Source organism: Notothenia rossii (assembly GCF_949606895.1).
Source record: "Notothenia rossii genome assembly, chromosome: 5".
Classification (NCBI taxonomy): domain Eukaryota; kingdom Metazoa; phylum Chordata; class Actinopteri; order Perciformes; family Nototheniidae; genus Notothenia; species Notothenia rossii.
This window is the reverse complement of record NC_136903.1, coordinates 4,396,191-4,681,393: the sequence shown is the minus strand read 5'-3', so window position 1 is coordinate 4,681,393 and position 285,203 is coordinate 4,396,191. Positions and strand designations below refer to the sequence as shown.

Below are 285,203 nucleotides of genomic sequence, written 5' to 3'. Positions count from 1 at the left end.
CATGTGTTTGGTTTTTGGGTTACTTTGGTTGTTTGGTTACTTTTGGTCGTTTTGGTGAATTTTTGGGGGGATTTCTTGGTTTTCATCGGGCATTTTGTTCTGTCGGTGTGTTTGGGTGTTGCGTTGATTTGGTGCATTTTGGGTTACTGAGGTATGTTTAGGTGCATTTGGTTGGTTTTGTACATTTTATGGTTTCTTTTGGATGATGAGATGTAAAAAACATTTTTGAGTTGGGTTGAAGTTGTTTAGGTATGTTTGGAATCTGGGTTACGTTTGGGTAAAACATTTTTTTGGGGTTGTTGACATTCAATTTAAATTGGGAACTCCCTCCCTTCCCTTCATCACTGGAACAGATCACTAATAGAAACCACCTCTGTAAGCTGGATCTCAGGAGTCATTTCTGCTAATAAACTGTGTTTTTTACTTCTTTGCGGGCAGGTTGTGTTGTTGGGCTACATTTGGTGCATTTTGGGTTACTGAGGTATGTTTAGGTGCATTTGGTTGGTTTGGTACATTTTCTGGGTTCATTTGGATGATGAGATGTAAAAGGTTTGGTTGCTTGGGGTCAACTTGTTTCAGTACGTTTGGTATCTGGGTCACGTACGGTTCTTTGCGTCTTCGAGAAAGGTTTGTAGCTTATGTACGCTTGGTTGTTGACAATCGATTGAAATTGGCAATCAACTACGTCCTCTTGAATGTAACAAACTTATATATTGTAAGACTTGCAGGTTATTCCAAACACCTAAAGACTTTCAGAACCAGAAGATTCAGCTATACTTCCTGTAGCTTCCTTATACAGGAGCTTCAGCAGAGATTGAAAAACAAAGATTATTTGTTAGCAGACTTTTTATGAAGTCGCTGCGTTACTCTTAACTCATAATAAACAAAGTTCGAGTCCTCTATTTCAGTTAGTGTTGTTGCGATGACAATATGAATCCCTCTGCCAGCTTATATTACAATATGATGTGTGAAGTGACGAACAGATTTATGGGGTGGTGGTTATTTACTCTTCAGTTTATGGAGGCCATATTAAGGTTTGACAGGCGGCTGAAAGGAGATGATGAAGGGTGGAGGAGGAGGAGGAGGAGGAGGAGGAAGATGGAGAATCGACAGAGAAAGTGTTGCACAAATAATAATCAGTGAAGGTCAGTCTGAGGCCGAGCAGCGGCGCCTTTTTGAATAATGAAATAACAGACAAACTGAAAATGAACAGTTTGATTATTGAGGACAGGCGGATTGTTTGCTCTTCATTTCATTACAGAGGAGGACAGATATGAAAGCACGTGAAGTGAGCAGGTCACAGATTGAATATTGAATGAGATGACAGCGGCCAGCAATCGTTTCAGTGACGGCTGACGGCCTCGCCGGGAGATTGTGTTCTGACCTCGAAGGCAAATGGAGGTTAACTTTCGTTCTTCAAAGGCTTTAAAGGGAAAAAACGTAAAATGATGCATTGTCAACTTTTCATTGAGGAGCAAACACAAGCCTTAAAGAGGCCACATTCTGAGTGGGACATCTCTAAGCGGTTGACCAATCACAACAAAGCCGGCCAGCTAACCAATCAGAGCAGACTGGGCTCTGGTTTCAGACAGAGGGTGAAAAGAGGTGCTGCAGCACAGGCAGTATGAGAACAATAAAGAGCTTTGTGAACATTAAAGCATGGACACATGTCCCAGAGACACTACATACTGATATACACCTGAACATCAGCAGGAGAGGACTCTTTAAAGTAGAGACACTACATACTGATATACACCTGAACATCAGCAGGAGAGGACTCTTTAAAGTAGAGACACTACATACTGATATACACCTGAACATCAGCAGGAGAGGACTCTTTAAAGTAGAGACACTACATACTGATATACACCTGGACATCAGCAGGAGAGGACTCTTTAAAGTAGAGACACTACATACTGATATACACCTGAACATCAGCAGGAGAGGACTCTTTAAAGTAGAGTCACTACATACTGATATACACCTGGACATCAGCAGGAGAGGACTCTTTAAAGTAGAGACACTACATACTGATATACACCTGAACATCAGCAGGAGAGGACTCTTTAAAGTAGAGTCACTACATACTGATATACACCTGAACATGAGCAGGAGAGGACTCTTTAAAGTAGAGACACTACATACTGATATACACCTGAACATCAGCAGGAGAGGACTCTTTAAAGTAGAGTCACTACATACTAATATACACCTGGACATCAGCAGGAGAGGACTCTTTAAAGTAGAGACACTACATACTGATATACACCTGAACATCAGCAGGAGAGGACTCTTTAAAGTAGAGACACTACATACTGATATACACCTGAACATCAGCAGGAGAGGACTCTTTAAAGTAGAGTCACTACATACTGATATACACCTGAACATCAGCAGGAGAGGACTCTTTAAAGTAGAGTCACTACATACTAATATACACCTGAACATCAGCAGGAGAGGACTCTTTAAAGTAGAGACTCTACATACTGATATACACCTGAACATCAGCAGGAGAGGACTCTTTAAAGTAGAGACACTACATACTGATATACACCTGAACATCAGCAGGAGAGGACTCTTTAAAGTAGAGACACTACATACTGATATACACCTGAACATCAGCAGGAGAGGACTCTTTAAAGTAGAGACACTACATACTGATATACACCTGAACATCAGCAGGAGAGGACTCTTTAAAGTAGAGACACTACATACTGATATACACCTGAACATCAGCAGGAGAGGACTCTTTAAAGTAGAGACACTACATACTGATATACACCTGAACATCAGCAGGAGAGGACTCTTTAAAGTAGAGACACTACATACTGATATACACCTGAACATCAGCAGGAGAGGACTCTTTAAAGTAGAGTCACTACATAATGATATACACCTGAACATCAGCAGGAGAGGACTCTTTAAAGTAGAGACACTACATACTGATATACACCTGAGCATCAGCAGGAGAGGACTCTTTAAAGTAGAGACACTACATACTGATATAGAAGAGCAGAAGAGGGCCCCTTTAACACATGTGTTTTCAGTGTACATGTAGTAAAGACTTAAATTAACCTTCCAAAAAAAACCGATCCAATCAGGTTTCAGTGTCTTTACCTGTACAGGTTAGTTCAGTTTGTGTCAAAGCCAAAGTCATCTGTTAACACAGCTGTCAATCAAACACACACAAACACACACACACACACACACACACACACACACACACACACACACACACACACACACACACACACACACACACACACACACACACACACACACACACACACAGTGAAATGACTTATCGATCAGCTGATTCATAAACACAGCAGGCAAATATTCAGCTGTTCCACGTTTGCATGATGGAATGAACATTGAATATCTGTCAGCCTGCACATAATCATTAGCATATTTCACGCCTGCAATTAGCTCTGACACAATCTGCTACTGAGCTTGCAAAAATAAATCTTTGTACAAGGTTACAGGCTGTGTATTTTAAACTGCAGTCTTAGCAGGTAACATGCAAAGCTGCTGATTCAATGAGAAAATGACAAACTTTGAGTCAAACTGAGCGGTGAAGGTCTTTTCATTTTTTGATTAGGTTTGCCAGTCAAGAGATGACAGAAAATGAAGCGAGAGAGAGAAGACATGCAATGAAAGTCTCAAAATGTTTAATATTGAATTAGAATCAGAAGGTTGCACAACAAATGTATATAAACTGCTATAATAATAAAGTAGTTTAAAGCTTTTAGGCGTGAGCTGTATCTGTTTGTTTAAAGACGTAGGGTGTGTGAGGCTACAAGATTATAAAACTGTTAGGGATCAAGGTTCAAACCATACTAACTCAGATCAGATAATGCCTGTAAACCATTTATAGATAAAAGGAGATATAAGTTGTGTCTACCCTTTTTAAAATGTGCTTTATGGAAACATGGCTCAAGTTATTATCCCTCCTCATGTGACTTCTCGTTATTCTCTTTATAACATTGCATATTTTAGTTGATTTAAAAAACAGATTTGGTTTTGGTTACACCCAAAATATTTACAGGTATTTTCAAAAACTAAGCAGCCCTTAAATATCAGGGTCAAACGACGGCCAAGCCACTCTTGGAAGTCATTTTTCTCCATGTGATTAGATTGCCTTTTCCAAGGGATGCTGATACCAAACCATGCGTGCAGAAAGTTACGACAGTTCGTGTTTTGGCAAGAAAGCAAACTTTGTCCTGAAGCTTGATGCTGTATTGATAAGGCAATCAGATAGGTCGCAGTTTGCTGCCCAGCCCCTGCGATCAATGTTTTCAAAGTGTTCAGCTGCAAAGAATTAAAAGGCGCTGTTTACATGTAGTCAATATTTACAGCTAAGTATTCAGATCTCAAACATAGAATATTTCTATTTCTTTCTACTTTTTAAATTACAGTAAAGTAAAAGTACTCTTTCACAATGGTCCATTTCCAAATAATGTTGGATTATAATTATTGATTCATATTTTGTATTACTTTAAAATTACAGCAGGTAAAGGTAGTGCTGATTTATTTATTTATTTTTAAAGATATGTTTTGTGCCAGAGAGCGACTTCATTGGAGATGCAGGGTTGAAAAGGGGGGAAAGAGGGGATGTTTGACTTGGGTTGATTCTCATCTGTTTTCTCAGTGTGTGTTCGGGCGGAAGACACCTTATCCATTTTTAAGACTAGGATTAAGAATGAGCTTTTTGATGAAGCTCAAAGTTAGGGCTTCCTAGAATCAGCCCTTAGTTTTGCTGCTATAGGCTTAGACTGCCCAGAGTGTTGTGTGTCTGTCGCCTGGCAGGTTCTAAGCATTGAAGGCTTCACCTGGGTCAGGAGTTGTGGCTGTGCCTGTCATAGCGGTCCTGAGTCGTGATATATGAGTCAGGGCTGTGCATGTTTTTAAAAACTATTTACTTGTACTTTATTTTTGAATAACTAATATCTATCATTTTAATATGTAAACTGTACTTTGATAATGTCATCTGGGATTTTAGAGACATTTAACTGCATCTGCTTTTTTGCGGTTTCATCTGTAAATATATATGTTATTTCATAAATGGAACTCATATATTGTATTTTATTGTTTCTAAAATATAAATTGAAAATTAACTATAGACAATAAACACATTTAGATCTCAAAAATCAAGTGAACAAGAACAATACATTTGTGTAATATTGAAATACTCAAGTTATTGTGTGTTATTTGTTTTTCGACTTGAACAAAAGATTGAGGTAAATGTTGAACAAATATATAGAGCGAAAAACAGTTGAAACTTGTTTATTTGATTTGTTGAGGACTTTTTTAAGCTATACAAACATTCTCCAGAGAGTTGGACACAAATAAAATCAAAATAACTCAAAAGATTGAGACACAATTTCTTCTTCTAATATGAATAAAGCATGAATCCTTAATGTACCACCGACAACTCACCAGATACATATCCCTTTAATACAAATATTTAAAACTATAACCCAAAAAGAAACCTCTACTTTAATTATGAAAAAATAAAATAAGGGGTGCATTTCTTCTCACAGTTATCTTTGGCTGTATGAAACACTTCGTATATATACAACGATAAGGAAATAAAATGTTATGAATTCAACACCCAGAACTTTCAGGTCCGTGCAAATATTTCTTAATCATAAGAACATTATCTTTGATCGAAAAAGCAGAAAACAATATTGCTTTGTTTAGAAAACATCAAATATGTGTACACTGCACCCACCCAATCATATACAAAGAGTATATTACATTTAGTGAGAGTGAATCTTTCTGTAGAAAACCAAATGGTTGTTCTACTCAGTGTGATTGGCAGGAGAGATGATCAGCGGGGCAGAGTTTTTACCACCTTCATTCAGATCGGGACCAAAGCATGGGTAGAGTTTCTCTTTGAAGCAGCAGCCAGTGAAGGAGTAGATCAGAGCTGCAGCATCAACATCATAAAAGGAGACCAGACCCTCCTCATAATCCACAAACACCCCCACCTTCTCAGGCTGAGACTTCAGAGAGAGAAGGACTGGAGGATCAGCAAGAGCTTTGTACTCATTTCCATTCCTCAACCATATCGTCCAGTAACCTTCCTGAGGAGACGCTGTGATCTGTCCCTTCCTGTTGATCGACTCTCTGGCCACTCCTAGAACCCACTGAGTCTTCCCTTTAACCTGAACCTCGTAATAAAATCTTCCTGAAGAGAAACTCTGCTTTGCTAAGACATTAGCACACATATCAAATCTCTCTGGATTGTCTGGGAGATTCTTCATCACATCACCATGTTTAACTTGTTTTCCATCATCAGACAGGATGAGCCATGGTTGTGCTGTATCAGGATCAAGAGTCACCTCCACCTCAGACTGCTGGACCCTCTTCAGCTCCACCTCAGACTGCTGGACCCTCTTCAGCTCCACCTCAAGCAGCTTCTTCATCTGTTTCCTGAGCGTCCCCTCCAGCTGTGTCACAGCTCTCCTCACAGTCCCCTCATATGAAGGATGGATCCTGACTTCTGTCCAGTTCTTGGTGGGTGGAGCAGCGTTCAGGGACGTGAAGCTTTGGAGGAGGTGGAGCTGGTCTTCAGAGCGTGAGAGCTGATCCACCTCAGAGCTTCTCTTCTTCAGCTCAGAGACTTCCTGTTCCAGCTCTTTGATGAAGCCTTCAGCCTGTTCCTCTGTCTCTCTCTGCTTCTCTTTGATGGTGTCCATGAGCTCGGCCTGGCTTCTCTCAACAGACTCCTTCAGAGCGGTGAAGACCTGAACACCATCTGCTATCTCTCTGTCTGCTCCTTCCTTACTGAGCTCCACTGAGCGGTTCATCTCCTGAATCTTCAGTCGTCTCTTCTGGATCATCTGCTGGATTTCAGCCTCTGTCTTCCCCAGCTCAGCCTTCTTTCCTTCATATCCTTCTTTCAGAGGAACTACATCATGTGTCTTGTGGTCTGAATAGGTGCAGAGCATGCAGACACACACCTGGTCGGTCTTACAGAACAGCTCCAGCAGTTTATCGTGCTTCACACACATCCTGCTTTCCAGGTTTTCCTCAGGGTCGATCAGCTGATGTCTTTTCAGACGTGAAGCTGTCAGGTGAGGCTCCAGGTGAGTCTCACAGTAGGAGGCCAGACACACCAGGCAGGACTTCAGGGCCTTCAGTCTGGTTCCAGTGCAGACGTCACAGGGAACTTCTCCTGGTTTGACAACGTGTTGCTCTGAGCTGCTGCTGCTGGCTTTCTGTTGAGCTGACTGTCTGAACTGAGCAGCCATCTCAGAGATGAAAGTGTTGACCAGCAGCTCAGGCTTTATGTTGAAAACCTTATTACAGTTGGGACACTGACTCGGGACATTTCTATCCCAGTGTTCAGAGATGCAGGCTTTACAGAAGTTGTGTCCACATGGTGTGCTGACTGGATCAGTGAACACATCCAGACAGATGGAGCACAGAAACTGATCTTCAGTCAGCAGACAGCTGGCAGCAGACATGTCTCTCTGGGGATACAAAATGTTGAAAAAACATTAAATAAAGTTTAAATTGTTTGTTTAATAATAATTTATTATTATTGGAATTCACCAAGCCAATGTATGCATGTATTCAGGTACTATACTTGAGTTTTCTTTTATATTTTGTATTGATACCTCTCCCCCAACACTACAGCTGGACCTAATTCACTTTCAATCCAATACATTCATTGTTGATAGTTAGTTTTTTACTTTGCAGATATTACACAAATAAAATAAGCAACTAAATTAGTATTTAATAAACCTCAGGGTAATTTCCCAAGCAGTACAATAACATGTTCTACACATTGATCCATCAATAATTATAATCCAATTATATAATATATTTAACTTTTTTGAAAGATATATTTTTTTTTTTAATCTTTCCTTGTCCACATTGTGGTATTTTACTTCAATAAATGATCAGAGTACTTCTTACCATGCTAGTAAATACTGAAGTCTGAGGTATTGATGTAAATGTATCCTCATAGTTATCACTAATTCCATCCTCCATCAGGGTATATGCAGGAATCCTGAGGTCAAATTTAATACCTTTAAAGACCTTTTTTAAGACCCTTTCCATACATTTTAAGACCTCATCGCAACTTTGAGTTCTAACCGGTTACATTGGCGACACACTTTACCTCACATTTACTATATTGATTGTAAGATAGCACAACTAAACAGAGTGCAGACAGACTACTGAAGCCTCCTCTCCACATGAACTTCAACCTCTCTGTGACGGTCAGGTTTAATGCAGTATGCTGCTTTGTTGCTTCTGTACTCTGTGCTCTTTCATTCCAGTCAAACTCCTCAGAAACCATTAGAAACCAGTATTTGACCAATAAACAAAACAATTGACAAAACTTTGAACTATGAAATATGTTAAACTTTGGTGAGCTTCAGCGGGGTAATGCCATATAGGAGCTCCCTCACAAATGCCCAGGGGTTAAATTGGGCTGGGGCTGTCCGGGGCTAAGCCCTGGCAAATAGGACGATGCTCTGACGTCATCACCCTCACACATTTGTCATATGTTTACAAAAAACAATATATATGTTAAGACTTTTCTCGTTCTTAATATAGACTATATTTAGGGTCGATATGTGTTGACTTTACTTTAAAATAGAAAATCTCTGTGATCGGATATAGTTTGGCTTAGACCCCGGCCCCACGAGGAAGCATACGGTAAAACGCATACGCAAATGCAAAAAGTCTTCCGTTCACACGCATTCGATTCATTAACGTGTCCGTTCACACTAGACCGCTGGAAATGCTGGAAACGCTGTAGTACATATGTCAGGCCTGTAAGTGGCGCTGCTGCCGCCACAAAATACACCAAAAGCAGCGAAGAAGAGCCCGGAGCATGGTTGCCATGGTTGCCCTTCTGTTTATTCTCCGCGGTGGATGACGTGTTCTCCTGCTGTATCTCTCAGGTAGTCCACCAGCAGAACACCCACCTCTCGGCCTCTTCCAAGGAACGAGGGGACCGTGCGGTAGTTTCTGTTAAAAAAAATGTTCCGCCGGTCAACATGTCCGTTAAAGTTTAAATCTTCCGTACAAAATTAGAAAAGTGCCGATCAGAGGTCTTCTTTGTTATTTATTGAGCTTTAAAACAAATTGATAACGACTCTGTTCTCTGTATAATAATATTTAATAAACGGTGCCTGCCTCTCTGTTCCTCCCCCTCTTCTGACAGCCCAGCAGCAGCTGGAGACGTGGGGAGAGGGAGGCGGGGCTATTTCCTCGTTATCAGAAAATGATCATATAGGGCTTACATATGAAACAGCCTGAGTACTTTTAATATTGAACTTAAGACATGTATTACTATATATTATAAAACGGACAAGTCAAATCAAGCAATCTGATTGGTTCTTAGCCGTGATATACTGAGCGTATACCACGGGTAGAATTGTAAGTTACTTTTCACAACAAGTCAGTATCCCTCCGCGTCTGAGAAAAACAGTATACCGTTGGGCTGAAAAGCAAACTGCTTGCAGTTTGATTTTCATACTGGAACAAGAAAGCAGCGGAGAAGTAACGGGGCAGAAGCCCTCCTTTTTGATGCAGCGGTCCAGACATAGACATCAAACGGCAAAACATATTCAGTGTGCAGTTCCTTTGGCATTAGGGCAGGGATATCTAGATACTTTTGAAGTTTTAACATAATGAATTGTGCTACTTTTAAAGCAAGCAACGATGTTTTCAAAACTGTAATCAAAGAGGTCCGCAAAAACGCTATCGACCAATCAGATTGCTTGATTTGACTTGTCAGTTTTATAAATATATTTAAATTTCTTCCGTTACGAAACAAACTTACAAAGCATAAAATGGAAACATTTAAGATTAACTTCGACCTCCGGGGGGGTCTTACTATAGAGAGGCGAAGTCCCTCCCTTTCCGGGGGAGCTCATGGGACCCCGGAAGCGGAAAATTATACATTGAATTCAATGGAGAGAGAAAACGTATCTTTTGATCCCGTTTGAATTGTGCCACGAACTACACATATGATGTTTGTCAATTTAAAAGAACATTTTGCAAGTCAAAAAAATAAAAATGTGTCGTAAAACTGTGAAGTAACACATTTTTTTTTGTGTTAATCCGCTCAGTGAACTACATGTCTCTGGTCCCGCACAATACGCGTCACCAACACAAAGATGGCCGTCACGTTGGCACATTTCACCTCATTCTTTCAGAATGAGAATAAAACTATAAAACGAGGTGAAAATCACTACAAGTCTGGGCATGTTGAGAGCTGTACATACACGAAAGGGGAGTTAGTCGGTTCTGTAAGAGCCAGCATGCGGGACCGGCTTTAAAAGGTTTCGGTGAGTAACATGAGTGCAATGTTTAACGTTAATGTCAGTCAATAAGGAGGAGAATGAAAAAGAAGATGATGAACCACAGACCAGGCATATAATGACTGCAGTGTGCAGGGCTGTGTTAATTTATGTTACTGTTATCAATAGCATTAGTTGACTGAGAAAACCGTCAAGAAAAAAAGTTTAGCGATGTTACGAGTCGACTAGTATAATATGCCCACGGCTGTGATTGACAACCTGGACAGCCAGTCAGAAGCTAGAATGCCAACCTAGAGAGCCAATCAGAACCTAGAACGGGTGTGTATGCTATGGATAACATTAGTGTTCACAAGAACAAGGTAACCTCCCGTGTTTTGTTTTAGTTGCTCTTCAGATTGAAGCGGCCAGTTTTATATCGACTATATGTGTGATCTCCTTTTTACATCTCGTTGTGTCATATGAGTTTATTTGCTGTGTGTAGATTCAAGGATTTTGGTTGTCTTGTCAATTTGTTTGGTTATCTAGGCACAGCTGTGTGTGACTCACTCTGGTACACTGGTATGTGTTTTCCTAATGTAGAGAGCATTGATTAATTCATAAACTACACACTGAGTCTAGATCCTGACCAAATCCTTTTTATTTGATCAAATGTTTTTCAAAAATGTAATACACATTTAAAAAAATACAATGTACAATCACAACCAATACAACACAAATTACAAAAAATACAGAAAAAACAAACAATAACAACAATCAGACAAGAGGACAAAACAATGGAAAAATAAACCCCCCCACCCCCAGATCCGGACCATCCTTGTATTGCTCATTCAATCTATTATAGCATGTTAACAAACATGGTACTTACTTTATTTGTACAGATCTACATGGGAGAGGATGGCGCGATGCAGAGCGCTGTCTGTGGTTGTGCACGGGGGATGTACAAATGCAGCCACGCTGCAGCATTGGCAATATTTGCCATGTGGCAGATCAGCTCCACAGAAGTTGAGTGCCAGTGGAGGAAGCCTGGCACTTCAAAAGTAGTCCAGCCGGTGTCTCAACTCTACCAACAGCAAGAGGAGACATACAACCAACTGGCCAGAGACATCGCCACTGAGGAAGTAGACTGGTTCAGGTCTGCACTGAGGGGCGCAGCGTGGCATGGCATGGCTTTTGTCACCTGAGCCAGAGCTGCAGCCTCAACATCAGGCCATTTTCAACGTGCCGGAGCTGGTGAAGGAGCATGGGGGTCGGGGGCTTGAGGCAATTCTTGCCTCAATGCGACTGAGCAGAGACCAGCAAGCTGCCATCCAGACAGCCACCGTAGGACAGCGGACAAATCCTCAGGTTGACAGCCAGCAATTTTGGTGCTGTGCTGAGGTCGGGACTTTCATCCACTCCATGCGCGTCCCTCATGAAGAGGGTGCTTGGGGGGTACAATTTAGACGGAGTCATGGCTGTCAACTGGGGAGTTGTAAACGAGGTGTGTTTGGCCAGTGTGTTTGGCCTTTTAAGTGTGACACATATGTAGTGATAAATGCTTAACTTGACCACTGTTCCTATATAAAAAAAGTTTTCTGCATCGTCAGTCATTTTTTCCAAATAATTACCAATATTTCACAAATTCTTCATGTCAACTTAAGAGCACAGCTGTATGTTGAGTGTCAGCTTTGCTTGGTTCATCTTACTGGGGGCAGCTACATGGATGTTGGTGCAGTCCACAATCATTTTGCAGTTGAAGGCAGAATGAATTTATTATTGACTCAGAATGAAGCACAACTTCATGTCATACAATACATTGACTTTATTTGTAATTGTGTAAAAAAATAAAGCATTGATTAGCAAGCAGGACCTGCAGGAACAGAGAACGGTGATGGATGGAGCTGGGAAGAGAGAAGAATAAAGAAAACAGATCAACTTTATTATCGGATATTAAAAATTCAATTTCAAAACAAGTTGCAGCTCCTACAGTTTTCTAGTATGTAAAGATGATTTCACATGACCTATGCAAAATATCACACTCAATACATGTTTGTCTCTGGGGGGTGCATTGTGCCTTTGATGTATATAAATAATATACCATAACCAAATACTATTACGTATAGTGGAAATCAGGTTGCCAGAGCAGGTCAGTGTGCATGTTCCTCAGGGTCTCAGCAGTTACAGGTGAGGTAAAGAAAATAAAAGAGAAAAAGGTCAGTAACAACACTTTAAAGTAACAACACTGAATAATTATCTCTTTTAATAATTTTCTCTCAGTAATCACTCAACTACTGTCTTTCCAACAAACAGATTGACTCACCCTCACTGCCATCACAATGACACATGTCCAGAAGAATGTCATGCAAAGCTCCCTGCCTGCCTGCCTTCCTTCGACTCTCCCTGAACTGCTTCCTTAGCACCCGGTGGAGGGCGCAGTAGGCTACTCTTCAAATGTTTCACGAAATACTTAGCATGATGACTACTCTTACTGTTTAACATGTTGGTGTACTTCATGTAATAAAATAATAACTTCATGGTAAGGCTACTAAAAATGACAAGGCTAAGTAATGTAATGCTAACTAACGTGCTCGCTACTCGTCGCTACTAGCTAGGTAGCTAACTTGACTATGTTCCATGCACAACATGTATATTACCTATGATATTACCTGATATGTCTGATCCAGCGACTCCTGGTCCTTTCATCAGACGGGAAGCGATAGAACGAGCAAGTGGTATGATCACTTTTGTGATTACAACATGGTACAAAGTACACAGGCATCTTATAAAAGTGAATTTATTGGAGCAATCTCTTGTATTTATTGAAGGGAATAAATCAGTTATGAAATCTTCTTCTTCGCTTTAATTACGAGTCTCAACCACTTGGAGCATTATCGTCTGTGACATCACATACGCGACCCAGAATGGGATTTGTAGTCTTTGTAGTCGCGTATTTTTCATACTCTTATATTTCAACAGTTTTACGACAAAATGTGACTTTTTTGACATGGAAATGATTGTTTAAGATTGACAAACATCATATGTGTAGTTCGTGAAACAATTCAAACGGGATCAAAAGATACGTTTTCTCTCTCCATTAAATTCAATGTATACTTTTTCGCTTCCGGGGTCCCATGGTCAGGAAGTAGATGGGCGTGACTTCGCCTCTCTATAGTATGGAGGAGTGGATTGAGCAGTGCCTATCTCCAGGAAAAAAAAGCACCTAAACTACGACATGCAGAGCTACGTGAAGAGCAGGTAGGTAGTAGACCAACTGGAAAAGTAGCACCATTCAAAAACTTTCTGATGCGGGTCTTGAAACAAAGCAGAGAAATTATGACCGTTAGTGGCCACAGGTGCGAAAGCTCTCTCCAGAGCTACTGGAAGCCCAATCTCGGGGACCGGAGAAAGTGGAGCAATATTCTCGCCACGCCAAGCAACAGCCTCGAACAACCTCAACCTATACAAGTGACCACGTAAGCCATGCTACTGATGCTGGACAGTTTTTCAGTGGATGCACAATAAACAGCAACATACACATTAATGTAAATAAACAGCCAAATAATGGATCAACGCTCTCTGTCTAATATGTTCGCTTGCTGTTAGTGTTGTTGCATAGCAACCACCTCGCACTATGTTTCGTGCAGAAGGCAACGGAGGGACTATTTTATTTTGAACATCATTATTTACTAATAAAAACTATTTAAATTAGAGTGTGTATTTTTCTTTCATATTGCCACACTTGGTAACCGTTTTATAAAAGCAATAGCTCACTTCAGGCCGTGGTATATGCTCATTATATCACAGCTAAGGGGCGTGGTTCGGTCTTATTGAACTTAAGACATGTATTACTATATAATGTCATGTATTTTGGTTTTAAAGTGTCTGAGGGAGGCATATATTCGGTATATGTCTGAACAGACGTACCAGCCTCAGATTCTGATTAAACTAAACCGTGTTCAAATATTTAGTTAGTGATTGTGTCTGTAGTTTACTCACCAGTGTTTAGCAGAGATTCTGCTGTGTTGTTGAGAAAAGCTGCTGGATTCAGTCGAGTGTTTCTTTAGAGAGAAACAGAGAGACGTGCAGCTGTTGTGTCGCTCAGACAAGCTTTCACTTTCAATTCTGGGAAGTTGAAGCTCTCCTATTTCAGTGTAGCTCCACCTCTCAGTGGCCCGTCACCAGGAGGGAGTGGAGGAGGAACTACAAGAGCAACAAGGCCTTTCTTTCTCCAACGGTTGAGACCTCACCAACACTACAACTCCCATAATCCTTTCCGCTGCAAACACTACAAATACCATCGATCTCAGAGAGTTTAAATGACTTAGTGGTTCTGTGTTTTGGAGCTGAAATACTACAGGTGACTGAAAAAGAGAAAAGCAAACATTATTAAATTCATTTAGATTTTTATTACAGATATTTTAGGGGCAACAATTTCCTATTCTTCCTTCACTTCAACTTCAATTATGTTTCCTATTAAACCAAACAGCAATTCCTTTTCAAGGTAAACTATTTTCTGATTTTATATTTAATTTAATATTCCATTCCCTACACACTGAATGTAAATAACATCCTGCTTTATATTATGTATAAAGCCCTTCAATAGTGCTTTATAGTCAGAGTTTATAGATGTTTTTATCTTCACAGTCTACTGTATGTTTTCAACTTCTAAATGCTTTTTTAATTTAATTTTGAGATGTTTAAATTCTAGAATTGTTTATTTCTGCTCTTTAATTTCTACTTGTGTGCAATGCCTTGATTTGTTTTATGCTTCTGCAATGCAAACATGTCCCAAATTGGGATCAATAAAGTACCTCTAGTAGCTTATCTTATCTAATTGTTTAGAAAAATCTGGTTTGGCTTTTAATAATCACATCATAAAATAAGTTATGGCTGTATGGAAAAGACAACACAGCTTTTGGTTTCCATGGACTGGTTATAAACATTTGTGATGTCAAAAACAATCAAATATGTTTCCCTCAAATCCTAATGGACAATGCAGTTTAGGTCATACATTAGTGACATACATAAAAACAACAACATGCTTTTTCACCCCAGAAAACAGAAACAAATGTAACAATAATAATATTTTTTTCATCTTCAAAGGCAAATAATAAAAATGTAACTACAGAAAAATCTATAAGGACAAGAGAGCCTTTGCCCAATCCACAAACCCCCCACCCAACACCGTCTTGCAGTTTCAACATGATTACAGGGTTTGTTTTACATCATATGTTCATGTGTTCACAGACATTTAATCATAACATTTTATAATGTTCCACTGATTTGGCAAAGAATCCCTCCTACTCGTCCTTCCACATATGAAGGTTTTTATATATCAACATTAATATATTACATAAAGGATATCACCAGATCACCAGGTTTGATGTTTCTACATTAGTGTTATTTACAGATGCACTTAACAGTTGACTAATACTTTATAAAGGGAAGATATCCTTTTCTTTCTCGTAAATTATGTTTACATAAAAAACAATAGTTTTTTAGATACAGAGAAGTCATGTTGGAGTTGGGTTTATTCTCATCTGTGTTCTCAGTGTGTGCTCGGGCTAAAGACACCTCATCCATTTTTACTGTAAGACTAGGATTGAGACTCAGCTTTTTTTCACTACACTAGCGGCACTTGTATTGTTTTTGTTTTGTATTGATTTGGACCCTGGACCTCTCGCAACCTAAGTGAGAATCATAAACCTACACCAAATAAACACTTATTGGTTTGAAGTTGGATTAACACTGAACTGCACGGGAATTGAACCCAGGTCACAAGAATGGGAATCTCTCAAAAGTCCACCGACGGAAGAGATTTCTAACATCTATTTCAGAGTTCTGTACCTTTCTCTATTCTTCCATCCCCTACTCAACCCATATTGAGACCGTCTTGTATGCACCACCCGGGAATTGAACCCGGGTCACAACAATTGAAATCTTGTATGATCGACTACACTAGCAGCACTTGTACTCTGTTTGCTTATAGATTATTACTGCTGGGCAACGATTAACATTTCAATGTTCTGGGTTATCCCCATTGTTATGCACAACATTCAATAATTAATCCAAAAGTAGTGTATTGCGCACTTTTATTTTAAAAGTAGTGGTGTATGAACAAAAGTGCATAAACAAATAAGGTAATTTTTAACAGAAGTATTCCCTTTACTCAGTAGCAGTTAAAATATTTCTTGTAAATTTCAACTTAGACATTAATTCATGTAATTAAATCCAACATAAAACCAAAGCTATCTGCCACTGCTAGGGCATTAGCTTTTTTTCATCTAGTTAGTTACAGAAGAACAAGTTACCCTTACGGCCCGTCCACACAGCAGCTTTAAAAAAATCTTCCAACGCTTCTCTGCCCATTCACTTTGAATGGGGTGACGTCACTTGGCCTCGCTTTTCGCCGAACTGCATTGTTGGGAAGCAAAGCGAAGATTTCCAGGATTTTCAGGATTCAAAAGTTGAGCAATGTTCAACTTTTGAAGCTGAGCTGGAAGCGTCAGCCAATCAAATCCCGTTTATGCAAATCTGACAGTTCAAGCGCCTGCCAATCAAACCACGTGTAAGCTGGGAGAGACATACCGCAGTTCATTTCCTCATATTCCAAACCAGAAATTACGGTAGCAAATCACCCGGTTCTTTACGACCAGTCGCTAATAACTTACCGGGATACAAACCGGAGGAACCAGGCATGGAGGGAGGTGGCAGAGACAGTGGGTGAAACTGGTAGGTTTTCGACTGTTTGGGGATTTTATATCCAGTTTACTTTGTTTAAACATTGCTAGCAAGCATAGACAGTATCTTTAGCCAGCATGGAATGTAGCATAAAATAGCACCATAGACATTCATCTCATAAATGTTCATCATAGCCCTTCCCGCTGACACTTTACCTCTGCCACATCATAGACTATATGCATCACATTAATGCACACAATGTCATACTCCTTTCTGCACATATTCTGAGTGGAGAAGAACCGGGGTTTTTTGCTTTGTATGTCGGGGGCGGGAGATTCATGTGATTGGTTGTTGGTCGCGTTGCTCGCAAAAAATCCCCAAGTTTTCAGGCACGCCCAGCTCCAAGATTTTCAAGATCTTTTTAAAGCTGCTGTGTGGACGGGCCGTTAGAGTCCAGCGATAAGAAAATTCAATGTTGCAGTGGTTACAAATACAGTAACTCTGGCTCTCTGAACTCCGCCGCCTGGAAGAGATTTAAAATGTCCATTTCAGAGTTCTGTACCTTGCTCTATTCTTCCATCCCCTACTCAACCCATATTCAGACCGTGTTGCATGCACCGCCCGGGAATCGAACCCGGGTCACAAGAATGGGAATCTTGTATAATACCACTATATACATATTAATAAAGACAAATAAATGCGATTTTTTTTTTTGTGCCAGAGAGCGACTTCATTAGAGATGCAGGGTTGAAAAGAGGAGAAAGTGGGGATGGCATTGCCTAAAATGTTTATTGTGCTCGGGATTCAAACCCTCTTACCTGGCAGCTCTTACCACCAGCAGCCCAATGGTAGATGTTGTTGTTAAATATACCACCATGTATCTTGTGAAAAACTAAAATAATACATGACAAACTATTTGTTGAGGACATTTTGTATTATCTGAAGTAAACTACAGGAACCTCAAACATTGTACTAACCCTAACCCTAACCCTAACTTTCCACCTCTGCAAACAACAGATTGGTTGTGGAGGTGGTTCAGGAGTTACAGGACTTCCTTCATTTGTCACAGCAACTTTCATTATCTGTAATAATGACAGAATGTTAATGCTGTATTAAAGATAACTAACTGTGTCCAGCCCTCATTCTCTGCTGTTTGTCCATCTATAGAAGACTCAGCAGCTGTCTCCATCACCGCCTCTGCTTATTAAGACCTTCTGTGATTTGGCGTTATCAGCAGAGATCGACCACAGCGTCCACTGGCCGGAGGAAGATGGATGCGACATCATCTGAGGTGAGAAAACCCAACTCCTTTTTTGTCTTTAAAGAAAGTTCACGAGTTGCTCAGAAGTTTGACCGAGCACAAGACGGTTTTGATTCTATGGTTCAGAGAGAAATCATGGCAAGACTCATTTATTATATTATACAGCTTTGCATTTAATTTGCTTTACCCGTATTTCTTTTGTTCTATAGCTTTCTCACGTTTTCACCTTTCATTTGAGGTATTTGTATGTTCCTTGAAAGCAAAATAAAACAATGAAGAGAGTGATCCAGTGGAACACAAAAGCATTGCACACAATTTAAACCAATCAATGTTGTTTAATTAACAAGGATAATCTGGTGTTTTTGAGTTGATGAGTAGTGCAGATATCAATGTCAAATCAATCGACAGGAAGGAGAATACTTACTTCCGGGTGCAAAATCCTCCGTTATCCAATGGGAATGGACGCTCACATTCCCTTTAACTGCCGCCGACATGGACCGATGCGGTGAATGTTATGAATTCAACACCCAGAAATTTCAGGTCCGTGCAAATATTTCTTAATCATAAGAACATTATCTTTGATCGAAAAAGCAGAAAACAATATTGCTTTGTTTAGAAAACATCAAATATGTGTACACTGCACCCACCCAATCATATACAAAGAGTATATTACATTTAGTGAGAGTGAATCTTTCTGTAGAAAACCAAATGGTTGTTCTACTCAGTGTGATTGACAGGACAGACGATCAGAGGGGCAGAGTTTTTACCACCTTCATTCAGACTGGGACAAAAGTATGGGTAGAGTTTCTCTTTGAAGCAGCAGCCAGTGAAGGAGTAGATCAGAGCTGCAGCATCAACATCATAAAAGGAGACCAGACCCTCCTCATAATCCACAAACACCCCCACCTTCTCAGGCTGAGACTTCAGAAAGAGACTGACATCAGGGTCGAGAGCTTCGTACTCATTTCCATTCCTCAACCATATCACCCAGTAACCTTTCTGAGGAGACGCTGAGATCTTTCCCTTCCTGTTGATCGACTCTCTGACCACTCCTAAATCCCAGTCAGTCTTCCCTTTAACCTGAACCTCATAATAAAATCTTCCTGAAGAGAAACTCTGCTTTGCTAAGACACAAGCACAAGTATCAAATCTCTCTGGATTGTCTGGGAGATTCTTCCTCACATCACCAAGTGTAACTTGTTTTCCATCATCAGACAGGATGAGGTTGGGTTGTGCTGTATCAGGATCAAGAGTCACCTCCACCTCAGACTGCTGGACCCTCTTCAGCTCCACCTCAGAGAGCAGCTTCTTCATCTGTTTCCTGAGCGTCTCCTCCAGCTGAGTCACAGCTCTCCTCACAGTCCCCTCATATGAAGGTGGACGGACCCTGACTTCTGTCCAGTTCTTGGTGGGTGGAGCAGCGTTCAGGGACGTGAAGCTTTGGAGGAGGTGGAGCTGGTCTTCAGAGCGTGAGAGCTGCTCCACCTCAGAGCTTCTCTTCTTCAGCTCAGAGACTTCCTGTTCCAGCTCTTTGATGAAGCCTTCAGCCTGTTCCTCTGTCTCTCTCTGCTTCTCTTTGATGGTGTCCATGAGCTCGGCCTGGCTTCTCTCAACAGACTCCTTCAGAGCGCTGAAGACCTGAACACCATCTGCTATCTCTCTGTCTGCTCCTTCCTTACTGAGCTCCACTGAGCGGTTCATCTCCTGAATCTTCAGTCGTCTCTTCTGGATCATCTGCTGGATTTCAGCCTCTGTCTTCCCCAGCTCAGCCTTCTTTCCTTCATATCCTTCTTTCAGAGGAACTACATCATGTGTCTTGTGCTCTAAAAGAGTGCAGAGCATGCAGACACACACCTGGTCGGTCTGACAGAACAGCTCCAGCAGTTTATCGTGCTTCACACACATCCTGCTTTCCAGGTTCTCCTCAGGGTCGATCAGCTGATGCTTTTTGAAGCCTGCATTTTTCAGATGAGGCTCCAGGTGAGTCTCACAGTAGGAGGCCAGACACACCAGGCAGGACTTCAGGGCCTTCAGTCTGGTTCCAGTGCAGACGTCACAGGGAACTTCTCCTGGTTTGACAACTTGTTGCTCTGAGCTGCTGCTGCTGGCTTTCTGTTGAGCTGACTGTCTGAACTGAGCAGCCATCTCAGAGATGAAAGTGTTGACCAGCAGCTCAGGTCTTGGGAAGAAGACCTTATTACAGTTGGGACACTGACTCGGGACATTTATATCCCAGTGTTCGGAGATGCAGGCTTTACAGAAGTTGTGTCCACATGGTATGGTGACTGGATCAGTGAACACATCCAGACAGATGGAGCACAGAAACTGATCTTCAGTCAGCAGACAGCTGGCAGCAGACATGTCTACTCTGTTGGAAAAAACATTAAATATAGTTATAGTATAAGTATTTGTTTAAAAAGAATCAAACTATGAATATTCCTGAATTCCGTACAAATAGTAACTGAGTGGAGAAGAGCCCGATGTGCAGTTCAGTGTTAGTTATTGGAATTCACCAAGCCAATGTATGCATGTATTGAAGTATTATTTGAATTATTTGAAGGATTAAAGTAACGTGTTATGGCAGGAAAGTTCAATCTGGTATATTTATTTTAATGTCACCTTATATAGAACGTGTGTTAAACTTGTGATTTCTGCATTGAGTGACTTCTGCCTAGCAGATACCAAGAAGAAGTCTTGTTAAAGTTAATGATTTGTTTCCTGTAGACCCATAAAGAAGGGTGTCTATTGCAGCAGCTAGATGTGATTATTGCTGAACCATATCTGTGTTGGTGTTTTATTTGATTTCTTTGTTCTGTTCTTTCATGTGTGGGTACTGAATGGCTTCAAACATTGTGGAGAAATGAGCTTAAACATGTTTTATTACTCTGTATGAAAAAGGAGCAGTTGTGGATGACAGGAGACATTCTTCTTAAGATTTTCAGCATGTCAATTATCAGGGAAATCTACTTGTTTTAAATAGACGTGTTTGGTTAATTAATTTGTATTAATAATAACAGTATGTGTAAAGGAAGCTGGAAATATGCAATGTGAAACCTTTTATTTGAAGTAAAGATGTGAACAATAGCTCAAATGGCTGGAAAGGCTGCAGGACAAATGAGTGTGTTCTCTATACTGGGCCTGTGTGAAGTTTGACTATTTGAAAAGCATCTCTAATACTGCTTCAGAGCATAGGTCATGTGTTCCTCGTTATTATTGATATGAAGGTCATTTACATGTATTACGTATATTTAGCCAACTATAACAACTATATCTTAAAACATATTTTTAACTTGTGTGTGATAACCTGAGGGGGGGGGAAGATGGCCACAGGGACAAAGAGCCATAAAGGGGAATATGTGTGTGCTGGCGGCAAGATGTGAAATAAGATAAGGAAACTTGTTGTTTAGAGCAGGTTCGTTCCAGACACCAAAAGGTATCTGGTTTTCGTCAAACTGAAAGAGACTTTTTGTTTCCGGGTTTCTTCTGCTGCGTCGCGCTGATTGGGTACGACAGGCCATGTGTTGGTCTCTCCCAATGAGATGACCTCTGGGGGAAGCATCCACACACCTCCTCCTGTTAGTATGAAAGCCTGTGTTTTCTCTAAGTTCGTTCTCTTTTCCTCCTGTTGCTGTAATGGTAAGTCCTTTTCCGGCTGGATGAACCAGAGCCGGAGCATTCTGCATTCTGAAGCTGCTGTTGCAGAGTGCTTCGTGATTAGGTGATTGGGTGTTGTATTGTATGTTCCTACCATTAAAGCAGATTATTGTTTAACCCTTATCCTGGTGCTTTGACTTTTCCTTCTTTTAAAGCAAACTCATAGAGGAACGCGCGAAGCAGAGGTTCTGCCCCAACAGTACTTCTTACCCTGCTAGTAAATACTGAAGTCTGAGGTATTGATGTAAATGTATCCTCATAGTTATCACTAATTCCATCCTCCATACATCATTGTACTTTTAATTTGTAACTAACTTTAATCAAATTCAGTTTATCGTTGCTCAGTTTGGTGTGCGTCTCTTCTGTTGGAGCCAACGAGCCGTTTGTCACTATGGTAACCAGCATTTAACTGCATCGCCCTATAAAAACATGTTGGGGAACGTTACGTTCGTTATAAAAGTATCTCAAATTCGTTTATTTTCTACATATCTTTGCCATTTATTGTCTTGCTTATAATAATGATAATACTGATTTATAAATATCATTTTCGAGCACATATTTGAAATCAGTAGGCGAGGCTGTAATTTCTCCAGCTGTTACTCTCATGATGGAGGCAGAACATAATAGTTTTAACATGCCAAAAAGCTGCTGTGTCGTTTATTGCACCTCAAACATTAAAACAAATCCAGAGTTACGTGTTTCTGAACTTCCTCTAAGAAGAAAGGACAGTAACAGAAGATCTCTGTGGCTTCAGGCTTGATCGCCGTTCAAATGACAGCGTTAGTTTCCCCAAAAGTGTGCGGGGCTGTAAAGTGACGTAGATTTTATTCTCATCTATTATTCAAAACCGTTCTATTTATTCTAACGTAAATTACATGCCACTGTTTTATCTTTTTATGTATTTGTTTTTATTTTAAATCGTATAATGTCAGACTTTGTTTGCCATCTGTGAGGAAAAGAAATGGGGCTCAGAGCCTCAAAATACTGAAATCTGTATTTTTTTTCATCTTTTTTTCCTTCTAATTTGTTATTCTTTTCTAAATAACACACTGTTATTTACTCGACAATAACACACAATTATCCTTGTTTTAATTTATTCGTTTAATTCTATAATCTTGGGCTTTTTAGCCGTAAATAAAGTCATCGCAAACAGACGTAGGCCTGTAAGGGACATTTTGAGCGATACACACCACAAGCCACAAACCACCCACTGAACAGATTACCCAAGATCCTCCGCTTGAAGCTCGTTGATTCGATGTTTTAGCCGCAATGCATGTTGGGATATGATGTTAATGCGATATGATATCCGAAAACATTTAAAAAAAATAATAAAAATACTATATTCCGAGTGTTCTTGCTTTTCTCTTTGGAAGTCATCAATTGCGTAGGCCACGCCCACTTCCGTATTTAACATAAACTCCCCCCACTTTAACTTTCACGTGACAAACGAAACTCGCTACGCATATCTAGGGTGCAGAGACGGACAAAAAAGCCTCTTGGAGGGGTATAAAATAACGTACAGGAAGTCGGCCATTTTGAATTTGGCGTCCTCCGTACAAATTTTGTATCGCGTTCGGGACTTTATCCGACTTTATCTCGAGACATGGGCGGCAAATTGTTATCACGTATTTTTATTGTTTTTCGCACGGCATAGCCGTGATTTGGCGCCGAAGTTTGCGTTCGCTCGATGCTAGGCGATCCCTCGCCATGGAACATGATGATGTCATAACGCCAACTGACATACTCTGAACGCCACCAAACTTCACATGATGGATAACACTGCGGCCTTGAACAGCTCTAGGTCAAATCTGATGTTACTTAATATGGCGTTACCATGGCAACGGATCCTTCGCCATTAAAAACGGTGTCGCTGTAACTCCAATGGACACGGTCCAATCGTCCCCAAATCTTCACTTTTATATCACCGGTCAATGCCTCAACAGCTCTAAGTGAAATCTGAGATCTCACCGTATGCCGTTTCCATGGCAACGCGTCCCTCGCCAAAAAATACGATGTTGTAATTCAATGGAAAATGGTCCAAACAGCACCACACTTCAGACTATCATTGATGGTCCGGCCCTCAACAGCTCTATGTCAATTAGGGGATGTCATCATATGCCGTTGCCATGGCGACAGATCCCTCGCCATGAAACATGGTGTTGTCGTAATTCAATGGAAAATCGTCCAAACGGCACCAGACTTCAGACTATCATTAATGGTCCGGCCCTCAACAGCTCTATGTCAATTATGGGATGTCATCATATGCCGTTGCCATGGCGACAGATCCCTCGCAAATAAACCTGGTGTTCTCGCAATTCAATGGAAAATCGTCCAAGCGGCACCAGACTTCAGATGATGGCTAATTGTCCGGCCCTCAACATATCTAAGCATATTATGGGGTGTCATCAAATGCCGTTGCCATGGTGACATATCACCCGCCATCAAACACAACGTTTGTGTTACTGCTGTAACTCAAAGACATTATCCGATCTGCCTGAAACTTCCCACGTTTGCCAACGGCCGAGTCCTCGAGACACCTAGACACACACGTCGACGTGCGGACAACAGCCTGCGGAGCGACGAAGCCCCGCTCAATGCTGCTTGTAGCTTTAATTTTAACTGATATTATACACATTAATTATACTCTTACGTATGTAGATAGAATAAGAAATGTGCAGAATTTGACAGTTTAATGGTGGAGGTATACACACATATTGATAGATGCCTTGTAATGCACTGTTGCATAACTACACTGTAGTTGTGTATATGATATGTCAATAAACCTTAGGAAATCTTGAAAGGGATGTGCAAAATAGCAATTATATACAGTTTTTAATTAACTATTAGTAGAGAATAACGAGTAATTAATAAGAAACGTAACGTGGGAGAAAATACTTTTCTAGCTAAACGTAATTGAGAATGCAGTTTAGTTCTGTGGGAACGTAATTTTTAGGAGACAGGGTTGCCATACTACATTCTGACAAAAAATACAAATTATTATGAATACAAATAAAATAAAAGAAGCCTCCCGTGAGTTAATATAAGCTATAAAGTTGATTTTAAAAACGTTCTATAGAATAAAAGCTCACTGCAGGACGTAGTAGAAATGCGTGTGCACCACGACAAAAGAGCCTCATTCACTTTACATTGGGGTTGTTTGCGTGGTGCAGACACGTAAATGTAGCAAAGTTCGTGACTCCACCACGCAATGCGGTGTTAAGGAGTCGTGGTGGAGTCACGCATTCTGGTGAGATCAGGCATGAGCGCACGAGTGAGCGAGCGAGAGAGAGAGAGCACCGGTACCGGATATTGTTGTTGTTAGCATCTGGTTTGCTAGCTGCACTAACGGATATTAGAAGCTGTTTCGACAAAAAGGTGAAGGGAAAATCCTCTCCTGTCAGATAACGTCAGCTCAGTGAGGTAAAGGACTCTCTGAGTGTTTAGATAGTTAACTTTAGTCTCAGTTATCTCAGTGGGTCTCAAACTGTTTGATCACCATTTATGTAAACAAGTATTTCCAAGGCACACGTTTATATGATCATTATAGTTATAAAAAAATAAGAGAATAAATGAAAAACAGGTATGAAATACTATATGACAGTAAAACAAGAATAGAATTTAAAAGGGGAGTGATTAGTAAAATATACATAAAGAAAAAGTAAATCTGCTTACAGTTCTGTTTCATATGAGTGTTGAGAGATGTATCCATAGATATCTTAATTTTGCTCTCAAAGTGCACCAGATTGATGCTTTTAACTTCAATATTTAAAAAAAATCTTGCCGGGGGACCATCCCCTTGGACACCCCTAGAGGAGGTGAGGTCCGCCCCCCACTTATAAAAAAATAGCACTTTACCCCCGCTTATACCTATATGCCCTGAGCTGATTATCGAGCCTTCATTGTAACAGTCACAGGTGTACTGTGTACAGTATGTGCGTGTGGGGAGTGTTGTCACTGTAGCGCCTGGTACCTCAATGGGAAACCCTGAATGTTTGAGCACCCTCTATGAAACGTCAAGCTACCCCACAGCAACCCCAAAAGAGAATCTCTGGTGCCGCCCATGCTTTTAATATTGAACTTAAGACATGTGTTATTATATAATGTAATGTATTTTGGTATGATTTATATGTATTACTAAGTGTCAGAGAGTCAGCTTGGACAAAGAGGATAAAGAGGAGAATCAGGATTGCAGAAAAAATATATATAATATTTAAGTTAAACATTTTCCCTGGCTGCGGCGCTGAGTAGCACTTCCTGTCTGAGCAGAGCTGAGGCTTTGAGTTCATACAGGAAACAGGTCCGGAAATGAGCCCAACCTAATACTAGCTGTGACGTTACCCTGTCTAAACTTCACTAGCCAGAGTTTAGTCACTGGGTTTGGTTTTAAACCTGCTTTGTACTTAAGTCTAAATGTAAAAAGAATTATCTTGAAAGACACATTTATACGGCCTAATATTCACTATATGTCTGAACAGACGTACGGGCCTCAGATTCTGATTAAACTAAACCTTGTTCAAATATTTTTGTATGAATGTTTTCTCTGTAGTGTACTCACCAGTGTTTGGAATAAGTTCTACTGTGTTGTTGAGAAAAGCTGCTGGATTCAGTCGAGTGTTTCTTCAGAGAAACAGAGACACGTGCAGCTGTTCTGTCGCTCAGACAAGCTTTCACTTTAATTTCTGGGAAGTTGAAGCTCTTCTCTTTCAGTGTAGCTCCACCTCTCAGTGGCCCGTCACCAGGAGGAAGTGGAGGAGGAACTACAAGAGCAACAAGGCCTTTTTTTCTCCAACGGGTGAGACACCGCCAACACTTCAACTCCCATAATCCTTTCTGCTGCAAAAACTACAAATACCATCGATCTCACAGAGTTTAAATGACTTAGTGGTTGTGTGTTTTGGAGCTGAAATACTACAGTTGACAGAAAAAGAGAAAAGCAAACTTTATTAACTTGATTTAGATTTGTATTTCAGATATTTTAGGAGCAACAATTTCATATTCTACTTCCTTCACTTTAGCTTCCTTTCTCTTCCATACAATTATGTTTCCTATTAAACTAAACTGCATTTCCTTTTTAAAGTGAACTATGTTCTCCTGTATTACAGTTCCAGGTTTAAACGCAATGTAACTGTTGAAAACACTAAAACACTACTTGTTAATGTTTAGAAACAATATGGTTTGGCTTTCAATAATCACATTATATAATAAGTTATGGCTGGATGGAAAACACAACACAGCTTTTGGTTTCCACGGACTAATTAGAAACATTTGTGGTGTTCCAAAAACAGACAAATATGGTAACCTCAAATGTTAATTGACAATGCAGTTTAGTTCATACAATTAAGGAGAACCAGATCAAAAAATCTGTGACGTACAGAAAACAGAAACATGCTTTTGTATCCCAGTAAACAGAAAAGTAGTAACAATAATAATACTTTTTAAAGTAGTGTATCGCGCACTTTTATTTTAAAAGTACTGTTATATGAACAAAAGTGCATAAACAAATAAGGTGATTTTAACAGAAGTATTCCCTTTACACAGTAGCAGATAAAATAGTTATTGTAATTTTCAACTTAGACATTAATTAATGTAATTAAATAAAACGTTACATTACATTACATTTAGCTTTTATCCAAAGCGACTTACAAAAAGTGCGTTCGACCAACAAGATACAAACTAGAAGAAAACAGAATCATATAAGTACATCAGGTTTCAAAGAGCTAAAACATTTCAAGTGCTACTCAACTGGCTTTAGATAAGCCAGCCCTTTATTAGTATATAAGTGCTTTGTTAGTAATTCTATCTCTCGAAGTGGAGTCGAAAGAGATGAGTTTTCAGTCTGAAGAAGATGTGTAAGCTTTCTGCTGTCCTGATTTCAATGGGGAACTCATTCCACCATTTTGGAGCCAGGATAGCAAACCCACGTGTTTCTGCTGATGGGAACTTGGGTCCCCCTCGCAGTGCGGGTGCAGCGAGCTGTTTGGCTGATGCAGAACGGAGTGCACGCGTTGGGTTGTACGGTTTAACCATGTCCTGGATGTAGGAAGGGCCAGATCCATTCGCAGCATGGTACGCAAGTACCAGTGTCTTGAAGTGGATTCTAGCAGTTACTGGAAGCCAGTGAAGGGAGCGGAGGAGCGGCGTGGTGTGGGAGAATTTAGGAGGGTTGAAGACCAGATGAGCCGCTGCATTCTGGATGAGCTGCAGAGGTCGGATGGCACATGCAGGCAGACCAGCCAGGAGGGAGTTGCAGTAGTCTAGGCGTGAGATGACGAGAGCCTGGACCAGAACCTGCGCCGCTTTCTGGGTCCGGAGGGGACGTATCCTCCTGATGTTGTAAAGAGTGTATCTGCAGCAGCGGGATGTAGCAGCGATGTTTGCAGTGAAGGACAGTTTGTCATCTAGGGTCACACCCAGATTCCTTGCAGTCTGAGTCGGGGAAAAAACAGAGGGGCCAATGTTGATTGTTAGGTCAAGAGTGGGACAATCTTTTCCCGGAAGGAAAAGCAGTTCAGTCTTGTCAAGGTTGAGCTTGAGGTGGTGAGCAGACATCCACTGAGAGATTTCTGCTAGGCAAGCACAGATGCATGCGACGACCTGGGTCTCTGAGCGAGTTTGTGTACAAGGAGAAGAGGAGGGGACCAAGAACAGAGCCCTGAGGGACCCCTGTAGTTAATTGACAAGGGTCGGACTCTGACCCTCTCCAAGTTACCCTGTAGGTCTTTGAGGTATGAGGTGAGGAGGGAAAGTGCAGAGCCTGAAACTCCAAGTTCTTGGAGAGTGCGAAGGAGGATCTGATGGTTCACCGTGTCGAATGCAGCAGACAGGTCCAGAAGGATGATGACAGAGGAGAGGGAGGCTGCTTTAGTAGTGTGCATTTCCTCAGAGACAGCAAGGAGAGCAGTTTCTGTTGAGTGACCTGCATTGAAACCAGACTGGTGCGGATCCAGAAGGTTGTTCTGATGGAGATAACAGGAGAGTTGTTTAAAGACAGCGCGTTCAAGTGTTTTAGACAGGAACGGGAGGAGAGAGACAGGCCTGTAGTTTATAACATCAGACGGGTTGAGAGTGGGTTTCTTTAGGAGAGGGTTTACTCTTGCCTCCTTGAGACTGTTTGGAAAGTGACCAGAAGTTAGAGAAGTGTTGATGAAATGGGTGAGAAACGGTAGAATATCCGGAGCGATAGTCTGAAGGAGGTTTGAGGGGATAGGGTCCAGAGGACAGGTGGTAGGACGGGCAGAGGTAATGAGGGTAAGAACCTCACTTGGAGAGAGAGGGGAGAAGGAGGTCAGTGTGTGGGTGAAGGGAGGGTCTGGTGACCCAGCAGTGAGTAAAGGTGAGTCAGAAAAAGAAGAACGAACATCATCAACCTTTTTTTCAAAGTGGTTAACAAAGTCGCTTGACAGAAGGGAGGAGGGGGAAGGGGCTTTGGGGGGGGGTCCAAGAGGGTGGAGGGGGAAGGGGCTTTGGGGGGGTCCAAGAGGGGGAAGGGGCTTTGGGGGGTCCAAGAGGGTGGAGAAGATGGAAAATAGTTTTTTGGGGTTGGAATAGGAAGATTGGATCTTATCTTATCCATCACCGCCTCTGCTTATTAAGACCTTCTGTGATTTGGCGTTATCAGCAGAGATCGACCTCAGCGTCCACTGGCCGGAGGAAGATGGATGCGACATCATCTGAGGTGAGAAAACCCAACTCCTTTTTTGTCTTTAAAGAAAGTTCACGAGTTGCTCAGAAGTTTGACCGAGCACAAGACGGTTTTGATTCTATGGTTCAGAGATAAATCATGGCAAGACTCATTTATTATATTTTACAGCTTTGCATTTAATTTGCTTTACCCATATTTCTTTTGTTCTATAGCTTTCTCACGTTTTCACCTTTCATTTGAGGTATTTGTATGTTCCTTGAAAGCAAAATAAAACAATAAAGAGAGTGATCCAGTGGAACACAAAAGCATTGTACACAATTTAAACCAATCAATGTTGTTTAATTAACAAGGATAATGTGGTGTTTTTTAGTTGATGAGTAGTGCAGATATCAATGTAAAATCAATCGACAGGAAGGAGAATACTTACTTCCGGGTGCAAAATCCTCCGTTATCCAATGGGAATGGACGCTCACATTTCCTTTAACTGCCGCCGACATGGACCGATGCGGTGCTTCCCTGAGCGTCAAATACCGCCGCCGATGGGAATACATTGCGATCAGTTGAAAGCTCTTTGCATCCGTTTATGAAGCTGAAGGAGACTCGGCGTGTCACAACTGCACGCCAAAGGACCCTGACCAAGCGTCGCTCCTGGACGTTCAGGGAGTGAGACTGTGTTGCCTTTTCTTTCTCGTAAATTATGTATACATAAAAAACTGTTGTTTTTTAGGATACACAGAAGGCAAGTTTGACTTGGGTTGATTCTCATCTGTTTTCTCAGTGTGTGTTCGGGCGGAAGACACCTTATCCATTTTTAAGACTAGGATTAAGAATTAGCTTTTTGATGAAGCTCAAAGTTAGGGCTTCCTAGAATCAGCCCTACGGTACGTCTACACTACAGGCATCAAAAAATGCTTTCAACGCTTCGCCCATTCACTTGAATGGGGTGACGTAGAAGATTTTTAATCTTCGCCGAACTGCATTGTGGGGAGCATGGCATGGCTTTGCAAGCATCACGAGCATCTATCGGCATCAAAAGTTGAACAACGTTCAACTTTTGAGGCTCGATGCTTGGCATCAGCCAATCAAATCCCGTTTATGCAAATCCCGCCTATGCAAGCGCAGCCAATCAAACCGCGTGCAAGCTGGGAGAGCCAGACCGCAGTTCATTTCCTCATATTCCAAATGAGATATTACGGTAGCAAATCACCCGGTTCTTTACGACCGGAACTATTTACCGGGATACAAACCGGAGGAACCAGGCATGGAGGGAGGTGGCAGAGACAGTGGGTGAAACTGATAGTTTTTTCACCTGTTTGGAGAGTTTATATCCAGTTTACTTCGTTTTAACATTGCTATTGCTTTGTATGTCGGGGGCGGGAGATTCATGTGATTGGTTGCTCGCAAAAAATCGCCAAGCTTCAGACACGCCCAGCTTCAAGATTTTTTCATGCCTGTAGTGTAGACGGAGGCTAAGACTGCCCAGAGTGTTGTGTGTCTGTCGCCTGGCAGGTTCTAAGCATTGAAGGCTTCACCTGGGTCAGGAGTTGTGGCTGTGCCTGTCATAGCGGTCCTGAGTCGTGATATGAGTCAGGGCTGTGCATGTTTTTAAAAAAATATTTACTTGTACTTTATTTTGAATAACTAATATCTATCATTTTAATATGTAAACTGTACTTCAATAATGTCATGTGGGATTTTAGAGACATTTAACCGCATCTGCTTTTTTGCGGTTTCATCTGTAAATATATATGTTATTTCATAAATGGAACTCATATATTGTATTTTATTGTTTCTAAAATATAAATTGAAAATATTGAAATACTCAAGTTATTGTGTGTTATTTGTTTTTCTACTTGAACAAAAGATTTAGGTAAATGTTGAACAAAATAATAGAGCGAAAAACAGTTGAAACTTGTTTTTTTTTTATTGTTTGTTTAGGACTTTTTTAAGCTATACAAACATTCTCCAGAGAGTTGGACGAAAATAAAATCAAAATAACTCAAAAGATTGAGACACAATTTCTTCTAATATGAATAAAGCATGAATCCTTAATGTACCACCAACAACTCACCAGATACATATCCCTTTAATACAAATATTTAAAACTATAACCCAAAAAGAAACCTCTACTTTAATTATGAAAAAATAAAATAAGGGGCGCATTTCTTCTCACAGTTATCTTTGGCTGTATGAAACACTTCGTATATATACAACGATAAGGAAATAAAATGTTATGAATTTAACACCCAGAACTTTCAGGTCCGTGCAAATATTTCTTAATCATAAGAACATTATCTTTGATCGAAAAAGCAGAAAACAATATTGCTTTGTTTAGAAAACATCAAATATGTGTACACTGCACCCACCCAATCATATACAAAGAGTATATTACATTTAGTGAGAGTGAATCTTTCTGTAGAAAACAAAATGTTTGTTCTACTCAGTGTGATTGACAGGAGAGATGATCAGAGAGGCAGAGTTTTTACCACCATCATTAAGATAGGGACTAAAGAATGGGTAGAGTTTCTCTTTGAAGCGGCAGCCAGTGAAGGAGTAGATCGGAGCTGCAGCATCAACATCATAAAAGGAGACCAGACCCTCCTCATAATCCACAAACACCCCCACCTTCTCAGGCTGAGACTTCAGAGAGAGACCGACTGAAGGACCAGCACAAGCTATGTACTCATTTCCATTCGTCAACACAATCAGCCAGTAAACATCCTGAGGAGACAGTGAGATGCTTCCCTTCCTGTTGATCGACTCTCTGACCACTCCTAAATCCCACTTAGTCTTCCCTTTAACCTGAACCTCGTAATAAAATCTTCCTGAAGAGAAACCCTGCTTTGCTAAGACACAAGCACACATATCAAATCTCTTTGGATTGTCTGGGAGATTCTTCTTCACATCACCATGTTTAACTTGTTTTCCATCATCAGACAGGATGAGATAGGGATGTGCTGTATCAGGATCAAGAGTCACCTCCACCTCAGACTGCTGGACCCTCTTCAGCTCCACCTCAAGCAGCTTCTTCATCTGTTTACTGAGCGTCTCCTCCAGCTGAGTCACAGCTCTCCTCACAGTCCCCTCATATGAAGGTGGACGGACCCTGACTTCTGTCCAGTTCTTGGTGGGTGGAGCAGCGTTCAGGGACGTGAAGCTTTGGAGGAGGTGGAGCTGGTCTTCAGAGCGTGAGAGCTGCTCCACCTCAGAGCTTCTCTTCTTCAGCTCAGAGACTTCCTGTTCCAGCTCTTTGATGAAGCCTTCAGCCTGTTCCTCTGTCTCTCTCTGCTTCTCTTTGATGGTGTCCATGAGCTCGGCCTGGCTTCTCTCAACAGACTCCTTCAGAGCGTTGAAGACCTGAACACCATCTGCTATCTCTCTGTCTGCTCCTTCCTTACTGAGCTCCACTGAGCGGTTCATCTCCTGAATCTTCAGTCGTCTCTTCTGGATCATCTGCTGGATTTCAGCCTCTGTCTTCCCCAGCTCAGCCTTCTTTCCTTCATATCCTTCTTTCAGAGGAACTACATCATGTGTCTTGTGGTCTAAAACAGTGCAGAGCATGCAGACACACACCTGGTCGGTCTGACAGAACAGCTCCAGCAGTTTATCGTGCTTCACACACATCCTGCCTTCCAGGTTGTCCTCAGGGTCGATCAGCTGATGTTTCTTCAGACGTGAAGCTGTCAGGTGAGGCTCCAGGTGAGTCTCACAGTAGGAGGCCAGACACACCAGGCAGGACTTCAGGGCCTTCAGTCTGGTTCCAGTGCAGACGTCACAGGGAACTTCTCCTGGTTTGACAACTTGTTGCTCTGAGCTGCTGCTGCTGGCTTTCTGTTGAGCTGACTGTTTGAACTGAGCAGCCATCTCAGAGATGAACGTGTTGACCTGCAGCTCAGGCTTTATGTTGAAAACCTTTTTACAGTTGGGACACTGACTCGGGACATTTCTATCCCAGTGTTCAGAGATGCAGGCTTTACAGAAGTTGTGTCCACATGGTATGGCGACTGGATCATTGAACACATCCAGACAGATGGAGCACAGAAACTGATCTTCAGTCAGCAGACAGCTGGCAGCAGACATGTCTCTCTGGGGACAAAAATGTTGGAAAAAACATTAAATATAGTTATAGTATAATTATTTGTTTAAAAAGAATCAAACTATGAATATTCCTGAATTCCGTACAAATAGTAACTGAGTGGAGAAGAGCCAGATGTGCAGTTCAGTGTTAGTTATTGGAATTCACCAAGCCAATGTATGCATGTATTGAAGTATTATTTGAATTATTTGAAGGATTAAAGTAACGTGTTATGGCAGGAAAGTTCAATCTGGTATATTCATTTTAATGTCACCTTATATAGAATGTGTGTTAAACTTGTGATTTCTGAAGAGGCCCCTAGGGTCTCTCTGCTAATTATCAATAGTCCTTGCGATTAACAGGGGAATTCCCAGATACATTTTCAGATAATGTAGTTAAAGTCTTGTTAAAGTTAATGATTCGTTTCCTGTAGACCCATAAAGAAGGGTGTCTATTGCAGCAGCTAGATGTGATTATTGCTGAACCATATCTGTGTTGGTGTTTTATTTGATTTCTTTGTTCTGTTCTTTCATGTGTGGGTACTGAATGGCTACAAACATTGTGGAGAAATGAGCTTAAACATGTTTTATTACTCTGTATGAAAAAGGAGCAGTTGTGGATGACAGGAGACTTTCTTCTTAAGATTTTCAGCATGTCAATTATCAGGGAAATCTACTTGTTTTAAATAGATGTGTGTGGTTAATTACTTTGTATTAATAATAACAGTATGTGTAAAGGAAGCTGGAAATATGCAATGTGAAACCTTTTATTTGAAGTAAAGATGTGAACAATAGCTCAAAAGGCTGGAAAGGCTGCAGGACAAATGAGTGTGTTCTCTATACTGGGCCTGTGTGAAGTTTGACTATTTGAAAAGCATCTCTAATACTGCTTCAGAGCATAGGTCATGTGTTCCTCGTTATTATTGATATGAAGGTCATTTACATGTATTGCGTATATTTAGCCAACTATAACAACTATATCTTAAAACATATTTTTAACTTGTGTGTGGTAACCTGAGGGGGGGAAGATGGCCACAGAGACAAAGAGCCATAAAGGGGATGTGTGTGTGCTGGCTGCAAGATGTGAAATAAGATAAGGAAACTTGTTATTTAGAGCAGGTTCGTACCAGACACCAAAAGGTATCTGATTTTCGTCAAACTGAAAGAGACTTTTTGTTTCCGGGTTTCTTCTGCTGCGTCGCGCTGATTGGGTACGACAGGCCATGTGTTGGTCTCTCCCAATGAGATGACCTCTGGGGGAAGCATCCACACACCTCCTCCTGTTAGTATGAAAGCCTGTGTTTCCTTTGGTTCGCTCTCCTCTTTTCTTCATACGGCCAAGGGGTAAGACCTCTCCCAGGAGAGGACCAGAGCAGGGGCACCCGAAGGGGGGCCCCTTTTGAATTGTTTTGTGTTGTATTGTATGTTCCACCATTAAAGCAGATTATTGTTTAACCCTTATCCTGGTTCTTTGACTTTTCCTTCTTGTAAAACAAACTCATAGAGGAACGCGCGGAGCAGAGGTTCTGCCCCAACAGTATTCAGGTACTATACTTGAGTTTTCTTTTATATTTTGTATTTATACCTCTCCACCAAAATACAGCTGGACCTAATTAGGCTTGGGCGGTATGACGGTATTACGGTATACCAGGGTATTTCGAAATCCCGTCGGTATGATTTTCAATACCGTGACGTCACAGACTGTGCGCCAAATCACAGATGCGTTTCATTCTATTACACTGACACGGAGTTTTGACAGGGACGACATTGGTTGTAATGCACAGCACGCGCCAGCAGAGGGCAGGGGAGGGCAGTCCGTCTTTCCCGCTCTCAGAGCTCAGCACAGAGCTGAGCTGAGCAAGATGGCGGCAGCATTTGCCGGCCCCGAACTCGGAGAACTAGTAAAAAAGAAAAATGCCTCTGCGCCTGTTTGGGACTATTTTGGGTTTACTCCCTATGACTTCGCCAGTGACTTCATCCAGCACAACGAGAGACAGAGGCACTTCTTTGGGAATGTTTAAGACGGGGTGAGTGAGTGTTGACATTTTTTAATCCTATGCAACTGGTTGATGGTTTTGTAGTCGAGGTCGGACGGTTTTAAAAACGAAAGCATTTACGTGCTAAACATTCACGCGAGTAACCCAATGAATCAAATGGAAATAAGGTTTTTAACACATGCACGGAATAATATTGCCAAACTAGTTTGTGAATATAGCAAACTTTATTCAATAAGTCAAGTATTTACTCCCGGAAAATGTTTATGTATGATGATATATTGTTAACTTAGCTCACTATGGAAACAACGTCGGACATCTCCAAACGCGTCCTGTATCCGATCCCAAAATGTGCCATTTGCACAATGTGTCATGTATGCAGCCCTTGTTTTGCACTTGCGCGCACGTCGCGGCACTTTGCGAGCGGCTACCGGCTCGGGCTGCATTTTACACCGAACATATAATATACCGTTCGAAACATCTATTTGCCGCCGTTCGAACGCCACCTCACTCAAGTCGACCCAAGTCATACCGTCATATACCGTATACCACGGTATGATGTCAGCAAGGTGTGACGGTATGAAAAAAATGATACCGCTCAAGCCTAGACCTAATTCACTTTCAATCCAATACATTCATTGTTGATAGTTAGTTTCTTACTTTGCAGATATTACACAAATAAAATAAGCAACAAAATTATGGTTCAATAAACCTCAGGGTAATTTACCAAGCAGTACAATAACATGTTCTACACATTGATCCATCAATAATTATAATCCAATTATATAATATATTTAACTTTTTTTAAAGATTTTCTTTTTTTTCTTTTCCTTGTAAATGTCCTCATTGTGGTATTTTACTTCAATAAATGATCAGAGTACTTCTTACCCTGCTAGTAAATACTGAAGTCTGAGGTATTGATGTAAATGTATCCTCATAGTTATCACTAATTCCACCCTCCATACATCATTGTACTTTTAATTTGTAACTAACTTTAATCAAATTCAGTTTATCATTGCTCAGTTTGGTGTGCGTCTCTTCTGTTGGAGCCAACGAGCCGTTTGTCACTATGGTAACCAGCATTTAACTGCATCGCCCTATAAAAACATGTTGGGATCAAGTCCGACTGGTCCGCAGTGTAGCGTGTTAAAGTCTGAAAGTGTTTCATTTAGCTCAGCTGGAGACTGAGAGTCAAGGAGTTCACAAACTTTACTTTAGATTATTTTTGCAAAGGGTTTTATTGTATTTACATAATTTATTGAGGTTGCCTCTCACTGCCTGCTGCCAGTCACTTTTATAGCTGTAGCATTTAGCTGCTTGTTAGTTATTTGAAAAAAATATAAATATTTCCTAAAACAACGATAAACTAATATTTTATATTGTTGCAGTCTTAAATCTAAAGCCCTGTGTTCCTTGTTTATATCAGCACTTTAATATGTAAAATCATAATAAGTATATATAAGTAATAAGTCAAATGGAAAACCATTAAAAACCCAACGATCCCTGCATGACTGTCACATTACACATGAATCAATATTATAATACGGCTACCCTGCTCATATGACATAGCTGCTTATATTGCTATTAGAGGGAAAACGGTATTTAAAGCAGCCTGAGTACTTTTAATATTGAACTTAAGACATGTATTACTATATAATGTCATGTATTTTGGTTTTAAAGTGTCTGAGGGAGGCATATATTCGGTATATGTCTGAACAGACGTACCAGCCTCAGAGTCTGATTAAACTAAATCTTGTTCAAATATTTAGTTAGTGATTGTGTCTGGAGTTTACTCACCAGTGTTTGGCAGAGATTCTGCTGTGTTGTTGAGAAAAGCTGCTGGATTCAGTCGAGTGTTTCTTTAGAGAGAAACAGAGAGACGTGCAGCTGTTGTGTCGATCAGACAAACTTTAACTTTAATTTCTGGGAAGTTGAAGCTCTTCTCTTTCAGTGTAGCTCCACCTCTCAGTGGCCCGTCACCAGGAGGGAGTGGAGGAGGAACTACAAGAGCAACAAGGCCTTTCTTTCTCAAACGGTTGAGACCCCACCAACACTACAACTCCCATAATCCTTTCTGCTGCAAACACTACAAATACCATCGATCTCAGAGAGTTTAAATGACTTAGTGGTTCTGTGTTTTGGAGCTGAAATACTACAGGTGACAGAAAAAGAGAAAAGCAAACATTATTAAATTGATTTTGATTTGTATTTAAGATATTTTAGGGGCAACAATTTCATATTCTACTTCCTTCACTTTAGCTTCCTTTCTCTTCCATACAATTATGTTTCCTATTAAACTAAACTGCAATTCCTTTTTAAAGTAAACTATGTTCTCCTGTATTACAGTTCCAGTTTTAAACACAAGGTATGTTGAAAACACTGAAATACTACTTGCTAATGTTTAGAAACAATATGGTTTTTAATAATCACATTATATAATAAGTTATGGCTCTATGGAAAATACAACACAGCTTTTGGTTTCCACGGACTGACTAGAAACATTTGTGTCATGTCAAAATAAAAAATAAATGTTTCCCTTAAATCGTAATTGACAATGAAGTTTAGTTTATACAATTAAGGAGAACCAGATCAAAACATCTGTGAGGTACAGTAAACAGCAACATGCTTTTTTATCCCAGTAAACAGAAAAGTAGTAACAATAATAATACTTTTTTTTGAGACCATCTTTTAAATAATTTTACAAATGTTATAATTTTGCGATGAATCCCTCCTACTCACCTTCCACATATCAAGGTTGTTATATATCGACAATCATAATTTACTTTAAGGATATCACCAAGTCACTTAACATTTGACTTATACTTTATAAAGGGAGGATATTCTTTTCTTTCTCGTAAATTATGTTTACATAAAAACTATTGTTTTTCAGTTACACAAAAGGCATGTTGGACTTGGGTTTATTCTCATCTGTGTTCTCAGTGTGTTCAGGCGGCAGACACCTTATATTTATTTATTATAATTATTGATTCATATTTTGTATTACTTTAAAATTACAGCAGGTAAAGGTAGTGCTGATTTATTTATTTATTTTTAAAGATGTGTTTTGTGCCAGAGAGTGACTTCATTGGAGATGCAGGGTTGAAAAGAGGAGAAAGAGGGGATGGCATTGCCTACAATGTTTATTGTGCTCTAGATTCAAACCCTCTTACCTGGCAGCTCTTACCACCAGCAGCCCAATGGTAGATTGTTTTGTTAAATATACCACCATGGCTCCAGCCGAATAGTCCATTTAGCTTAGGAACCTTCCTAACCGAGTGACATGACCCGGAAGTCCCTCAGTGGCAGCCATAATGATTGCCGTTCCAATTCTCTAAAATGTATGAAAGGAAAGGAGGTTTCAAACTTCCTTTATAGCCTCCTTTAGCTTAGGAACCACTGGACCTCCCTACTGCCCAGAGTGTTGTGTGTCTGTCGCCTGGCAGGTTCTAAGCATTGAAGGCTTCACCTGGGTCAGGAGTTGTGGCTGTGCCTGTCATAGCGGTCCTGAGTCGTGATATGAGTCAGGGCTGTGCATGTTTTTAAAAACAATTTACTTGTACTTTATTTTGAATAACTAATATCTATCATTTTAATATGTAAACTGTACTTTGATAATGTCATCTGGGATTTTAGAGACATTTAACTGCATCTGCTTTTTTGCGGTTTCATCTGTAAATATATATGTTATTTCATAAATGGAACTCATATATTGTATTCTATTGTTTCTAAAATACAAATTGAAAATTAACTATAGACAATAAATACATTTAGATCTGAAAAATCATGTGAACAAGAACAATACATTTGTGTAATATTGAAATACTCAAGTTATTGTGTGTTATTTGTTTTTCTACTTGAACAAAAGATTTAGGTAAATGTTGAACAAATATATAGAGCGAAAAACAGTTGAAACTTTTTATTTTTTATTTGTTGAGGACTTTTTTAAGCTATACAAACATTCTCCAGAGAGTTGGACACAAATCAAATCAAAATAACTCAAAAGATTGAGACACAATTTCTTCTTCTAATATGAATAAAGCATGAATCCTTAATGTACCACCAACAACTCACCAGATACATATCCCTTTAATACAAATATTTAAAACTATAACCCAAAAAGAAACCTCTACTTTAATTATGAAAAAATAAAATAAGGGGTGCATTTCTTCTCACAGTGATCTTTGGCTGTATGAAACACTTCGTATATATACAACGATCAGGAAATAAATGTTATGAATTCAACACCCAGAAATTTCAGGTCCGTGCAAATATTTCTTAATCATAAGAACATTATCTTTGATCGAAAAAGCAGAAAACATCAAATATGTGTACACTGCACCCACCCAATCATATACAAAGAGTATATTACATTTAGTGAGAGTGAATCTTTCTGTAGCAAACCAAATGGTTGTTCTACTCAGTGTGATTGACAGGAGAGATGATCAGAGGGGCAGAGTTTTTACCACCTTCATTCAGACTGGGACCAAAGTATGGGTAGAGTTTCTCTTTGAAGCAGCAGCCAGTGAAGGAGTAGATCAGAGCTGCAGCATCAACATCATAAAAGGAGACCAGACCCTCCTCACCCTCCTCATAATCCACAAACACCCCCACCTTCTCAGGCTGAGACTTCAGAGAGAGACTGACTCGGGGAACAGCACAAGCTTTGTACTCATTTTCATTCCTCAACCATATCATCCAGTAACCATCCTGGGGAGACAGTGTGATGTGTCCCTTCCTGTTGATCGACTCTCTGACCACTCCTAAATCCCAGTCAGTCTTCCCTTTAACCTGAACCTCATAATAAAATCTTCCTGAAGAGAAACTCTGCTTTGCTAAGACACAAGGACACTGATCAAATCTCTCTGGATTGTTTGGGAGATTCTTCCTCACATCACCAGGTTTAACTTGTTTTCCATCATCAGACAGGATGAGATAGGGACTTGCTGTATCAGGATCAAGAGTCACCTCCACCTCAGACTGCTGGACCCTCTTCAGCTCCACCTCAAGCAGCTTCTTCATCTGTTTCCTGAGCGTCTCCTCCAGCTGAGTCACAGCTCTCACCACAGTCCCCTCATATGAAGGTGGACGGACCCTGACTTCTGTCCAGTTCTTGGTGGGTGGAGCAGCGTTCAGGGACGTGAAGCTTTGGAGGAGGTGGAGCTGGTCTTCAGAGCGTGAGAGCTGCTCCACCTCAGAGCTTCTCTTCTTCAGCTCAGAGACTTCCTGTTCCAGCTCTTTGATGAAGCCTTCAGCCTGTTCCTCTGTCTCTCTCTGCTTCTCTTTGATGGTGTCCATGAGCTCGGCCTGGCTTCTCTCAACAGACTCCTTCAGAGCGCTGAAGACCTGAACACCATCTGCTATCTCTCTGTCTGCTCCTTCCTTACTGAGCTCCACTGAGCGGTTCATCTCCTGAATCTTCAGTCGTCTCTTCTGGATCATCTGCTGGATTTCAGCCTCTGTCTTCCCCAGCTCAGCCTTCTTTCCTTCATATTCTTCTTTCAGAGGAACTACATCATGTGTCTTGTGGTCTAAAACAGTGCAGAGCATGCAGACACACACCTGGTCGGTCTTACAGAACAGCTCCAGCAGTTTATCGTGCTTCACACACATCCTGCTTTCCAGGTTCTCCACAGGGTCGATCAGCTGATGTTTCTTCAGACGTGAAGCTGTCAGGTGAGGCTCCAGGTGAGTCTCACAGTAGGACTCCAGACACACCAGGCAGGACTTCAGGGCCTTCAGTCTGGTTCCAGTGCAGACGTCACAGGGAACTTCTCCTGGTTTGACAACGTGTTGCTCTGAGCTGCTGCTGCTGGCTTTCTGTTGAGCTGACTCTCTGAACTGAGCAGCCATCTCAGAGATGAACGTGTTGACCAGCAGCTCAGGTCTTGGGAAGAAGACCTTATTACAGTTGGGACACTGACTCGGGACATTTATATCCCAGTGTTCAGAGATGCAGGCTTTACAGAAGTTGTGTCCACATGGTATGGCGACTGGATCAGTGAACACATCAACACAGATGGAGCACAGAAACTGATCTTCAGTCAGCAGACAGCTGGCAGCAGACATGTCTACTCTGTTGGAAAAAACATTAAATATAGTTATAGTATAATTATTTGTTTAAAAAGAATCAAACTATGAATATTCCTGAATTCCGTACAAATAGTAACTGAGTGGAGAAGAGCCCGATGTGCAGTTCAGTGTTAGTTATTGGAATTCACCAAGTCAATGTATGCATGTATTCAGGTACTGTACTTGAGTTTTCTTTTATATTTTGTATTTATACCTCTCCACCAACACTACAGCTGGACCTAATTCACTTTCAATCCAATACATTAATTGTTGATAGTTAGTTTGTTACTTTGCAGATATTACACAAATAAAATAAGCAACTAAATTATGATTTAATAAACCTCAGGGTAATTTACCAAGCAGTACAATAACATGTTCTACACATTGATCCATCAATAATTATAATCCAATTATATAATATATTTAACTTTTTTTAAAGATTTTCTTTTTCTTTTTTTCCTTTTCTTTGTACATGTCCACATTGTGGTATTTTACTTCAATAAATGATCAGAGTACTTCTTACCCTGCTAGTAAATACTGAAGTCTGAGGTATTGATGTAAATGTATCCTCATAGTTATCACTAATTCCATCCTCCATACATCATTGTACTTTTAATTTGTAACTAACTTTAATCACATTCAGTTTATCATTGCTCAGTTTGGTGTGCGTCTCTTCTGTTGGAGCCAACGAGCCGTTTGTCACTATGGTAACCAGCATTTAACTGCATCGCCCTATAAAAACATGTTGGGATCAAGTCCGACTGGTCTGCAGTGTAGCGTGTTAAAGTCTGGAAGTGTTTCATTTAGCTCAGCTGGAGACTGAGAGTCAAGGAGTTCACAAACTTTACTTTAGATTATTTTTGCAAAGGGTTTTATTGTATTTACATAATTTATTGAGGCTGCCTCTCACTGCCTGCTGCCAGTCACTTTTATAGCTGTAGAATTTAGCTGCTTGTTAGTTATTTGAATAAAAGTACAAATATTTCCTAAAACATTGATAAACTAATATTTTATATTGTTGCAGTCATTGAATCTAAAGCCCTCTGTTCTTTGTTTGTATCAGCACTTTAATATCTAAAATCATCATAAAGTTAAATTGAAAACCTTTAAAAACACAATGATCCCTCCATGACCGTCACATTACACATGAATCAATATTATAATACGGCTACCCTGCTCATATGACATCGCTGCTTATATTGATAAGTACTTTTAATCAGGGGCGTCGCCAGGCGGTAGCTTGGAGTTGCTGCAGCAACACCACATTTGGCCTAGCAACTGCAAGCAACCCCAAGAAATGTGTGTTTTATTTTTTTATATATATGTGAAATCCATAATCAGAAAAATGATTGATTCGAAAATGATATGCTACGGTACAGTACAAGTACTTTTGGGTGTTTCATTCAAGCTCGGCTCTGTGTGTGTGGCATGAGCAACCTGATCTCACCGGAATGCGTGACTTCACCACGACTCCTTAACACCGCATTTCTACAACGTTCTGCAGTGAGCTTTTATTCTATAGAACGTTTTTAAAATCGACTTTATAGCTTGTAGTAACTCACGGGAGGCTTCTTTTATTTTATTTTGTATTCATAATGTATTATGGCAACCCTGTCTCCTAAAAATTACGTTCCCACAGAACTAAACTGCATTCTCAATTACGTTTAGCTAGAAACGTATTTTCTCCCACGTTACGTTCGTTATAAACGTATCTCCAATACGTTTATTTTCTACATATCTTTGCCATTTATTGTCTTGCTTATAATAATGATAATAGTGATTTATAAATATCATTTTCGAGCACATATTTGAAATCAGTAGGCGAGGCTGTAATTTCTCCAGCTGTTACTCTCATGATGGAGGCAGAAAATAATAGTTTTAACATGCCAAAAAGCTGCTGTGTCGTTTATTGCACCTCAAACATTAAAACAAATCCAGAGTTACGTGTTTCTGTACTTCCTCTAAGAAGAAAGGACAGTAACAGAAGATCTCTGTGGCTTCAGGCTTGATCGCCGTTCAAATGACAGCGTTAGTTTCCCCAAAAGTGTGCGGGGCTGTAAAGTGACGTAGATTTTACTCTCATTTATTATTCAAAACCGTTCTATTTATTCTAACGTAAATTACATGCCAGTGTTTTATCTTTTTATGTATTTGTTTTTATTTTAAATCGTATAATGTCAGACTTTATTTGCCATCTGTGAGGAAAAGAAATGGGGCTCAGAGCCTCAAAATACTGAAATCTGTATTTTTTAAAATCTTTTTTTCCTTCTAATTTGTTATTCTTTTCTAAATAACACACTGTTATTTACTCGACAATAACACACAATTATCCTTGTTTTAATTTATTCGTTTAATTCTATAATCTTGGGCTTTTTAGCCGTAAATAAAGTCATCGCAAACAGACGTAGGCCTGTAAGGGACACTTTGAGCGATACACACCACAAGCCACAAACCACCCACTGAACAGATTACCCAAGATCCTCCGCTTGAAGCTCGTTGATTCGATGTTTTAGCCGCAATGCATGTTGGGATATGATGTTAATGCGATTTGATATCCGAAAACATTTAAAAAAAAAAAAAAAATACTTTATTCCGAGTGTTCTTGCTTTTCTCTTTGGAAGTCATCAATTGCGTAGGCCACGCCCACTTCCGTTTTTAACATAAACTCCCCCCACTTTAACTTTCACGTAATCAAACGAAACTCGCTACGCATATCTAGGGTGCAGAGACGAACAAAAAAGCCTCTTGGAGGGGTATAAAATAACGTACAAGAAGTCGGCCATTTTGAATTTGGCGTCCTCCGTACAAATGTTGTATCGCGTCCGGGACTTTATCCGAACGACTCGAAATCCGTCGGGTATTATCTCGAGACATGGGCGGCAAATTGTTATCACGTAGTTTTTTTTGTTTTTCGCACTGCATAGCCCTGATTTGGCGCCAAAGTTTGCGTTCGCTCGATCCTAGGCGATCCCTCGCGATGGAACATGATGATGTCATAACGCCAACTGACATACTCTGAACGCCACCAAACTTCACATGATGGATAACACTGCGGCCTTGAACAGCTCTAGGTCAAATCTGATGTTACTTAATATGGCGTTACCATGGCAACGGATCCTTCGCCATTAAAAACGGTGTCGCTGTAACTCCAATGGACACGGTCCAATCGTCCCCCAATCTTCACTTTTATATCACCGGTCAATGCCTCAACAGCCCTAAGTGAAATCTGAGATCTCAACGTATGCCGTTTCCATGGTAACGCGTCCCTCGCCAAAAAATACGATGTTGTAATTCAATGGAAAATGGTCCAAACAGCACCACACTTCAGACTATCATTGATGGTCCGGCCTTCAACAGCTCTATGTCAATTAGGGGATGTCATCATATGCCGTTGCCATGGCGACAGATCCCTCGCCATGAAACATGGTGTTGTCGTAATTCAATGGAAGATCGTCCAAACGGCACCAGACTTCAGACTATCATTAATGGTCCGGCCCTCAACAGCTCTACGTCAATTATGGGATGTCATCATATGCCGTTGCCATGGCGACAGATCCCTCGCCATTAAACATGGTGTTGTCGTAATTCAATGGAAAATCGTCCAAACGGCACCAGACTTCATATGATGGTTAATGGTTCGGCCCTCAACACCTCTCCGCCAATTATGGGATGTCACCATATGCCGTTTCCACGGCAACGCGTCCCTCGCAAATAAACCTGGTGTTCTCGCAATTCAATGGAAAATCGTCCAAGCGGCACCAGACTTCAGATGATGGCTAATGGTCCGGCCCTCAACATATCTAAGCATATTATGGGGTGTCATCAAATGCCGTTGCCATGGCGACATATCACCCGCCATCAAACACAACGTTTGTGTTACTGCTGTAACTCAAAGACATTGTCCGATCTGCCTGAAACTTCCCACGTTTGCCAACGGCCGAGTCCTCGAGACACCTAGACACACACGTCGACGTGCGGACAACAGCCTGCGGAGCGACGAAGCCCCGCTCAATGCTGCTTGTAGCTTTAATTTTAACTGATATTATACACATTAATTATACTCTTATGTATGTAGATAGAATAAGAAATGTGCAGAATTTGACAGTTTAATGGTGGAGGTATACACACATATTGATAGATGCCTTGTAATGCACTGTTGCATGACTACACTGTAGTTGTGTATATGATATGTCAATAAACCTTAGGAAATCTTGAAAGGGATGTGCAAAATAGCAATTATATACAGTTTTTAATTAACTATTAGTAGAGAATAACGAGTTATTAATATACTTTATTGAGATCTGCAGATAAATGTTTAGTCTTCTCAAGCACCTACTATCAAATATCTCCTGATTGTTGGCATTTGACAATCACCTTTCCCTGAATTTTACTCAGTTGTAACTAAAGTCTGCTTTAAGGGTTGTTTATATTTCACATCATTAATCAGAATCTGCAAAGTAACTAAAATAAATGTAGTGGAGTAAAAATACCAGGTTAACCTCTGAATTGTAGTGGAGTAGAATTACAAAGTAACAATGAGCTGTCATGTGGGTAGGCTATATATTAATGCTGCCCATTATGGATACAAGCGATTTTCAGCCATTTAGTAATTACATGTTTTAAATGTGTAGACACAAATTTGTTTCCTATCGCCTAAACCTCCAGGGCTGTACACAGTTTAATACTGTCAACTTCTAATTTTGGGAAAAACAAAAACATCTTTTAAAACTACAATTCCCAGTAGAGACGTGCCATAGAGTTGCGAAACACAATAGCCAGCATGTGTAGTTCTGGGGGGGCGTTCGAGTCCAGTTTTGAATAGTCTGCCGTGGTTTAGTTCCATTTCAAAGAGCTTGACGCTCGGCGTAACCTTGGCGCACTGCCACTCCAACATCCAATCCCAGAGCTTGAAGATTAATCACGGGGTTTGTCAACAGGACTGTAGTCCCAAACGATAGCTGGGGATTATGGGTAGTGTAGTGTCTTCGGCCATCCTAAACTGAATTTTTTCATCTGGCGTCACAGAGATCTTCTGTTACTGTCCTTTCTTCTTAGAGGAAGTACAGGAACACGTAACTCTGGATTTGTTGTAATGTTTGAGGTGCAATAAACGACACAGCAGCTTTTTGGCATGTTAAAACTATTATTTTCTGACTCGCTCATGAGAGTAACAGCTGGAGAAATTACAGCCTCGCCTACTGATTTCAAATGTGTGCTCTAAAATGATATTTATTAATGACTATTATCATTATTATAAGCAAGACAATAAATGGCAAAGATATCTAGAAAATAAACGTATTTGAGATACGTTCATAACGAACGTAACGTGGGAGAAAATACGTTTCTAGCTAAACGTAATTGAGAATGCAGTTTAGTTCTGTGGGAACGTAATTTTTAGGAGACAGGGTTGCCATACTACATTCTGACAAAAAATACAAATTATTATGAATACAAAAAAAAAAAAAGAAGCCTCCCGTGAGTTAATACAAGTTATAAAGTCGATTTTAAAAATGTTCTAAAGAATAAAAGCTCACTACAGGACGTTGTAGAAATGCGTGTGTGCACCAAGACAAAAGAGCCTCATTCACTTTACATTGGGGTTGTTTGCGTGGTGCAGACACGTAAATGTAGCAAAGTTCGTGACTCCACCACGCAATGCAGTGTTAAGGAGTCGTGGTGGAGTCACGCATTCTGCTGAGATCAGGCATGAGCGCACGAGTGAGCGAGCGAGCGAGAGAGAGCACCGGTACTGGATATTGTTGTTGTTAGCATCTGGTTTGCTAGCTGCACTCACGGATATTAGAAGCTGTTTCTACAACAAGGTGAAGGGAAAATCCTCTCCTGTCAGATAACGTCAGCTCAGTGAGGTAAAGGACTCTCTGAGTGTTTAGATAGTTAACTTTAGTCTCAGTTATCTCAGTGGGTCTCAAACAGTTTGATCACCATTTATGTAAACAAGTATTTCCAAGGCACACGTTTATATGATCATTATAGTTATAAAGAAATACGAGAATAAATGAAAAACAGGTATGAAATACTATATGACAGTAAAACAAGAATAGAATTTAAAAGGGGAGTGATTAGTAAAATATACATAAAGAAAAAGTAAATCTGCTTACAGTTCTGTTTCATATGAGTGTTGAGAGATGTATCCATAGATCTCTTAATTTTGCTCTCAAAGTGCACCAGATTGATGCTTTAACTTCAATATTTAAAAAAAATCTTGCCAGGGGACCATCCCCTCGGACCCCCCTAAAGGAGGTGAGGTCCGCCCCCCAATTATAAAAAAATAGCACTTTACCCCTGCTTACACCTATATGCCCTGAGCTGATTATCGAGCCTTCATTGTAACAGTCACGGGTGTACTGTGTACAGTATGTGCGTGTGGGGAGTGTTGTCACTGTAGCGCCTGGTACCTCAATGGGAAACCCTGAATGTTTGAGCACCCTCTATGAAACGTCAAGATACCCCACAGCAACCCCCAAAAGAGAATCTCTGGTGCCGCCCATGCTTTTAATCTTGAACTTAAGACATGTGTTATTATATAATGTAATGTATTTTGGTATGATTTATATGTATTACTAAGTGTCAGAGTGTCAGCTTGGACAAAGAGGATAAAGAGGAGAATCAGGATTGCAGAAAAAATATATATAATATTTAAGTTAAACATTTTCCCTGGCTGCGGCGCTGAGTAGCACTTCCTGTCTGAGCAGAGCTGAGGCTTTGAGTTCATACAGGAAACAGGTCCGGAAATGAGCCCAACCTAATGCTAGCTGTGACGTTACCCTGTCTAAACTTCACTAGCCAGAGTTTAGTCACTGGGTTTGGTTTTAAAGCTGCTTTGTACTTAAGTCTAAATGTAAAAAGAATTATCTTGAAAGACACATTTATACGGCCTAATATTCACTATATGTCTGAACAGACGTACGGGCCTCAGATTCTGATTAATCTAAACCTTGTTCAAATATTTTGTATTAATGTTTTCTCTGTAGTGTACTCACCAGTGTTTGGAATAAGTTCTGATGTGTTGTTGAGAAAAGCTGCTGGATTCAGTCGAGTGTTTCTTCAGAGAAACAGAGACACGTGCAGCTGTTCTGTCGCTCAGACAAGCTTTCACTTTAATTTCTGGGAAGTTGAAGCTCTTCTCTTTCAGTGTAGCTCCACCTCTCAGTGGCCCGTCACCAGGAGGAAGTGGAGGAGGAACTACAAGAGCAACAAGGCCTTTCTTTCTCAAATGTTTAGACAGCACCAACACTTCAACTCCCATAATCCTTTCTGCTGCAAACACTACAAATGCCATCGATCTCAGAAAGTTTAAATGACTTAGTGGTTGTGTGTTTTGGAGCTGAACTACTACATTTGACAGAAAAAGAGAAAAGCAAACTTTATTAACTTGATTTTGATTTGTATTTAAGATATTTTAGGAGCAACAATTTCATATTCTACTTCCTTCACTTTAGCTTCCTTTCTCTTCCATACCATTATGTTTCCTATTAAACTAAACTGCAATTCATTTTTAAAGTAAACTATGTTCTCCCTTATTACAGCTCCAGGTTTAAACCCAATGTAACTGTTGAAAACACTGAAACACTGCTTGTTAATGTTTAGAAACAATATGGTTTGGCTTTCAATAATCACATTATATAATAAGTTATGGCTGGATGGAAAACACAACACAGCTTTTGGTTTCCACGGACTAATTAGAAACATTTGTGATATGGCCAAAAACAAACAAATATGGTAACCTCAAATCGTAATTGACAATGCAGTTTAGTTCATACAATTAAGGAGAACCAGATCCAAAATCTGTGACGTACAGAAAACAGCAACATGCTTTTGTATCCCAGTAAACAGAAAAGTAGTAACAATAATAATACTTTTTAAAGTAGTGTATTGCGCACTTTTATTTTAAAAGTACTGTTATATGAACAAAAGTGCATAAACAAATAAGGTGATTTTAACAGAAGTATTCCCTTTACACAGTAGCAGATAAAATAGTTATTGTAATTTTCAACTTAGACATTAATTAATGTAATTAAATCAAACGTTAAATTACATTTAGCTTTTATCCAAAGGGACTTACAATAAGTGCGTTCGACCAACAAGATACAAACTAGAAGAAAACAGAATCATATAAGTACATCAGGTTTCAAAGAGCTAAAACATTTCAAGTGCTACTCAACTGGCTTTAGATAAGCCAGCCCTTTATTAGTATATAAGTGCTTTGTTAGTAATTCTATCTCTCGAAGTGGAGTCCAAAGAGATGAGTTTTCAGTCTGAAGAAGATGTGTAAGCTATCTGCTGTCCTGATTTCAATGGGGAGCTCATTCCACCATTTTGGAGCCAGGATAGCAAACCCACGTGTTTTTGCTGATGGGAACTTGGGTCCCCCTCGCAGTGCGGGTGCAGCGAGCTGTTTGACTGATGCAGGGCAAAGTGCACGTGCTGGGGTGTACGGTTTAACCATGTCCTGGATGTAGGAAGGGCCAGATCCATTCGCAGCATGGTACGCAAGTACCAGTGTCTTGAAGTGGATTCTAGCAGTTACTGGAAGCCAGTGAAGGGAGCGGAGGAGCGGCGTGGTGTGGGAACATTTAGGAAGGTTGAAGACCAGACGAGCCGCTGCATTCTGGATGAGCTGCAGAGGTCGGATGGCACATGCAGGTAGACCAGCCAGGAGGGAGTTGCAGTAGTCTAGGCGTGAGATGACGAAAGCCTGGGACAGAACCTGCGTTGCTTTCTGGGTCAGCTGGGGACGTATCCTCCTGATGTTGTAAAGCGTGTATCTGCAGCAGCGGGTTGTAGCAGAGATGTTTGCAGTGAAGGACAGTTTGTTATCTAGGGTCACACCCAGATTCCTTGCAGTCTGAGTCGAGGAAACAACAGAGGTGCCGATGTTGATTGATAGGTCAAGAGTGGGACAATCTTTTCCCGGAAGGAAAAGCAGTTCAGTCTTGTCAAGGTTGAGCTTGAGGTGGTGAGCAGACATCCACTGAGAGATTTCCGCTAGACAAGCAGAGATGCGTGCAACGACCTGGGTCTCTGAGCGAGTTTGTGTACAAGGAGAAGAGGAGGGGACCAAGAACAGAGCCCTGAGGGACCCCTGTAGTTAATCTATCTGGTGACCCAGCGGTGAGTAAAGGTGAGTCAGAAAAAGAAGAACGAACATCATCAACCTTTTTTTCAAAGTGGTTAACAAAGTCGCTTGACAGAAGGGAGGAAGGGGAAGGGGCTTTGGGGGGGTCCAAGAGGGAGGAGGGGGGAGGGGCTTTGGGGGGGTCCAAGAGGGTGGAGGGGGAAGGGGCTTTGGGGGGGTCCAAGAGGGAGGAAGGGGAAGGGGCTTTGGGGGGGTCCAAGAGGGAGGAGGGGGGAGGGGCTTTGGGGGGGTCCAAGAGGGTGGAGAAGATGGAAAAAATGTTGGGGTTGGAATAGGAAGATTTGATCTTATCTTGAAAGAAAGTGCTTTTTGCCTGAGAGATGGAAGCAGAGAAAGAGGAGAGGAGAGCCTGATAGGTTAGGAGGTCGTCATGGTGATTGCATTTCCACCATTTCCGCTCTGCTGCCCTAAGGATGGTTCTTTTAGCACGCATATAACCAAAGCTATTTGCCACTGCTAAGGCATTAGCTTTATTTCATCTAGTTAGTTATAGAAGAACAAGTTACCCTTAGAGTCCAGTGATAAGAAAATTCAATGTTGCAGTGGTTACAAATACCTCTGGCTCTCTCAACTCCTCCGCCTGGAAGAGATTCAAAATGTGCATTTCAGAGTTCTGTACCTTTCTCTATTCTTCTGTCCCCTACTCAACCCATATTCAGAACGTCTTGCATGCACCGCCCGGGAATCGAACCCGGGTCACAAGAATGGGAATCTTGTATGATACCACTACACTAGCGGCGCTTGTATTGTTCTTGTTTTGTATTGATTTGGACCCTGGACCTCTCGCAACCTAAGTGAGAATCATAAACCTACACCAAATAAACACTTATTTGTTTGAAGTTGGATTAACACTGAACTGCACAGGAATTGAACCCAGGTCACAAGAATGGGAATCTCTCAAAAGTCCACCGACGGAAGAGATTTCAAACGTCCATTTCAGAGTTCTGTACCTTTCTCTGTTCTCCCATCCCCTACTCATCCCATATTGAGACCGTCTTGCATGCACCGCCCGGGAATCGAACCCGGGTCACAAGAATGGGAATCTTGTATGATACCACTACACTAGCGGCGCTTGTGTTGTGCTTCTTTATATATAATATAACTATCAATATATTGACTATTACAGTGTTTTTGGTTTTCCTAGATGTTGGAGAGCCCTGTGTATCCTTAATATTGTGGCATCACAAATCTGTAGTCATCGTCTTCAAAATTGGAACAATGTCAAAAATGTCTTCCATTGGTAAGATTGAATAGGTGCTAGAACAGTTGTGCAAGTTGCACAGCATATGCTTGGAGAACCATGGCACTGATGTGGAAAGCCATAGACTTTTTATTATTATTATTATTATAAAGCCCAGAGGTGGCTTTCAGTGTTGCAGCCCCCAGACTGTGGAACAGCCTCCCAGCACATATCCGGACTGCTGAGTCTATTGAACTTTTTAAATCTCAGCTAAAAACTCACCTCTTTGCACTGGCTTTTAACACTAGTTGAAAATTATATTTTTATATTTGTATGTGTTTTTATTTTTTTTATATGTTTCTAGTTATTGTGCTTTTTATCATGTTTTTAATTATTGTTTTATTATTGTACTCCCATTTTGTTATTTAATATTGTAGTTATTGCCTGTTTAGCACTTTGGTCAACTGAAGGTTGTTTTAAATGTGCTATATAAATAAATAAAGATTGAGATTGAGATTATTTGGCATGTTAGAACTGCTTGGATAGAAATGCAGGGTTTTTCTGCTGAGAACTTGCCCATTGATCTTTTTTCCAGAAATGAACACATTGTACCAGGCAAGGCATAGCATTGGTCAAATTGTTTTCAAATCACTAATATCTTCCATCCAGATCAAATTGGGCTCGTCCAGGATTTGAACCTGGGCTGAAGTCGAATAGTCCAAAGATCAGCTCCTAAATTCTAACCCTATCTCCTATTCCTTGACCTCTGAGTGAAACGTCACGGGGTTAAGGGATAGTGGATAGGAGAATTCAAAAAGACTTAGGAGAAGAGACTGCGGTACTTTAGAGAATCCGACTGCACTTTCACTATCCGACGTGTTTATGATGCGCCAGTGGACGTCATTGTGTGCGTCTGCTGTTGTGGTGAAACTATGGAAACTACAGTGTTCTATACAACGGACTACAACATGGATGTTTAATAAGAACGAGGTACTCATCTAGAGACTCTGCACCGTGCTCTGATGCTGTTGCTTTATGCTTTATGAACAACAGAGAAACATATTCTTCATGACCAAAGTTGGAATTTAAATAAAAAAGGAAAGTGAAACTTATGCTCGTCACCCTCTCCCTCCGGTCCACATTAATACAAATGATCACAATACTTATGATTGTATGAAAAGATCTTAAAATCAAAACAAATGTATTTATTATAAACGTTAGTCCTTAACACCTATCACTGTGTATATCACCATTCAAACATCTTTTAAAAGTTGAACAAACCCCACACAGCTCAGTAAAGACTGTGAAATGTTGACTTTATTTGATCATTTCAGTAAAAACTAATGTTCATATTTCTCTTTTTGATTATAATACTGATGAACGTTCAAAACAAAGCACTTTGGCAAATTGCCACCTACGTTTTAAAAAGCTTAATAAGCACCGTAACTTTCATGGAATCATTTCTCAGTTGTTTCCGTGAACGGCCGACTGTTGTGTGACCGCAAATGCTGCGGCTGCAAGGCATTGTGGGGGAGCATTTTCTCCTCTTCTTTCGGTGAGGGAGGTCCAGTGGTTCCTAAGCTAAAGGAGGTTATAAAGGATGTTTGAAACCTCCTTTCCTATCATGTAGAGAATTCGAACGGCACTTATCATGGCTTCCAATGAGGGACTTCCGGTTCATTTCACTCCGTTAGGAAGGTTCCTAAGCTAAATGGACTATTCAACTGCAGCCCAGGAACTCTCGCAACCTAAGTGAGAATCATAAACCTACACCAAATATAGATATTTATTTGAAATTGGATTAACACATGCACCGCCCGGGAATTGAACCCAGGTCACAAGAATAGGAATCTTGTATGATACCACTACACTAGCAGCGCTTGTACTCTGTTTGCTTATAGATTATTACTGCTCGGCAACGATTAACATTTTTAAATGTTCTGCGATTAACCGCATTGTTATGTGCTACATTCAATAATGAATTCAAAAGTAGTGTATTTCGCACTTTTATTTTAAAAGTACTGCTATATGAACAAAAGTGCATAAACAAATAAGGTTATTTTTAATAGAAGTATTCCCTTTACACAATAGCAGTTAAAATATTTCTTGTAAATTTCAACTTAGACATTAATTCATGTAATTGACCTTTCGCAAAGCCACGCCCCCCCTTGGTTACTGTTGCTAGTCCGACAAGCTGAGAGCCAGATGCGTTAAACAAAGCCATAATGGAGGGTCTCCGTAACGTCGGAGTCGCCTTAACAGACTCATTTTGGAGCAATAACGCAGCAATATCCTCCAGGTCCCGACAAAAGGGGCTACAATACGCTATGGAGGGTTATATCCACAGTATAAACATTAGAAAAGAGGGAGGCACAACATCAATAGAGGCACTTGCATACAGGTCGCAGTGCAAGAGTGAAAAACCACATGAGCTGTATGTCAAATTCGACGGAATTATTATTATTATTTTGGAATAAAACAATACAATCACAAGAGGCATTAAATGTTGTAGTTTGTCTAAAGTTAACTACCGTTTCCTTGGTGGCTTTCTGCATCCACCTTGTTGTTCCTTTGTGGGGGTCGGGGTGCCCACTTGTGCAGCAGGATTAGGGAAGTCGGCAGTAGGCTTGCCATTAACAAAATGCTACAAAGATTAAAGCAAAATATAAATGAATGATTGCCTGTTGGCTTTCTTGTTTGTACTTTGACCACAGGTAGACTAATAACGGAGCTCAGCTGTTCAGACATTATTATGCATCAAGTGATATACATGGTCAAAACGACCGAGAAGCACACAGCTTACAGCTGTAGTCGTGTGACTTTAGCTAACGTTAGTTAGTGAAATTAGTTAATTAAATTAGTTAGTTAATTTTTGAATGTAATCTTTGCTAGCTAGCTAGCTACGTTAGCACGTATTTACCTTGGAGCAAACGTATTTGTGTTTGTTGATATTCGCCATATTCAGCTGGGCATGGGGCCTGCCGCATTTCTTTATCCACTGGCGGCATCTCTCCTCTTGGGTTTTGGGTTTTGGGTTTTGGGTTTTGGGTTTAGGAAACAGGTAAAATATCACCCCCTAAATGCCTAAAATGTTTATTGTGCTCGGGATTCAAACCCTCTTACCTGGCAGCTCTTACCAACAGCAGCCCAATGGTAGATGTTGTTGTTAAATATACCACCATGTATCTTGTGAAAAACTAAAATAATACATGACAAACTATGTTTTGAGGACATTTTGTATTATCTGAAGTAAACTACAGGAACCTCAAACATTGTACTAACCCTAACCCTAACCCTAACTTTCCACCTCTGCAAACAACAGATTGGTTGTGGAGGTGGTTCAGGAGTTACAGGACGTCCTTCATTTGTCACAGCAACTTTCATTATCTGTAATAATGACAGAATGTTAATGCTGTATTAAAGATAACTAACTGTGTCCAGGCCTCATTCTCTGCTGTCTTGTCCATCTATAGAAGACTCAGCAGCCGTCTACATCACCGCCTCTGCTTATTAAGACCTTCTGTGATTCGACGTTATCAGCAGAGATCGACCACAGCGTCCACTGGCCGGAGGAAGATGGATGCAACATCAAAAGTTTGGACCAGTGATTAATCTGGAAGAAGGAGGAGGCAGAGTGTGTATGAGCTGAGAAAACCCCAACTCTTTTTTGGTCTTTGACCGAGCACAACACAGTTTTGATTCTGGGGTTCAGAGATGAATCATGGCAAGACCTTTATTTGAGTCCTTCCTGATGTCATAGTGATGTAACTATGTTCTGAAAGTAAACAAATGAGTCAAATTGAGGTGTTTCAGGTGGGGGGGGGGAGAGTTTGTGGGAGAGAAACTCCCTCTGGAGGGAAACACAGGGATTTTAGACTTTGCAGACCATTAACATGCAAAACAAACGATATAACTAGACGAAAGGGAAAAGCCCAAAAAGCATAATAAGGCCTCTTGGTTGGTTTCTCTATCTTGTGGGATACAGTGATTTGACAGGCTGTGTAATATTGATGTTATATGTATGTAATGTCGGTGAACTAATGGTGTAATTACAGTGTTATATGGGGGTGATAAAGATGAAATATCGGTTTGATAATATATAAATGGGCAATGCATTTGTCATTTCAACCTAGAAACTTTAGAAAAAAGCAATTAAAGGGTTAAACTGCCTGTACTGAAGACTTCTTTACACGTTTTTCCAGCTTTGAATGTCATTAGCTTTACCCATATTTTAAATTGACTAAAGTTCCTTCACGTTTTCACCTTTCTTGATTCATTTGAGGTATTTGTAAATTACTTGAGAGGGAAACAAAACAAGGAAGACAGAAATCCAGGGGAAATGTATTTAGCTTTTTATTTAATTGAGAATATGTTTAAACTATACAAAGCGTCTATAGAGAGTTGGAAAATATGAAATGAAAATAACATAACAGATTGAGACACCACTTTTTCTTCTTCGCTTTGTAAAACCACTGCAGCTGAACATTATACAATCAGAATGTTACAAAAAAAGTGTACAAAACAAATAAAAACATAATCCTTAAATTTGCCCTGAAATAGACCAGATAACAATCTCTTACAGGTTCCCCTAAATTACAATATTTAAAACTAATAATCCTTTTAAAAAACATATTCTTGCAGTTTCTAATGAATGCATGTGTTTTCCTCGTGCCATTATGAAACACTTCCTATTTATGATTAGGTGCTAATACAAAGTTTGGAGATCAACACCCCTACATTCAAGGACTTTGTTCATTCTTCTGGTTCAAAAGTACAGAATCAGAAGCTAACACATCAAAAAATATATACAATTCACTTTCCCAATGATATACATGCAGTATATTACATTTAGTGAGAGTGAATCTTTCTGTTGAAAATCAAATGTTTGTTCTACTCAGTGTGATTGACAGGAGAGATGATCAGAGGGGCAGAGTTTTTAGCACCATCCTTAAGACTTGGACCAAAGAATGGGTAGAGTTTCTCTTTGAAGCAGCAGCCAGTGAAGGAGTAGATCAGAGCTGCAGCATCAACATCATAAAAGGAGACCAGACCCTCCTCATAATCCACAAACACCCCCACCTTCTCAGGCTGAGACTTCAGAGAGAGACGGACTGGAGGACCAGCACAAGCTATGTACTCATTTCCATTCCTCAACACTATCGTCCAGTAACCTTTCTGAGGAGACAGTGTGATGTGTCCCTTCCTGTTGATCGACTCTCTGACCACTCCTAACTCCCACTCAGTGTTTCCTTTAACCTGAACCTCGTAATAAAATCTTTCTGAAGAGAAACTCTGCTTTGCTAAAACATTGACCCAGTAATCAAATCTCTCTGGATTGTCTGGGAGATTCTTCATCACATCACCAAGTTTAACTTGTTTTCCATCATCAGACAGGATGAGTCTGGGATGTGCTGTATCAGGATCAAGAGTCACCTCCACCTCAGACTGCTGGACCCTCTTCAGCTCCACCTCAAGCAGCTTCTTCATCTGTTTCCTGAGCGTCTCCTCCAGCTGAGTCACAGCTCTCCTCACAGTCCCCTCATATGAAGGTGGACGGACCCTGACTTCTGTCCAGTTCTTGGTGGGTGGAGCAGCGTTCAGGGACGTGCAGCTTTGGAGGAGGTGGAGCTGGTCTTCAGAGCGTGAGAGCTGCTCCACCTCAGAGCTTCTCTTCTTCAGCTCAGAGACTTCCTGTTCCAGCTCTTTGATGAAACCTTCAGCCTGTTCCTCTGTCTCTCTCTGCTTCTCTTTGATGGTGTCCATGAGCTCGGCCTGGCTTCTCTCAACAGACTCCTTCAGAGCGGTGAAGACCTGAACACCATCTGCTATCTCTCTGTCTGCTCCTTCCTTACTGAGCTCCACTGAGCGACTCATCTCTTGAATCTTCAGTCGTCTCTTCTGGATCATCTGCTGGATTTCAGCCTCTGTCTTCCCCAGCTCAGCCTTCTTTCCTTCATATCCTTCTTTCAGAGGAACAACATCATGTGTCTTGTGGTCTAAAACAGTGCAGAGCATGCAGACACACACCTGGTCGGTCTGACAGAACAGCTCCAGCAGTTTATCGTGCTTCACACACATCATGCTTTCCAGGTTTTCCACAGGGTCGATCAGCTGATGTCTTTTGAAGCCTGCATTTTTCAGATGAGGCTCCAGGTGAGTCTCACAGTAGGAGACCAGACACACCAGGCAGGACTTCAGGGCCTTCAGTCTGGTTCCAGTGCAGACCTCACAGGGAACTTCTCCTGGTTTGACAACGTGTTGCTCTGAGCTGCTGCTGCTGGCTTTCTGTTGAGCTGACTGTCTGAACTGAGCAGCCATCTCAGAGATGAACGTGTTGACCAGCAGCTCAGGTCTTGTGTGGAATAACTTTTTACAGTTGGGACACTGACACTGGACATCCATATCCCAGTGTTCAGAGATGCAGGCTTTACAGAAGTTGTGTCCACATGGTGTGCTGACTGGATCAGTGAACACATCCAGACAGATGGAGCACAGAAACTGATCTTCAGTCAGCAGGTAGCTGGCAGCAGACATGTCTCTCTGGGGACAAAAGTGTTGGAAAAAACATTAAATAAAGTTTGTTTAAAAATAATCAAACTATGAATCGTCCTGATTCCATACAAATAGAAACTGAGTGAAGAACAGCCCGATGTGCAGTTCAGTGTTATTTATTGGAAATCACCAAGCCAAGAAAATAATTGATAACATAGAGATCTTTTTCACAACAATGATAAATGAAAACAATATGATATTATATTGTTGAGCCTTAATATAATTATTATTGAATTAATAAAGAGGAATTTACACACATTAATTCAAAAATATGTATTGAAAGAAAACACACAAACAGGATGTATTCAGGTAGCCTACTGTACTTGAGTTTTCTTTTATATTTTTTTATTTATAACTCTCCACAACAAAGTCAGCGGGACCCAATGCACTCTTCATTCAAATAAATTAATAGTTGATAGTTAGTTTCTTACTTTGCAGATATTACGAAATAAAATAATCAACTAAATGATGATTTAATAAACCTCAGGGTAATTTACCAAGCATTACAATAACATGTTCTACACATTGATGCATCAATAATTATTATCAAATCAACATTTCCTATAGCCCCAAATCACCCAAACTACCTCAAAGGGCTTTACAAAGAAAACTAAATCAAAAAGAAAAGAAAAATACAAATATCATAGCACAAACATTATTGAAACATTATGAACAACAACATAAGTAGTGCCATATGATAAAGGCATGTGTGTGTAAAACCAGACAGAAGTGATGCTAATGATGGAAACTAGTTGACAAGGAAGACAGACGCGAAGAGATAGGTTTTGAGTTTGCTTTTGAAGGAATCAACGGAATCCGCATCTCGAAGCTGAATGGGAGGACGATTCCAAAGGAGAGGTGCTCGGAAGGAAAAGGCTCGGCCACCTACCCATGATTTGTGAATTCTGGGGAAGGAAAGGAGACTGGCATTATGGGATTGTGGGAGCCTGGTAGACATGTGTGGGGTAATTAATGATGATAAATAGGGAGATGCTAGTCCATGTAAGATTTTAAAGGTTAACAGTAAAATCTTGAAGTCTGATCTTTAGTGAATCGGGAACCAATGCATTGAAATGAGAAAAGGGGTGATATTATCAGATTTTCTGGTTCTGGTTCTGGTTAATATTCTTTCAGCTGTGTTTTGAACCAGTTGTAGTTTGTTGGTTGTTGATTTGGGTAGGCCGGAAATAAGTGAATTGCAGAAGTTCAACCGAGATGATACAAAAGCATGAACTAGAGTTTCAGCATCGGCTAGGGAAAGCATGGGACGAATCTTGGAAATATTCCGAAGGTGGAAAAAAGTTGTTTTTGTTATGTCATTGATGTGATTTTTAAACAACAGATCTGGATGGAGTATAACTCCAAGATTTTTAGTGAATGGGCTTTGGTGGATGGTTGAACCAGCTATGTTTAGGCTGAGGTCGCACAATCTGTCCCTGACATGTTTTGGTCCAAGAAGCAACTTTTCCGTTTTTTCTATGTTTAATTGGAGGAAATTTGATGACATCCATAGTTTGATTTCGTTCATGACATTTTTGAGTTGTTAGTTGAGAGTTTTCCGGCTTAATGGAAATGTAGAGCTGAGTGTCATCTGCATAAAAATGGGAACCTAATTGATAATGATAAATTAGTAAACCAAGGGGAGGCTTGTAGATTGAAAAAAGGATGGGGCCAAGCACATAACCTTGGGGGACACCATAGTTCACTTTTTTTTGTTCTGAAGAGCAGAGTTAATTAAGATTTCAACCAGGAAAATAGCAGAGCCAGTGAGTCCTCCATGTTTTTTCCAAGCGATGGAGTAGAATGTTGTGATCAACTGTGTCGACCGCTGCACTAAGGCCAGGCAGCACCAATATGGACGCAGAGCCATAGTCTGATGCAAGGAGTAGATCATTGACAACTTTCGTAAGTGCAGTTTCTGTACTGTGGAGTTTCCTGAATTTGGATTGATATGGAGTTTAAACGATTGATTGAGGACGGAGGCATTCCTAATTATGGAATCCCCATCTAATAGTGTGGTTGGAGGGAAAAGTTTCCGAGTAAAGTGTGACTGTGGGTTCACACAGGAGGAATGTGGAGGGCTGGTTACCTGACTGCTTGATGAGGACAGTGGCTGAAGAGGGGGTGTCCGGGCAGGTGGCTGATGTGACGCAACAGTGGCATCGGACACAGCGGCATCGGACACAGCGGCATCGGACACAGCGGCATCCGGACCGGTGGCTTGAGGCGATGCGGTCAGTCTTGGCTGTATGGTCCACAGCTGGTTCCGAGCGAGGGACGCCTCCAGACCGTCTGATCACAGCCTCCTTCAGCATCCTGCGGTGGGAGGAGGCATGGCTTCCGCTCAGCTGTCTCGAGATGGACCGAGCAGCCGTCCGGTCAATTCCAGCGACAGGTCAAGGGGAGACAGTGGCACCAGCCATGACCCGAGAGGAGTCCAGGCCGGATGGTAGGGGGCCCCCTACCTCATCGGAGATAATCGAAAAATTGTTTGAGAGAGGTAGGCTATGTTGTGATGTAGCCCCTACCAAAGCTTTCTTACCACCACAAACCACCTCAGGCAAGGTCGGGTGAATGAAGCGGGAGGTCTGATTCGGTGTGGAATTCAGAACAGAGTGCTTGGGTCTGGCTCTTGTGCGAACCTATGCAGCTTCTGGCTCGGATGGAACTGTCGTAGGTGGCGACGCATCATCCGGGTCCACGGTTTCAGCAGAAGTTGCTCAGGTACCAGCACTCAGTGATGCTAGCCAATGAAAGGTGGTAGCAGAGTCCAAGATGCAATTTTTAGGAGTTTGGAAGGAGGGAAAGAGGGCCATCGGGAAGAGAAGACGACTGCATACTTGATATATGTTTATCCTGGTCTGCAGATACTGATATAAAGCCTTCGATCATCTTTTGCTTTTCCCGGGATTAAGTATGCAAGCACCGGATACTGTTGTTTATTTGTGAATATGGAAGTTCACAGTTCTTGCACACAACCATGAACGTTGTATCGTTATATGCTAATGTTAGGGGTCCCAAAAGCTTGGGTACCACAGCAAAAATAAATGATATCTGTAGAAAACAGAAAAGTGCAGCAGCAAGAATTAGACACAGGATCCGATTGATCATCTGGATTGCTTCTCATTCAAAATTCAAAGTACACAGTTACATTCAAATAGCTGTACTTTACAAACATATCACATTTCTCCATTTAAGTTATCCGTCTATGTCAGTCAATTACTGTATCTCAAGGAGAAATTCAACATAGTCAATATAAAACACATAACGCTATCAAATAATACTTTCTATCAATATATCTATCTTTACCAAATATAACATATTATGGAGCTCACATAGTCTGTGAAACTGTCAGTGTTGTCAGTGTTGTGACACTGTCAGTGTCTGTCACACTGTCAGTGTTAATAAACAAAAAAACACAAGGCGATGTGCCTGCAAGACTTTGCTCAGGTGAACAAAACATATTACCCGTGCGCAGCAGCTAACCTGCCTGCGAGCCTTCGCTCAGGCCACATTTACACATGGCGCGGCTGAAGCCCCCGAAAACGGCATCTATAGTTGCCGACAGTTTAGTATTTTTAAAATACCGTTACTATGTCAAACATGCTCAAAACTTTCTGACACACTCTCTTAAACACCTCTAACATTATATCTCATTTACACAAGTTAACATCGATCATTTTCATCATGTACTGACCAGTAGCGTAGGCAGAAATGTACTTTAGGGTGGGCCTGTAAAAAATAGGGTGGGCCAGATTTTTCTTCTGCGCATCAGAAGCTAACAACAATCCCCGCCGGTACCGGTGGCAGATTACTTTTAGAATACTTTTGGAATACTTTATTTTTCCATAACAGATGGGTATGATTTGGTGAACAGGACACACGTATTTTACTGTTTTTATTTTTATTTTAATGGCTTATCAAGAGCACAAACACAACATCTTGGTGTCATTCTGGACAGCTCTCTCATCTGCACCCCACATAAAAAACATCACCCGGACTGCATTCTTTGTACTGTCTTAAAACCTTTCCTTGGAATATGTTATGAATTGTAAGGTGTCCTTGGGTGCTTTGAAAGGCGCCCATAAATAGAATGAATTATCTTTATTATTTATTATTATTATCTGAAACGATGTAATAACTTTTAAAACTTGTTCCAGTCAATTACCCCATGCATTCAGCAGCAGCAGGCCATTCACTTTGATTTTAACCCGTTATAAATGTAATAATTTCGACAATACAGAAATGCTACATAAACGTTATCTTTCACATTTTATCTAACCATCTCCGTTTCTAACTTTCAATATATTTTAAAAGAGATCTCTCTCTCTCATCTGCGTGCGGGGGCGGGGCCTCACAGACACGCTGGATCTCTCTCGCTCAGACATGCTGCAGCGCTGTGCAGTGTGCACACAGTTCTGCCGGGGTCTGTTTTTTTTTTAAAGAACAAAGTTCATAAGTGAACTTTGATTCATCATTTATTTTGCAGGCAGCTCTCTGCCTCTCTCACGTTATTATGGCTCGCGCCGGAACCAACAATCAGCTTTTACCGTAAATGAGTTTGGTTCAGAGAATAAAAAAAATACAACATTAATTAAAATCGATATTTGTTCACTTGAATTTCACTTTGAATTCTTGGATATTCTCAATGGGTGAATACATTTTTTTATAATAATAATAATTTTAAAAAATATATATATATATTTCTTTTTTTTTAAATGACAGGTGGGCCAATGAGTAAACTGGGTGGGCCCTATGGTGGCTACGCCACTGGTACTGACCTGTAGAAAACAGAAAAGTGCAGCAGCAAGAACTAGACACAGGATCCGATTGATCGTCTAGATTGCTTCTGAGGAGGGGGCGGAAGTGTCCCCCCTAAAATAACCCAGGTGTCACCGCTCACCTGCCAAAGGTTCCACCTTGGCTCTACTTACTATTACTGTTTCTCAAACAGTACAGATAAACCATAAAATGATATGAATGTCAACAAAATAAATACAGATAATGTTGAGCTTTTCAAAACAATAAATTCAGTGTTTAGCAAAAATAAATAAAAGTAAATACACAAATAATTGTACAATTTTTGGGGTATACCACACAAAGCTAAATTAACGGGCTGCCACAGGGCGGAGCTGCTGCGAGCTAAAGACTACGTTTGCTGAGCTTGTAAAATACATACATCGGATGGCTTAAGTCTTTCATCCGGTTAAAATATAAAGTTAAAAACCACTAAGATCTAAAAAGTGTATGGTAAAAGTGTGGCATAAAACTAAATAAAAAAGCCACTTCATGACAGCTTCTGACAGAGTTTCTGGACAACAGCACTGTAAATAAAGCAGACCGGCCTTTATTTAATCCAATGATATAATATATTTTACAGTTAAAAAGGACATTCTTTTTATTATTTTGTAATTTTTCTTGTAAATGTCCATATTTAGGTATTACTACTTTTACTTCAATAAATGATAGAGTATTTCTACCCCGCAAGAGAATATTGATGTAAATGTATAATCATGGACAATCATCATTGTGTTTATTATTACAGCCAAAACTCGTTAATAAAGTTATAGGCCTATTTATTATTTGTATTGCCCCTAAACGACCTTGCATGTGGCTCCTGTAAATCCCTTCTGCACTATGTTTACAGCTATTCTGCACACCTGCTGTCAGTGACACAGGAAGGTTGAGAGAAATAACATCAATATGATGAGTGAAGCACAATAGTCATGCATGTAACACTGAGTTTTATTATATTGTAATGTCTAAAGAGGCAGGGATCTTCAGCTTGAGGTGTGGGTGCAAAGACTAAAAGACAGCAGGCAGCGATTTCCAACTTAATCAGGTGTATTTTCGTCTTCTTACCCATCACACACTTAAATCATTACTTATAAACAAAACATAAGGATTAATCTAACTAAGGACTTTTTCTGGCTTCGAAAGTAAATAAAACCTCAACCATTGTCTCTCCCCTTTCTCCCTCCCCCCTTTGTGCTCAATGGAGCAATCAGTAAATACTCATCAGCTGGGCAGCAGCCATCTTCCCTAATGCCCAGCTGATTCTGGGAGTTGTAGTCCCTATTTCATCCACCGAGAGGGAATGCCCTCTATGATGCAACCTCTCGTGACAACACAATAGTGACCTCATTTCTGGAGGCTGCCTCACCCTGATCCCTGCCTGCTGACAGTCACTTTGATAGTTGTAGCAATTATTTCAATAAAAGTAAAACTATTTCCTATTACTACACAAAAACAACGATAAACTATTTTTTTTTTATTATTGCAGTGATTTCATCCAAAGCCGGAATGTTAATATCAACATTGGCATATGTAAAATCATACTAAAGTTCAATGGAAAACCATTAAAAAACAAAATGATCCCTTCATGACTGTTGCATTACACATGAATCAATATTATTATATGGCTACCCTGCTCATATGACATAGCTACTTATATTGTTATTAAAGAGAAACTGTATTTAAAGCAGCCTGAGTACTTACTTGCTATACAATGTAATGTATTTTGGTACTATAGAGTCTGAGGGAGGCATATATTCTTCATATGTCTGAACAGACGTACCAGCCTCAGATTCTGATTAAACTAAACCGTGTTCAAATATTTAGTTAGTGATTGTGTCTGGAGTTTACTCACCAGTGTTTGGCAGAGATTCTGCTGTGTTGTTGAGAAAAGCTGCTGGATTCAGTCGAGTGTTCCTTTAGAGAGAAACAGAGAGACGTGGAGCTATTGTGTCGCTCAGACAAACTTTAACTTTCATTTCTGGGAAGTTGAAGCTCTCCTATTTCAGTGTAGCTCCACCTCTCAGTGGCCCGTCACCAGGAGGGAGTGGAGGAGGAACTACAAGAGCAACAAGGCCTTTTTTTCTCCAACGGTTGAGACCTCACCAACACTTCAACTCCCATAATCCTTTCTGCTGCAAAAACTACAAATACCATCGATCTCAGAGAATTTAAATGACTTAGTGGTTCTGTGTTTTGGAGCTGAAATACTACAGTTGACAGAAAAAGAGAAAAGCAAACATTATTAACTTGATTTTGATTTGTATTTAAGATATTTTAGGGGCAACAATTTGATATTCTACTTCCTTCACTTTAGCTCCCTTTCTCTTCCATACAATGTTTCCTATTAAACTAAACTGCATTTCCTTTTTAAAGTAAACTATGTTCTCCTGTATTACAGTTCCAGTTTTAAACACAAGGTATGTTGAAAACACTGAAATACTACTTGCTAATGTTTAGAAACAATATGGTTTTTAATAATCACATTATATAATAAGTTATGGCTCTATGGAAAATACAACACAGCTTTTGGTTTCCACGGACTGACTAGAAACATTTGTGATGTCAAAAACAAACAAATATGTTTTCCCTTAAATCGTAATTGACAATGCAGTTTAGTTCATACAATTAAGGAGAACCAGATCAAAACATCTGTGAGGTACAGTAAACAGCAACATGCTTTTTTTATCCCAGTAAACAGAAAAGTAGTAACAATAATAATACTTTTTTTTGTGACCATCTTTTAAATAATTTTACAAATGTTATAATTTTGCGATGAATCCCTCCTACTCAACCTTCCACATATCAAGGTTGTTATATATCGACAATCATAATTTACTTTAAGGATATCACCAGGTCACTTAACAGTTGACTTATACTTTATAAAGGGAGGATATTCTTTTCTTTCTCGTAAATTATGTATACATAAAAAACTATTGTTTTTCAGTTACACAAAAGGCATGTTGGACTTGGGTTTATTCTCATCTGTGTTCTCAGTGTGTTCAGGCGGCAGACACCTTATATTTATTTATTATAATTATTGATTCATATTTTGTATTACTTTAAAATTACAGCAGGTAAAGGTAGTGCTGATTTATTTATTTATTTATTTGTAAAGATATATTTTGGGCCAGAGAGTGACTTCATTAGAGATGCAGGGTTGAAAAGAGGAGAAAGAGGGGATGGCATTGACTAAAATGTTTATTGTGCTCGGGATTCAAACCCTCTTACCTGGCAGCTCTTACCACCAGCAGCCCAATGGTCATTTTCTTTGTTAAATATACCACCATGTATCTTGTGAATTTCACAAAAATATCAATAAAATGTGTCTTAACCTAAAATAATACATGACAAGCTATTTGTTGAGGACTTTTTGTATTATCTGAAGTAAACTACAGGAACCTCAAACATTGTACCCTAACCCTAACCCTACAACACTTGGGAATCTCTGAAAACTCCACCGACGGAAGACATTTCAAACGTCTATTTCAGAGGTCTGTACCTTTCTCTATTCTTCCATCCCCTACTCAACCCATATTGAGACGGTCTTGCATGCACCGCCCGGGAATCGAACCCGGGTCACAAGAATGGGAATCTTGTATAATACCACTACACTAGCGGCACTTGTATTGTGCTTCTTTATATATAATATAACTATCAATATATTGACTATTACAGTGTGTTTGGTTTTCCTAGATGTTGGAGAGCCCTGTGTATCCTTAATATTGTGGCATCAAAAACCTGTAGTCATCGTCTTCAAAATCGCTAGGGCATTAGCTTTTTTTCATCTTAGCTATAGAAGAACAAGTTACCCTTAGAGTCCAGTGATAAGAAAATTCAATGTTGCAGTGGTTACAAATAACTCTGGCTCTCTCAACTCCTCTGACGGAAGAGATTTAAAATGTCCATTTCAGAGTTCTGTACCTTTCTCTATTCTTCTGTCCCCTACTCAACCCATATTCAGGCCCGGCTCCAGGATGAAATGACTGAGGGGGCTGTTAAAAAATCTGAGGGGGCGATTTGTTTTTTCTCACAACAACGAAAAATACTGGCAATGTAATGAATTGACACACCAAGCTTTTTTCCTTCTCACTGCTCTACAATATCTTTGCTTCTTTATTTGTATTCTGGATTTACCCCTCTCGTTCTGTTCTTTTCCTCTGATCTTTAACAACAGATAGTACATTATTAGATGGCTGCACTTTGGTTGACAGACTAATATTGATTTCCTCCATTTATAAATTGGCTCTGTAATTATATCATAACCTTTTCTCCTCTATCCCTTAACTCGTCTTGCTATACAGATGGTACTTACTTACTATCTATCTAGAAAAATGTATCTGGTTGATTTTTATTTCCAGGATTGAATGTTCAGACCAAGGCCTAAAACCTGGCATTTCATAAGAAAGTGACTAATATATAAACCAAATTTAATATTGGATAAAATACTACACCAAATGGACAGACACAGATTAAAAGTAAAGTCCCCTGGTTTGTCTCTACAGTATAACTGCCATGAGAAAAATCAAATCAATGTTCCACAATCCGCCACTAGATGTCGCTCATTGTACCAATACGGGTTATATAATACAGATTACCACAACAGAGCTGTGCAAATGAATTCCCCGTGGGGACAATACATCTAAACTAATGTAATATTCAATCCCACTTGGCGATTGAGAACATACATTCGCAATTTAACTTGTTTAAAGTACTTTTGTTGTAATACTATTGATTTAGTTGACACTACTAGCCGAGTTTCTTTTGTCCAATATCTCGCGGGCAGGTACATTGAAGAAGAAGAAGAAGTAGTAGAAGAGGTAGAAGAAGAAGTAGTAGAAGAAGAAATACGCTAACGCTACAAAAAGGCACAACACTGTTACTCTGTTTTTACTGACATGTAACATTTTATTTCACCTTCCTCTGTTTTTTAACGCACGTTCAAAAACGGGAACATTTTCGGGAGTTTCAACCGGGTACCGGCCACCGAAAACGGGGACTTTGCCTGGAAAACAGGGACGTTTTGGTCACCCATCCGATCGGTTTACAGCTAAGCACACACGCTAACATTAAGACTACAAGCTCACTTGGGGTTGAGGCTTGTTTACAACATGGTTTACACGTTGCTTGACCCACACATCTGATCTAAACATAACGTGTGTTGGGGAAAATAATTGTTTAAAGTTATTTAATAATTGTGACAATTATTGTACTTTTGGATGAATGAATGATGCTCAAGGTGAGGGGGCAAATAAGACCGTCTTTTCAGACCGTCTTGCATGCACCGCCCGGGAATTGAACCCGGGTCACAAGAATGGGAATCTTGTATGATACCACTACACTAGCGGCGCACGTCTTTTGTTATTGTATTGATTTGGGCCCTGGACCTCTCGCAACCTAAGTGAGAATCATAAACCCACACCAAATAAACACTTATTTGTTTGAAGTTGGATTAACACATGCACCGCACGGGAATCAAACCTGGGTCACAAGAATGGGAATCTTGTATGATACCACTACACTAGCGGCGCTTGTAATCTGTTTGTTTATAGATTATTACTGCTGGGCAACGATTAACATTTTCAATGTTCTGGGTTAACCGCATTGTTATGCACAACATTCAATAATTAATCCAAAAGTAGTGTATTGTGCACTTTTATTTTAAAAGTACTGCTATATGAACAAAAGTGCATAAACAAATAAGGTGATTTTTAACAGAAATATTCCCTTTACACAATAGCAGTTAAAATATTTCTTGTAAATTTCAATTTAGACATTCATTCATGTAATTAAATCCAACATAAAACCAAAGCTATCTGCCACTGCTAGGGCATTAGCTTTTTTTCATCTGGTTAGTTATAGAAGAACAAGTTACCCTTAGAGTCCAGTGATAAGAAAATTCAATGTTGCAGTGGTTACAAATAACTCTGGCTCTCTCAACTCCTCCGCCTGGAAGAGATTTCAAATGTCCATTTCATGTCTTTCTACTTTTTAATTTAAAGTAAAAGTACTCTTTCTGCACAATGGCCCATTTCAAAAATAATGTCATTGTAATGGATTATAATTATTGATTCATATTTGTTATTACTTAAAAATGACAGCAGGTAAAGGTAGTGCTGATTTATTTATTTATTTTTAAAGATATGTTTTGTGCCAGAGAGTGACTTCATTGGAGATGCAGGGTTGAAAAGAGGAGAAAGAGGGGATGGCATTGCCTACAATGTTTATTGTGCTCTAGATTCAAACCCTCTTACCTGGCAGCTCTTACCACCAGCAGCCCAATGGTAGATTTTTTTGTTAAATATACCACCATGGCTCCAGTCGAATAGTCCATTTAGCTTAGGAACCTTCCTAACCGAGTGACATGACCCGGACGTCCCTCAGTGGCAGCCATAATGAGTGCCGTTCCAATTCTCTAAAATTTATGAAAGGAAAGGAGGTTTCAAACTTCCTTTATAGCCTCCTTTAGCTTAGGAACCACTGGACCTCCCTAACGGAAAGGAGAGGAGAAAATGCTGCCCCACAATGCCTTGCAGCCGCAGCATTTGCGTCACAACAGTCGGCCGTTCACGGAAACAAACGACGGAGAAATGATATCATGAAAGTTACGGTGCTTATTAAGCATTTTAAAACGTATGTGGTAACTTGCCAAAGTGCTTTGTTTTGAACGTTCATCAGTATTATAATCAAAAAGAGAAATATGAACGTTAGTTTTTACTGAAATGATCAAATAAAGTCAACATTTCACTGAGCTGTGTGGGGTTTGTTCAACTTTTAAAAGATGTTTGAATGGTGATATACACAGTGATAGATGATAAGGACTAACGTTTATAATAAATACATTTGTGTTTATTTTAAGATATTTTCATACAATCATACGTATTGTGATCATTTGTATTAATGTGGACCGGAGGGAGAGGGTGACGAGCATAAATTTCACTTTCCTTTTTTATTTCAATTCCAACTTTGGTCATGAAGAATATGTTTCTCTGTTGTCCATAAAGCATAAAACAACAGCATCAGAGCACGGTGCAGAGTCTCTAGATGAGTCCCTCGTTCTTATTAAACATCCATGTTGTAGTCCGTTGTATAGAAAACTGTAGTTTCCATAGTCTCCCCACAGCAGCAGACGCACACAATGACGTCCGCTGGCGCACCATAAACACGTCGGATAGTGAAAGTGCAGTCGGATTCTCTAAAGCAGCCTTTCCCAAACTCAGGGTCGCGACCCAAAATGGGTCGCGGACCCGTTTTGATTGGGTCGCCAGTTAAATGCATTGCTATACACACACAGCGTCAGAGCTGATGGCTGCGTTGCAAATACAATTTTTTGTATAATCTTTGTATTTTATTTTTTATTTTGAAAATGAAATTATGCAATATAGCATTGTATATTGAATGATTTAATTTTCTAAATACAAATAAACTAAAAATAAAAGATTGTATTTGTATCAGATCTGACGCGTCCCCCGCGAAAGTTTTCGTGCTTTCTGTTTATTGTCTGTTGATTAATCCCGATCGTACATGATGGCAAAAAGACGATACAAAGAGGAGTTTTTAAACGTTGGCTTCACAAAAGCTGTTAGAAATGGAGAGGAGCGGCCTCAGTGTGTTTTATGTGGAGAGGTGCTCAGTAACGAAAGCTTGAAAATGAATAAATTGGACCGGCATCTCCAAACAAAACATCCTCTGCATCGGGACACATCGAAGGATTTTTTCATCTGCAAAGAAGAGTCTTTCAAGAAGCAGTGTTTTGACGGTGGAAAAGTAAGTCACACATTTGAATCATTTGTTTTATGTGTTTGTGAGTTTGTCAGGGTCTGTTGTGAAATTGTTTCGTTAATGCAAAGTTGGATGAAATGCAGACTGAGCCCCGGAGCGGACCGCCAGCTGCGCGCTCTCGCTCGTCCTCTACTCGCTGCCGCGAGTCCACTACATTCTGCAGCGGCATAGAGCGGTGTTTCAACTTTCACTAGCCTAAAATGTTTTTAAAACGGCCGGGAGAAAAACAGAGAAACAATAACCACAGGAAGATTAGAGGGAAAGTGACCGGCAGTATGAGAAGGAAAGCGAGAGAAAGTATCAGCCGCACGGACGTGACTGCTGCAGTGTGATGCACATAGGAATACATATGGGGGTTATTCCTTATCTTTATTCAAGAGCGTGGTCTTTAAATTTGAGAGCATACTTTATTGATTTCACTTTCAGAATATGTATTTCTTTCCCTCAAACCCTGTCCTCACACTCAAATAGTGCCTGCTTGCGCTTAGATTTGCTCTGCTTCTGCTCAAACTGTACGCTTGCACTCAGATATATTGCTGCGCTTGTTTCCTGTGTTCCAGTTTAAAACCTTCTCCTTGCACTCAGGCTAATTCTGTGCGCTCGTGAAATGTTTGCTCTCAGATTTCTTCTGTGCGCGCTTGGATCTTTTGTGCAACAACCCTGTCAAAATCATTCTGTGGGGATTCCCCACAGTATTGAGTATGTATGTCGCTTTGGATAAAAGCGTCTAACAAGTAACATGTAATGTAATGCAATATAAATGCGGTTGCCAGGTCCACATTGGGTATACAGCGTACGCCGGCTGGTTTTAAAAATCACCCAATAACCCAGCAATGTTAATGATGATATCTTCTCTGTTATTTTCAGGCATTCAAAGGGAACAGAGGGGCACTGAGGGCCTCCTATCAAGGGAACAGAGGGGCACTGAGGGCATCCTATCAAGGGAACAGAGGGGCACTGAGGGCATCCTATCAAGGGAACAGAGGGGCACTGAGGGCATCCTATCAAGGGAACAGAGGGGCACTGAGGGCATCCTATCAAGTCAGCCTCCACAAAAAAAAAGTGAATCAGTTGCCAAGTGTTGGAGTTTCTTTGTCTCTCAGAGTGTTTTAAAACAGCTCTGTTCATTTAAAAGTGTTTAAAAAATGTGTGTACATAGTTTTTGATCTAGTGACAAATGTAATGTTGCACTTCTGATCATTTAAATGTGGTTTCGCCTGTGATGTACTGAATACACTTGACTGCACTTCAGTTAGTGTTTTGTCCCTTTCTGTTTACAACATGTTTGTTCTTTGTTCATTTAAAATAGTTTAAAATGGTGTGTACATAGTTTTTGAGCTAGCGACAAACTTAATATTGCACTTTTGATTATTGTATAATTTTGATTTGTACTGTATATACTTGACTGCACGTCCCATGTTTCGTCTTTCTGCTTTGATCCTTATTTTTTCTGGGCAAGCTCAAAGGGCAGGTTGTTATGGTGAGAAACCTAATTTTAACCTAAACCTAAACTTTTATAATTAAATAAATATTTTCATTTACATTTTAAATTCATGGTGTGTTGCATTCTTTGTTTATAAATGTAGATATTATGGAAAATCATGACATTATTTGAGCTTGGGTCCCTTAGGACCACAACATTTCTGTTTTGGGTCTCATGCTGAAAAAGTTTGGGAACCCCTGCTCTAAAGTACAGCAGTCTCTTCTCCTAAATCCTTTTGAATTATCCTATCCACTATCCCTTAACCCCGTGACGTTTCACTCAGAGGTCAAGGAATAGACGATAGACGTTAGGAGCTGATTTTTGGATTATCCGATACCCATGTATCTTGTGAATTTCACAGAAATATCAATAACATTTTGTCTTAACCTAAAATAATACATGACAAACTATGTGTTGAGGACTTTTTGTATTATCAGATAGGGACAGCTTTCAGTCGTGACGTTAACACCATGTGAGTTCAGTCCAGATGACGTGCTTTGACCTTCAGTGTTGAGAATATAAATCTCTGCTTTATGTGTTCAATGGGTCATGTCGTGTCGCCATAAACACCAAAACATCCATCCATCCATCTTCTCCCGCTTATCCGTGGTTGGGTCGCGGAGGTAGCAGTTCCAGCAGAGAGCCCCAAACTTTCTTTTCCCTGGCCACATCAACCAGCTCTGACTGGGGGGTCCCAAGGTGCTCCCAGGCCAGCGAAGAGGTATAATCCCTCCACCTGGTTCTAGGTCTACCCCTTGGTCTCTTCCCAGCTGGACGTGCCTGGAACACCTCCCTAGGGAGGCGCCCAGGTGGCATCCTAACTACACTGAACAAATATATAAACGCAACACTTTTGTTTTTGCTCCCATTTTTCATGAGATGTACACAAAATAACCATTTCTCTCAAATATTGTTCACAAATCTGAAAAAATCTGTGATAGTGAGCACTTCTCCTTTGCCGAGATAATCCATCCCACCTCACAGGTATGGCATATCAAGATGCTGATTAGACAGCATGATTATTGCACAGGTGTGCCTTAGGCTGGCCACAATTAAAGGCCACTCTGAAACGTGCAGTTTTGCTTTATTGGGGGGGGTCTGAAAACCACACAAAGAAGAACGATTGGATCTGGTATGCGCTGCCTTTGTCAAGGTTGAAAATTGAAACGGCCGACAATGAGTACAGTACCTTTTTGCCAGCCTTGGGGTTCTAAACATCGAGCAGAGTGGCGCAGCGGAAGCGTGCTGGGCCCACAACCCAGAGGTCGATGGATCGAAAGCATCCTCTGCTAATTGTAAATGCTTTGGATCAGCAGATTCTCTCTGTCCATTTGAACCCTGTTCACAAGGCCATATTTAAATAAGACGATGCATCCGTTATCACAAGTGCTAAAGTGTAGCCGATGCAAACGTTGCTGCGATTATCAACCTAGAGTCCTCCAATCTTCCAACTGAGCTATGGAGGTGTGCATACAAGCTTAAATTGTTCAGTCTGTGTATTGATGCGGAAAGTTATCCTCAAACAACAGTTCACTCTACTCTACTGACCCTGGCTGGGGAAATTGTCAAGATTTGGGAAGAGCTCTTTGAGTAACTCGAGGAGCCAAAACAACACATCTTGGGCCACAGCCAAGTAATAGGAGAGGTGTGGTATGTTGAGCACAATATTGCCTCTCTACTGATTTCAAAGGAAATTGTTCTGTTTGTTTCAACCAACTATGACCTTGGCGCATACCGGTGCAGTTTTCAGTTGAAGGTGAAGCGGTAGAGCGATGAGTTAGTTACGTGTCTGAGTCTCTGCGTAAAGATAGCATCTCTTTGTATACATTGTGGAAAATGTATATGGCGTGATGGTTAGCACTCTGGAACCTTTCTTTGAGTACCCTGAAAAAAGCCAGCTTCTACATTTCAGGAGGATCTTGTAGCAGGATAGTGGTTGCAATATGGACATCTTACAAGGACCTCCAACACATCACACCGGGTTAAAAAGGCCCAGCAAAGACTCTACTTCCTCGAGAAACTAAAACAAGCCAGGCTCCCACAGAAACTTTGTGAAGAAACAAGGAGATGAGTGGTAACTTGCTCACTCTGCTCTTTACCTCCTCACGAAAATATTTAAGATTCCCCTCGGTGATTAATGACTACTTGGGAAATTAAATGTTTTAAAATGTCCAACTTTTATATTAAATAAATCATGATTTTATATCCCTTTATTCCCCGACTTGAAGGAGCATTACTTTCTGCTGCTTGGTAAATATTTAAGTCCACTTTTAAAGTGCTACATACTGCATTTTAAGACAATTATTAATGTAAATAATTACAATTTGCGCCATTCATATTTTAAAACAGAATAATAACTAAATGACAGGTGTTTATTTGCAAAAATCTTGAATTTCAACCTTGGGGATTCTTAAGCTAGTAAAAATGTAAACACCTAAGCACATAGAAGTGCATATGGACATCAGACTAACCTGCAATAAAGGCTGCATTTGGAAGGATTACAAGGTTTTCTAATGAACATTTCTCAAAACAGTGCACGTTTAGTCTTCTCCCTTTTACTGACATGGCCAATGTATGCTAATCCTATGGAGTATGAGAGTTTTTTTAAAAGACTTTTCTAGTCCAGATGAGCTTTTATTGGACTGTTAAGGGAAGATTTATGCATGATAAGAGCCAAGCATTGCAATACCAACATTGGATTGACACGCTGTTATTTAAGAAATGTATAGACGTTTTATTATATTGTTACCAAGATAACACCTCAGATATCAAGCTCTCCAAGGCACTAAAAATAGACAAGATCAATCTATTATATGCAGTATTGAATGTCTCTTCACTCATCGTCCCGTTGAACTTTTTGTCGTCGCTCATCGTGCCGTAGTACTTATCCTTGTCGCTCATCGTGCCGTTGGACTTATACTCGTTGCTCATCGTGCCGTTGGACTTGTACTCGTCGCTCATCGTGCCGTTGGACTTGTCGCTCATCGTGCCGTAGTACTTATCCTTGTCGCTCATCGTGCCGTAGTACTTCTCCTTGTCGCTCATCGTGCCGTAGTACTTATCCTTGTCGCTCATCGTGCCGTAGGACTTATCCTTGTCGCTCATCGTGCCGTTGAACTTATCCTTGTCGCTCATCGTGCCGTAGTACTTATCCTTGTCGCTCATCGTGCCGTTGAACTTGTCGCTCATCGTGCCGTAGTACTTATCCTTGTCGCTCATCGTGCCGTTGAACTTGTCCTTGTCGCTCATCGTGCCGTAGTACTTATCCTTGTCGCTCATCGTGCCGTAGTACTTATCCTTGTCGCTCATCGTGCCGTTGAACTTATCCTTGTCGCTCATCGTGCCGTAGTACTTATCCTTGTCGCTCATCGTGCCGTTGAACTTATCCTTGTCGCTCATCGTGCCGTAGTACTTATCCTTGTCGCTCATTGTGCCGTAGTACTTATCCTTGTCGCTCATCGTGCCGTTGAACTTGTCGCTCATCGTGCCGTAGTACTTATCCTTGTCGCTCATCGTGCCGTAGTACTTATCCTTGTCGCTCATCGTGCCGTTGAACTTATCCTTGTCGCTCATCGTGTCGTTGGACTTATCCTTGTCGCTCATCGTGCCGTAGTATTTATCCTTGTCGCTCATCGTTCCGTTGAACTTATCCTTGTCGCTCATCGTGCCGTAGTATTTATCCTTGTCGCTCATCGTGCCGTTGAACTTATCCTTGTCGCTCATCGTGCCGTTGAACTTATCCTTGTCGCTCATCGTTCCGTTGTACTTATCCTTGTCGCTCATCGTGCAGTTGAACTTGTACTCGTCGCTCATCGTGCCGTTGGACTTGTACTCATCGCTCATCGTGCCGTTGAACTTGTCGCTCATCGTGCCGTTGAACTTATCCTTGTCGCTCATCGTTCCGTTGAACTTTTCCTCGTCGCTCATCGTTCCGTTCCACAACTGCTCGTCTACTTCATGGAGTACTGAAAAAACATTTGAGTCATAAATGATGGACGTCAAGACAATAAATGATGTTCTCTATTCTGAAATCACAGCATGAATTATTCTCTAATAGTTCCTCAAGGGCTTGGTTACTTAATACATCCTGTTTTTGTAAAAAATGAGCGACTTTGGCAGCAAATTCAGCAACCAAACATTGATGCATTAACTTATAAAAGACATGCAAGTGGTTTGTTTTAGCTCATATACACACATTATTAACTTGCTATTGCTGCTTTTCAAATTAAATCATACATTTCCCAGATTTCAGATCTTTTACACCACTTTTATGCAACACATACTGTTGTCTTTTTAGCCTTTAGAGCTCACCTTTGCCAGCGTCTTGCTCCAACATGGACTCCATCGCCCGGAAAAGTGCAAAGGCTTTCTTTAAGGAGATCTCATTGGGAGACAGATCTGTAGGACACATTATAATTAAAGGTTAGTGTCAGACAGAGAAAAGAAACACTGCATACAATCAAATGTTTTCAACTCTCAGTCTCCTCTGCAGCTTATATTAACCAGCTGGAAAACCAGAGACTGTGGACAGGAAACATGCTGTTAAATCAAACCTTACTCCTTCATCTTCAACACAATTATCAAACAGGTAAATACCTCTGGCCAGACAAACAGTCAGCACACAGAAGAGCATCCAAACAGCTGCCATCTCTGCAGTTTTCCAAGAGAGTGTTGCCTGAGCACCAGCCAGCTTTAAAGGAGGGAAACCTCCAGCAGCTGCTGCTGATCAGCACTGATTGTCTCTCTGCACAGAGGAAAACATCATTTATCTGAGATTAAACTCTGAGAATGAGGAGTTTTTTCATGGGGCTTGTTGTGCATTTATGATTCGTTGAGACCATCATTTTAAATTCACATGTAAAACAATATTGCATTTGAGAGGGTATATCAACGACAACAAATAAAAAGCACTCCCCCGACACACAAATATCTTTATTAACATTTTATATTGTTACCTAAAAACAATTAGAAATTATATAAATTATCCCAAATATCCCTCCTCTTTAGAAAACTAAAAATTCAATTAAAACCTTTTACAACCCCCTTCCGAAAACACATATGTTGTAGAAGAAAAGAAAACAGGGTTATTCTGCTTTACAGCACTTTCAATGTTTTTCCTGTGCACTATAAGTTATTTTTGCCCATTTTATTTTTATATTTTGCAAGGAATAAGCAAATGGGCATGTTGTGTTTTACAGCAGTTTGTTGTATAAACAACCTCTTAAATGTTCGAATCGACCAATCAGAATCAAGTATTACAGGAGGGAGTTGTTCATTTAATTTTAATTTTTGTATTGAATTTTTTGTTTTCTGAAGAGGAAGGATGTTTTCAAAACATGTTTAATCGAGTTTTTACCTCGTGTCAGATTGTATATGTGTGTCTAGATATATATACTGTATATATATATATATATATATATATATATCTATATATGTCTAGAGAGGTTTGGCCCTAACCATGCAACATTTCATACCGTCCTGTCGGGGATCAATGACAGAAATAATGACATTATAAAGCACTTAAATTATACGTAATAAAAGCCATTAGGTACTGCAGTTTACCCGTTAAAGCTTTTAGTTTGCGTTCAACTTCCAATCAATCCAAGTTTCCTGATGTGCCAACATTAAAGACAATTCTCTATTAGATGCTATACATATTCAACTCCACTGTAATATAATGTATGTATTTTAAAAGAGAAACTTCATTATTTGTCAACCCCAAATGTATAATTGGTTCATTATTGAGTGAGAGTTACTGTTCAAATGTTTATATCAGGGTGTCTTTGCTCTAAAGGGCCCCTACTATGCTTTTTATTGCTTACATAATACTAGACAAATTTCAAAAACTGGCTGGTGGGGGTGGGGCAGTGCATGTAAACATTTATAAATAAAGCACATACTTTTAAAAGACTTAAAATAGTCAACACTCAAGAAATTGTGTTTTTCAAGGATGGTACAGTGGTGGTATGAATGTGGCTTTTTTTTACCAATTTAAAAGACTTTTCTAGTCCAGATGAGCTTTTATTGGACTGTTAAGGGAAGATTTATGCATGATAAGAGCCAAGCATTGCAATACAAACATTGGATTGACACGCTGTTATTTAAGAAATGTATAGACGTTTTATTATATTGTTACCAAGATAACATCTCAGATATCAAGCTCTCCAAGGTACTCAAAATAGACAAGATCAATCTATTATATGCAGTATTGAATGTCTCCTCACTCATCGTCCCGTTGAACTTTTCCTTTTCGTCGTCACGTTGAACTTTTCCTTGTCGCTCATCGTGCCGTTGAACTTCTACTCGTCGCTCATCGTGCCGTTGAACTTCTACTCGTCGCTCATCGTGCCGTTGAACTTCTACTCGTCGCTCATCGTGCCGTTGAACTTCTACTCGTCGCTCATCGTGCCGTTGGACTTGTCGCTCATCGTGCCGTAGTACTTATCCTTGTCGCTCATCGTGCCGTAGTACTTATCCTTGTCGCTCATCGTGCCGTAGTACTTATCCTTGTCGCTCATCGTGCCGTAGTACTTATCCTTGTCGCTCATCGTGCCGTTGAACTTGTCGCTCATCGTGCCGTAGTACTTATCCTTGTCGCTCATCGTGCCGTAGTACTTATCCTTGTCGCTCATCGTGCCGTTGAACTTGTCGCTCATCGTGCCGTAGTACTTATCCTTGTCGCTCATCGTGCCGTTGAACTTGTCGCTCATCGTGCCGTAGTACTTATCCTTGTCGCTCATCGTGCCGTTGAACTTGTCGCTCATCGTGCCGTAGTACTTATCCTTGTTGCTCATCGTGCCGTTGAACTTATCCTTGTCGCTCATCGTGCCGTTGAACTTGTCGCTCATCGTGCCGTAGTACTTATCCTTGTCGCTCATCGTGCCGTAGTACTTATCCTTGTCGCTCATCGTGCCGTTGAACTTGTCGCTCATCGTGCCATAGTACTTATCCTTGTCGCTCATCGTGCCGTAGTACTTATCCTTGTCGCTCATCGTGCCGTTGAACTTGTCGCTCATCGTGCCGTAGTACTTATCCTTGTCGCTCATCGTGCCGTTGAACTTCTACTCGTCGCTCATCGTGCCGTTGAACTTCTACTCGTCGCTCATCGTGCCGTTGGACTTGTCGCTCATCGTGCCGTAGTACTTATCCTTGTCGCTCATCGTTCCGTTGTACTTATCCTTATCGCTCATCGTGCCGTAGTACTTATCCTTGTCGCTCATCGTGCCGTTGAACTTGTCGCTCATCGTGCCGTAGTACTTATCCTTGTCGCTCATCGTGCCGTTGAACTTGTCGCTCATCGTGCCGTAGTACTTATCCTTGTCGCTCATCGTGCCGTTGAACTTGTCGCTCATCGTGCCGTAGTACTTATCCTTGTCGCTCATCGTGCTGTTGAACTTGTCGCTCATCGTGCCGTAGTACTTATCCTTGTCGCTCATCGTGCCGTTGAACTTGTCCCTCATCGTGCCGTAGTACTTATCCTTGTCGCTCATCGTGCCGTTGAACTTATCCTTGTCGCTCATCGTGCCGTTGAACTTGTCGCTCATCGTGCCGTAGTACTTATCCTTGTCGCTCATCGTGCCGTTGAACTTATCCTTGTCGCTCATCGTGCCGTTGAACTTGTCGCTCATCGTGCCGTAGTACTTATCCTTGTCGCTCATCGTGCCGTAGTACTTATCCTTGTCGCTCATCGTGCCGTTGAACTTGTCGCTCATCGTGCCGTAGTACTTATCCTTGTCGCTCATCGTGCCGTTGAACTTATCCTTGTCGCTCATCGTTCCGTTGAACTTTTCCTCGTCGCTCATCGTTCCGTTCCACAACTGCTCGTCTACTTCATGGAGTACTGAAAAACATTTGAGTCATAAATGATGGACGTCAAGACAATAAATGATGTTCTCTAGACTGAAATCACAGCATGAATTATTCTCTAATAGTTCCTCAAGGGCTTGGTTACTTAATACATCCTGTTTTTGTAAAAAATGAGCGACGTTGGCAGCAAATTCAGCAACCAAACATTGATGCATTAACTTATAAAAGACATGCAAGTGGTTTGTTTTAGCTCATATACACACACATTATTAACTTACCATTGCTGCATTTCAAATTAAAATCATACATTTCCCAGATTTCAGATCTTTTACACCACTTTTATGCAACACATACTGTTGTCTTTTTAGCCTTTAGAGCTCACCTTTGCCAGCGTCTTGCTCCAACATGGACTCCATCGACTGGAAAAGTGCAAAGGCTTTCTTTAAGGAGATCTCATTGGGAGACAGATCTGTAGGACACATTATAATTAAAGGTTAGTGTCAGACAGAGAAAAGAAACACTGCATACAATCAAATGTTTTCAACTCTCAGTCTCCTCTGCAGCTTATATTAACCAGCTGGAAAACCAGAGACTGTGGACAGGAAACATGCTGTTAAATCCAACCTTATTCCTTCATCTTCAACACAATTATCAAACAGGTAAATACCTCTGGCCAGACAAACAGTCAGCACACAGAAGAGCATCCAAACAGCTGCCATCTCTGCAGTTTTCCAAGAGAGTGTTGCCTGAGCACCAGCCAGCTTTAAAGGAGGGAAACCTCCAGCAGCTGCTGCTGATCAGCACTGATTGTCTCTCTGCACAGAGGAAAACATCATTTATCTGAGATTAAACTCTGAGAATGAGGAGTTTTTTCATGGGGCTTGTTGTGCATTTATGATTCGTTGAGACCATCATTTTAAATTCACATGTAAAACAATATTGCATTTGAGAGGGTATATCAACGACAACAAATAAAAAGCACTCCCCCGACATACAAATATCTTTATTAACATTTTATATTGTTACCTAAAAACAATTAGAAATTATATAAATTATTCCAAATATCCCTCCTCTTTAGAAAACTAAAAATTCAATTAAAACCTTTTACAACCCCCTTCCGAAAACACATATGTTGTAGAAGAAAAAAAAACAGGGTTATTCTGCTTTACAGCACTTTCAATGTTTTTCCTGTGCACTATAAGTTATTTTTGCCCATTTTATTTTTATATTTTGCAAGGAATAAGCAAATGGGCATGTTGTGTTTTACAGCAGTTTGTTGTATAAACAACCTCTTAAATGTTCGAATCGACCAATCAGAATCAAGTATTACAGGAGGGAGTTGTTCATTTAATTTTAATTTTTGTATTGAATTTTTTGTTTTCTGAAGAGGAAGGATGTTTTCAAAACATGTTTAATCGAGTTTTTACCTCGTGTCAGATTGTATATGTGTGTCTAGATATATATACTGTATATATATATATATATATATATATATCTATATATGTCTAGAGAGGTTTGGCCCTAACCATGCAACATTTCATACCGTCCTGTCGGGGATCAATGACAGAAATAATGACATTATAAAGCACTTAAATTATACGTAATAAAAGCCATTAGGTACTGCAGTTTACCCGTTAAAGCTTTTAGTTTGCGTTCAACTTCCAATCAATCCAAGTTTCCTGATGTGCCAACATTAAAGACAATTCTCTATTAGATGCTATACATATTCAACTCCACTGTAATATAATGTATGTATTTTAAAAGAGAAACTTCATTATTTGTCAACCCCAAATGTATAATTGGTTCATTATTGAGTGAGAGTTACTGTTCAAATGTTTATATCAGGGTGTCTTTGCTCTAAAGGGCCCCTACTATGCTTTTTATTGCTTACATAATACTAGACACATTTCAAAAACTGGCTGGTGGGGGTGGGGCAGTGCATGTAAACATTTATAAATAAAGCACATACTTTTAAAAGACTTAAAATAGTCAACACTCAAGAAATTGTGTTTTTCAAGGATGGTACAGTGGTGGTATGAATGTGGCTTTTTTTTACCAATTTAAAAGACTTTTCTAGTCCAGATGAGCTTTTATTGGACTGTTAAGGGAAGATTTATGCATGATAAGAGCCAAGCATTGCAATACAAACATTGGATTGACACGCTGTTATTTAAGAAATGTATAGACGTTTTATTATATTGTTACCAAGATAACATCTCAGATATCAAGCTCTCCAAGGTACTCAAAATAGACAAGATCAATCTATTATATGCAGTATTGAATGTCTCCTCACTCATCGTCCCGTTGAACTTTTCCTTTTCGTCGTCACGTTGAACTTTTCCTTGTCGCTCATCGTGCCGTTGAACTTCTACTCGTCGCTCATCGTGCCGTTGAACTTCTACTCGTCGCTCATCGTGCCGTTGAACTTCTACTCGTCGCTCATCGTGCCGTTGGACTTGTCGCTCATCGTGCCGTAGTACTTATCCTTGTCGCTCATCGTGCCGTAGTACTTATCCTTGTCGCTCATCGTTCCGTTGTACTTATCCTTGTCGCTCATCGTGCCGTTGAACTTGTCGCTCATCGTGCCGTAGTACTTATCCTTGTCGCTCATCGTGCCGTTGAACTTATCCTTGTCGCTCATCGTGCCGTTGAACTTGTCGCTCATCGTGCCGTAGTACTTATCCTTGTCGCTCATCGTGCCGTAGTACTTATCCTTGTCGCTCATCGTGCCGTTGAACTTGTCGCTCATCGTGCCGTAGTACTTATCCTTGTCGCTCATCGTGCCGTAGTACTTATCCTTGTCGCTCATCGTTCCGTTGTACTTATCCTTGTCGCTCATCGTGCCGTAGTACTTATCCTTGTCGCTCATCGTGCCGTTGAACTTGTCGCTCATCGTGCCGTAGTACTTATCCTTGTCGCTCATCGTGCTGTTGAACTTGTCGCTCATCGTGCCGTAGTACTTATCCTTGTCGCTCATCGTGCCGTTGAACTTGTCGCTCATCGTGCCGTAGTACTTATCCTTGTCGCTCATCGTGCCGTTGAACTTGTCGCTCATCGTGCCGTTGAACTTATCCTTGTCGCTCATCGTGCCGTTGAACTTGTCGCTCATCGTGCCGTAGTACTTATCCTTGTCGCTCATCGTGCCGTTGAACTTATCCTTGTCGCTCATCGTGCCGTTGAACTTGTCGCTCATCGTGCCGTAGTACTTATCCTTGTCGCTCATCGTGCCGTAGTACTTATCCTTGTCGCTCATCGTGCCGTTGAACTTATCCTTGTCGCTCATCGTTCCGTTGAACTTATCCTCGTCGCTCATCGTTCCGTTCCACAACTGCTCGTCTACTTCATGGAGTACTGAAAAAACATTTGAGTCATAAATGATGGACGTCAAGACAATAAATGATGTTCTCTAGACTGAAATCACAGCATGAATTATTCTCTAATAGTTCCTCAAGGGCTTGGTTACTTAATACATCCTGTTTTTGTAAAAAATGAGCGACGTTGGCAGCAAATTCAGTAACCAAACATTGATGCATTAACTTATAAAAGACATGCAAGTGGTTTGTTTTAGCTCATATACACACACATTATTAACTTACCATTGCTGCATTTCAAATTAAAATCATACATTTCCCAGATTTCAGATCTTTTACACCACTTTTATGCAACACATACTGTTGTCTTTTTAGCCTTTAGAGCTCACCTTTGCCAGCGTCTTGCTCCAACATGGACTCCATCGACTGGAAAAGTGCAAAGGCTTTCTTTAAGGAGATCTCATTGGGAGACAGATCTGTAGGACACATTATAATTAAAGGTTAGTGTCAGACAGAGAAAAGAAACACTGCATACAATCAAATGTTTTCAACTCTCAGTCTCCTCTGCAGCTTATATTAACCAGCTGGAAAACCAGAGACTGTGGACAGGAAACATGCTGTTAAATCAAACCTTATTCCTTCATCTTCAACACAATTATCAAACAGGTAAATACCTCTGGCCAGACAAACAGTCAGCACACAGAAGAGCATCCAAACAGCTGCCATCTCTGCAGTTTTCCAAGAGAGTGTTGCCTGAGCACCAGCCAGCTTTAAAGGAGGGAAACCTCCAGCAGCTGCTGCTGATCAGCACTGATTGTCTCTCTGCACAGAGGAAAACATCATTTATCTGAGATTAAACTCTGAGAATGAGGAGTTTTTTCATGGGGCTTGTTGTGCATTTATGATTCGTTGAGACCATCATTTTAAATTCACATGTAAAACAATATTGCATTTGAGAGGGTATATCAACGACAACAAATAAAAAGCACTCCCCCGACACACAAATATCTTTATTAACATTTTATATTGTTACCTAAAAACAATTAGAAATTATATAAATTATCCCAAATATCCCTCCTCTTTAGAAAACTAAAAATTCAATTAAAACCTTTTACAACCCCCTTCCCAAAACACATATGTTGTAGAAGAAAAAAAAAACAGGGTTATTCTGCTTTACAGCACTTTCAATGTTTTTCCTGTGCACTATAAGTTATTTTTGCCCATTTTATTTTTATATTTTGCAAGGAATAAGCAAATGGGCATGTTGTGTTTTACAGCAGTTTGTTGTATAAACAACCTCTTAAATGTTCGAATCGACCAATCAGAATCAAGTATTACAGGAGGGAGTTGTTCATTTAATTTTCATTTTTGTATTGAATTTTTTGTTTTCTGAAGAGGAAGGATGTTTTCAAAACATGTTTAATCGAGTTTTTACCTCGTGTCAGATTGTATATGTGTGTCTAGATATATATACTGTATATATATATATATATATGTCTAGAGAGGTTTGGCCCTAACCATGCAACATTTCATACCGTCCTGTCGGGGATCAATGACAGAAATAATGACATTATAAAGCACTTAAATTATACGTAATAAAAGCCATTAGGTACTGCAGTTTACCTGTTAAAGCTTTTAGTTTGCGTTCAACTTCCAATCAATCCAAGTTTCCTGATGTGCCAACATTAAAGACAATTCTCTATTAGATGCTATACATATTCAACTCCACTGTAATATAATGTATGTATTTTAAAAGAGAAACTTCATTATTTGTCAACCCCAAATGTATAATTGGTTCATTATTGAGTGAGAGTTACTGTTCAAATGTTTATATCAGGGTGTCTTTGCTCTAAAGGGCCCCTACTATGCTTTTTATTGCTTACATAATACTAGACACATTTCAAAAACTGGCTGGTGGGGGTGGGGCAGTGCATGTAAACATTTATAAATAAAGCACATACTTTTAAAAGACTTAAAATATTCAACACTCAAGAAATTGTGTTTTTCAAGGATGGTACAGTGGTGGTATGAATGTGGCTTTTTTTTACCAATTTAAAGACTTTTCTAGTCCAGATGAGCTTTTATTGGACTGTTAAGGGAAGATTTATGCATGATAAGAGCCAAGCATTGCAAAACAAACATTGGATTGACACGCTGTTATTTAAGAAATGTATAGACGTTTTATTATATTGTTACCAAGATAACATCTCAGATATCAAGCTCTCCAAGGTACTCAAAATAGACAAGATCAATCTATTATATGCAGTATTGAATGTCTCCTCACTCATCGTCCCGTTGAACTTTTCCTTTTCGTCGTCACGTTGAACTTTTCCTTGTCGCTCATCGTGCCGTTGAACTTCTACTCGTCGCTCATCGTGCCGTTGAACTTCTACTCGTCGCTCATCGTGCCGTTGAACTTCTACTCGTCGCTCATCGTGCCGTTGGACTTGTCGCTCATCGTGCCGTAGTACTTATCCTTGTCGCTCATCGTGCCGTAGTACTTATCCTTGTCGCTCATCGTTCCGTTGTACTTATCCTTGTCGCTCATCGTGCCGTTGAACTTGTCGCTCATCGTGCCGTAGTACTTATCCTTGTCGCTCATCGTGCCGTTGAACTTATCCTTGTCGCTCATCGTGCCGTTGAACTTGTCGCTCATCGTGCCGTAGTACTTATCCTTGTCGCTCATCGTGCCGTAGTACTTATCCTTGTCGCTCATCGTGCCGTTGAACTTGTCGCTCATCGTGCCGTAGTACTTATCCTTGTCGCTCATCGTGCCGTTGAACTTGTCGCTCATCGTGCCGTAGTACTTATCCTTGTCGCTCATTGTGCCGTTGAACTTGTCGCTCATCGTGCCGTAGTACTTATCCTTGTCGCTCATCGTGCCGTTGAACTTGTCGCTCATCGTGCCGTAGTACTTATCCTTGTCGCTCATCGTGCCGTTGAACTTGTCGCTCATCGTGCCGTAGTACTTATCCTTGTCGCTCATCGTGCCGTTGAACTTATCCTTGTCGCTCATCGTGCCGTAGTACTTATCCTTGTCGCTCATCGTGCCGTTGAACTTGTCGCTCATCGTGCCGTAGTACTTATCCTTGTCGCTCATCGTGCCGTTGAACTTGTCGCTCATCGTGCCGTAGTACTTATCCTTGTCGCTCATCGTGCCGTTGAACTTATCCTTGTCGCTCATCGTGCCGTAGTACTTATCCTTGTTGCTCATCGTGCCGTTGAACTTGTCGCTCATCGTGCCGTAGTACTTATCCTTGTCGCTCATCGTGCCGTTGAACTTATCCTTGTCGCTCATCGTGCCGTAGTACTTATCCTTGTCGCTCATCGTGCCGTTGAACTTGTCGCTCATCGTGCCGTAGTACTTATCCTTGTCGCTCATCGTGCCGTTGAACTTATCCTTGTCGCTCATCGTGCCGTTGAACTTGTCGCTCATCGTGCCGTAGTACTTATCCTTGTCGCTCATCGTGCCGTAGTACTTATCCTTGTCGCTCATCGTGACGTTGAACTTGTCGCTCATCGTGCCGTAGTACTTATCCTTGTCGCTCATCGTGCCGTTGAACTTGTCGCTCATCGTGCCGTAGTACTTATCCTTGTCGCTCATCGTGCCGTTGAACTTGTCGCTCATCGTGCCGTTGAACTTATCCTTGTCGCTCATCGTGCCGTAGTACTTATCCTTGTCGCTCATCGTGCCGTAGTACTTATCCTTGTCGCTCATCGTGCCGTTGAACTTGTCGCTCATCGTGCCGTAGTACTTATCCTTGTCGCTCATCGTGCCGTTGAACTTGTCGCTCATCGTGCCGTAGTACTTATCCTTGTCGCTCATCGTGCCGTTGAACTTATCCTTGTCGCTCATCGTGCCGTAGTACTTATCCTTGTCGCTCATCGTGCCGTAGTACTTATCCTTGTCGCTCATCGTGCCGTTGAACTTATCCTTGTCGCTCATCGTTCCGTTGAACTTTTCCTCGTCGCTCATCGTTCCGTTCCACAACTGCTCGTCTACTTCATGGAGTACTGAAAAAACATTTGAGTCATAAATGATGGACGTCAAGACAATAAATGATGTTCTCTAGACTGAAATCACAGCATGAATTATTCTCTAATAGTTCCTCAAGGGCTTGGTTACTTAATACATCCTGTTTTTGTAAAAAATGAGCGACGTTGGCAGCAAATTCAGCAACCAAACATTGATGCATTAACTTATAAAAGACATGCAAGTGGTTTGTTTTAGCTCATATACACACACATTATTAACTTACCATTGCTGCATTTCAAATTAAAATCATACATTTCCCAGATTTCAGATCTTTTACACCACTTTTATGCAACACATACTGTTGTCTTTTTAGCCTTTAGAGCTCACCTTTGCCAGCGTCTTGCTCCAACATGGACTCCATCGACTGGAAAAGTGCAAAGGCTTTCTTTAAGGAGATCTCATTGGGAGACAGATCTGTAGGACACATTATAATTAAAGGTTAGTGTCAGACAGAGAAAAGAAACACTGCATACAATCAAATGTTTTCAACTCTCAGTCTCCTCTGCAGCTTATATTAACCAGCTGGAAAACCAGAGACTGTGGACAGGAAACATGCTGTTAAATCCAACCTTATTCCTTCATCTTCAACACAATTATCAAACAGGTAAATACCTCTGGCCAGACAAACAGTCAGCACACAGAAGAGCATCCAAACAGCTGCCATCTCTGCAGTTTTCCAAGAGAGTGTTGCCTGAGCACCAGCCAGCTTTAAAGGAGGGAAACCTCCAGCAGCTGCTGCTGATCAGCACTGATTGTCTCTCTGCACAGAGGAAAACATCATTTATCTGAGATTAAACTCTGAGAATGAGGAGTTTTTTCATGGGGCTTGTTGTGCATTTATGATTCGTTGAGACCATCATTTTAAATTCACATGTAAAACAATATTGCATTTGAGAGGGTATATCAACGACAACAAATAAAAAGCACTCCCCCGACACACAAATATCTTTATTAACATTTTATATTGTTACCTAAAAACAATTAGAAATTATATAAATTATCCCAAATATCCCTCCTCTTTAGAAAACTAAAAATTCAATTAAAACCTTTTACAACCCCCTTCCGAAAACACATATGTTGTAGAAGAAAAAAAAACAGGGTTATTCTGCTTTACAGCACTTTCAATGTTTTTCCTGTGCACTATAAGTTATTTTTGCCCATTTTATTTTTATATTTTGCAAGGAATAAGCAAATGGGCATGTTGTGTTTTACAGCAGTTTGTTGTATAAACAACCTCTTAAATGTTCGAATCGACCAATCAGAATCAAGTATTACAGGAGGGAGTTGTTCATTTAATTTTAATTTTTGTATTGAATTTTTTGTTTTCTGAAGAGGAAGGATGTTTTCAAAACATGTTTAATCGAGTTTTTACCTCGTGTCAGATTGTATATGTGTGTCTAGATATATATACTGTATATATATATATATATATATATATATATATATATGTCTAGAGAGGTTTGGCCCTAACCATGCAACATTTCATACCGTCCTGTCGGGGATCAATGACAGAAATAATGACATTATAAAGCACTTAAATTATACGTAATAAAAGCCATTAGGTACTGCAGTTTACCCGTTAAAGCTTTTAGTTTGCGTTCAACTTCCAATCAATCCAAGTTTCCTGATGTGCCAACCATCCATCCATCTTCTCCCGCTTATCCGTGGTCGGGTCGCGGAGGTAGCAGTTCCAGCAGAGAGCCCCAAACTTTCTTTTCCCTGGCCACATCAACCAGCTCTGACTGGGGGATCCCAAGGCGCTCCCAGGCCAGAGAAGAGATATAATCCCTCCATCTGGTTCTAGGTCTACCCCTTGGTCTCTTCCCAGCTGGACGTGCCTGGAACACCTCCCTAGGGAGGCGCCCAGGTGGCATCCTAACTAGGTGCCCGAACCACCTCAACTGGCTCCTTTCGACGCGAAGGAGGAGCGGTTCAACTCCGAGTCCCTCCCGGATGACCGAACTTCTCACCTTATCCCTAAGGGAGACACCAGCCACCCTGCGGAGAAAACCCATCTCGGCCGCTTGTACCCGCGATCTCGTTCTTTCGGTCATGACCCATCCTTCATGACCATAGGTGAGGGTAGGAACGAAAATGGCCCGGTAGACAGAGAGCTTTGCCTTCTGGCTCAGCTCCCTTTTCGTCACAACGGTGCGGTAAAGAGACTGCAGTACCGCTCCCGCTGCTCCGATTCTCCGACCCATCTCACGCTCCATTGTTCCCTCACTCGAGAACAAGACCCCGAGATACTTGAACTCCTTCACTTGGGGTAAGGACTCATTCCCTACTTGGAGTGGACAGTCCATCGGTTTCCTGCTGAGAACCATGGCCTCAGATTTGGAGGTGCTGATCCTCATCCCAGCCGCTTCACACTCGGTTGCGAACCGATCCAGTGAGTGCTGAAGGTCGCAGACCGATGAAGCCATCAGAACCACATCATCTGCAAAAAGCAGTGGTGCAATCCTTAGTCCACCGAACTGCAGACCCCCTCCCCCACGACTACGCCTCGAAATCCGATCCATGTATATTACAAACAGGATTGGTGACAAAGCGCAGCCCTGGCGGAGGCCAACCCTCACCTGAAATGGGTCCGACTTACTGCCGAGGACCCGGACACAGCTCTCGCTTTGGGAGTACAGAGATTGGATGGCCCTGAGTAGAGACCCCCTCACCCCATACTCCCGCAGCACCTCCCACAGTGACTCCCTGGGAACCCGGTCATACGCCTTCTCCAAGTCTACAAAACACATGTAGACTGGATAAGCATACTCCCAGGCCCCCTCCAGGATCCTTGCGAGAGTAAAAAGCTGATCCGTCGTTCCACGACCAGGACGGAATCCGCATTGTTCCTCCTCAATCTGAGGTTCGACAATCGGCCTGACCCTCCTTTCGAGTACCTTAGAGTAAACTTTCCCGGGGAGGCTGAGTAGTGTGATGCCTCGGTAATTGGCACACACCCTCTGATCCCCCTTTTTGAAAAGGGGAACCACCACTCCGGTCTGCCACTCCTTCGGTACTGTTTCCGACTTCCACGCAACGTTGATGAGACGTGTCAACCATGACAGTCCCTCAACACCCAGAGCCTTCAGCATTTCTGGGCGGATCTCATCCACCCCCGGGGCTTTGCCACTGTGAAGTTGTTTGACGACCTCAGTGACCTCCCCCCGGGAGATTGGTGTCGATCCCCCTTCATACTCCAGCTCTGCCTCTAACATAGAGGGCGGAGTTGTCGGGTTCAGGAGTTCCTCAAAGTGCTCCTTCCAACGCCCTAACACTCCATCAGTTGAGGTCAACAACGTCCCATCCTTACTGTACACAGCTTGGATGGTTCCCTGCTTCCCCCTCCTGAGGTGTCGGACAGTTTTCCAGAACAACTTTGGTGCCGCCCGAAAGTCTTTTTCCATGTCTTCTCCGAACTTCTCCCACACCCGCTGCTTTGCCTCGGCCACGGCTGAGGCTGCTGCCCTTCGGGCCTGTCGGTACCTTGCAACTGCCTCGGGAGTCCCCCGAGATAACAAATCCCTGAAGGCCTCCTTCTTCAGTCGGACGGCTTCCCTGACCTTATTTAGGCGCAATGGATGTCCACTTGCGGGAGACGACAGACAGTGGTGCGGTTAGCCAAAGTGACAGACCTAATGTTAGACCAATTTACAGGCAATGGACGTCCACTCTCGGGAGAGAGACCTCCAGCATGTGTCCCTGACATGGAGACTCTGTTTATTTCACTCATCCAGGACAGAGACCGGGGAAATCTCCTCTCTGTGGCCCCTCCAAGACCCCCAAAGGACGGACCACAGACCTCCAGCATGTGTCCCTGACATGGGCACCTCCATAACCTTGCACACCGTGAGTCCCCGGACTCCCGGACTTAAGCACTCCCCCACGGACTAAACCCAGATGTTCACACCCTACAGAACTCCATGCCCCTGGTTAACCTAAAGGGGGTGGATTTTGCGGTGCTTTACCGTCGGCACATCGGTATCCATATTCGGCCTTATTCACGGCACCACCACCCCTTCTGTGGAGGATATTCTCATGCTCCTGGTAACCCTTTAAATAGTCTGATACTGTCAGGGCTCATCACCGCACTTTACAAGCCATAAATAATGTTTAAATGGTCGGGGAAAGTGTTTTTAAACGTCTGGAAGAGAGTTGTAGCCTGTCATTTTGCAGGATATCATTTAACATGTAACCTCTCCTGGAAATGCACAGAATATGTCCATTTCCAGGAGAGGTTCCATGTTAAATTATATCCTGCAAAATGACAGGCTATAAGCCAGGAAAAAGTGTTTGAAAGGCGGGGAAAAGTTGTTTAAAATAGTCGGAAAAGTGTTTTTAAACGTCTGGAAGAGAGTTGTTGCCTGTCATTTTGCAGGATATAATTTAACATGGAACCTCTCCTGGAAATGCGCAGAGTATGTCCATTTCCAGGAGAGGTTCCATGTTAAATTATATCCTGCAAAATGACAGGCTATAAGCCAGGAAAAAGTGTTTGAAAGGCGGGGAAAAGTTGTTTAAAATAGTCGGAAAAGTGTTTTTAAACGTCTGGAAGAGAGTTGTTGCCTGTCATTTTGCAGGATATCATTTAACATGTAACCTCTCCTGGAAATGCGCAGAGTATGTCCATTTCCAGGAGAGGTTCCATGTTAAATTATATCCTGCAAAATGACAGGCTATAAGCCAGGAAAAAGTGTTTGAAAGGCGGGGAAAAGTTGTTTAAAATAGTCGGAAAAGTGTTTTTAAACGTCTGGAAGAGAGTTGTTGCCTGTCATTTTGCAGGATATAATTTAACATGGAACCTCTCCTGGAAATGCGCAGAGTATGTCCATTTCCAGGAGAGGTTCCATGTTAAATTATATCCTGCAAAATGACAGGCTATAAGCCAGGAAAAAGTGTTTGAAAGGCGGGGAAAAGTTGTTTAAAATACTCTGATACCTCCAGGGCGCATCACCGCATTTTACAAGCCAGGGAAGGTGTCGGAATCCTGGGTAAACATTGTTTAAATAGTCTGACACCTGGCACTGTATTTGCCCCTGGGAGAGGTTCCATGTTAAATTATATCCTGCAAAATGACAGGCTATAAGCCAGGAAAAAGTGTTTGAAAGGCGGGGAAAAGTTGTTTAAAATACTCTGATACCTCCAGGGCGCATCACCGCATTTTACAAGCCAGGGAAGGTGTCGGAATCCTGGGTAAACATTGTTTAAATAGTCTGACACCTGGCACTGTATTTGCCCCTGGGAGAGGTTCCATGTTAAATTATATCCTGCAAAATGACAGGCTATAAGCCAGGAAAAAGTGTTTGAAAGGCGGGGAAAAGTTGTTTAAAATACTCTGATACCTCCAGGGCGCATCACCGCATTTTACAAGCCAGGGAAGGTGTCGGAATCCTGGGTAAACATTGTTTAAATAGTCTGACACCTGGCACTGTATTTGCCCCTGGGAGAGGTTCCATGTTAAATTATATCCTGCAAAATGACAGGCTATAAGCCAGGAAAAAGTGTTTGAAAGGCGGGGAAAAGTTGTTTAAAATACTCTGATACCTCCAGGGCGCATCACCGCATTTTACAAGCCAGGGAAGGTGTCGGAATCCTGGGTAAACATTGTTTAAATAGTCTGACACCTGGCACTGTATTTGCCCCTGGGAAACTTCAAGGTTATATTCATGTTTTATTATTTATTTAATAATCACATGATTTTTACAAAAACAGTATACACAGTATACATATATACAATAATAATAATAATAATAATAATATAACAATATACATAATAAAAACATGAAAAGTGGTGAAAATGAGAAAATGTATCCGAAAATAGTGCCTCCTAATGCGGGCATGTGGACAGTAGCCACAGACTCACAGGCACACACACACATGCAGAGATCCAGGGGGCGGAGCACATGGCTTTTTTTACCCAGAAATAAGTCTATGAGAGGCGGGGAGACTCAGAGGACAGGCTGCGTCACCTCACTTTGTAACCCAGGAAAAGAGCAGGAATTCTGGCTGCGTGAGTGTTAAAAGTGCATTCATCTGTGTTAATCCGACAGCCGCAGAGGTGCTGACGCAAAGCAGGCGGAACAAATTGATTATTTGAACCAGGAATAAATGTTTGCAAGGCGGGGAAAGTGTTCCTGCAGCCCCTCCATAACGGTAATAATGATTAGAAATGATTTCCAGGGCAGAAAGCGTTTTTTAAATGTGGAAAAAAATATGTTAAACTGTTTAAAAAGCACAAAGTGATTTGAGTGCAGTTCTCATGTGTCCCCACAGGAGGGCGCGTCGTCCCAGGGAGCACAGTACATGGTGACAAGGTACGATTTATACCCTAAAATAGCATGCTAAGTGTGGGTGGATTAGTTTCAAAGCATGCACACTCTGCTCGTGTCAGACTTCCATCAAATAGACCGGGGAAAACACCTCTCATTAGCCCCTCAAAGACCACCAAAGGACGGACTAAGCAGCTCCAGCACGGCTCCCTCACATGGAGCTCAGGTTATTTCATACCTCCAGGAGAGGGACCGGGAAAACCACCTCTCTGTAGCCCCTGACAGAGCCCCAAAGGACGGACTAAGGACCTCCGGCAACAGTGGCACTTCCATAACCTTGTGCACCGTGAGACCCCGGGCCCCCGGACTTAAGCACTCCCCCACGGACTAAACCCAGATGTTCACACCCTGCAGAATCTCATGCCCCTGGTCACCTTTAAGGGGGGGTGGATTTTGCGGTGCTTTACCGTCCGAACACAAGCATCAATATTCGTCCTCCTTCACAGCAGCAGCAGCAGCAGCAGCAGCAGCAGCACCTGCCCTGCTGCACTTCCATAACCTCGTGCACCGTGAGACCCCGGGCCCCCGGACTTAAGCACTCCCCCACGGACTAAACCCAGATGTTCACACCCTGCAGAATCTCATGCCCCTGGTCACCTTTAAGGGGGGGTGGATTTTGCGGTGCTTTACCGTCCGAACACAAGCATCAATATTCGTCCTCCTTCACAGCAGCAGCAGCAGCAGCAGCAGCAGCAGCACCTGCCCTGCTGGAGGTTCACACTTTAACTTATTTGTATTCGTTTTTTTTTGTTCCCCTCCTCTGCCTTACACATCCTCCCACGCTCGAGCACTCCTCACTCGGACTAAACCCCTCCATGCACACCGCCAGAACCAGAACCTCACGCCCCTGGTGACCTTAAAGGTGTTTGTCTTTGTTTGTTTTTGTACTCCACATAGACAGGCAGGTGTTCAGCACCACGGACAGAGCGGGCCCGCTGCTGCTGCTGCTGGAAGGTGGAACACTTTGTGTCTTTTTATTTTCTCTTTTCTCCCTGCTCCTGCACACACCTTTTGTTACCCTCCTCTGCCTTACACATCCTCCCACGCTCGAGCACTCCTCACTCGGACTAAACCCAGATGTTCACACCCTACAGAACTTCATGCCCCTGGTTACCCTAAAGGGGTGGATTTTGCGGTGCTTTACCGTCCGCACATCGGCATACATATTCGGCCTTATTCATGACACTACCACCCCTTCTTTGGAGGATATTGCAGGATATAATTTAACATGGAACCTCTCCTGGAAATGCACAGAGTATGTCCATTTCCAGGAGAGGTTACATGTTAAATTATATCCTGCAAAATGACAGGCACTGTATTTGCCCCTGGGAACCTTCAAGGTTATACTAATGTTTTTTTTTTATTTTTTATTTAATTATCACACCAATTTTACAAAAACAGTATACAAAATAAACATAATAACAACATGATTAACAGGGGCCTTGGGGCCATATTAGCCGTCTAACTTGTACAGTGCACCGGGGAAAAAAGGTTGAGTCCACGGCCCCTTTCCCCTCATCAGGAGTACCAATCGGTCCTGAAGAAGAGGTATCGCTGCTCTCCGCCCCTGAATCCTCTTCGGAGGTAGCTGACGGTGGTAGACCTCCTTCTGATGATGATGCTGCTGCAGCTGCTGCCGCCGCCCTGAACATGGAGCGGATCTTCAATGCCTCCTTTATTCCAGGCGTATTCGCGTAGAACCGGTCTGCAGTGCTTACGTCGTGGCACATAAACCTAGCCAGAATCGACCTGCTTTCTGGATCTTGGTGATGCTTGATATTGTCAGCCAGGGCAGTGCGCAAGATGGTGAAGGTGACGGCTGTTTCTAGCCCAGCATCAGCCCAAGCCCTCTTCAAGTGAGCGTTCAGGTTCTTGGAAGCCTGCTTCCCCGATGTGAAAAGGAAGAATTCATTCTGAGGACCCGACAAGCCCTCTTTTATCCCCATCCACCGCATGACCCAGCTAAACTCCTTTATTGTAAGCACCAGCTGTGCTTCACCAAATGTCTTGGCAGTCTTGTGATCCTGCACGTGGATGATGTAGCCCTCAGCAGTGCCCCTTCTGTCCGCCTCAAAGACCTCCGTGTTGGTCATGTTTGCATACACACCCGGACGGTGGCCATACAGGAGGCTCCAATGGAGGGTTAGATAGCCATATAGCAGGTACTGGGTGATTGTGGTCGGATTGCTAGCCATCAGGTCAAGGAGATCAGGGATGCGCTTCTCAGCGGCCGCCATGGCGGCGAGAAGCTCCGCCTGGCTCGGCAGACGATCCAGCTTGTCCCTCTTCACCTTAAACTGGTGGAGAGTGACAGACTTTTTCAAATCGTTAATGTTGGCTTTCACCTCTCTGATGATGTGGGTCATATCAGACTGGGTGAGCCTGCACCCCCGGAGCTTTGATGCAGACAAGTACCTCAGGAAATGGTTCACAGTCTTCAGGAACAACAGCGATGTTGTGACTGTCCGGCCCGACTCTGAAATATACTTGCTCCAGCCACGGACCCTCTTTGTGTCTTTTAGAAACAGCCAGTCTGACAGCCGGTCAAAACCATGGGCCATGAATACTATGAAGTTCTTTATCCGGCTGACATTGGACATACAATTCTCTTTCCGTTTTACTGTCGGTGCAAGACCCTCACAATGACCTCTGTATGTCTGAATGTACGTCTCCATGCTTTTAGGCAACGTGATTTCACGCATGGTATTCCGCAGTCCCTTCCCAGTGCACCATTGATTTTGGGAAGAGGGCCAGTCCTTAGCCAGATTAGCTTTCAGCTTATTGGAGACAGACGCACGGGTCTTCTGGCATACAGGGGTCTCACTACAGGAGGCTTCTACGGACCGCATGACAGTCTGCATCGGGGTCTTGCTTCCGGAGGCTTCTGGGGACCGCATCACAGACTTGAGAGGGATCTCACTCGCAGAGGCTTCTATGGACCGCATGACAGTCTTCACTGGGGTCTCACTACCGGAGGCTTCTGGGGACCACATGACAGTCTTCACTGGGGTCTTGCTTCCGGAGGCTTCTGGGGACCGCATCACAGACTTGAGAGGGGTCTCTCTACCGGAGGCTTTGTTGGACCGCATGACAGTCTTCACCGGGGTCTTGCTTCCGGAGGCTTCTGGGGACCGCATGACAGTGTTCACCGGGGTCTCACTACCGGAGGCTTTGTCGGACCGCATGACAGTCTTCACCGGGGTCTTGCTTCCGGAGGCTTCTGGGGACCGCATCACAGACTTGAGGGGGGTCTCACTCGCAGAGGCTTCTATGGACCGCATGACAGTCTTCACCGGGGTCTTGAGAGGGGTATTGCTGCCGGAGGCTACTGAGTTCATGTCGGGGGTACTTGGGATTGCTACGCCCTTAAATCGTATACATTCTTCGTCTTCCTCAAGCAGAGCAGCAGTGGCATTCTGCTTCCTGGGTTTTAGACCCTGTTTTAGCCTGGAGCGCAGGGTCTTCACCTCATCAATGAGGGCATCCTTCTGAGCCCTCAATGCCACATTGTCCAGCCTCACCTGCATGCAGTCCTCTTCGTCACACTCGGTATGTGGGGAGAAGGGTGGAGGGTGCACCGGGTATTCCTCCTCATTGTCTATATCCAATGATGTAGCCATTCCAATGATGGGATTAGTCTCTCGGAGGTCATGGAGCAACTGCAGGGCCACACTATGCTTCAGCCTTGCCATGACCTGATGTGCCTCATCTCGGGAGAACTCAGGGTGGTCACGAGTTACATGACGGTGTAGTTTCCTCCCAGCATACGAACACCCTGTGATGGGACAGGGTTTGGTCCGAACATTTATTCTACCACTGGCCATTTTAAGAATGATGCCTCTTTCATCCAGGTTCCGCACTGCATGTTTGTGCTTAAGGTGCTTATTCAAAGCCAGATAGCGGAGGCTGCACACCGGGCATTCGGTCAACATCCTTCCAAAAACACACACAATGAATTATATTTAAATGGTTTTCTGTTTCTCCGTTTATATGCGTTAGCCAACTGCTGATTGCAACCATGGGTCCGATGCTTCAATGCAGGGAACACGGACCAAGGGGAGGACTTGGGTTACCACCTGGTTAAAATGGTCCCACCTCCGCACCAACGCGACTGGCGATGGGTCCGATACATTGATTGTTTTTTGTTTCATGGTTCTGCCACGAACTCACAAGACAGTTTTGGGTACAAAACGTGGGGGTAACAGTACCTCCGGGCGCTCCGTCCCGCTCCGGCTTTCGCCGCAGCGGGGGGAGGAGGCATTGAACCCCTCGCACCTGCCCCCGGAGGAGGCAGGGGAGTCAGGTACCCGGAGGCGCACGGTGGACGGCCAGGGCGAGACCGCCACACCGCACTGGAGTCAGAGTTCCGAGTTTTTCGAGCCAGGTCCCGGTGAAACGCAGTACGGAGCACCCGGCAGGAACCTCCAGCAGACCCCCCCGCGCGGTTCCCTCGTCCCTCGGAAGAGGCGGAGAGGTGGGTGTTTTTCATCTGCTGGCGGACTGCCGGGGAGAAAGTGCTGCTCGGGAGCCAGGCTCAGAGTTAGTGGAAGTGAGAGCCCGTGCACCTGCCTTTTACAGCAGGCACGCGCTGGTATCGGGGTGGGGAGAGAAGGTAGATGCAGAGGCTGCAGAAACAGCCAGAGCCTTTCCCCTCTAACACACCCCTCATTTGGTTCATGAGCACTGGGCAGAGTCCCCTGTCAACTCTCCTTATATTCCTCCGGAGACCAGTTGGGAAATGGCAGCATCCCACTTCACCTGGTAGACCAATATCGTTAAATAAGCTCAGTAATGTACTGCACAACATCACATGGGTAAAATGAGCTATATCATGCACTGCAAAATCACATTTGGTTTATTTCCAAAAAGCCTGGAAAAAACACATATCCATCATGTCCTGTAAAATATCATTCTTTGTTTATGTCCGCTCCAGGATTACCCGTAGTTTGGATGAACCGACCGCCAAGCACCGGAAGCTGGACCCGGGGAGGAGGCCCTCCGATGGCGGATCAAAGTTGATGATACCGCAGCTGGCTGGACACTAGCCGTAGAAGAACACCTGGGCGGGACCAGGCATGTCCCTCTTTGCAGACAAGCATATGTGCTCCCAGGAGCAGAGTCAATCACACAGTTTGGAGGAACCGACCGCCTAGCACCGGAAGCTGGACCCGGGGAGGAGGCCCTCCGATGGCGGGTCAAAGTTGATGATACCGCAGCTGGCTGGACACTAGCCGTAGAAGAACACCTGGGCGGGACCAGGCATGTCCCTCTTTGCAGACAAGCATATGTGCTCCCAGGAGCAGAGTCAATCACACAGTTTGGAGGAACCGACCGCCTAGCACCGGAAGCTGGACCCGGGGAGGAGGCCCTCCGATGGCGGGTCAAAGTTGATGATACCGCAGCTGGCTGGACACTAGCCGTAGAAGAACACCTGGGCGGGACCAGGCATGTCCCTCTTTGCAGACAAGCATATGTGCTCCCAGGAGCAGAGTCAATCACACAGTTTGGAGGAACCGACCGCCTAGCACCGGAAGCTGGACCCGGGGAGGAGGCCCTCCGATGGCGGGTCAAAGTTGATGATACCGCAGCTGGCTGGACACTAGCCGTAGAAGAACACCTGGGCGGGACCAGGCATGTCCCTCTTTGCAGACAAGCATATGTGCTCCCAGGAGCAGAGTCAATCACACAGTTTGGAGGAACCGACCGCCTAGCACCGGAAGCTGGACCCGGGGAGGAGGCCCTCCGATGGCGGGTCAAAGTTGATGATACCGCAGCTGGCTGGACACTAGCCGTAGAAGAACACCTGGGCGGGACCAGGCATGTCCCTCTTTGCAGACAAGCATATGTGCTCCCAGGAGCAGAGTCAATCACACAGTTTGGAGGAACCGACCGCCTAGCACCGGAAGCTGGACCCGGGGAGGAGGCCCTCCGATGGCGGGTCAAAGTTGATGATACCGCAGCTGGCTGGACACTAGCCGTAGAAGAACACCTGGGCGGGACCAGGCATGTCCCTCTTTGCAGACAAGCATATGTGCTCCCAGGAGCAGAGTCAATCACACAGTTTGGAGGAACCGACCGCCTAGCACCGGAAGCTGGACCCGGGGAGGAGGCCCTCCGATGGCGGGTCAAAGTTGATGATACCGCAGCTGGCTGGACACTAGCCGTAGAAGAACACCTGGGCGGGACCAGGCATGTCCCTCTTTGCAGACAAGCATATGTGCTCCCAGGAGCAGAGTCAAACCCGCAGTTTGGAAGAACCGACCGCCAGAGCACCGGCACGAAGCCGGGCCGGCGGAGGCCTTCCGATGGCGGGTCACGTTTGCCATTCGATCAATGTCTTTGCAGACAAGCATATATGTGGTTGTTACGCAGGATCAAATAGGTAGTTTGATGAAGTAGGGTCCTGTGCCCGGAGCAAGGCCAATTGCTGAATGCCGCAGCCGACTAAGGCCGCTATGCCACAGTGGAGGATGAGAGAAACGGGTGTTTGTTTTGCATTCCGCGGCAAAGAGGGGAGGTGGAACTTCCACCCCGCTACGGAACCTGTGGTGGGACCCCTGAGTCAGACGGTTCGTCTTGGAAACGCTTCATATCGGTCGGCCTGGGAGGTAAGAGACACGCAGGGTAACGGACACGCAGGGTTACCCCCACGCAGCCCACGCAACACGGAGGAGGCAGGGGAGTCTGGTACCCGGAGGCGCATGGCCGCAACACCGCACTGGAGTCAGGGTTTCGAGTTTTTCGAGCCAGGTCCCAGTGAACGCAAGACTCCAGCAGGAGCCTCCAGCAGACCCCCCCGACGTTTCCCCCGTCCCTCCCGGCCATCAGAGTCGAACCCGCAGTTCGGAGGAACCGACCGCCAGAGCACCGGCACGAGGCCGGGCCGGCGGAGGCCCTCCGATGGCGGGTCACGTTTGCCATTCGATCAATGTCTTTGCAGACAAGCATATATGTGGTTGTTACGCAGGATCAAATAGGTAGTTTGATGAAGTAGGGTCCTGTGCCCGGAGCCTCCAGCAGACCCCCCCGACGTTTCCCTCGTCCCTCCCGGCCATCAGAGTCGAACCCGCAGTTCGGAGGAACCGACCGCCAGAGCACCGGCACGAGGCCGGGCCGGCGGAGGCCCTCCGATGGCGGGTCACGTTTGCCATTCGATCAATGTCTTTGCAGACAAGCATATATGTGGTTGTTACGCAGGATCAAATAGGTAGTTTGATGAAGTAGGGTCCTGTGCCCGGAGCAAGGCCAATTGCTGAATGCCGCAGCCGACTAAGGCCGCTATGCCACAGTGGAGGATGAGAGAAACAGGTGTTTGTTTTGCATTCCGCGGCAAAGAGGGGAGGTGGAACTTCCACCCCGCTACGGAACCTGTGGTGGGACCCCTGAGTCAGACGGTTCGTCTTGGAAACGCTTCATATCGGTCGGCCTGGGAGGTAAGAGACACGCAGGGTAACGGACACGCAGGGTTACCCCCACGCAGCCCACGCAACACGGAGGAGGCAGGGGAGTCTGGTACCCGGAGGCGCATGGCCGCAACACCGCACTGGAGTCAGGGTTTCGAGTTTTTCGAGCCAGGTCCCAGTGAACGCAAGACTCCAGCAGGAGCCTCCAGCAGACCCCCCCGACGTTTCCCCCGTCCCTCCCGGCCATCAGAGTCGAACCCGCAGTTCGGAGGAACCGACCGCCAGAGCACCGGCACGAGGCCGGGCCGGCGGAGGCCCTCCGATGGCGGGTCACGTTTGCCATTCGATCAATGTCTTTGCAGACAAGCATATATGTGGTTGTTACGCAGGATCAAATAGGTAGTTTGATGAAGTAGGGTCCTGTGCCCGGAGCCTCCAGCAGACCCCCCCGACGTTTCCCTCGTCCCTCCCGGCCATCAGAGTCGAACCCGCAGTTCGGAGGAACCGACCGCCAGAGCACCGGCACGAGGCCGGGCCGGCGGAGGCCCTCCGATGGCGGGTCACGTTTGCCATTCGATCAATGTCTTTGCAGACAAGCATATATGTGGTTGTTACGCAGGATCAAATAGGTAGTTTGATGAAGTAGGGTCCTGTGCCCGGAGCAAGGCCAATTGCTGAATGCCACAGCCGACTAAGGCCGCTATGCCACAGTGGAGGATGAGAGAAACAGGTGTTTGTTTTGCATTCCGCGGCAAAGAGGGGAGGTGGAACTTCCACCCCGCTACGGAACCTGTGGTGGGACCCCTGAGTCAGACGGTTCGTCTTGGAAACGCTTCATATCGGTCGGCCTGGGAGGTAAGAGACACGCAGGGTAACGGACACGCAGGGTTACCCCCACGCAGCCCACGCAACACGGAGGAGGCAGGGGAGTCTGGTACCCGGAGGCGCATGGCCGCAACACCGCACTGGAGTCAGGGTTTCGAGTTTTTCGAGCCAGGTCCCAGTGAACGCAAGACTCCAGCAGGAGCCTCCAGCAGACCCCCCCGACGTTTCCCTCGTCCCTCCCGGCCATCAGAGTCGAACCCGCAGTTCGGAGGAACCGACCGCCAGAGCACCGGCACGAGGCCGGGCCGGCGGAGGCCCTCCGATGGCGGGTCGCGTTTGCCATTCGATCAGTGAGAAATCAGAAGAGGAAGGGGGAAGAAAAAAGACTAACTTGTCTTTTTGGAGAACCATCAAAAATGGGTGAAAATGAAAAAATGTATCCGAGAATAGTGCCCCATAAGGCGGATAAAGTCCCCTGTCAACTCCCCTCACCTTCCTCCACACTCTGAAAAAGTCAGAGTTATTTTTTGGAGAACCATCAAAAAGGGCTAAAAGTGTTGAAATGTATCCGGGAATAGTGCCCCATAAGGCGGATAAAGTCCCCTGTCAACTCCCCTCACCTTCCTCCACACTCTGAAAAAGTCAGAGTTATTTTTTGGAGAACCATCAAAAAGGGCTAAAAGTGTTGAAATGTATCCGGGAATAGTGCCCCATAAGGCGGATAAAGTCCCCTGTCAACTCCCCTCACCTTCCTCCACACTCTGAAAAAGTCAGAGTTATTTTTTGGAGAACCATCAAAAAGGGCTAAAAGTGTTGAAATGTATCCGGGAATAGTGCCCCATAAGGCGGATAAAGTCCCCTGTCAACTCCCCTCACCTTCCTCCACACTCTGAAAAAGTCAGAGTTAATTTTTTGGAGAACCATCAAAAAGGGCTAAAAGTGTTGAAATGTATCCGGGAATAGTGCCCCATAAGGCGGATAAAGTCCCCTGTCAACTCCCCTCACCTTCCTCCACACTCTGAAAAAGTCAGAGTTATTTTTTGGAGAACCATCAAAAAGGGCTAAAAGTGTTGAAATGTATCCGGGAATAGTGCCCCATAAGGCGGATAAAGTCCCCTGTCAACTCCCCTCACCTTCCTCCACACTCTGAAAAAGTCAGAGTTATTTTTTGGAGAACCATCAAAAAGGGCTAAAAGTGTTGAAATGTATCCGGGAATAGTGCCCCATAAGGCGGATAAAGTCCCCTGTCAACTCCCCTCACCTTCCTCCACACTCTGAAAAAGTCAGAGTTATTTTTTGGAGAACCATCAAAAAGGGCTAAAAGTGTTGAAATGTATCCGAGAATAGTGCCCCATAAGGCGGATAAAGTCCCCTGTCAACTCCCCTCACCTTCCTCCACACTCTGAAAAAGTCAGAGTTATTTTTTGGAGAACCATCAAAAAGGGCTAAAAGTGTTGAAATGTATCCGAAAATAGTGCCTCATGAGGCGGATTGAGTCCCCTGTCAACTCCCCTTACCTTCCTCCAGAGCCCAGTTCAAAAACTTTAAGTTTGGTAAGAACCATGCTGGGGGGTCTCCAGGCAACAAAATGTATCCGAGCCAAAGTGCACATACAGCGGATGAATTCCTCCATGAAGTTACACAGCCGTTTTTTTTCTGAGTCCTCTCAAAAACCGGGTTTCCGATTTCGTGCAGAAGGTAGCTTGTAAAACATGAACGGTTTTTTACAACGGAGGAGGGGAAGTCTGGATTCCCCTCTCCGTTGTACCTTGCAACGGGGTAGGGGAAAAGTGTTCGGCGCTTCGTCCCGAAGCGCCGAACACTTTTCCCCTTCTCCAATTTTTCAGATCCCCTCTCCCATGTAATTTTAAAAGTTCAGTTTTTGATTATTTTAACATATAATTGACCGTTTTCTTTCATTTTTTTTTCATTCCACGGGTGGGGGCCTATGGCAGGCTGCCTATGAGCTCCCAAATTTGGCCCGGATCATCCGGGATTTGTGGGATAAGCTCCATAAACTGACAAAGTCATCCAAATATGTCGCTTTTATCGCCCAAAGATATATCATGCAAATACATTAAAATAGTAAAAGGTACAATTGTGCTCGGCATTAACCGGAATTTGATTTATATAGCCCCCAAAAAATAATTAAAAATCATTTTCGTGGGGAAAAGTGTTAAAACGCCTGATTAAAGCATTTGCGGGACCCCAGCGAGCTCCAGACTAGTTTCATTGTGTCGGGGACCCTGGATAATGATAAAACACATCATTTAAATGCCAAAAACACCATTAAAAGTCACTTTTAGGGGCAAAAAACAGCCTCTGTCCACTTCGTTAACAAAGTGATGGGGAAAAGGACCAAATCGTGATTAAAGCATTTTGCGGGACCCCAGCGAGCTCCAGACTATGTGCATTGCGTCGGGGACCCTGGAGAAATATAAAACCCATCATTTAAATGCCAAAAACACCATTAAAAGTCACTTTTAGGGGCAAAAAACAGCCTCTGTCCACTTCGTTAACAAAGTGATGGGGAAAAGTACAAAATCGTGATTAAAGCATTTTGCGGGACCCCAGCGAGCTCCAGACTAGTTTCATTGTGTCGGGGACCCTGGAGAATGATAAAACACATCATTTAAATGCCAAAAACACCATTAAAAGTCACTTTTAGGGGCAAAAAACAGCCTCTGTCCACTTCGTTAACAAAGTGATGGGGAAAAGGACAAAATCGTGATTAAAGCATTTTGCAGGACCCCAGCGAGCTCCAGACTATGTGCATTGTGTCGGGGACCCTGGAGAAAGATAAAACACATCATTTAAATACAAAAAACACCATTAAAAGTCACTTTTAGGGGCAAAAAACAGCCTCTGTCCACTTCGTTAACAAAGTGATGGGGAAAAGGACAAAATCGTGATTAAAGCATTTTGCGGGACCCCAGCGAGCTCCAGACTAGTTTCATTGTGTCGGGGACCCTGGATAATGATAAAACACATCATTTAAATGCCAAAAACACCATTAAAAGTCACTTTTAGGGGCACAAAACAGCCTCTGTCCACTTCGTTAACAAAGTGATGGGGAAAAGGACAAAATCGTGATTAAAGCATTTTGCGGGACCCCAGCGAGCTCCAGACTATGTGCATTGCGTCGGGGACCCTGGAGAAAGATAAAACACATCATTTAAATGCCAAAAACACCATTAAAAGTCACTTTTAGGGGCAAAAAACAGCCTCTGTCCACTTCGTTAACAAAGTGATGGGGAAAAGGACAAAATCGTGATTAAAGCATTTTGCGGGACCCCAGCGAGCTCCAGACTAGTTTCATTGTGTCGGGGACCCTGGAGAAATATAAAACACATCATTTAAATGCCAAAAACACCATTAAAAGTCACTTTTAGGGGCAAAAAACAGCCTCTGTCCACTTCGTTAACAAACTGATGGGGAAAAGGACAAAATCGTGATTAAAGCATTTTGCGGGACCCCAGCGAGCTCCAGACTATGTGCATTGCGTCGGGGACCCTGGAGAAAGATAAAACACATCATTTAAATACAAAAAACACCATTAAAAGTCACTTTTAGGGGCAAAAAACAGCCTCTGTCCACTTCGTTAACAAAGTGATGGGGAAAAGTACAAAATCGTGATTAAAGCATTTTGCGGGACCCCAGCGAGCTCCAGACTAGTTTCATTGTGTCGGGGACCCTGGATAATGATAAAACACATCATTTAAATACAAAAAACACCATTAAAAGTCACTTTTAGGGGCAAAAAACAGCCTCTGTCCACTTCGTTAACAAAGTGATGGGGAAAAGGACAAAATCGTGATTAAAGCATTTTGCGGGACCCCAGCGAGCTCCAGACTAGTTTCATTGTGTCGGGGACCCTGGATAATGATAAAACACATCATTTAAATGCCAAAAACACCATTAAAAGTCACTTTTAGGGGCAAAAAACAGCCTCTGTCCACTTCGTTAACAAAGTGATGGGGAAAAGTACAAAATCGTGATTAAAGCATTTTGCGGGACCCCAGCGAGCTCCAGACTAGTTTCATTGTGTCGGGGACCCTGGATAATGATAAAACACATCATTTAAATACAAAAAACACCATTAAAAGTCACTTTTAGGGGCAAAAAACAGCCTCTGTCCACTTCGTTAACAAAGTGATGGGGAAAAGGACAAAATCGTGATTAAAGCATTTTGCGGGACCCCAGCGAGCTCCAGACTAGTTTCATTGTGTCGGGGACCCTGGATAATGATAAAACACATCATTTAAATGCCAAAAACACCATTAAAAGTCACTTTTAGGGGCAAAAAACAGCCTCTGTCCACTTCGTTAACAAAGTGATGGGGAAAAGGACCAAATCGTGATTAAAGCATTTTGCGGGACTCCAGCGAGCTCCAGACTAGTTTCATTGTGTCGGGGACCCTGGATAATGATAAAACACATCATTTAAATGCCAAAAACACCATTAAAAGTCACTTTTAGGGGCAAAAAACAGCCTCTGTCCACTTCGTTAACAAACTGATAGGCAAATGGACAGAAGGGGGAACACGGCCCAGCCGCTGCTCCGCTGCTCCAGACTATGTGCATTGTGTCGGGGAGCCAGGTCAAACCCCTCCATGCACACCGCCAGAACCAGAACCTCACGACCCTGGTGACCTTAAAGGTGTTTGTCTTTGTTTGTTTTTGTACTCCACATAGACAGGCAGGTGTTCAGCACCGCGGGCCCGCTGCTGCTGCTGCTGCTGCTGGAAGGTGGAACACTTTGAGTCTTTTTATTTTCTCTTTTCTCCCTGCTCCTGCACACACCTTTTGTTCCCCTCCTCTGCCTTACACATCCTCCCACGCTCGAGCACTCCTCACTCGGACTAAACCCCTCCATGCACACCGCCAGAACCAGAACCTCACGACCCTGGTGACCTTAAAGGTGTTTGTCTTTGTTTGTTTTTGTATTCCACATAGACAGGCTGGGGTTCAGCACCACGCACAGAGCCTACCCGCTACCTCCAGGGCGCATCACCACATTTTACAAGCCAGGAAAGGTGCATGGATCCTGGGTAAACATTGATTAAGTGTTTTTAAATGTGTGGAACAGTGTTTTGTCACTTTCAAAACTCTCCTGTCATTGACCGGAGAATTTGGGTCGATTTTGTATTCAATCTGGCCATTAATATTCCAGTGAGACGAAGTACGTACATTGACCGGAGTGATCCCATGTTAATGTTGTCCAAATACCGGAACATTCCCTAACCACCGGTGTCCACCAGGAGGTTCGAGGGTTACCGCCCCTTGAGGCACCTAGGACCTTGAGACCACAGCTCCCCGCCGCGGCTTCGGCAATAGAGGCTTTGAACACCGACCACTCTGGTTCAATGTCCCCAACCTCCACAGGAATGCCCGAAAAGCTCCGCCGGAGGTGTGAGTTGAAGGCCTCCTGAACTTGGGCCTCCTCCAGACGTTCCCAGTTCACCCGAACTACACGTTTGGGCTTACCAGGTCTATCCAGAGGCTTCCCCCGCCACTCGACCCAACTCACCACCAGATGGTGATCAGTTGACAACTCCGCCCCTCTCTTTACCCGAGTGTCCAAAACATACGGCCTCAGGTCCGATGATACGATAACCAAATCGATCATGGACCTTCTGCCTAGGGTGCTCTGGTACCACGTACACTTATGAGCATCCTTATGTTCGAACATGGTGTTTGTTATGGCCAATCCATGACTAGCACAGAAGTCCAGTAACAAACCACCACTCCGGTTCAGATCAGGGGGGCCGTTCCTCCCAATCACTCCCCTCCAAGTGTCTCCATCATTGCCCACATGTGCGTTGAAGTCTCCCAGCAAGATTAAAGAGTCCCCTTCAGGAGCCCCATACAGGACTCTTTCCAGGGTCTCCAAGAAGGCCGTATACTCTGAACTGCTGTTGGGTGCATAAGCACACACAACAGTCAGAGTTTTCCCCCCCATAACCCGCAGGCGTAGGGAGGCAACCCTCTCGTCCACTGGGGTAAACTCCAACAACGAAGCACCCAACCGGGGACTTGTGAGTATCCCCACACCCGCCCGGCGCCTCACACCTTGAGCAACTCCGGAGAAGAATAGAGTCCAACCCCTATCCAGAAGTAAGGTTCCAGAGCCGACGCTGTGCGTAGAGGTGAGCCCAACCAGATCCAACTGGTAACGCTCCACCTCCCGCACAAGCTCCGACTCCTTCCCCCCCAGAGAGGTGACGTTCCACGTCCCCAAAGCCAGCTTCTGTCGCCCGGGTCTGGTCCGTCGAGACCCTCTGCCTTCACTGCCACCCTTCTGGCAGCGCACCCGACCCCATCGCTGTTTCCCGTAGGTGGTGGGCCCGCGGGACGGAGAAGCGGAGGTGTTGCCCACGTCGCCTTTTCGGGCTGTGCCCGGCCGGGCTCCGTGGCAAGCCCGGCCACCAGACGCTCGCCGACGAGTCCTCCTTCTGGGCCTGGCTCCAGAAGGGGACCCCGGGCTTCCTCCGGGCCGGGTATCCTCACTTCGTGTGTCGTCTTTCATGAGGTCTTTTGAACCAATCTTAGTCTGGCCCCTTGCCTGAGACCAATTTGCCATGGGAGACCCTACCAGGAACACAAGGTTCCAGACAACACAGCCCCCAGGTTCATCAGGGCACACAAACCTCTCTACCACGGTAAGGTGCTGGTTCTTCAGAGAGGGATGTGCCAACATTAAAGACATGTGTATAGCATCTAATAGAGAATTGTGTATAGCATCCAATAGAGAATTGTCTTTAATGTTGTCTTTGATGTGCCAACATTAAAGACAATTCTCTATTAGATGCTATACATATTCAACTCCACTGTAATATAATGTATGTATTTTAAAAGAGAAACTTCATTATTTGTCAACCCCAAATGTATAATTGGTTCATTATTGAGTGAGAGTTACTGTTCAAATGTTTATATCAGGGTGTCTTTGCTCTAAAGGGCCCCTACTATGCTTTTTATTGCTTACATAATACTAGACACATTTCAAAAACTGGCTGGTGGGGGTGGGGCAGTGCATGTAAACATTTATAAATAAAGCACATACTTTTAAAAGACTTAAAATAGTCAACACTCAAGAAATTGTGTTTTTCAAGGATGGTACAGTGGTGGTATGAATGTGGCTTTTTTTTACCAATTTAAAGACTTTTCTAGTCCAGATGAGCTTTTATTGGACTGTTAAGGGAAGATTTATGCATGATAAGAGCCAAGCATTGCAATACAAACATTGGATTGACACGCTGTTATTTAAGAAATGTATAGACGTTTTATTATATTGTTACCAAGATAACATCTCAGATATCAAGCTCTCCAAGGTACTCAAAATAGACAAGATCAATCTATTATATGCAGTATTGAATGTCTCCTCACTCATCGTCCCGTTTAACTTTTCCTTTTCGTCGTCACGTTGAACTTTTCCTTGTCGCTCATCGTGCCGTTGAACTTCTACTCGTCGCTCATCGTGCCGTTGAACTTCTACTCGTCGCTCATCGTGCCGTTGAACTTCTACTCGTCGCTCATCGTGCCGTTGGACTTGTCGCTCATCGTGCCGTAGTACTTATCCTTGTCGCTCATCGTTCCGTTGTACTTATCCTTGTCGCTCATCGTGCCGTTGAACTTGTCGCTCATCGTGCCGTAGTACTTATCCTTGTCGCTCATCGTGCCGTAGTACTTATCCTTGTCGCTCATCGTGCCGTTGAACTTGTCGCTCATCGTGCCGTAGTACTTATCCTTGTCGCTCATCGTGCCGTTGAACTTGTCGCTCATCGTGCCGTAGTACTTATCCTTGTCGCTCATCGTGCCGTTGAACTTGTCGCTCATCGTGCCGTAGTACTTATCCTTGTCGCTCATTGTGCCGTTGAACTTGTCGCTCATCGTGCCGTAGTACTTATCCTTGTCGCTCATCGTGCCGTTGAACTTGTCGCTCATCGTGCCGTAGTACTTATCCTTGTCGCTCATCGTGCCGTTGAACTTGTCGCTCATCGTGCCGTAGTACTTATCCTTGTCGATCATCGTGCCGTTGAACTTGTCGCTCATCGTGCCGTAGTACTTATCCTTGTCGCTCATCGTGCCGTTGAACTTGTCGCTCATCGTGCCGTAGTACTTATCCTTGTCGCTCATCGTGCCGTTGAACTTGTCGCTCATCGTGCCGTAGTACTTATCCTTGTCGCTCATCGTGCCGTTGAACTTATCCTTGTCGCTCATCGTGCCGTAGTACTTATCCTTGTCGCTCATCGTGCCGTAGTACTTATCCTTGTCGCTCATCGTGCCGTTGAACTTATCCTTGTCGCTCATCGTTCCGTTGAACTTTTCCTCGTCGCTCATCGTTCCGTTGAACTTTTCCTCGTCGCTCATCGTTCCGTTCCACAACTGCTCGTCTACTTCATGGAGTACTGAAAAAACATTTGAGTCATAAATGATGGACGTCAAGACAATAAATGATGTTCTCTAGACTGAAATCACAGCATGAATTATTCTCTAATAGTTCCTCAAGGGCTTGGTTACTTAATACATCCTGTTTTTGTAAAAAATGAGCGACGTTGGCAGCAAATTCAGCAACCAAACATTGATGCATTAACTTATAAAAGACATGCAAGTGGTTTGTTTTAGCTCATATACACACACATTATTAACTTACCATTGCTGCATTTCAAATTAAAATCATACATTTCCCAGATTTCAGATCTTTTACACCACTTTTATGCAACACATACTGTTGTCTTTTTAGCCTTTAGAGCTCACCTTTGCCAGCGTCTTGCTCCAACATGGACTCCATCGACTGGAAAAGTGCAAAGGCTTTCTTTAAGGAGATCTCATTGGGAGACAGATCTGTAGGACACATTATAATTAAAGGTTAGTGTCAGACAGAGAAAAGAAACACTGCATACAATCAAATGTTTTCAACTCTCAGTCTCCTCTGCAGCTTATATTAACCAGCTGGAAAACCAGAGACTGTGGACAGGAAACATGCTGTTAAATCCAACCTTATTCCTTCATCTTCAACACAATTATCAAACAGGTAAATACCTCTGGCCAGACAAACAGTCAGCACACAGAAGAGCATCCAAACAGCTGCCATCTCTGCAGTTTTCCAAGAGAGTGTTGCCTGAGCACCAGCCAGCTTTAAAGGAGGGAAACCTCCAGCAGCTGCTGCTGATCAGCACTGATTGTCTCTCTGCACAGAGGAAAACATCATTTATCTGAGATTAAACTCTGAGAATGAGGAGTTTTTTCATGGGGCTTGTTGTGCATTTATGATTCGTTGAGACCATCATTTTAAATTCACATGTAAAACAATATTGCATTTGAGAGGGTATATCAACGACAACAAATAAAAAGCACTCCCCCGACACACAAATATCTTTATTAACATTTTATATTGTTACCTAAAAACAATTAGAAATTATATAAATTATCCCAAATATCCCTCCTCTTTAGAAAACTAAAAATTCAATTAAAACCTTTTACAACCCCCTTCCGAAAACACATATGTTGTAGAAGAAAAAAAAACAGGGTTATTCTGCTTTACAGCACTTTCAATGTTTTTCCTGTGCACTATAAGTTATTTTTGCCCATTTTATTTTTATATTTTGCAAGGAATAAGCAAATGGGCATGTTGTGTTTTACAGCAGTTTGTTGTATAAACAACCTCTTAAATGTTCGAATCGACCAATCAGAATCAAGTATTACAGGAGGGAGTTGTTCATTTAATTTTAATTTTTGTATTGAATTTTTTGTTTTCTGAAGAGGAAGGATGTTTTCAAAACATGTTTAATCGAGTTTTTACCTCGTGTCAGATTGTATATGTGTGTCTAGATATATATACTGTATATATATATATATATATATATATGTCTAGAGAGGTTTGGCCCTAACCATGCAACATTTCATACCGTCCTGTCGGGGATCAATGACAGAAATAATGACATTATAAAGCACTTAAATTATACGTAATAAAAGCCATTAGGTACTGCAGTTTACCCGTTAAAGCTTTTAGTTTGCGTTCAACTTCCAATCAATCCAAGTTTCCTGATGTGCCAACATTAAAGACAATTCTCTATTAGATGCTATACATATTCAACTCCACTGTAATATAATGTATGTATTTTAAAAGAGAAACTTCATTATTTGTCAACCCCAAATGTATAATTGCTTCATTATTGAGTGAGAGTTACTGTTCAAATGTTTATATCAGGGTGTCTTTGCTCTAAAGGGCCCCTACTATGCTTTTTATTGCTTACATAATACTAGACACATTTCAAAAACTGGCTGGTGGGGGTGGGGCAGTGAATGTAAACATTTATAAATAAAGCACATACTTTTAAAAGACTTAAAATATTCAACACTCAAGAAATTGTGTTTTTCAAGGATGGTACAGTGGTGGTATGAATGTGGCTTTTTTTTACCAATTTAAAGACTTTTCTAGTCCAGATGAGCTTTTATTGGACTGTTAAGGGAAGATTTATGCATGATAAGAGCCAAACATTGCAAAACAAACATTGGATTGACACGCTGTTATTTAAGAAATGTATAGACGTTTTATTATATTGTTACCAAGATAACATCTCAGATATCAAGCTCTCCAAGGTACTCAAAATAGACAAGATCAATCTATTATATGCAGTATTGAATGTCTCCTCACTCATCGTCCCGTTGAACTTTTCCTTTTCGTCGTCACGTTGAACTTTTCCTTGTCGCTCATCGTGCCGTTGAACTTCTACTCGTCGCTCATCGTGCCGTTGAACTTCTACTCGTCGCTCATCGTGCCGTTGAACTTCTACTCGTCGCTCATCGTGCCGTTGGACTTGTCGCTCATCGTGCCGTAGTACTTATCCTTGTCGCTCATCGTGCCGTAGTACTTATCCTTGTCGCTCATCGTTCCGTTGTACTTATCCTTGTCGCTCATCGTGCCGTTGAACTTGTCGCTCATCGTGCCGTAGTACTTATCCTTGTCGCTCATCGTGCCGTTGAACTTATCCTTGTCGCTCATCGTGCCGTTGAACTTGTCGCTCATCGTGCCGTAGTACTTATCCTTGTCGCTCATCGTGCCGTAGTACTTATCCTTGTCGCTCATCGTGCCGTTGAACTTGTCGCTCATCGTGCCGTAGTACTTATCCTTGTCGCTCATCGTGCCGTTGAACTTATCCTTGTCGCTCATCGTGCCGTTGAACTTGTCGCTCATCGTGCCGTAGTACTTATCCTTGTCGCTCATCGTGCCGTTGAACTTGTCGCTCATCGTGCCGTAGTACTTATCCTTGTCGCTCATCGTGCCGTTGAACTTGTCGCCCATCGTGCCGTAGTACTTATCCTTGTCGCTCATCGTGCCGTTGAACTTATCCTTGTCGCTCATCGTGCCGTTGAACTTGTCGCTCATCGTGCCGTAGTACTTATCCTTGTCGCTCATCGTGCCGTTGAACTTGTCGCCCATCGTGCCGTAGTACTTATCCTTGTCGCTCATCGTGCCGTTGAACTTCTACTCGTCGCTCATCGTGCCGTTGAACTTCTACTCGTCGCTCATCGTGCCGTTGAACTTCTACTCGTCGCTCATCGTGCCGTTGGACTTGTCGCTCATCGTGCCGTAGTACTTATCCTTGTCGCTCATCGTGCCGTAGTACTTATCCTTGTCGCTCATCGTTCCGTTGTACTTATCCTTGTCGCTCATCGTGCCGTTGAACTTGTCGCTCATCGTGCCGTAGTACTTATCCTTGTCGCTCATCGTGCCGTTGAACTTATCCTTGTCGCTCATCGTGCCGTTGAACTTGTCGCTCATCGTGCCGTAGTACTTATCCTTGTCGCTCATCGTGCCGTAGTACTTATCCTTGTCGCTCATCGTGCCGTTGAACTTGTCGCTCATCGTGCCGTAGTACTTATCCTTGTCGCTCATCGTGCCGTTGAACTTATCCTTGTCGCTCATCGTGCCGTTGAACTTGTCGCTCATCGTGCCGTAGTACTTATCCTTGTCGCTCATCGTGCCGTTGAACTTGTCGCTCATCGTGCCGTAGTACTTATCCTTGTCGCTCATCGTGCCGTTGAACTTGTCGCTCATCGTGCCGTAGTACTTATCCTTGTCGCTCATCGTGCCGTTGAACTTGTCGCTCATCGTGCCGTAGTACTTATCCTTGTCGCTCATCGTGCCGTAGTACTTATCCTTGTCGCTCATCGTGCCGTTGAACTTATCCTTGTCGCTCATCGTGCCGTAGTACTTATCCTTGTCGCTCATCGTGCCGTTGAACTTGTCGCTCATCGTGCCGTAGTACTTATCCTTGTCGCTCATCGTGCCGTTGAACTTATCCTTGTCGCTCATCGTGCCGTAGTACTTGTCGCTCATCGTGCCGTAGTACTTATCCTTGTCGCTCATCGTGCCGTTGAACTTATCCTTGTCGCTCATCGTGACGTTGAACTTGTCGCTCATCGTGCCGTAGTACTTATCCTTGTCGCTCATCGTGCCGTTGAACTTGTCGCTCATCGTGCCGTAGTACTTATCCTTGTCGCTCATCGTGCCGTTGAACTTGTCGCTCATCGTGCCGTAGTACTTATCCTTGTCGCTCATCGTGCCGTAGTACTTGTCGCTCATCGTGCCGTAGTACTTATCCTTGTCGCTCATCGTGCCGTAGTACTTATCCTTGTCGCTCATCGTGACGTTGAACTTGTCGCTCATCGTGCCGTAGTACTTATCCTTGTCGCTCATCGTGCCGTTGAACTTGTCGCTCATCGTGCCGTAGTACTTATCCTTGTCGCTCATCGTGCCGTTGAACTTGTCGCTCATCGTGCCGTAGTACTTATCCTTGTCGCTCATCGTGCCGTTGAACTTATCCTTGTCGCTCATCGTGCCGTAGTACTTATCCTTGTCGCTCATCGTGCCGTAGTACTTATCCTTGTCGCTCATCGTGCCGTTGAACTTATCCTTGTCGCTCATCGTTCCGTTGAACTTTTCCTCGTCGCTCATCGTTCCGTTCCACAACTGCTCGTCTACTTCATGGAGTACTGAAAAAACATTTGAGTCATAAATGATGGACGTCAAGACAATAAATGATGTTCTCTAGACTGAAATCACAGCATGAATTATTCTCTAATAGTTCCTCAAGGGCTTGGTTACTTAATACATCCTGTTTTTGTAAAAAATGAGCGACGTTGGCAGCAAATTCAGCAACCAAACATTGATGCATTAACTTATAAAAGACATGCAAGTGGTTTGTTTTAGCTCATATACACACACATTATTAACTTACCATTGCTGCATTTCAAATTAAAATCATACATTTCCCAGATTTCAGATCTTTTACACCACTTTTATGCAACACATACTGTTGTCTTTTTAGCCTTTAGAGCTCACCTTTGCCAGCGTCTTGCTCCAACATGGACTCCATCGACTGGAAAAGTGCAAAGGCTTTCTTTAAGGAGATCTCATTGGGAGACAGATCTGTAGGACACATTATAATTAAAGGTTAGTGTCAGACAGAGAAAAGAAACACTGCATACAATCAAATGTTTTCAACTCTCAGTCTCCTCTGCAGCTTATATTAACCAGCTGGAAAACCAGTGACTGTGGACAGGAAACATGCTGTTAAATCAAACCTTATTCCTTCATCTTCAACACAATTATCAAACAGGTAAATACCTCTGGCCAGACAAACAGTCAGCACACAGAAGAGCATCCAAACAGCTGCCATCTCTGCAGTTTTCCAAGAGAGTGTTGCCTGAGCACCAGCCAGCTTTAAAGGAGGGAAACCTCCAGCAGCTGCTGCTGATCAGCACTGATTGTCTCTCTGCACAGAGGAAAACATCATTTATCTGAGATTAAACTCTGAGAATGAGGAGTTTTTTCATGGGGCTTGTTGTGCATTTATGATTCGTTGAGACCATCATTTTAAATTCACATGTAAAACAATATTGCATTTGAGAGGGTATATCAACGACAACAAATAAAAAGCACTCCCCCGACACACAAATATCTTTATTAACATTTTATATTGTTACCTAAAAACAATTAGAAATTATATAAATTATCCCAAATATCCCTCCTCTTTAGAAAACTAAAAATTCAATTAAAACCTTTTACAACCCCCTTCCGAAAACACATATGTTGTAGAAGAAAAAAAAACAGGGTTATTCTGCTTTACAGCACTTTCAATGTTTTTCCTGTGCACTATAAGTTATTTTTGCCCATTTTATTTTTATATTTTGCAAGGAATAAGCAAATGGGCATGTTGTGTTTTACAGCAGTTTGTTGTATAAACAACCTCTTAAATGTTCGAATCGACCAATCAGAATCAAGTATTACAGGAGGGAGTTGTTCATTTAATTTTAATTTTTGTATTGAATTTTTTGTTTTCTGAAGAGGAAGGATGTTTTCAAAACATGTTTAATCGAGTTTTTACCTCGTGTCAGATTGTATATGTGTGTCTAGATATATATACTGTATATATATATATATATATATATGTCTAGAGAGGTTTGGCCCTAACCATGCAACATTTCATACCGTCCTGTCGGGGATCAATGACAGAAATAATGACATTATAAAGCACTTAAATTATACGTAATAAAAGCCATTAGGTACTGCAGTTTACCCGTTAAAGCTTTTAGTTTGCGTTCAACTTCCAATCAATCCAAGTTTCCTGATGTGCCAACATTAAAGACAATTCTCTATTAGATGCTATACATATTCAACTCCACTGTAATATAATGTATGTATTTTAAAAGAGAAACTTCATTATTTGTCAACCCCAAATGTATAATTGGTTCATTATTGAGTGAGAGTTACTGTTCAAATGTTTATATCAGGGTGTCTTTGCTCTAAAGGGCCCCTACTATGCTTTTTATTGCTTACATAATACTAGACACATTTCAAAAACTGGCTGGTGGGGGTGGGGCAGTGAATGTAAACATTTATAAATAAAGCACATACTTTTAAAAGACTTAAAATATTCAACACTCAAGAAATTGTGTTTTTCAAGGATGGTACAGTGGTGGTATGAATGTGGCTTTTTTTTTACCAATTTAAAGACTTTTCTAGTCCAGATGAGCTTTTATTGGACTGTTAAGGGAAGATTTATGCATGATAAGAGCCAAACATTGCAAAACAAACATTGGATTGACACGCTGTTATTTAAGAAATGTATAGACGTTTTATTATATTGTTACCAAGATAACATCTCAGATATCAAGCTCTCCAAGGTACTCAAAATAGACAAGATCAATCTATTATATGCAGTATTGAATGTCTCCTCACTCATCGTCCCGTTGAACTTTTCCTTTTCGTCGTCACGTTGAACTTTTCCTTGTCGCTCATCGTGCCGTTGAACTTCTACTCGTCGCTCATCGTGCCGTTGAACTTCTACTCGTCGCTCATCGTGCCGTTGAACTTCTACTCGTCGCTCATCGTGCCGTTGGACTTGTCGCTCATCGTGCCGTAGTACTTATCCTTGTCGCTCATCGTGCCGTAGTACTTATCCTTGTCGCTCATCGTTCCGTTGTACTTATCCTTGTCGCTCATCGTGCCGTTGAACTTGTCGCTCATCGTGCCGTAGTACTTATCCTTGTCGCTCATCGTGCCGTTGAACTTATCCTTGTCGCTCATCGTGCCGTTGAACTTGTCGCTCATCGTGCCGTAGTACTTATCCTTGTCGCTCATCGTGCCGTAGTACTTATCCTTGTCGCTCATCGTGCCGTTGAACTTGTCGCTCATCGTGCCGTAGTACTTATCCTTGTCGCTCATCGTGCCGTTGAACTTATCCTTGTCGCTCATCGTGCCGTTGAACTTGTCGCTCATCGTGCCGTAGTACTTATCCTTGTCGCTCATCGTGCCGTTGAACTTGTCGCTCATCGTGCCGTAGTACTTATCCTTGTCGCTCATCGTGCCGTTGAACTTGTCGCTCATCGTGCCGTAGTACTTATCCTTGTCGCTCATCGTGCCGTTGAACTTATCCTTGTCGCTCATCGTGCCGTAGTACTTATCCTTGTCGCTCATCGTGCCGTTGAACTTGTCGCTCATCGTGCCGTAGTACTTATCCTTGTCGCTCATCGTGCCGTTGAACTTGTCGCTCATCGTGCCGTAGTACTTATCCTTGTCGCTCATCGTGCCGTTGAACTTATCCTTGTCGCTCATCGTGCCGTAGTACTTATCCTTGTCGCTCATCGTGCCGTAGTACTTATCCTTGTCGCTCATCGTGCCGTTGAACTTATCCTTGTCGCTCATCGTGCCGTTGAACTTGTCGCTCATCGTGCCGTAGTACTTATCCTTGTCGCTCATCGTGCCGTAGTACTTATCCTTGTCGCTCATCGTGACGTTGAACTTGTCGCTCATCGTGCCGTAGTACTTATCCTTGTCGCTCATCGTGCCGTTGAACTTGTCGCTCATCGTGCCGTAGTACTTATCCTTGTCGCTCATCGTGCCGTTGAACTTGTCGCTCATCGTGCCGTAGTACTTATCCTTGTCGCTCATCGTGCCGTTGAACTTATCCTTGTCGCTCATCGTGCCGTAGTACTTATCCTTGTCGCTCATCGTGCCGTAGTACTTATCCTTGTCGCTCATCGTGCCGTAGTACTTATCCTTGTCGCTCATCGTGCCGTAGTACTTATCCTTGTCGCTCATCGTGCCGTTGAACTTATCCTTGTCGCTCATCGTGCCGTTGAACTTGTCGCTCATCGTGCCGTAGTACTTATCCTTGTCGCTCATCGTGCCGTAGTACTTATCCTTGTCGCTCATCGTGCCGTTGAACTTGTCGCTCATCGTGCCGTAGTACTTATCCTTGTCGCTCATCGTGCCGTTGAACTTGTCGCTCATCGTGCCGTAGTACTTATCCTTGTCGCTCATCGTGCCGTTGAACTTGTCGCTCATCGTGCCGTAGTACTTATCCTTGTCGCTCATCGTGCCGTTGAACTTATCCTTGTCGCTCATCGTGCCGTAGTACTTATCCTTGTCGCTCATCGTGCCGTAGTACTTATCCTTGTCGCTCATCGTGCCGTTGAACTTATCCTTGTCGCTCATCGTTCCGTTGAACTTTTCCTCGTCGCTCATCGTTCCGTTGAACTTTTCCTCGTCGCTCATCGTTCCGTTCCACAACTGCTCGTCTACTTCATGGAGTACTGAAAAAACATTTGAGTCATAAATGATGGACGTCAAGACAATAAATGATGTTCTCTAGACTGAAATCACAGCATGAATTATTCTGTAATAGTTCCTCAAGGGCTTGGTTACTTAATACATCCTGTTTTTGTAAAAAATGAGCGACGTTGGCAGCAAATTCAGCAACCAAACATTGATGCATTAACTTATAAAAGACATGCAAGTGGTTTGTTTTAGCTCATATACACACACACACAATTAACTTACCATTGCTGCATTTCAAATTAAAATCATACATTTCCCAGATTTCAGATCTTTTACACCACTTTTATGCAACACATACTGTTGTCTTTTTAGCCTTTAGAGCTCACCTTTGTCAGCGTCTTGCTCCAACATGGACTCCATCGACTGGAAAAGTGCAAAGGCTTTCTTTAAGGAGATCTCATTGGGAGACAGATCTGTAGGACACATTATAATTAAAGGTTAGTGTCAGACAGAGAAAAGAAACACTGCATACAATCAAATGTTTTCAACTCTCAGTCTCCTCTGCAGCTTATATTAACCAGCTGGAAAACCAGAGACTGTGGACAGGAAACATGCTGTTAAATCCAACCTTATTCCTTCATCTTCAACACAATTATCAAACAGGTAAATACCTCTGGCCAGACAAACAGTCAGCACACAGAAGAGCATCCAAACAGCTGCCATCTCTGCAGTTTTCCAAGAGAGTGTTGCCTGAGCACCAGCCAGCTTTAAAGGAGGGAAACCTCCAGCAGCTGCTGCTGATCAGCACTGATTGTCTCTCTGCACAGAGGAAAACATCATTTATCTGAGATTAAACTCTGAGAATGAGGAGTTTTTTCATGGGGCTTGTTGTGCATTTATGATTCGTTGAGACCATCATTTTAAATTCACATGTAAAACAATATTGCATTTGAGAGGGTATATCAACGACAACAAATAAAAAGCACTCCCCCGACACACAAATATCTTTATTAACATTTTATATTGTTACCTAAAAACAATTAGAAATTATATAAATTATCCCAAATATCCCTCCTCTTTAGAAAACTAAAAATTCAATTAAAACCTTTTACAACCCCCTTCCGAAAACACATATGTTGTAGAAGAAAAAAAAACAGGGTTATTCTGCTTTACAGCACTTTCAATGTTTTTCCTGTGCACTATAAGTTATTTTTGCCCATTTTATTTTTATATTTTGCAAGGAATAAGCAAATGGGCATGTTGTGTTTTACAGCAGTTTGTTGTATAAACAACCTCTTAAATGTTCGAATCGACCAATCAGAATCAAGTATTACAGGAGGGAGTTGTTCATTTAATTTTAATTTTTGTATTGAATTTTTTGTTTTCTGAAGAGGAAGGATGTTTTCAAAACATGTTTAATCGAGTTTTTACCTCGTGTCAGATTGTATATGTGTGTCTAGATATATATATATATATATATATATATATATATATATATATATATGTCTAGAGAGGTTTGGCCCTAACCATGCAACATTTCATACCGTCCTGTCGGGGATCAATGACAGAAATAATGACATTATAAAGCACTTAAATTATACGTAATAAAAGCCATTAGGTACTGCAGTTTACCCGTTAAAGCTTTTAGTTTGCGTTCAACTTCCAATCAATCCAAGTTTCCTGATGTGCCAACATTAAAGACAATTCTCTATTAGATGCTATACATATTCAACTCCACTGTAATATAATGTATGTATTTTAAAAGAGAAACTTCATTATTTGTCAACCCCAAATGTATAATTGGTTCATTATTGAGTGAGAGTTACTGTTCAAATGTTTATATCAGGGTGTCTTTGCTCTAAAGGGCCCCTACTATGCTTTTTATTGCTTACATAATACTAGACACATTTCAAAAACTGGCTGGTGGGGGTGGGGCAGTGCATGTAAACATTTATAAATAAAGCACATACTTTTAAAAGACTTAAAATATTCAACACTCAAGAAATTGTGTTTTTCAAGGATGGTACAGTGGTGGTATGAATGTGGCTTTTTTTTTACCAATTTAAAGACTTTTCTAGTCCAGATGAGCTTTTATTGGACTGTTAAGGGAAGATTTATGCATGATAAGAGCCAAGCATTGCAATACAAACATTGGATTGACACGCTGTTATTTAAGAAATGTATAGACGTTTTATTATATTGTTACCAAGATAACATCTCAGATATCAAGCTCTCCAAGGTACTCAAAATAGACAAGATCAATCTATTATATGCAGTATTGAATGTCTCCTCACTCATCGTCCCGTTGAACTTTTCCTTTTCGTCGTCACGTTGAACTTTTCCTTGTCGCTCATCGTGCCGTTGAACTTCTACTCGTCGCTCATCGTGCCGTTGAACTTCTACTCGTCGCTCATCGTGCCGTTGGACTTGTCGCTCATCGTGCCGTAGTACTTATCCTTGTCGCTCATCGTTCCGTTGTACTTATCCTTGTCGCTCATCGTGCCGTTGAACTTGTCGCTCATCGTGCCGTAGTACTTATCCTTGTCGCTCATCGTGCCGTTGAACTTATCCTTGTCGCTCATCGTGCCGTTGAACTTGTCGCTCATCGTGCCGTTGAACTTATCCTTGTCGCTCATCGTGCCGTTGAACTTATCCTTGTCGCTCATCGTGCCGTTGAACTTGTCGCTCATCGTGCCGTAGTACTTATCCTTGTCGCTCATCGTGCCGTTGAACTTGTCGCTCATCGTGCCGTAGTACTTATCCTTGTCGCTCATCGTGCCGTTGAACTTGTCGCTCATCGTGCCGTAGTACTTATCCTTGTCGCTCATCGTGCCGTTGAACTTGTCGCTCATCGTGCCGTAGTACTTATCCTTGTCGCTCATCGTGCCGTTGAACTTGTCGCTCATCGTGCCGTAGTACTTATCCTTGTCGCTCATCGTTCCGTTGAACTTATCCTTGTCGCTCATCGTGCCGTAGTACTTATCCTTGTCGCTCATCGTGCCGTTGAACTTGTCGCTCATCGTGCCGTAGTACTTATCCTTGTCGCTCATCGTGCCGTTGAACTTGTCGCTCATCGTGCCGTAGTACTTATCCTTGTCGCTCATCGTGCCGTTGAACTTATCCTTGTCGCTCATCGTGCCGTAGTACTTATCCTTGTCGCTCATCGTGCCGTAGTACTTATCCTTGTCGCTCATCGTGCCGTTGAACTTATCCTTGTCGCTCATCGTTCCGTTGAACTTTTCCTCGTCGCTCATCGTTCCGTTCCACAACTGCTCGTCTACTTCATGGAGTACTGAAAAAACATTTGAGTCATAAATGATGGACGTCAAGACAATAAATGATGTTCTCTAGACTGAAATCACAGCATGAATTATTCTCTAATAGTTCCTCAAGGGCTTGGTTACTTAATACATCCTGTTTTTGTAAAAAATGAGCGACGTTGGCAGCAAATTCAGCAACCAAACATTGATGCATTAACTTATAAAAGACATGCAAGTGGTTTGTTTTAGCTCATATACAAACACATTATTAACTTACCATTGCTGCATTTCAAATTAAAATCATACATTTCCCAGATTTCAGATCTTTTACACCACTTTTATGCAACACATACTGTTGTCTTTTTAGCCTTTAGAGCTCACCTTTGCCAGCGTCTTGCTCCAACATGGACTCCATCGACTGGAAAAGTGCAAAGGCTTTCTTTAAGGAGATCTCATTGGGAGACAGATCTGTAGGACACATTATAATTAAAGGTTAGTGTCAGACAGAGAAAAGAAACACTGCATACAATCAAATGTTTTCAACTCTCAGTCTCCTCTGCAGCTTATATTCACCAGCTGGAAAACCAGAGACTGTGGACAGGAAACATGCTGTTAAATCCAACCTTATTCCTTCATCTTCAACACAATTATCAAACAGGTAAATACCTCTGGCCAGACAAACAGTCAGCACACAGAAGAGCATCCAAACAGCTGCCATCTCTGCAGTTTTCCAAGAGAGTGTTGCCTGAGCACCAGACAGCTTTAAAGGAGGGAAACCTCCAGCAGCTGCTGCTGATCAGCACTGATTGTCTCTCTGCACAGAGGAAAACATCATTTATCTGAGATTAAACTCTGAGAATGAGGAGTTTTTTCATGGGGCTTGTTGTGCATTTATGATTCGTTGAGACCATCATTTTAAATTCACATGTAAAACAATATTGCATTTGAGAGGGTATATCAACGACAACAAATAAAAAGCACTCCCCCGACACACAAATATCTTTATTAACATTTTATATTGTTACCTAAAAACAATTAGAAATTATATAAATTATCCCAAATATCCCTCCTCTTTAGAAAACTAAAAATTCAATTAAAACCTTTTACAACCCCCTTCCGAAAACACATATGTTGTAGAAGAAAAAAAAACAGGGTTATTCTGCTTTACAACACTTTCAATGTTTTTCCTGTGCACTATAAGTTATTTTTGCCCATTTTATTTTTATATTTTGCAAGGAATAAGCAAATGGGCATGTTGTGTTTTACAGCAGTTTGTTGTATAAACAACCTCTTAAATGTTCGAATCGACCAATCAGAATCAAGTATTACAGGAGGGAGTTGTTCATTTAATTTTAATTTTTGTATTGAATTTTTTGTTTTCTGAAGAGGAAGGATGTTTTCAAAACATGTTTAATCGAGTTTTTACCTCGTGTCAGATTGTATATGTGTGTCTAGATATATATACTGTATATATATATATATATATATATGTCTAGAGAGGTTTGGCCCTAACCATGCAACATTTCATACCGTCCTGTCGGGGATCAATGACAGAAATAATGACATTATAAAGCACTTAAATTATACGTAATAAAAGCCATTAGGTACTGCAGTTTACCCGTTAAAGCTTTTAGTTTGCGTTCAACTTCCAATCAATCCAAGTTTCCTGATGTGCCAACATTAAAGACAATTCTCTATTAGATGCTATACATATTCAACTCCACTGTAATATAATGTATGTATTTTAAAAGAGAAACTTCATTATTTGTCAACCCCAAATGTATAATTGGTTCATTATTGAGTGAGAGTTACTGTTCAAATGTTTATATCAGGGTGTCTTTGCTCTAAAGGGCCCCTACTATGCTTTTTATTGCTTACATAATACTAGACACATTTCAAAAACTGGCTGGTGGGGGTGGGGCAGTGCATGTAAACATTTATAAATAAAGCACATACTTTTAAAAGACTTAAAATAGTCAACACTCAAGAAATTGTGTTTTTCAAGGATGGTACAGTGGTGGTATGAATGTGGCTTTTTTTTACCAATTTAAAGACTTTTCTAGTCCAGATGAGCTTTTATTGGACTGTTAAGGGAAGATTTATGCATGATAAGAGCAAAACATTGCAATACAAACATTGGATTGACACGCTGTTATTTAAGAAATGTATAGACGTTTTATTATATTGTTACCAAGATAACATCTCAGATATCAAGCTCTCCAAGGTACTCAAAATAGACAAGATCAATCTATTATATGCAGTATTGAATGTCTCCTCACTCATCGTCCCGTTGAACTTTTCCTTTTCGTCGTCACGTTGAACTTTTCCTTGTCGCTCATCGTGCCGTTGAACTTCTACTCGTCGCTCATCGTGCCGTTGAACTTCTACTCGTCGCTCATCGTGCCGTTGAACTTCTACTCGTCGCTCATCGCGCCGTTGGACTTGTCGCTCATCGTGCCGTAGTACTTATCCTTGTCGCTCATCGTGCCGTAGTACTTATCCTTGTCGCTCATCGTTCCGTTGTACTTATCCTTATCGCTCATCGTGCCGTAGTACTTATCCTTGTCGCTCATCGTGCCGTAGTACTTATCCTTGTCGCTCATCGTGCCGTAGTACTTATCCTTGTCGCTCATCGTTCCGTTGTACTTATCCTTGTCGCTCATCGTGCCGTTGAACTTGTCGCTCATCGTGCCGTAGTACTTATCCTTGTCGCTCATCGTGCCGTTGAACTTGTCGCTCATCGTGCCGTAGTACTTATCCTTGTCGCTCATCGTGCCGTTGAACTTATCCTTGTCGCTCATCGTGCCGTTGAACTTGTCGCTCATCGTGCCGTAGTACTTATCCTTGTCGCTCATCGTGCCGTAGTACTTATCCTTGTCGCTCATCGTGCCGTTGAACTTGTCGCTCATCGTGCCGTTGAACTTATCCTTGTCGCTCATCGTGCCGTTGAACTTGTCGCTCATCGTGCCGTAGTACTTATCCTTGTCGCTCATCGTGCCGTTGAACTTGTCGCTCATCGTGCCGTAGTACTTATCCTTGTCGCTCATCGTGCCGTTGAACTTGTCGCTCATCGTGCCGTAGTACTTATCCTTGTCGCTCATCGTGCCGTTGAACTTGTCGCTCATCGTGCCGTAGTATTTATCCTTGTCGCTCATCGTGCCGTTGAACTTGTCGCTCATCGTGCCGTAGTACTTATCCTTGTCGCTCATCGTGCCGTTGAACTTATCCTTGTCGCTCATCGTGCCATAGTACTTATCCTTGTCGCTCATCGTGCCGTTGAACTTATCCTTGTCGCTCATCGTGCCGTTGAACTTGTCGCTCATCGTGCCGTAGTACTTATCCTTGTCGCTCATCGTGCCGTTGAACTTATCCTTGTCGCTCATCGTGCCGTTGAACTTGTCGCTCATCGTGCCGTAGTACTTATCCTTGTCGCTCATCGTGCCGTAGTACTTATCCTTGTCGCTCATCGTGCCGTTGAACTTGTCGCTCATCGTGCCGTAGTACTTATCCTTGTCGCTCATCGTGCCGTTGAACTTGTCGCTCATCGTGCCGTAGTACTTATCCTTGTCGCTCATCGTGCCGTTGAACTTGTCGCTCATCGTGCCGTAGTACTTATCCTTGTCGCTCATCGTGCCGTTGAACTTGTCGCTCATCGTGCCGTAGTACTTATCCTTGTCGCTCATCGTGCCGTTGAACTTATCCTTGTCGCTCATCGTGCCGTAGTACTTATCCTTGTCGCTCATCGTGCCGTTGAACTTGTCGCTCATCGTGCCGTAGTACTTATCCTTGTCGCTCATCGTGCCGTTGAACTTGTCGCTCATCGTGCCGTAGTACTTATCCTTGTCGCTCATCGTGCCGTTGAACTTGTCGCTCATCGTGCCGTAGTACTTATCCTTGTCGCTCATCGTGCCGTTGAACTTGTCGCTCATCGTGCCGTAGTACTTATCCTTGTCGCTCATCGTGCCGTTGAACTTTTCCTCGTCGCTCATCGTTCCGTTGAACTTTTCCTCGTCGCTCATCGTTCCGTTGAACTTTTCCTCGTCGCTCATCGTTCCGTTCCACAACTGCTCGTCTACTTCATGGAGTACTGAAAAAACATTTGAGTCATAAATGATGGACGTCAAGACAATAAATGATGTTCTCTAGACTGAAATCACAGCATGAATTATTCTCTAATAGTTCCTCAAGGGCTTGGTTACTTAATACATCCTGTTTTTGTAAAAAATGAGCGACGTTGGCAGCAAATTCAGCAACCAAACATTGATGCATTAACTTATAAAAGACATGCAAGTGGTTTGTTTTAGCTCATATACACACATTATTAACTTACCATTGCTGCATTTCAAATTAAAATCATACATTTCCCAGATTTCAGATCTTTTACACCACTTTTATGCAACACATACTGTTGTCTTTTTAGCCTTTAGAGCTCACCTTTGCCAGCGTCTTGCTCCAACATGGACTCCATCGACTGGAAAAGTGCAAAGGCTTTCTTTAAGGAGATCTCATTGGGAGACAGATCTGTAGGACACATTATAATTAAAGGTTAGTGTCAGACAGAGAAAAGAAACACTGCATACAATCAAATGTTTTCAACTCTCAGTCTCCTCTGCAGCTTATATTAACCAGCTGGAAAACCAGAGACTGTGGACAGGAAACATGCTGTTAAATCCAACCTTATTCCTTCATCTTCAACACAATTATCAAACAGGTAAATACCTCTGGCCAGACAAACAGTCAGCACACAGAAGAGCATCCAAACAGCTGCCATCTCTGCAGTTTTCCAAGAGAGTGTTGCCTGAGCACCAGCCAGCTTTAAAGGAGGGAAACCTCCAGCAGCTGCTGCTGATCAGCACTGATTGTCTCTCTGCACAGAGGAAAACATCATTTATCTGAGATTAAACTCTGAGAATGAGGAGTTTTTTCATGGGGCTTGTTGTGCATTTATGATTCGTTGAGACCATCATTTTAAATTCACATGTAAAACAATATTGCATTTGAGAGGGTATATCAACGACAACAAATAAAAAGCACTCCCCCGACACACAAAGATCTTTATTAACATTTTATATTGTTACCTAAAAACAATTAGAAATTATATAAATTATCCCAAATATCCCTCCTCTTTAGAAAACTAAAAATTCAATTAAAACCTTTTACAACCCCCTTCCGAAAACACATATGTTGTAGAAGAAAAAAAAAACAGGGTTATTCTGCTTTACAACACTTTCAATGTTTTTCCTGTGCACTATAAGTTATTTTTGCCCATTTTATTTTTATATTTTGCAAGGAATAAGCAAATGGGCATGTTGTGTTTTACAGCAGTTTGTTGTATAAACAACCTCTTAAATGTTCGAATCGACCAATCAGAATCAAGTATTACAGGAGGGAGTTGTTCATTTAATTTTAGTATTGAATTTTTTGTTTTCTGAAGAGGAAGGATGTTTTCAAAACATGTTTAATCGAGTTTTTACCTCGTGTCAGATTGTATATGTGTGTCTAGATATATATACTGTATATATATATATATATATGTCTAGAGAGGTTTGGCCCTAACCATGCAACATTTCATACCGTCCTGTCGGGGATCAATGACAGAAATAATGACATTATAAAGCACTTAAATTATACGTAATAAAAGCCATTAGGTACTGCAGTTTACCCGTTAAAGCTTTTAGTTTGCGTTCAACTTCCAATCAATCCAAGTTTCCTGATGTGCCAACATTAAAGACAATTCTCTATTAGATGCTATACATATTCAACTCCACTGTAATATAATGTATGTATTTTAAAAGAGAAACTTCATTATTTGTCAACCCCAAATGTATAATTGGTTCATTATTGAGTGAGAGTTACTGTTCAAATGTTTATATCAGGGTGTCTTTGCTCTAAAGGGCCCCTACTATGCTTTTTATTGCTTACATAATACTAGACACATTTCAAAAACTGGCTGGTGGGGGTGGGGCAGTGCATGTAAACATTTATAAATAAAGCACATACTTTTAAAAGACTTAAAATAGTCAACACTCAAGAAATTGTGTTTTTCAAGGATGGTACAGTGGTGGTATGAATGTGGCTTTTTTTTACCAATTTAAAGACTTTTCTAGTCCAGATGAGCTTTTATTGGACTGTTAAGGGAAGATTTATGCATGATAAGAGCCAAACATTGCAATACAAACATTGGATTGACACGCTGTTATTTAAGAAATGTATAGACGTTTTATTATATTGTTACCAAGATAACATCTCAGATATCAAGCTCTCCAAGGTACTCAAAATAGACAAGATCAATCTATTATATGCAGTATTGAATGTCTCCTCACTCATCGTCCCGTTGAACTTTTCCTTTTCGTCGTCACGTTGAACTTTTCCTTGTCGCTCATCGTGCCGTTGAACTTCTACTCGTCGCTCATCGTGCCGTTGAACTTCTACTCGTCGCTCATCGTGCCGTTGGACTTGTCGCTCATCGTGCCGTAGTACTTATCCTTGTCGCTCATCGTGCCGTAGTACTTATCCTTGTCGCTCATCGTGCCGTTGAACTTGTCGCTCATCGTGCCGTAGTACTTATCCTTGTCGCTCATCGTGCCGTTGAACTTGTCGCTCATCGTGCCGTAGTACTTATCCTTGTCGCTCATCGTGCCGTTGAACTTGTCGCTCATCGTGCCGTAGTACTTATCCTTGTCGCTCATCGTGCCGTTGAACTTGTCGCTCATCGTGCCGTAGTACTTATCCTTGTCGCTCATCGTGCCGTTGAACTTATCCTTGTCGCTCATCGTGCCGTAGTACTTATCCTTGTCGCTCATCGTGCCGTTGAACTTATCCTTGTCGCTCATCGTGCCGTTGAACTTGTCGCTCATCGTGCCGTAGTACTTATCCTTGTCGCTCATCGTGCCGTTGAACTTATCCTTGTCGCTCATCGTGCCGTTGAACTTGTCGCTCATCGTGCCGTAGTACTTATCCTTGTCGCTCATCGTGCCGTAGTACTTATCCTTGTCGCTCATCGTGCCGTTGAACTTGTCGCTCATCGTGCCGTAGTACTTATCCTTGTCGCTCATCGTGCCGTTGAACTTATCCTTGTCGCTCATCGTGCCGTTGAACTTGTCGCTCATTGTGCCGTAGTACTTATCCTTGTCGCTCATCGTGCCGTTGAACTTGTCGCTCATCGTGCCGTAGTACTTATCCTTGTCGCTCATCGTGCCGTTGAACTTGTCGCTCATCGTGCCGTAGTACTTATCCTTGTCGCTCATCGTGCCGTTGAACTTATCCTTGTCGCTCATCGTGCCGTTGAACTTGTCGCTCATTGTGCCGTAGTACTTATCCTTGTCGCTCATCGTGCCGTTGAACTTGTCGCTCATCGTGCCGTAGTACTTATCCTTGTCGCTCATCGTGCCGTTGAACTTGTCGCTCATCGTGCCGTAGTACTTATCCTTGTCGCTCATCGTGCCGTTGAACTTGTCGCTCATCGTGCCGTAGTACTTATCCTTGTCGCTCATCGTGCCGTTGAACTTGTCGCTCATCGTGCCGTAGTACTTATCCTTGTCGCTCATCGTGCCGTAGTACTTATCCTTGTCGCTCATCGTGCCGTAGTACTTATCCTTGTCGCTCATCGTGCCGTTGAACTTGTCGCTCATCGTGCCGTAGTACTTATCCTTGTCGCTCATCGTGCCGTTGAACTTATCCTTGTCGCTCATCGTGCCGTAGTACTTATCCTTGTCGCTCATCGTGCCGTTGAACTTGTCGCTCATCGTGCCGTAGTACTTATCCTTGTCGCTCATCGTGCCGTTGAACTTGTCGCTCATCGTGCCGTAGTACTTATCCTTGTCGCTCATCGTGCCGTTGAACTTGTCGCTCATCGTGCCGTTGAACTTATCCTTGTCGCTCATCGTGCCGTAGTACTTATCCTTGTCGCTCATCGTGCCGTTGAACTTGTCGCTCATCGTGCCGTAGTACTTATCCTTGTCGCTCATCGTGCCGTTGAACTTGTCGCTCATCGTGCCGTAGTACTTATCCTTGTCGCTCATCGTGCCGTTGAACTTGTCGCTCATCGTGCCGTAGTACTTATCCTTGTCGCTCATCGTGCCGTTGAACTTATCCTTGTCGCTCATCGTGCCGTTGAACTTATCCTTGTCGCTCATCGTGCCGTAGTACTTATCCTTGTCGCTCATCGTGCCGTAGTACTTATCCTTGTCGCTCATCGTGCCGTTGAACTTATCCTTGTCGCTCATCGTTCCGTTGAACTTTTCCTCGTCGCTCATCGTTCCGTTCCACAACTGCTCGTCTACTTCATGGAGTACTGAAAAAACATTTGAGTCATAAATGATGGACGTCAAGACAATAAATGATGTTCTCTAGACTGAAATCACAGCATGAATTATTCTCTAATAGTTCCTCAAGGGCTTGGTTACTTAATACATCCTGTTTTTGTAAAAAATGAGCGACGTTGGCAGCAAATTCAGCAACCAAACATTGATGCATTAACTTATAAAAGACATGCAAGTGGTTTGTTTTAGCTCATATACACACACATTATTAACTTACCATTGCTGCATTTCAAATTAAAATCATACATTTCCCAGATTTCAGATCTTTTACACCACTTTTATGCAACACATACTGTTGTCTTTTTAGCCTTTAGAGCTCACCTTTGCCAGCGTCTTGCTCCAACATGGACTCCATCGACTGGAAAAGTGCAAAGGCTTTCTTTAAGGAGATCTCATTGGGAGACAGATCTGTAGGACACATTATAATTAAAGGTTAGTGTCAGACAGAGAAAAGAAACACTGCATACAATCAAATGTTTTCAACTCTCAGTCTCCTCTGCAGCTTATATTAACCAGCTGGAAAACCAGAGACTGTGGACAGGAAACATGCTGTTAAATCAAACCTTATTCCTTCATCTTCAACACAATTATCAAACAGGTAAATACCTCTGGCCAGACAAACAGTCAGCACACAGAAGAGCATCCAAACAGCTGCCATCTCTGCAGTTTTCCAAGAGAGTGTTGCCTGAGCACCAGCCAGCTTTAAAGGAGGGAAACCTCCAGCAGCTGCTGCTGATCAGCACTGATTGTCTCTCTGCACAGAGGAAAACATAATTTATCTGAGATTAAAGTCTGAGAATGAGGAGTTTTTTCATGGGGCTTGTTGTGCATTTATGATTCGTTGAGACCATCATTTTAAATTCACATGTAAAACAATATTGCATTTGAGAGGGTATATCAACGACAACAAATAAAAAGCACTCCCCCGACACACAAATATCTTTATTAACATTTTATATTGTTACCTAAAAACAATTAGAAATTATATAAATTATCCCAAATATCCCTCCTCTTTAGAAAACTAAAAATTCAATTAAAACCTTTTACAACCCCCTTCCGAAAACACATATGTTGTAGAAGAAAAAAAAACAGGGTTATTCTGCTTTACAGCACTTTCAATGTTTTTCCTGTGCACTATAAGTTATTTTTGCCCATTTTATTTTTATATTTTGCAAGGAATAAGCAAATGGGCATGTTGTGTTTTACAGCAGTTTGTTGTATAAACAACCTCTTAAATGTTCGAATCGACCAATCAGAATCAAGTATTACAGGAGGGAGTTGTTCATTTAATTTTAATTTTTGTATTGAATTTTTTGTTTTCTGAAGAGGAAGGATGTTTTCAAAACATGTTTAATCGAGTTTTTACCTCGTGTCAGATTGTATATGTGTGTCTAGATATATATACTGTATATATATATATATATATATGTCTAGAGAGGTTTGGCCCTAACCATGCAACATTTCATACCGTCCTGTCGGGGATCAATGACAGAAATAATGACATTATAAAGCACTTAAATTATACGTAATAAAAGCCATTAGGTACTGCAGTTTACCCGTTAAAGCTTTTAGTTTGCGTTCAACTTCCAATCAATCCAAGTTTCCTGATGTGCCAACATTAAAGACAATTCTCTATTAGATGCTATACATATTCAACTCCACTGTAATATAATGTATGTATTTTAAAAGAGAAACTTCATTATTTGTCAACCCCAAATGTATAATTGGTTCATTATTGAGTGAGAGTTACTGTTCAAATGTTTATATCAGGGTGTCTTTGCTCTAAAGGGCCCCTACTATGCTTTTTATTGCTTACATAATACTAGACACATTTCAAAAACTGGCTGGTGGGGGTGGGGCAGTGCATGTAAACATTTATAAATAAAGCACATACTTTTAAAAGACTTAAAATAGTCAACACTCAAGAAATTGTGTTTTTCAAGGATGGTACAGTGGTGGTATGAATGTGGCTTTTTTTTACCAATTTAAAGACTTTTCTAGTCCAGATGAGCTTTTATTGGACTGTTAAGGGAAGATTTATGCATGATAAGAGCCAAACATTGCAATACAAACATTGGATTGACACGCTGTTATTTAAGAAATGTATAGACGTTTTATTATATTGTTACCAAGATAACATCTCAGATATCAAGCTCTCCAAGGTACTCAAAATAGACAAGATCAATCTATTATATGCAGTATTGAATGTCTCCTCACTCATCGTCCCGTTGAACTTTTCCTTTTCGTCGTCACGTTGAACTTTTCCTTGTCGCTCATCGTGCCGTTGAACTTCTACTCGTCGCTCATCGTGCCGTTGAACTTCTACTCGTCGCTCATCGTGCCGTTGAACTTCTACTCGTCGCTCATCGTGCCGTTGAACTTCTACTCGTCGCTCATCGTGCCGTTGGACTTGTCGCTCATCGTGCCGTAGTACTTATCCTTGTCGCTCATCGTGCCGTAGTACTTATCCTTGTCGCTCATCGTTCCGTTGTACTTATCCTTGTCGCTCATCGTGCCGTTGAACTTGTCGCTCATCGTGCCGTTGAACTTGTCGCTCATCGTGCCGTAGTACTTATCCTTGTCGCTCATCGTGCCGTAGTACTTATCCTTGTCGCTTATCGTGCCGTTGAACTTGTCGCTCATCGTGCCGTAGTACTTATCCTTGTCGCTCATCGTGTCGTTGAACTTATCCTTGTCGCTCATCGTGCCGTTGAACTTGTCGCTCATCGTGCCGTAGTACTTATCCTTGTCGCTCATCGTGCCGTTGAACTTGTCGCTCATCGTGCCGTAGTACTTATCCTTGTCGCTCATCGTGCCGTTGAACTTGTCGCTCATCGTGCCGTAGTACTTATCCTTGTCGCTCATCGTGCCGTTGAACTTGTCGCTCATCGTGCCGTAGTACTTATCCTTGTCGCTCATCGTGCCGTTGAACTTGTCGCTCATCGTGCCGTAGTACTTATCCTTGTCGCTCATCGTGCCGTTGAACTTATCCTTGTCGCTCATCGTGCCGTAGTACTTATCCTTGTCGCTCATCGTGCCGTTGAACTTGTCGCTCATCGTGCCGTAGTACTTATCCTTGTCGCTCATCGTGCCGTTGAACTTGTCGCTCATCGTGCCGTAGTACTTATCCTTGTCGCTCATCGTGCCGTTGAACTTATCCTTGTCGCTCATCGTGCCGTTGAACTTGTCGCTCATCGTGCCGTAGTACTTATCCTTGTCGCTCATCGTGCCGTTGAACTTATCTTTGTCGCTCATCGTGCCGTTGAACTTGTCGCTCATCGTGCCGTAGTACTTATCCTTGTCGCTCATCGTGCCGTAGTACTTATCCTTGTCGCTCATCGTGCCGTTGAACTTGTCGCTCATCGTGCCGTAGTACTTATCCTTGTCGCTCATCGTGCGGTTGAACTTGTCGCTCATCGTGCCGTAGTACTTATCCTTGTCGCTCATCGTGCCGTTGAACTTATCCTTGTCGCTCATCGTGCCGTTGAACTTGTCGCTCATCGTGCCGTAGTACTTATCCTTGTCGCTCATCGTGCCGTTGAACTTGTCGCTCATCGTGCCGTAGTACTTATCCTTGTCGCTCATCGTGCCGTTGAACTTGTCGCTCATCGTGCCGTAGTACTTATCCTTGTCGCTCATCGTGCCGTTGAACTTGTCGCTCATCGTGCCGTAGTACTTATCCTTGTCGCTCATCGTGCCGTTGAACTTGTCGCTCATCGTGCCGTAGTACTTATCCTTGTCGCTCATCGTGCCGTTGAACTTATCCTTGTCGCTCATCGTGCCGTTGAACTTGTCGCTCATCGTGCCGTAGTACTTATCCTTGTCGCTCATCGTGCCGTTGAACTTGTCGCTCATCGTGCCGTAGTACTTATCCTTGTCGCTCATCGTGCCGTTGAACTTGTCGCTCATCGTGCCGTAGTACTTATCCTTGTCGCTCATCGTGCCGTTGAACTTATCCTTGTCGCTCATCGTGCCGTAGTACTTATCCTTGTCGCTCATCGTGCCGTTGAACTTGTCGCTCATCGTGCCGTAGTACTTATCCTTGTCGCTCATCGTGCCGTTGAACTTGTCGCTCATCGTGCCGTAGTACTTATCCTTGTCGCTCATCGTGCCGTTGAACTTGTCGCTCATCGTGCCGTAGTACTTATCCTTGTCGCTCATCGTGCCGTTGAACTTATCCTTGTCGCTCATCGTGCCGTAGTACTTATCCTTGTCGCTCATCGTGCCGTAGTACTTCTCCTTGTCGCTCATCGTGCCGTTGAACTTGTCGCTCATCGTGCCGTAATACTTATCCTTGTCGCTCATCGTGCCGTTGAACTTGTCGCTCATCGTGCCGTAGTACTTATCCTTGTCGCTCATCGTGCCGTTGAACTTGTCGCTCATCGTGCCGTAGTACTTATCCTCGTCGCTCATCGTGCCGTTGGACTTGTCGCTCATCGTGCCGTAGTACTTATCGTTGTCGCTCATCGTGCCGTTGAACTTGTCGCTCATCGTGCCGTAGTACTTATCCTTGTCGCTCATCGTGCCGTTGAACTTGTCGCTCATCGTGCCGTAGTACTTATCCTTGTCGCTCATCGTGCCGTTGAACTTGTCGCTCATCGTGCCGTAGTACTTATCCTTGTCGCTCATCGTGCCGTTGAACTTGTCGCTCATCGTGCCGTAGTACTTATCATTGTCGCTCATCGTGCCGTAATACTTATCCTTGTCGCTCATCGTGCCGTTGAACTTGTCGCTCATCGTTCCGTTGAACTTTTCCTCGTCGCTCATCGTTCCATTCCACAACTGCTCGTCTACTTCATGGAGTACTGAAAAAACATTTGAGTCATAAATGATGGACGTCAAGACAATAAATTTAGCTTTTATCCAAAGCGACTGACAAAAAGTGCGTTCGACCAACAAGATACAAACTAGAAGGAAACAGAATCATATAAGTACATCAGGTTTCAAAGAGCTAAAACATTTCAAGTGCTACTCAACTGGCTTTAGATAAGCCAGTCCTTTATTAGTATATAAGTGCTTTGTTAGTAATTCTATCGCTCGAAGTGGAGTCCAAAGAGATGAGTTTTCAGTCTGAAGAAGATGTGTAAGCTTTCTGCTGTCCTGATTTCAATGGGGAGCTCATTCCACCATTTTGGAGCCAGGATAGCAAACCCACGTGTTTTTGCTGATGGGAACTTGGGTCCCCCTCGCAGTGCGGGTGCAGCGAGCCGTTTGGCTGATGCAGAACGGAGTGCACGTGCTGGGGTGTACGGTTTAACCATGTCCTGGATGTAGGAAGGGCCAGATCCATTCGCAGCATGGTACGCAAGTGCCAGTGTCTTGAAGTGGATTCTAGCAGTTACTGGAAGCCAGTGAAGGGAGCGGAGGAGCGGCGTGGTGTGGGAACATTTAGGAAGGTTGAAGACCAGACGAGCCGCTGCATTCTGGATGAGCTGCAGAGGACGGATGGCACATGCAGGTAGACCAGCCAGGAGGGAGTTGCAGTAGTCTAGGTGTGAGATGACGAGAGCCTGGACCAGAACCTGCGTCGCTTTCTGGGTCAGCTGGGGACGTATCCTCCTGATGTTGTAAAGAGTGTATCTGCAGCAGCGGGTTGTAGCAGCGATGTTTGCAGTGAAGGACAGTCTGTTATCTAGGGTCACACCCAGATTCCTTGCAGTCTGAGTCGGGGGGAAAACAGAGGGGCCGATGTTGATTGTTGGGTCAAGGGTGGAACAATCTTTTCCCGGAAGGAAAAGCAGTTCAGTCTTGTCAAGGTTGAGCTTGAGGTGGTGAGCAGACATCCACCGAGAGATGTCTGCTAGGCAAGCAGAGATGTGTGCGACGACCTGGGTCTCTGAGCGAGTTTGTGTACAAGGAGAAGAGGAGGGGACCAAGAACAGAGCCCTGAGGGACCCCTGTAGTTAATTGACAAGGGTCGGACTCGGACCCTCTCCAAGTTACCCTATAGGTGCGGTCTTTGAGGTATGAGGTGAGGAGGGAAAGTGCAGAGCCTGAAACTCCAAGTTCTTGGAGAGTGCGAAGGAGGATCTGATGGTTCACCGTGTCGAATGCAGCAGACAGGTCCAGAAGGATGATGACAGAGGAGAGGGAGGCTGCTTTAGCAGTGTGCAGTTCCTCAGAGACAGCAAGGAGAGCAGTTTCTGTGGAGTGACCTGCCTTGAAACCAGACTGGTGCGGATCCAGAAGGTTGTTCTGATGGAGATAACAGGAGAGTTGTTTAAAGACAGCGCGTTCAAGTGTTTGAGACAGGAACGGGAGGAGAGAGACAGGCCTGTAGTTTATAACATCAGACGGGTTGAGAGTGGGTTTCTTTAGGAGAGGGTTTACTCTTGACTCCTTGAGACTGTTTGGAAAGTGACCAGAAGTTAGAGAAGTGTTGATGAAATGGGTGAGAAACGGTAGAATATCAGGAGCGATAGTCTAAAGGAGGTTTGAGGGATAGGGTCCAGAGGACAGGTGGTAGGACGGGCAGAGGTAATGAGGGTAAGAACCTCACTTGGAGAGAGAGGGGAGAAGGAGGTCAGTGTGTGGGTGAAGGGAGGGTCTGGTGACCCAGCGGTGAGTAAAGGTGAGTCAGAAAAAGAAGAACGAACATCATCAACCTTTTTTTCAAAGTGGTTAACAAAGTCGCTTGACAGAAGGGAGGAGGGGGAAGGGGCTTTGGGGGGGTCCAAGAGGGTGGAGGGGGAAGGGGCTTTGGGGGGGTCCAAGAGGGAGGAGGGGGAAGGGGCTTTGGGGGGTCCAAGAGGGTGGAGAAGATGGAAAATAGTTTTTGGGGGTTGGAATAGGAAGATTGGATCTTATCTTATCCATCACCGCCTCTGCTTATTAAGACCTTCTGTGATTTGGCGTTATCAGCAGAGATCGACCACAGCGTCCACTGGCCGGAGGAAGATGGATGCGACATCATCTGAGGTGAGAAAACCCAACTCCTTTTTTGTCTTTAAAGAAAGTTCACGAGTTGCTCAGAAGTTTGACCGAGCACAAGACGGTTTTGATTCTATGGTTCAGAGATAAATCATGGCAAGACTCATTTATTATATTATACAGCTTTGCATTTAATTTGCTTTACCCGTATTTATTTTGTTCTATAGCTTTCTCACGTTTTCACCTTTCATTTGAGGTATTTGTATGTTCCTTGAAAGCAAAATAAAACAATGAAGAGAGTGATCCAGTGGAACACAAAAGCATTGTACACAATTTAAACCAATCAATGTTGTTTAATTAACAAGGATAATCTGGTGTTTTGGAGTTGATGAGTAGTGCAGATATCAATGTAAAATCAATCGACAGTAAGGAGAATACTTACTTCCGGGTGCAAAATCCTCCGTTATCCAATGGGAATGGACGCTCACATTCCCTTTAACTGCCGCCGACATGGACCGATGCGGTGCTTCCCTGAGCGTCAAATACCGCCGCCGATGGGAATACATTGCAATCAGTTGAAAGCTCTTTGCGTCCGTTTATGAAGCTGAAGGAGACTCGGCGTGTCACAACTGCACGCCAAAGGACCCTGACCAAGCGTCGCTCCTGGACGTTCAGGGAGTGAGACTGTGTTGCCTTTTCTTTCTCGTAAATTATGTATACATAAAAAACTGTTGTTTTTTAAGATACACAGAAGGCAAGTTTGACTTGGGTTGATTCTCATCTGTTTTCTCAGTGTGTGTTCGGGCGGAAGACACCTTATCCATTTTTAAGACTAGGATTAAGAATGAGCTTTTTGATGAAGCTCAAAGTTAGGGCTTCCTAGAATCAGCCCTTAGTTTTGCTGCTATAGGCTTAGACTGCCCAGAGTGTTGTGTGTCTGTCGCCTGGCAGGTTCTAAGCATTAAAGGCTTCACCTGGGTCAGGAGTTGTGGCTGTGCCTGTCATAGCGGTCCTGAGTCGTGATATGAGTCAGGGCTGTGCATGTTTTTAAAAACAATTTACTTGTACTTTATTTTGAATAACTAATATCTATCATTTTAATATGTAAACTGTACTTTGATAATGTCATCTGGGATTTTAGAGACATTTAACTGCATCTGCTTTTTTGCGGTTTCATCTGTAAATATATATGTTATTTCATAAATGGAACTCATATATTGTATTTTATTGTTTCTAAAATATAAATAAAAAATTAACTATAGACATTAAATACATTTAGATCTCAAAAATCAAGTGAACAAGAACAATACATTTGTGTAATATTGAAATACTCAAGTTATTGTGTGTTATTTGTTTTTCGACTTGAACAAAAGATTGAGGTAAATGTTGAACAAATATATAGAGCGAAAAACAGTTGAAACTTGTTTATTTTATTTGTTGAGGACTTTTTTAAGCTATACAAACATTCTCCAGAGAGTTGGACAAAAATAAAATCAAAATAACTCAAAAGATTGAGAAACAATTTCTTCTTCTAATATGAATAAAGCATGAATCCTTAATGTACCACCAACAACTCACCAGATACATATCCCTTTAATACAAATATTTAAAACTATAACCCAAAAAGAAACCTCTACTTTAATTATGAAAAAATAAAATAAGGGGTGCATTTCTTCTCACAGTTATCTTTGGCTGTATGAAACACTTCGTATATATACAACGATAAGGAAATAAAATGTTATGAATTTAACACCCAGAAATTTCAGGTCCGTGCAAATATTTCTTAATCATAAGAACATTATCTTTGATCGAAAAACCAGAAAACATCAAATATGTGTACACTGCACCCACCCAATCATATACAAAGAGTATATTACATTTAGTGAGAGTGAATCTTTCTGTAGAAAACAAAATGGTTGTTTTACTCAGTGTGATTGACAGGAGAGACGATCAGAGGGGCAGAGTTTTCACCACCTTCATTAAGATAGGGACCAAAGAATGGGTAGAGTTTCTCTTTGAAGCAGCAGCCAGGCAAGGAGTAGATCAGAGCTGCAGCATCAACATCATAAAAGGAGACCAGACCCTCCTCATAATCCACAAACATCCCCACCTTCTCAGGCTGAGACTTCAGAGAGAGACGGACATCAGGGTCGAGAGCTTGGTATTCATTTCCATTCCTCAACCATATCAGCCAGTAACCTTCCTGAGGAGACGCTGAGATCTGTCCCTTCCTGTTGATCGACTCTCTGACCACTCCTAGATCCCACCCAGTCTTCCCTTTAACCTGAACCTCATAATAAAATCTTCCTGAAGAGAAACTCGGCTTTGCTAAGACATAAGGACAATAATCAAATCTCTCTGGATTGTCTGGGAGATTCTTCTTCACATCACCAAGTTTAACTTGTTTTCCATCATCAGACAGGATGAGATAGGGATGTGCTGTATCAGGATCAAGAGTCACCTCCACCTCAGACTGCTGGACCCTCTTCAGCTCCACCTCAGAGAGCAGCTTCTTCATCTGTTTCCTGAGCGTCTCCTCCAGCTGAGTCACAGCTCTCCCCACAGTCCCCTCATATGAAGGTGGACGGACCCTGACTTCTGTCCAGTTCTTGGTGGGTGGAGCAGCGTTCAGGGACGTGAAGCTTTGGAGGAGGTGGAGCTGGTCTTCAGAGCGTGAGAGCTGCTCCACCTCAGAGCTTCTCTTCTTCAGCTCAGAGACTTCCTGTTCCAGCTCTTTGATGAAGCCTTCAGCCTGTTCCTCTGTCTCTCTCTGCTTCTCTTTGATGGTGTCGATGAGCTCGGCCTGGCTTCTCTCAACAGACTCCTTCAGAGCGGTAAAGACCTGAACACCATCTGCTATCTCTCTGTCTGCTCCTTCCTTACTGAGCTCCACTGAGCGGTTCATCTCCTGAATCTTCAGTCGTCTCTTCTGGATCATCTGCTGGATTTCAGCCTCTGTCTTCCCCAGCTCAGCCTTCTTTCCTTCATATTCTTCTTTCAGAGGAACAACAGCATGTGTCCTGTGGTCTAAAAGAGTGCAGAGCATGCAGACACACACCTGGTCGGTCTGACAGAACAGCTCCAGCAGTTTATCGTGCTTCACACACATCCTGCTTTCCAGGTTCTCCTCAGGGTCGATCAGCTGATGTCTTTTCAGACCAGACATTGTCAGATGAGGCTCCAGGTGAGTCTCACAGTAGGAGGCCAGACACACCAGGCAGGACTTCAGGGCCTTCAGTCTGGTTCCAGTGCAGACGTCACAGGGAACTTCTCCTGGTTTGACAACTTGTTGCTCTGAGCTGCTGCTGCTGGCTTTCTGTTGAGCTGACTGTCTGAACTGAGCAGCCATCTCAGAGATGAACGTGTTGACCTGCAGCTCAGGCTTTATGTTGAAAACCTTTTTACAGTTGGGACACTGACTCGGGACATTTCTATCCCAGTGTTCAGAGATGCAGGCTTTACAGAAGTTGTGTCCACATGGTATGGCGACTGGATCAGTGAACACATCCAGACAGATGGAGCACAGAAACTGATCTTCAGTCAGCAGACAGCTGGCAGCAGACATGTCTACTCTGTTGGAAAAAACATTAAATATAGTTATAGTATAATTATTTGTTTAAAAAGAATCAAACTATGAATATATTTATTGAGGCTGCCTCTCACTGCCTGCTGCATAATAATACATGAAAACAATGATAAACTAATATTTTATATTGTTGCAGTCTTAAATCTAAAGCCCTGTGTTCCTTGTCTTTATCAGCACTTTAATATGTAAAATCATAATAAGTATATATAAGTAATAAGTAAAAATGGAAAACCATTAAAAACCCAACGATCCCTGCATGACTGTCACATTACACATGAATTAATATTATAATACGGCTACCCTGCTCATATGACATAGCTGCTTATATTGTTATTAGAGGGGAAACGGTATTTAAAGCAGCCTGAGTACTTTTAATATTGAACTTAAGACATGTATTACTATATAATGTAATTTATTTTGGTTTTAAAGTGTCTGAGGGAGGCATATATTCGGTATATGTCTGAACAGACGTACCAGCCTCAGATTCTGATTAAACTAAACCGTGTTCAAATATTTAGTTAGTGATTGTGTCTGTAGTTTACTCACCAGTGTTTGGCAGAGATTCTGCTGTGTTGTTCAGAAAAGCTGCTGGATTCAGTCGAGTGTTTCTTTAGAGAGAAACAGAGAGACGTGCAGCTGTTCTGTCGATCAGACAAACTTTAACTTTAATTTCTGGGAAGTTGAAGCTCTCCTGTTTCAGTGTAGCTCCACCTCTCAGTGGCCCGTCACCAAGAGGGAGTGGAGGAGGGACTACAAGAGCAACAAGGCCTTTCTTTCTCCAACGGTTGAGACACCACCAACACTACAACTCCCATAATCCTTTCTGCTGCAAACACTACAAATACCATCGATCTCAGAGAGTTTAAATGACTTAGTGGTTCTGTGTTTTGGTGCTGAAATACTACAGGTGACAGAAAAAGAGAAAAGCAAACATTATTAACTTGATTTTGATTTGTATTTAAGATATTTTAGGGGCAACAATTTCATATTCTACTTCCTTCACTTTAGCTTCCTTTCTCTTCCATACAATTATGTTTCCTATTAAACTAAACTGCAATTCCTTTTTAAAGTAAACTATGTTCTCCTGTATTACAGTTCCAGTTTTAAACACAAGGTAACTTTTGAAAACACTGAAACACTACTTGCTAATGTTTAGAAACAATATGGTTTTTAATAATCACATTATATAATAAGTTATGGCTCTATGGAAAATACAACACAGCTTTTGGTTTCCACGGACTGACTAGAAACATTTGTGATATGTCAAAATCAAAAAAATATGTTTCCCTTATATCGTAATTGACAATGAAGTTTAGTTTATACAATTAAGGAGAACCTAATCAAAACATCTGTGAGGTACAGTAAACAGCAACATGCTTTTTTATCCCAGTAAACAGAAAAGTAGTAACAATAATAATACTTTTTTTTGAGACCATCTTTTAAATAATTTTACAAATGTTATAATTTTGCGATGAATCCCTCCTACTCACCTTCCACATATCAAGGTTGTTATATATCGACAATCATAATTTACTTTAAGGATATCACCAGGTCACTTAACAGTTGACTTATACTTTATAAAGGGAGGATATCCTTTTCTTTCTCGTAAATTATGTATACATAAAAACTATTGTTTTTCAGTTACACAAAAGGCATGTTGGACTTGGGTTTATTCTCATCTGTGTTCTCAGTGTGTTCAGGCGGCAGACACCTTATATTTATTTATTATAATTATTGATTCATATTTTGTATTACTTTAAAATTACAGCAGGTAAAGGTAGTGCCGATTTATTTATTTATTTGTAAAGATATATTTTGGGCCAGAGAGCGACTTCATTAGAGATGCAGGGTTGGAAAGAGGGGAAAGAGGGGATGGCATTGCCTAAAATGTTTATTGTGCTCGGGATTCAAACCCTCTTACCTGGCAGCTCTTACCACCAGCAGCCCAATGGTAGATTGTTTTGTTAAATATACCACCATGTATCTTGTGAATTTCACAGAAATATCAATAAAATGTGTCTTAACCTAAAATAATACATGACAAGCTATTTGTTGAGGACTTTTTGTATTATCTGAAGTAAACTACAGGAACCTCAAACATTGTACTAACCCTAACCCTACAACACTTGGGAATCTCTGAAAACTCCGCCGACGGAAGAAATTTCAAACGTCTATTTCAGAGTTCTGTACCTTTCTCTATTCTTCCATCCCCTACTCAACCCATATTGAGAAGGTCTTGCATGCACCGCCCGGGAATCGAACCCGGGTCACAAGAATGGGAATCTTGTATGATACCACTACACTAGCGGCGCTTGTATTGTGCTTCTTTATATATAATATAACTATCAATATATTGACTATTACAGTGTTTTTGGTTTTCCTAGATGTCGGAGAGCCCTGTGTATCCTTAATATTGTGGCATCACAAACCTGTAGTCATCGTCTTCAAAATCGCTAGGGCATTAGCTTTTTTTCATCTTAGCTATAGAAGAACAAGTTACCCTTAGAGTCCAGTGATAAGTAAATTCAATGTTGCAGTGGTTACAAATAACTCTGGCTCTCTCAACTCCTCTGACGGAAGAGGTTTAAAATGTGCATTTCAGAGTTCTGTACCTTTCTCTATTCTTCTGTCCCCTACTCAACCCATATTCAGACCAGGCCCGACTCCAGGATGAAATGACTGAGGGGGCTCTTAAAAAATCCGAGGGGGCGATTTGTTTTTTCTCACAACAACGAAAAATACTGGCAATGTAATGAATTGACACACCAAGCTTTTTTCCTTCTCACTGCTCTACAATATCTTTGCTTCTTTATTTGTATTCTGGATTTACCCCTCTCGTTCTGTTCTTTTCCTCTGATCTTTAATAACAGATAGTACATTATTAGATGGCTGCACTTTGGTTGACAGACTAATATTGATTTCCTCCATTTATAAATTGGCTCTGTAATTATATCATAACCTTTTCTCCTCTATCCCTTAACTCGTCTTCCGACACAGATGTTACTTACTTACTATCTATCTAGAAACATGTATCTGGTTGATTTTTATTTCCAGGATTGAATGTTCAGACCAAGGCCTAAAACCTGGCATTTCATAAGAAAGTGACTAATATATAAACCAAATGTAATATTGGATAAAACACTACACCAAATGGACAGACACAGATTAAAAGTAAAGTCCCCTGGTTTGTCTCTAGAGTCTAACTGCCATGAGAAAAATCAAATCAATGTTCCACAATCCGCCACTAGATGTCGCTCATTGTACCAATACGGGTTATATAATACAGATTACCACAACAGAGCTGTGCAAATGAATTCCCCGTGGGGACAATAAATCTAAACTAATGTAATATTCAATCCCACTTGGCGATTGAGAACATACATTCGCAATTTAACTTGTTTAAAGTACTTTTGTTGTAATACTATTGATTTAGTTGACACTCCTAGCCGAGTTTCTTTTGTCCAATATCTCGCGGGCAGGTACATTGAAGAAGAAGAAGAAGTAGTAGAAGAGGTAGAAGAAAAAGTAGTAGAAGAAGAAATACGCTAACGCTACAAAAAGGCACAACACTGTTACTCTGTTTTTACTGACATGTAACATTTTATTTCACCTTCCTCTGTTTTTTAACGCACGTTGAAAAACGGGAACATTTTCGGGAGTTTCAACCGGGTACCGGCCACCGAAAACGGGGACTTTGCCTGGAAAACATGGACGTTTTGGTCACCCATCCGATCGGTTTACAGCTAAGCACACACGCTAACATTAAGACTACAAGCTCACTTGGGGTTGAGGCTTGTTTACAACATGGTTTACACGTTGCTTGACCCACACATCTGATCTAAACATAACGTGTGTTGGGGAAAATAATTGTTTAAAGTTATTTAATAATTGTGACAATTATTGTACTTTTGGATGAATGAATGATGCTCAATGTGAGGGGGCAAATAAGACAACTGAGGGAGCAATGCCCCCTTTTGCCCCCTCGTGGCGCCGGGCCCGATTCAGACCGTCTTTTCAGACAGTCTTGCATGCACCGCCCGGGAATTGAACCCGGGTCACAAGAATGGGAATCTTGTATGATACCACTACACTAGCGGCGCTTGTATTGCTTTTGTTTTGTATTGATTTGGGCCCTGGAACTCTCGCAACCTAAGTGAGAATCATAAACCTACACCAAATAAACACTTATTTGTTTGAAGTTGGATTAACACATGCACCGCACGGGAATCAAACCTGGGTCACAAGAATGGGAATCTTGTATGATACCACTACACTAGCAGCGCTTGTACTCTGTTTGCTTATAGATTGTTACTGCTGGGCCACGATTAACATTTTCAATGTTCTAGGTTAACCGCATTGTTATGCACAACATTCAATAATTAATCCAAAAGTAGTGTATTGTGCACTTTTATTTTAAAAGTAGTGGTGTATGAACAAAAGTGCATAAACAAATAAGGTGATTTTTAACTGAAGTATTCCCTTTACACAGTAGCAGTTAAAATATGTATTGTAAATTTCAACTTAGACATTAATTCATGTAATTAAATCCAACATAAAACCAAAGCTATCTGCCACTGCTAGGGCATTAGCTTTTTTTCTTCTACACAGCTAAAGAAGAACTAGTTACCCTTAGAGTCCAGTGATAAGAAAATTCAATGTTGCAGTGGTTACAAATAACTCTGGCTCTCTCAACTCCTCCGCCTGGAAGAGATTTCAAATGTCCATTTCATGTCTTTCTACTTTTTAATTTAAAGTAAAAGTACTCTTTCTGCACAATGGCCCATTTCAAAAATAATGTCATTGTAATGGATTATAATTATTGATTCATATTTGTTATTACTTAAAAATTACAGCAGGTAAAGGTAGTGCTGATTTATTTATTTATTTTTAAAGATGTGTTTTGTGCCAGAGAGTGACTTCATTGGAGATGCAGGGTTGAAAAAAGGAGAAAGAGGGGATGGCATTGCCTACAATGTTTATTGTGCTTTAGATTCAAACCCTCTTACCTGGCAGCTCTTACCACCAGCAGCCCAAAGGTAGATTGTTTTGTTAAATATACCACCATGGCTCCAGTCGAATAGTCCATTTAGCTTAGGAACCTTCCTAACCGAGTGACATGACCCGGACGTCCCTCAGTGGCAGCCATAATGAGTGCCGTTCCAATTCTCTAAAATGTTTGAAAGGAAAGGAGGTTTCAAACTTCCTTTATAGCCTCCTTTAGCTTAGGAACCACTGGACCTCCCTAACGGAAAGGAGAGGAGAAAATGCTGCCCCACAATGCCTTGCAGCCGCAGCATTTGCGTCACAACAGTCGGCCGTTCACGGAAACAAACGACGGAGAAATGATATCATGAAAGTTACGGTGCTTATTAAGCGTTTAAAAACGTATGTGGTAAGTTGCCAAAGTGCTTTGTTTTGAACGTTCATCAGTATTATAATCAAAAAGAGAAATATGAACGTTAGTTTTTACTGAAATGATCAAATAAAGTCAACATTTCACTGAGCTGTGTGGGGTTTGTTCAACTTTTAAAAGATGTTTGAATGGTGATATACACAGTGATAGATGATAAGGACTAACGTTTATAATAAATACATTTGTGTTTATTTTAAGATCTTTTCATACAATCATACGTATTGTGATCATTTGTATTAATGTGGACCGGAGGGAGAGGGTGACGAGCATAAATTTCACTTTCCTTTTTTATTTCAATTCCAACTTTGGTCATGAAGAATATGTTTCTCTGTTGTTCATAAAGCATAAAGCAACAGCATCAGAGCACGGTGCAGAGTCTCTAGATGAGTCCCTCGTTCTTATTAAACATCCATGTTGTAGTCCGTTGTATAGAAAACTGTAGTTTCCATTGTCTCCCCACAGCAGCAGACGCACACAATGACGTCCGCTGGCGCACCATAAACACGTCGGATAGTGAAAGTGCATTCGGATTCTCTAAAGCAGCCTTTCCCAAACTCAGGATCGCGACCCAAAATGGGTCGCGGACCCGTTTTGATTGGGTCGCCAGTTAAATGCATTGCTACACACACACAGCGTCAGAGCTGATGGCTGCGTTGCAAATACCATTTTTTGTATAATCTTTGTATTTTATTTTTTATTTTGAAAATGAAATTATGCAATATAGCATTGTATATTGAATGATTTAATTTTCTAAATACAAATAAACTAAAAATAAAAGATTGTATTTGTATCAGATCTGACGCGTCCCCCGCGAAAGTTTTCGTGCTTTCTGTTTATTGTCTGTTGATTAATCCCAATCGTACATGATGGCAAAAAGACGATACAAAGAGGAGTTTTTAAACGTTGGCTTCACAAAAGCTGTTAGAAATGGAGAGGAGCGGCCTCAGTGTGTTTTATGTGGAGAGGTGCTCAGTAACGAAAGCTTGAAAATGAATAAATTGGACCGGCATCTCCAAACAAAACATCCTCTGCATCGGGACACATCGAAGGATTTTTTCATCTGCAAAGAAGAGTCTTTCAAGAAGCAGTGTTTTGACGGTGGAAAAGTAAGTCACACATTTGAATCAGTTGTTTTGTGTGTTTGAGAGTTTGTCAGGGTCTGTTGTGAAATTGTTTCGTTAATGCAAAGTTGGATGAAATGCAGACTGAGCCCCGGAGCGGACCGCCAGCTGCGCGCTCTCGCTCGTCCTCTACTCGCTGCCGCGAGTCCACTACATTCTGCAGCGGCACAGAGCGGTGTTTCAACTTTCACTAGCCTAAAATGTTTTTAAAACGGCCGGGAGAAAAACAGAGAAACAATAACCACAGGAAGATTAGAGGGAAAGTGACCGACAGTATGAGAAGAAAGGCGAGAGAAAGTATCAGCCGCACGGACGTGACTGCTGCAGTGTGATGCACATAGGAATACATATGGGGGTTATTCCTTATCTTTATTCAAGAGCGTGGTCTTTACATTTGAGAGCATACTTTATTGATTTCACGTTCAGAATATGTATTTCTTTCCCTCAAACCCTGTCCTCACACTCAAATAGTGCCTGCTTGCGCTTAGATTTGCTCTGCTTCTGCTCAAACTGTACGCTTGCACTCAGATATATTGCTGCGCTTGTTTCCTGTGTTCCAGTTTAAAACCTTCTCCTTGCACTCAGGCTAATTCTGTGCGCTCGTGAAATGTTTGCTCTCAGATTTCTTCTGTGCGCGCTTGGATCTGTTGTGCAACAACCCTGTCAAAATCCCTCTGTGGGGATTCCCCACAGTATTGAGTATGTAAATCGCTTTGGATAAAAGCGTCTAACAAGTGACATGTAATGTAATGCAATATAAATGCGGTTGCCAGGTCCACATTGGGTATACAGGATACGCCGGCTGGTGTTAAAAATCACCCAATAACCCAGCAATGTTAATGATGATATCTTCTCTGTTATTTTCAGGCATTCAAAGGGAACAGAGGGGCACTGAGGGCATCCTATCAAGGGAACAGAGGGGCACTGAGGGCATCCTATCAAGTCAGCCTCCACAAAAAAAAAGTGAATCAGTTGCCAAGTGTTGGAGTTTCTTTGTCTCTCAGAGTGTTTTAAAACAGCTCTGTTCATTTAAAAGTGTTTAAAAAATGTGTGTACATAGTTTTTGATCTAGTGACAAATGTAATGTTGCACTTCTGATCATTTAAATGTGGTTTCACCTGCGATGTACTGAAATACACTTGACTGCACTTCAGTTAGTGTTTTGTCCCTTTCTGTTTACAACATGTTTGTTCTTTGTTCATTTAAAATAGTTTAAAATGGTGTGTACATAGTTTTTGAGCTAGCGACAAACTTAATATTGCACTTTTGATAATTGTATAATTTTGATTTGTACTGTATATACTTGACTGCACGTCCCATGTTTCGTCTTTCTGCTTTGATCCTTATTTTTTCTGGGCAAGCTCAAAGGGCAGGTTGTTATGGTGAGAAACCTAATTTTAACCTAAACCTAAACTTTTATAATTAAATAAATATTTTCATTTACATTTTAAATTCATGGTGTGTTGCATTCTTTGTTTATAAATGTAGATATTATGGAAAATCATGACATTATTTGAGCTTGGGTCCCTTAGGACCACAACATTTCTGTTTTGGGTCTCATGCTGAAAAAGTTTGGGAACCCCTGCTCTAAAGTACAGCAGTCTCTTCTCCTAAATCCTTTTGAATTATCCTATCCACTATCCCTTAACCCCGTGACGTTTCACTCAGAGGTCAAGGAATAGACGATAGACGTTAGGAGCTGATTTTTGGATTATCCGATACCCATGTATCTTGTGAATTTCACAGAAATATCAATAAAATGTTGTCTTAGCCTAAAATAATACATGACAAACTATTTGTTGAGGACATTTTGTATTATCTGAAGTAAACTACAGGAACCTCAAACATTGTACTAACCCTAACCCTAACCCTAACTTTCCACCTCTGCAAACAACAGATTGGTTGTGGAGGTGGTTCAGGAGTTACAGGACTTCCTTCATTTGTCACAGCAACTTTCATTATCTGTAATAATGACAGAATGTTAATGCTGTATTAAAGATAACTAACTGTGTCCAGCCCTCATTCTCTGCTGTCTGTCCATCTATAGAAGACTCAGCAGCCGTCTCCATCACCACCTCTGCTTATTAAGACCTTCTGTGATTCGACGTTATCAGTAGAGATCGACCACAGCGTCCACTGGCCGGAGGAAGATGGATGCGACATCAAAAGTTTGGACCAGTGATTAATCTGGAAGAAGGACGAGGCAGAGTGTGTCTGAGCTGAGAATACCCCAACGCTTTTGTGGTCTTTGACCGAGCACAACACAGTTTTGATTCTGGGGTTCAGAGATGAATCATAGCAAGAACTTTATTTGAGTCCTTCCTGATGTCATAGTGATGTAACTATGTTCTGAAAGTAAACAAAGGAGTCCAATTGAGGTGTTTCAGATGGGGGGGGGAGAGTTTGTGGGAGAGAAACTCCCTCTGGAGGGAACACAGGGATTTTAGACTTTGCAGACCATTAACATGCACAAAAAATGATATAACTAGACGAAAGGGAAAAGCCCAAAAAGCATAATAAGGCCTCTTGGTTGGTTCCTGTATCTTGTGGGATACAGTGATTTGACAGGCTGTGTAATATTGATGTTATATGTATGTAATATGGGTGAACTAATGGTGTAATTACAGTGTTATATGGGGGTGATATAGACGAAATATCGGTTTGATAATATATAAATGGGCAATGCATTTGTCATTTCAACCTAGAAGCTTTAGAAAAAAGCAATTAAAGGGTTAAACTGCCTGTACTGAAGACTTCTTTACACGTTTTTCCAGCTTTGAATGTCATTAGCTTTACCCATATTTTAAATTGCCTAAAGTTTCTTCACGTTTTCACGTTTCTTGATTCATTTGAGGTATTTGTAAATTACTTGAGAGGGAAACAAAAAAAGGAAGACAGAAATCCAGGGGAAATGTATTTAGCTTTTTATTTAATTGAGAATATGTTTAAACTATACAAAGCGTCTATAGAGAGTTGGACAATATGAAATGAAAATAACATAACAGATTGAGACACCACTTTTTCTTCTTCGCTTTGTAAAACCACTGCAGCTGAACATTATACAATCAGGATGTTCCAAAAAAAGGGTAAAAACATACATCAAGAAATAATCCTTAAATTTGCCCTGAAATAGACCAGATAACAATCTCTTACAGGTTCCCCTAAATTACAATATTTAAAACTAATAATCCTTTTAAAAAACATATTCTTGCAGTTTCTAATGAATGCATGTGTTTTCCTAGTGCCATTATGAAACACTTCCTATTTATGATTAGGTGCTACTACAAAGTTTGGAGATCAACACCCCTACATTCAAGGACTTTGTTCATTCTTCTGGTTCAAAAGTACAGAATCAGAAGCTAACACATCAAAAAATATATACAATTCACTTCCCCAATGATATACATGCAGTATATTACATTTAGTGAGAGTGAATCTTTCTGTTGAAAATCAAATGGTTTTTCTAAAAAAAAAAACATTCTTATCTTTCTTACAGTGCAGACGCTTTTCTGCTCGCTCTTGCCTCTGCTTACTTTTTATGCTGATTTTCCTATTCTTATTCTCTGAAAACTTCGAGCAGCGGCTCCTGGACATTAACTTATCACTGGGACAGTTAATCTTCGTAAATAGACGGAGGGATTCAGCCATATTTCAACATTTTTACGACGACCTCAGTCTTACAGTAGCGTGGCCTAGCGACAGCTAAAGCCTGGTACTGCATGCTATTTAGCTTAAGCTGGTCGGTAGCAAAATGCCTCCATCCTCTACAGATGACTTCCACAAACTTTTACAGAAGATGGCTGTGTTGGAAATGAAAATGCAACGGTTGGAAGTTAACGTGGAAGTGAATGGACTATGTCGTGGGAATGACACCACTTTACCAGTGTTGCAAAATAATGGAAAAGTGTATGCTAACTCACAGCTAGTTAGCAGCTACAAGGATTCCAAGGAACAGGAGGGCTGTGTACCGGGTAATAAATCTAAAAGTGGTAGTCCTCCCTGGAACTCTCTGGGTGCAAAGTCTAAGAGTAAATCATTTCCATGGAATTTGGGAGGACGAATAACAGGCAGAGCCCAGCGCTCTGAAATCTGTGATGCGACCGGCTGGCCTGCATTGTTATCCCTCAGGAAGAGCGTCTCTTCAACCCCTATTCATACTAGGAAACAGCCGTGGACAGCTGCTAAAGGGAGAACTACAAACAATCCTCCTAAACCACCAAGTGTGCCAATCCAGAACAGATACGCTCCGCTGACACAGAACCGGAGATCTCTTTCTGATGACCTGGATAACCTGTCCTCTTCACACAGCAGGGTAAGGACCAATAGCTACTCCAAAAGTAAAAGGCTAGAGGGAAAGCTAACGACTGGGCCTGAAACTCTGATTCTGGGTGACTCTGCTGTAAGTGATGTAAAAAGTCTGTGCAGTAAGAACAACACCAAAGTACTCTGTTTTCCCAAGGATGTGGTCTCTGACTTGGCTGAGAAGATCCTGCATATTGGGGCTGAACATCCGACTGTGAAGAATGTGGTACTGCACATTGGAACAAATGATGTTGTGAAACAACAGTCAGAAGTGCTGAAAAAGACTTCAAATGTTTGTTGGAAACTGTCAGCTCTCTAAATGCAGAGGTGTTCATCAGTGGCCCTCTACCGCCAGTCAGAAGAGGAGTGGAGAGATTCAGCAGACTGTTTGCACTGAACACCTGGCTTTCAGCAGCCTGTACTGACCATTCTGTCCATTTTATTGACAATTTTAACTTTTTCTGGGATCGCAGACATCTTTTTAAGGCAAATGGAATTTGCCTGAACAAGTCAGGAGTGAAATTGTTTATCTCTACCATATTCAACTGCCTGCGTCATCAATCTGTTCCCTCTGCCAAGGACAAGCAACAAGAGGAATCAAAACAGGAGAAAGAAACAACACATCGAGCAGAAAACCCTGAAGAAGTATCACTGCACCCGCCTGAGGAATGTTCTGATTATGGGAGACCTATGACACAAATGGAGGAGTCTCCACTGCCCGTCACCCCCCCTGTCAACGCACGACAGTCTTTCTTCTCTGACATCATTACCAAAAACAAAAACAACGCACGTGCCTTGTTTGCTACCGTCGATAGACTAACTAACCCCCCAGTGTCAGTAGCCTCAGAATTTCTATCCACCAGGGCGTGCAATGATTTTGCCTTCTTCACTGACAAAATTCAGAAAATCAGACAAGCATTCAATGCCTCTGCATCAGGTACAGCAAATGTGTTGTCTCTGTGTCCACCTAATATCAATTCAGACATCATGACACAATTCCATCAGATTAATGATAAAAACCTAGAGGACATTATTCAACTTCTGAAATCCTCCTCCTGCTGCCTTCATATTATTCCAACAGGATTTTTCAAAGATGTTTTTCCTTGCATGGCTTCAGATCTACTTCATATAGTAAACACATCTCTTCACTCAGGTATTTTTCCACAGGCCCTGAAAACTGCAGTCATTAAACCGCTCCTAAAAAAGAATAATCTAGATGCTTCAGTAATGAACAATTACAAGCCCATATCAAACCTGCCATTTCTAGGTAAAATCATTGAAAAAGTTGTTTTACAACAGTTGAGTAACTTCTTGCATTTGAATAACTGTTTGGATGTGTTCCAGTCAGGCTTTCGTCCAAACCACAGCACTGAGACTGCTCTTGTAAAGGTCTTCAATGACATCCACTTAAACACAGACAGTGGCAGAACTTCAGTGTTAGTATTATTAGATCTCAGTGCTGCGTTTGACGCTGTTGACCACAACATATTACTAGACCGACTGGAAAACTGGGTGGGAGTTTCGGAAACAGTTCTGAATTGGTTTGAATCCTACTTAAAGGAAAGAAACAACTTTGTTTCTATAGGTAAATACACATCTGAGTTGACAAATATGACATGTGGGGTACCTCAAGGCTCCATATTGGGGCCTCTTCTCTTTAACGTCTACATACTACCACTGGCTCAGATAATGAAGAACAACAAAATAAGTTACCATAGCTATGCGGATGACATACACATTTACGTAACCATTTCACCAGGAGACTATGCTCCTATTCAAACACTGAGTAAGTGCATTGAACAAATCAATGACTGGATGTGTCAGAACTTTCTCCAATTAAACAAAGATAAAACTGAGGTAATGGTTTTTGGAGCCAAGGCAGAACGTATAAAAGTTAGCGCCGAGCTTCAGTCTGCAATGTTCAAAACAACAGATAAAGCCAGAAATCTAGGTGTAGTCATGGACTCTGACCTGAGCTTCAACAGTCACATTAAAACAGTTACTAAATCAGCTTACTATCACCTAAAGAACATATCTAGGATTAAAAGACTGATGTCACAGCAGGATTTGGACAAACTTGTCCATGCTTTTATCTTCAGTAGACTGGACTACTGTAATGTAATCCCTCCTCTGTTGCTCTCCCTGAGGTTTCTCCCATGTTCCCCTTTAAACTGTGGGTTTTCTCTGGAATATTTTGCTTGTCATACTGATATTCTGTACAAACTGTGAAGTCCACTGAGACAAATGTAACATTTGTGATATTGGGCTATACAAATAAACATTGATTGATTGATTGATAATGGTGTCTTCACAGGTCTCACAAAAAAATCTATTAGAAAGCTTCAGCTGATTCAGAACGCTGCTGCTCGAGTCCTCACTGACACTAAGAAAGTGGATCACATCACTCCTGCTCTGAAGTCTTTACACTGGCTTCCTGTGTGTCAAAGAATAGATTTCTAAATACTGCTGCTGGTTTATAAAGCACTGAATGGTTTAGGCCCAAAATACATTTCTGACCTCCTGCTAAATGATGAACCATCCAGATCTCTCAGGTCTTCAGGGACTGGTCAGCTTTCTGTCCCCAGAGTCAGAACTAAACATGGAGAAGCAGCGTTCAGTTATTCTGCTCCAAATATCTGGAACAAACTCCCAGAAACCTGCAGGTCCATTGCAACTCTGACTACTTTTAAATCCGGGCTGAAGACTTTTCTTTTTGTCGCTGCTTTTAATTGAACTATTCACATCTTAGACTGCACTGTAACTTTTATCCATGTATTTTTTCTTGTAATGTTTATTTGATTAGCTTTTCTTTTTAATGACTGATTTTAAATGCCATTTTCTTAATGTCTTTCATTTTTTGTAAAGCACTTTGAATTGCCTTGCGTTGAAAAGTGCTATATAAATAAACTTGCCTTGCCTTGCCTTGCCTACTCGGTGTGATTGACAGGAGAGATGATCAGAGCGGCAGAGTTTTTACCACCATTGTCGTTACAGGGACAAAAGTATGGGTAGAGTTTCTCTTTGAAGCAGCAGCCAGTGAAGGAGTAGATCAGAGCTGCAGCATCAACATCATAAAAGGAAACCAGACCCTCCTCATAATCCACAAACACCCCCACCTTCTCAGGCTGAGACTTCAGAGAGAGACAGACTGGGGGACTAGCACAAGCTATGTACTCATTTCTATTCCTCAACACTATCGCCCAGTAACCTTTCTGAGGAGACAGTGTGATCTTTCCCTTCCTGTTGATCCACTCTCTGGCCACTCCTAAATCCCACGTCTTCCCTTTAACCCGAACCTCGTAGTATAATCTTCCTGAAAAGAAACTCTGCTTTGCTAAGACACAAGCACACTGATCAAATCTCTCTGGATTGTCTGGGAGATTCTTCTCCAAATCACCAAGTTTAACTTGTTTTCCATCATCAGCCAGGATGAGTTTGGGATGTGCTGTATCAGGATCAAGAGTCACCTCCACCTCAGACTGCTGGACCCTCTTCAGCTCCACCTCAAGCAGCTTCTTCATCTGTTTCCTGAGCGTCTCCTCCAGCTGAGTCACAGCTCTCCTCACAGTCCCCTCATATGAAGGTGGACGGACCCTGACTTTTGTCCAGTTCTTGGTGGGTGGAGCAGCGTTCAGGGACGTGAAGCTTTGGAGGAGGTGGAGCTGGTCTTCAGAGCGTGAGAGCTGCTCCACCTCAGAGCTTCTCTTCTTCAGCTCAGAGACTTCCTGTTCCAGCTCTTTGATGAAGCCTTCAGCCTGTTCCTCTGTCTCTCTCTGCTTCTCTTTGATGGTGTCGATGAGCTCGGCCTGGCTTCTCTCAACAGACTCCTTCAGAGCGGTGAAGACCTGAACACCATCTGCTATCTCTCTGTCTGCTCCTTCCTTACTGAGCTCCACTGAGCGGTTCATCTCCTGGATCTTCAGTCGTCTCTTCTGGATCATCTGCTGAATTTCAGCCTCTGTCTTCCCCAGCTCAGCCTTCTTTCCTTCATATCCTTCTTTCAGAGGAACTACATCATGTGTCTTGTGGTCTGAATAGGTGCAGTGGATGCAGACACACACCTGGTCGGTCTGACAGAACAGCTCCAGCACTTTATCGTGCTTCACACACATCCTGCCTTCCAGGTTCTCCTCAGGGTCGATCAGCTGATGTTTCTTCAGACCAGACATTGTCAGGTGAGTCTCACAGTAGGAGGCCAGACACACCAGGCAGGACTTCAGGGCCTTCAGTCTGGTTCCCGTGCACACGTCACAGAGAACGTCTCCTGGCGACTGTCTGAACTGAGCAGCCATCTCAGAGATGAAAGTGTTGACCAGCAGTTCAGGTCTTGTATTGAAGAGCTTATTACAGTTGGGACACTTAAATGGGACTTTAGTATCCCAGTGTTCAGAGATGCAGGCTTTACAGAAGTTGTGTCCACATGGTGTGCTGACTGGATCAGTGAACACATCCAGACAGATGGAGCATAGCAACTGATCTTCAGTCAGCAGACATCTGGCAGCAGACATGTCTCTCTGGGGATACAATATGTGGAAAAAACATTAAATAAAGTTTAAATTGTTGGTTTAATAATAATCTAACTATGAATATTCCTGAATTCCGTACAAATAGAAACTGAGTGAAGAAGAGCCCGATGTGCAGTTCAGTGTTAGTTATTGGAAATCACCAAGTCAAGAAAATAAGTGATAACATGGAAATCTTTTTCACAACAATAATAAATGAAAACAATATGATATTATATAGCTGAGCCTAAATGTGATTATTAATAAATTAACAATTATTAACTTACACACAATAATTCAACATAAGTATTGAAAGAAAACACACAACACAGGACCATGACAGGGAGAGGAAACAGGTGCATGTATTCAGGTACTGTACTTGAGTTTCTTTTATATTTTGTATTTATAACTCTACACCAAAATACAGCTGGACCTAATTCACTTTTCAATCCAATACATTAATTGTTGATAGTTAGTTTTTTTACTTTGCAGATATTACAAAAATAAAATAAGCAACAAAATTAGTATTTAATAAACCTCAGGGTAATTTACCAAGCAGTACAATAACATGTTCTACACATTGATCCATCAATAATTATAATCCAATTATATAATATATTTAACTTTTTTAAAAGGATTTTCTTTTTCTTTTTTTTCTTTTCCTTGTAAATGTCCACATTGTGGTATTTTACTTCAATAAATGATCAGAGTACTTCTTACCCTGCTAGTAAATACTGAAGTCTGAGGTATTGATGTAAATGTATCCTCATAGTTATCACTAATTCCATCCTCCATACATCATTGTACTTTTAATTTGTAACTAACTTTAATCAAATTCAGTTTATCATTGCTCAGTTTGGTGTGCGTCTCTTCTGTTGGAGCCAACGAGCCGTTTGTCACTATGGTAACCAGCATTTAACTGCATCGCCCTATAAAAACATGTTGGGATCAAGTCCGACTGGTCTGCAGTGTAGCGTGTTAAAGTCTGAAAGTGTTTCATTTAGCTCAGCTGGAGACTGAGAGTCAAGGAGTTCACAAACTTTACTTTAGATTATTTTTGCAAAGGGTTTTATTGTATTTTCATAATTTATTGAGGTTGCCTCTCACTGCCTGCTGCCAGTCACTTTTATAGCTGTAGCATTTAGCTGCTTGTTAGTTATTTGAATAAAAGTACAAATATTTCCTAAAACATTGATAAACTAATATTTTATATATTTGCAGTCATTGAATCTAAAGCCCTCTGTTCTTTGTTTGTATCAGCACTTTAATATCTAAAATCATCATAAAGTTAAATTGAAAACCTTTAAAAACACAATGATCCCTCCATGACCGTCACATTACACATGAATCAATATTATAATACGGCTACCCTGCTCATATGACATAGCTGCTTATATTGATAAGTACTTTTAATCAGGGGCGTCGCCAGGCGGTAGCTTGGAGTTGCTGCAGCAACACCACATTTGGCCTAGCAACTGCAAGCAACCCCAAGAAATGTATGTTTTATTTTTTTATATATGTGAAATCCATAATCAGAAAAATGATTGATTCGAAAGTGATATGCTACGGTACAGTACAAGTACTTTTGGGTGTTTCATTCAAGCTCGGCTCTGTGTGTGTGGCATGAGCAACCTGATCTCACCAGAATGCGTGACTTATATAACCTATCTACGAATTAGATCAAATATAAAAGTCAAACAAATTACTATTGATACTGCAAGGAGACGTGTTTTGTGAAAAGAAATGTAAGATGTTGTTTAATTGTTGATATATTTATGATCCACGTCACATTATTCAGTTTGGCGGCAGTACTCTTTTTGTCCAGAAGTCTTCACATCAGGGCTCTATAAATAAAGAACTACGGCAGATGTGTAATATGTAATGCAGTCGAACCGTGTATTACAATGCCGTTATGTGATGACTTCCAAAGAGAAAAGCAAGCACACTCGGAATAAAGTTTTTTTTTTTTTTTTTTAAATGTTTTCGGATATCATATCGCATTAACATTATATCCCAACATGCATTGCGGCTAAAACATCGAATCAACGAGCTTCAAGCGGAGGATGTGGCTTGTGGTGATTATCGCTCAAAATGTCCCTTACAGGCCTACGTCTGTTTGCGATGACTTTATTTACGGCTAAAAAGCCCAAGATTATAGAATTAAACGAATAAATTAAAACAAGGATAATTGTGTGTTATTGTCGAGTAAATAACAGTGTGTTATTTAGAAAAGAATAACAAATTAGAAGGAAAAAAAGATGAAAACAAATACAGATTTCAGTATTTTGAGGCTCTGAGCCCCATTTCTTTTCCTCACAGATGGCAAACAAAGTCTGACATTATACGATTTAAAATAAAAACAAATACATAAAAAGATAAAACACTGGCATGTAATTTACGTTAGAATAAATAGAACGGTTTTGAATAATAGATGAGAATAAAATCTACGTCACTTTACAGCCCCGCACACTTTTGGGGAAACTAACGCTGTCATTTGAACGGCGATCAAGCCTGAAGCCACAGAGATCTTCTGTTACTGTCCATTCTTCTTAGAGGAAGTACAGAAACACGTAACTCTGGATTTGTTTTAATGTTTGAGGTGCAATAAACGACACAGCAGCTTTTTGGCATGTTAAAACTATTATTTTCTGTCTCGCTCATGAGAGTAACAGCTGGCGAAATTACAGCCTCGCCTACTGATTTCAAATGTGTGCTCGAAAATGATATTTATTAATGACTATTATCGTTATTATAAGCAAGACAATAAATGGCAAAGATATGTAGAAAATAAACGTATTGGAGATACGTTTATAACGAACGTAACGTGGGAGAAAATACGTTTCTAGCTAAACGTAATTGAGAATGCAGTTTAGTTCTGTGGGAACGTAATTTTTAGGAGACAGGGTTGCCATACTACATTCTGACAAAAAATACAAATTATTATGAATACAAAAAAAAAAAAAGAAGCCTCCCGTGAGTTAATACAAGTTATAAAGTCGATTTAAAAAAAACGTTCTATAGAATAAAAGCTCACTGCAGGACGTAGTAGAAATGCGTGTGTGCACCAAGACAAAAGAGCCTCATTCACTTTACATTGGGGTTGTTTGCGTGGTGCAGACACGTAAATGTAGCAAAGTTCGTGACTCCCCCACGCAATGCAGTGTTAAGGAGTCGTGGTGGAGTCACGCATTCTGCTGAGATCAGGCATGAGCGCACGAGTGAGCGAGCGAGCGAGAGAGAGCACCGGTACTGGATATTGTTGTTGTTAGCATCTGGTTTGCTAGCTGCACTAACGGATATTAGAAGCTGTTTCTACAACAAGGTGAAGGGAAAATCCTCTCCTGTCAGATAACGTCAGCTCAGTGAGGTAAAGGACTCTCTGAGTGTTTAGATAGTTAACTTTAGTCTCAGTTATCTCAGTGGGTCTCAAACTGTTTGATCACCATTTATGTAAACAAGTATTTCCAAGGCACACGTTTATATGATCATTATAGTTATACAAAAATAAGAGAATAAATGAAAAACAGGTATGAAATACTATATGACAGTAAAACAAGAATAGAATTTAAAAGGGGAGTGATTAGTAAAATATACATAAAGAAAAAGTAAATCTGCTTACAGTTCTGTTTCATATGAGTGTTGAGAGATGTATCCATAGATATCTTAATTTTGCTCTCAAAGTGCACCAGATTGATGCTTTTAACTTCAATATTTAAAAAAAATCTTGCCAGGGGACCATCCCCTCGGACCCCCCTAAAGGAGGTGAGGTCCGCCCCCCAATTATAAAAAGATAGCACTTTACCCCTGCTTACACCTATATGCCCTGAGCTGATTATCGAGCCTTCATTGTAACAGTCACGGGTGTACTGTGTACAGTATGTGCGTGTGGGGAGTGTTGTCACTGTAGCGCCTGGTACCTCAATGGGAAACCCTGAATGTTTGAGCACCCTCTATGAAACGTCAAGCTACCCCACAGCAACCCCAAAAGAGAATCTCTGGTGCCGCCCATGCTTTTAATCTTGAACTTAAGACATGTGTTATTATATAATGTAATGTATTTTGGTATGATTTATATGTATTACTAAGTGTCAGAGTGTCAGCTTGGACAAAGAGGATAAAGAGGAGAATCAGGATTGCAGAAAAAATATATGTAATATTTAAGTTAAACATTTTCCCTGGCTGCGGCGCTGAGTAGCACTTCCTGTCTGAGCAGAGCTGAGGCTTTGAGTTCATACAGGAAACAGGTCCGGAAATGAGCCCAACCTAATGCTAGCTGTGACGTTACCCTGTCTAAACTTCACTAGCCAGAGTTTAGTCACTGGGTTTGGTTTTAAAGCTGCTTTGTACTCAAGTCTAAATGTAAAAAGAATTATCTTGAAAGACACATTTATACGGCCTAATATTCACTATATGTCTGAACAGACGTACCAGCCTCAGATTCTGATTAAACTAAACCTTGTTCAAATATTTTTGTATTAATGTTTTCTCTGTAGTTTACTCACCAGTGTTTGGAATAAGTTCTGCTGTGTTGTTGAAAAAAGCTGCTGGATTCAGTCGAGTGTTTCTTCAGAGAAACAGAGACACGTGCAGCTGTTCTGTCGCTCAGACAAACTTTCACTTTAATTTCTGGGAAGTTGAAGCTCTTCTCTTTCAGTGTAGCTCCACCTCTCAGTGGCCCGTCACCAGGAGGGAGTGGAGGAGGAACTACAAGAGCAACAAGGCCGTTCTTTCTCAAATGTTTAGACAGCACAAACACTTCAACTCCCATAATCCTTTCTGCTGCAAACACTACAAATACCATCAATCTCAGAGAGTTTAAATGACTTAGTGGTTCTGTGTTTTGGAGCTGAAATACTACAGGTGACTGAAAAAGAGAAAAGCAAACTTTATTAACTTGATTTTGATTTGTATTTCAGATATTTTAGGGGCAACAATTTCATATTCTACTTCCTTCACTTTAGCTTCCTTTCTCTTCCGTACCATTATGTTTCCTATTAAACTAAACTGCATTTCATTTTTAAAGTAAACTATGTTCTCCCTTATTACAGTTCCAGGTTTAAACCCAATGTAACTGTTGAAAACACTGAAACACTACTTATTAATGTTTAGAAACAATATGGTTTGGCTTTCAATAATCACATTATATAATAAGTTATGGCTGGATGGAAAACACAACACAGCTTTTGGTTTCCACGGACTAATTAGAAACATTTGTGATATGGCCAAAAACAAACAAATATGGTAACCTCAAATCGTAATTGACAATGCAGTTTAGTTCATACAATTAAGGAGAACCAGATCAAAAAATCTGTGACGTACAGAAAACAGCAACATGCTTTTGTATCCCAGTAAACAGAAAAGTAGTAACAATAATAATACTTTTTAAAGTAGTGTATTGCGCACTTTTATTTTAAAAGTACTGTTATATGAACAAAAGTGCATAAACAAATAAGGTGATTTTAACAGAAGTATTCCCTTTACACAGTAGCAGATAAAATAGTTATTGTAATTTTCAACTTAGACATTAATTAATGTAATTAAATCAAACGTTACATTACATTTAGCTTTTATCCAAAGGGACTTACAATAAGTGCGTTCGACCAACAAGATACAAACTAGAAGGAAACAGAATCATATAAGTACATCAGGTTTCAAAGAGCTAAAACATTTCAAGTGCTACTCAACTGGCTTTAGATAAGCCAGTCCTTCATTAGTATATAAGTGCTTTGTTAGTAATTCTATCGCTCGAAGTGGAGTCCAAAGAGATGAGTTTTCAGTCTGAAGAAGATGTGTAAGCTTTCTGCTGTCCTGATTTCAATGGGGAGCTCATTCCACCATTTTGGAGCCAGGATAGCAAACCCACGTGTTTTTGCTGATGGGAACTTGGGTCCCCCTCGCAGTGCGGGTGCAGCGAGCTGTTTGGCTGATGCAGAGCGGAGTGCACGTGCTGGGGTGTACGGTTTAAACATGTCCTGGATGTAGGAAGGGCCAGATCCATTCGCAGCATGGTACGCAAGTACCAGTGTCTTGAAGTGGATTCTAGCAGTTACTGGAAGCCAGTGAAGGGAGCGGAGGAGCGGAGTGGTGTGGGAACATTTAGGAAGGTTGAAGACCAGACGAGCCGCTGCATTCTGGATGAGCTGCAGAGGTCGGATGGCACATGCAGGTAGACCAGCCAGGAGGGAGTTGCAGTAGTCTAGGCGTGAGATGACGAAAGCCTGGGCCAGAAGTTGCGTCGCTTTCTGGGTCCAGAGGGGACGTATCCTCCTGATGTTGTAAAGAGTGTATCTGCAGCAGTGGGTTGTAGCAGAGATGTTTGCAGTGAAGGACAGTTTGTTATCTAGGGTCACACCCAGATTCCTTGCAGTCTGAGTCGGGGAAACAACAGAGGGGCTGATGTTGATTGTTAGGTCAAGAGTGGGACAATCTTTTCCCGGAAGGAAAAGCAGTTCAGTCTTGTCAAGGTTGAGCTTGAGGTGGTGAGCAGACATCCACTGAGAGATGTCTGCTAGGCAAGCAGAGATGCGTGCGACGACCTGGGTCTCTGAGCGGGGAAAGGACAGAATTAGTTGGGTGTCGTCAGCGTAGCAGTGGTGTGAAAAACCATGAGGGCTAATGACAGACCCGAGCGAATTTGTGTACAAGGAGAAGAGGAGGGGACCAAGAACAGAGCCCTGAGGGACCCCTGTAGTTAATTGACAAGGGTCGGACTCGGACCCTCTCGAAGTTACCCTGTAGGTCTTTGAGGTATGAGGTGAGGGGGGAAAGTGCAGAGCCTGAAACTCCAAGTTCTTGGAGAGTGCAAAGGAGGATCTGATGGTTCACCGTGTCGAATGCAGCAGACAGGTCCAGAAGGATGATGACAGAGGAGAGGGAGGCTGCTTTAGCAGTGTGCAGTTCCTCAGAGACAGCAAGGAGGGCAGTTTCTGTTGAGTGACCTGCCTTGAAACCAGACTGGTGCGGATCCAGAAGGTTGTTCTGATGGAGATAACAGGAGAGTTGTTTAAAGACAGCGCGTTCAAGTGTTTTAGACAGGAACGGGAGGAGAGAGACAGGCCTGTAGTTTATAACATCAGACGGGTTGCGAGTGGGTTTCTTTAGGAGAGGGTTTACTCTTGCCTCCTTGAGACTGTTTGGAAAGTGACCAGAAGTTAGAGAAGTGTTGATGAAATGGGTGAGAAACGGTAGAATATCAGGAGCGATAGTCTGAAGGAGGTTTGAGGGGATAGGGTCCAGAGGACAGGTGGTAGGACGGGCAGAGGTAATGAGGGTAAGAACCTCACTTGGAGAGAGAGGGGAGAAGGAGGTCAGTGTGTGGGTGAAAGGAGGGTCTGGTGACCCAGCAGTGAGTAAAGGTGAGTCAGAAAAAGAAGAACGAACATCATCAACCTTTTTTTCAAAGTGGTTAACAAAGTCGCTTGACAGAAGGGAGGAGGGGGAAGGGGCTTTGGGGGGGTCCAAGAGGGAGGAGAAGATGGAAAATAGTTTTTTTGGGTTGGAATAGGAAGATTGGATCTTATCTTATCCATCACCGTCTCTGCTTATTAAGACCTTCTGTGATTTGGCGTTATCAGCAGAGATCGACCACAGCGTCCACTGGCCGGAGGAAGATGGATGCGACATCATCTGAGGTGAGAAAACCCAACTCCTTTTTTGTCTTTAAAGAAAGTTCACGAGTTGCTCTGAAGTTTGAACGAGCACAAGACGGTTTTGATTCTATGGTTCAGAGATAAATCATGGGAAGACTCATTTATTATATTATACAGCTTTGCATTTAATTTGCTTTACCCGTATTTCTTTTGTTCTATAGCTTTCTCACGTTTTCACCTTTCATCTGAGGTATTTGTATGTTCCTTGAAAGCAAAATAAAACAATGAAGAGAGTGATCCAGTGGAACACAAAAGCATCGTACACAATTTAAACCAATCAATGTTGTTTAATTAACAAGGATAATCTGGTGTTTTTGAGTTGATGAGTAGTGCAGATATCAATGTAAAATCAATCGACAGGAAGGAGAATACTTACTTCCGGGTGCAAAATCCTCCGTTATCCAATGGGAATGGACGCTCACATTCCCTTTAACTGCCGCCGACATGGACCGATGCGGTGCTTCCCTGAGCGTCAAATACCGCCGCCGATGGGAATCCATTGCAATCAGTTGAAAGCTCTTTGCGTCCGTTTATGAAGCTGAAGGAGACTCGGCGTGTCACAACTGCACGCCAAAGGACCCTGACCAAGCGTCGCTCCTGGACGTTCAGGGAGTGAGACTGTGTTGCCTTTTCTTTCTCGTAAATTATGTATACATAAAAAAGTGTTGTTTTTTAAGATACACAGAAGGCAAGTTTGACTTGGGTTGATTCTCATCTGTTTTCTCAGTGTGTGTTCGGGCGGAAGACACCTTATCCATTTTTAAGACTAGGATTAAGAATGAGCTTTTTGATGAAGCTCAAAGTTAGGGCTTCCTAGAATCAGCCCTTAGTTTTGCTGCTATAGGCTTAGACTGCCCATAGTGTTGTGTGTCTGTCGCCTGGCAGGTTCTAAGCATTAAAGGCTTCACCTGGGTCAGGAGTTGTGGCTGTGCCTGTCATAGCGGTCCTGAGTCGTGATATGAGTCAGGGCTGTGCATGTTTTTAAAAACAATTTACTTGTACTTTATTTTGAATAACTAATATCTATCATTTTAATATGTAAACTGTACTTTGATAATGTCATCTGGGATTTTAGAGACATTTAACTGCATCTGCTTTTGCGGTTTCATCTGTAAATATATATGTTATTTCATAAATGGAACTCATATATTGTATTTTATTGTTTCTAAAATATAAATTGAAAATTAACTATAGACAATAAATACATTTATATCTCAAAAATCAAGTGAACAAGAACAATACATTTGTGTAATATTGAAATACTCAAGTTATTGTGTGTTATTTGTTTTTCTACTTGAACAAAAGATTGAGGTAAATGTTGAACAAATATATAGAGCGGAAAACAGTTGAAACCTTTTATTTTTTATTTGTTGAGGACTTTTTTAAGCTATACAAACATTCTCCAGAGAGTTGGACACAAATCAAATCAAAATAACTCAAAAGATTGAGACACAATTTCTTCTAATATTAATAAAGCATGAATCCTTAATGTACCACCAACAACTCACCAGATACATATCCCTTTAATACAAATATTTAAAACTATAACCCAAAAAGAAACCTCTACTTTAATTATGAAAAAATAAAATAAGGGGTGCATTTCTTCTCACAGTTATCTTTGGCTGTATGAAACACTTCGTATATATACAACGATAAGGAAATAAAATGTTATGAATTCAACACCCAGAAATTTCAGGTCCGTGCAAATATTTCTTAATCATAAGAACATTATCTTTGATCGAAAAAGCAGAAAAGATCAAATATGTGTACACTGCACCCACCCAATCATATACAAAGAGTATATTACATTTAGTGAGAGTGAATCTTTCTGTAGAAAACCAAATGGTTGTTCTACTCAGTGTGATTGACAGGAGAGATGATCAGAGGGGCAGAGTTTTTACCACCTTCATTCAGACCGGGACTAAAGAATGGGTAGAGTTTCTCTTTGAAGCAGCAGCCAGTGAAGGAGTAGATCAGAGCTGCAGCATCAACATCATAAAAGGAGACCAGACCCTCCTCATAATCCACAAACACCCCCACCTTCTCAGGCTGAGACTTCAGAGAGAGACAGACTGAAGGACCAGCACAAGCCATGTACTGATTTTCATTCCTCAACACTATCAGCCAGTAACCATTCTGAGGAGACGCTGAGATATCTCCCTTCCTGTTGATCGACTCTCTGTCCACTCCTAGAATCCACCCAGTCTTCCCTTTAACCTGAACCTCGTAATAAAATCTTCCTGAAGAGAAACTCTGCTTTGCTAAAACACAAGCACAAGTATCAAATCTCTCTGGATTGTCTGGGAGATTCTTCTTCACATCACCATGTTTAACTTGTTTTCCATCATCAGACAGGATGAGGTTGGGATATGCTGTATCAGGATCAAGAGTCACCTCCACCTCAGACTGCTGGACCCTCTTCAGCTCCACCTCAAGCAGCTTCTTCATCTGTTTCCTGAGCGTCTCCTCCAGCTGAGTCACAGCTCTCCTCACAGACCCCTCATATGAAGGTGGACGGACCCTGACTTCTGTCCAGTTCTTGGTGGGTGGAGCAGCGTTCAGGGATGTGAAGCTTTGGAGGAGGTGGAGCTGGTCTTCAGAGCGTGAGAGCTGCTCCACCTCAGAGCTTCTCTTCTTCAGCTCAGAGACTTCCTGTTCCAGCTCTTTGATGAAGCCTTCAGCCTGTTCCTCTGTCTCTCTCTGCTTCTCTTTGATGGTGTCCATGAGCTCGGCCTGGCTTCTCTCAACAGACTCCTTCAGAGCGGTGAAGACCTGAACACCATCTGCTATCTCTCTGTCTGCTCCTTCCTTACTGAGCTCCACTGAGCGGTTCATCTCCTGGATCTTCAGTCGTCTCTTCTGGATCATCTGCTGGATTTCAGCCTCTGTCTTCCCCAGCTCAGCCTTCTTTCCTTCATATCCTTCTTTCAGAGGAACTACATCATGTGTCTTGTGGTCTAAAACAGTGCAGAGCATGCAGACACACACCTGGTCGGTCTGACAGAACAGCTCCAGCAATTTATCGTGCTTCACACACATCCTGCTTTCCAGGTTCTCCACAGGGTCGATCAGCTGATGTTTCTTCAGACCTGCTCTTGTCAGGTGAGGCTCCAGGTGAGTCTCACAGTAGGACTCCAGACACACCAGGCAGGACTTCAGGGCCTTCAGTCTGGTTCCAGTGCAGACGTCACAGGGAACTTCTCCTGGTTTGACAACTTGTTGCTCTGAGCTGCTGCTGCTGGCTTTCTGTTGAGCTGACTGTCTGAACTGAGCAGCCATCTCAGAGATGAAAGTGTTGACCCGCAGATCAGGCTTTATGTTGAACACCTCTTTACAGTTGGGACACTGACTCGGGACATTTCTATCCCAGTGTTCAGAGATGCAGGCTTTACAGAAGTTGTGTCCACATGGTATGGCGACTGGATCAGTGAACACATCCACACAGATGGAGCACAGAAACTGATCTTCAGTCAGCAGACAGCTGGCAGCAGACATGTCTACTCTGTTGGAAAAAACATTAAATATAGTTATAGTATAATTATTTGTTTAAAAAGAATCAAACTATGAATATTCCTGAATTCCGTACAAATAGTAACTGAGTGGAGAAGAGCCCGATGTGCAGTTCAGTGTTAGTTATTGGAATTCACCAAGCCAATGTATGCATGTATTGAAGTATTATTTGAATTATTTGAAGGATTAAAGTAACGTGTTATGGCAGGAAAGTTCAATCTGGTATATTTATTTTAATGTCACCTTATATAGAACGTGTGTTAAACTTGTGATTTCTGCATTGAGTGACTTCTGCCTAGCAGATACCAAGAAGAAGTCTTGTTAAAGTTAATGATTCGTTTCCTGTAGACCCATAAAGAAGGGTGTCTATTGCAGCAGCTAGATGTGATTATTGCTGAACCATATCTGTGTTGGTGTTTTATTTGATTTCTTTGTTCTGTTCTTTCATGTGTGGGTACTGAATGGCTTCAAACATTGTGGAGAAATGAGCTTAAACATGTTTTATTACTCTGTATGAAAAAGGAGCAGTTGTGGATGACAGGAGACATTCTTCTTAAGATTTTCAGCATGTCAATTAACAGGGAAATCTACTTGTTTTAAATAGATGTGTGTGGTTAATTACTTTGTATTAATAATAACAGTATGTGTAAAGGAAGCTGGAAATATGCAATGTGAAACCTTTTATTTGAAGTAAAGATGTGAACAATAGCTCAAATGGCTGGAAAGGCTGCAGGACAAATGAGTGTGTTCTCTATACTGGGCCTGTGTGAAGTTTGACTATTTGAAAAGCATCTCTAATACTGCTTAAGAGCATAGGTCATGTGTTCCTCGTTATTATTGATATGAAGGTCATTTACATGTATTACGTATATTTAGCCAACTATAACAACTATATCTTAAAACATATTTTTAACTTGTGTGTGATAACCTGAGGGGGGGAAGATGGCCACAGAGACAAAGAGCCATAAAGGGGAATGTGTGTGTGTGCTGGCTGCAAGATGTGAAATAAGATAAGGAAACTTGTTGTTTAGAGCCGGTTCGTTCCAGACACCAAAAGGTATCTGGTTTTCGTCAAACTGAAAGAGACTTTTTGTTTCCGGGTTTCTTCTGCTGCGTCGCGCTGATTGGGTACGACAGGCCATGTGTTGGTCTCTCCCAATGAGATGACCTCTGGGGGAAGCATCCACACACCTCCTCCTGTGTTTTTAGTATGAAAGCCTGTGTTTTCTCTCAGTTCGTTCTCTTTTCCTCCTGTTGCTGTAATGGTAAGTCCTTTTCCGGCTGGATGAACCAGAGCCGGAGCATTCTGCATTCTGAAGCTGCTGTTGCAGAGTGCTTCGTGATTAGGTGATTGGATGATGTATTGTATGTTCCTACCATTAAAGCAGATTATTGTTTAACCCTTATCCTGGTGCTTTGACTTTTCCTTCTTGTAAAACAAACTCATAGAGGAACGCGCGAAGCAGAGGTTCTGCCCCAACAGTACTTCTTACCCTGCTAGTAAATACTGAAGTCTGAGGTATTGATGTAAATGTATCCTCATAGTTATCACTAATTCCATCCTCCATACATCATTGTACTTTTAATTTGTAACTAACTTTAATCAAATTCAGTTTATCGTTGCTCAGTTTGGTGTGCGTCTCTTCTGTTGGAGCCAACGAGCCGTTTGTCACTATGGTAACCAGCATTTAACTGCATCGCCCTATAAAAACATGTTGGGGAACGTTACGTTCGTTATAAACGTATCTCAAATACGTTTATTTTCTACATATCTTTGCCATTTATTGTCTTGCTTATAATAATGATAATAGTGATTTATAAATATCATTTTCGAGCACATATTTGAAATCAGTAGGCGAGGCTGTAATTTCTCCAGCTGTTACTCTCATGAGCGAGGCAGAACATAATAGTTTTAACATGCTAAAAAGCTGCTGTGTCGTTTATTGCACCTCAAACATTAAAACAAATCCAGAGTTACGTGTTTCTGAACTTCCTCTAAGAAGAAAGGACAGTAACAGAAGATCTCTGTGGCTTCAGGCTTGATCGCCGTTCAAATGACAGCGTTAGTTTCCCCAAAAGTGTGCGGGGCTGTAAAGTGACGTAGATTTTATTCTCATCTATTATTCAAAACCGTTCTATTTATTCTAACGTAAATTACATGCCACTGTTTTATCTTTTTATGTATTTGTTTTTATTTTAAATCGTATAATGTCAGACTTTGTTTGCCATCTGTGAGGAAAAGAAATGGGGCTCAGAGCCTCAAAATACTGAAATCTGTATTTTTTTAAATCTTTTTTTCCTTCTAATTTGTTATTCTTTTCTAAATAACACACTGTTATTTACTCGACAATAACACACAATTATCCTTGTTTTAATTTATTCGTTTAATTCTATAATCTTGGGCTTTTTAGCCGTAAATAAAGTCATCGCAAACAGACGTAGGCCTGTAAGGGACATTTTGAGCGATACACACCACAAGCCACAAACCACCCACTGAACAGATTACCCAAGATCCTCCGCTTGAAGCTCGTTGATTCGATGTTTTAGCCGCAATGCATGTTGGGATATGATGTTAATGCGATATGATATCCGAAAACATTTAAAAAAAATAATAAAAATACTATATTCCGAGTTTTCTTGCTTTTCTCTTTGGAAGTCATCAATTGCGTAGGCCACGCCCACTTCCGTATTTAACATAAACTCCCCCCACTTTAACTTTCACGTGACAAACGAAACTCGCTACGCATATCTAGGGTGCAGAGACGGACAAAAAAGCCTCTTGGAGGGGTATAAAATAACGTACAGGAAGTCGGCCATTTTGAATTTGGCGTCCTCCGTACAAATTTTGTATCGCGTTCGGGACTTTATCCGACTTTATCTCGAGACATGGGCGGCAAATTGTTATCACGTATTTTTATTGTTTTTCGCACGGCATAGCCGTGATTTGGCGCCGAAGTTTGCGTTCGCTCGATGCTAGGCGATCCCTCGCCATGGAACATGATGATGTCATAACGCCAACTGACATACTCTGAACGCCACCAAACTTCACATGATGGATAACACTGCGGCCTTGAACAGCTCTAGGTCAAATCTGATGTTACTTAATATGGCGTTACCATGGCAACGGATCCTTCGCCATTAAAAACGGTGTCGCTGTAACTCCAATGGACACGGTCCAATCGTCCCCAAATCTTCACTTTTATATCACCGGTCAATGCCTCAACAGCTCTAAGTGAAATCTGAGATCTCACCGTATGCCGTTTCCATGGCAACGCGTCCCTCGCCAAAAAATACGATGTTGTAATTCAATGGAAAATGGTCCAAACAGCACCACACTTCAGACTATCATTGATGGTCCGGCCCTCAACAGCTCTATGTCAATTAGGGGATGTCATCATATGCCGTTGCCATGGCGACAGATCCCTCGCCATGAAACATGGTGTTGTCGTAATTCAATGGAAAATCGTCCAAACGGCACCAGACTTCAGACTATCATTAATGGTCCGGCCCTCAACAGCTCTATGTCAATTATGGGATGTCATCATATGCCGTTGCCATGGCGACAGATCCCTCGCAAATAAACCTGGTGTTCTCGCAATTCAATGGAAAATCGTCCAAGCGGCACCAGACTTCAGATGATGGCTAATTGTCCGGCCCTCAACATATCTAAGCATATTATGGGGTGTCATCAAATGCCGTTGCCATGGTGACATATCACCCGCCATCAAACACAACGTTTGTGTTACTGCTGTAACTCAAAGACATTATCCGATCTGCCTGAAACTTCCCACGTTTGCCAACGGCCGAGTCCTCGAGACACCTAGACACACACGTCGACGTGCGGACAACAGCCTGCGGAGCGACGAAGCCCCGCTCAATGCTGCTTGTAGCTTTAATTTTAACTGATATTATACACATTAATTATACTCTTACGTATGTAGATAGAATAAGAAATGTGCAGAATTTGACAGTTTAATGGTGGAGGTATACACACATATTGATAGATGCCTTGTAATGCACTGTTGCATAACTACACTGTAGTTGTGTATATGATATGTCAATAAACCTTAGGAAATCTTGAAAGGGATGTGCAAAATAGCAATTATATACAGTTTTTAATTAACTATTAGTAGAGAATAACGAGTAATTAATAAGAAACGTAACGTGGGAGAAAATACTTTTCTAGCTAAACGTAATTGAGAATGCAGTTTAGTTCTGTGGGAACGTAATTTTTAGGAGACAGGGTTGCCATACTACATTCTGACAAAAAATACAAATTATTATGAATACAAATAAAATAAAAGAAGCCTCCCGTGAGTTAATATAAGCTATAAAGTTGATTTTAAAAACGTTCTATAGAATAAAAGCTCACTGCAGGACGTAGTAGAAATGCGTGTGCACCACGACAAAAGAGCCTCATTCACTTTACATTGGGGTTGTTTGCGTGGTGCAGACACGTAAATGTAGCAAAGTTCGTGACTCCACCACGCAATGCGGTGTTAAGGAGTCGTGGTGGAGTCACGCATTCTGGTGAGATCAGGCATGAGCGCACGAGTGAGCGAGCGAGAGAGAGAGAGCACCGGTACTGGATATTGTTGTTGTTAGCATCTGGTTTGCTAGCTGCACTAACGGATATTAGAAGCTGTTTCGACAACAAGGTGAAGGGAAAATCCTCTCCTGTCAGATAACGTCAGCTCAGTGAGGTAAAGGACTCTCTGAGTGTTTAGAAAGTTAACTTTAGTCTAAGTTATCTCAGTGGGTCTCAAACAGTTTGATCACCATTTATGTAAACAAGTATTTGCAAGGCACACGTTTATACACAAGTTATTGAGCCGTTTCCGCTCTACATCCTGAACTCCTCCCTTCGATGCAATGCACTTCCGTTTTGGCGGACTGGGTTTGTTTTGCTAGCTAGCTCCGTTGTGCCGACAAAGCACTGATATCGCAGAGACAAAGAGGATATAACAATTACAACATGAAGAAAAGTGGTTCGGGAACTACGTGTGCGGTAGTTGGTTGCAATCACTCGAGAAAGCACCTGAACGAGTGGTTAGATAGAGAGTGCTACGACCACAAACCAGCACCCAGCCATGTTGTTCATTAAATACAGATAAACACAACAAATACTGCATGCATTGTATTTTTTAATATTATATATGAATATTTTCATAGTGATGTAATTGTGTGGGCTGCTTTTATATTTTAATTTGTAATACCTGTTAGGATTAAACATGTGATCTTTCTTGTTGAAGCCATTTCTTTAGTTTCCTCTCAACAATTAATTAATTCAGTGTTATTTATGTACAGTATGAGCTTAATATGAATGATGAACTGTGTTAAAAGAAATTGTAGCACTCTAAGGAACATATGAAATGCAATAATGCAATAACAGTGCAATAATGAAATGAAATTACATCAAACTTTATTTTCACTCAAACAGTACAGGCACATATGATATATTGCACAGCATAAAGAGATCATGTAAATTGTGCATTATGTAAACAACAGACAACTGTTGGCTCCTGTGGGCATGACCTAAATAAGGCAGTTTATTTTGGTTTTATGCTGGGCCACGTCGTCATGTTATCCTCCCAGTTTTGCACTGAATTCGGGTGGGGGAGAGTAACGCCATCTCCAGTCAAAGAAGTAGAATCGTGTTCCCAAGCTAGCATCACTGTTAGCATCGAAATCGCTGTGTTTACACCAGTGCCCGTCTGACTGTTTACATCGGTTTACACCGACAGACGCTGTGCAAAAGACTTCCGGCGGAAATGAAGTGCATTTGTGTAGTGTCATGGCGCTACCCGTGTTTTGGCGCGTAAACTTGTCTATATGATCATTATAGTTATAAAAAAATAAGAGAATAAATGAAAAACAGGTATGAAATACTATATGACAGTAAAACAAGAATAGAATTTAAAAGGGGAGTGATTAGTAAAATATACATAAAGAAAAAGTAAATCTGCTTACAGTTCTGTTTCATATGAGTGTTGAGAGATGTATCCATAGATATCTTAATTTTGCTCTCAAAGTGCACCAGATTGATGCTTTTAACTTCAATATTTAAAAAAAATCTTGCCGGGGGACCATCCCCTTGGACACCCCTAGAGGAGGTGAGGTCCGCCCCCCACTTATAAAAAAATAGCACTTTACCCCCGCTTACACCTATATGCCCTGAGCTGATTATCGAGCCTTCATTGTAACAGTCACAGGTGTACTGTGTACGGTATGTGCGTGTGGGGAGTGTTGTCACTGTAGCGCCTGGTACCTCAATGGGAAACCCTGAATGTTTGAGCACCCTCTATGAAACGTCAAGCTACCCCACAGCAACCCCAAAAGAGAATCTCTGGTGCCGCCCATGCATTTAATCTTGAACTTAAGACATGTGTTATTATATAATGTAATGTATTTTGGTATGATTTATATGTATTACTAAGTGTCAGAGTGTCAGCTTGGACAAAGAGGATAAAGAGGAGAATCAGGATTGCAGAAAAAATATATATAATATTTAAGTTAAACATTTTCCCTGGCTGCGGCGCTGAGTAGCACTTCCTGTCTGAGCAGAGCTGAGGCTTTGAGTTCATACAGGAAACAGGTCCGGAAATGAGCCCAACCTAATGCTAGCTGTGACGTTACCCTGTCTAAACTTCACTAGCCAGAGTTTAGTCACTGGGTTTGGTTTTAAACCTGCTTTGTACTTAAGTCTAAATGTAAAAAGAATTATCTTGAAAGACACATTTATACGGCCTAATATTCACTATATGTCTGAACAGACGTACCAGCCTCAGATTCTGATTAAACTAAACCTTGTTCAAATATGTTTGTATTAATGTTTTCTCTGTAGTGTACTCACCAGTGTTTGGAATAAGTCCTGCTGTGTTGTTGAGAAAAGCTGCTGGATTCAGTCGAGTGTTTCTTCAGAGAAACAGAGACACGTGCAGCTGTTCTGTCGCTCAGACAAACTTTCACTTTAATTTCTGGGAAGTTGAAGCTCTTCTCTTTCAGTGTAGCTCCACCTCTCAGTGGCCCGTCACCAGGAGGAAGTGGAGGAGGAACTACAGGGCCAACAAGGCCTTTCTTTCTCCAACGGTTGAGACACCGCCAACACTTCAACTCCCATAATCCTTTCTGCTGCAAAAACTACAAATACCATCGATCTCAGAAAGTTTAAATGACTTAGTGGTTGTGTGTTTTGGAGCTGAAATACTACATTTGACAGAAAAAGAGAAAAGCAAACTTTATTAACTTGATTTTGATTTGTATTTCAGATATTTTAGGGGCAATAATTTCATATTCTACTTCCTTCACTTTAGCTTCCTTTCTCTTCCATACAATTATGTTTCCTATTAAACTAAACTGCATTTCCTTTTTAAAGTAAACTATGTTCTCCCTTATTACAGTTCCAGGTTTAAACACAATGCAACTGTTGAAAACACTGAAACACTACTTGTTAATGTTTAGAAACAATATGGTTTGGCTTTCAATAATCACATTATATAATAAGTTATGGCTGGATGGAAAACACAACACAGCTTTTGGTTTCCACGGACTAATTAGAAACATTGGTGATATGCCAAAAACAAACAAATATGGTAACCTCAAATCGTAATTGACAATGCAGTTTAGTTCATACAATTAAGGAGAACCAGATCAAAACATCTGTGACGTACAGAAAACAGCAACATGCTTTTGTATCCCAGTAAACAGAAAAGTAGTAACAATAATAATACTTTTTAAAGTAGTGTATCGCGCACTTTTATTTTAAAAGTACTGTTATATGAACAAAAGTGCATAAACAAATAAGGTGATTTTAACAGAAGTATTCCCTTTACACAGTAGCAGATAAAATAGTTATTGTAATTTTCAACTTAGACATTAATTAATGTAATTAAATCAAACGTTACATTACATTTAGCTTTTATCCAAAGCGACTTACAAAAAGTGCGTTCGACCAACAAGATACAAACTAGAAGAAAACAGAATCATATAAGTACATCAGGTTTCAAAGAGCTAAAACATTTCAAGTGCTACTCAACTGGCTTTAGATAAGCCAGTCCTTTATTAGTATATAAGTGCTTTGTTAGTAATTCTATCTCTGGAAGTGGAGTCTAAAGAGATGAGTTTTCAGTCTGAAGAAGATGTGTAAGCTTTCTGCTGTCCTGATGTCAATGGGGAGCTCATTCCACCATTTTGGAGCCAGGATAGCAAACCCACGTGTTTTTGCTGATGGGAACTTGGGTCCCCCTCGCAGTGCGGGTGCAGCGAGCCGTTTTGCCGATGCAGAGCGGAGTGCACGTGCTGGGGTGTACGGTTTAACCATGTCCTGGATGTAGGAAGGGCCAGATCCATTCACAGCATGGTACGCAAGTACCAGTGTCTTGAAGTGGATTCTAGCAGTTACTGGAAGCCAGTGAAGGGAGCGGAGGAGCGGTGTGGTGTGGGAACATTTAGGAAGGTTGAAGACCAGACGAGCCGCTGCATTCTGGATGAGCTGCAGAGGTCGGATGGCACATGCAGGTAGACCAGCCAGGAGGGAGTTGCAGTAGTCTAGGCGTGAGATGACGAGAGCCTGGACCAGAACCTGCGTGGCTTTCTGGGTCAGCTGGGGACGTATCCTCCTGATGTTGTAAAGAGTGTATCTGCAGCAGCGGGTTGTAGCAGCGATGTTTTCAGTGAAGGACAGTTTGTTATCTAGGATCACACGCAGATTCCTTGCAGTCTGAGTCGGGGAAAAAACAGAGGGGCCGATGTTGATTGTTGGGTCAAGAGTGGAACAATCTTTTCCCGGAAGGAAAAGCAGTTCAGTCTTGTCAAGGTTGAGCTTGAGGTGGTGAGCAGACATCCACCGAGAGATGTCTGCTAGGCAAGCAGAGATGTGTGCGACGACCTGGGTCTCTGAGCGAGTTTGTGTACAAGGAGAAGAGGAGGGGACCAAGAACAGAGCCCTGAGGGACCCCTGTAGTTAATTGACAAGGGTCGGACTCGGACCCTCTCCAAGTTACCCTGTAGGTCTTTGAGGTATGAGGTGAGGAGGGAAAGTGCAGAGCCTGAAACTCCAAGTTTTTGGAGAGTGCGAAGGAGGATCTGATGGTTCACCGTGTCGAATGCAGCAGACAGGTCTAGAAGGATGATGACAGAGGAGAGGGAGGCTGCTTTAGCAGTGTGCAGTTCCTCAGAGACAGCAAGGAGAGCAGTTTCTGTTGAGTGACCTGCCTTGAAACCAGACTGGTGCGGATCCAGAAGGTTGTTCTGATGGAGATAACAGGAGAGTTGTTTAAAGACAGCGCGTTCAAGTGTTTGAGACAGGAACGGGAGGAGAGAGACAGGCCTGTAGTTTATAACATCAGACGGGTTGAGAGTGGGTTTCTTTAGGAGAGGGTTTACTCTTGCCTCCTTGAGACTGTTTGGAAAGTGACCAGAAGTTAGAGAAGTGTTGATGAAATGGGTGAGAAACGGTAGAATATCAGGAGCGATAGTCTAAAGGAGGTTTGAGGGGATAGGGTCCAGAGGACAGGTGGTAGGACGGGCAGAGGTAATGAGGGTAAGAACCTCACTTGGAGAGAGAGGGGAGAAGGAGGTCAGTGTGTGGGTGAAGGGAGGGTCAGGTGACCCAGCAGTGAGTAAAGGTGAGTCAGAAAAAGAAGAACGAACATCATCAACCTTTTTTTCAAAGTGGTTAACAAAGTCGCTTGACAGAAGGGAGGAGGGGGAAGGGGCTTTGGGGGGGTCCAAGAGGGTGGAGAAGATGGAAAATAGTTTTTTGGGGTTGGAATAGGAAGATTGGATCTTATCTTATCCATCACCGCCTCTGCTTATTAAGACCTTCTGTGATTTGGCGTTATCAGCAGAGATCGAACACAGCGTCCACTGGCCGGAGGAAGATGGATGTAACATCATCTGAGGTGAGAAAACCCAACTCCTTTTTTGTCTTTAAAGAAAGTTCACGAGTTGCTCTGAAGTTTGAACGAGCACAAGACGGTTTTGATTCTATGGTTCAGAGATAAATCATGGGAAGACTCATTTATTATATTATACAGCTTTGCATTTAATTTGCTTTACCCGTATTTCTTTTGTTCTATAGCTTTCTCACGTTTTCACCTTTCATTTGAGGTATTTGTATGTTCCTTGAAAGCAAAATAAAACAATGAAGAGAGTGATCCAGTGGAACACAAAAGCATCGTACACAATTTAAACCAATCAATGTTGTTTAATTAACAAGGATAATCTGGTGTTTTTGAGTTGATGAGTAGTGCAGATATCAATGTAAAATCAATCGACAGTAAAGAGAATACTTACTTCCGGGTGCAAAATCCTCCGTTATCCAATGGGAATGGACGCTCACATTCCATTTAACTGCCGCCGACATGGACCGATGCGGTGCTTCCCTGAGCGTCAAATACCGCCGCCGATGGGAATACATTGCAATCAGTTGAAAGCTCTTTGCGTCCGTTTATGAAGCTGAAGGAGACTCGGCGTGTCACAACTGCACGCCAAAGGACCCTGACCAAGCGTCGCTCCTGGACGTTCAGGGAGTGAGACTGTGTTGCCTTTTCTTTCTCGTAAATTATGTATACATAAAAAACTGTTGTTTTTTAAGATACACAGAAGGCAAGTTTGACTTGGGTTGATTCTCATCTGTTTTCTCAGTGTGTGTTCGGGCGGAAGACACCTTATCCATTTTTTTTTTTTTTTTTTTTTTTTTTTTTTTTTTTTTTCAGTCAGTCCAACAGAAGACAGAAGGGCTTTATCTACAAAAAAATAATCAATGCGTGAGTAAACACGGTGAACTAGAGAGAAGTATGAAAAATCCCTTTTAGTCGGGTGGAGAAACCGCCATGGGTCAATACAACCCACCTGGTTCATAAATGTGGATAGTGCTCGAGCCATACAAGAAGGGGTAAATCTTTTGGGACATGACCTGTCTAACTGTGGATCAACTACAAGGTTCAAATCACCCCCGAAGATGAGGCGGTGTGTGTCCATATTTGGTAAAGAGGAGAAAATTGAGGTCATAAAATTTGGATTATCAAAATTTGGGGCATATACATTAACCAAAATCACTGGGGTCTGATATAGCACACCTTTGACTATAATATAACGCCCTCCGGGATCTGAAATAGTTTGTTCAGCTGAAAACTGAACACGTTTGTGTATTATGATGGCTGTGCCCCTGGCTTTAGAATTGAAATTTGAATGAAAAACCTGCCCCACCCAAGGCTTACGAAGCCTAGCATGGTCATTCACACAGAGGTGCGTTTCCTGGAGAAAAGCAATATCAGTATTGAGACTTTTTAGGTGTGAAAACACTCTCGACCTCTTAATTGGTCCTCCCAGTCCCCTGACATTCCAGCTAATAAATCTAACAGAGCCTACAGACCCTCTCTGACCTGTATTCTGGTTAGTCATTAATTAAAATCATCAACCATATGTAACATAACAAGCGTAGTGGACAAGCATCATACACACCAGTAACATTAGATATTAAAAACAAAGACCCTCCCCTAGGCAAACACCCAACCTTTTCCCAAAATAACCCTCTACTAAAAAAGAAAAAACACATATCTTTGAGGACAAATGAAAACAAAGAAAACCTTAAGCTCAACATTGCGGTTAGCAAAGTGAGTAGCAGGATAAACCTTTGCTAAACAACCAGTTGACCACGCAGTGGTATCCCCTCCTACAATATCAAATTAAATTAAACACCACTAGAACGATTCTGTTTTTAGAACAGACAAATTGGCAACGATCTACAGTCCAACAGAACAAATGCTGGCAGGTGACTAAACACCAGCAGAGGACAGTGCTGCACTCACCCGGAAAAAATGATGAGTCCAAACAGAAAAACACGGGCTTGGTGAGCAGGCTAAACGGAATTAGCCTAGCCTAGCAAAAACACACCCGTAGGCAACAACGGAGTTATCAAAAAAAGTAAAATCAACCCGTAGCGAAATGGAAACACGGCAGCTTAAGTCTTATGAATGCGTTCTTGATAGAAGCGATCAGCCAGCTCGGGAGTGTCAAACAAGTGGACCACACCGTTGAAGGTGACTCTCAGCCGGGCGGGGTAAATCATGCCGAAACGCACTCCTTTTTTGTAAAGCCGGGACTTCACATTATTGAAAGCGGCTCTCTTCTTAGCAACAGTGGCGCTGAAATCCTCGTAGAATTTGATCCTGTGCCCTCGGTAGGACATCTCCCGGTGTTCCTTGGCCCATTTCAAAACCTGCTCCTTCTCAACGTAGCGATGGAAACGGACAATTATGGGCCGAGAGCCCTGGCTGGGTCTGGGTCTCAGGCTGCGATGTGCGCGATCGAGCTCCGGGCCGGAGTCAGGTAAGACATCTCCAGCCACCTCCTTGAATAACTGAGACATAAACTCCCGAGCGTTTGCGCCTTCCATATCTTCAGGAATACCCACGACTCTGAGGTTCTGACGCTTGGAGCGCGATATCAAGTCCTCCACTGTAGCGTGTAGCGCTGAGTTATCATCCGACACGGAGGCTAGCTGGTTCTTCAAGGTCGCCACGTCTTGCTGCAGGCTAACGATGTCATCTGAGTTGGAAGACAGTGTGCTCTCGATCTGTGATATGGTGGCGGTGTGAGTCGCCACAGTGTTGGTTATAGCTTCAAGTGTTGGGAGTATCGGGGCCATGGCTTCCGACAAGGCAGCGTTGAAATCTTCCTTAAGACTTTCGCTCAATTTCTGGAGCTCAATGACTAGCATCTCAGCCGTTAACTGTGTAGGCCCCGTCGACGACATTTTCTGCTTGTCCTCGAGTCCCGGGAATGAATCAGTCATTCGCTGCTGGGTTTTACCGATCCGTCCACCCTTGCTCATCGTAACGGTGTGCAATATTGTTCCGTTTAACTCTATCAATGTAGTCTGTACCAAAGTTTAAATAAAATTCGGCGTTATCTTAGTAAAATATTATGAAAAATGCGGAGCTGATAGCAACTGCGTCCTCCTTCTACATGCTCAAACCGGAAGCCACCTTATCCATTTTTAAGACAAGGACTAAGAATGAGCTTTTTGATGAAGCTCAAAGTTAGGGCTTCCTAGAATCAGCCCTACGGTACGTCTACACTACAGGCATCAAAAAAAGCTTTCAACGCTTCGCCCATTCACTTGAATGGGGTGACGTAGAAGATTTTTAATCTTCGCCGAACTGCATTGTGGGGAGCATGGCATGGCTTTGCAAGCATCACGAGCATCTATCGGCATCAAAAGTTGAACAATGTTCAACTTTTGAGGCTCGATGCTTGGCATCAGCCAATCAAATCCCGTTTATGCAAATCCCGCCAGTGCAAGCGCAGCCAATCAAACCGCGTGCAAGCTGGGAGAGCCAGACCGCAGTTCATTTCCTCATATTCCAAACGAGATATTACGGTAGCAAATCACCCGGTTCTTTACGACCGGAACTATTTACCGGGATACAAACCGGAGGAACCAGGCATGGAGGGAGGAGGCAGAGACAGTGGGTGAAACTGATAGTTTTTTCACCTGTTTGGAGAGTTTATATCCAGTTTACTTCTTTTTAACATTGCTATTGCTTTGTATGTCGGGGGCGGGAGATTCATGTGATTGGTTGCTCGCAAAAAATCGCCAAGCTTCAGACACGCCCAGCTTCAAGATTTTTTCATGCCTGTAGTGTAGACGGAGGCTAAGACTGAACTAAAACTAAGGGCTTCCTAGAATCAGCCCTTAGTTTTGCTGCTATAGGCTTAGACTGCCCAGAGTGTTGTGTGTCTGTCGCCTGGCAGGTTCTAAGCATTGAAGGCTTCACCTGGGTCAGGAGTTGTGGCTGTGCCTGTCATAGCGGTCCTGAGTCGTGATATGAGTCAGGGCTGTGCATGTTTTTAAAAACAATTTACTTGTACTTTATTTTGAATCACTAATATCTATCATTTTAATATGTAAACTGTACTTTGATAATGTCATCTGGGATTTTAGAGACATTTAACTGCATCTGCTTTTTTGCGGTTTCATCTGTAAATATATATGTTATTTCATAAATGGAACTCATATATTGTATTTTATTGTTTCTAAAATATAAATTGAAAATTAACTATAGACAATAAACACATTTAGATCTCAAAAATCAAGTGAACAAGAACAATACATTTGTGTAATATTGAAATACTCAAGTTATTGTGTGTTATTTGTTTTTCTACTTGAACAAAAGATTTAGGTAAATGTTGAACAAATATATAGAGCGAAAAACAGTTGAAACTTTTTATTTTTTATTATTTGTTGAAGACTTTTTTAAGCTATACAAACATTCTCCAGAGAGTTGGACACAAATAAAATCAAAATAACTCAAAAGATTGAGACACAATTTCTTCTTCTAATATTAATAAAGCATGAATCCTTAATGTACCACCAACAACTCACCAGATACATATCCCTTTAATACAAATATTTAAAACTATAACCCAAAAAGAAACCTCTACTTTAATTATGAAAAAATAAAATAAGGGATGCATTTCTTCTCACAGTTATCTTTGGCTGTATGAAACACTTCGTATATATACAACGATAAGGAAATAAATGTTATGAATTTAACACCCAGAAATTTCAGGTCCGTGCAAATATTTCTTAATCATAAGAACATTATATTTGATCGAAAAAGCAGAAAAGATCAAATATGTGTACACTGCACCCACCCAATCATATACAAAGAGTATATTACATTTAGTGAGAGTGAATTTTTCTGTAGCAAACCAAATGGTTGTTCTACTCAGTTTGATTGACAGGAGAGATGATCAGAGGGGCAGAGTTTTTACCACGTTCATTCAGACTGGGACCAAAGAATGGGTAGAGTTTCTCTTTGAAGCAGCAGCCAGTGAAGGAGTAGATCAGAGCTGCAGCATCAACATCATAAAAGGAGACCAGACCCTCCTCATAATCCACAAACACCCCCACCTTCTCAGGCTGAGACTTCAGAGAGAGACGGACATCAGGGTCGAGAGCTTCGTACTCATTTCCATTCCTCAACCATATCAGCCAGTAACCATCCTGAGGAGACGCTGAGATATGTCCCTTCCTGTTGATCGACTCTCTGACCACTCCTAGATCCCACCCAGTCTTCCCTTTAACCTGAACCTCATAATAAAATCTTCCTGAAGAGAAACTCTGCTTTGCTAAGACACAAGGACAAGTATCAAATCTCTCTGGATTGTCTGGGAGATTCTTCATCACATCACCAGGTTTCACTTGTTTTCCATCATCAGACAGGATGAGATAGGGACTTGCTGTATCAGGATCAAGAGTCACCTCCACCTCAGACTGCTGGACCCTCTTCAGCTCCACCTCAAGCAGCTTCTTCATCTGTTTCCTGAGCGTCTCCTCCAGCTGAGTCACAGCTCTCCTCACAGTCCCCTCATATGAAGGTGGACGGACCCTGACTTCTGTCCAGTTCTTGGTGAGTGGAGCAGCGTTCAGGGACGTGAAGCTTTGGAGGAGGTGGAGCTGGTCTTCAGAGCGTGAGAGCTGCTCCACCTCAGAGCTTCTCTTCTTCAGCTCAGAGACTTCCTGTTCCAGCTCTTTGATGAAGCCTTCAGCCTGTTCCTCTGTCTCTCTCTGCTTCTCTTTGATGGTGTCGATGAGCTCGGCCTGGCTTCTCTCAACAGACTCCTTCAGAGCGGTGAAGACCTGAACACCATCTGCTATCTCTCTGTCTGCTCCTTCCTTACTGAGCTCCACTGAGCGATTCATCTCCTGAATCTTCAGTCGTCTCTTCTGGATCATCTGCTGGATTTCAGCCTCTGTCTTCCCCAGCTCAGCCTTCTTTCCTTCATATCCTTCTTTCAGAGGAACTACATCATGTGTCTTGTGGTCTGAAACAGTGCAGAGCATGCAGACACACACCTGGTCGGTCTGACAGAACAGCTCCAGCAGTTTATCGTGCTTCACACACATCCTGCTTTCCAGGTTCTCCTCAGGGTCGATCAGCTGATGTCTTTTCAGACGTGAAGCTGTCAGGTGAGGCTCCAGGTGAGTCTCACAGTAGGAGGCCAGACACACCAGGCAGGACTTCAGGGCCTTCAGTCTGGTTCCTGTGCAGACGTCACAGGGAACTTCTCCTAGTTTGACAATGTGTTGCTCTGAGCTGCTGCTGCTGGCTTTCTGTTGAGCTGACTGTCTGAACTGAGCAGCCATCTCAGAGATGAACGTGTTGACCAGCAGTTCAGGCTTTATGTTGAAAACCTTTTTACAGTTGGGACACTGACTCGGGACATTTCTATCCCAGTGTTCAGAGATGCAGGCTTTACAGAAGTTGTGTCCACATGGTATGGCGACTGGATTAGTGAACACATCCAGACAGATGGAGCACAGGAACTGATCTTCAGTCAGCAGACAGCTGGCAGCAGACATGTCTCTCTGGGACAAAGATGTTGGAAAAAACATTAAATATAGTTATAGTATAATTTTTTGTTTAAAGTCTGAAAGTGTTTCATTTAGCTCAGCTGGAGCCTGAGAGTCAAGGAGTTCACAAACTTTACTTTAGATTATTTTTGCAAAGGGTTTTATTGTATTTACATAATTTATTGAGGCAGCCTCTCACTGCCTGCTGCATAATAATACATGAAAACAATGATAAACTAATATTTTATTTTGTTGCAGTCTTAAATCTAAAGCCCAGCGTTCCTTGTCTTTATCAGCACTTTAATATGTAAAATCATAATAAGTATATATAAGTAATAAGTTAAATGGAAAACCATTAAAAACCCAACGATCCCTGCATGACTGTCACTTTACACATGAATCAATATTATAATACGGCTACCCTGCTCATATGACATAGCTGCTTATATTGTTATTAGAGGGAAAACGGTATTTAAAGTCCATGTAATGTCCAAAATAAATGTTATTCTGTGTTAATAAATCGCTTCATCACTTTCCACTGTTTCATTTGACATATCAACATCAATGATTCTTTCCATAAATACCCCCCAAATAACATGAAATGTGTGCCACTTTCCCGTGTTATTCCGCTCCGGTAGCGAAAAGCTTGCCAGCCATTAACCCAGCTGTGTGACGTCACACGTGGCAAACACCAGCCTCGTCTAGATTGTTTGTTTTGTATCCTTCCGCTATTTTCGCTCAACATATGTGTAACCGGACCTCGCTAAACTTTCTAACAATTCATGATGGGGAAGCGATGTGTAGTTGTGAGCTGTGAATGTTTCCTGATTGCTATAAACATTGATCATGGGTGCTGGAAGATTGTGCACAAAACTCGGGTCAGAATTAAGTTACTACAGGTGTTATGCCAGCTTGAGCTAAATGTCACCAGAGTACAGTGAACTTGCCTAGTGACTGAAATATATAAAAGTTGAAGTGAAATAAGTAAGGCCAAAAATGAATTACGTCTGAATATCTTTATTATTTTTACCACTTTTAATTATTTGTGGGCTCGCACATACCAAAATAGACTAATGTACACTGCAATAAAGATCAAATGATACAAGTGAAAAATTAACAAAAGAACCCTTTTTTATTTATCAAACAGTAAATTAATACAATCTTACAAACTTGTGATTTGGAAAATGTTGTTATATTTACATGTTTCTTTGGAAAAATAATATTGTAAATGATGTACTTTGTAAATTATTTACATCATGTGAAACCATTTTAACCAGTTCAGCTGCATGATTTATGTCAAATTACAGATTTGGCCATTGAAATCCCTGATAGCGGCCTCCCGGTTCAGGGTAAGTCTTCCGTATCTCGGTTACAGCACGCAGCGGGACTCTGATTTTTGGGCCGAGTACACCCCAGCACCAACGTACAAACTGTCGATAAGCTGTAGGCTATATCGATACTTCCTAATGAAAAAAAAGTATACAGATTATAAATATATTTGGAGAAAAATAAAATGTTATGTAGTAGGACTATTATGTAGCAATGGTTACAAATTGGCTTATAACATGATATTTGTATTTTACTTGTACAAAATAAATATGAGGTTATACATGACTGCTTGACAGAATCATAGACCTCTTATATATTTCCTCACATGTGTAGTTGTTTCTTTTCCCAAGCATACATTGAACTTGCATACACAGAAAAAATAAAAGCCAAGCTGTTTTTGACTGCTTGAAAGAGTTTAATGGTATCTTTAAAAGTGTACTATATCTGTAGCGACTAAAAGTATTATATGAAAGCAAAGCTGCAATAGGCAGTTGAGTCAATCAATATTTACTTACTGGTGTAGTGGGCCATCAACTGCTCTGTGTTGTTGTTTGTATTGAAGATACGCTATTTTCAGTGTCCAAACACTGAGACAGCCTTCTCTAAAGCCTGGGTGGCTAATAATGCACCTTGGTTTCTCGTCGGTGTCTTCTATCTGGCAGAGTCCTGCACGGGTCTGATTTTCAAGACCCGCTCCCGCCCCGCACCCGTGACGTGCAGTACCGAACCCGCCCCGCTACCCGCACATATTGCCAATTAGTTCCGCAACCCGACCCGACCCGCCGGCACAAGATCCGCAACCCGACCCGAACCCATATATAAGCAGTGACAACGTGCAATTATTAACACACGCAGTTGCATATTTGGCTCAAAAAGCCTGGGATGTTGTTTATTTTCTCCATCTAGGTTGACACCAAAAGCCTCCCAGACGTTGGATTTCGCTCTTGAAGAAGAGTTATTGAAAATTGTGTATTCTCCGCTAGAGAGCTTCACCTCAGCCATTCAGAATGTGGTGCGCTCAGCAGCAGATAGATGCGCTGCAGAGGTTATGATTATGCTCGGTCCCGCGGAGGAGAGGTCTGAGGATTTAAACATTAAACTAAATTATTATTGTTTAAATATATTTATTATGCAACACCCGCAACCGGACCCGCATCATCTTTGTTTTACCCAGAAGCGAACCCGGAAAAAAGCGTTTGAAAAAATACCACCCGCAAATCACCTTTTTTGCGGGTCACCCGTCGGGTAGGCCCACCCACGGATACCCGACCCGATTCAGGACTCTGCTATCTGGTCAGTAGGTTGCAAACTGTCTATTTGTTCCATCACCTGCCAGATCTCTCTGCAGCATACACATTCATCTGCAGTGGGCATGCTTTCACAGCATTGACATGTAGCCTACACCTGAATATTGTACATAACATTAAAAAAAAAACAATATCTGCCGGACGTGTGAGGAACAGATGACAAATTAAGATCGACATTTAGTGCAGGTCAAATTAAATAAAACTGAATTTACCATTCAGTATTGCTGACTCGAGTCTCGCCGGCTGCGGAATCCGCTTCTCTTTCACAAGTTTCTGCCTCGTTGTTCGATTGCCGGGCAGGAGGCTCGTACTGATAAGGCAAGATGCCTTGAAGTGAAAGGCTAGCTGGTTCACTCTCTACTTCTGTAACTGAATCCAGATAACCCACCGAATCTGAGCTTGAATGATCGCTCTCGCTGTCGCTGTCTGAAGTTGTCGCGTTGCTTGCCATTTGGACTGATTTGATCAGATGGCAATGTTTGCCACGTGTGACGTCACCGCTCGTTCGGGAGTGATCGGGGGCGTACTCGGCAAACTTCGGAACCAACATCGGTTTTTAACGTATATGTCATTTAATTATGACCAAACTTTAAACATTTTTATTTATTTTTATTCTGGTGATATCTAAACTACATGTTAAAAAACACCTGTGTTAGATGCATTACATGGCCTTTAAAGCAGCCTGAGTACTTTTAATATTGAACTTAAGACATGTATTACTATATATTATAAAACGGACAAGTCAAATCAAGCAATCTGATTGGTTCTTAGCCGTGATATACTGAGCGTATACCACAGGTAGAATTATAAGTTACTTTTCACAACAAGTCAGTATCCCTCCGCGTCTGAGAAAAACAGTATACCGTTGGGCTGAAAAGCAAACTGCCTGCAGTTTGATTTTCATACTGGAACAAGAAAGCAGCGGAGAAGTAACGGGGTAGAAGCCCTCCTTTTTGACGCAGCGGTCCAGACATAGACATCAAACGGCAAAACATATTCAGTGTGCAGTTCCTTTGGCATTAGGGCAGGGATATCTAGATACTTTTGAAGGTTTAACATAATGAATTGTGCTACTTTTAAAGCAAGCAACGATGTTTTCAAATCTGTAATCAAAGAGGTCCGCAAAAACGATATCGACCAATCAGATTGCTTGATTTGACTTGTCAGTTTTATAAATATATTTACATTTCTTCCGTTATGAAACAAACTTACAAAGCATAAAATGGAAACATTTAAGATTAACTTCGACCTCCGGGGGGGTCTTACTATGGAGGAGTGGATTGAGCAGTGCCTATCTCCAGAAAAAAAAAGCACCTAAACTACGACATGCAGAGCTACGTGAAGAGCAGGTAGACCAACTGGAAAAGTAGCACCATTCAAAAACTTTCTGATGCGGGTCTTGAAACAAAGCAGAGAAATTATGACCGTTAGAGGCCACAGGTGCGAAAGCTCTCTCCAGAGCTACTGGAAGCCCAATCTCGGGGACCGGAGAAAGTGGAGCAATATTCTCGCCACGCCAAGCAACAGCCTCGAACAACCTCAACCTATACAAGTGACCACGTAAGCCATGCTACTGATGCTGGACAGTTTTTCAGTGGATGCACAATAAACAGCAACATACACATTAATGTAAATAAACAGCCAAATAATGGATCAACGCTCTCTGTCTAATATGTTCGCTTGCTGTTAGTGTTGTTGCATAGCAACCACCTCGCACTATGTTTTGTGCAGAAGGCAACGGAGGGACTATTTTATTTTGAACATCATTATTTACTAATAAAAACTATTTAAATTGGAGTGTGTATTTTTCTTTCATATTGCCACACTTGGTAACCGTTTTATAAAAGCAATAGCTCACTTCAGGCCGTGCTCGACACGACATGCTCATTATATCACAGCTAAGGGGCGTGGTTCGGTCTTATTGAACTTAAGACATGTATTACTATGTAATGTAATGTATTTTGGTTTTAAAGTGTCTGAGGGAGGCATATATTCGGTATATGTCTGAACAGACGTACCAGCCTCAGATTCTGATCAAACTAAACCGTGTTCAAATATTTAGTTAGTGATTGTCTCTGTAGTTTACTCACCAGTGTTTAGCAGAGATTCTGATGTGTTGTTGAGAAAAGCTGCTGGATTCAGTCGAGTGTTTCTTTAGAGAGAAACAGAGAGACGTGCAGCTGTTGTGTCGCTCAGACAAGCTTTCACTTTCAATTCTGGGAAGTTGAAGCTCTCCTATTTCAGTGTAGCTCCACCTCTCAGTGGCCCGTCACAAAGAGGGAGTGGAGGAGGAACTACAAGAGCAACAAGGCCTTTCTTTCTCCAACGGTTGAGACCTCACCAACACTACAACTCCCATAATCCTTTCTGCTGCAAAAACTACAAATACCATCGATCTCAGAGAGTTTAAATGACTTAGTGGTTCTGTGTTTTGGAGCTGAAATACTACAGGTGACTGAAAAAGAGAAAAGCAAACATTATTAAATTCATTTAGATTTTTATTACAGATATTTTAGGGGCAACAATTTCCTATTCTTCCTTCACTTCAACTTCAATTATGTTTCCTATTAAACCAAACAGCAATTCCTTTTCAAGGTAAACTATTTTCTGATTTTATATTTAATTTAATATTCCATTCCCTACACACTGAATGTAAATAACATCCTGCTTTATATTATGTATAAAGCCCTTCAATAGTGTTTTATAGTCAGAGTTTATAGATGTTTTTATCTTTTTATCTTATTTAGCAAAATCCAAGTTGCTTGAAATCCAGTGTGAAGTTCCCACAGTCAGCGATGGTTTGGGGAGCCATGTCAGCTGCTGGTGTTGGTCCACTGTGTTTCATCAAGCCCAGAGTAAATGCAGCTGTGTACCAAGAGATTTTAGAGCACTACATGCTTCCGTCTGCTGAAAAGCTCTATGGAGATGAGGAATTCATTTTCCAGCATGATCTGGCACCTGCCCACAGTGCCAAAACCACCAGTAACTGGTGTACTGACCATGGCATTACTGTCCTCGATTGGCCTGCAAATTCCCCTGACCTGAACCCCATAGAGAATATGTGGGGTATTGTGAAGAAGAAGCTGAAAGACACCAGACCCAACAATGCTAATGAGCTAAAGGCCGCTATTGAAGCATCCTGGGCATCCATAACACCTCAGCAATGCCACAGGCTGATTGCCTCCATGCCACGCCGCATTGATGCAGTAATCCGTGCAAAAGGATTCCCAACCAAGTACTGAGTGCATTAATGGACATTTTCAAATGTTTGATTGTGTTTTGCTGTTATAAATCTTTTTTTTTTACTTGGTCTCAGGAACTATTCTAATTTTTTGAGATAGGATTTTTGAGTTTTCTTAAGCTGTATGCCATAATCAGCAATATTAAAATAATAAAAGGCTTGCAATATTTCAGTTGATTTGTAATGAATCCAGAATGTATGACATTTTTGTTTTTTTAATTGCATTACAGAAAATAAAGAACTTTATCACAATATTCTAATTTTCTGAGACAGTCCTGTATAGAGCGGAAAACAGTTGAAACTTTTTATTTTATTTGTTGAGGACTTTTTTAAGCTATACAAACATTCTCCAGAGAGTTGGACAAAAATCAAATCAAAATAACTCAAAAGATTGAGACACAATTTCTTCTTCTAATATGAATAAAGCATGAATCCTTAATGTACCACCAACAACTCACCAGATACAAATCCCTTTAATACAAATATTTAAAACTATAACCCAAAAAGAAACCTCTACTTTAATTATGACAAAATAAAATAAGGGGTGCATTTCTTCTCACAGTTATCTTTGGCTGTATGAAACACTTCGTATATATACAACGATAAGGAAATAAATGTTATGAATTCAACACCCAGAAATTTCAGGTCCGTGCAAATATTTCTTAATCATAAGAACATTATATTTGATCGAAAAAGCAGAAAACAATATTGCTTTGTTTAGAAAACATCAAATGTGTGTACACTGCACCCACCCAATCATATACAAAGAGTATATTACATTTAGTGAGAGTGAATCTTTCTGTAGAAAACCAAATGGTTGTTCTACTCAGTGTGATTGACAGGAGAGATGATCAGAGGGGCAGAGTTTTTACCACCTTCATTAACACAGGGACTAAAGAATGGGGAGAGTTTCTCTTTGAAGCAGCAGCCAGTGAAGGAGTAGATCAGAGCTGCAGCATCAACATCATAAAAGGAGACCAGACCCTCCTCATAATCCACAAACACCCCCACCTTCTCAGGCTGAGACTTCAGAGAGAGACTGACTCGGGGAACAGCACAAGCTTTGTACTCATTTCCATTCCTCAACCCTATCATCCAGTAACCATCCTGAGGAGACGCTGAGATCTTTCCCTTCCTGTTGATCGACTCTCTGGCCACTCCTAAAACCCACTGAGTCTTCCCTTTAACCTGAACCTCATAATAAAATCTTCCTGAAGAGAAACTCTGCTTTGCTAAGACACAGGTACAATGATCAAATCTCTCTGGATTGTCTGGAAGATTCTTCTTCACATCACCATGTTTCACTTGTTTTCCATCATCAGACAGGATGAGGTCAGGATGTGCTGTATCAGGATCAAGAGTCACCTCCACCTCAGACTGCTGGACCCTCTTCAGCTCCACCTCAAGCAGCTTCTTCATCTGTTTCCTGAGCGTCTCCTCCAGCTGAGTCACAGCTCTCCTCACAGTCCCCTCATATGAAGGTGGACGGACCCTGACTTCTGTCCAGTTCTTGGTGGGTGGAGCAGCGTTCAGGGACGTGAAGCTTTGGAGGAGGTGGAGCTGGTCTTCAGAGCGTGAGAGCTGCTCCACCTCAGAGCTTCTCTTCTTCAGCTCAGAGACTTCCTGTTCCAGCTCTTTGATGAAGCCTTCAGCCTGTTCCTCTGTCTCTCTCTGCTTCTCTTTGATGGTGTCCATGAGCTCGGCCTGGCTTCTCTCAACAGACTCCTTCAGAGCGCTGAAGACCTGAACACCATCTGCTATCTCTCTGTCTGCTCCTTCCTTACTGAGCTCCACTGAGCGGTTCATCTCCTGGATCTTCAGTCGTCTCTTCTGGATCATCTGCTGGATTTCAGCCTCTGTCTTCCCCAGCTCAGCCTTCTTTCCTTCATATCCTTCTTTCAGAGGAACTACATCATGTGTCTTGTGGTCTGAAACAGTGCAGAGCATGCAGACACACACCTGGTCGGTCTGACAGAACAGCTCCAGCAGTTTATCGTGCTTCACACACATCCTGCTTTCCAGGTTCTCCTCAGGGTCGATCAGCTGATGTTTCTTCAGGCCTCTTCTTGTCAGGTGAGGCTCCAGGTGAGTCTCACAGTAGGACTCCAGACACACCAGGCAGGACTTCAGGGCCTTCAGTCTGGTTCCAGTGCAGATGTCACAGGGGACTTCTCCTGGTTTGACAACGTGTTGCTCTGAGCTGCTGCTGCTGGCTTTCTGTTGAGCTGACTGTCTGAACTGAGCAGCCATCTCAGAGATGAACGTGTTGACCCGCAGCTCAGGTCTTGGGAAGAAGACCTTATTACAGTTGGGACACTGACTCGGGACATTTATATCCCAGTGTTCGGAGATGCAGGCTTTACAGAAGTTGTGTCCACATGGTATGGTGACTGGATGAGTGAACACATCCAGACAGATGGAGCACAGAAACTGATCTTCAGTCAGCAGACAGCTGGCAGCAGACATGTCTACTCTGTTGGAAAAAACATTAAATATAGTTATAGTATAATTATTTGTTTAAAAAGAATCAAACTATGAATATTCCTGAATTCCGTACAAATAGTAACTGAGTGGAGAAGAGCCAGATGTGCAGTTCAGTGTTAGTTATTGGAATTCACCAAGCCAATGTATGCATGTATTGAAGTATTATTTGAATTATTTGAAGGATTAAAGTAACGTGTTATGGCAGGAAAGTTCAATCTGGTATATTCATTTTAATGTCACCTTATATAGAATGTGTGTTAAACTTGTGATTTCTGCATTGAGTGACTTCTGCCTAGCAGATACCAAGAAGAAGTCTTGTTAAAGTTAATGATTCGTTTCCTGTAGACCCATAAAGAAGGGTGTCTATTCAGCAGCTAGATGTGATTATTGCTGAACCATATCTGTGTTGGTGTTTTATTTGATTTCTTTGTTCTGTTCTTTCATGTGTGGGTACTGAATGGCTTCAAACATTGTGGAGAAATGAGCTTAAACATGTTTTATTACTCTGTATGAAAAAGGAGCAGTTGTGGATGACAGGAGACTTTCTTCTTAAGATTTTCAGCATGTCAATTAACAGGGAAATCTACTTGTTTTAAATAGATGTGTGTGGTTAATTACTTTGTATTAATAATAACAGTATGTGTAAAGGAAGCTGGAAATATGCAATGTGAAACCTTTTATTTGAAGTAAAGATGTGAACAATAGCTCAAATGGCTGGAAAGGCTGCAGGACAAATGAGTGTGTTCTCTATACTGGGCCTGTGTGAAGTTTGACTATTTGAAAAGCATCTCTAATACTGCTTCAGAGCATAGGTCATGTGTTCCTCGTTATTATTGATATGAAGGTCATTTACATGTATTGCGTATATTTAGCCAACTATAACAACTATATCTTAAAACATATTTTTAACTTGTGTGTGGTAACCTGAGGGGGGGGGGAGATGGCCATAGAGACAAAGAGCCATAAAGGGGAATATGTGTGTGTGCTGGCTACAAGATGTGAAATAAGATAAGGAAACTTGTTGTTTAGAGCCGGTTCGTTCCAGACACCAAAAGGTATCTGGTTTTCGTCAAACTGAAAGAGACTTTTTGTTTCCGGGTTTCTTCTGCTGTGTCGCGCTGATTGGGTACGACAGGCCATGTGTTGGTCTCTCCCAATGAGATGACCTCTGGGGGAAGCATCCACACACCTCCTCCTGTTAGTATGAAAGCCTGTGTTTCCTTTGGTTCACTCTCCTCTTTTCTTCATACGGTCAAGGGGTAAGACCTCTCCCAGGAGAGGACCAGAGCAGGGGCACCCGAAGGGGGGCCCCTTTTGAATTGTTTTGTGTTGTATTGTATGTTCCACCATTAAAGCAGATTATTGTTTAACCCTTATCCTGGTGCTTTGACTTTTCCTTCTTGTAAAACAAACTCATAGAGGAACGCGCGGAGCAGAGGTTCTGCCCCAACAGTATTCAGGTACTATACTTGAGTTTTCTTTTATATTTTGTATTTATACCTCTCCACCAAAATACAGCTGGACCTAATTAGGCTTGGGCGGTATGACGGTATTACGGTATACCAGGGTATTTCGAAATACCGTCGGTATGATTTTCAATACCGTGACGTCACAGACTGTGCGGCAAATCACAGATGCGTTTCATTCTATTACACTGACACGGAGTTTTGACAGGGACGACATTGGTTGTAATGCACAGCACGCGCCAGCAGAGGGCAGGGGAGGGCAGTCCGTCTTTCCCGCTCTCAGAGCTCAGCACAGTGCTGAGCTGAGCAAGATGGCGGCAGCATTTGCCGGCCCCGAACTCGGACAACTAGTAAAAAAGAAAAATGCCTCTGCGCCTGTTTGGGACTATTTTGGGTTTACTCCCTATGACTTCGCCAGTGACTTCATCCAGCACAACGAGAGACAGAGGCACTTCTTTGGGAATGTTTAAGACGGGGTGAGTGAGTGTTGACATTTTTTAATCCTATGCAACTGGTTGATGGTTTTGTAGTGTAGGTCGGACGGTTTTAAAAACGAAAGCATTTACGTGCTAAACATTCACGCGAGTAATCCAATGAATCAAATGGAAATAAGGTTTTTAACACATGCACAGAATAATATTGCCAAACTAGTTTGTGAATATAGCAAACTTTATTCAATAAGTCAAGTATTTACTCCCGGAAAATGTTTATGTATGATGATATATTGTTAACTTAGCTCACAATGGAAACAACGTCGGACATCTACAAACGCGTCCTGTATCCGATCTCAAAATGTGCCATTTGCACAATGTGTCATGTATGCAGCCCTTATTTTGCACTTGCGCGCACGTCGCGGCACTTTGCGAGCGTCTACCGGCTCGGGTTGCATTTTACACCGAACATATAATATACCGTTCGAAACATCTATTTGCCGCCGTTCGAACGCCACCTCACTCAAGTCGACCCAAGTCATACCGTCATATACCGTATACCACGGTATGATGTCAGCAAGGTGTGACGGTATGAAAAAAATGATACCGCCCAAGCCTAGACCTAATTCACTTTCAATCCAATACATTAATTGTTGATAGTTAGTTTGTTACTTTGCAGATATTACACAAATAAAATAAGCAACAAAATTAGTATTTAATAAACCTCAGGGTAATTTACCAAGCAGTACAATAACATGTTCTACACATTGATCCATCAATAATTATAATCCAATTATATAATATATTTAACTTTTTTAAAAGGATTTTCTTTTTCTTTTTTTTTACTTTTTATTGTAAATGTCCACATTGTGGTATTTTACTTCAATAAATGATCAGAGTACTTCTTACCCTGCTAGTAAATACTGAAGTCTGAGGTATTGATGTAAATGTATCCTCATAGTTATCACTAATTCCATCCTCCATACATCATTGTACTTTTAATTTGTAACTAACTTTAATCAAATTCAGTTTATCATTGCTCAGTTTGGTGTGCGTCTCTTCTGTTGGAGCCAACGAGCCGTTTGTCACTATGGTAACCAGCCTTTAACTGCATCGCCCTATAAAAACATGTTGGGGAACAAGTCCGACTGGTCTGCAGTGTAGCGTGTTAAAGTCTGAAAGTGTTTCATTTAGCTCAGCTGGAGACTGAGAGTCAAGGAGTTCACAAACTTTACTTTAGATTATTTTTGAAAAGGGTTTTATTGTATTTACATATTTTATTGAGGCAGCCTCTCACTGCCTGCTGCATAATAATACATGAAAACAATGATAAACTAATATTTTATATTGTTGCATTCTTAAATCTAAAGCCCTGCGTTCATTGTTTATATCAGCACTTTAATATGTAAAATCATAATAAGTATATATAAGTAATAAGTACAATGGAAAACCATTAAAAACCCAACGATCCCTGCATGACTGTCACATTACACATGAATCAATATTATAATACGGCTACCCTGCTCATATGACATAGCTGCTTATATTGTTATTAGAGGGAAAACGGTATTTAAAGCAGCCTGAGTACTTTTAATATTGAACTTAAGACATGTATTACTATAGAATGTCATGTATTTTTGGTTTTAAAGTGTCTGAGGGAGGCATATATTCGGTATATGTCTGAACAGACGTACCAGCCTCAGATTCTGATTAAACTAAACCGTGTTCAAATATTTAGTTAGTGATTGTGTCTGTAGTTTACTCACCAGTGTTTGGCAGAGATTCTGCTGTGTTGTTGAGAAAAGCTGCTGGATTCAGTCGAGTGTTTCTTCAGAGAGAAACAGAGAGACGTGGAGCTGTTCTGTCGATCAGACAAACTTTAACTTTAATTTCTGGGAAGTTGAAGCTCTCCTATTTCAGTGTAGCTCCACCTCTCAGTGGCCCGTCACCAGGAGGAAGTGGAGGAGGAACTACAAGAGCAACAAGGCCTTTCTTTCTCAAATCGTTGAGACACCACCAACACTTCAACTCCCATAATCCTTTCTGCTGCAAACACTACAAATACCATCGATCTCAGAGAGTTTAAATGACTTAGTTGTTCTGTGTTTTGGAGCTGAAATACTACAGTTGACAGAAAAAGAGAAAAGCAAACTTTATTAACTTGATTTAGATTTGTATTTCAGATATTTTAGGGGCAACAATTTGATATTCTACTTCCTTCACTTTAGCTTCCTTTCTCTTCCATACAATGTTTCCTATTAAACTAAACTGCATTTCCTTTTTAAAGTAAACTATGTTCTCCTGTATTACAGTTCCAGTTTTAAACACAAGGTATGTTGAAAACACTGAAACACTACTTGTTAATGTTTAGAAACAATATGGTTTTTAATAATCACATTATATAATAAGTTATGGCTCTATGGAAAATACAACACAGCTTTTGGTTTCCACGGACTGACTAGAAACATTTGTGATATGTCAAAATCAAAAAAATATGTTTCCCTTAAATCGTAATTGACAATGCAGTTTAGTTCATACAATTAAGGAGAACCAGATCAAAACATCTGTGACGTACAGTAAACAGCAACATGCTTTTTTATCCCAGTAAACAGAAAAGTAGTAACAATAATAATACTTTTTTTTGAGACCATCTTTTAAATAATTTTACAAATGTTATAATTTTGCGATGAATCCCTCCTACTCACCTTCCACATATCAAGGTTGTTATATATCGACAATCATAATTTACTTTAAGGATATCACCAGGTCACTTAACAGTTGACTTCTACTTTATAAAGGGAGGATATCCTTTTCTTTCTCGTAAATAATGTATACATAAAAAACTATTGTTTTTCAGTTACACAAAAGGCATGTTGGACTTGGGTTTATTCTCATCTGTGTTCTCAGTGTGTTCAGGCGGCAGACACCTTATATTTATTTATTATAATTATTGATTCATATTTTGTATTACTTTAAAATTACAGCAGGTAAAGGTAGTGCCGATTTATTTATTTATTTATTTGTAAAGATATATTTTGGGCCAGAGAGCGACTTCATTAGAGATGCAGGGTTGAAAAGAGGAGAAAGAGGGGATGGCATTGCCTAAAATGTTTATTGTGCTCGGGATTCAAACCCTCTTACCTGGCAGCTCTTACCACCAGCAGCCCAATGGTCATTTTCTTTGTTAAATATACCACCATGTATCTTGTGAATTTCACAGAAATATCAATAAAATGTTGTCTTAACCTAAAATAATACATGACAAGCTATTTGTTGAGGACTTTTTGTATTATCTGAAGTAAACTACAGGAACCTCAAACATTGTACCCTAACCCTACAACACTTGGGAATCTCTGAAAACTCCACCGACGGAAGAAATTTCAAACGACTATTTCAGAGTTCTGTACCTTTCTCTATTCTTCCATCCCCTACTCAACCCATATTGAGACGGTCTTGCATGCACCGCCCGGGAATCGAACCCGGGTCACAAGAATGGGAATCTTGTATGATACCACTACACTAGCGGCACTTGTATTGTGCTTCTTTATATATAATATAACTATCAATATATTGACTATTACAGTGTGTTTGGTTTTCCTAGATGTTGGAGAGCCCTGTGTATCCTTAATATTGTGGCATCAAAAACCTGTAGTCATCGTCTTCAAAATTGCTAGGGCATTAGCTTTTTTTCATCTAGTTAGCTATAGAAGAATAAGTTACCCTTAGAGTCCAGTGATAAGAAAATTCAATATTGCAGTGGTTACAAATAACTCTGGCTCTCTCAACTCCTCTGACGGAAGAGATTTAAAATGTCCATTTCAGAGTTCTGTACTTTTCTCTATTCTTCTGTCCCCTACTCAACCCATATTCAGGCCCGGCTCCAGGATGAAATGACTGAGGGGGCTGTTAAAAAATCAGAGGGGGCGATTTGTTTTTTCTCACAACAACGAAAAATACTGGCAATGTAATGAATTGACACACCAAGCTTTTTTCCTTCTCACTGCTCTACAATATCTTTGCTTCTTTATTTGTATTCTGGATTTACCCCTCTCGTTCTGTTCTTTTCCTCTGATCTTTAATAACAGATAGTACATTATTAGATGGCTGCACTTTGGTTGACAGACTAATATTGATTTCCTCCATTTATAAATTGGCTCTGTAACTATATCATAACCTTTTCTCCTCTATCCCTTAACTCGTCTTCCTATACAGATGTTACTTACTTACTATCTATCTAGAAAAATGTATCTGGTTGATTTTTATTTCCAGGATTGAATGTTCAGACCAAGGCCTAAAACCTGGCATTTCATAAGAAAGTGACTAATATATAAACCAAATGTAATATTGGATAAAATACTACACCAAATGGACAGACACAGATTAAAAGTAAAGTCCCCTGGTTTGTCTCTAGAGTCTAACTGCCATGAGAAAAATCAAATCAATGTTCCACAATCCGCCACTAGATGTCGCTCATTGTACCAATACGGGTTATATAATACAGATTACCACAACAGAGCTGTGCAAATGAATTCCCCGTGGGGACAATACATCTAAACTAATGTAATATTCAATCCCACTTGGCGATTGAGAACATACAATTGCAATTTAACTTGTTTAAAGTACTTTTGTTGTAATACTATTGATTTGGTTGACACTACTAGCCGAGTTTCTTTTGTCCAATATCTCGCGGGCAGGTACATTGAAGAAGAAGAAGAAGAAGTAGTAGAAGAGGTAGAAGAAGAAGTAATAGAAGAAGAAATACGCTAACGCTACAAAAAGGCACAACACTGTTACTCTGTTTTTACTGACATGTAACATTTTATTTCACCTTCCTCTGTTTTTTAACGCACGTTCAAAAACGGGAACATTTTCGGGAGTTTCAACCGGGTACCGGCCACCGAAAACGGGGACTTTGCCTGGAAAACAGGGACGTTTTGGTCACCCATCCGATCGGTTTACAGCTAAGCACACACGCTAACATTAAGACTACAAGCTTACTTGGGGTTGAGGCTTGTTTACAACATGGTTTACACGTTGCTTGACCCACACATCTGATCTAAACATAACGTGTGTTGGGGAAAATAATTGTTTAAAGTTATTTAATAATTGTGACAATTATTGTACTTTTGGATGAATGAATGATGCTCAAGGTGAGGGGGCAAATAAGACAACTGAGGGAGCAATGCCCCCTTTTGCCCCCTCGTGGCGCCGGGCCCGATTCAGACCGTCTTTTCAGACAGTCTTGCATGCACCGCCCGGGAATTGAACCCGGGTCACAAGAATGGGAATCTTGTATGATACCACTACACTAGCGGCGCTTGTATTGCTTTTGTTTTGTATTGATTTGGGCCCTGGAACTCTCGCAACCTAAGTGAGAATCATAAACCTACACCAAATAAACACTTATTTGTTTGAAGTTGGATTAACACATGCACCGCACGGGAATCAAACCTGGGTCACAAGAATGGGAATCTTGTATGATACCACTACACTAGCAGCGCTTGTACTCTGTTTGCTTATAGATTGTTACTGCTGGGCCACGATTAACATTTTCAATGTTCTGGGTTAACCGCATTGTTATGCACAACATTCAATAATTAATCCAAAAGTAGTGTATTGTGCACTTTTATTTTAAAAGTAGTGGTGTATGAACAAAAGTGCATAAACAAATAAGGTGATTTTTAACTGAAGTATTCCCTTTACACAGTAGCAGTTAAAATATGTATTGTAAATTTCAACTTAGACATTAATTCATGTAATTAAATCCAACATAAAACCAAAGCTATCTGCCACTGCTAGGGCATTAGCTTTTTTTCTTCTACATAGCTAAAGAAGAACAAGTTACCCTTAGAATCCAGTGATAAGAAAATTCAATGTTGCAGTGGTTACAAATAACTCTGGCTCTCTCAACTCCTCCGCCTGGAAGAGATTTCAAATGTCCATTTCATGTCTTTCTACTTTTTAATTTAAAGTAAAAGTACTCTTTCTGCACAATGGCCCATTTCAAAAATAATGTCATTGTAATGGATTATAATTATTGATTCATATTTGTTATTACTTAAAAATTACAGCAGGTAAAGGTAGTGCTGATTTATTTATTTATTTGTAAAGATATGTTTTGTGCCAGAGAGTGACTTCATTGGAGATGCAGGGTTGAAAAGAGGAGAAAGAGGGGATGGCATTGCCTACAATGTTTATTGTGCTCTAGATTCAAACCCTCTTACCTGGCAGCTCTTACCACCAGCAGCCCAAAGGTAGATTGTTTTGTTAAATATACCACCATGGCTCCGGTCGAATAGTCCATTTAGCTTAGGAACCTTCCTAACCGAGTGACATGACCCGGACGTCCCTCAGTGGCAGCCATAATGATTGCCGTTCCAATTCTCTAACATTTAGGAAAGGAAAGGAGGTTTCAAACTTCCTTTATAGCCTCCTTTAGCTTTGGAACCACTGGACCTCCCTTACCGAAAGGAGAGGAGAAAATGGTGCCCCACAATGCCTTGCAGCCGCAGCATTTGCGTCACAGCAGTCGGCCGTTCACGGAAACAAACGACGGAGAAATGATATCATTAAAGTTACGGTGCTTATTAAGCATTTTAAAACGTATGTGGTAAGTTGCCAAAGTGCTTTGTTTTGAACGTTCATCAGTATTATAATCAAAAAGAGAAATATGAACGTTAGTTTTTACTGAAATGATCAAATAAAGTCAACATTTCACTGAGCTGTGTGGGGTTTGTTCAACTTTTAAAAGATGTTTGAATGGTGAAATACACAGTGATAGGTGTTAAAGACTAACGTTTATAATAAATACATTTGTATTGATTTTAAGATCTTTTCATACAATCATACGTATTGGGATCATTTGTATTAATGTGGACCGGAGGGAGAGGGTGACGAGCGAGTTTCACTTTCCTTTTTTATTTAAATTCCAACTTTGGTCATGAAGAATATGTTTCTCTGTTGTCCACGTTCATAAAGCATAAAGCAACAGCATCAGAGCACGGTGCAGAGTCTCTAGATGAGTCCCTCGTTCTTATTAAACATCCATGTTGTAGTCCGTTGTATAGAAAACTGTAGTTTCCATAGTTTCACCACAGCAGCAGACGCACACAATGACGTCCGCTGGCGCATCATAAACACGTCGGATAGTGAAAGTGCATTCGGATTCTCTAAAGTACCGCAGTCTCTTCTCCTAAGTCCTTTTGAATTCTCCTATCCACTATCCCTTAACCCCGTGACGTTTCACTCAGAGGTCAAGGAATAGGCGTTAGGAGCTGATTTTTGGATTATCCGACCGCAACCCATGTATCTTGTGAATTTCACAGAAATATCAATAAAATGTTGTCTTAACCTAAAATAATACATGACAAACTATGTGTTGAGGACATTTTGTATTATCTGAAGTAAACTACAGGAACCTCAAACATTGTACTAACCCTAACCCTAACCCTAACTTTCCACCTCTGCAAACAACTGATTGGTTGTGGAGGTGGTTCAGGAGTTACAGGACTTCCTTCATTTGTCACAGCAACTTTCATTATCTGTAATAATGACAGAATGTTAATGCTGTATTAAAGATAACTAACTGTGTCCAGCCCTCATTCACTGCTGTTTGTCCATCTATAGAAGACTCAGCAGCCGTCTCCGTCACCGCCTCTGCTTATTAAGACCCTCTGTGATTCGGCGTTATCAGTAGAGATCGACCACAGCGTCCACTGGCCGGAGGAAGATGGATGCAACATCAAAAGTTTGGACCAGTGATTAATCTAGAAGAAGGAGGAGGCAGAGTGTGTCTGAGCTGAGAAAACCCCAACTCTTTTTTGGTCTTTGACCGAGCACAACACAGTTTTGATTCTGGGGTTCAGAGATAAATTATGGCAAGACCTTTATTTGAGTCCTTCCTGATGTCATTGTGAATACAATGACATCCCCAATGATATACATGCAGTATATTACATTTAGTGACAGTGAATCTTTCTGTTGAAAATCAAATGTTTGTTCTACTCAGTGTGATTGACAGGAGAGATGATCAGAGGGGCAGAGTTTTTAACACCGTCCTTAAGACTTGGACCAAAGAATGGGTAGAGTTTCTCTTTAAAGCAGCAGCCAGTGAAGGAGTAGATCAGAGCTGCAGCATCAACATCATAAAAGGAGACCAGACCCTCCTCATAATCCACAAACACCCCCACCTTCTCAGGCTGAGACTTCAGAGAGAGACGGACTGAAGGACCAGCAAGAGCTTTGTACTCATTTCCATTCCTCAACACTATCGTCCAGTAACCTTTCTGAGGAGACAGTGTGATGTGTCCCTTCCTGTTGATCGACTCTCTGACCACTCCTAACTCCCACTCAGTGTTTCCTTTAACCTGAACCTCGTAATAAAATCTTTCTGAAGAGAAACTCTGCTTTGCTAAAACATTGACCCAGTAATCAAATCTCTCTGGATTGTTTGGGAGATTCTTCCTCACATCACCAAGTGTAACTTGTTTTCCATCATCAGACAGGATGAGGTCAGGATGTGCTGTATCAGGATCAAGAGTCACCTCCACCTCAGACTGCTGGACCCTCTTCAGCTCCACCTCAAGCAGCTTCTTCATCTGTTCCCTGAGCGTCTCCTCCAGCTGAGTCACAGCTCTCCTCACAGTCCCCTCATATGAAGGACGGACCCTGACTTCTGTCCAGTTCTTGGTGGGTGGAGCAGCGTTCAGGGACGTGAAGCTTTGGAGGAGGTGGAGCTGGTCTTCAGAGCGTGAGAGCTGCTCCACCTCAGAGCTTCTCTTCTTCAGCTCAGAGACTTCCTGTTCCAGCTCTTTGATGAAACCTTCAGCCTGTTCCTCTGTCTCTCTCTGCTTCTCTTTGATGGTGTCCATGAGCTCGGCCTGGCTTCTCTCAACAGACTCCTTCAGAGCGGTGAAGACCTGAACACCATCTGTTATCTCTCTGTCTGCTCCTTCCTTACTGAGCTCCACTGAGCGGTTCATCTCTTGAATCTTCAGTCGTCTCTTCTGGATCATCTGCTGGATTTCAGCCTCTGTCTTCCCCAGCTCAGCCTTCTTTCCTTCATATCCTTCTTTCAGAGGAACAACATCATGTGTCTTGTGGTCTAAAACAGTGCAGAGCATGCAGACACACACCTGGTCTGTCTGACAGAACAGCTCCAGCAGTTTATCGTGCTTCACACACATCATGCTTTCCAGGTTTTCCACAGGGTCGATCAGCTGATGTCTTTTGAAGCCTGCATTTTTCAGATGAGGCTCCAGGTGAGTCTCACAGTAGGAGACCAGACACACCAGGCAGGACTTCAGGGCATTCAGTCTGGTTCCAGTGCAGACCTCACAGGGAACTTCTCCTGGTTTGACAACGTGTTGCTCTGAGCTGCTGCTGCTGGCTTTCTGTTGAGCTGACTGTCTGAACTGAGCAGCCATCTCAGAGATGAACGTGTTGACCAGCAGCTCAGGTCTTGTGTGGAATAACTTTTTACAGTTGGGACACTGACACTGGACATCCATATCCCAGTGTTCAGAGATGCAGGCTTTACAGAAGTTGTGTCCACATGGTGTGGTGACTGGATCAGTGAACACATCCAGACAGATGGAGCACAGAAACTGATCTTCAGTCAGCAGGCAGCTGGCAGCAGACATGTCTCTCTGGGGACAAAAATGTTGGAAAAAACATTAAATAAAGTTTGTTTAAAAATAATCAAACTATGAATCGTCCTGATTCCATACAAATAGAAACTGAGTGAAGAAGAGCCCGATGTGCAGTTCAGTGTTAGTTATTGGAAATCACCAAGCCAAGAAAATAAGTGATAACATAGAGATCTTTTTCACAACAATGATAAATGAAAACAATATGATATTATATTGTTGAGCCTTAATATAATTATTATTGAATTAATAAAGAGGAATTTACACACATTAATTCAAAAATATGTATTGAAAGAAAACACACAAACAGGATGTATTCAGGTAGCCTACTGTACTTGAGTTTTCTTTTATATATTTTTATTTTTAACTCTCCACAACAAAGTCAGCGGGACCCAATGCACTCTTCATTCAAATAAATTAATGGTTGATAGTTAGTTTCTTACTTTGCAGATATTACGAAATAAAATAATCAACTAAATGATGATTTAATAAACCTCAGGGTAATTTACCAAGCATTACAATAACATGTTCTACACATTGATGCATCAATAATTATTATCAAATCAAATCAACATTTCCTATAGCCCCAAATCACCTAAACTACCTCAAAGGGCTTTACAAAGAAAACTAAATCAAAAAGAAAAGAAAAATACAAATATCATAGCACAAACATTATTGAAACATTATGAACAACAACATAAGTAGTGCCATATGATAAAGGCATGTGTGTGTAAAACCAGACAGAAGTGATGCTAATGATGGAAACTAGTTGACAAGGAAGACAGACGCGAAGAGATAGGTTTTGAGTTTGCTTTTGAAGGAATCAACGGAATCCGCATCTCGAAGCTGAATGGGAGGACGATTCCAAAGGAGAGGTGCTCGGAAGGAAAAGGCTCGGCCACCTACCTATGATTTGTGAATTCTGGGGAAGGAAAGGAGACTGGCATTATGGGATTGTGGGAGCCTGGTAGACATGTGTGGGGTAATTAATGATGATAAATAGGGAGATGCTAGTCCATGTAAGATTTTAAAGGTTAACAGTAAAATCTTGAAGTCTGATCTTTAGTGAATCGGGAACCAATGCATTGAAATGAGAAAAGGGGTGATATTATCAGATTTTCTGGTTCTGGTTCTGGTTAATATTCTTTCAGCTGTGTTTTGAACCAGTTGTAGTTTGTTGGTTGTTGATTTGGGTAGGCCGGAAATAAGTGAATTGCAGAAGTTCAACCGAGATGATACAAAAGCATGAACTAGAGTTTCAGCATCGGCTAGGGAAAGCATGGGACGAATCTTGGAAATATTCCGAAGGTGGAAAAAAGTTGTTTTTGTTATGTCATTGATGTGATTTTTAAACAACAGATCTGGATGGAGTATAACTCCAAGATTTTTGGTGAATGGGCTTTGGTGGATGGTTGAACCAGCTATGTTTAGGCTGAGGTCGCACAATCTGTCCCTGACATGTTTTGGTCCAAGAAGCAACTTTTCCGTTTTTTCTATGTTTAATTGGAGGAAATTTGATGACATCCATAGTTTGATTTCGTTCATGACATTTTTGAGTTGTTAGTTGAGAGTTTTCCGGCTTAATGGAAATGTAGAGCTGAGTGTCATCTGCATAAAAATGGGAACCTAATTGATAATGATAAATTAGTAAACCAAGGGGAGGCTTGTAGATTGAAAAAAGGATGGGGCCAAGCACATAACCTTGGGGGACACCATAGTTCACTTTTTTTTGTTCTGAAGAGCAGAGTTAATTAAGATTTCAACTAGGAAAATAGCAGAGCCAGTGAGTCCTCCATGTTTTTTCCAAGCGATGGAGTAGAATGTTGTGATCAACTGTGTCGACCGCTGCACTAAGGCCAAGCAGCACCAATATGGACGCAGAGCCATAGTCTGATGCAAGGAGTAGATCATTGACAACTTTCGTAAGTGCAGTTTCTGTACTGTGGAGTTTCCTGAATTTGGATTGATATGGAGTTTAAACGATTGATTGAGGACGGAGGCATTCCTAATTATGGAATCCCCATCTAATAGTGTGGTTGGAGGGAAAAGTTTCCGAGTAAAGTGTGACTGTGGGTTCACACAGGAGGAATGTGGAGGGCTGGTTACCTGACTGCTTGATGAGGACAGTGGCTGAAGAGGGGGTGTCCGGGCAGGTGGCTGATGTGACGCAACAGTGGCATCGGACACAGCGGCATCGGACACAGCGGCATCGGACACAGCGGCATCCGGACCGGTGGCTTGAGGCGATGCGGTCAGTCTTGGCTGTATGGTCCACAGCTGGTTCCGAGCGAGGGACGCCTCCAGACCGTCTGATCACAGCCTCCTTCAGCATCCTGCGGTGGGAGGAGGCATGGCTTCCGCTCAGCTGTCTCGAGATGGACCGAGCAGCCGTCCGGTCAATTCCAGCGACAGGTCAAGGGGAGACAGTGGCACCAGCCATGACCCGAGAGGAGTCCAGGCCGGATGGTAGGGGGCCCCCTACCTCATCGGAGATAATCGAAAAATTGTTTGAGAGAGGTAGGCTATGTTGTGATGTAGCCCCTACCAAAGCTTTCTTACCACCACAAACCACCTCAGGCAAGGTCGGGTGAATGAAGCGGGAGGTCTGATTCGGTGTGGAATTCAGAACAAAGTGCTTGGGTCTGGCTCTTGTGCGAACCTATGCAGCTTCTGGCTTGGATGGAACTGTCGTAGGTGGCGACGCATCATCCGGGTCCACGGTTTCAGCAGAAGTTGCTCAGGTACCAGCAATCAGTGATGCTAGCCAATGAAAGGTGGTAGCAGAGTCCAAGATGCAGTTTTTAGGAGTTTGGAAGGAGGGAAAGAGGGCCATCGGGAAGAGAAGACGATTGCATACTTGATATATGTTTATCCTGGTCTGCAGATACTGATATAAAGCCTTCGATCATCTTTTGCTTTTCCCGGGATTAAGTATGCAAGCACCGGATACTGTTGTTTATTTGTGAATACGGAAGTTCACAGTTCTTGCACACAACCATGAACGTTGTATCGTTATATGCTAATGTTACGGGTCCCAAAAGCTTGGGTACCACAGCAAAAATAAATGATATCTGTAGAAAACAGAAAAGTGCAGCAGCAAGAATTAGACACAGGATCCGATTGATCATCTGGATTGCTTCTCATTCAAAATTCAAAGTACACAGTTACATTCAAATAGCTGTACTTTACAAACATATCACATTTCTCCATTTAAGTTATCCATCTATGTCAGTCAATTACTGTATCTCAAGGAGAAATTCAACATAGTCAATATAAAACACATAACGCTATCAAATAATACTTTCCATCAATATATCTATCTTTACCAAATATAACATATTATGGAGCTCACATAGTCTGTGAAACTGTCAGTGTTGTCAGTGTTGTGACACTGTCAGTGTCTGTCACACTGTCAGTGTTAATAAACAAAAAAACACAAGGCGATGTGCCTGCAAGACTTCGCTCAGGTGAACAAAACATATTACCCGTGCGCAGCAGCTAACCTGCCTGCGAGCCTTCGCTCAGGCCACATTTACACATGGCGCGGCTGAAGCCCCCGAAAACGGCATCTATAGTTGCCGACAGTTTAGTATTTTTAAAATACCGTTACTATGTCAAACATGCTCAAAACTTTCTGACACACTCTCTTAAACACCTCTAACATTATATCTCATTTACACAAGTTAACATCGATCATTTTCATCATGTACTGACCAGTAGCGTAGACAGAAATGTACTTTAGGGTGGGCCTGTAAAAAATAGGGTGGGCCAGATTTTTCTTCTGCGCATCAGAAGCTAACAACAATCCCCGCCGGTACCGGTGGCAGATTACTTTTAGAATACTTTTGGAATACTTTATTTTTCCATAACAGATGGGTATGATTTGGTGAACAGGACACACGTATTTTACTGTTTTTATTTTAATTTTAATGGCTTATCAAGAGCACAAACACAACATCTTGGTGTCATTCTGGACAGCTCTCTCATCTGCACCCCACATAAAAAACATCACCCGGACTGCATTCTTTGTACTTTCGGACACCATTCCTTCCTTCCAGCCTCGCGTGAGGCAGTCGCAATTTTTACAGGCTCCCACTACCTGTTAGCATCTGGCATCTGTTAGCATAGATCTAGCTCTCCGGCTTAGGCTCCATCTATGTCCATCTATGTTCCATCTTTAACGCCATTGATCTGTGGAGGATCTGCCGCGGTTTGAGGGCCTGCCGTCCACCCATTTCTGCTTCTGCTGGTGGTGGTTCCCACGGCTGAAGGCCGCTATCCACCTGCTGTTAGAGGCCTACTCCCACCTGTTGGGTGCTACTGTGCGGGGGAGGCCTGGTCTGGAGATACCGCGGAGAAACCGGAGTGTTGCCACACTGCTGATTGCCTATTTCCTTGCTGCTGTCCTGACGTGGTTTTGCTTCGGGAACATCGTGGATGCTGTTGAGCTGGACTGGGAAAATGGCAAATGTCGTGTTTCTGCTGTGCCTTTTTTTGACTGTGCTGGACAAGGAGAAGTTCGCTAGTCATCCTGACAATTCTGCTGGATGCGGGTCCGTTCTGCCGCCCGCAGTGGACATCCCCTGTACAGGTTCGGATGGGTTGCACAAACAATTGCTAGTTGCACTGTCGCGGACTTTCATTTCGTCAAATGTCTGTCTTTCTCACATGCCTGCCACAATGGTCCTTCAGAATTGTTTTTTGAACTCTAATCTCACTTTTGCGAAGTTTGCTGGTGACTCTAGAACAGCTGAAAATCTATGTGTGTTGATTAAGAGGAAAAGGTGCTTGGTATTTTTATTGTTGTTACTATCAGGAAATGTACAGCCAAATCCGGGTCCACCTGGTAGTTTTAGTCAAATAGCTACTCCTGCTGATTTTAGTTCTAGATCGGGGTTAGGTTTAATTCATTTAAATGTGCGCAGTCTGTTACCTAAATTAGATTTTGTCCGTATTTGGGCGAGTTCAACTGATGCTGATGTCATTGTCTTATCAGAAACGTGGCTAGACAAATCGATCTTGGCCTCTGACATTTACATAAATGGTTACAATGTATATCGCACTGACCGTCCTAAAAAAGGTGGTGGCGTTGCCATTTATGTCAAAAATAAGTTTTGTGTAACAAAAATGGTTTCCAAATCTGTTAGTAAACAACTAGAATTTTTAGCTGTGAATGTCGAAGTAACAAAGGGTCAACAGGTCATGGTGGTGGGTTGCTACAGGGCCCCCTCGGCTGTCAAGGACTCCTTATCTTCATTGGCAAAACTGTTATCTCAACTTTCCTACAAGGAAATAGTGCTGCTTGGTGATTTTAATTGGGATTGGTTAACTTCTGTGTCAGAGGATTTTAAAAACCTGTGTACCTCTTTGAACATTACTCAGATTATAGACAGTCCTACTCGCCCAAATATTAAGTCCCCAAATAAATCCTCCTTAATTGATCTAATTTTAACAAATGTTCCATATAAATACTCATCTGTGGGAGTATTTGCTAATGATGTGAGTGACCACTGTGTTGTAGCCACAATTAGGGACACTAAGGTCCAAAAAGTTAAACCACGCATCATCACAAAGAGAGATAAAAAACACTTAGTGGAGCAGGGTTTTTTACATGATCTGTTTGATTTTGATTGGGGAAAAATCGATCTGTGTGCTGATGTAGAAACTGCATGGTCTTATTTTTATCTTGGTTTTATAAAAATTATAGATAAACATGCACCTCTGCGTAAATTTAGAGTGAAGGGACGAAACAATCCCTGGTTTTCTGCTGAAATGTCCAGTCTCCTTCATGAGAGAAACAATGCCTGGGCAAAGGCTAGGAAATCAGGCTCAGAGGTAGAATGGCTACGCTTTAGGCAGCTAAGGAATAGCTTTACTTCAAATGTCAAAAGTGCTAAGTCAAAGTACTATTTGTCAGTTACCACAGAAAACCTGAATAATCCTAGTAAATTTTGGAAAGCCATAAAATCGATTTCCACTGGTGATATCCCAAATGAGCTACCTCCGTACCTCACCACAGCATCTGGCATTATATCAGACAGGGCCACCATGCTAAATTGCTTTAATAAGCATTTTGTCTCTTGTGGCTCTCTGTTTGATTCTGTCACTGACTGTGCTTCTGCTTCTGTGAACGCTCCAGTCCTTGACTCTGAACAATGTGGTCTGGAAAACCCTTTCAGTTTTACTCCTTTAACTGTTGGTATTGTCCATGAAGCTTTATCCAAGTTAGATCCTAAGAAACCGGCTGGCCCGGACAACGTAGAACCTTTCTTTTTAAAGATAGCTGCAGATTTTATTGCTCCACCTCTTACTTCTCTTTTTAACCTCTCCCTCAGCACAAATACAATTCCTAAAGTATGGAAGTCTGCTTATGTCCTGCCTCTACTGAAAGGAGGGGAGGCAACTATTTTAAATAACTATAGGCCAATCTCTAAATTGTCAGTTTTGGCTAAGGTGCTCGAACGACTTGTGAGTGAACAAGTAAAGGAGTTTTTATGTATAAATGATATCCTGTCTAAACATCAGTCAGGCTTCAGGAAGAAACATAGCACCATCACTGCAACAATGAAAGTGGTAAATGATATTACTAGTATGCTAGATAATAAACAGAGTTGTGCAGCTCTGTTTATTGACCTTTCCAAAGCGTTTGACACCGTTGATCATCGTGTCTTAAAACAGAGGCTACTCAGTACTGGCATATCCAGCCATGCAGTGGGGTGGTTTGTGAACTACCTCTCTGAAAGGTCCCAATGTGTTCACTTTGATGGGCTGTCTTCTGAGTGGTTAAACATTGCTAATGGTGTTCCTCAAGGTTCTGTTTTAGGTCCACTTTTATTCTCCATATATATCAACAGTTTAGGTGAAAATGTGGATGAAGCTACTTTACATTTTTATGCGGACGATACCGTGATGTATTGTGCAGGTCCCTCCATTCAGGAGGCGGTTGTTAAATTACAGGCTGTTTTTAACATTATTCAGACTCAGCTCTCTGAACTAAAGCTTCTTTTAAATGTGGATAAAACCAAGATAATGCTCTTTTCAAAAGCTAAAAAGTCACCAGAGCCTGTTTTAGATATTGTATCAACGCAAGGAACAAAACTTGAAGTTGTTGCCTGTTACAAATACCTTGGTATCTTGCTTGATGACTGTCTCTCTTTTAAACTTCATGTCAATAACCTGCTTAAAAAACTGAGGGTTAGGCTAGGTTTCTTTTTCAGGAATAAGTCCTGTTTCTCGCTTGAGGCCAGGAAAAGGCTAGTCACTGTGACCTTTTTACCTGTGCTGGACTATGGTGATCTGCTGTATATGAATGCACCTGCCAACTACCTAAGCAAACTAGATGCTGCGTATCATAGTGCTCTGAGATTTGTCACTAACTGTAAAGCACTTACTCATCACTGTACATTGTATACCAAGGCAGGTTTACCATCACTCACTGTACGGAGGCTCAGTCACTGGTACACTTTTATCTATAAAGCTATGTTGGGCAAACTCCCGTATTATATCTGTTCATTGATAAAGCAGAAAGTTGCAAGCAGCTATTGTCTGCGATCACAGGATATAGTCTTGTTAGATGTGCCAAGAGTAAGGACTGTCTTAGGTAAGACAGCTTTTATGTGCGCAGCTCCACTTGCTTGGAACAGTCTACAGGCAAAATTGAAATTGAGCATTTTTATTTCTTTGAATGTATTTAAGGCATGCCTAAATGAAATGCTTTCTGACACTCTGGGTATTTGTAAATGTTGAATATGTAAATATGATATCCTCTGTTGTTTGTATGTTGTTTTTATGTTTCATGTGGAACTAAATGATGCAGGTCTCCCTTGTAAATGAGATCGATGATCTCAAGGGACTAATCTGTCTAAATAAAGGTTTGAAATGAAATGAAACTGTCTTAAAACCTTTCCTTGGAATATGTTATGAATTGTAAGGTGTCCTTGGGTGCTTTGAAAGGCGCCCCTAAATAGAATGAATTATCTTTATTATGTATTATTATTATCTGAAACGATGTAATAACTTTTAAAACTTGTTCCAGTCAATTACCCCATGCATTCAGCAGCAGCAGGCCATTCACTTTGATTTTAACCCGTTATAAATGTAATAATTTCAACAATACAGAAATGCTACATAAACGTTATCTTGCACATTTTATCTAACCATCTCCGTTTCTAACTTTCAATATATTTTAAAAGAGATCTCTCTCTCTCATCTGCGTGCGGGGGCGGGGCCTCACAGACACGCTGGATCTCTCGCTCAGACATGCTGCAGCGCTGTGCAGTGTGCACACAGTTCTGCCGGGGTCTGTTTTTTTTTTAAAGAACAAAGTTCATTAGTGAACTTTGATTCATCATTTATTTTGCAGGCAGCTCTCTGCCTCTCTCACGTTATTATGGCTCGCGCCGGAACCAACAATCAGCTTTTACCGTAAATGAGTTTTGGTTCAGAGGATAAAACACATACAACATTAATTAAAATCGATATTTGTTCACTTGAATTTCACTTTGAATTCTTGGATATTCTCAATGGGTGAATACATGTTTTTATAAAATTAATAAAAACAAATATATATATATTTCTTTTTTTTAAATGACACCGAAGCATTCTCAGGGTGGGCCAATGAGTAAACTGGGTGGGCCCTATGGTGGCTACGCCACTGGTACTGACCTGTAGAAAACAGAAAAGTGCAGCAGCAAGAATTAGACACAGGATCCGATTGATCGTCTAGATTGCTTCTGAGGAGGGGGCGGAAGTGTCCCCCCTAACATAACCCAGGTGTCACCGCTCACCTGCCAAAGGTTCCACCTTGGCTCTACCTACTATTACTGTTTCTCAAACAGTACAGATAAACCATAAAATGATATGAATGTCAACAAAATAAATACAAATAATGTTGAGCTTTTCAAAACAATAAATTCACTGTTTAGCAAAAACAAATAAAAGTAAATACACAAATAATTGTACCATTTTTGGGGTATACCACACAAAGCTAAATTAACAGGCTGCCACAGGGCGGAGCTGCTGCGAGCTAAAGACTACGTTTGCTGAGCTTGTAAAATACATACATCGGATGGCTTAAGTCTTTCATCCGGTTAAAATATAAAGTTAAAAACCACTAAGATCTAAAAAGTGTATGGTAAAAGTGTGGCATAAAACTAAATAAAAAAGCCACTTCATGACAGCTTCTGGCAGAGTTTCTGGACAACAGCACTGTAAATAAAGCAGACCGGCCTTTATTTAATCCAATGATATCATATATTTTACAGTTAAAAAGGACATTCTTTTTATTATTTTGTAATTTTTCTTGTAAATGTCCATATTTAGGTATTACTACTTTTACTTCAATAAATGATAGAGTATTTCTACCCCGCAAGAGAATATTGATGTAAATGTATAATCATGGACAATCATCATTGTGTTTATTATTACAGCCAAAACTCGTTAATAAAGTTATAGGCCTATTTATTATTTGTATTGCCCCTAAACGACCTTGCATGTGGCTCCTGTAAATCCCTTCTGCACTATGTTTACAGCTGTTCTGCACACCTGCTGTCAGTGACACAGGAAGGTTGAGAGAAATAACATCAATATGATGAGTGAAGCACATTAGTCATGCATGTAACACTGAGTTTTATTATATTGTAATGTCTAAAGAGGCAGGGATCTTCAGCTTGAGGTGTGGGTGCAAAGACTAAAGGACAGCAGGCAGCGATTTCCAACTTAATCAGGTGTATTTTCGTCTTCTTACCCATCACACACTTAAATCATTACTTATAAACAAAACATAAGGATTAATCTAACTAAGGACTTTTTCTGGCTTCGAAAGTAAATAAAACCTCAACCATTGTCTCTCCCCTTTCTCCCTCCCCCCTTTGTGCTCAATGGAGCAATCAGTAAATACTCATCAGCTGGGCAGCAGCCATCGTCCCTAATGCCCAGCTGATTCTGGGAGTTGTAGTCCCTATTTCATCCACCGAGAGGGAATGCACTCTATGATGCAACCTCTCGTGACAACACAATAGTGACCTCATTTCTGGAGGCTGCCTCACCCTGATCCCTGCCTGCTCACAGTCACTTTGATAGTTGTAGCAATTATTTCAATAAAAGTAAAACTATTTCCTATTACTACACAAAAACAACGATAAACTAATTTTTTTTTATTATTGCAGTGATTTCATCCAAAGCCGGAATGTTAATATCAACATTGGCATATGTAAAATCATACTAAAGTTCAATGGAAAACCATTAAAAAACAAAATGATCCCTTCATGACTGTCGCATTACACATTAATCAATATTATTATATGGCTACCCTGCTCATATGACATAGCTACTTATATTGTTATTAAAGAGAAACTGTATTTAAAGCAGCCTGAGTACTTACTTGCTATACAATGTAATGTATTTTGGTACTATCTGAGGGAGGCATATATTCTTCATATGTCTGAACAGACGTACAAGCCTCAGATTCTGATTAAACTAAACCGTGTTCAAATATTTACTTAGTGATTGTGTCTGTAGTTTACTCACCAGTGTTTGGCAGAGATTCTGCTGTGTTGTTGAGAAAAGCTGCTGGATTCAGTCGAGTGTTTCTTCAGAGAAACAGAGAGACGTGAAGCTGTTCTGTCGCTCAGACAAACTTTAACTTTCATTTCTGGGAAGTTGAAGCTCTTCTCTTTCAGTGTAGCTCCACCTCTCAGTGGCCCGTCACCAGGAGGGAGTGGAGGAGGAACTACAAGAGCAACAAGGCCTTTTTTTCTCCAAAGGTTGAGACACCACCAACACTTCAACTCCCATAATCCTTTCTGCTGCAAAAACTACAAATACCATCGATCTCAGAGAGTTTAAATGACTTAGTGGTTCTTTGTTTTGGAGCTGAAATACTACAGGTGACAGAAAAAGAGAAAAGCAAACATTATTAACTTGATTTTGATTTGTATTTAAGATATTTTAGGGGCAACAATTTCATATTCTATTTCCTTCACTTTAGCTTCCTTTCTCTTCCATACAATGTTTCCTATTAAACTAAACTGCAATTCCTTTTTAAAGTAAACTATGTTCTCCTGTATTACAGTTCCAGTTTTAAACACAAGGTATGTTGAAAACACTGAAACACTACTTGCTAATGTTTAGAAACAATATGGTTTTTAATAATCACATTATATAATAAGTTATGGCTCTATGGAAAATACAACACAGCTTTTGGTTTCCACGGACTGACTAGAAACATTTGTGATGTCAAAAACAAACAAATATGTTTTCCCTTAAATCGTAATTGACAATGCAGTTTAGTTCATACAATTAATGAGAACCAGATCAAAACATCTGTGAGGTACAGTAAACAGCAACATGCTTTTTTATCCCAGTAAACAGAAAAGTAGTAACAATAATAATACTTTTTTTTGAGACCATCTTTTAAATAATTTTACAAATGTTATAATTTTGCGATGAATCCCTCCTACTCAACCTTCCACATATCAAGGTTGTTATATATCGACAATCATAATTTAATTTAAGGATATCACCAGGTCACTTAACAGTTGACTTATACTTTATAAAGGGAGGATATCCTTTTTCTTTCTCGTAAATTATGTATACATAAAAAACTATTGTTTTTCAGTTACACAAAAGGCATGTTGGACTTGGGTTTATTCTCATCTGTGTTCTCAGTGTGTTCAGGCGGCAGACACCTTATATTTATTTATTATAATTATTGATTCATATTTTGTATTACTTTAAAATTACAGCAGGTAAAGGTAGTGCTGATTTATTTATTTATTTATTTGTAAAGATATATTTTGGGCCAGAGAGTGACTTCATTAGAGATGCACGGTTGAAAAGAGGAGAAAGAGGGGATGGCATTGCCTAAAATGTTTATTGTGCTCTGGATTCAAACCCTCTTACCTGGCAGCTCTTACCACCAGCAGCCCAATGGTCATTTTCTTTGTTAAATATACCACCATGTATCTTGTGAATTTCACAGAAATATCAATAAAATGTGTCTTAACCTAAAATAATACATGACAAGCTATTTGTTGAGGACTTTTTGTATTATCTGAAGTAAACTACAGGAACCTCAAACATTGTACTAACCCTAACCCTACAACACTTGGGAATCTCTGAAAACTCCGCCGACGGAAGACATTTCAAACGTCTATTTCAGAGTTCTGTACCTTTCTCTATTCTTCCATCCCCTACTCAACCCATATTGAGAAGGTCTTGCATGCACCGCCCGGGAATCGAACCCGGGTCACAAGAATGGGAATCTTGTATGATACCACTACACTAGCGGCACTTGTATTGTGCTTCTTTATATATAATATAACTATCAATATATTGACTATTACAGTGTTTTTGGTTTTCCTAGATGTTGGAGAGCCCTGTGTATCCTTAATATTGTGGCATCAAAAATCTGTAGTCATCGTCTTCAAAATCGCTAGTGCATTAGCTTTTTTTCATCTTAGCTATAGAAGAACAAGTTACCCTTAGAGTCCAGTGATAAGAAAATTCAATATTGCAGTGGTTACAAATAACTCTGGCTCTCTCAACTCCTCTGACGGAAGAGATTTAAAATGTCCATTTCAGAGTTCTGTACCTTTCTCTATTCTTCTGTCCCCTACTCAACCCATATTCAGACCAGGCCCGGCTCCAGGATGAAATGACTGAGGGGGCTGTTAAAAAATCAGAGGGGGCGATTTGTTTTTTCTCACAACAACGAAAAATACTGGCAATGTAATGAATTGACACACCAAGCTTTTTTCCTTCTCACTGCTCTACAATATCTTTGCTTCTTTATTTGTATTCTGGATTTGCCCCTCTCGTTCTGTTCTTTTCCTCTGATCTTTAACAACAGATAGTACATTATTAGATGGCTGCACTTTGGTTGACAGACTAATATTGATTTCCTCCATTTATAAATTGGCTCTGAAACTAGATCATAACCTTTTCTCCTCTATCCCTTAACTCGTCTTGCTATACAGATGGTACTTACTTACTATCTATCTAGAAAAATGTATCTGGTTGATTTTTATTTCCAGGATTGAATGTTCAGACCAAGGCATAAAACCTGGCATTTCATAAGAAAGTGACTAATATATAAACCAAATTTAATATTGGATAAAACAGTACACCAAATGGACAGACACAGATTAAAAGTAAAGTCCCCTGGTTTGTCTCTACAGTCTAACTGCCATGAGAAAAATCAAATCAATGTTCCACAATCCGCCACTAGATGTCGCTCATTGTACCAATACGGGTTATATAATACAGATTACCACAACAGAGCTGTGCAAATGAATTCCCCGTGGGGACAATAAATCTAAACTAATGTAATATTCAATCCCACTTGGCGATTGAGAACATACATTCGCAATTTAACTTGTTTAAAGTACTTTTGTTGTAATACTATTGATTTAGTTGACACTACTAGCCGAGTTTCTTTTGTCCAATATCTCGCGGGCAGGTACATTGAAGAAGAAGAAGAAGTAGTAGAAGAGGTAGAAGAAGAAATAGTAGAAGAAGAAATACGCTAACGCTACAAAAAGGCACTTTTACTCTGTTTTTACTGACATGTAACATTTTATTTCACCTTCCTCTGTTTTTTAACGCACGTTCAAAAACGGGAACATTTTCGGGAGTTTCAACCGGGTACCAGCCACCGAAAACGGGGACTTTGCCTGGAAAACAGGGACGTTTTGGTCACCCATCCGATCGGTTTACAGCTAAGCACACACGCTAACATTAAGACTACAAGCTCACTTGGGGTTGAGGCTTGTTTACAACATGGTTTACACGTTGCTTGACCCACACATCCGATCTAAACATAACGTGTGTTGGGGAAAATAATTGTTTAAAGTTATTTAATAATTGTGACAATTATTGTACTTTTGGATGAATGAATGATGCTCAAGGTGAGGGGGCAAATAAGACCGTCTTTTCAGACCGTCTTGCATGCACCGCCCGGGAATTGAACCCGGGTCACAAGAATGGGAATCTTGTATGATACCACTACACTAGCGGCGCACGTCTTTTGTTTTTGTATTGATTTGGACCGTGGACCTCTCGCAACCTAAGTGAGAATCATAAACCTACACCAAATAAACACTTATTTGTTTGAAGTTGGATTAACACATGCACCGCACGGGAATCAAACCTGGGGCACAAGAATGGGAATATTGTATGATACCACTACACTAGCAGCGCTTGTACTCTGTTTGTTTATAGATTATTACTGCTGGGCAACGATTAACATTTTCAATGTTCTGGGTTAACCGCATTGTTATGCACAACATTCAATAATTAATCCAAAAGTAGTGTATTGTGCACTTTTATTTTAAAAGTACTGCTATATGAACAAAAGGGCATAAACAAATAAGGTGATTTTTAACAGAAGTATTCCCTTTACACAATAGCAGTTAAAATATTTCTTGTAAATTTCAACTTAGACATTAATTCATGTAATTAAATCCAACATAATCTGCCACTGCTAGGGCATTAGCTTTTTTTCATCTGGTTAGTTATAGAAGAACAAGTTACCCTTAGAGTCCAGTGATAAGAAAATTCAATGTTGCAGTGGTTACAAATAACTCTGGCTCTCTCAACTCCTCCGCCTGGAAGAGATTTAAAATGTCCATTTCATGTCTTTCTACTTTTTAATTTAAAGTAAAAGTACTCTTTGTGGCCCATTTCAAAAATAATGTCATTGTAATGGATTATAATTATTGATTCATATTTTTTATTACTTAAAAATTACAGCAGGTAAAGGTAGTGCTGATTTATTTATTTTTAAAGATGTGTTTTGTGCCAGAGAGTGACTTCATTAGAGATGCAGGGTTGAAAAGAGGAGAAAGAGGGGATGGCATTGCCTACAATGTTTATTGTGCTCTAGATTCAAACCCTCTTACCTGGCAGCTCTTACCACCAGCAGCCCAATGGTAGATTGTTTTGTTAAATATACCACCATGGCTCCAGTCGAATAGTCCATTTAGCTTAGGAACCTTCCTAACCGAGTGACATGACCCGGACGTCCCTCAGTGGCAGCCATAATGAGTGCTGTTCCAATTCTCTAAAATGTATGAAAGGAAAGGAGGTTTCAAACTTCCTTTATAGCCTCCTTTAGCTTAGGAACCACTGGACCTCCCTTCCCGAAAGGAGAGGAGAAAATGCTGCCCCACAATGCCTTGCAGCCGCAGCATTTGCGTCACAACAGTCGGCCGTTCACGGAAACAAACGACGGAGAAATTATATAATTAAAGTTAAGGTGCTTATTAAGCCTTTTAAAACGTATGTGGTAAGTTGCCAAAGTGCTTTGTTTTGAACGTTCATCAGTATTATAATCAAAAAGAGAAATATGAACATTAGTTTTTACTGAAATGATCAAATAAAGTCAACATTTCACTGAGCTGTGTGGAGTTTGTTCAACTTTTAAAAGATGTTTGAATGGTGATATACACAGTGATAGGTGTTAAGGACTAACGTTTATAATAAATACATTTGTATTGATTTTAAGATCTTTTCATACAATCATACGTATTGTGATCATTTGTATTAATGTGGACCGGAGGGAGAGGGTGACGAGCGAGTTTCACTTTCCTTTTTTATTTCAATTACAACTTTGGTCATGAAGAATACGTTTCTCTGTTGTCCACGTTCATAAAGCATAAAACAACAGCATCAGAGCACGGTGCAGAGTCTCTAGATGAGTCCCTCGTTCTTATTAAACATCCATGTTGTAGTCCGTTGTATAGAAAACTGTAGTTTCCATAGTCTCCCCACAGCAGCAGATGCACACAATGACGTCCGCTGGCGCATCATAAACACGTCGGATAGTGAAAGTGCAGTCGGATTCTCTAAAGCAGCCTTTCCCAAACTCAGGGTCGCGACCCAAAATGGGTCGCGGACCCGTTTTGATTGGGTCGCCAGTTAAATGCATTGCTACACACACACAGCGTCAGAGCTGATGGCTGCGTTGCAAATACAATTTTTTGTATAATCTTTGTATTTTATTTTTATTTTGAAAATGAAATTATGCAATATAGCATTGTATATTGAATGATTTAATTTTCTAAATACAAATAAACTAAAAATAAAAGATTGTATTTGTATCAGATCTGACGCGTCCCCCGCGAAAGTTTTCGTGCTTTCTGTTTATTGTCTGTTGATTAATCCCGATCGTACATGATGGCAAAAAGACGATACAAAGAGGAGTTTTTAAACGTTGGCTTCACAAAAGCTGTTAGAAATGGAGAGGAGCGGCCTCAGTGTGTTTTATGTGGAGAGGTGCTCAGTAACGAAAGCTTGAAAATGAATAAATTGGACCGGCGTCTCCAAACAAAACATCCTCTGCATCGGGACACATCGAAGGAGCGGACCGCCAGCTGCGCGCTCTCCCTCATCCTCTACTCGCTGCCGCGAGTCCACTACATTCTGCAGCGGCATAGAGCGGTGTTTCAACTCTTACTAGCCTGAAATGTTTTTAAAACGGCCGGGAGAAAAACAGAGAAACAATAACCACAGGAAGATTAGAGGGAAAGTGACCGGCAGTATGAGAAGAAAGGCGAGAGAAAGTATCAGCCGTACACGGACGTGACTGCTGCAGTGTGATGCACATAGGAATACATATGGGGGTTATTCCCTATCTTTATTCAAGAGCGTGGTCTTTACATTTGAGAGCATACTTTATTGATTTCACGTTCAGAATATGTATTTCTTTCCCTCAAACCCTGTCCTCACACTCAAATAGTGCCTGCTTGCGCTTAGATTTGCTCTGCTTCTGCTCAAACTGTACGCTTGCACTCAGATATATTGCTGCGCTTGTTTCCTGTGTTCCAGTTTAAAACCTTCTCCTTGCACTCAGGCTAATTCTGTGCGCTCGTGAAATGTTTGCTCTCAGATTTCTTCTGTGCGCGCTTGGATCTTTTGTGCAACAACCCTGTCAAAATCATTCTGTGGGGATTCCCCACAGTATTGAGTATGTATGTCGCTTTGGATAAAAGCGTCTAACAAGTAACATGTAATGTAATGCAATATAAATGCGGTTGCCAGGTCCACATTGGGTATACAGCGTACGCCGGCTGGTTTTAAAAATCACCCAATAACCCAGCAATGTTAATGATGATATCTTCTCTGTTATTTTCAGGCATTCAAAGGGAACAGAGGGGCACTGAGGTCCTCCTATCAAGGGAACAGAGGGGCACTGAGGGCATCCTATCAAGGGAACAGAGGGGCACTGAGGGCATCCTATCAAGGGAACAGAGGGGCACTGAGGGCATCCTATCAAGTCAGCCTCCACAAAAAAAAAGTGAATCAGTTGCCAAGTGTTGGAGTTTCTTTGTCTCTCAGAGTGTTTTAAAACAGCTCTGTTCATTTAAAAGTGTTTAAAAAATGTGTGTACATAGTTTTTGATCTAGTGACAAATGTAATGTTGCACTTCTGATCATTTAAATGTGGTTTCGCCTGTGATGTACTGAAATACACTTGACTGCACTTCAGTTAGTGTTTTGTCCCTTTCTGTTTACAACATGTTTGTTCTTTGTTCATTTAAAATAGTTTAAAATGGTGTGTACATAGTTTTTGAGCTAGCGACAAACTTAATATTGCACTTTTGATTATTGTATAATTTTGATTTGTACTGTATATACTTGACTGCACGTCCCATGTTTCGTCTTTCTGCTTTGATCCTTATTTTTTCTGGGCAAGCTCAAAGGGCAGGTTGTTATGGTGAGAAACCTAATTTTAACCTAAACCTAAACTTTTATAATTAAATAAATATTTTCATTTACATTTTAAATTCATGGTGTGTTGCATTCTTTGTTTATAAATGTAGATATTATGGAAAATCATGACATTATTTGAGCTTGGGTCCCTTAGGACCACAACATTTCTGTTTTGGGTCTCATGCTGAAAAAGTTTGGGAACCCCTGCTCTAAAGTACAGCAGTCTCTTCTCCTAAATCCTTTTGAATTATCCTATCCACTATCCCTTAACCCCGTGATGTTTCACTCAGAGGTCAAGGAATAGACGATAGACGTTAGGAGCTGATTTTTGGATTATCCGATACCCATGTATCTTGTGAATTTCACAGAAATATCAATAACATTTTGTCTTAACCTAAAATAATACATGACAAACTATGTGTTGAGGACTTTTTGTATTATCAGATAGGGACAGCTTTCAGTCGTGACGTTAACACCATGTGAGTTCAGTCCAGATGACGTGCTTTGACCTTCAGTGTTGAGAATATAAATCTCTGCTTTATGTGTTCAATGGGTCATGTCGTGTCGCCATAAACACCAAAACATCCATCCATCTTCTCCCGCTTATCCGTGGTTGGGTCGCGGAGGTAGCAGTTCCAGCAGAGAGCCCCAAACTTTCTTTTCCCTGGCCACATCAACCAGCTCTGACTGGGGGGTCCCAAGGTGCTCCCAGGCCAGCGAAGAGGTATAATCCCTCCACCTGGTTCTAGGTCTACCCCTTGGTCTCTTCCCAGCTGGACGTGCCTGGAACACCTCCCTAGGGAGGCGCCCAGGTGGCATCCTAACTACACTGAACAAATATATAAACGCAACATTTTTGTTTTTGCTCCCATTTTTCATGAGATGTACACAAAATAACCATTTCTCTCAAATATTGTTCACAAATCTGAAAAAATCTGTGATAGTGAGCACTTCTCCTTTGCCGAGATAATCCATCCCACCTCACAGGTATGGCATATCAAGATGCTGATTAGACAGCATGATTATTGCACAGGTGTGCCTTAGGCTGGCCACAATTAAAGGCCACTCTGAAACGTGCAGTTTTGCTTTATTGGGGGGGTCTGAAAACCACACAAAGAAGAACGATTGGATCTGGTATGCGCTGCCTTTGTCAAGGTTGAAAATTGAAACGGCCGACAATGAGTACAGTACCTTTTTGCCAGCCTTGGGGTTCTAAACATCGAGCAGAGTGGCGCAGCGGAAGCGTGCTGGGCCCACAACCCAGAGGTCGATGGATCGAAAGCATCCTCTGCTAATTGTAAATGCTTTGGATCAGCAGATTCTCTCTGTCCATTTGAACCCTGTTCACAAGGCCATATTTAAATAAGACGATGCATCCGTTATCACAAGTGCTAAAGTGTAGCCGATGCAAACGTTGCTGCGATTATCAACCTACAGTCCTCCAATCTTCCAACTGAGCTATGGAGGTGTGCATACAAGCTTAAATTGTTCAGTCTGTGTATTGATGCGGAAAGTTATCCTCAAACAACAGTTCACTCTACTCTACTGACCCTGGCTGGGGAAATTGTCAAGATTTGGGAAGAGCTCTTTGAGTAACTCGAGGAGCCAAAACAACACATCTTGGGCCACAGCCAAGTACAACAATATTGCCTCTCTACTAATTTCAAAGGAAATTGTTCTGTTTGTTTCAACCAACTATGACCTTGGCGCATACCGGTGCAGTTTTCAGTTGAAGGTGAAGCGGTAGAGCGATGAGTTAGTTACGTGTCTGAGTCTCTGCGTAAAGATAGCATCTCTTTGTATACATTGTGGAAAATTTATATGGCGTGATGGTTAGCACTCTGGAACCTTTCTTTGAGTACCCTGAAAAAAGCCAGCTTCTACATTTCAGGAGGATCTTGTAGCAGGATAGTGGTTGCAATATGGACATCTTACAAGGACCTCCAACACATCACACCGGGTTAAAAAGGCCCAGCAAAGACTCTACTTCCTCGAGAAACTAAAACAAGCCAGGCTCCCACAGAAACTTTGTGAAGAAACAAGGAGATGAGTGGTAACTTGCTCACTCTGCTCTTTACCTCCTCACGAAAATATTTAAGATTCCCCTCGGTGATTAATGACTACTTGGGAAATTAAATGTTTTAAAATGTCCAACTTTTATATTAAATAAATCATGATTTTATATCCCTTTATTCCCCGACTTGAAGGAGCATTACTTTCTGCTGCTTGGTAAATATTTAAGTCCACTTTTAAAGTGCTACATACTGCATTTTAAGACAATTATTCATGTAAATAATTACAATTTGCACCATTCATATTTTAAAACAGAATAATAACTAAATGACAGGTGTTTATTTGCAAAAATCTTGAATTTCAACCTTGGGGATTCTTAAGCTAGTAAAAATGTAAACACCTAAGACTAACCTGCAATAAAGGCTGCATTTGGAAGGATTACAAGGTTTTCTAATGAACATTTCTCAAAACAGTGCACGTTTAGTCTTCTCCCTTTTACTGACATGGCCAATGTATGCTAATCCTATGGAGTATGAGAGTTTTTTAAAAGACTTTTCTAGTCCAGATGAGCTTTTATTGGACTGTTAAGGGAAGATTTATGCATGATAAGAGCCAAGCATTGCAATACCAACATTGGATTGACACGCTGTTATTTAAGAAATGTATAGACGTTTTATTATATTGTTACCAAGATAACACCTCAGATATCAAGCTCTCCAAGGCACTAAAAATAGACAAGATCAATCTATTATATGCAGTATTGAATGTCTCTTCACTCATCGTCCCGTTGAACTTTTTGTCGTCGCTCATCGTGCCGTAGTACTTATCCTTGTCGCTCATCGTGCCGTTGGACTTATACTCGTTGCTCATCGTGCCGTTGGACTTGTACTCGTCGCTCATCGTGCCGTTGGACTTGTCGCTCATCGTGCCGTAGTACTTATCCTTGTCGCTCATCGTGCCGTAGTACTTCTCCTTGTCGCTCATCGTGCCGTAGTACTTATCCTTGTCGCTCATCGTGCCGTAGGACTTATCCTTGTCGCTCATCGTGCCGTAGTACTTATCCTTGTCGCTCATCGTGCCGTTGAACTTGTCGCTCATCGTGCCGTAGTACTTATCCTTGTCGCTCATCGTGCCGTTGAACTTGTCGCTCATTGTGCCGTAGTACTTATCCTTGTCGCTCATCGTGCCGTTGAACTTGTCGCTCATCGTGCCGTAGTACTTATCCTTGTCGCTCATCGTGCCGTAGTACTTATCCTTGTCGCTCATCGTGCCGTTGAACTTATCCTTGTCGCTCATCGTGCCGTAGTACTTATCCTTGTCGCTCATCGTGCCGTTGAACTTGTCACTCATCGTGCCGTAGTACTTCTCCTTGTCGCTCATCGTGCCGTAGTACTTATCCTTGTCGCTCATCGTGCCGTAGGACTTATCCTTGTCGCTCATCGTGCCGTTGAACTTATCCTTGTCGCTCATCGTGCCGTAGTACTTATCCTTGTCGCTCATCGTGCCGTTGAACTTGTCGCTCATCGTGCCGTTGAACTTGTACTCGTCGCTCATCGTGCCGTTGGACTTGTCGCTCATTGTGCCGTAGTACTTATCCTTGTCGCTCATCGTGCCGTTGAACTTGTCGCTCATCGTGCCGTAGTACTTATCCTTGTCGCTCATCGTGCCGTAGTACTTATCCTTGTCGCTCATCGTGCCGTTGAACTTATCCTTGTCGCTCATCGTGCCGTAGTATTTATCCTTGTCGCTCATCGTGCCGTTGAACTTATCCTTGTCGCTCATCGTGCCGTAGTACTTATCCTTGTCGCTCATTGTGCCGTAGTACTTATCCTTGTCGCTCATCGTGCCGTTGAACTTGTCGCTCATCGTGCCGTAGTACTTATCCTTGTCGCTCATCGTGCCGTAGTACTTATCCTTGTCGCTCATCGTGCCGTTGAACTTATCCTTGTCGCTCATCGTGTCGTTGGACTTATCCTTGTCGCTCATCGTGCCGTAGTATTTATCCTTGTCGCTCATCGTTCCGTTGAACTTATCCTTGTCGCTCATCGTGCCGTAGTATTTATCCTTGTCGCTCATCGTGCCGTTGAACTTATCCTTGTCGCTCATCGTGCCGTTGAACTTATCCTTGTCGCTCATCGTTCCGTTGTACTTATCCTTGTCGCTCATCGTGCAGTTGAACTTGTACTCGTCGCTCATCGTGCCGTTGGACTTGTACTCATCGCTCATCGTGCCGTTGAACTTGTCGCTCATCGTGCCGTTGAACTTATCCTTGTCGCTCATCGTTCCGTTGAACTTTTCCTCGTCGCTCATCGTTCCGTTCCACAACTGCTCGTCTACTTCATGGAGTACTGAAAAAACATTTGAGTCATAAATGATGGACGTCAAGACAATAAATGATGTTCTCTAGACTGAAATCACAGCATGAATTATTCTCTAATAGTTCCTCAAGGGCTTGGTTACTTAATACATCCTGTTTTTGTAAAAAATGAGCGACTTTGGCAGCAAATTCAGTAACCAAACATTGATGCATTAACTTATAAAAGACATGCAAGTGGTTTGTTTTAGCTCATATACACACACATTATTAACTTGCTATTGCTGCTTTTCAAATTAAATCATACATTTCCCAGATTTCAGATCTTTTACACCACTTTTATGCAACACATACTGTTGTCTTTTTAGCCTTTAGAGCTCACCTTTGCCAGCGTCTTGCTCCAACATGGACTCCATCGCCCGGAAAAGTGCAAAGGCTTTCTTTAAGGAGATCTCATTGGGAGACAGATCTGTAGGACACATTATAATTAAAGGTTAGTGTCAGACAGAGAAAAGAAACACTGCATACAATCAAATGTTTTCAACTCTCAGTCTCCTCTGCAGCTTATATTAACCAGCTGGAAAACCAGAGACTGTGGACAGGAAACATGCTGTTAAATCAAACCTTACTCCTTCATCTTCAACACAATTATCAAACAGGTAAATACCTCTGGCCAGACAAACAGTCAGCACACAGAAGAGCATCCAAACAGCTGCCATCTCTGCAGTTTTCCAAGAGAGTGTTGCCTGAGCACCAGCCAGCTTTAAAGGAGGGAAACCTCCAGCAGCTGCTGCTGATCAGCACTGATTGTCTCTCTGCACAGAGGAAAACATCATTTATCTGAGATTAAACTCTGAGAATGAGGAGTTTTTTCATGGGGCTTGTTGTGCATTTATGATTCGTTGAGACCATCATTTTAAATTCACATGTAAAACAATATTGCATTTGAGAGGGTATATCAACGACAACAAATAAAAAGCACTCCCCCGACACACAAATATCTTTATTAACATTTTATATTGTTACCTAAAAACAATTAGAAATTATATAAATTATCCCAAATATCCCTCCTCTTTAGAAAACTAAAAATTCAATTAAAACCTTTTACAACCCCCTTCCGAAAACACATATGTTGTAGAAGAAAAAAAAACAGGGTTATTCTGCTTTACAGCACTTTCAATGTTTTTCCTGTGCACTATAAGTTATTTTTGCCCATTTTATTTTTATATTTTGCAAGGAATAAGCAAATGGGCATGTTGTGTTTTACAGCAGTTTGTTGTATAAACAACCTCTTAAATGTTCGAATCGACCAATCAGAATCAAGTATTACAGGAGGGAGTTGTTCATTTAATTTTAATTTTTGTATTGAATTTTTTGTTTTCTGAAGAGGAAGGATGTTTTCAAAACATGTTTAATCGAGTTTTTACCTCGTGTCAGATTGTATATGTGTGTCTAGATATATATACTGTATATATATATATATATGTCTAGAGAGGTTTGGCCCTAACCATGCAACATTTCATACCGTCCTGTCGGGGATCAATGACAGAAATAATGACATTATAAAGCACTTAAATTATACGTAATAAAAGCCATTAGGTACTGCAGTTTACCCGTTAAAGCTTTTAGTTTGCGTTCAACTTCCAATCAATCCAAGTTTCCTGATGTGCCAACATTAAAGACAATTCTCTATTAGATGCTATACATATTCAACTCCACTGTAATATAATGTATGTATTTTAAAAGAGAAACTTCATTATTTGTCAACCCCAAATGTATAATTGGTTCATTATTGAGTGAGAGTTACTGTTCAAATGTTTATATCAGGGTGTCTTTGCTCTAAAGGGCCCCTACTATGCTTTTTATTGCTTACATAATACTAGACACATTTCAAAAACTGGCTGGTGGGGGTGGGGCAGTGCATGTAAACATTTATAAATAAAGCACATACTTTTAAAAGACTTAAAATAGTCAACACTCAAGAAATTGTGTTTTTCAAGGATGGTACAGTGGTGGTATGAATGTGGCTTTTTTTTTACCAATTTAAAGACTTTTCTAGTCCAGATGAGCTTTTATTGGACTGTTAAGGGAAGATTTATGCATGATAAGAGCCAAGCATTGCAATACAAACATTGGATTGACACGCTGTTATTTAAGAAATGTATAGACGTTTTATTATATTGTTACCAAGATAACATCTCAGATATCAAGCTCTCCAAGGTACTCAAAATAGACAAGATCAATTTATTATATGCAGTATTGAATGTCTCCTCACTCATCGTCCCGTTGAACTTTTCCTTTTCGTCGTCACGTTGAACTTTTCCTTGTCGCTCATCGTGCCGTTGAACTTCTACTCGTCGCTCATCGTGCCGTTGAACTTCTACTCGTCGCTCATCGTGCCGTTGGACTTGTCGCTCATCGTGCCGTAGTACTTATCCTTGTCGCTCATCGTGCCGTAGTACTTATCCTTGTCGCTCATCGTTCCGTTGTACTTATCCTTGTCGCTCATCGTGCCGTAGTACTTATCCTTGTCGCTCATCGTGCCGTTGAACTTGTCGCTCATCGTGCCGTAGTACTTATCCTTGTCGCTCATCGTGCCGTTGAACTTGTCGCTCATCGTGCCGTAGTACTTATCCTTGTCGCTCATCGTGCCGTTGAACTTGTCGCTCATCGTGCCGTAGTACTTATCCTTGTCGCTCATCGTGCCGTTGAACTTGTCGCTCATCGTGCCGTAGTACTTATCCTTGTCGCTCATCGTGCCGTTGAACTTATCCTTGTCGCTCATCGTGCCGTTGAACTTGTCGCTCATCGTGCCGTAGTACTTATCCTTGTCGCTCATCGTGCCGTAGTACTTATCCTTGTCGCTCATCGTGCCGTTGAACTTGTCGCTCATCGTGCCGTAGTACTTATCCTTGTCGCTCATTGTTCCGTTGTACTTATCCTTGTCGCTCATCGTGCCGTAGTACTTGTCGCTCATCGTGCCGTAGTACTTATCCTTGTCGCTCATCGTGCCGTTGAACTTGTCGCTCATCGTGCCGTAGTACTTATCCTTGTCGCTCATTGTTCCGTTGTACTTATCCTTGTCGCTCATCGTGCCGTTGAACTTGTCGCTCATCGTGCCGTAGTACTTATCCTTGTCGCTCATCGTGCCGTTGAACTTGTCGCTCATCGTGCCGTAGTACTTATCCTTGTCGCTCATCGTGCTGTTGAACTTGTTGCTCATCGTGCCGTAGTACTTATCGTTGTCGCTCATCGTGCCGTTGAACTTGTCGCTCATCGTGCCGTAGTACTTATCCTTGTCGCTCATTGTGCCGTTGAACTTGTCGCTCATCGTGCCGTAGTACTTATCCTTGTCGCTCATCGTGCCGTTGAACTTGTCGCTCATCGTGCCGTAGTACTTATCCTTGTCGCTCATCGTGCCGTTGAACTTGTCGCTCATCGTGCCGTAGTACTTATCCTTGTCGCTCATCGTGCCGTTGAACTTGTCGCTCATCGTGCCGTAGTACTTATCCTTGTCGCTCATCGTGCCGTTGAACTTATCCTTGTCGCTCATCGTGCCGTTGAACTTGTCGCTCATCGTGCCGTAGTACTTATCCTTGTCGCTCATCGTGCCGTAGTACTTATCCTTGTCGCTCATCGTGCCGTAGTACTTATCCTTGTCGCTCATCGTGCCGTAGTACTTATCCTTGTCGCTCATCGTGCCGTTGAACTTGTCGCTCATCGTGCCGTAGTACTTATCCTTGTCGCTCATCGTGCCGTAGTACTTATCCTTGTCGCTCATCGTGCCGTTGAACTTATCCTTGTCGCTCATCGTGCCGTAGTACTTATCCTTGTCGCTCATCGTGCCGTAGTACTTATCCTTGTCGCTCATCGTGCCGTTGAACTTGTCGCTCATCGTGCCGTAGTACTTATCCTTGTCGCTCATCGTGCCGTAGTACTTATCCTTGTCGCTCATCGTGCCGTTGAACTTGTCGCTCATCGTGCCGTAGTACTTATCCTTGTCGCTTATCGTGCCGTTGAACTTGTCGCTCATCGTGCCGTAGTACTTATCCTTGTCGCTCATCGTTCCGTTGAACTTGTCGCTCATCGTGCCGTTGAACTTATCCTTGTCGCTCATCGTGCCGTAGTACTTATCCTTGTTGCTCATCGTGCCGTTGAACTTGTCGCTCATCGTGCCGTAGTACTTATCCTTGTCGCTCATCGTGCCGTTGAACTTGTCGCTCATCGTGCCGTAGTACTTATCCTTGTCGCTCATCGTGCCGTTGAACTTGTCGCTCATCGTGCCGTAGTACTTATCCTTGTCGCTCATCGTGCCGTTGAACTTATCCTTGTCGCTCATCGTGCCGTAGTACTTATCCTTGTCGCTCATCGTGCCGTAGTACTTATCCTTGTCGCTCATCGTGCCGTTGAACTTATCCTTGTCGCTCATCGTTCCGTTGAACTTTTCCTCGTCGCTCATCGTTCCGTTCCACAACTGCTCGTCTACTTCATGGAGTACTGAAAAAACATTTGAGTCATAAATGATGGACGTCAAGACAATAAATGATGTTCTCTAGACTGAAATCACAGCATGAATTATTCTGTAATAGTTCCTCAAGGGCTTGGTTACTTAATACATCCTGTTTTTGTAAAAAATGAGCGACGTTGGCAGCAAATTCAGCAACCAAACATTGATGCATTAACTTATAAAAGACATGCAAGTGGTTTGTTTTAGCTCATATACACACACATTATTAACTTACCATTGCTGCATTTCAAATTAAAATCATACATTTCCCAGATTTCAGATCTTTTACACCACTTTTATGCAACACATACTGTTGTCTTTTTAGCCTTTAGAGCTCACCTTTGCCAGCGTCTTGCTCCAACATGGACTCCATCGACTGGAAAAGTGCAAAGGCTTTCTTTAAGGAGATCTCATTGGGAGACAGATCTGTAGGACACATTATAATTAAAGGTTAGTGTCAGACAGAGAAAAGAAACACTGCATACAATCAAATGTTTTCAACTCTCAGTCTCCTCTGCAGCTTATATTAACCAGCTGGAAAACCAGAGACTGTGGACAGGAAACATGCTGTTAAATCAAACCTTATTCCTTCATCTTCAACACAATTATCAAACAGGTAAATACCTCTGGCCAGACAAACAGTCAGCACACAGAAGAGCATCCAAACAGCTGCCATCTCTGCAGTTTTCCAAGAGAGTGTTGCCTGAGCACCAGCCAGCTTTAAAGGAGGGAAACCTCCAGCAGCTGCTGCTGATCAGCACTGATTGTCTCTCTGCACAGAGGAAAACATCATTTATCTGAGATTAAACTCTGAGAATGAGGAGTTTTTTCATGGGGCTTGTTGTGCATTTATGATTCGTTGAGACCATCATTTTAAATTCACATGTAAAACAATATTGCATTTGAGAGGGTATATCAACGACAACAAATAAAAAGCACTCCCCCGACACACAAATATCTTTATTAACATTTTATATTGTTACCTAAAAACAATTAGAAATTATATAAATTATCCCAAATATCCCTCCTCTTTAGAAAACTAAAAATTCAAATAAAACCTTTTACAACCCCCTTCCCAAAACACATATGTTGTAGAAGAAAAAAAAACAGGGTTATTCTGCTTTACAGCACTTTCAATGTTTTTCCTGTGCACTATAAGTTATTTTTGCCCATTTTATTTTAATATTTTGCAAGGAATAAGCAAATGGGCATGTTGTGTTTTACAGCAGTTTGTTGTATAAACAACCTCTTAAATGTTCGAATCGACCAATCAGAATCAAGTATTACAGGAGGGAGTTGTTCATTTAATTTTAATTTTTGTATTGAATTTTTTGTTTTCTGAAGAGGAAGGATGTTTTCAAAACATGTTTAATCGAGTTTTTACCTCGTGTCAGATTGTATATGTGTGTCTAGATATATATACTGTATATATATATATATATATATATATATATATGTCTAGAGAGGTTTGGCCCTAACCATGCAACATTTCATACCGTCCTGTCGGGGATCAATGACAGAAATAATGACATTATAAAGCACTTCAATTATACGTAATAAAAGCCATTAGGTACTGCAGTTTACCCGTTAAAGCTTTTAGTTTGCGTTCAACTTCCAATCAATCCAAAGCACTGAACAACTAAGTTTCCTGATGTGCCAACATTAAAGACAATTCTCTATTAGATGCTATACATATTCAACTCCACTGTAATATAATGTATTTTAAAAGAGAAACTTCATTATTTGTCAACCCCAAATGTATAATTGGTTCATTATTGAGTGAGAGTTACTGTTCAAATGTTTATATCAGGGTGTCTTTGCTCTAAAGGGCCCCTACTATGCTTTTTATTGCTTACATAATACTAGACACATTTCAAAAACTGGCTGGTGGGGGTGGGGCAGTGCATGTAAACATTTATAAATAAAGCACATACTTTTAAAAGATTTAAAATAGTCAACACTCAAGAAATTGTGTTTTTCAAGGATGGTACAGTGGTGGTATGAATGTGGCTTTTTTTTTTACAATTTAAAGACTTTTCTAGTCCAGATGAGCTTTTATTGGACTGTTAAGGGAAGATTTATGCATGATAAGAGCCAAACATTGCAATACAAACATTGGATTGACACGCTGTTATTTAAGAAATGTATAGACGTTTTATTATATTGTTACCAAGATAACATCTCAGATATCAAGCTCTCCAAGGTACTCAAAATAGACAAGATCAATCTATTATATGCAGTATTGAATGTCTCCTCACTCATCGTCACGTTGTACTTATCCTTGTCGCTCATCGTGCCGTAGTACTTATCCTTGTCGCTCATCGTGCCGTTGAACTTATCCTTGTCGCTCATCGTGCCGTAGTTCTTATCCTTGTCGCTCATCGTGCCGTTGAATTTGTACTCGTCGCTCATCGTGCCGTTGGACTTGTACTCGTCGCTCATCGTGCCGTTGGACTTGTACTCGTCGCTCATCGTGCCGTTGGACTTGTAGTTGTCGCTCTTCGTGCCGTTGAACTTGTCGCTCATCGTGCCGTAGTACTTATCCTTGTCGCTCATCGTGCCGTTGAACTTGTCGCTCATCGTGCCGTAGTACTTATCCTTGTCGCTCATCGTGCCGTTGAACTTGTCGCTCATCGTGCCGTAGTACTTATCCTTGTCGCTCATCGTGCCGTTGAACTTGTCGCTCATCGTGCCGTAGTACTTATCCTTGTCGCTCATCGTGCCGTAGTACTTCTCCTTGTCACTCATCGTGCCGTAGTACTTCTCCTTGTCGCTCATCGTGCCGTTGAACTTGTCGCTCATCGTGCCGTAATACTTATCCTTGTCGCTCATCGTGCCGTTGAACTTGTCGCTCATCGTGCCGTAGTACTTATCCTTGTCGCTCATCGTGCCGTTGAACTTGTCGCTCATCGTGCCGTAGTACTTATCCTCGTCGCTCATCGTGCCGTTGGACTTGTCGCTCATCGTGCCGTAGTACTTATCCTTGTCGCTCATCGTGCCGTTGAACTTGTCGCTCATCGTGCCGTAGTACTTATCCTTGTCGCTCATCGTGCCGTTGAACTTGTCGCTCATCGTGCCGTAGTACTTATCCTTGTCGCTCATCGTGCCGTTGAACTTGTCGCTCATCGTGCCGTAGTACTTATCCTTGTCGCTCATCGTGCCGTTGAACTTATCCTTGTCGCTCATCGTGCCGTAGTACTTATCCTTGTCGCTCATCGTGCCGTAGTACTTATCCTTGTCGCTCATCGTGCCGTTGAACTTATCCTTGTCGCTCATCGTTCCGTTGAACTTTTCCTCGTCGCTCATCGTTCCGTTCCACAACTGCTCGTCTACTTCATGGAGTACTGAAAAAACATTTGAGTCATAAATGATGGACGTCAAGACAATAAATTTAGCTTTTATCCAAAGCGACTGACAAAAAGTGCGTTCGACCAACAAGATACAAACTAGAAGGAAACAGAATCATATAAGTACATCAGGTTTCAAAGAGCTAAAACATTTCAAGTGCTCCTCAACTGGCTTTAGATAAGCCAGTCCTTTATTAGTATATAAGTGCTTTGTTAGTAATTCTATCGCTCGAAGTGGAGTCCAAAGAGATGAGTTTTCAGTCTGAAGAAGATGTGTAAGCTTTCTGCTGTCCTGATTTCAATGGGGAGCTCATTCCACCATTTTGGAGCCAGGATAGCAAACCCACGTGTTTTTGCTGATGGGAACTTGGGTCCCCCTCGCAGTGCGGGTGCAGCGAGCCGTTTGGCTGATGCAGAACGGAGTGCACGTGCTGGGGTGTACGGTTTAACCATGTCCTGGATGTAGGAAGGGCCAGATCCATTCGCAGCATGGTACGCAAGTGCCAGTGTCTTGAAGTGGATTCTAGCAGTTACTGGAAGCCAGTGAAGGGAGCGGAGGAGCGGCGTGGTGTGGGAACATTTAGGAAGGTTGAAGACCAGACGAGCCGCTGCATTCTGGATGAGCTGCAGAGGACGGATGGCACATGCAGGTAGACCAGCCAGGAGGGAGTTGCAGTAGTCTAGGTGTGAGATGACGAGAGCCTGGACCAGAACCTGCGTCGCTTTCTGGGTCAGCTGGGGACGTATCCTCCTGATGTTGTAAAGAGTGTATCTGCAGCAGCGGGTTGTAGCAGCGATGTTTGCAGTGAAGGACAGTCTGTTATCTAGGGTCACACCCAGATTCCTTGCAGTCTGAGTCGGGGGAAAAACAGAGGGGCCGATGTTGATTGTTGGGTCAAGGGTGGAACAATCTTTTCCCGGAAGGAAAAGCAGTTCAGTCTTGTCAAGGTTGAGCTTGAGGTGGTGAGCAGACATCCACCGAGAGATGTCTGCTAGGCAAGCAGAGATGTGTGCGACGACCTGGGTCTCTGAGCGAGTTTGTGTACAAGGAGAAGAGGAGGGGACCAAGAACAGAGCCCTGAGGGACCCCTGTAGTTAATTGACAAGGGTCGGACTCTGACCCTCTCCAAGTTACCCTGTAGGTGCGGTCTTTGAGGTATGAGGTGAGGAGGGAAAGTGCAGAGCCTGAAACTCCAAGTTTTTGGAGAGTGCGAAGGAGGATCTGATGGTTCACCGTGTCGAATGCAGCAGACAGGTCCAGAAGGATGATGACAGAGGAGAGGGAGGCTGCTTTAGCAGTGTGCAGTTCCTCAGAGACAGCAAGGAGAGCAGTTTCTGTGGAGTGACCTGCCTTGAAACCAGACTGGTGCGGATCCAGAAGGTTGTTCTGATGGAGATAACAGGAGAGTTGTTTAAAGACAGCGCGTTCAAGTGTTTGAGACAGGAACGGGAGGAGAGAGACAGGCCTGTAGTTTATAACATCAGACGGGTTGAGAGTGGGTTTCTTTAGGAGAGGGTTTACTCTTGACTCCTTGAGACTGTTTGGAAAGTGACCAGAAGTTAGAGAAGTGTTGATGAAATGGGTGAGAAACGGTAGAATATCAGGAGCGATAGTCTAAAGGAGGTTTGAGGGATAGGGTCCAGAGGACAGGTGGTAGGACGGGCAGAGGTAATGAGGGTAAGAACCTCACTTGGAGAGAGAGGGGAGAAGGAGGTCAGTGTGTGGGTGAAGGGAGGGTCTGGTGACCCAGCGGTGAGTAAAGGTGAGTCAGAAAAAGAAGAACGAACATCATCAACCTTTTTTTCAAAGTGGTTAACAAAGTCGCTTGACAGAAGGGAGGAGGGGGAAGGGGCTTTGGGGGGGTCCAAGAGGGTGGAGGGGGAAGGGGCTTTGGGGGGGTCCAAGAGGGAGGAGGGGGAAGGGGCTTTGGGGGGTCCAAGAGGGTGGAGAAGATGGAAAATAGTTTTTGGGGGTTGGAATAGGAAGATTGGATCTTATCTTATCCATCACCGCCTCTGCTTATTAAGACCTTCTGTGATTTGGCGTTATCAGCAGAGATCGACCACAGCGTCCACTGGCCGGAGGAAGATGGATGCGACATCATCTGAGGTGAGAAAACCCAACTCCTTTTTTGTCTTTAAAGAAAGTTCACGAGTTGCTCAGAAGTTTGACCGAGCACAAGACGGTTTTGATTCTATGGTTCAGAGATAAATCATGGCAAGACTCATTTATTATATTATACAGCTTTGCATTTAATTTGCTTTACCCGTATTTATTTTGTTCTATAGCTTTCTCACGTTTTCACCTTTCATTTGAGGTATTTGTATGTTCCTTGAAAGCAAAATAAAACAATGAAGAGAGTGATCCAGTGGAACACAAAAGCATTGTACACAATTTAAACCAATCAATGTTGTTTAATTAACAAGGATAATCTGGTGTTTTGGAGTTGATGAGTAGTGCAGATATCAATGTAAAATCAATCGACAGTAAGGAGAATACTTACTTCCGGGTGCAAAATCCTCCGTTATCCAATGGGAATGGACGCTCACATTCCCTTTAACTGCCGCCGACATGGACCGATGCGGTGCTTCCCTGAGCGTCAAATACCGCCGCCGATGGGAATACATTGCAATCAGTTGAAAGCTCTTTGCGTCCGTTTATGAAGCTGAAGGAGACTCGGCGTGTCACAACTGCACGCCAAAGGACCCTGACCAAGCGTCGCTCCTGGACGTTCAGGGAGTGAGACTGTGTTGCCTTTTCTTTCTCGTAAATTATGTATACATAAAAAACTGTTGTTTTTTAAGATACACAGAAGGCAAGTTTGACTTGGGTTGATTCTCATCTGTTTTCTCAGTGTGTGTTCGGGCGGAAGACACCTTATCCATTTTTAAGACTAGGATTAAGAATTAGCTTTTTGATGAAGCTCAAAGTTAGGGCTTCCTAGAATCAGCCCTTAGTTTTGCTGCTATAGGCTTAGACTGCCCAGAGTGTTGTGTGTCTGTCGCCTGGCAGGTTCTAAGCATTGAAGGCTTCACCTGGGTCAGGAGTTGTGGCTGTGCCTGTCATAGCGGTCCTGAGTCGTGATATGAGTCAGGGCTGTGCATGTTTTTAAAAACTATTTACTTGTACTTTATTTTGAATAACTAATATCTATCATTTTAATATGTAAACTGTACTTTGATAATGTCATCTGGGATTTTAGAGACATTTAACTGCATCTGCTTTTTTGCGGTTTCATCTGTAAATATATATGTTATTTCATAAATGGAACTCATATATTGTATTTTATTGTTTCTAAAATATAAATTGAAAATTAACTATAGACAATAAACACATTTAGATCTCAAAAATCAAGTGAACAAGAACAATACATTTGTGTAATATTGAAATACTCAAGTTATTGTGTGTTATTTGTTTTTCTACTTGAACAAAAGATTTAGGTAAATGTTGAACAAATATATAGAGCGAAAAACAGTTGAAACTTGTTTATTTTATTTGTTGAGGACTTTTTTAAGCTATACAAACATTCTCCAGAGAGTTGGACACAAATAAAATCAAAATAACTCAAAAGATTGAGACACAATTTCTTCTTCTAATATTAATAAAGCATGAATCCTTAATGTACCACCAACAACTCACCAGATAAATATCCCTTTAATACAAATATTTAAAACTATAACCCAAAAAGAAACCTCTACTTTAATTATGAAAAAATAAAATAAGGGGTGCATTTCTTCTCACAGTTATCTTTGGCTGTATGAAACACTTCGTATATATACAACGATAAGGAAATAAAATGTTATGAATTTAACACCCAGAAATTTCAGGTCCGTGCAAATATTTCTTAATCATAAGAACATTATCTTTGATCGAAAAAGCAGAAAACATCAAATATGTGTACACTGCACCCACCCAATCATATACAAAGAGTATATTACATTTAGTGAGAGTGAATCTTTCTGTAGAAAACCAAATGGTTGTTTTACTCAGTGTGATTGACAGGAGAGACGATCAGAGGGGCAGAGTTTATACCACCTTCATTCAGATGGGGACGAAAGTATGGGTAGAGTTTCTCTTTGAAGCAGCAGCCAGTGAAGGAGTAGATCAGAGCTGCAGCATCAACATCATAAAAGGAGACCAGACCCTGCTCATAATCCACAAACACCCCCACCTTCTCAGGCTGAGACTTCAGAGAGAGACGGACATCAGGGTCGAGAGCTTCGTACTCATTTCCATTCCTCAACCATATCGTCCAGTAACCTTTATGAGGAGACAGTGTGATCTTTCCCTTCCTGTTAATCGACTCTCTGGCCACTCCTAGAGTCCACCCAGTCTTCCCTTTAACTTGAACCTCATAATAAAATCTTCCTGAAGAGAAACTCTGCTTTGCTAAGACATTAGCACAAGAATCAAATCTCTCTGGATTCTTTGGGAGATTCTTCTTCACATCACCATGTTTAACTTGTTTTCCATCATCAGACAGGATGAGTTCAGGATGTGCTGTATCAGGATCAAGAGTCACCTCCACCTCAGACTGCTGGACCCTCTTCAGCTCCACCTCAGAGAGCAGCTTCTTCATCTGTTTCCTGAGCGTCTCCTCCAGCTGAGTCACAGCTCTCACCACAGTCCCCTCATATGAAGGTGGACGGACCCTGACTTCTGTCCAGTTCTTGGTGGGTGGAGCAGCGTTCAGGGACGTGAAGCTTTGGAGGAGGTGGAGCTGGTCTTCAGAGCGTGAGAGCTGCTCCACCTCAGAGCTTCTCTTCTTCAGCTCAGAGACTTCCTGTTCCAGCTCTTTGATGAAGCCTTCAGCCTGTTCCTCTGTCTCTCTCTGCTTCTCTTTGATGGTGTCCATGAGCTTGGCCTGGCTTCTCTCAACAGACTCCTTCAGAGCGGTGAAGACCTGAACACCATCTGCTATCTCTCTGTCTGCTCCTTCCTTACTGAGCTCCACTGAGCGGTTCATCTCCTGAATCTTCAGTCGTCTCTTCTGGATCATCTGCTGGATTTCAGCCTCTGTCTTCCCCAGCTCAGCCTTCTTTCCTTCATATTCTTCTTTCAGAGGAACTACATCATGTGTCTTGTGGTCTAAAACAGTGCAGAGCATGCAGACACACACCTGGTCGGTCTTACAGAACAGCTCCAGCAGTTTATCGTGCTTCACACACATCCTGCTTTCCAGGTTCTCCACAGGGTCGATCAGCTGATGTTTCTTCAGACGTGAAGCTGTCAGGTGAGGCTCCAGGTGAGTCTCACAGTAGGACTCCAGACACACCAGGCAGGACTTCAGGGCCTTCAGTCTGGTTCCAGTGCAGACGTCACAGGGAACTTCTCCTGGTTTGACAACTTGTTGCTCTGAGCTGCTGCTGCTGGCTTTCTGTTGAGCTGACTGTCTGAACTGAGCAGCCATATCAGAGATGAAAGTGTTGACCAGCAGCTCAGGTCTTGGGAAGAAGACCTTATTACAGTTGGGACACTGACTCGGGACATTTATATCCCAGTGTTCAGAGATGCAGGCTTTACAGAAGTTGTGTCCACATGGTATGGTGACTGGATCAGTGAACACATCCACACAGATGGAGCACAGAAACTGATCTTCAGTCAGCAGACAGCTGGCAGCAGACATGTCTACTCTGTTGGAAAAAACATTAAATATAGTTATAGTATAATTATTTGTTTAAAAAGAATCAAACTATGAATATTCCTGAATTCCGTACAAATAGTAACTGAGTGGAGAAGAGCCCGATGTGCAGTTCAGTGTTAGTTATTGGAATTCACCAAGCCAATGTATGCATGTATTCAGGTACTATACTTGAGTTTCTTTTATATTTTGTATTTATACCTCTCCACCAACACTACAGCTGGACCTAATTCACTTTCAATCCAATACATTAATTGTTGATAGTTAGTTTGTTACTTTGCAGATATTACACAAATAAAATAAGCAACAAAATTAGTATTTTATAAACCTCAGGGTAATTTACCAAGCAGTACAATAACATGTTCTACACATTGATCCATCACTAATTATAATCCAATTATATAATATATTTAACTTTTTTTAAAGATTTTCTTTTTCTTTTTTTTCTTTTCCTTGTAAATGTCCACATTGTGGTATTTTAATTCAATAAATGATCAGAGTACTTCTTACCCTGCTAGTAAATACTGAAGTCTGAGGTATTGATGTAAATGTCTCCTCATAGTTATCACTAATTCCATCCTCCATACATCATTGTACTTTTAATTTGTAACTAACTTTAATCAAATTCAGTTTATCATTGCTCAGTTTGGTGTGCGTCTCTTCTGTTGGAGCCAACGAGCCGTTTGTCACTATGGTAACCAGCATTTAACTGCATCGCCCTATAAAAACATGTTGGGGAACAAGTCCGACTGGTCTGTAGTGTAAAAGTCTGAAAGTGTTTCATTTAGCTCAGCTGGAGACGGAGAGTCAAGGAGTTCACAAACTTTACTTTAGATTATTTTTGCAAAGGGTTTTATTGTATTTACATAATTTATTGAGGCTGCCTCTCACTGCCTGCTGCCAGTCACTTTTATAGCTGTAGCATTTAGCTGCTTGTTAGTTATTTGAATAAAAGTAGAAATATTTCCTAAAACATTGATAAACTAATATTTTATATTGTTGCAGTCATTGAATCTAAAGCCCTCTGTTCTTTGTTTGTATCAGCACTTTAATATCTAAAATCATCATAAAGTTAAATTGAAAACCTTTAAAAACACAATGATCCCTCCATGACCGTCACATTACACATGAATCAATATTATAATACGGCTACCCTGCTCATATGACATCGCTGCTTATATTGATAAGTACTTTTAATCAGGGGCGTCGCCAGGCGGTAGCTTGGAGTTGCTGCAGCAACACCACATTTGGCCTAGCAACTGCAAGCAACGCCAAGAAATGTATGTTTTATTTTTTTATATATGTGAAATCCATTATCAGAAAAATGATTGATTCGAAAGTGATATGCTACGGTACAGTACAAGTACTTTTGGGTGTTTCATTCAAGCTCGGCTCTGTGTGTGTGGCATGAGCAACCTGATCTCACCGGAATGCGTGACTTAACCACGACTCCTTAACACTGCATTGCGGGGTGGAGTCACGAACTTTGCTACATTTACGTGTCTGCACCACGCAAACAACCCCAATGTAAAGTGAATGAGGCTCCTTTGTCGTGGTGCACACACGCATTTCTACTACGTCCTGCCGTGAGCTTTTATTCTATAGAACGTTTTTAAAATCGACTTTATAACTTGTAGTAACTCACGGGAGGCTTCTTTTATTTTATTTTGTATTCATAATGTAGTATGGCAACCCTGTTTCCTAAAAATTACGTTCCCACAGAACTAAACTGCATTCTCAATTACGTTTAGCTAGAAACGTATTTTCTCCCACGTTACGTTCGTTATAAACGTATCTCAAATACATTTATTTTCTAAATATCTTTGCCATTTATTGTCTTGCTTATAATAATGATAATAGTGATTTATATATATTATATATATAATATATTATATTTTCGAGCACATATTTGAAATCAGTAGGCGAGGCTGTAATTTCTCCAGCTGTTACTCTCATGAGCGAGGCAGAACATAATAGTTTTAACATGCCAAAAAGCTGCTGTCGTTTATTGCACCTCAAATATTAAAACAAATCCAGAGTTACGTGTTTCTGAACTTCCTCTAAGAAGAAAGGACAGTAACAGAAGATCTCTGTGGCTTCAGGCTTGATCGCCGTTCAAATGACAGCGTTAGTTTCCCCAAAAGTGTGCGGGGCTGTAAAGTGACGTAGATTTTATTCTCATCTATTATTCAAAACCGTTCTATTTATTCTAACGTAAATTACATGCCAGTGTTTTATCTTTTTATGTATTTGTTTTTATTTTAAATCGTATAATGTCAGACTTTGTTCGCCATCTGTGAGGAAAAGAAATGGGGCTCAGAGCCTCAAAATACTGAAATCTGTATTTTTTAAAATATTTTTTTCCTTCTAATTTGTTATTCTTTTCTAAATAACACACTGTTATTTACTCGACAATAACACACAATTATCCTTGTTTTAATTTATTCGTTTAATTCTATAATCTTGGGCTTTTTAGCCGTAAATAAAGTCATCGCAAACAGACGTAGGCCTGTAAGGGACATTTTGAGCGATACACACCACAAGCCACAAACCACCCACTGAACAGATTACCCAAGATCCTCCGCTTGAAGCTCGTTGATTCGATGTTTTAGCCACAATGCATGTTGGGATATGATATTAATGCGATATGATATCCGAAAACATTTAAAAAAAAAAAAAAATACTTTATTCCGAGTGTTCTTGCTTTTCTCTTTGGAAGTCATCAATTGCGTAGGCCACGCCCACTTCCGTTTTTAACATAAACTCCCCCCACTTTAACTTTCACGTAATCAAACGAAACTCGCTACGCATATCTAGGGTGCAGAGACGAACAAAAAAGCCTCTTGGAGGGGTATAAAAGAATGTACAGGAAGTCGGACATTTTCAATTTGGCGTCCGTACACATTTTGTATCGTGTTCGGGACTTTATCCGAACGACTCGAAATTCGTCGGGTATTATCTCGAGACATGGACGGCAAATTGTTATCAAGTAGTTTTTTTATTTTTCGCACGGCATAGCCGTGATTTGGCGCCAAAGTTTGCGTTCGCTCGATGCTAGGCGATCCCTCGCCATGGAACATGATGATGTCATAACGCCAACTGACATACTCTGAACGCCACCAAACTTCACATGATGGATAACAGTGCGGCCTTGAACAGCTCTAGGTCAAATCTGATGTTACTTAATATGGCGTTACCATGGCAACGGATCCTTCGCCATTAAAAACGGTGTCGCTGTAACTCCAATGGACACGGTCCAATCGTCCCCCAATCTTCACTTTTATATCACCGGTCAATGCCTCAACAGCTCTAAGTGAAATCTGAGATCTCACCGTATGCCGTTTCCATGGCAAAGCGTCCCTCGCCAAAAAATACAATGTTGTAATTCAATGGAAAATGGTCCAAACAGCAGGACACTTCAGATTATCATTGATGGTCCGTCCCTCAACAGCTCTATGTCAATTAGGGGATGTCATCATATGCCGTTGCCATGGCGACAGATCCCTCGCCATGAAACATGGTGTTGTCGTAATTCAATGGAAAATCGTCCAAACGGCACCAGACTTCAGACTATCATTAATGGTCCGGCCCTCAACAGCTATATGTCAATTATGGGATGTCATCATATGCCGTTGCCATGGCGACAGATCCATTGCCATTAAACATGGTGTTGTCGTAATTCAATGGAAAATCGTCCAAACGGCACCAGACTTCATATGATGGTTAATGGTCCGGCCCTCAACAGCTCTCCGCCAATTACGGGATGTCACCATATGCCGTTTCCACGGCAACGCGTCCCTCGCAAATAAACCTGGTGTTCTTGCAATTCAATGGAAAATCGTCCAAACGGCACCAGACTTCAGATGATGGCTAATGGTCCGGCCGTCAACACATCTAAGCATATTATGGGGTGTCATCAAATGCCGTTGCCATGGCGACATATCACCCGCCATCAAACACAACGTTTGTGTTACTGCTGTAACTCAAAGACATTATCCGATCTGCCCGAAACTTCCCAAGTTTGCCAACGGCCGAGTCCTCGAGACACCTAGACACACACGTCGACGTGCGGACAACAGCCTGCGGAGCGACGAAGCCCCGCTCAATGCTGCTTGTAGCTTTAATTTTAACTGATATTATACACATTAATTATACTCTTATGTATGTAGATAGAATAAGAAATGTGCAGAATTGGACAGTTTAATGGTGGAGGTATACACACATATTGATAGATGCCTTGTAATGCACTGTTGCATAACTACATTTTGTGTATATGATATGTCAATAAACCTTAGGAAATCTTGAAAGGGATGTGCAAAATAGCAATTATATACAGTTTTTAATTAACTATTAGTAGAGAATAACGAGTAATGAATATACTTTATAAAGATCTGCAGAAAAATGTTTAGTCTTCTCAAGCACCAACTATCAAATATCTCCTGATTGTTGGCACTTGACAATCACCTTTCCCTGAATTTTACTCAGGTGTAACTAAAGTCTGCTTTAAGGGTTGTTTATATTTCACATCATTAATCAGAATCTGCAAAGTAACTAAAATAAATGTAGTTGAGTAAAAATACCAGGTTAACCTCTGAATTGTAGTGGAGTAGAATTACAAAGTAACAATGAGCTGTTATATGGGTAGGCTATATATTAATGCTGCCCATTATGGATACAAGCGATTTTCACCCATTTAGTAATTACATGTTTTAAATGTGTAGACACAAATTTGTTTCCTATCACCTAAACCTCCAGGGCTGTACACAGTTTAATACTGATCCCACTGAGTTAAATAATTATCGTCCTATCTCAAATCTTTCTGTGTTATCAAAGATTCTTGAGTCCCTAGTTTCTACTCAGCTAAAAGTTTTTTTAAATTCACACAACATCCTTAACCCTATGCAATCTGGATTCAGATCAAAGCACAGTACTGTGACTGCCAGTCTGAAAGTCTTAGATGATATCAAGGCTGCTTTGGATAACAAATCTGTTTGTGTTGCATTGTTTATTGACCTAGCCAAAGCATTTGATACTGTAGATCACCACATTATGTCTAATGTTATATTGGTGTCTCGTTTCGGTCATAATGCCATTTGTTGGTTTCAGAGTTATCTAACCGACCGTACTCAATGCGTCAGGTTGGGTAGCACTGTCTCTGACCCTGTCACCTTGGAGAAGGGCGTTCCACAGGGCTCTATTTTGGGGCCTTTGCTCTTTTTATTATATGTAAACAATATTTGTAATCAGATGCAATTTTCTACCTATCATATGTATGCTGATGACACTATTGTATATTCATGTGCTCCTTCTCTGGACATGGCCGTTTCCAATTTAAAATCTGATTTTATCACGCTGCAGCATGCACTTCTTGATTCCAAACTGCTTTTGAACAGTAAGAAAACCAAAGCAATGCTTTTTAGTCCCAAGTCAGCGTCCTCTTGCCTCTCCATTGACACCCTTGATGGCGTCTCTGTGGAGTTTGTTGATATCTACAAATATCTTGGCTTTTGGTTGGACAGTAATCTGAACTTCAAACACCATATCGAAGTTCTAACAAAGAAATTGAAATTCAGTCTTGGCTTCCTTTACAGACTTAAATGTTGTTTTTCAACTTCATCCCGTAAAAGGTTGGTCTCTGGCTTATTCCTGTCCCAGCTGGACTACGGTGACACCATTTATAGATTTGCCTGTCCCACTGTCTTGGCCAAACTTGACCCACTCTCCCATGCTGCACTGCGTTATATATCAAATGCACCCTATAGGACTCATCATTGCACACTGTATAGCCTAACTGGATGGTCCTCACTCACTATGCGTAGGATGCAGCATTGGTTTTTATTAATGTATAAAGCCATTTTAGGAAATCTTCCACTCTACATATGTGCCAGATTTGCTCCAGTTTGTGACTTTTACAACCTCAGATCCAGTGCCTTGATACGGTTCCAGGTTCCTGCTGTGCGGACTGAGGCTGGAAAAAGGAGTCTCTTTTATTATGGTCCTTGGTCTTGGAATGACCTTCAATCACGCCTCAAACTGACGGCACTTGTTTCTATAGCCTGTTTTAAATTGAAGTTGTCAGAAGTCCTTACCACCAGCTGCTCTTGCAGTAATAAGTAGTGCCTTTCTTACTGTCCTAATGTGCACAATGTAGTAACTGCTTTTTTTCGTCTTTTGTTTTCTTAGTTATGTTCTCTGTATTTTATATGTTTGTGTTATGTGTTATGTGTAACGTTGCTGCCTTCTTGGCCAGGTCAGCATTGTAAATGAGATTTTATCTCAATGCTTTTTATCTGGTTAAATAAAGGTTAAATAAAAAAAATAAAAAAACTTCTAATTTTGGGAAAAACAAAAACATCTTTTAAAACTACAATTCCCAGTAGAGACGTGCCATAGAGTTGCGAAACAAAATAAGCCAGCATGTGTAGTTCTGGGGGGCGTTCGAGTCCAGTTTTGAATAGTCTGCTGTGGTTTCGTTCCATTTCAAAGAGCTTGACGCTCGGCGTAACCTTGGCACACTGCCACTCCAACATCCAATCCCAGAGCTTGAAGATTAATCACGGGGTTTGTCAACAGGACTGTAGTCCCAAAAAATAGCTGGGGATTATGGGTAGTGTAGTGTCTTCGGCCATCCTAAACTGAATTTTTTCATCTGGCGTCACAGAGATCTTCTGTTACTGTCCATTCTTCTTAGAGGAAGTTCAGAAACACGTAACTCTGGATTTGTTGTAATGTTTGAGGTGCAATAAACGACACAGCATCTTTTTAGCATGTTAAAACTATTATTTTCTGCCTCGCTCATGAGAGTAACAGCTGGAGAAATTACAGCCTCGCCTACTGATTTCAAATGTGTGCTCTAAAATGATATTTATTAATGACTATTATCATTATTATAAGCAAGACAATAAATGTTAATGATATGTAGAAAATAAACGTATTTGAGATACGTTTATAACGAACGTAACGTGGGAGAAAATACGTTTCTAGCTAAACGTAATTGAGAATGCAGTTTAGTTCTGTGGGAACGTAATTTTTAGGAGACAGGGTTGCCATACTACATTCTGACAAAAAATACAAATTATTATGAATACAAATAAAATAAAAGAAGCCTCCCGTGAGTTAATACAAGTTATAAAGTTGATTTTAAAAACGTTCTATAGAATAAAAGCTCACTGCAGGACGTTGTAGAAATGCGTGTGTGCACCACGACAAAAGAGCCTCATTCACTTTACATTGGGGTTGTTTGCGTGGTGCAGACACGTAAATGTAGCAAAGTTCGTGACTCCACCAGGCAATGCAGTGTTAAGGAGTCGTGGTGGAGTCACGCATTCTGCTGAGATCAGGCATGAGCGCACGAGTGAGCGAGCGAGAGAGAGAGAGAGAGCACCGGTACTGGATATTGTTGTTGTTAGCATCTGGTTTGCTAGCTGCACTAACGGATATTAGAAGCTGTTTCGACAACAAGGTGAAGGGAAAATCCTCTCCTGTCAGATAACGTCAGCTCTGTGAGGTAAAGGACTCTCTGAGTGTTTAGATAGTTAACTTTAGTCTAAGTTATCTCAGTGGGTCTCAAACTGTTTGATCACCATTTATGTAAACAAGTATTTCCAAGGCACACGTTTATATGATCATTATAGTTATAAAGAAATAAGAGAATAAATGAAAAACAGGTATGAAATACTATATGACAGTAAAACAAGAATAGCATTTAAAAGGGGAGTGATTAGTCAAATATACATAAAGAAAAAGTAAATCTGCTTACAGTTCTGTTTCATATGAGTGTTGAGAGAGGTATCCATAGATCTCTTAATTTTGCTCTCAAAGTGCTAATAAATATTTTTTAAAAATCTTGCCGGGGGACCATCCCCTTGGACACCCCTAGAGGAGGTGAGGTCCGCCCCCCACTTATAAAAAAAATAGCACTTTACCCCTGCTTACACCTATATGCCCTGAGCTGATTATCGAGCCTTCATTGTAACAGTCACGGGTGTACTGTGTACAGTATGTGCGTGTGGGGAGTGTTGTCACTGTAGCGCCTGGTACCTCAATGGGAAACCCTGAATGTTTGAGCACCCTCTATGAAACGTCAAGCTACCCCACAGCAACCCCAAAAGAGAATCTCTGGTGCCGCCCATGCTTTTAATATTGAACTTAAGACATGTGTTATTATATAATGTAATGTATTTTGGTATGATTTATATGTATTACTAAGTGTCAGAGTGTCAGCTTGGACAAAGAGGATAAAGAGGAGAATCAGGATTGCAGAAAAAATATATCTAATATTTAAGTTAAACATTTTCCCTGGCTGCGGCGCTGAGTAGCACTTCCTGTCTGAGCAGAGCTGAGGCTTTGAGTTCATACAGGAAACAGGTCCGGAAATGAGCCCAACCTAATGCTAGCTGTGACGTTACCCTGTCTAAACTTCACTAGCCAGAGTTTAGTCACTGGGTTTGGTTTTAAACCTGCTTTGTACTTAAGTCTAAATGTAAAAAGAATTATCTTAAAAGACACATTTATACGGCCTAATATTCACTCTATGTCTGAACAGACGTACGGGCCTCAGATTCTGATTAAACTAAACCTTGTTCAAATATTTTGTAGTAATGTTTTCTCTGTAGTGTACTCACCAGTGTTTGGAATAAGTTCTGATGTGTTGTTGAGAAAAGCTGCTGGATTCAGTCGAGTGTTTCTTCAGAGAAACAGAGAGACGTGCAGCTGTTCTGTCGATCAGACAAGCTTTCACTTTAATTTCTGGGAAGTTGAAGCTCTTCTCTTTCAGTGTAGCTCCACCTCTCAGTGGCCCGTCACCAGGAGGAAGTGGAGGAGGAACTACAGGGCCAACAAGGCCTTTTTTTCTCAAATGTTTAGACAGCACCAATACTTCAACTCCCATAATCCTTTCTGCTGCAAACACTACAAATACCATCAATCTCACAGAGTTTAAATGACTTAGTTGTTCTGTGTTTTGGAGCTGAACTACTACATTTGACAGAAAAAGAGAAAAGCAAACTTTATTAACTTGATTTTGATTTGTATTTCAGATATTTTAGGGGCAACAATTTCATATTCTACTTCCTTCACTTTAGCTTCCTTTCTCTTCCGTACAATTATGTTTCCTATTAAACTAAACTGCATTTCCTTTTTAAAGTAAACTATGTTCTCCCTTATTACAGTTCCAGGTTTAAACACAATGTAACTGTTGAAAACACTGAAACACTGCTTGTTAATGTTTAGAAACAATATGGTTTGGCTTTCAATAATCACATTATATAATAAGTTATGGCTGGATGGAAAACACAACACAGCTTTTGGTTTCCACGGACTAATTAGAAACATTTGTGGTGTTCCAAAAACAGACAAATATGGTAACCTCAAATCGTAATTGACAATGCAGTTTAGTTCATACAATTAAGGAGAACCAGATCAAAACATCTGTGACGTACAGAAAACAGCAACATGCTTTTGTATCCCAGTAAACAGAAAAGTAGTAACAATAATAATACTTTTTAAAGTAGTGTATTGCGCACTTTTATTTTAAAAGTACTGTTATATGAACAAAAGTGCATAAACAAATAAGGTGATTTTAACAGAAGTATTCCCTTTACACAGTAGCAGATAAAATAGTTATTGTCATTTTCAACTTAGACATTAATTAATGTAATTAAATCAAACGTTACATTACATTTAGCTTTTATCCAAAGCCACTTACAAAAAGTGCGTTCGACCAACAAGATACAAACTAGAAGAAAACAGAATCATATAAGTACATCAGGTTTCAAAGAGCTAAAACATTTCAAGTGCTACTCAACTGGCTTTAGATAAGCCAGCCCTTTATTAGTATATAAGTGCTTTGTTAGTAATTCTATCGCTCGAAGTGGAGTCCAAAGAGATGAGTTTTCAGTCTGCGCCAGAAGATGTGTAAGCTTTCTGCTGTCCTGATTTCAATGGGGAGCTCATTCCACCATTTTGGAGCCAGGATAGCAAACCCACGTGTTTTTGCTGAAGGGAACTTGGGTCCCCCTCGCAGTGCGGGTGCAGCGAGCTGTTTGGCTGATGCAGAGCGGAGTGCACGTGCTGGGTTGTACGGTTTAACCATGTCCTGGATGTAGGAAGGGCCAGATCCATTCGCAGCATGGTACGCAAGTACCAGTGTCTTGAAGTGGATTCTAGCAGTTACTGGAAGCCAGTGAAGGGAGCGGAGGAGCGGCGTGGTGTGGGAACATTTAGGAAGGTTGAAGACCAGACGAGCCGCTGCATTCTGGATGAGCTGCAGAGGTCAGATGGCACATGCAGGTAGACCAGCCAGGAGGGAGTTGCAGTAGTCTAGGCGTGAGATGACGAAAGCCTGGGACAGAAGTTGCGTCGCTTTCTGGGTCCGGAGGGGACGTATCCTCCTGATGTTGTAAAGAGTGTATCTGCAGCAGTGGGTTGTAGCAGAGATGTTTGCAGTGAAGGACAGTTTGTTATCTAGGGTCACACCCAGATTCCTTGCAGTCTGAGTCGGGGAAACAACAGAGGTGCCGATGTTGATTGTTAGGTCAAGAGTGGGACAATCTTTTCCCGGAAGGAAAAGCAGTTCAGTCTTGTCAAGGTTGAGCTTGAGGTGGTGAGCAGACATCCACTGAGAGATGTCAGCTAGGCAAGCAGAGATGCGTGCGACAACCTGGGTCTCTGAGCGGGGAAAGGACAGAATTAATTGGGTGTCATCAGCGTAGCAGTGGTGTGAAAAACCATGAGGGCTAATGACAGACCCGAGCGAATTTGTGTACAAGGAGAAGAGGAGGGGACCAAGAACAGAGCCCTGAGGGACCCCTGTAGTTAATTGACAAGGGTCGGACTCGGACCCTCTCCAAGTTACCCTGTAGGTCTTTGAGGTATGAGGTGAGGAGGGAAAGTGCAGAGCCTGAAACTCCAAGTTCTTGGAGAGTGCGAAGGAGGATCTGATGGTTCACCGTGTCGAATGCAGCAGACAGGTCCAGAAGGATGATGACAGAGGAGAGGGATACTGCTTTAGCAGTGTGCATTTCCTCAGAGACAGCAAGGAGAGCAGTTTCTGTTGAGTGACCTGCCTTGAAACCAGACTGGTGCGGATCCAGAAGGTTGTTCTGATGGAGATAACAGGAGAGTTGTTTAAAGACAGCGCGTTCAAGTGTTTTAGACAGGAACGGGAGGAGAGAGACATGCCTGTAGTTTATAACATCAGACGGGTTGAGAGTGGGTTTCTTTAGGAGAGGGTTTACTCTTGACTCCTTGAGACTGTTTGGAAAGTGACCAGAAGTTAGAGAAGTGTTGATGAAATGGGTGAGAAACGGTAGAATATCAGGAGCGATAGTCTGAAGGAGGTTTGAGGGGATAGGGTCCAGAGGACAGGTGGTAGGACGGGCAGAGGTAATGAGGGTAAGAACCTCACTTGGAGAGAGAGGGGAGAAGGAGGTCAGTGTGTGGGTGAAGGGAGGGTCAGGTGACCCAGCAGTGAGTAAAGGTGAGTCAGAAAAAGAAGAACGAACATCATCAACCTTTTTTTCAAAGTGGTTAACAAAGTCGCTTGACAGAAGGGAGGAGGGGGAAGGGGCTTTGGGGGGGTCCAAGAGGGTGGAGAAGATGGAAAATAGTTTTTGGGGGTTGGAATAGGAAGATTGGATCTTATCTTATCCATCACCGCCTCTGCTTATTAAGACCTTCTGTGATTTGGCGTTATCAGCAGAGATCGACCACAGCGTCCACTGGCCGGAGGAAGATGGATGCGACATCATCTGAGGTGAGAAAACCCAACTCCTTTTTTGTCTTTAAAGAAAGTTCACGAGTTGCTCTGAAGTTTGAACGAGCACAAGACGGTTTTGATTCTATGGTTCAGAGATAAATCATGGGAAGACTCATTTATTATATTATACAGCTTTGCATTTAATTTGCTTTACCCGTATTTCTTTTGTTCTATAGCTTTCTCACGTTTTCACCTTTCATTTGAGGTATTTGTATGTTCCTTGAAAGCAAAATAAAACAATGAAGAGAGTGATCCAGTGGAACACAAAAGCATCGTACACAATTTAAACCAATCAATGTTGTTTAATTAACAAGGATAATCTGGTGTTTTTGAGTTGATGAGTAGTGCAGATATCAATGTCAAATCAATCGACAGGAAGGAGAATACTTACTTCCGGGTGCAAAATCCTCCGTTATCCAATGGGAATGGACGCTCACATTCCCTTTAACTGCCGCCGACATGGACCGATGCGGTGCTTCCCTGAGCGTCAAATACCGCCGCCGATGGGAATACATTGCAATCAGTTGAAAGCTCTTTGCGTCCGTTTATGAAGCTGAAGGAGACTCGGCGTGTCACAACTGCACGCCAAAGGACCCTGACCAAGCGTCGCTCCTGGAAGTTCAGGGAGTGAGACTGTGTGGCCTTTTCTTTCTCGTAAATTATGTATACATAAAAAACTGTTGTTTTTTAAGATACAGAGAAGGCAAGTTTGACTTGGGTTGATTCTCATCTGTTTTCTCAGTGTGTGTTCGGGCGGAAGACACCTTCTCCATTTTGAAGACTAGGATTAAGAATGAGCTTTTTGATGAAGCTCAAAGTTAGGGCTTCCTAGAATCAGCCCTACGGTACGTCTACACTACAGGCATCAAAAAATGCTTTCAACGCTTCGCCCATTCACTTGAATGGGGTGACGTAGAAGATTTTTAATCTTCGCCGAACTGCATTGTGGGGAGCATGGCATGGCTTTGCAAGCATCACGAGCATCTATCGGCATCAAAAGTTGAACAATGTTCAACTTTTGAGGCTCGATGCTTGGCATCAGCCAATCAAATCCCGTTTATGCAAATCCCGCCAGTGCAAGCGCAGCCAATCAAACCGCGTGCAAGCTGGGAGAGCCAGACCGCAGTTCATTTCCTCATATTCCAAACGAGATATTACGGTAGCAAATCACCCGGTTCTTTACGACCGGAACTATTTACCGGGATACAAACCGGAGGAACCAGGCATGGAGGGAGGTGGCAGAGACAGTGGGTGAAACTGATAGTTTTTTCACCTGTTTGGAGAGTTTATATCCAGTTTAATTCTTTTTAACATTGCTATTGCTTTGTATGTCGGGGGCGGGAGATTCATGTGATTGGTTGCTCGCAAAAAATCGCCAAGCTTCAGACACGCCCAGCTTCAAGATTTTTTCATGCCTGTAGTGTAGACGGAGGCTAAGACTGCCCAGAGTGTTGTGTGTCTGTCGCCTGGCAGGTTCTAAGCATTAAAGGCTTCACCTGGGTCAGGAGTTGTGGCTGTGCCTGTCATAGCGGTCCTGAGTCGTGATATGAGTCAGGGCTGTGCATGTTTTTAAAAACTATTTACTTGTACTTTATTTTGAATCACTAATATCGATCATTTTAATATGTAAACTGTACTTTGATAATGTCATCTGGGATTTTAGAGACATTTAACTGCATCTGCTTTTTTGCGGTTTCATCTGTAAATATATATGTTCTTTCATAAATGGAACTCATATATTGTATTTTATTGTTTCTAAAATATAAATTGAAAATTAACTATAGACAATAAACACATTTAGATCTGAAAAATCAAGTGAACAAGAACAATACATTTGTGTAATATTGAAATACTCAAGTTATTGTGTGTTATTTGTTTTTCTACTTGAACAAAAGATTGAGGTAAATGTTGAACAAATATATAGAGCGAAAAACAGTTGAAACTTTTTATTTTTTATTATTTGTTGAGGACTTTTTTAAGCTATACAAACATTCTCTAGAGAGTTGGACACAAATAAAATCAAAATAACTCAAAAGATTGAGAAACAATTTCTTCTTCTAATATTAATAAAGCATGAATCCTTAATGTACCACCAACAACTCACCAGATACATATCCCTTTAAAACAAATATTTAAAACTATAACCCAAAAAGAAACCTCTACTTTAATTATGAAAAAATAAAATAAGGGGTGCATTTCTTCTCACAGTTATCTTTGGCTGTATGAAACACTTCGTATATATACAACGATAAGGAAATAAAATGTTATGAATTTAACACCCAGAAATTTCAGGTCCGTGCAAATATTTCTTAATCATAAGAACATTATCTTTGATCGAAAAAGCAGAAAACATCAAATATGTGTACACTGCACCCACCCAATCATATACAAAGAGTATATTACATTTAGTGAGAGTGAGTCTTTCTGTTGAAAACTAAATGGTTGTTTTACTCAGTGTGATTGACAGGAGAGACGATCAGAGGGGCAGAGTTTTCACCACCTTCATTCAGACTGGGACAAAAGAATGGGTAGAGTTTCTCTTTGAAGCAGCAGCCAGTGAAGGAGTAGATCAGAGTTGCAGCATCAACATCATAAAAGGAGACCAGACCCTCCTCATAATCCACAAACACCCCCACCTTCTCAGGCTGAGACTTCAGAGAGAGACTGACTCTGGGAACAGCACAAGCTTTGTACTCATTTTCATTCCTCAACCATATCATCCAGTAACCATCCTGAGGAGACGCTGAGATCTTTCCCTTCCTGTTGATCGACTCTCTGACCACTCCTAAATCCCAGTCAGTCTTCCCTTTAACCTGAACCTCATAATAAAATCTTCCTGAAGAGAAACTCTGCTTTGCTAAGACACAGGAACACTGATCAAATCTCTCTGGATTGTTTGGGAGATTCTTCTTCACATCACCAAGTGTAACTTGTTTTCCATCATCAGACAGGATGAGATAGGGAAGTGCTGTATCAGGATCAAGAGTCACCTCCACCTCAGACTGCTGGACCCTCTTCAGCTCCACCTCAAGCAGCTTCTTCATCTGTTTCCTGAGCGTCTCCTCCAGCTGAGTCACAGCTCTCCTCACAGTCCCCTCATATGAAGGTGGACGGACCCTGACTTCTGTCCAGTTCTTGGTGGGTGGAGCAGCGTTCAGGGACGTGAAGCTTTGGAGGAGGTGGAGCTGGTCTTCAGAGCGTGAGAGCTGCTCCACCTCAGAGCTTCTCTTCTTCAGCTCAGAGACTTCCTGTTCCAGCTCTTTGATGAAGCCTTCAGCCTGTTCCTCTGTCTCTCTCTGCTTCTCTTTGATGGTGTCGATGAGCTCGGCCTGGCTTCTCTCAACAGACTCCTTCAGAGCGCTGAAGACCTGAACACCATCTGCTATCTCTCTGTCTGCTCCTTCCTTACTGAGCTCCACTGAGCGGTTCATCTCCTGAATCTTCAGTCGTCTCTTCTGGATCATCTGCTGGATTTCAGCCTCTGTCTTCCCCAGCTCAGCCTTCTTTCCTTCATATTCTTCTTTCAGAGGAACTACATCATGTGTCTTGTGGTCTGAAACAGAGCAGAGCATGCAGACACACACCTGGTCGGTCTTACAGAACAGCTCCAGCAGTTTATCGTGCTTCACACACATCCTGCTTTCCAGGTTCTCCTCAGGGTCGATCAGCTGATGTTTCTTCAGGCCTGCTCTTGTCAGGTGAGGCTCCAGGTGAGTCTCACAGTAGGACTCCAGACACACCAGGCAGGACTTCAGGGCCTTCAGTCTGGTTCCAGTGCAGACGTCACAGGGAACTTCTCCTGGTTTGACAACGTGTTGCTCTGAGCTGCTGCTGCTGGCTTTCTGTTGAGCTGACTGTCTGAACTGAGCAGCCATCTCAGAGATGAAAGTGTTGACCAGCAGCTCAGGTCTTGGGAAGAAGACCTTATTACAGTTGGGACACTGACTCGGGACATTTCTATCCCAGTGTTCAGAGATGCAGGCTTTACAGAAGTTGTGTCCACATGGTGTGGTGACTGGATCAGTGAACACATCCAGACAGATGGAGCACAGAAACTGATCTTCAGTCAGCAGACAGCTGGCAGCAGACATGTCTACTCTGTTGGAAAAAACATTAAATATAGTTATAGTATAATTATTTGTTTAAAAAGAATCAAACTATGAATATTCCTGAATTCCGTACAAATAGTAACTGAGTGGAGAAGAGCCCGATGTGCAGTTCAGTGTTAGTTATTGGAATTCACCAAGCCAATGTATGCATGTATTGAAGTATTATTTGAATTATTTGAAGGATTAAAGTAACGTGTTATGGCAGGAAAGTTCAATCTGGTATATTTATTTTAATGTCACCTTATATAGAATGTGTGTTAAACTTGTGATTTCTGCATTGAGTGACTTCTGCCTAGCAGATACCAAGAAGAAGTCTTGTTAAAGTTAATGATTCGTTTCCTGTAGACCCATAAAGAAGGGTGTCTATTGCAGCAGCTAGATGTGATTATTGCTGAACCATATCTGTGTTGGTGTTTTATTTGATTTCTTTGTTTTGTTCTTTCATGTGTGGGTACTGAATGGCTTCAAACATTGTGGAGAAATGAGCTTAAACATGTTTTATTACTCTGTATGAAAAAGGAGCAGTTGTGGATGACAGGAGACATTCTTCTTAAGATTTTCAGCATGTCAATTATCAGGGAAATCTACTTGTTTTAAATAGATGTGTGTGGTTAATTACTTTGTATTAATAATAACAGTATGTGTAAAGGAAGCTGGAAATATGCAATGTGAAACCTTTTATTTGAAGTAAAGATGTGAACAATAGCTCAAATGGCTGGAAAGGCTGCAGGACCAATGAGTGTGTTCTCTATATTGGGCCTGTGTGAAGTTTGACTATTTGAAAAGCATCTCTAATACTGCTTCAGAGCATAGGTCATGTGTTCCTCGTTATTATTGATATGAAGGTCATTTACATGTATTACGTATATTTAGCCAACTATAACAACTATATCTTAAAACATATTTTTAACTTGTGTGTGGTAACCTGAGGGGGGGAAGATGGCCACAGAGACAAAGAGCCATAAAGGGGAATGTGTGTGTGCTGGCTGCAAGATGTGAAATAAGATAAGGAAACTTGTTGTTTAGAGCAGGTTCGTTCCAGACACCAAAAGGTATCTGGTTTTCGTCAAACTGAAAGAGACTTTTTGTTTCCGGGTTTCTTCTGCTGCGTCGCGCTGATTGGGTACGACAGGCCATGTGTTGGTCTCTCCCAATGAGATGACCTCTGGGGGAAGCATCCACACACCTCCTCCTGTTAGTATGAAAGCCTGTGTTTCCTTTGGTTCGCTCTCCTCTTTTCTTCATACGGCCAAGGGGTAAGACCTCTCCCAGGAGAGGACCAGAGCAGGGGCACCCGAAGGGGGGCCCCTTTTGAATTGTTTTGTGTTGTATTGTATGTTCCACCATTAAAGCAGATGATTGTTTAACCCTTATCCTGGTGCTTTGACTTTTCCTTCTTGTAAAACAAACTCATAGAGGAACGCGCGGAGCAGAGGTTCTGCCCCAACAGTATTCAGGTACTATACTTGAGTTTTCTTTTATATTTTGTATTTATAACTCTCCACCAAAACTACAGCTGGACCTAATTCACTTTCAATCCAATACATTCATTGTTGATAGTTAGTTTGTTACTTTGCAGATATTACAAAAATAAAATAAGCAACAAAATTAGTATTTAATAAACCTCAGGGTAATTTACCAAGCAGTACAATAACATGTTCTACACATTGATCCATCAATAATTATAATCCAATTATATAATATATTTAACTTTTTTAAAAGGATGTTTACATTTTTTTCCTTGTAAATGTCCACATTGTGGTATTTTACTTCAATAAATGATCAGAGTACTTCTTACCCTGCTAGTAAATACTGAAGTCTGAGGTATTGATGTAAATGTATCCTCATAGTTATCACTAATTCCACCCTCCATACATCATTGTACTTTTAATTTGTAACTAACTTTAATCAAATTCAGTTTATCATTGCTCAGTTTGGTGTGCGTCTCTTTTGTTGGAGCCAACGAGCCGTTTGTCACTATGGTAACCAGCATTTAACTGCATCGCCCTATAAAAACATGTTGGGGAACAAGTCCGACTGGTCTGCAGTGTAGCGTGTTAAAGTCTGAAAGTGTTTCATTTAGCTCAGCTGGAGACTGAGAGTCAAGGAGTTCACAAACTTTACTTTAGATTATTTTTGCAAAGGGTTTTATTGTATTTACATAATTTATTGAGTATGCCTCTCACTGCCTGCTGCCAGTCACTTTTATAGCTGTAGCATTTAGCTGCTTGTTAGTTATTTGAATAAAAGTAGAAATATTTCCTAAAACATTGATAAACTAATATTTTATATTGTTGCAGTCTTAAATCTAAAGCCCTGCGTTCCTTGTCTTTATCAGCACTTTAATATGTAAAATCATAATAAGTATATATAAGTAATAAGTCAAATGGAAAACCATTAAAAACCCAACGATCCCTCCATGACTGTCACATTACACATGAATCAATATTATAATACGGCTACCCTGCTCATATGACAAAGCTGCTTATATTGCTATTAGAGGGAAAACGGTATTTAAAGCAGCCTGAGTACTTTTAATATTGAACTTAAGACATGTATTACTATAGAATGTCATGTATTTTGGTTTTAAAGTGTCTGAGGGAGGCATATATTCGGTATATGTCTGAACAGACGTACCAGCCTCAGATTCTGATTAAACTAAATCTTGTTCAAATATTTAGTTAGTGATTGTGTCTGTAGTTTACCCAGGGCCGTGGGAAGTAGGGGTGCTGAGGGTGCTGCTCCCCCTGATGGAGGACAGGGAATCTGCACGTCCACAAGATTAAATGGAAATATAATACAAAAAAACGAATTTTCAGCCCTGATGTAACAACATTCATAATTAAGTAAAGATAACACCCTTTTCACCCCGGTTACAGTTTCCATTTGCCCTGTACGATGAAAGTGGGGGATGTTGGCTTATCAGGCGCCCGCAGCTCACACACAGGACAGATATCAGCTGTCTGGACAGGACTGATAGCCTGACAGACTGAGAGGCTCAGTGAGGTAAAGGACTGAGTGTTTAGATAGTTCACTTTAGTCTAAGTTATCTCAGAGGGTCTCAAACGGTTTGTTAACAATTTATGTAAACAAATATTTCCAAGGCAACCTTTATAATTATTGGGATAAATAAAAACAGGTTTGAAATCATTCCAGTGCATACTATAGGACAGTAAACCAGAAATATTGTTTAAATCTGGAGAGATTAAAGAATATGCATAAATAAATAAATGTTAACTGGTAAAATAAGAAATAAATGAACAACAAAAATAAAATAAGTTACATTTACTTGTTATTGGCTATGTTAGGTTATTGGTTATGTCCACACACTTATTTGATTATTAAAATGTAAACCAATCTTTTCGATATGGGTGTTTAGAGTTGTACCCCTTAGATCTAGTCTCTGGCAATTCAGCTCAAAGTGCACCAGATTGAAGCATTTTACTTTATAATGTTGAAAAAAAATCTTCCCCCCACAGCACCCCCCATTTGAAACATGTTCCCACGGCTATGAGTTTACTCACCAGTGTTTGGCAGAGATTCTGCTGTGTTGTTGAGAAAAGCCGCTGGATTCAGTCGAGTGTTTCTTTAGAGAGAAACAGAGAGACGTGCAGCTGTTCTGTCGATCAGACAAGCTTTCACTTTCATTTCTGGGAAGTTGAAGCTCTCCTATTTCAGTGTAGCTCCACCTCTCAGTGGCCCGTCACCAGGAGGGAGTGGAGGAGGAACTACAAGAGCAACAAGGCCTTTCTTTATAAAATGGTGAGACCCACCAACACTTCAACTCCCATTTGGCCCAGTGGTTAGAGCGTTGGTCATCAGATCAAGGGGTGTTGGTGAACTCCAGTTCGAATACCGCCTGGGCCGGCACTGCGTCAGGCCGTTGTGTCCTTGGGCAAGACACTTTACCCGCATTTACTCCTGTGGGTAATGTCCACAGTAATGACTCTTACATGTCTAATATATGTAATGTGTAATTGTAAAGTGCTTTGAGCGCCCGTAAAATAAAAAAATGTACTGCATTATTATTATTATTATAATCCTTTCTGCTGCAAAAACTACAAATACCATCGATCTCAGAGAGTTTAAATGACTTAGTGGTTCTTTGTTTTGGAGCTGAAATACTACAGGTGACAGAAAAAGAGAAAAGCAAACTTTATTAAATTCATTTAGATTTTTATTTCAGATATTTTAGGGGCAACAATTTCCTATTCTTCCTTCACTTCAACTTCAATTATGTTTCCTATTAAACCAAACAGCAATTCCTTTTCAAGGTAAACTATTTTCTGATTTTATATTTAATTTAATATTCCATTCCCTACACACTGAATGTAAATAACATCCTGCTTTATATTATGTATAAAGCCCTTCAATAGTGTTTTATAGTCAGAGTTTATAGATGTTTTTATCTTCACAGTCTACTGTATGTTTTCTACTTCTAAATGCTGTTTTAATTTAATTTTGAGATGTTTAAATTTTAGAATTGTTTATTTCTGCTCTTTAATTTCTACTTGTGTGCAATGCCTTGATTTGTTTTATGCTTCTGCAATGCAAACCTTTCCCAAATTGGGATCAATAAAGTACCTCTAGTATCTTATCTTATCTAATTGTTTAGAAAAATCTGGTTTGGCTTTTAATAATCACATCATAAAATAAGTTATGGCTGTATGGAAAAGACAACACAGCTTTTGGTTTCCATGGACTGGTTATAAACATTTGTGATGTCAAAAACATTCAAATATGTTTCCCTCAAATCCTAATTGACAATGCAGTTTAGGTCATACATTAGTGACATACATAAAAACAACAACATGCTTTTTGACCCCAGAAAACAGAAACAAATGTAACAACAATAATACTTTTTTTTTCATCTTCAAAGGCAAATAATAAAAATGTAACTACAGAAAAATCTATGAGGACAAGAGAGTCTTTGCCTAATCCACAAACCCCCCACCCAACACCGTCTTGCAGTTTCAAAATGATTACAGGGTTTGTTTTACATCATATGTTCATGTGTTCACAGACATTTAATCATAACATTTTATAATGTTCCACTGATTTGGCAAAGAATCCCTCCTACTCGTCCTTCCACATATGAAGGTTTTTATATATCAACATTAATATATTACATAAAGGATATCACCAGATCACCAGGTTTGATGTTTCTACATTAGTGTTATTTACAGATGCACTTAACAGTTGACTAATACTTTATAAAGGGAAGATATCCTTTTCTTTCTCGTAAATTATGTTTACATAAAAAACAATAGTTTTTTAGATACAGAGAAGTCATGTTGGAGTTGGGTTTATTCTCATCTGTGTTCTCAGTGTGTGCTCGGGCTAAAGACACCTCATCAATTTTTACTGTAAGACTAGGATTGAGACTCAGCTTTTTTTCACTACACTAGCGGCACTTGTATTGTTTTTGTTTTGTATTGATTTGGACCCTGGACCTCTCGCAACCTAAGTGAGAATCATAAACCTACACCAAATAAACACTTATTTGTTTGAAGTTGGATTAACACTGAACTGCACGGGAATTGAACCCAGGTCACAAGAATGGGAATCTCTCAAAAGTCCACCGACGGAAGAGATTTCTAACGTCCATTTCAGAGTTCTGTACCTTTCTCTATTCTTCCATCCCCTACTCAACCCATATTGAGACCGTCTTGCATGCACCGCCCGGGAATCGAACCCGGGTCACAAGAATGGGAATCTTGTATGATACCACTACACTAGCAGCACTTGTACTCTGTTTGCTTATAGATTATTACTGCTGGGCAACGATTAACATTTTCAATGTTCTGGGTTAACCCCATTGTTATGCACAACATTCAATAATTAATCCAAAAGTAGTGTATTGTGCACTTTTATTTTAAAAGTAGTGGTGTATGAACAAAAGTGCATAAACAAATAAGGTCATTTTTAACAGAAGTATTCCCTTTACACAATAGCAGTTAAAATATTTATTGTAAATTTCAATTTAGACATTAATTCATGTAATTAAATCCAACATAAAACCAAAGCTATCTGCCACTGCTAGGGCATTAGCTTTTTTTCATCTAGTTAGTTACAGAAGAACAAGTTACCCTTAGAGTCCAGTGATAAGAAAATTCAATGTTGCAGTGGTTACAAATAACTCTGGCTCTCTCAACTCCTCCGCCTGGAAGAGATTTCAAATGTGCATTTCATGTCTTTCTACTTTTTAATTTAAAGTAAAAGTACTCTTTCTGCACAATGGCCCATTTCAAAAATAATGTCATTGTAATGGATTATAATTATTGATTCATGTGTTATTATTTAAAAATTACAGCAGGTAAAGGTAGTGCTGATTTATTTATTTATTTTTAAAGATGTGTTTTGTGCCAGAGAGTGACTTCATTGGAGATGCAGGGTTGAAAAGAGGAGAAAGAGGGGATGGCATTGCCTAAAATGTTTATTGTGCTCTAGATTCAAACCCTCTTACCTGGCAGCTCTTACCACCAGCAGCCCAATGGTAGATTTTTTGTTAAATATACCACCATGCATCTTAAGATCAATAAAATGTTGTCTTAACTTAAAATAATACATCTTCTTCGAGTCTGTAGCAATCTCAGATGTCGTTCTGCCAGTATCGGGCACGGTCCAGAGCTGATGTGGTAGGTTCTGCCAGGTCTTCTGGACTGCACCGGGGGGCATCAGCACATTCCAGTAGGTGGGACATTGTCTGCACTGATCCACAGCTGCACGTGTCTTCTGTGGTGTAGTTTTACACTTTCACCAGTGTTTTGCACCTCCCCTGTTCCACACGCAGTCTACTAAGTGACTTCCAGGTTGTCCAGCCAAGGTCATGTCCACTAGCGAGGCTTTCCGTTGGTGTGATTCCTCTGTCCAGCCATTCAAGAGCTCGTGTGTCATTTCTTTGCCATTCATCTTCCCAGATGTTGGTCCTTGCTGCTTGTTTGGTTGTCTGGAGGGGCAGGACTGTCTGCACAAAACTGGCTCTGGATCAGAGCCTGCGTGGGGCTGCTACGTGGCCATGCAAGGAGTGTCTGATGTCTGTCTCCTGTGTTCTCCGTTCATCTTGAGCCTTACATACAGTAGTCGTCTGATGTGCGGGGGAGACATGCCGGCTAGCGCATAGAGGGACGGGACAGGTGTTGTCTTAACGCATAGCGTGATGAATAATACATGACAAACTATTTGTTGATTACTTTTTGTATTATCTGAAGTAAACTACAGGAACCTCAAACATTGTACTAACCCTAACCCTAACCCTAACCCTAACCCTAACTGTCCACCTCTGCAAACAACTGATTGGTTGTGGAGGTGGTTAAGGAGTTACAGGACATCCTTCATTTGTCACAGCAACTTTCATTATCTGTAATAATGACAGAATGTTAATGCTGTATTAAAGATAACTAACTGTGTCCAGCCCTCATTCTCTCCTGTTTGTCCATCTATAGAAGACTCAGCAGCCGTCTCCATCACCGCCTGTGCTTATTAAGACCTTCTGTGATTCGGCGTTATCAATAGAGATCGACCACAGCGTCCACTGGCCGGAGGAAGATGGATGCAACATCAAAAGTTTGGACCAGTGAGGAGTGGCCAGCTCAGTGGACCACTGAGCTGAGAAAACCCCAACTCTTTTGTGGTCTTTGACCGAGCACAACACAGTTTTGATTCTGGGGTTCAGAGATAAATTATGGCAAGACCTTTATTTGAGTCCTTCCTGATGTCATTGTGATGTAACTATGTTCTGAAAGTAAACAAAGGAGTCCAATTGAGGTGTTTCAGATGAGGGGGGGGGGAGAGAGTTTGTGGGAGAGAAACACAGGGATTTTAGACTTTGCAGACCATTAACATGCACAAAAAACGATATAACTAGACGGAAGGGAAAAGCCCAAAAAGCATAATAAGGCTTCTTGGTTGGTTTCTGTATCTTGTGGGATACAGTGATTTGACAGGCTGTGTAATATTGATGTTGTATGTATGTAATATGGGTGAACTAATGGTGTAATAACAATGTTATATGGGGGTGATATAGATGAAATATCGGTTGGGATATATGGGATTAAATTGCCTAAAGTTTCTTCACGTTTTCAACTTTCTTGATTCATTTGAGGTATTTGTAAATTACTTGAGAGGGAAACAAAACAAGGAAGACAGAAATCCAGGGGAAATGTATTTAGCTTTTTATTTAATTGAGAATATGTTTAAACTATACAAAGCGTCGATAGAGAGTTGGACAATATGAAATGAAAATAACATAACAGATTGAGACACCACTTTTTCTTCTTCGCTTTGTAAAACCACTGCAGCTGAACATTATACAATCAGGATGTTCCAAAAAAAGTGTAAAAACATAAATCAAGAAATAATCCTTAAATTTGCCCTGAAATAGACCAGATAACAATCTCTTACAGGTTCCCCTAAATTACAATATTTAAAACTAATAATCCTTTTAAAAAACATATTCTTGCAGTTTCTAATGAATGCATGTGTTTTTCTAGTGCCATTATGAAACACTTCCTATTTATGATTAGGTGCTACTACAAAGTTTGGAGATCAACACCCCTACATTCAAGGACTTTGTTCATTCTTCTGGTTCAAAAGTACAGAATCAGAAGCTAACACATCAAAAAATATATACAATGCACTTCCCCAATGATATACATGCAGTATATTACATTTAGTGAGAGTGAATCTTTCTGTTGAAAATCAAATGGTTTTTCTAAAAAAAAAAACATTCTTATCTTTCTTACAGTGCAGATGCTTTTCTGCTTGCTCTTGCCTCTGCTTACTTTTTATGCTGATTTTCCTATTCTTATTCTCTGAAAACTTCGAGCAGCGGCTCCTGGACATTAACTTATCACTGGGACAGTTAATCTTCGTAAATAGACGGAGGGATTCAGCCATATTTCAACATTTTTACGACGACCTCAGTCTTACAGTAGCGTGGCCTAGCGACAGCTAAAGCCTGGTACTGCATGCTATTTAGCTTAAGCTAGTCGGTAGCAAAATGCCTCCATCCTCTACAGATGACTTCCACAAACTTCTACAGAAGATGGCTGTGTTGGAAATGAAAATGCAACGGTTGGAAGTTAACGTGGAAGTGAATGGACTATGTCGTGGGAATGACACCACTTTACCAGTGTTGCAAAATAATGGAAAAGCGTATGCTAACTCACAGCTAGTTAGCAGCTACAAGGATTCCAAGGAACAGGAGGGCTGTGTACCGGGTAATAAATCTAAAAGTGGTAGTCCTCCCTGGAACTCTCTGGGTGCAAAGTCTAAGAGTAAATCATTTCCATGGAATTTGGGAGGACGAATAACAGGCAGAGCCCAGCGCTCTGAAATCTGTGATGCGACCGGCTGGCCTGCATTGTTATCACTCAGGAAGAGCGCCTCTTCAACCCCTATTCATACTAGGAAACAGCCGTGGACAGCTGCTAAAGGGAGAACTACAAACAATCCTCCTAAACCACCAAGTGTGCCAATCCAGAAGAGATACGCTCCGCTGACACAGAACCGGAGATCTCTTTCTGATGACCTGGATAACCTGTCCTCTTCACACAGCAGGGTAAGGACCAATAGCTACTCCAAAAGTAAAAGGCTAGAGGGAAAGCTAACGACTGGGCCTGAAACTCTGATTCTGGGTGACTCTGCTGTAAGTGATGTAAAAAGTCTGTGTAGTAAGAACAACACCAAAGTACTCTGTTTTCCCAAGGATGTGGTCTCTGACTTGGCTGAGAAGATCCTGCATATTGGGGCTGAACATCCGACTGTGAAGAATGTGGTACTGCACATTGGAACAAATGATGTTGTGAAACAACAGTCAGAAATGCTGAAAAAGACTTCAAATGTTTGTTGGAAACTGTGAGCTCTCTAAATGCAGAGGTGTTCATCAGTGGCCCTCTACCGCCAGTCAGAAGAGGAGTGGAGAGATTCAGCAGACTGTTTGCACTGAACACCTGGCTTTCAGCAGCCTGTACCGACCATTCTGTCCATTTTATTGACAATTTTAACTTTTTCTGGGATCGCAGACATCTTTTTAAGGCAAATGGAATTTGCCTGAACAAGTCAGGAGTGAAATTGTTTATCTCTACCATATTCAACTGCCTGCGTCATCAATCTGTTCCCTCTGCCAAGGACAAGCAACAAGAGGAATCAAAACAGGAGAAAGAAACAACACATCGAGCAGAAAAACCTGAAGAAGTATCACTGCACCCGCCTGAGGAATGTTCTGATTATGGGAGACCTATGACACAAATGGAGGAGTCTCCACTGCCCGTCACCCCCCCTGTCAACGCACGACAGTCTTTCTTCTCTGACATCATTACCAAAAACAAAAACAACGCACGTGCCTTGTTTGCTACCGTCGATAGACTAACTAACCCCCCAGTGTCAGTAGCCTCTGAATTTCTATCCACCAGGGCGTGCAATGATTTTGCCTTCTTCACTGACAAAATTCAGAAAATCAGACAAGCAGTCAGTGTCTCTGTATCAGGTACAGCAAATGTGTTGTCCCTATGTCCACCTAATATCAATTCAGACATCATGACACAATTCCATCAGATTAATGATAAAAACCTAGAGGACATTATTCAACTTCTGAAATCCTCCTCCTGCTGCCTTCATATTATTCCAACAGGATTTTTCAAAGATGTTTTGCCTTGCATGGCTTCAGATCTACTTCATATAGTAAACACATCTCTTCACTCAGGTATTTTTCCACAGGCCCTGAAAACTGCAGTCATTAAACCGCTCCTAAAAAAGAATAATCTAGATCAGGGGTGTCCAAACTACGGCCCGCGGGCCAACTGCGGCCCGCCAACCATTTTTAATTGGCCCGTTTCAAAGTCTAAAAGTATAATGGACTATGGCCCACACATAATATTTGCGTTTAACTGTATTGTACTTCTTAGTTTCAACACTAGATGGAGCTACTGTCTTTAACAAGGCAGCGTCCCTACAAAGCAAGCAATCAAAGAAAAAATTTGCTCAGGGTCACCAGAAATGGCGGAACCAAAAAGACGCAAGATCGCAAGTGAGTGCAGAAAATTTCAGACTCGGTGGAAAAATGAATATTTTTTCATAGAAACCAAGGGGAAGTGTGTGTGTTTGATTTGCAATGAAACGGTTGCCGTTATGAAAGAGTACAATGTACGACGACATTACGAGACGAAACATCAGACCTTCACGTCCTACACTGGCGCCGAGCGGGAAGAGAAGGTGAAGCAAATGACAGCTAGCCTGCTAACCCAGCAACAGTTTTTTTTCCGTGCAAACAAAGCTCAAGAAAATGCTACAATAGCCAGTTATGAAGTAGCTCAACTCATTGCCCTACATGGGAAATCTTTCTCAGACGGTGACTTCATCAAACAGTGCCTCATTAAAGTCGTGGGAATAATGTGCCCGGAGAAAATGCAGGATTTTAACAACGTTAGCATGTCTAGAAATACGGTTGTGCGGCGAATTGAAGACTTGTCGGCTAACTTAAAGCAGCAAGTGTCAGATAAAGCTTGTGCTTGTGATTTTTACTCGATTGCATGTGATGAGAGTACAGATGCCACGGACACTGCACAGCTGTTAATCTTTTTGCGGGGAGTTGATGATAATTTTTGCATTACGGAGGAACTGCTTGATCTTCGGAGTCTAAAGGGGACAACAACTGGTAAGGACATTTTTGAAGCTGTGTCAGATGCAATTGACTCGATTGGACTTAAATGGGACAAGCTGTGTGGACTAACAACGGATGGGGCTCCAGCAATGACAGGCGAGCGCAAAGGAATGGCATCTATGGTATGCGCCAAGGTGCGAGAGAGCGGAGGGGAGGCTGTCAAAATGCACTGCATCATCCACCAAGAAGCCCTCTGTGCCAAGTCAGTCCAGCTTGGCGATGTGATGAACACAGTTGTGAAAACTGTCAATATAATTCGGGCACGAGGGCTCTACCACAGAGAATTTCAAGCGTTCCTCTCTGATGTCGATGCTGAATACGGGGACCTACTCTACCATTCTGATGTGCGCTGGCTTAGCCGTGGCTCTGTGCTGCAGCGGTTTTATTCCCTGAGATCAAATATCGACACGTTTTTGAAAGAAAAGGGCAGACCTCTGCATGAGCTCAGTGACCCTTTATGGTTGGCAGACCTGGCTTTTTTAGTTGATCTCACTGATCATCTCAACACCCTGAACAAGAGACTACAAGGCAAAGAGCAGCTGGTATCACAGCTGTATGCGCACATGAAAGCATTCCGTGCGAAGCTCCGTCTCTTCGAGTCACAACTGCGCAACTTCAATGTAGCGCACTTCCCCACGCTGACCGAAATCAAATGCGCGTTTCCAGATGCCCTCTCTGCTAAAATGGGAGAATATGTGTCTGTGATCACATCTCTCATTACAGAGTTCAGTCGGCGCTTTCAAGATTTTTCTGTCATTGAGAAGAAAATCACACTGTTTGCGGCTCCGTTTTCAATGGATGCAGAAGAAGTGGAAGAGAGTCTGCGATTAGAACTGATTGAAATGCAGTGTGATGATTCTCTGAAGAATCAACATCAGCTTCTCAACCTACCTGACTTCTACCGGAGCTTGGAAAAGGCCAAGATTCCTCTGATGAGACGCCACGCAAAACGAATGATGAGTCTGTTTGGCTCAACATACATCTGTGAGCAGACATTTTCTCTGTTAACGCTGAACAAAAGCAGATTGAGAACCAGAATGACCGACAGCCATCTCTGTGACGTCCTTCGCATCTCAACCACCAAACTTACTCCTGACCTGCCAGCTATCCTTCAGACCAAAGCGCAGCATCACTGCTCCCACTGAGTGCAACATTCTTCCCATTACTGGTGAGTTAAAAATATACACACAGTTTTCATGTGTTAATAAGCCCAAATACTTAATAAATTCAGTCAATTAAAGTTGAATTTTTTAACAAACATTAGTTGATGTGTTAACAAGCCCAATTATTTATTTATTTGTAAAAAACAAAATTAAAATCTACTAATGGAGAGCTGTGATGGAGGCTTTTTTTCTTCAAACATGTTCAATTATCAAACGTAATTTATCTGCATTTGATTGATTTTACCAATATTAGTGCATTAGAAGTGAGGCAGTATACTTCACGTCTAGTGAGTGGCCCAGTCCTTCGTATATTTTTCTGTATGTGGCCCTCAGGAAAAAAAGTTTGGACACCCCTGATCTAGATGCTTCAGTAATGAACAATTACAAGCCCATATCAAACCTGCCATTTCGAGGTAAAATCATTGAAAAAGTTGTTTTACAACAGTTGAGTAACTTCTTGCATTTGAATAACTGTTTGGATGTGTTCCAGTCAGGCTTTCATCCAAACCACATCACTGAGACTGCTCTTGTAAAGGTCTTCAATGACATCCACTTAAACACAGACAGTGGCAGAACTTCAGTGTTAGTGTTATTAGATCTCAGTGCTGCGTTTGACGCTGTTGACCACAACATATTACTAGACCGACTGGAAAACTGGGTGGGAGTTTCGGAAACAGTTCTACATTGATTTGAATCCTACTTAAAGGAAAGAAACAACTTTGTTTCTATAGGTAAATACACATCTGAGTTGACAAATATGACATGTGGGGTACCTCAAGGCTCCATATTGGGGCCTCTTCTCTTTAACGTCTACATGCTACCACTGGCTCAGATAATGAAGAACAACAAAATAAGTTACCATAGCTATGCAGATGACACACACATTTACGTAACCATTTCACCAGGAGACTATGCTCCAATTCAAACACTGAGTAAGTGCATTGAACAAATCAATGACTGGATGTGTCAGAACTTTCTCCAATTAAACAAAGATAAAACTGAGGTAATGGTTTTTGGAGCCAAGGCAGAACATATAAAAGTTAGCGCTGAGCTTCAGTCTGCAATGTTCAAAACAACAGATGAAGCCAGAAATCTAGGTGTAGTCATGGACTCTGGCCTGAGCTTCAACAGTCACATTAAAACAGTTACTAAATCAGCTTACTATCACCTAAAGAACATATCTAGGATTAAAAGACTGATGTCACAGCAGGATTTGGACAAACTTGTCCATGCTTTTATCTTCAGTAGACTGGACTACTGTAATGTAATCCCTCCTCTGTTGCTCTCCCTGAGGTTTCTCCCATGTTCCCCTTTAAACTGTGGGTTTTCTCTGGAATATTTTGCTTGTCATACTGATATTCTGTACAAACTGTGAAGTCCACTGAGACAAATGTAACATTTGTGATATTGGGCTATATAAATAAACATTGATTGATTGATAATGGTGTCTTCACAGGTCTCACAAAAAAATCTATTAGAAAGCTTCAGCTGATTCAGAACGCTGCTGCTCGAGTCCTCACTGACACTAAGAAAGTGGATCACATCACTCCTGCTCTGAAGTCTTTACACTGGCTTCCTGTGTGTCAAAGAATAGATTTCTAAATACTGCTGCTGGTTTATAAAGCACTGAATGGTTTAGGCCCAAAATACATTTCTGACCTCCTGCTAAATGATGAACCATCCAGATCTCTCAGGTCTTCAGGGACTGGTCAGCTTTCTGTCCCCAGAGTCAGAACTAAACATGGAGAAGCAGCGTTCAGTTATTATGCTCCAAATATCTGGAACAAACTCCCAGAAACCTGCAGGTCCATTGCAACTCTGACTACTTTTAAATCCGGGCTGAAGACTTTTCTTTTTGTCGCTGCTTTTAATTGAACTATTCACATCTTAAACTGCACTGTAACTTTTATCCATGTATTTTTCTTTTAATGTTTATTTGATTAGCTTTTCTTTTTAATGACTGATTTTAAATGCCATTTTCTTAATGTCTTTAATTTTTTGTAAAGCACTTTGAATTGCCTTGTGTTGAAAAGTGCTATATAAATAAACTTGCCTTGCCTTGCCTTGCCTACTCGGTGTGATTGACAGGAGAGATGATCAGAGCGGCAGAGTTTTTACCACCATTGTCGTTACAGGGACAAAAGTATGGGTAGAGTTTCTCTTTGAAGCAGCAGCCAGTGAAGGAGTAGATCAGAGCTGCAGCATCAACATCATAAAAGGAGACCAGACCCTCCTCATAATCCACAAACACCCCCACCTTCTCAGGCTGAGACTTCAAAGAGAGACAGACTGGGGGAGCAGCACAAGCTATGTACTCATTTCCATTCCTCAACACTATCGCCCAGTAACCATTCTGAGGAGACAGTGTGATCTTTCCCTTCCTGTTGATCCACTCTCTGGCCACTCCTAAATCCCACGTCTTCCCTTTAACCCGAACCTCGTAGTATAATCTTCCTGAAAAGAAACTCTGCTTTGCTAAGACACAAGCACACTGATCAAATCTCTCTGGATTGTCTGGGAGATTCTTCTCCAAATCACCAAGTTTAACTTGTTTTCCATCATCAGACAGGATGAGATAGGGACTTGCTGTATCAGGATCAAGAGTCACCTCCACCTCAGACTGCTGGACCCTCTTCAGCTCCACCTCAAGCAGCTTCTTCATCTGTTTCCTGAGCGTCTCCTCCAGCTGAGTCACAGCTCTCCTCACAGACCCCTCATATGAAGGTGGACGGACCCTGACTTTTGTCCAGTTCTTGGTGGGTGGAGCAGCGTTCAGGGACGTGAAGCTTTGGAGGAGGTGGAGCTGGTCTTCAGAGCGTGAGAGCTGCTCCACCTCAGAGCTTCTCTTCTTCAGCTCAGAGACTTCCTGTTCCAGCTCTTTGATGAAGCCTTCAGCCTGTTCCTCTGTCTCTCTCTGCTTCTCTTTGATGGTGTCCATGAGCTCGGCCTGGCTTCTCTCAACAGACTCCTTCAGAGCGGTGAAGACCTGAACACCATCTGCTATCTCTCTGTCTGCTCCTTCCTTACTGAGCTCCACTGAGCGGTTCATCTCCTGGATCTTCAGTCGTCTCTTCTGGATCATCTGCTGAATTTCAGCCTCTGTCTTCCCCAGCTCAGCCTTCTTTCCTTCATATTCTTCTTTCAGAGGAACTACATCATGTGTCTTGTGGTCTGAATAGGTGCAGTGGATGCAGACACACACCTGGTCGGTCTGACAGAACAGCTCCAGCAGTTTATCGTGCTTCACACACATCCTGCCTTCCAGGTTCTCCTCAGGGTCGATCAGCTGATGTTTCTTCAGACCAGACATTGTCAGGTGAGTCTCACAGTAGGAGGCCAGACACACCAGGCAGGACTTCAGGGCCTTCAGTCTGGTTCCAGTGCACACGTCACAGAGAACGTCTCCTGGCGACTGTCTGAACTGAGCAGCCATCTCAGAGATGAAAGTGTTGACCAGCAGTTCAGGTCTTGTATTGAAGAGCTTATTACAGTTGGGACACTTAAATGGGACTTTAGTATCCCAGTGTTCAGAGATGCAGGCTTTACAGAAGTTGTGTCCACATGGTGTGCTGACTGGATCAGTGAACACATCCAGACAGATGGAGCACAGCAACTGATCTTCAGTCAGCAGACATCTGGCAGCAGACATGTCTACTCTCTGGGGATACAATATGTGGAAAAAACATTAAATAAAGTTTAAATTGTTTGTTTAATAATAATCTAACTATGAATCGTCCTGAATTCCGTACAAATAGAAACTGAGTGAAGAAGAGCGCGATGTGCAGTTCAGTGTTATTTATTGGAAATCACCAAGTCAAGAAAATAGGTGAAAACATGGAAATCTTTTTCGCAACAATAATAAATGAAAACAATATGATATTATATTGTTGAGCCTAAATGTGATTATTAATAAATTAACAATTATTAATTTACACACATTAATTCAACATAAGTATCGAAAGAAAACACACAACACAGGACCATGACAGAGGGAGAGTAAAAAGGTGCATGTATTCAGGTACTGTACTGGAGTTTCTTTTATATTTTGTATTTATAACTCTACACCAAAATACAGCTGGACCTAATTCACTTTTCAATCCAATACATTCATTGTTGATAGTTAGTTTGTTACTTTGCAGATATTACAAAAATAAAATAAGCAACAAAATTAGGATTTAATAAACCTCAGGGTAATTTACCAAGCAGTACAATAACATGTTCTACACATTGATCCATCAATAATTATAATCCAATTATATAATATATTTAACTTTTTAAAAAGGATTTTCTTTTTCTTTTTTTTCTTTTCTTTGTAAATGTCCTCATTGTGGTATTTTACTTCAATAAATGATCAGAGTACTTCTTACCCTGCTAGTAAATACTGAAGTCTGAGGTATTGATGTAAATGTATCCTCATAGTTATCACTAATTCCATCCTCCATACATCATTGTACTTTTAATTTGTAACTAACTTTAATCACATTCAGTTTATCATTGCTCAGTTTGGTTTGCGTCTCTTCTGTTGGAGCCAACGAGCCGTTTGTCACTATGGTAACCAGCATTTAACTGCATCGCCCTATAAAAACATGTTGGGATCAAGTCCGACTGGTCTGCAGTGTAGCGTGTTAAAGTCTCAAAACGTTTCATTTAGCTCAGCTGGAGCCTGGGGCGGATACGGAGAGTCAAGGAGTTTGCAAATGTTACTTTAGATTATTTTTGTAACGGGTTTGATTGTATTTTCATAATTTATTGAGGCTGCCTCTCACTGCCTGCTGCCAGTCACTTTTATAGCTGTAGCATTTAGCTGCTTGTTAGTTATTTGAAAAAAAGTACAAATATTTCCTAAAACATTGATAAACTAATATTTTATATTTTGGCAGTCATTGAATCTAAAGCCCTCTGTTCTTTGTTTGTATCAGCACTTTAATATCTAAAATCATCATAAAGTTAAATTGAAAACCTTTAAAAACACACTGATCCCTCCATGACCGTCACATTACACATGAATCAATATTATAATACGGCTACCCTGCTCATATGACATCGCTGCTTATATTGATAAGTACTTTTAATCAGGGGCGTCGCCAGGCGGTAGCTTGGAGTTGCTGCAGCAACACCACATTTGGCCTAGCAACTGCAAGCAACCCCAAGAAATGTATGTTTTATTTTTTTATATATGTGAAATCCATAATCAGAAAAATGATTGTTTCGAAAGTGATATGCTACGGTACAGTACAAGTACTTTTGGGTGTTTCATTCAAGCTCGGCTCTGTGTGTGTGGCATGAGCAACCTGATCTCACCTGAATGCGTGACTTCACCACGACTCCTTAACACCGCATTTATACAACGTCCTGCAGTGAGCTTTTATTCTATAGAACGTTTTTTAAATCGACTTTATAGCTTGTAGTAACTCACGGGAGGCTTCTTTTATTTTATTTTGTATTCATAATGTATTATGGCAACCCTGTCTCCTAAAAATTACGTTCCCACAGAACTAAACTGCATTCTCAATTACGTTTAGCTAGAAACGTATTTTCTCCCACGTTACGTTCGTTATAAACGTATCTCCAATACGTTTATTTTCTACATATCTTTGCCATTTATTGTCTTGCTTATAATAATGATAATAGTGATTTATAAATATCATTTTCGAGCACATATTTGAAATCAGTAGGCGAGGCTGTAATTTCGCCAGCTGTTACTCTCATGAGCGAGGCAGAACATAATAGTTTTAACATGCCAAAAAGCTGCTGTCGTTTATTGCACCTCAAACATTAAAACAAATCCAGAGTTACGTGTTTCTGTACTTCCTCTAAGAAGAAAGGACAGTAACAGAAGATCTCTGTGGCTTCAGGCTTGATCTCCGTTCAAATGACAGCGTTAGTTTCCCCAAAAGTGTGCGGGGCTGTAAAGTGACGTAGATTTTATTCTCATCTATTATTCAAAACCGTTCTATTTGTTCTAACGTAAATTACATGCCAGTGTTTTATCTTTTTATGTATTTGTTTTTATTTTAAATCGTATAATGTCAGACTTTGTTTGCCATCTGTGAGGAAAAGAAATGGGGCTCAGAGCCTCAAAATACTGAAATCTGTATTTTTTTTAAATCTTTTTTTCCTTCTAATTTGTTATTCTTTTCTAAATAACACACTGTTATTTACTCAACAATAACACACAATTATCCTTGTTTTAATTTATTCGTTTAATTATATAATCTTGGGCTTTTTAGCCGTAAATAAAGTCATCGCAAACAGACGTAGGCCTGTAAGGGACATTTTGAGCAATACACACCACAAGCCACAAACAACCCACTGAACAGATTACCCAAGATCCTCCGCTTGAAGCTCGTTGATTCGATGTTTTAGCCGCAATGCATGTTGGGATATGATGTTAATGCGATATGATATCCAAAAACATTTAAAAAAAATAATAAAAATACTTTATTCCGAGTGTTCTTGCTTTTCTCTTTGGAAGTCATCAATTGCGTAGGCCACGCCCACTTCCGTTTTAACATAAACTCCCCCCACTTTAACTTTCACGTAATCAAACAAAACTCGCTACGCATATCTAGGGTGCAGAGACGAACAAAAAAGCCTCTTGGAGGGGTATAAAAGAATGTACAGGAAGTCGGCCATTTTCAATTTGGCGTCCGTACACATTTTGTATCGTGTTCGGGACTTTATCCGAACGACTCGAAATTCGTCGGGTATTATCTCGAGACATGGACGGCAAATTGTTATCAAGTAGTTTTTTTATTTTTCGCACGGCATTGCCGTGATTTGGCGCCAAAGTTTGCGTTCGCTCGATGCTAGGCGATCCCTCGCCATGGAACATGATGATGTCATAACGCCAACTGACATACTCTGAACGCCACCAAACTTCACATGATGGATAACACTGCGGCCTTGAACAGCTCTAGGTCAAATCTGATGTTACTTAATATGGCGTTACCATGGCAACGGATCCTTCGCCATTAAAAACGGTGTCGCTGTAACTCCAATGGACAAGGTCCAATCGTCCCCCAATCTTCACTTTTATATCACTGGTCAATGCCTCAACAGCTCTAAGTGAAATCTGAGATCTCACCGTATGCCGTTTCCATGGCAACGCGTCCCTCGCCAAAAAATACAATGTTGTAATTCAATGGAAAATGGTCCAAACAGCACCACACTTCAGATTATCATTGATGATCCGGCCCTCAACAGCTCTATGTCAATTAGGGGATGTCATCATATGCCGTTGCCATGGCGACAGATCCCTCGCCATGAAACATGGTGTTGTCGTAATTCAATGGAAAATCGTCCAAACGGCACCAGACTTCAGACTATCATTAATGGTCCGGCCCTCAACAGCTATATGTCAATTATGGGATGTCATCATATGCCGTTGCCATGGCGACAGATCCCTTGCCATTAAACATGGTGTTGTCGTAATTCAATGGAAAATCGTCCAAACGGCACCAGACTTAATATGATGGTTAATGGTCCGGCCCTCAACAGCTCTCCGCCAATTACGGGATGTCACCATATGCCGTTTCCACGGCAACGCGTCCCTCGCAAATAAACCTGGTGTTCTTGCAATTCAATGGAAAATCGTCCAAACGGCACCAGACTTCAGATGATGGCTAATGGTCCGGCCCTCAACACATCTAAGCATATTATGGGGTGTCATCAAATGCCGTTGCCATGGCGACATATCACCCGCCATCAAACACAACGTTTGTGTTACTGCTGTAACTCAAAGACATTATCCGATCTGCCTGAAACTTCCCAAGTTTGCCAACGGCCGAGTCCTCGAGACACCTAGACACACACGTCGACGTGCGGACAACAGCCTGCGGAGCGACGAAGCCCCGCTCAATGCTGCTTGTAGCTTTAATTTTAACTGATATTATACACATTAATTATACTCTTATGTATGTAGATAGAATAAGAAATGTGCAGAATTGGACAGTTTAATGGTGGAGGTATACACACATATTGATAGATGCCTTGTAATGCACTGTTGCATAACTACATTTTGTGTATATGATATGTCAATAAACCTTAGGATATCTTGAAAGGGATGTGCAAAATAGCAATTATATACAGTTTTTAATTAACTATTAGTAGAGAATAACAAGTAATTAATATACTTTATAAAGATCTGCAGAAAAATGTTTAGTCTTCTCAAGCACCAACTATCAAATATCTCCTGATTGTTGGCACTTGACAATCACCTTTCCCTGAATTTTACTCAGGTGTAACTAAAGTCTGCTTTAAGGGTTGTTTATATTTCACATCATTAATCAGAATCTGCAAAGTAACTAAAATAAATGTAGTTGAGTAAAAATACCAGGTTAACCTCTGAATTGTAGTGGAGTAGAATTACAAAGTAACAATGAGCTGTCATGTGGGTAGGCTATATATTAATGCTGCCCATTATGGATACAAGCGATTTTCACCCATTTAGTAATTACATGTTTTAAATGTGTACACACAAATTTGTTTCCTATCGCCTAAACCTCCAGGGCTGTACACAGTTTAATACTGTCAACTTCTAATTTTGGGAAAAACAAAAACATCTTTTAAAACTACAATTCCCAGTAGAGACGTGCCATAGAGTTGCGAAACACAATAAGCCAGCATATGTAGTTCTGGGGGGCGTTCGAGTCCAGTTTTGAATAGTCTGCTGTGGTTTCGTTCCATTTCAAAGAGCTTGACGCTCGGCGTAACCTTGGCGCACTGCCACTCCAACATCCAATCCCAGAGCTTGAAGATTAATCACGGGGTTTGTGAACAGGACTGTAGTCCCAAACGATAGCTGGGGATTATGGGTAGTGTAGTGTCTTCGGCCATCCTAAACTGAATTTTTTCATCTGGCGTCACAGAGATCTTCTGTTACTGTCCTTTCTTCTTAGAGGAAGTTCAGAAACACGTAACTCTGGATTTGTTGTAATGTTTGAGGTGCAATAAACGACACAGCAGCTTTTTAGCATGTTAAAACTATTATTTTCTGTCTCGCTCATGAGAGTAACAGCTGGAGAAATTACAGCCTCGCCTACTGATTTCAAATGTGTGCTCTAAAATGATATTTATTAATGACTATTATCATTATTATAAGCAAGACAATAAATGGTAAAGATATGTAGAAAATAAACGTATTTGAGATGCGTTCATAACGAACGTAACGTGGGAGAAAATACGTTTCTAGCTAAACGTAATTGAGAATGCAGTTTAGTTCTGTGGGAACGTAATTTTTAGGAGACAGGGTTGCCATACTACATTCTGACAAAAAATACAAATTATTATGAATACAAATAAAATAAAAGAAGCCTCCCGTGAGTTAATACAAGTTATAAAGTCGATTTTAAAAACGTTCTATAGAATAAAAGCTCACTGCAGGACGTAGTAGAAATGCGTGTTTGCACCAAGACAAAAGAGCCTCATTCACTTTACATTGGGGTTGTTTGCGTGGTGCAGACACGTAAATGTAGCAAAGTTCGTGACTCCCCCACGCAATGCGGTGTTAAGGAGTCGTGGTGGAGTCACGCATTCTGGTGAGATCAGGCATGAGCGCACGAGTGTACGAGCGAGAGAGAGAGAGCACCGGTACTGGATATTGTTGTTGTTAGCATCTGGTTTGCTAGCTGCACTAACGGATATTAGAAGCTGTTTCTACAACAAGGTGAAGGGAAAATCCTCTCCTGTCAGATAACGTCAGCTCAGTGAGGTAAAGGACTCTCTGAGTGTTTAGATAGTTAACTTTAGTCTCAGTTATCTCAGTGGGTCTCAAACAGTTTGATCACCATTTATGTAAACAAGTATTTCCAAGGCACACGTTTATATGATCATTATAGTTATAAAGAAATACGAGAATAAATGAAAAACAGGTATGAAATACTATATGACAGTAAAACAAGAATAGAATTTAAAAGGGGAGTGATTAGTAAAATATACATAGAGAAAAAGTAAATCTGCTTACAGTTCAGTTTCATATGAGTGTTGAGAGATGTATCCATAGATCTCTTAATTTTGCTCTCAAAGTGCACCAGATTGATGCTTTTAACTTCAATATTTAAAAAAAATCTTGCCGGGGGACCATCCCCTCGGACCCCCCTAAAGGAGGTGAGGTCCGCCCCCCAATTATAAAAAAATAGCACTTTACCCCTGCTTACACCTATGCCCTGAGCTGATTATCGAGCCTTCATTGTAACAGTCACAGGTGTACTGTGTACAGTATGTGCGTGTGGGGAGTGTTGTCACTGTAGCGCCTGGTACCTCAATGGGAAACCCTGAATGTTTGAGCACCCTCTATGAAACGTCAAGCTACCCCACAGCAACCCCGAAAGAGAATCTCTGGTGCCGCCCATGCTTTTAATCTTGAACTTAAGACATGTGTTATTATATAATGTAATGTATTTTGGTATGATTTATATGTATTACTAAGTGTCAGAGTGTCAGCTTGGACAAAGAGGATAAAGAGGAGAATCAGGATTGCAGAAAAAATATATGTAATATTTAAGTTAAACATTTTCCCTGGCTGCGGCGCTGAGTAGCACTTCCTGTCTGAGCAGAGCTGAGGCTTTGAGTTCATACAGGAAACAGGTCCGGAAATGAGCCCAACCTAATGCTAGCTGTGACGTTACCCTGTCTAAACTTCACTAGCCAGAGTTTAGTCACTGGGTTTGGTTTTAAACCTGCTTTGTACTTAAGTCTAAATGTAAAAAGAATTATCTTGAAAGACACATTTATACGGCCTAATATTCACTATATGTCTGAACAGACGTACCAGCCTCAGATTCTGATTAAACTAAACCTTGTTAAAATATTTTGTATTAATGTTTTCTCTGTAGTGTACTCACCAGTGTTTGGAATAAGTCCTGCTGTGTTGTTGAGAAAAGCTGCTGGATTCAGTCGAGTGTTTCTTCAGAGAAACAGAGAGACGTGCAGCTGTTCTGTCGCTCAGACAAACTTTCACTTTAATTTCTGGGAAGTTGAAGCTCTTCTCTTTCAGTGTAGCTCCACCTCTCAGTGGCCCGTCACCAGGAGGAAGTGGAGGAGGAACTACAGGGCCAACAAGGCCTTTCTTTCTCCAACGGCTGAGACACCGCCAACACTTCAACTCCCATAATCCTTTCTGCTGCAAAAACTACAAATGCCATCGATCTCACAGAGTTTAAATGACTTAGTGGTTCTGTGTTTTGGAGCTGAACTACTACAGGTGACTGAAAAAGTGAAAAGCAAACTTTATTAACTTGATTTAGAGTTGTATTTCAGATATTTTAGGGGCAACAATTTCATATTCTACTTCCTTCACTTTAGCTTCCTTTCTCTTCCGTACAATTATGTTTCCTATTAAACTAAACTGCATTTCATTTTTAAAGTAAACTATGTTCTCCCTTATTACAGTTCCAGGTTTAAACACAATGTAACTGTTGAAAACACTGAAACACTGCTTGTTAATGTTTAGAAACAATATGGTTTGGCTTTCAATAATCACATTATATAATAAGTTATGGCTCTATGGAAAACACAACACAGCTTTTGGTTTCCACGGACTAATTAGAAACATTTGTGATATGGCCAAAAACAAACAAATATGGTAACCTCAAATCGTAATTGACAATGCAGTTTAGTTCATACAATTAAGGAGAACCAGATCAAAACATCTGTGACGTACAGAAAACAGAAACATGCTTTTGTATCCCAGTAAACAGAAAAGTAGTAACAATAATAATACTTTTTAAAGTAGTGTATTGCGCACTTTTATTTTAAAAGTACTGTTATATGAACAAAAGTGCATAAACAAATAAGGTGATTTTAACAGAAGTATTCCCTTTACACAGTAGCAGATAAAATAGTGATTGTAATTTTCAACTTAGACATTAATTAATGTAATTAAATCAAACGTTACATTACATTTAGCTTTTATCCAAAGCGACTTACAAAAAGTGCGTTCGACCAACAAGATACAAACTAGAAGAAAACAGAATCATATAAGTCCATCAGGTTTCAAAGAGCTAAAACATTTCAAGTGCTACTCAACTGGCTTTAGATAAACCAGCCCTTTATTAGTATATAAGTGCTTTGTTAGTAATTCTATCGCTCGAAGTGGAGTCTAAAGAGATGAGTTTTCAGTCTGAAGAAGATATGTAAGCTTTCTGCTGTCCTGATTTCAATGGGGAGCTCATTCCACCATTTTGGAGCCAGGATAGCAAACCCACGTGTTTTTGCTGATGGGAACTTGGGTCCCCCTCGCAGTGCGGGTGCAGCGAGCTGTTTGGCTGATGCAGAGCGGAGTGCACGTGCTGGGGTGTACGGTTTAACCATGTCCTGGATGTAGGAAGGGCCAGATCCATTCGCAGCATGGTACGCAAGTAACAGTGTCTTGAAGTGGATTCTAGCAGTTACTGGAAGCCAGTGAAGGGAGCGGAGGAGCGGAGTGGTGTGGGAACATTTAGGAAGGTTGAAGACCAGACGAGCCGCTGCATTCTGGATGAGCTGCAGAGGTCGGAGGGCACATGCAGGCAGACCAGCCAGGAGGGAGTTGCAGTAGTCTAGGCGTGAGATGACGAGAGCCTGGACCAGAACCTGCGTCGCTTTCTGGGTCAGCTGGGGACGTATCCTCCTGATGTTGTAAAGAGTGTATCTGCAGCAGCGGGTTGTAGCAGCAATGTTTGCAGTGAAGGACAGTTTGTCATCTAGGGTCACACCCAGATTCCTTGCAGTCGGAGTCGGGGAAACAACAGAGGTGCCGATGTTGATTGTTAGGTCAAGAGTGGGACAATCTTTTCCCGGAAGGAAAAGCAGTTCAGTCTTGTCAAGGTTGAGCTTGAGGTGGTGAGCAGACATCCACCGAGAGATGTCTGCTAGGCAAGCAGAGATGCGTGCGACGACCTGGGTCTCTGAGCGGGGAAAGGACAGAATTAATTGGGTGTCATCCATGAGGGCTAATGACAGACCCAAGCAAATTTGTGTACAAGGAGAAGAGGAGGGGACCAAGAACAGAGCCCTGAGGGACCCCTGTAGTTAATTGACAAGGGTCGGTCTCGGACCCTCTCCAAGTTACCCTGTAGGTCTTTGAGGTATGAGGTGAGGAGGGAAAGTGCAGAGCCTGAAACACCAAGTTCTTGGACAGTGCGAAGGAGGATCTGATGGTTCACCGTGTCGAATGCAGCAGACAGGTCCAGAAGGATGATGACAGAGGAGAGGGAGGCTGCTTTAGCAGTGTGCAGTTCCTCAGTGACAGCAAGGAGAGCAGTTTATGTTGAGTGACCTGCCTTGAAACCAGACTGGTGCGGATCCAGAAGGTTGTTCTGATGGAGATAACAGGAGAGTTGTTTAACGACAGCGCGTTCAAGTGTTTTAGACAGGAACGGGAGGAGAGAGACAGGCCTGTAGTTTATAACATCAGACGGGTTGAGAGTGGGTTTCTTTAGGAGAGGGTTTACTCTTGCCTCCTTGAGACTGTTTGGAAAGTGACCAGAAGTTAGAGAAGTGTTGATGAAATGGGTGAGAAACGGTAGAATATCAGGAGCGATAGTCTGAAGGAGGTTTGAGGGGATAGGGTCCAGAGGACAGCTGGTAGGACGGGCAGAGGTAATGAGGGTAAGAACCTCACTTGGAGAGAGAGGGGAGAAGGAGGTCAGTGTGTGGATGAAGGGAGGGTCAGGTGACCCAGCGGTGAGTAAAGGTGAGTCAGAAAAAGAAGAACGAACATCATCAACCTTTTTTTCAAAGTGGTTAACAAAGTCGCTTGACAGAAGGGAGGAGTGGGAAGGGGCTTTGGGGGGGTCCAAGAGGGTGGAGGGGGAAGGGGCTTTGGGGGGGTCCGAGAGGGAGGAGGGGGAAGGGGCTTTGGGGGGGTCCAAGAGGGTGGAGAAGATGGAAAATAGTTTTTTGGGGTTGGAATAGGAAGATTGGATCTTATCTTATCCATCACCGCCTCTGCTTATTAAGACCTTCTGTGATTCGACGTTATCAGCAGAGATCGACCACAGCGTCCACTGGCCGGAGGAAGATGGATGCGACATCATCTGAGGTGAGAAAACCCAACTCCTTTTTTGTCTTTAAAGAAAGTTCACGAGTTGCTCAGAAGTTTGACCGAGCACAAGACGGTTTTGATTCTATGGTTCAGAGATAAATCATGGCAAGACTCATTTATTATATTATACAGCTTTGCATTTAATTTGCTTTACCCGTATTTCTTTTGTTCTATAGCTTTCTCACGTTTTCACCTTTCATTTGAGGTGTTTGTATGTTCCTTGAAAGCAAAATAAAACAATGAAGAGAGTGATCCAGTGGAACACAAAAGCATTGTACACAATTTAAACCAATCAATGTTGTTTAATTAACAAGGATAATCTGGTGTTTTTGAGTTGATGAGTAGTGCAGATATCAATGTCAAATCAATCGACAGTAAGGAGAATACTTACTTCCGGGTGCAAAATCCTCCGTTATCCAATGGGAATGGACGCTCACATTCCCTTTAACTGCCGCCGACATGGACCGATGCGGTGCTTCCCTGAGCGTCAAATACCGCCGCCGATGGGAATACATTGCAATCAGTTGAAAGCTCTTTGCGTCCGTTTATGAAGCTGAAGGAGACTCGGCGTGTCACAACTGCACGCCAAAGGACCCTGACCAAGCGTCGCTCCTGGACGTTCAGGGAGTGAGACTGTGTTGCCTTTTCTTTCTCGTAAATTATGTATACATAAAAAACTGTTGTTTTTTAAGATACACAGAAGGCAAGTTTGACTTGGGTTGATTCTCATCTGTTTTCTCAGTGTGTGTTCGGGCGGAAGACACCTTATCCATTTTTAAGACTAGGATTAAGAATGAGCTTTTTGATGAAGCTCAAAGTTAGGGCTTCCTAGAATCAGCCCTTAGTTTTGCTGCTATAGGCTTGGACTGCCCAGAGTGTTGTGTGTCTGTCGCCTGGCAGGTTCTAAGCATTAAAGGCTTCACCTGGGTCAGGAGTTGTGGCTGTGCCTGTCATAGCGGTCCTGAGTCGTGATATGAGTCAGGGCTGTGCATGTTTTTAAAAACTATTTACTTGTACTTTATTTTGAATAACTAATATCTATCATTTTAATATGTAAACTGTACTTTGATAATGTCATCTGGGATTTTAGAGACATTTAACTGCATCTGCTTTTTTGCGGTTTCATCTGTAAATATATATGTTATTTCATAAATGGAACTCATATATTGAATTTTATTGTTTCTAAAATATAAATTGAAAATTAACTATAGACAATAAACACATTTAGATCTCAAACATCAAGTGAACAAGAACAATACATTTGTGTAATATTGAAATACTCAAGTTATTGTGTGTTATTTGTTTTTCTACTTGAACAAAAGATTTAGGTAAATGTTGAACAAATATATAGAGCGAGAAACAGTTGAAACTTGTTTATTTTATTTGTTGAGGACTTTTTTAAGCTATACAAACATTCTCCAGAGAGTTGGACACAAATAAAATCAAAATAACTCAAAAGATTGAGACACAATTTCTTCTTCTAATATGAATAAAGCATGAATCCTTAAAGTACCACCAACAACTCACCAGATACATATCCCTTTAATACAAATATTTAAAACTATAACCCAAAAAGAAACCTCTACTTTAATTATGAAAAAATAAAATAAGGGGTGCATTTCTTCTCACAGTTATCTTTGGCTGTATGAAACACTTCGTATATATACAACGATAAGGAAATAAAATGTTATGAATTCAACACCCAGAAATTTCAGGTCCGTGCAAATATTTCTTAATCATAAGAACATTATCTTTGATCGAAAAAGCAGAAAACATCAAATATGTGTACACTGCACCCACCCAATCATATACAAAGAGTATATTACATTTAGTGAGAGTGAATTTTTCTGTAGAAAACCAAATGGTTGTTTTACTCAGTGTGATTGACAGGAGAGACGATCAGAGGGGCAGAGTTTTTACCACCATCATTCAGACTGGGACCAAAGAATGGGTAGAGTTTCTCTTTGAAGCAGCAGCCAGTGAAGGAGTAGATCAGAGCTGCAGCATCAACATCATAAAAGGAGACCAGACCCTCCTCATAATCCACAAACACCCCCACCTTCTCAGGCTGAGACTTCAGAGAGAGACTGGCATCAGGGTCGAGAGCTTCATACTCATTTTCATTCCTCAACACTATCACCCAGTAACCTTTCTGAGGAGACGCTGAGATCTGTCCCTTCCTGTTGATCGACTCTCTGACCACTCCTAGATCCCACCCAGTCTTCCCTTTAACCTGAACCTCATAATAAAATCTTCCTGAAGAGAAACTCTGCTTTGCTAAGACACAAGGACACATATCAAATCTCTCTGGATTGTCTGGGAGATTCTTCTTCACATCACCAAGTGTAACTTGTTTTCCATCATCAGACAGGATGAGGTTGGGATGTGCTGTATCAGGATCAAGAGTCACCTCCGACTCAGACTGCTGGACCCTCTTCAGCTCCACCTCAAGCAGCTTCTTCATCTGTTTCCTGAGCGTCTCCTCCAGCTGAGTCACAGCTCTCCTCACAGACCCCTCATATGAAGGTGGACGGACCCTGACTTCTGTCCAGTTCTTGGTGGGTGGAGCAGCGTTCAGGGACGTGAAGCTTTGGAGGAGGTGGAGCTGGTCTTCAGAGCGTGAGAGCTGCTCCACCTCAGAGCTTCTCTTCTTCAGCTCAGAGACTTCCTGTTCCAGCTCTTTGATGAAGCCTTCAGCCTGTTCCTCTGTCTCTCTCTGCTTCTCTTTGATGGTGTCGATGAGCTCGGCCTGGCTTCTCTCAACAGACTCCTTCAGAGCGG

General features: G+C 41.6%; 24 protein-coding genes and 1 pseudogene across 27 annotated transcripts in view; all 25 read right to left on the bottom strand.

Moving 5' to 3' along the window:
• Positions 1 to 5,275: 5,275 nt before the first annotated feature.
• On the bottom strand, positions 5,276 to 15,975 carry LOC307038440 (E3 ubiquitin-protein ligase TRIM21-like). The gene is made up of 2 exons (XM_079679834.1): positions 14,265 to 15,975; positions 5,276 to 7,481 (listed from the first exon to the last, which is right to left on the bottom strand). The coding sequence occupies exon 2, from the start codon at positions 7,473 to 7,475 to the stop codon at positions 5,805 to 5,807; it is 1,671 nt and encodes a 556-aa protein (XP_079535960.1). The 5' UTR covers positions 7,476 to 7,481; positions 14,265 to 15,975; the 3' UTR covers positions 5,276 to 5,804.
• A 2,767-nt stretch (positions 15,976 to 18,742) lies between these two features.
• Positions 18,743 to 37,791, bottom strand: LOC307038446 (E3 ubiquitin-protein ligase TRIM21-like). Of its 2 annotated transcripts, none has more exons than XM_079679842.1 (2): positions 37,372 to 37,791; positions 18,743 to 20,578 (listed from the first exon to the last, which is right to left on the bottom strand). In XM_079679842.1, exon 2 carries the CDS (start codon positions 20,569 to 20,571, stop codon positions 18,928 to 18,930), a length of 1,644 nt encoding a protein of 547 aa, XP_079535968.1. In that variant the 5' UTR covers positions 20,572 to 20,578; positions 37,372 to 37,791; the 3' UTR covers positions 18,743 to 18,927. The 2 variants fall into 2 exon arrangements, with proteins under 2 accessions (XP_079535968.1, XP_079535969.1); XM_079679843.1 differs by lacking the exon at positions 37,372 to 37,791 and adding an exon at positions 26,420 to 26,520.
• Positions 31,397 to 41,640, bottom strand: LOC307041253 (uncharacterized protein; the record flags this gene model as incomplete). The annotated part of the gene is made up of 2 exons (XM_079684562.1): positions 31,397 to 33,590; positions 39,992 to 41,640. The coding sequence occupies 2 exons, from the start codon at positions 41,638 to 41,640 to the stop codon at positions 31,943 to 31,945; spliced, it is 3,297 nt and encodes a 1,098-aa protein (XP_079540688.1). The 3' UTR covers positions 31,397 to 31,942.
• A 14,669-nt stretch (positions 41,641 to 56,309) lies between these two features.
• LOC307038443 (E3 ubiquitin-protein ligase TRIM21-like) lies at positions 56,310 to 65,384 on the bottom strand. The gene is made up of 2 exons (XM_079679839.1): positions 65,182 to 65,384; positions 56,310 to 58,520 (listed from the first exon to the last, which is right to left on the bottom strand). Exon 2 carries the CDS (start codon positions 58,512 to 58,514, stop codon positions 56,871 to 56,873), a length of 1,644 nt encoding a protein of 547 aa, XP_079535965.1. The 5' UTR covers positions 58,515 to 58,520; positions 65,182 to 65,384; the 3' UTR covers positions 56,310 to 56,870.
• Positions 65,385 to 75,301: 9,917 nt separating this feature from the next.
• Positions 75,302 to 77,276, bottom strand: LOC307039393 (uncharacterized protein). Its single transcript, XM_079681418.1, has 3 exons — positions 77,188 to 77,276; positions 76,903 to 76,989; positions 75,302 to 76,556 (listed from the first exon to the last, which is right to left on the bottom strand). Exons 1-3 carry the CDS (start codon positions 77,237 to 77,239, stop codon positions 75,337 to 75,339), a joined length of 1,359 nt encoding a protein of 452 aa, XP_079537544.1. The 5' UTR covers positions 77,240 to 77,276; the 3' UTR covers positions 75,302 to 75,336.
• Positions 77,277 to 79,470: 2,194 nt separating this feature from the next.
• LOC307039228 (uncharacterized protein) lies at positions 79,471 to 81,123 on the bottom strand. Its single transcript, XM_079681086.1, has 3 exons — positions 81,065 to 81,123; positions 80,780 to 80,866; positions 79,471 to 80,431 (listed from the first exon to the last, which is right to left on the bottom strand). Exons 1-3 carry the CDS (start codon positions 81,114 to 81,116, stop codon positions 79,683 to 79,685), a joined length of 888 nt encoding a protein of 295 aa, XP_079537212.1. The 5' UTR covers positions 81,117 to 81,123; the 3' UTR covers positions 79,471 to 79,682.
• A 1,440-nt stretch (positions 81,124 to 82,563) lies between these two features.
• On the bottom strand, positions 82,564 to 84,461 carry LOC307038662 (uncharacterized protein). Its single transcript, XM_079680254.1, has 4 exons — positions 84,383 to 84,461; positions 84,098 to 84,184; positions 83,701 to 83,748; positions 82,564 to 83,472 (listed from the first exon to the last, which is right to left on the bottom strand). The coding sequence occupies exons 1-4, from the start codon at positions 84,432 to 84,434 to the stop codon at positions 82,826 to 82,828; spliced, it is 834 nt and encodes a 277-aa protein (XP_079536380.1). The 5' UTR covers positions 84,435 to 84,461; the 3' UTR covers positions 82,564 to 82,825.
• Positions 84,462 to 85,865: 1,404 nt separating this feature from the next.
• On the bottom strand, positions 85,866 to 88,435 carry LOC307041894 (uncharacterized protein). The gene is made up of 3 exons (XM_079685456.1): positions 88,357 to 88,435; positions 88,072 to 88,158; positions 85,866 to 87,722 (listed from the first exon to the last, which is right to left on the bottom strand). The coding sequence occupies exons 1-3, from the start codon at positions 88,406 to 88,408 to the stop codon at positions 86,128 to 86,130; spliced, it is 1,734 nt and encodes a 577-aa protein (XP_079541582.1). The 5' UTR covers positions 88,409 to 88,435; the 3' UTR covers positions 85,866 to 86,127.
• A 21,121-nt stretch (positions 88,436 to 109,556) lies between these two features.
• Positions 109,557 to 111,418, bottom strand: LOC307039227 (uncharacterized protein). The gene is made up of 3 exons (XM_079681085.1): positions 111,340 to 111,418; positions 111,055 to 111,141; positions 109,557 to 110,705 (listed from the first exon to the last, which is right to left on the bottom strand). Exons 1-3 carry the CDS (start codon positions 111,389 to 111,391, stop codon positions 109,819 to 109,821), a joined length of 1,026 nt encoding a protein of 341 aa, XP_079537211.1. The 5' UTR covers positions 111,392 to 111,418; the 3' UTR covers positions 109,557 to 109,818.
• Positions 111,419 to 113,845: 2,427 nt separating this feature from the next.
• LOC307038421 (uncharacterized protein) lies at positions 113,846 to 116,009 on the bottom strand (the record flags this gene model as incomplete). The annotated part of the gene is made up of 3 exons (XM_079679800.1): positions 115,931 to 116,009; positions 115,646 to 115,732; positions 113,846 to 115,296 (listed from the first exon to the last, which is right to left on the bottom strand). The coding sequence occupies exons 1-3, from the start codon at positions 115,980 to 115,982 to the stop codon at positions 113,846 to 113,848; spliced, it is 1,590 nt and encodes a 529-aa protein (XP_079535926.1). The 5' UTR covers positions 115,983 to 116,009.
• Positions 116,010 to 117,417: 1,408 nt separating this feature from the next.
• On the bottom strand, positions 117,418 to 120,115 carry LOC307041316 (uncharacterized protein). Its single transcript, XM_079684641.1, has 3 exons — positions 120,037 to 120,115; positions 119,752 to 119,838; positions 117,418 to 119,400 (listed from the first exon to the last, which is right to left on the bottom strand). The coding sequence occupies exons 1-3, from the start codon at positions 120,086 to 120,088 to the stop codon at positions 117,680 to 117,682; spliced, it is 1,860 nt and encodes a 619-aa protein (XP_079540767.1). The 5' UTR covers positions 120,089 to 120,115; the 3' UTR covers positions 117,418 to 117,679.
• Positions 120,116 to 121,532: 1,417 nt separating this feature from the next.
• Positions 121,533 to 123,370, bottom strand: LOC307041118 (uncharacterized protein). The gene is made up of 3 exons (XM_079684446.1): positions 123,292 to 123,370; positions 123,007 to 123,093; positions 121,533 to 122,657 (listed from the first exon to the last, which is right to left on the bottom strand). Exons 1-3 carry the CDS (start codon positions 123,341 to 123,343, stop codon positions 121,765 to 121,767), a joined length of 1,032 nt encoding a protein of 343 aa, XP_079540572.1. The 5' UTR covers positions 123,344 to 123,370; the 3' UTR covers positions 121,533 to 121,764.
• Positions 123,371 to 124,777: 1,407 nt separating this feature from the next.
• LOC307040553 (uncharacterized protein) lies at positions 124,778 to 127,409 on the bottom strand. The gene is made up of 3 exons (XM_079683503.1): positions 127,345 to 127,409; positions 127,060 to 127,146; positions 124,778 to 126,712 (listed from the first exon to the last, which is right to left on the bottom strand). The coding sequence occupies exons 1-3, from the start codon at positions 127,394 to 127,396 to the stop codon at positions 125,040 to 125,042; spliced, it is 1,812 nt and encodes a 603-aa protein (XP_079539629.1). The 5' UTR covers positions 127,397 to 127,409; the 3' UTR covers positions 124,778 to 125,039.
• A 1,412-nt stretch (positions 127,410 to 128,821) lies between these two features.
• LOC307040163 (uncharacterized protein) lies at positions 128,822 to 131,631 on the bottom strand. The gene is made up of 3 exons (XM_079682754.1): positions 131,553 to 131,631; positions 131,268 to 131,354; positions 128,822 to 130,918 (listed from the first exon to the last, which is right to left on the bottom strand). The coding sequence occupies exons 1-3, from the start codon at positions 131,602 to 131,604 to the stop codon at positions 129,054 to 129,056; spliced, it is 2,004 nt and encodes a 667-aa protein (XP_079538880.1). The 5' UTR covers positions 131,605 to 131,631; the 3' UTR covers positions 128,822 to 129,053.
• A 1,405-nt stretch (positions 131,632 to 133,036) lies between these two features.
• LOC307038427 (uncharacterized protein) lies at positions 133,037 to 226,964 on the bottom strand. Its single transcript, XM_079679813.1, has 3 exons — positions 226,876 to 226,964; positions 226,591 to 226,677; positions 133,037 to 135,751 (listed from the first exon to the last, which is right to left on the bottom strand). Exons 1-3 carry the CDS (start codon positions 226,925 to 226,927, stop codon positions 133,329 to 133,331), a joined length of 2,562 nt encoding a protein of 853 aa, XP_079535939.1. The 5' UTR covers positions 226,928 to 226,964; the 3' UTR covers positions 133,037 to 133,328.
• On the bottom strand, positions 139,231 to 142,049 carry LOC307038449 (E3 ubiquitin-protein ligase TRIM21-like). The gene is made up of 2 exons (XM_079679846.1): positions 141,949 to 142,049; positions 139,231 to 141,388 (listed from the first exon to the last, which is right to left on the bottom strand). The coding sequence occupies exon 2, from the start codon at positions 141,379 to 141,381 to the stop codon at positions 139,738 to 139,740; it is 1,644 nt and encodes a 547-aa protein (XP_079535972.1). The 5' UTR covers positions 141,382 to 141,388; positions 141,949 to 142,049; the 3' UTR covers positions 139,231 to 139,737.
• Positions 150,849 to 240,448, bottom strand: LOC307038456 (E3 ubiquitin-protein ligase TRIM21-like). 2 transcript variants are annotated; one of them, XM_079679855.1, is made up of 2 exons: positions 239,906 to 240,448; positions 150,849 to 157,149 (listed from the first exon to the last, which is right to left on the bottom strand). In XM_079679855.1, the coding sequence occupies exon 2, from the start codon at positions 156,744 to 156,746 to the stop codon at positions 155,166 to 155,168; it is 1,581 nt and encodes a 526-aa protein (XP_079535981.1). In that variant the 5' UTR covers positions 156,747 to 157,149; positions 239,906 to 240,448; the 3' UTR covers positions 150,849 to 155,165. The 2 variants fall into 2 exon arrangements, with proteins under 2 accessions (XP_079535981.1, XP_079535980.1); XM_079679854.1 differs by lacking the exon at positions 239,906 to 240,448 and adding an exon at positions 161,243 to 161,364 and having other exon boundaries at positions 150,849 to 156,752.
• LOC307038444 (E3 ubiquitin-protein ligase TRIM21-like) lies at positions 165,731 to 189,092 on the bottom strand. The gene is made up of 2 exons (XM_079679840.1): positions 188,992 to 189,092; positions 165,731 to 167,891 (listed from the first exon to the last, which is right to left on the bottom strand). The coding sequence occupies exon 2, from the start codon at positions 167,882 to 167,884 to the stop codon at positions 166,241 to 166,243; it is 1,644 nt and encodes a 547-aa protein (XP_079535966.1). The 5' UTR covers positions 167,885 to 167,891; positions 188,992 to 189,092; the 3' UTR covers positions 165,731 to 166,240.
• On the bottom strand, positions 182,119 to 184,276 carry LOC307038452 (E3 ubiquitin-protein ligase TRIM21-like). Its single transcript, XM_079679848.1, has one exon. The coding sequence runs from the start codon at positions 184,272 to 184,274 to the stop codon at positions 182,634 to 182,636; it is 1,641 nt and encodes a 546-aa protein (XP_079535974.1). The 5' UTR covers positions 184,275 to 184,276; the 3' UTR covers positions 182,119 to 182,633.
• Positions 190,340 to 214,810, bottom strand: LOC307041149 (uncharacterized protein). Its single transcript, XM_079684472.1, has 3 exons — positions 214,698 to 214,810; positions 202,528 to 204,170; positions 190,340 to 192,615 (listed from the first exon to the last, which is right to left on the bottom strand). Exons 2-3 carry the CDS (start codon positions 204,162 to 204,164, stop codon positions 190,965 to 190,967), a joined length of 3,288 nt encoding a protein of 1,095 aa, XP_079540598.1. The 5' UTR covers positions 204,165 to 204,170; positions 214,698 to 214,810; the 3' UTR covers positions 190,340 to 190,964.
• Positions 228,088 to 231,418, bottom strand: LOC307038430 (uncharacterized protein). The gene is made up of 3 exons (XM_079679817.1): positions 231,340 to 231,418; positions 231,055 to 231,141; positions 228,088 to 230,705 (listed from the first exon to the last, which is right to left on the bottom strand). Exons 1-3 carry the CDS (start codon positions 231,389 to 231,391, stop codon positions 228,589 to 228,591), a joined length of 2,256 nt encoding a protein of 751 aa, XP_079535943.1. The 5' UTR covers positions 231,392 to 231,418; the 3' UTR covers positions 228,088 to 228,588.
• LOC307038448 (E3 ubiquitin-protein ligase TRIM21-like) lies at positions 237,534 to 248,427 on the bottom strand. Its single transcript, XM_079679845.1, has 2 exons — positions 248,329 to 248,427; positions 237,534 to 239,696 (listed from the first exon to the last, which is right to left on the bottom strand). The coding sequence occupies exon 2, from the start codon at positions 239,687 to 239,689 to the stop codon at positions 238,046 to 238,048; it is 1,644 nt and encodes a 547-aa protein (XP_079535971.1). The 5' UTR covers positions 239,690 to 239,696; positions 248,329 to 248,427; the 3' UTR covers positions 237,534 to 238,045.
• Positions 248,428 to 253,393: 4,966 nt separating this feature from the next.
• On the bottom strand, positions 253,394 to 259,158 carry LOC307038450 (E3 ubiquitin-protein ligase TRIM21-like). Its single transcript, XM_079679847.1, has 2 exons — positions 259,096 to 259,158; positions 253,394 to 255,560 (listed from the first exon to the last, which is right to left on the bottom strand). Exon 2 carries the CDS (start codon positions 255,551 to 255,553, stop codon positions 253,910 to 253,912), a length of 1,644 nt encoding a protein of 547 aa, XP_079535973.1. The 5' UTR covers positions 255,554 to 255,560; positions 259,096 to 259,158; the 3' UTR covers positions 253,394 to 253,909.
• A 9,602-nt stretch (positions 259,159 to 268,760) lies between these two features.
• LOC307038457 (E3 ubiquitin-protein ligase TRIM21-like) lies at positions 268,761 to 273,037 on the bottom strand. Its single transcript, XM_079679856.1, has one exon. It carries the CDS (start codon positions 272,043 to 272,045, stop codon positions 270,465 to 270,467), a length of 1,581 nt encoding a protein of 526 aa, XP_079535982.1. The 5' UTR covers positions 272,046 to 273,037; the 3' UTR covers positions 268,761 to 270,464.
• Positions 273,038 to 283,780: 10,743 nt separating this feature from the next.
• The window catches only part of LOC307038451 (E3 ubiquitin-protein ligase TRIM21-like), a 9,164-nt pseudogene continuing 7,741 nt past the window's right edge, over positions 283,781 to 285,203 (bottom strand). The window contains exon 2 of the transcript XR_013810652.1: positions 283,781 to 285,203. This exon is cut by the window's right edge and continues 736 nt beyond it. The product of XR_013810652.1 is annotated as an E3 ubiquitin-protein ligase TRIM21-like (transcript).

Bases quoted from the DNA above. Each gene is read 5' to 3' on its own strand.
- LOC307038440 (XM_079679834.1), bottom strand. From the start codon at position 7,475: ATGTCTGCTGCCAGCTGTCTGCTGACTGAAGATCAGTTTCTGTGCTCC.
- LOC307038446 (XM_079679842.1), bottom strand. From the start codon at position 20,571: ATGTCTGCTGCCAGCTGTCTGCTGACTGAAGATCAGTTTCTGTGCTCC.
- LOC307038443 (XM_079679839.1), bottom strand. From the start codon at position 58,514: ATGTCTGCTGCCAGCTACCTGCTGACTGAAGATCAGTTTCTGTGCTCC.
- LOC307039393 (XM_079681418.1), bottom strand. From the start codon at position 77,239: ATGGCAGCTGTTTGGATGCTCTTCTGTGTGCTGACTGTTTGTCTGGCC. The intron at 76,990-77,187 runs GTATTTACCTGT...TGTGTCCTACAG, and splicing joins GACTGTTTGTCTGGCCAGAG to ATCTGTCTCCCAATGAGATC. The intron at 76,557-76,902 runs GTGAGCTCTAAA...ATGTTTTTTCAG, and splicing joins GGAGCAAGACGCTGGCAAAG to TACTCCATGAAGTAGACGAG.
- LOC307039228 (XM_079681086.1), bottom strand. From the start codon at position 81,116: ATGGCAGCTGTTTGGATGCTCTTCTGTGTGCTGACTGTTTGTCTGGCC. The intron at 80,867-81,064 runs GTATTTACCTGT...TGTGTCCTACAG, and splicing joins GACTGTTTGTCTGGCCAGAG to ATCTGTCTCCCAATGAGATC. The intron at 80,432-80,779 runs GTGAGCTCTAAA...AATGTTTTTCAG, and splicing joins GGAGCAAGACGCTGGCAAAG to TACTCCATGAAGTAGACGAG.
- LOC307038662 (XM_079680254.1), bottom strand. From the start codon at position 84,434: ATGGCAGCTGTTTGGATGCTCTTCTGTGTGCTGACTGTTTGTCTGGCC. The intron at 84,185-84,382 runs GTATTTACCTGT...TGTGTCCTACAG, and splicing joins GACTGTTTGTCTGGCCAGAG to ATCTGTCTCCCAATGAGATC. The intron at 83,473-83,700 runs AGGATAAGTTCA...CGATGAGCGACA, and splicing joins GAACGGAACGATGAGCGACG to AGGATAAGTTCAACGGCACG.
- LOC307041894 (XM_079685456.1), bottom strand. From the start codon at position 88,408: ATGGCAGCTGTTTGGATGCTCTTCTGTGTGCTGACTGTTTGTCTGGCC. The intron at 88,159-88,356 runs GTATTTACCTGT...TGTGTCCTACAG, and splicing joins GACTGTTTGTCTGGCCAGAG to ATCTGTCTCCCAATGAGATC. The intron at 87,723-88,071 runs GTGAGCTCTAAA...ATGTTTTTTCAG, and splicing joins GGAGCAAGACGCTGGCAAAG to TACTCCATGAAGTAGACGAG.
- LOC307039227 (XM_079681085.1), bottom strand. From the start codon at position 111,391: ATGGCAGCTGTTTGGATGCTCTTCTGTGTGCTGACTGTTTGTCTGGCC. The intron at 111,142-111,339 runs GTATTTACCTGT...TGTGTCCTACAG, and splicing joins GACTGTTTGTCTGGCCAGAG to ATCTGTCTCCCAATGAGATC. The intron at 110,706-111,054 runs GTGAGCTCTAAA...ATGTTTTTTCAG, and splicing joins GGAGCAAGACGCTGGCAAAG to TACTCCATGAAGTAGACGAG.
- LOC307041316 (XM_079684641.1), bottom strand. From the start codon at position 120,088: ATGGCAGCTGTTTGGATGCTCTTCTGTGTGCTGACTGTTTGTCTGGCC. The intron at 119,839-120,036 runs GTATTTACCTGT...TGTGTCCTACAG, and splicing joins GACTGTTTGTCTGGCCAGAG to ATCTGTCTCCCAATGAGATC. The intron at 119,401-119,751 runs GTGAGCTCTAAA...ATGTTTTTTCAG, and splicing joins GGAGCAAGACGCTGACAAAG to TACTCCATGAAGTAGACGAG.
- LOC307041118 (XM_079684446.1), bottom strand. From the start codon at position 123,343: ATGGCAGCTGTTTGGATGCTCTTCTGTGTGCTGACTGTTTGTCTGGCC. The intron at 123,094-123,291 runs GTATTTACCTGT...TGTGTCCTACAG, and splicing joins GACTGTTTGTCTGGCCAGAG to ATCTGTCTCCCAATGAGATC. The intron at 122,658-123,006 runs GTGAGCTCTAAA...ATGTTTTTTCAG, and splicing joins GGAGCAAGACGCTGGCAAAG to TACTCCATGAAGTAGACGAG.
- LOC307040553 (XM_079683503.1), bottom strand. From the start codon at position 127,396: ATGGCAGCTGTTTGGATGCTCTTCTGTGTGCTGACTGTTTGTCTGGCC. The intron at 127,147-127,344 runs GTATTTACCTGT...TGTGTCCTACAG, and splicing joins GACTGTTTGTCTGGCCAGAG to ATCTGTCTCCCAATGAGATC. The intron at 126,713-127,059 runs GTGAGCTCTAAA...ATGTTTTTTCAG, and splicing joins GGAGCAAGACGCTGGCAAAG to TACTCCATGAAGTAGACGAG.
- LOC307040163 (XM_079682754.1), bottom strand. From the start codon at position 131,604: ATGGCAGCTGTTTGGATGCTCTTCTGTGTGCTGACTGTTTGTCTGGCC. The intron at 131,355-131,552 runs GTATTTACCTGT...TGTGTCCTACAG, and splicing joins GACTGTTTGTCTGGCCAGAG to ATCTGTCTCCCAATGAGATC. The intron at 130,919-131,267 runs GTGAGCTCTAAA...ATGTTTTTTCAG, and splicing joins GGAGCAAGACGCTGGCAAAG to TACTCCATGAAGTAGACGAG.
- LOC307038449 (XM_079679846.1), bottom strand. From the start codon at position 141,381: ATGTCTGCTGCCAGCTGTCTGCTGACTGAAGATCAGTTTCTGTGCTCC.
- LOC307038456 (XM_079679855.1), bottom strand. From the start codon at position 156,746: ATGTCTGCTGCCAGATGTCTGCTGACTGAAGATCAGTTGCTATGCTCC.
- LOC307038444 (XM_079679840.1), bottom strand. From the start codon at position 167,884: ATGTCTGCTGCCAGCTGTCTGCTGACTGAAGATCAGTTTCTGTGCTCC.
- LOC307038452 (XM_079679848.1), bottom strand. From the start codon at position 184,274: ATGTCTGCTGCCAGCTGTCTGCTGACTGAAGATCAGTTCCTGTGCTCC.
- LOC307041149 (XM_079684472.1), bottom strand. From the start codon at position 204,164: ATGTCTGCTGCCAGCTGCCTGCTGACTGAAGATCAGTTTCTGTGCTCC. The intron at 192,616-202,527 runs GTAGAACAAACA...TTTTTCCAACAG, and splicing joins TCTCCTGTCAATCACACTGA to AGTAGACATGTCTGCTGCCA.
- LOC307038427 (XM_079679813.1), bottom strand. From the start codon at position 226,927: ATGGCAGCTGTTTGGATGCTCTTCTGTGTGCTGACTGTTTGTCTGGCC. The intron at 226,678-226,875 runs GTATTTACCTGT...TGTGTCCTACAG, and splicing joins GACTGTTTGTCTGGCCAGAG to ATCTGTCTCCCAATGAGATC. The intron at 135,752-226,590 runs GTGAGCTCTAAA...ATGTTTTTTCAG, and splicing joins GGAGCAAGACGCTGGCAAAG to TACTCCATGAAGTAGACGAG.
- LOC307038430 (XM_079679817.1), bottom strand. From the start codon at position 231,391: ATGGCAGCTGTTTGGATGCTCTTCTGTGTGCTGACTGTTTGTCTGGCC. The intron at 231,142-231,339 runs GTATTTACCTGT...TGTGTCCTACAG, and splicing joins GACTGTTTGTCTGGCCAGAG to ATCTGTCTCCCAATGAGATC. The intron at 230,706-231,054 runs GTGAGCTCTAAA...ATGTTTTTTCAG, and splicing joins GGAGCAAGACGCTGGCAAAG to TACTCCATGAAGTAGACGAG.
- LOC307038448 (XM_079679845.1), bottom strand. From the start codon at position 239,689: ATGTCTGCTGCCAGCTGTCTGCTGACTGAAGATCAGTTTCTGTGCTCC.
- LOC307038450 (XM_079679847.1), bottom strand. From the start codon at position 255,553: ATGTCTGCTGCCAGCTGTCTGCTGACTGAAGATCAGTTTCTGTGCTCC.
- LOC307038457 (XM_079679856.1), bottom strand. From the start codon at position 272,045: ATGTCTGCTGCCAGATGTCTGCTGACTGAAGATCAGTTGCTGTGCTCC.